At 36.6% G+C, this 288358-nt stretch overlaps 4 protein-coding genes and 1 pseudogene across 12 annotated transcripts in view; 2 read left to right on the top strand and 3 right to left on the bottom strand.

The window, feature by feature from the left end:
* The window catches only part of LOC148952083 (NCK-interacting protein with SH3 domain), a 142606-nt gene extending 13571 nt beyond the window's left edge, over nucleotides 1–129035 (bottom strand). The window contains exons 1-6 of one of the 6 annotated variants that reach the window (XM_089088835.1): nucleotides 129015–129035; nucleotides 49330–49573; nucleotides 45072–45592; nucleotides 16817–17042; nucleotides 4128–4434; nucleotides 726–965 (exon numbers count right to left, since the gene is read on the bottom strand). In XM_089088835.1, coding sequence (XP_088944961.1) covers nucleotides 726–965; nucleotides 4128–4434; nucleotides 16817–17042; nucleotides 45072–45592; nucleotides 49330–49536 — 1501 coding nt within the window. In that variant the 5' untranslated portion in view covers nucleotides 49537–49573; nucleotides 129015–129035. Of the gene's footprint in view, nucleotides 1–725; nucleotides 966–4127; nucleotides 4435–16816; nucleotides 17043–45071; nucleotides 45593–49329; nucleotides 49577–66447; nucleotides 66467–71473; nucleotides 71540–129014 lie in introns of those variants that run through there. The other 5 variants (XM_089088834.1, XM_089088833.1, XM_089088832.1 and 2 more) reach the window with 5 other exon arrangements.
* Nucleotides 129036–131765: 2730 nt separating this feature from the next.
* PolD1 (DNA polymerase delta 1, catalytic subunit) lies at nucleotides 131766–254102 on the top strand. 4 transcript variants are annotated; one of them, XM_089089521.1, is made up of 20 exons: nucleotides 131766–131805; nucleotides 148127–148274; nucleotides 154273–154381; nucleotides 157374–157485; nucleotides 161488–161660; nucleotides 179316–179575; nucleotides 181003–181226; nucleotides 190540–190706; nucleotides 196500–196645; nucleotides 199600–199699; nucleotides 202487–202623; nucleotides 206663–206828; nucleotides 211920–212119; nucleotides 216376–216643; nucleotides 218509–218742; nucleotides 227788–227960; nucleotides 241377–241632; nucleotides 242090–242219; nucleotides 251849–252116; nucleotides 253924–254102. In XM_089089521.1, exons 2-20 carry the CDS (start codon nucleotides 148162–148164, stop codon nucleotides 254015–254017), a joined length of 3330 nt encoding a protein of 1109 aa, XP_088945647.1. In that variant the 5' UTR covers nucleotides 131766–131805; nucleotides 148127–148161; the 3' UTR covers nucleotides 254018–254102. The 4 variants fall into 4 exon arrangements, with proteins under 4 accessions (XP_088945647.1, XP_088945650.1, XP_088945649.1 ...); XM_089089524.1 differs by having other exon boundaries at nucleotides 131788–131805; nucleotides 148144–148274; XM_089089523.1 differs by lacking the exon at nucleotides 131766–131805 and adding an exon at nucleotides 147084–147226 and having other exon boundaries at nucleotides 148144–148274.
* On the top strand, nucleotides 141677–148053 carry LOC148952082 (uncharacterized). The gene is made up of 3 exons (XM_089089130.1): nucleotides 141677–143241; nucleotides 143499–143998; nucleotides 147995–148053. The coding sequence occupies exons 1-3, from the start codon at nucleotides 141677–141679 to the stop codon at nucleotides 148051–148053; spliced, it is 2124 nt and encodes a 707-aa protein (XP_088945256.1).
* LOC148952081 (uncharacterized) lies at nucleotides 247114–248566 on the bottom strand (annotated as a pseudogene).
* Nucleotides 254103–284173: 30071 nt separating the features above from the next.
* Nucleotides 284174–284926, bottom strand: LOC148952079 (uncharacterized). The gene has a single exon (XM_089089129.1). It carries the CDS (start codon nucleotides 284924–284926, stop codon nucleotides 284174–284176), a length of 753 nt encoding a protein of 250 aa, XP_088945255.1.
* Between the last annotated feature and the right edge of the window lie 3432 nt (nucleotides 284927–288358).

Below are 288358 nucleotides of genomic sequence, written 5' to 3'. Positions count from 1 at the left end.
AGGCCAATTAAGATCACCTCACTTGGTCAATTGGTCTATCCCCTCACCAGTGAGGGGCAAGTGTTCATTATTGAGATAAGGGACTTGCCTATTAATATATAGCAAACTCCTCCCTCCACACTGAAAGCATTCAACGTACGTCTATTGCAGCTGATATTCAAAATTGAAGTCATTGGAGCAACTTCAGGTATATGTGTTGAGGAGATTGTGAAGGAAAATGGAAGAAAGTGGCTTTACCCAGAAGATGTTGACGAGTTAGCATGAATTAAAACCATCCAGAAAGATTTATTGGCAATACCAGTCGCTACGCCAGGGCTATATATATATATAACTATATATATATATATATATATATATATATATATATATATATATATATATATATATATATATATATATATATATATATATATATATATATATATATATATATATATATATATATATATATATATATATATATATATATATATATTTATATATATATATATCTATATATATATATATATATATATATATATATATATATATATATATATATATTTATATATATATATATATATATTTATATATATATATATATATATATATATATATATATATATATATATATATATATTTATATATATATATATATATATATATATATATATATATATATATATATATATATATATATATAAGTACAACAAAACCCTAGAAACAAAAAGAAAATATTAAAATACCTGATTGATTAAAGTTAAGAATCAACTTTTGAGTCAGTCCTTTGGCAGAATCTAAGTTGCTCAATGGTCCAATAACCAAGTTTTTATCACAGGCTTTCAAATGAAGCTGCATAATCAGAGATATCAAATGATCAATTACTAGTTCAGCATTAGACGGAGGCTCAGGCTCGTTTAATATTTTGTAAAGATTCTCTATTACATCCAAAATTCCTGAGATACAGCTTGAGGTAGCCAAGAATTCTAGAAAATATAAATATTTATTCAAATGGTCGTCAATGGTGTCCATAAAGCTCAGGACGTTCTTTTTTTGTCCCAGAGGAAGGCCGTAGTGGCTTGATAGTCAACTGAAGATTTTCATATTTGATATCTGAGGATAAAGATATATGAAAATTTTGGCCATTACCAAAATTTGCTGTTTGTTGCATAAAATAGCTGGAAAATGAAACTTTGGATAAAGAAAGAAGCAGTTTGGAAATTTACAATCTACTCAATTACTATACCCTGGTGGCCAGTGGAAGTTTCTTTGGCCTTAAGTGCCGGTGTGATCTTACTTATCCAGGAAAATCACGCATAATATTTATAGCATATAATATTAAATGGATGTCACGTAGAACACTAATGTAGAGAATCAATGCACAATTCTTTATTTTATTGACTACCGAATTTGTTACTGAAAAAAATATTTTACTAAATTCTGAATAAGATTTAATCCGAGGCATTAAAGTTTAAAACTCCATTCAATGGCTGAAATTGTAAGCAATGTAAATGAAGGATGATAGTGGATTAACGTTTGATTCCTACTTTAAAACTTCCCATGCAAATAAGAGAAGCCTTAATCAGGAAAATTATCATAAAGTGTGTAATAACCGAGCGAACTCCCTTCTAGCTGACTATCAAATACTAAGATTTCAGAGCACATGACTACAGACAAGTAAGCTAGTAGCGGGACGACGAACCGGAATCGTGATAATTAAGGTTTTTCCAAAGGTGGGAGTTAAAATAGCTTAAACATTTCCCACTTAGAAACAATGCCACTGTACAATCCCACTTAATGCAAGAAAACGTTACGCTTTTTTGTATTAAAATATAGCTAATGCTTGGAGTCTTTGAGAAAGAATAATTAATACTTGGTGTTCAGCACATTGATTATTTGAAACTGATGAGCTATTTTTATTTATTCTATAATAGGTTCAGACTTTCTTTTTTTTTTTATCAACATGCCAAATGTAAATTATCATTGAGAAAGGTTGGAGTCTTTGAGAAAGAAGATTAATACTTGGTGTTCAGCACATTGATTATTTGAAACTGATGAGCTATTTTTATTTATTCTATAATAGGTTCAGACTTTCTTTCTTTTTTATCAACATGCCAAATGTAAATTATCCATTGAGAAAGGTTGGGTTCTTTGAGAAAGAATAATTAAATTTCTTTGCATTATTTCGTGGGCAGAAGTACTACCTAATTAGTTGGAAACAGGTTAATTGGATGATAAGGAATTGATCTGCTTCACTTGAAAATACTTGTTTTTTGTCCTTTTTTTATTTTTAGTATTACTTACGGACCTTCAGCAGTAACTTTGATATTTGGTGTTCAGCACATTGATTATTTGAAATTGATGAGCTATTTTTTTATTCTATAGTAAGTTAGAGACTTTTTTTTATCAATATGCCAAATATAAATTATCCTTTGTTGATAAACCTGTTATAGAACAGAATAAGTATTTATTAAGACAATTATATCTTTTGTATATAAAAGGAGTTATGCTATGATGAAGCTTCGGAACCATCCTTTTTCTTTATTTTTGCCTTTTTAGAAATAAATGAAAAGGTTCATTTTGAGTTTTGTTTTAGGAAAAAGTAATTAAATACCAAAAATTAAGGCCTTAAGAAGAAAAATCCTCCTTATTTCTTTTGGTTTTCTTAACTATACCTGTATTAAACAGGAACTTTGGCTTCCTGACACGCGATACACTTTCGAGTATATTTCAAGTTATTAATTTCTATTCCCAAAACTCAGAAGCAAAAAAATGGCCAGTAGCTAACTTTAGAATCAGAAATATGCCTAATATCAGGCTTTATTAGGTAATGTGAGGACCCAAAGTCGCGTAATTGTTATTGATACCGTAAACAAAAAGATAAATACTGCTGGAATCGTATCGGATTCAGGAATCAGATTGGAATTCAGAAATTGAAGCACAGTGTAAGTAGCAACTGGCGCTGTGTTGACGAAAAAATCCCTCCGACGCCATTTAGCACTAAGCGTTTCTTCGCTTTTTCAGCGTAATAATAAAGAAAAATATGGGCAAATACTGTAACTAGTACGTCTGATATCTTTATTTGAGAAAAAAACACACTTAAAAAGCATGGAAAAATGGCAAGGGACACCAAACGGTAGATGATATTGGTTATTTTTTTTTATTAGCAACAGCGTGAGTTTCAAATCTTATAAGTTGCCTATACTCTGGATGGACGCGGAATCAGGCTAAGAATCAGAATCGAGATACATTTTTCTGCTTGTACCGGATTAAAGACGCTTCTTGACTGCTAATGTCCTTGCGTCAACCCTGATTTAGGTTCCTACAGCCGGGTTCGATCTCTGGGGTCCAGTAATACCAATCTGAGGTCAAACTCACTGTGCCACCACAAGACTCGGGAAAATTTTTACCATTTCCCCTCATCACATTCAAATTTAACGCAGAGCACTACAGTTTATTTTATCAGCTAGTATTAACCGGTTAGAATTTCCATGGTCCTAACATTATTTAACCAGCATTTAACGTTTCTAGTTTGAATATTTTAGCCGCGTTTTCAGTTCATAGACATATTAAACACATTTGAATTTCAACCCAGCCTCAAGCAAGATAGGTCACTATTTCATTTTTCTATTCTTAGTCAAGCCCTTTGGTATAAAGGTACATCAAAGCCGCTGATTACGGCTGTAATCAGCGGCGATTCTCCTAATAGGGTTGTAGCAGATTCGATTATTGGACAAATAATAGATAGTAAGAATTATTATGGGGCAAAGTGGCTGATTGAACTCTCCCATAACTATACTTTAATTAAAAACCACTGTGACAAACTAAGATGAGTATCAATCATTTTACAAACTTTGACATATCTTTCATAAATTGCTACAGAATGAAAATGAATATGGACCTGAAGATCAATACAGTAATTACGATAAGGATAAAAACTCCTACTGCAGAAGCAGAAAAAGAAACGATAAGACAAACACATTGATGAGAAAAACAGCCGAAAAGAGCTAAAAATCAATGTGAATAATGTTTAGTTTAATAAACTAGCGGTCTCTGAGAGGTCTTGTTGACTAGCAACAGATACACGTTTGAAGAACAATACTCAAAAGCCATTTGTAGGTTAGTGGACTTTTTAAAGCAAGACATACCCCTTATTTTAAAAGCAAGAAAATCTTGACTTTTGAACAGACACACAAGCAGGCTGGCTGACTCAATAATACTGGAAAAATCCTCACTGATAGCTTGTACTTCCGTAAGCAGCTCGATTGGCAGCGCAGAGAGTACTAAGATATCACATATCCTTTCTTCTATTTGAAAAAGTCTATCAAGTAATCTTCTGACTAAACGATGCACCTCTGATGTTGCTTTAGTCTGATATAGAGCAACCAGGCAATTTAAATCCTCAAATTTCCTTTGAGATAGGATTTGCCGAACAATGTAAGGGTCTGATTTTACCTGTAATAAAAAAATCCTTTATTTGAAAATCAAATAAAATACAATCTACAGGTCCTAACTTTACAAAGGATCGAAACCAAACAAAACCACTCTTTCCCTAGAAATACAAGTGTTACAGACAGGTGTAATATGTCGTGTCTATGCTAAAATCAATATATGAATAACTTTTGAGGATATGAGTCTATTGCTAAACCATGGGAAACATATTACTATTCTTAGCGTTTCAATTGTACGACACAAGTAAAGTGAAGTAAATGTGGTTAAAAAATAGCATAGTCTGTGTACGCCCTACCCAAATCACTACTTACAGTAGTCACATATCGATGCAACGGAATGTCTAAGTTTTTGCCTTCCTTGAGATCTGCCCGACCCTGCCTACATCCACTGTTATTTCCAAGCCTACCCGAGTCAAAACAAATTTTCGAGCAACTTTAAATAAAGCTGAGACAAGCCCTTAGTTTTATTTATGTCAGTTGAGACGATTTCCTTTACATCAACAATAGCAACACTTTTCTAGCTTCAACTAGTCGATTTTGCGTCTTTATGTTGATGGTTTTAGTGTCGTCAGGATCAAGCTTCTTAAGAACAGTATTATTGCGGGTTTGTACATGGTCTCTTGTTGGCCATAAGTGTTCTTGAATCTCAGTCACCCCATTGTGATTCCAGTGGGCTTTTAAAATATGCAAACTCGTACACTTTGAAAACCTCAGCACTCCATTCGCTTGCAAGTCATAGGCAGCGCAATCGCGCTGCCTAAGTAAAGAACGATGTTGGCACAATGTATTATTATTATTTTCTGTTCCATACCAGGGCACTTCGTATCGAAGGAGTTGTCGTAGAAACTTCGAAAAATGCTCATTCGATTGCAAATTGGAGTGGCTAGTGTCCTTTTTAATAGTCGAAAGTGATTGGAAGGTAACTAACACCCCTTCCACGCCTAGCATTTCCCCATACACATCCAATCAGAATTTTGAGATAACCATTTTGTTCAGCGTAGCTGATTTGCAAATAGAAAGTATGTTTTTGCGGAGGACACACCCCAACAACCCTCAGGGCAAGGGTTTTAAGTTATGCCCTGGGGGCATATAAGAACGATGTTGGCAAAATGTATTATTTTATTTTTCTTTTAGACCAGGGCACTTCGTATCGAAGAAGTTGTCGTAGAAACTTCGAAAAAAGCTCATTCAATTGGAAACTGGAGTCGAAAGTGATTGCAAAGCAACTAACACCCCTTCCACGCCCACCATTTCCCTAAACACATCCAATCAAAATTTTGAGATAGCTATTTTGTTCAGCGTAGTTGATTTCCAAATAGAAATTATATTTTGAGGAGGACATTCCCACACAGCCCTCAGGGAAAGGATTGTAAGTTATGCATATAAGGTTTTTATAGAAAGGATTGTAAGGGGGCATATAAGGTTTTTATAGAAGGAGTTGTCGTAGAAACTTCAAAAAAGGCTCATTCGATTGGAAATTCGAAGAGCTAGTGCCCTTTTTAATAGTCAAAAGTGATTGGAGGGCAACTAACCCCCTCTCACGCCCACCTTTTCCCCAAACACATCCAATCAAAATTTTTAGATAGCCATTTTATTCAACGTAGTTTCAAGTTCTGGAACTTAGGTTTTTGAGGATGACAACCCCCCAGGGCCCTCAGGGCAAGGGTGTTAAGTTATGCCCTGGGGGCATACAAGATTTATATAGAGCGTGTTGTCGTAGAAACTTCAAAAAGGGCTCAATTGATTTGGTATTTAAAGGGGTAGTGCCCTTTTTAATAGTCGATAGTGATTGGAAAGCAACTAACACCCCTTCCACGTCCACCATTTCCCCAAAACACATCCAATCAAAATTTTGAGATAGCTCTTTTGTTCCACGCAGTTTAAAGTTCAGGAAATTATACCTTAGAGCAGGACACTCCCCCCACAGTCTTCAGGGCAAGGGTTATAAGTTATGCCCTGGGGCCATATAAGGTTTTTATTGAAATCCGTGTCGTAGAAACTTCAAAAAGGGCTTATTCGATTGGAAATCAAACGGCTAGTGCCCTTTGAATAGTCGAAAGTGATTTGAGGGCAACTAACCCCCCTCTCACGCCCACCTTTTCCCCAAACACATCCACTCAAAATTTTTAGATAGCCATTTTATTCAACGTAGTTGAAAGTTTTGGAAATTATGTCTTTGAGGATGGCAAACCTCCCCCAGCCCCCATGGCAAAGGTTTTAAGTTATGCCCTGGGGGCAGATAAGGTTTTTGTAGATAGCGTTGTCGTAGAAGCTTCAAAAGGGGCTCATTCAATTGGAAATTGAGAGGGCTAGTGCCCGTTTTAATAGTCGAAAGTGATTGGAGGGTAACTACCCCTTTCCCCCACTTACGCCCACCATTCCTCCAAACACATCCAATCAAAATTTCCAGATAGCCATTTTGTTCAACGTAGTAGAAAGTTCTGGAATTAGGTCTTTGAGAATGACATGAGAATGGCATAAGCCACAACATATGCCCTGAGGGCTGGGGGGGGGGGGGTGTCATCCCCCCAGCCCTCAGGACATACGTTGTGGGTTATGCCCTGGGGGTATATAAGGTTTTTTATTGAAAGTGTTGTCGTAGAAACTTCAAAAGGGCTCATTTGATTGGAAATTGAAAGGGCTAGTGCCATTTTAATAGTTGAAAGAGATTGAAGACCGACCAACGCCCCTCTCACGCCCACCATTTCCCTAAACACATCTAATCAAAATTTTGAGATAGCCATTTTGTTTCAAGTAGTAGAAAATTCTGGAAATTATGTCTTTGACTATGACAACCACCCTAACAGCCCTTAGGGTAAAGGTTTTAACTCATGCCCTTGGGGCATATAAGGTGTTTATAGAAAGCGTTGTCGTAGAAACTCAAAAAGGGCTCATTCAATTGAAAATCTAAAGGCCTAGTGTCCTTTTTAGTAGTAGAAAGTGATTGGAAGGCTGGACATTTTTATAGTAAAGATCGATGTGGGTATAGCGTTTTATTTTTTTGTTGTTGTTGTTGTTTAGACTAGGGCACTTCGTATCGAAGGAGTTGTCGTGGGAACTTCGAAAAGGCCAAATTCGATTGAAAATAGAAAGGGCTGATGCCCTTTTTAATAGTCGAAAGTGATTGGAGGACAACTAATCTCCCTCCCACGTCCATCCTCCCATTTGCCCATTATGTTTAAAAACTAAATGTTGGCTTAAGATTAAATCGAAATCTACTGTGTTAATGTTAATTCCCAGTGAGGTATTTCAGAAATATCGCAAGAAGGAATAAGAGTATTATATTCAAACTTATGGAGCTATTTCTGCTCTTATAACTCAACCAAATGGAAATAGCGTCAGTGTATCCCATCTATCCAAGAAAGTAAATAGATTTTTTTGCGAATGGTCTCAAGTTTTCCATCTCAGGTCAACTAGAGGAGGTATGAAGCTAAATTAAACGCTGCTACTTGTAACCGGGTTTTTCAAACGTTGTGTGCTGTTGAAAATAGCTGAAAAATTTTCTCCAGCATACAAATAGCAGGCAGAATTAATCAAGTCTTAAAAAAAGAAAAAGATTTAAAGTATTATTTTCTTTTTCCCTGAAAAGAACATGTCAATATAAAACGAACAGAAATTAATTAAAAATACTTTTTCCCCAAAATAGGTTTTTCAAGGAAAAGTAAAGAACTCCATTAAACAAAAAATGAGCAAAAATAAAATCAAATAATCTACCAAGCGTGAAACTACCACAAATCAGCATCGATAAACAAATGAAACCTAAAACGAACAGAAATTACAATAAATAACCGAGTCAAACTCAAAATGAGCAGAAATTAACACAAGTTGCGCTCAAAACCCAGAAAAATACGGTTTGACTTCGGGGAAATTGCAACAGAATTTTGTTTTACACCAAAATGTTCAGAAAAATCAGCTTAATCACATAAAAAAAAAACCCCAAATCCCCCTTGCACAACTACCAAAAATTCCCCTTAAAGGGGGAAAATAAGGGGGGAAATCAGAATTTCTATTTGGATGTATTTTTGGGTTTAAGTGGTCGTTTTCTATCAAATCAAGCATGAAGAATCCGAATCCGACTTCAGAAATCACGTTTTCCGTACCCCAGTATCAATTTTCACCTTCACGAAACGGGGGGGGGGGGTAAAGTACGCAGATCATTATTTGCCGGATTCCTGCGGCTAAAGGATCATTTTATATCAAATAAAGGACCGTATTGCCAAAAATGAGGTCAAAAAGTAGTTTTTTTTTTAATATTTACCTCATTTTCACCTTTACGGGGCCTGTAATATGAGGGGTTGCTAAGTATAATATCTTAAAAAACCACTTCTTTTATCGAAATCAAAACTTCAGATCAATCGGTTATAAAAGGAAAACGTTTAGAACTGAGGTAAATTAATCACAAGAACATTTTGTTTCAAAGCACAACCTAAAGCTAATTCTTCTTCCTGCTCGTCTTCGTTATCGTCCTCATCCTGTCTTGCTGCGGTTTAAGTGCATAACGCCCCTTTATATTCCCCGCAGGCATAGAACTACAGGGCAAACCGTTCCAACGGCAGCTGAATCTGAGTGACTTGCACTCACTGGTGCTCTGGGACCACAGCATCTTCAGTAGGCTCTCCGGTGCTGGAGAAGCATCTGTCATAATGGGAAGAGACATATTCCATAACTAAGTGAGGCACCAACCCCACTCGTCGGGCTTTAGCGAATTTGATGTGTCTTGCCACTTCATTATTTGAAAATAGCACCTGCAAAGGGAATACTTTGCGGCACCCAAAGTCGGTGGAAGCCGCTCTGCCTGAAAAAAAGCATTTGCACTTGCAACCCGCATTGTAAATGCTCGCACCCAGACATCCTTCAGGGTGTTCTCATTGCTTTTCCCTTTGAATACGCGGAGCAAAGCTTTCTCTTCAACTTCGGTAATCTTCTGGTGGCTGGATCCTGGTGTCATGAAGATCTTGCAAGCATCCGTGAAAATCCCATCTTTAAGTGACAAGGAAACTACTGCTGGTCTCCCTACGCCGTGAAGTCTAATTGTTGAATCACAGCCAGACATTGCTTGGCAAACGAGTAGATTTTCTGCTGCTTCGGTTCCTAGTTTGTTCTTGATCCTTTTTATGTCCTACACTCATCCATTATTTCCATGTATGTCTGTCTGCATAAAGATATCACATGCATCATGCTTGGCATGGTACAGCAGAAGGACTAATAGGTCGGTATCATTCCCAATCAAAGTGGTCGATGAAGTTTCAGCGCAACTGACTGCAGTTTGTACAACTAAGACATCGGCATCATCCTGAGAATGTAGAACTTTGCATCCTGAGTTCGCCAGCCGCTCAGTAAGTAGGTCGATGAAGCGTTGTTTATTTTTGGGATTTCTCAGAAATTCCTCCTTACTTTTGACGATCTTCATGTTAGGAGAGAATTCAATCGTTGCACACGACAAACCTTTGGTTCTCTTCAGCTGTGTGCAATTTTTCGTCGTCGGTGTATCAGTGTAAGAGTCTAAAACTACCGCTGCCTGGCCGAAATGTCTTGTGACATAATCTACGTAAGATCCTGCCACCTCAGAATATGTGGATACGGTAGTCCACGGGATTTTATGGACTAGCCAGCCACCGTCCAAAACTCTCTGGGTGGATGGCAATGTCATTGGATCCTTAAGTTCCTCAATATTCATCAGTGCATTTGTTAGAGGCTTGAGAGGCTTTATCGGCTGTTCTTACCACCTCGAACGAACTAAAGAGCGATGGTGGAAAAGTACAGAGCTCGAATGACAGAACCTCATTCAAGTCAGAACCACTGTTGCTAGCCACTGCAGCTAGACGTTGAAAGATTAGAGCTGGGTCGACCATTACCATCTCCCTATTTACCATCACAGATTACTTCTCAGCCATAGTTACAGATGTCTCCTTTTTCCTGAAAAATTATTTGCCAATGTCTTTCACTTCCATGTACTTCAGAATCGTTTCTCCCATAGATTTGGCATCGTCTACGTTTACAGATGATGAAGCGCGGACACCAGTAACCACGTTCAACAGCTGTGATTCCTGCCTGAGGGGTTCTAGGGGCTCAATGTATCGAACTATCTTCTCGATGTCCGCCATGTCTCTAGCTCTCCTCGAAGATACCACTTCTGCGTGATTTTCAATAGTCAACTCCGCGAGGCCAGTCAGTTTCTGCATGCGTTCGTTAACTAGAACCAAAGTAGGCATAGCAGATGTCCAAATTGTCTGCTGTAATGCAGTCATGCCTCTATCTTTCGTCAGACCGCCACTCGTTTTCATACTTCTCATTAACGCCTGTTCGATCACAAAATCAGGAGAAAGTGCTGCCCAGTAGTTGTCAGTTCTTCGGATGAACAGGTACTCCTGTAACGTTCTGTACTGCCCTGGGTTGTCTTTCCTCAACTGAAACATCGACGGCACGAACAGCCAAGTAGACTTCGTGTAAAGATTGTGGCCAGAAGCAGCAAGGTAAGGAAGTAATTCCAACACCCACTGTAGATAAAGTTCAAGGTTGCCACTTCGTTCACCTCTCAGGTTCTTTCTCAGGATTCCAAGTAGGTCCATATACTGAAACCAAAGACGGACATTTCTGGATTCGGATAATCGTTCTTTTGCACTTTGAACTATTTCATAGATAAGCTCTGCTGCTTACGACACCTGCACTTCGTCGATGTCATCTCCTTCAAGGAGAGACTCGTCCGCCTCTTTTGTTCTGGTAGCATGTCTTTACGATCAAACGCTCTGTTACCCAGTTCTGATGATCAAAGGTTCGCATAAAGGGCTACCTCCAACAGACCATGGCCTCTCACTGCACGAGAGTCAGCTTTGCCTTGTAACATACTACGCCCAGTGTTAGACGCATATACTTGACTTAGGATTTCCAAAAGTCCCGAGTCAGCCATAAGGAAGCCAATGGCTCCTAGGAAACTCATGCGTGTGTGAAATCCACCCAAGACAACAATAGCATTTCTTAAAGCACTTGTGGCAGGCTCTGAATCGACGATACACTTCGCCTTCCAGTAAAGCGGTTGGTCAAAGATAATGACTAGAGTTTTTTCCAGCTCGATTAGCGCGCACGTTAGCATGCATAAGTGTAGAATAAATACAGGAGATATCGCTTGGGTTGTGGTTAATCTTTGGCAAAAAACGAATATTTGATTTTCCCGGATAAGGTAGCTTTTGGTGTATTGACCATATAAAGGCCGACCAGCTCATGTATGAGCTTTTGAAAAAGCCAGAGATGCGCCAGAGCGTTTCAACCTCCATTCATTGTCATAAGTGTCACCATTTTTTGTCAAGCAAACAAAAGTCCTTGGTTGCGACATGGCGGGTTTTTGGTAAATGTAGAATGACATGGTGCCGATTGACTTCATCTTATCTCCACTTACTTCTTTTCTTGGCACTGAAAGGTCCGTTGCCGAAAACTCAGGTGTAGACACTTCAATAAGACCCATTCTATGAAAAGTATCCAGGCCGTCGATATTAGCAATATCATAATTGACGTTGTCTCCTACATACTGAAAAAAATGTGCTTTCTCTTTGGACTCTTCCAACAACGTTTGATATACTGCTCCACATCTCTCAAATCCTTTTACCTCTGAATACGAAGAGCAGATGCCGAGATTGTGCAGTGTGTCAATTAAAAATTGCAGATCCCAGTTTATTCTTTTGTCTTTTTTTGCGGAAGTAAAAAAAAAACGGCACAAACATTATATATAGCCTCGAAGACGCCAGTCTTCTATCAAGTACTATGGTAGATGTCTCCACTGACTATAAAGAATGACAATAAGGAATGGAAACCGCAAACTGAGGGAGAGTGGGAGGGGATTCTGGAATACTGGTTTGAAATTAAACTGTTCGAGACTCGTTTTCTAAGGTGCCATTCCTAGCTTGATTGGAAATGGTGAATCAACTGATAAGTGATTAAAATAACTAGTTCATGCCCTTTGGTCCACTTTCACAGCCGTTTTAGGTAAGATGAGGTACTTTACTACGTAAAATCAAGTTTTTAACTTCAATTTAAAATTCGCCGCCACTGATTTTATAGGAAACGACCAAATAATCCAGCAGCCTCATAATTTCAAATTTTACTCCGCCACCCTCCGCCCTTTATAGGTGGAAATGGGAATTAGGGTACTGAAAAATTAAAATCTGAATTCATATTTGAATTCAGCATGCTTGATTTGATAGGAAACAACTATTCAAACTCCAAAATATCTATAACCACAAAAATCGATCCCCCCCCCCTCATTTTCCCCCTTCAAGGGCAAATTTGGGATACTTGGGCAGGAGGGATTCGGGGGGATTTTTTTGTGTGATTAAGCAGATTTTTCTGAACATTTTGGTGTAAAAAAAAATTCTGTTGCTATTTCCCCGAGGTTTGACCATTTTTTTCCGTATCTTTCCTCCACTACTATGCCTTCCCAAGGCCAGAACATAATTTGCACTTTACTGAAAAAAAAATACAAATGAATGTGCATTGTCAGTTTAATATAAATATATTATTATTATTATTATTATTATTTATTTCTAACCCACACTGTACAGAGGTACAATACGTGGAGTATCACGAGGAAAAACACATAAAATGCAAAACAAATCAATATATAAATCAAAGATTACCAGTTACAGTGTAACACATAATAATTTAAAAGAAACTAAAACAAAAAATAAATAGCATGAAAGGAGGGGAAAAGAGGAAGGGAGAAAAAAACTGACAACTTGCAGAGTCTAATAAGCAGCAATGTGCAGAAATTGGACACAATATGTCATTATTATTATTATCATTATTTGATTTTTACTCACTCTTTACAATACTAAAAAAATATAGAATGACCAAACAGAGAAAAACAACTAAACAAATAAAAGAAAAATAACTTATGACTGAAAAAACCTGATAAGATGATGGTGCGGAGAAAAACGGATACAAGCAGTATTTGAAAGTTTTCTGTGTAGTGCTTCCAGTTTTTCAGTAATATTAGGAACAATTTATTAATAACTACCCGGTTTTTGGTCCAAGGTGGAAGAAACAACAAAATTTACAAAATCTAAAATAATTAATCCGGATTCTTTTTACTCATTTTTCTTAAAAGGAGAAAAATTCCAGAAACAAAAAGAATTGAATGGTCATAAAAAGTTGAGTAGAGCTTGGCCAACGCGAGATTATTATATTTACCTCTATTGGCAACAATCTTAGCATATCCTAATTAAATTTCCATATTAATATCTGAGACTGTGCGCTGGCGCAAGCTCGGAAGACTATTAGTAATTGAAATACCGAGCCATCGAAGAGAATCTACGAGAGGGATAGTAAAGCCACTACAGCAAAGGGAAGTACTAGAAATGTTATTAAAAGAAAGAAATTTACATTTATCTACATTAAAAGAAAGGCCCATGTCTGAAAAAGAAGTGGCAACACAAGAAACCATGTTAGATAAACCAGTTTTAGTACGGCTTATAAGAAGCAGATCATCAGCGTAAGCCAGGCATGAAACATCAGAAAAACCGGAGAGAGATGTAGCCGATATCTTTGCCAGAACTCCTGAAATACACAAATTAAAAAGGGTCGGAGATAAAACTCCCCCTTGCCCTAAACCTCTTTTCAATTTAATAATAGAAGCTGGCACAGATTTCAGGCAAAGAAAAGAATTAGAGCACCAGTATCGAAGAAGCAAAATAACCGATAGATTGACACCACAACCACGAAGAGCAGAAAAAAGCTGACTATGACATGCACTATCAAAAGCTTTTGATAGATCTAAATTACAAAGATATATACTCCTTCCCTTAGAAGAATTTTCAAGGAGCATATACTGATATTTAGTAATCAAAATGTTAATATTATTTGATTTATTAAAGTTATAAAAGTAAAAACATTTATGTTTTTTCAGTATAAAAAAATATACGAATTATAAGTTATATAATATAATATATATAAGTTAAAAGTGGAGTTCTTTACATTTCTTTGAAAAACTTATTTTGTGGGAAAAGTTTTTTTTAATTAATCTCAAGTAAAAAACGAACCTTGGCCAATAGTGATCAAAAATTAAAACGCGTTTTAGTAAAACACTGGTGTGTCATCTTTTTTTTCCTTTTTTATAGTATAGAACGAACTCTAGCCCGTAGTAACTAAAGTTTTAAAATAAATCTTCATATGCATGATGATGCAATATACTTATTTTTTGACAAGATAATATAACACAAGTATCTTTTGAAAAGTTGCTTCTCTGGGGTATGGTGGCATATTTGACAGACTTTGCCGCCTGATTCTGTCGTTTACTATTAAGACTAATCGAAAAGAATAGTTCCAATTCCTGAATCATCTAACAAATCTTTTAGAACACATTTTTTATTTTTGGCTACTATGGTTAGTGGTTCATTCTTTACTAGGTTACAGCTAGTTCTGCAACCATGATTTGGAAATGGAACATACAGGACGAGGAAATTTTGATGTTGTATAATTGCTCAGTCACCAGTAGTGCATATACTGATAAAAATTGGAAGTAACTTCGGAAGCGGTCAAAAATTCCTAAAAAATTTAACAAATTTAAATGACTAAAGTACATGCAAGCATATAAATAGGATGATGAGTTAATAAAAGCGAGTTAAAAATAAGTCGGCGATTTAATAAAAACGAGTTAAGAAAAAAACTTAATCGAATAGTTGAATATTAGATTAACTTAATTTTTGGAGACTCAAAAATCGTTTTCAATGGATTTTGGCAGTTGTCAGTATTTTTCAGAAAAAAAAATTGTTTGCATTATTTAAACGGCCTTATTTCAACTAAATTAACGAAAAAGCGATTATTTCCAAATCAAACAATTCAGCACCTGTAGCGAAAACTTGCAGTAATGGAAACTTGCATAAACAAAAATGGTTTGTTTAGAAAATAATTGTTACAGCACATTTCAGGGGCATAAACGGACAAAAACTATCCATTGAAGAATGCGAAAACGTTGATAGTTTAATAAATTTTTGATACTTTCTTGTAAAATACTTTGACCACCTCTCCCCCAACTTCCTAAAAAAATATTTTAAGGTAAGTATTTTTTTATGACTGGCTTTCATTTTAGAAGTATTAATATGGAAGAATCAACAATTAACATGAAAAAAGAGGTTTACGGGTGAGGGAGGATCCCCCCTCACACTTGAGAATATTCCAAATCAATCAGTTAATGGTGGAAAATGACGACTTATTGAGGAGAAAATGACAACCCATACAAATAACTGAGCATAAGATGGTGTTTTTTCGACAGAGAAAAGAAAAATGAATTCAATTATACTGTCGGGTTTTCGAACTCAGACATAATTGCGATTGGTTGAATGTTTCAGCTCGGCTTTCCACTCGTCTTGCAGATGGAACGACAAAGATTTTTAGCAAAAAGACGAGACAGAGAGCCACCTCGGTAAAGATTTATGACCAATTTGAGCAGTTACATATTACTTAATCAGTAAACAACTTAACTTCAAATTAATATCAGCGAAAATAAAACAAATTTGACGGGAAACTTGCATCCGGTGCATACATAGACAGGTTTAAACGAGACAGCAATGTAGGACTTTTTGGATCCTTTCTATACGTGATACTTTCTCGTATTCGTTTTCAATCTAATGAGCAAATGATTTAATTTATATAGCAATGAAATTTAATATGAAAATGATTCAATTTCTCCATGTTGTGACAAATACTGACATTTATCAATTTTTCGTCATTTTACTTTTACGCCCCTATTAAAATCTAAAAAGATTCTATCATGAGAAATTGGGGTTTCATTCTTCACTCTCCTAAGCTCATATGCTCTGGGAAGGATATTCACAGTGAAAAGTGCAAATATGCAGATGTAAGAATGATCTTTTATTTCCCTTGTACATGATAATTATATTTAATCATCCAAAAAGCTTCATTGCTTCCCTGTGCCTGAAAATGCCATACGCCACCGGTTACAAGCTAGTGCAGATCTAGATCGAGTATTCCTGTTCAGACTCAAAGCCTGCACAACGACAATCCTCGCAACCCATGTGCCAGAGAATTAATCACTTTTTATGGAACTCTAAAAGAGTAGACAAAAAATTCTATATTACGGAAAAAGCTTGATATAACAGGTGACAATAGCAATTAGGCAGTTGATCTTTCCATAAAAATGGGAGAATTACAATATGAATCGCTAATGTAGAACTATATGGTCTTAGAGAGAGAAAATCGATAAAAAAGAAAAACAAACAAAGGAACAATTTTACATTGAGAGATACAAGTACGTAAATCTGTAGAAGTCGCGTCTAGATTTTCTACATATATTCGTCAACTGAAAGCTTTAAATTACGCCTTATTATATTACAAGAGTTACACACAGTATTCCACCAAAAGTAAGAGCAGACACTCACCAAAAGGACTAATGTTCTTTCTAGTTTTCTAGCGATGATGTTCCAGTCCTCTAGGCGCAAAGGATCATCGAACAGATCATTTGTAAGTTCTTCAATATAATTGAACAAATTAATCAGCTGCTGACCATCCAACGTGCATTCTGGTGATTTAGGCGTCTGAAAGTCTGCTTCCAAAAAGTTCTCAAGATCAGACAAATCTACCTGTGACAAGGTTCCTTCTTTCAACCTGTAATATAGCAAGTAAGACTAACCCCGTTTCACTTATAATCACTGGAGCAGCACAGGTAAGATCTTTAGAAATGTCAGAGGGCTCTTCAAGTAAGGGAAAGGGTCAGATATCCCAAAAAATGCATTTTAGGGGCACGGATAATCAAATTTTTCTGTCGCAAGTCCTTAAAATTTAATTTTGGACAGAAATTTTCCCTTTGATCAGGTATTGTAGCAGTTCTCTCCCCACCTAGGACTCGCGTGAAATTACAGAGAGTTGATTAACTCAGCTTAAAATGCCAATTATACAATTTCTGTTTTTTTCAAGATTCTATTGGGATGATTTTCCTGTACAATAATTTTCTGATACAAAACTGTTCCCATTTCATTAATAGTAGCTTTACTATGTCACTATTCTATTTATTGACTTAAAAAAAACACATCACAACAGACAAGGATAGTCAATCAAAATATAGCTTTAACTAATTTTAGAGACAGCAAAATACCCAATTTTCAAATTACTGACTGAAACTTTAAACCAGCTCTAAGTAGTAGGACACCTGAACAGAAAGTCACAATCATTCTGATGAAGAAGATAATAAAACGTGGAAGATAGAAGTAAAAAGACGCTGTAGATATTGCATATCACTTTAAATTATTGACTAGACCATCAAGTTTGATTCTGGGTAGAGTATATTTGGTATACACATGCAATTGAAAGTAAAAAGTCAGATAAAAAACAAACATTAGCAACAGACAGAACTTACCTGAATAAACTTGATACTCAATTTATTTACTTTCAGAGTAAATAAATTGTGGACATAATTTGACCATAAACAAAACTTAAAAAAATTACATGCTTTTTTCACAATAGCTAAACAGATTTTTCAGTCTATGTAGGCAAAGATGAGACTAATCCAAATATGCAAATTTCTAAAAAAAAATCCAAAACTTAACATGGATATTTCGACAAAAACTTGACTTCAACTGAATATTTCATTCGTATGTGGACTTGGTGACAATTCTTATTAAAGTGGAGAGAACTGACAGTGCAAGGAGGAGAAACATCGCTGGTTATTATTAGAAAATTGCGAATAGAATGACATTTTTTTCCACTTCGTAAACTTATTTTCGTGCACCAAGAGACAAGTTTCGCAAACAATTAAGAAATTGAGTTGTGGTCGATCGTGTCAACTTTGTCAAAATTATGTCAACTTTACAGCTAGATTTCAAATATAGAATTCTATAAGTTAAAAAAAACTGTATACAAATGCATCAGGTAGATTATTCTAAATTATGTTTAGTTTTACAGTTCCATTTATTTTTTTTAAGATTTTGAACCTTGCATATGTTTTATTTAATTATGACACTATGCTCTTTACATTCATGCCAAATGATGTTTTCAGAAGCTTCAACAAAATCATTTTGTTGGTCGTTGTAAGTGTTTCAACAAACCAGCAACAGTTTTGATCCCAATAATTAAAGGCACCCGTTTGGTGCCTTTAATTAAAATGCCGGTTTCTAATCTTAAATAAAACAACAACTGTGATGTTCTTTTTTCTCTTTTGGATAAACATCAATTTAGTTTTGCTTCCCTCAGGAGCTTGGATACTAGTTACATTTTGAAACGCAGTCTATTCAAAATGTCCACCACGGCTTCATTGATCCAGCCGATCAGTTTAATGTTGACTGACCAATCAAACATTTGCAGTTCTATGTCGACGAGTTTGACGACTGTTGGTTTCTGTGTACCGTGAGTAAAATGCGATATATTTAAAATACCAAAATAAAGTTCCTTCTTTCTAAAGATAATTCCGACTTTCTCTAATTAAGTTTAAATCTAGTTTCAAAAAGAAAGAAAAGTCCTTAATCAGCAAAGAGAAAAATTGCAGTTAGCCTCAGACAAAGAACGGCGCTATCCAAGCTTAGGATTTCGCTAAGATAATGGGCAATAAAAAAGATGCTACGAACAATATTTCTAAGAAAGTTTAAATTATAGGAGCCATGTGAACGTTTGAATCATCAGAAATATTAAAAACAATTTATTGGACAAAGGGTTCGCATCCTTGGGCCACTTGAGCCAATTGTGAGCCAGTTCTTAGAGCGCAGGACAAACAAACTACGTTTGATAGAGGGGTAAAAGTGCTTTTTGGAAATATTCATAAATCAGATTCAGGATGATTATTATTATTATCGATAGACTTATTTCGGCGTTCAAGCTTTGCAATTCTTTCATTGTTGTGTCTCAGTCACCGTTGTTGTCATTTGAAGTGACCAACTGCTGTTCACCTAAATATGTAAGTCTCCATGAATCTATTGCCTTTTATCTGTGTTTATTTCATTTTATATGTCTGCATCCAGTCTGATAACAGGTAATTAGTCCACATATCTCGAAGGTACGTTCCCAGGGAATCTGATTTCCAGATAGCTCGAGGAGAAGAGGTCACATTTATATGGCTACACATTTTATTTTCTCTCAGTAATTGAGGGTGGCGCAGGCCTTGATAGCAAAATCTTTAGCGCTATAAGCGGCGCTATCGGAGAACTTATAAGGTGTAAGATCGCAGCTTTAAAGTACGACGTTAGATTTGACGCGGTCAATATTTATGATTGCCTCAGTCATTTCTTTTATCGCTAATATTTCTTTTATAGCTAAAAATTTCTTTTATAGCCACAAAATTCCATTTATCGCTACAAATGGTGCGAGTCGGAAATTGGAGGAAAATTTGCGAAGTAATTAGGCTATTAAAACTTTGTAATTTAAATTTAATTATCGGAGAGATACAGACATATAAGTAAAGTGATTAGGCCTATAACCGCTAAGCTACGACAGGAAACCCTTTAAAATATCTTATAGGAGATAATAGCCTCCCCCAAAATAGGTTAAGTGAGAAAATAAATTTATTTCGAATTATTCCAACGCAAAAAAAGTGGCAGAGGATTTATAAGAAAAATTAATGGCACAGAAGATGGTCATGAAAAATATATAAATAGCAAATTCTATCCTGGAGAACAGTGGTCAATCGGATATTGATAATTTCAATATCCAATCGGCTCAGTTGGCATATCTAACAAAAACAGAGCTAGAAATGTTAATCCAGATGCTTCTACTCTGGTTCAAAGGCCAGGCCTTGACCTTTCAGAAGCAGATTGAACATACTATAGGCGACGACGCCAGCTTGCCAATGAATACGGTGGACAAATTGTTAAAAGCATTTAAAGACAGATTTATCGAAACCAGTTCCATAAATAAATTAAAACACGGAATGGTGTGCTTTGACTATTCACAAAATATAAGAGAATATCTTGATAATATACGCATTTCAGTAGAGGCAAAATACGGAAGAGGTTCAGGACCACTGTATGAAAAAGTCATACTAAATACCTTTTTGCAATGGCTACCCCCAAAACTATATAGAATGGTAATATCCAAAAATATTCAGACGTTGGATCTTGCAGTTCAGGAAGTAGATCGATTGATCGAAGTCGACACGATGGTCGCACAGTAAAGCAAAAATAAATAGCCTAGGCGATTCAAACGCGAACCTAATCTTCAAGGGCGATCAGGCATCTCCCAATTCCTTTTCAAGGGATAACTCCCTAGTACCACAAAGAAATAAAACGCAAGAACCCGCTAGGCAGAAAACAGTACGTTTTCAGCCTGTCAAGCAATTTAGTTATGAAAATAACCATACAATAATAAGATGCTATAATTGCAATCGACCTGGACACATCGCGAGGGAGTGCCGTTATTTCCCCAACCATATACCAAGAATTGCTGTCAGCAGTGCGCAGAATTATGGGAACAATTTGGTTGGAGGAACAAATTTTAGCGCCGATCGTGCACAAGGCTATAGCCAGGGAATATTGCGCCAATTAGTACCTTACAACGTGTACCAACCAAATTTGTATAGCCCTCCCCCCAATAGACAAATTAGTTACCGATTTGAAAACCCAAATACTCGCCACAGCCAATATAATGCGAGAATGCTATATAGAAATCACGAAAATTTGCCGACGGGAAATGAAAATTTTTCAAGCTAACGGAAATTGGCATTCAGCGCCAGCAAGCGGTACTGACGCAGGACACCCAAGTTACCATAATAATATATGGCAAAGGCAGACAGACGTAAATCAATTAAATATGCCTGAGGAACCTCATATGTCTGAATATCCGTTGCAGGCACTGACGCATGAAATAAGTCAGCAGGGACACGTTCTGGGCCCCTCAAAAAAATAAATTGGACCCCGAGGTTGCCCAGATTATTTAATTGGTCCAAAATGATAGTAGTTCTGTCTTGTAGTGATAGTATTAACAAGCTACTTAGATTCAATTATTTTTGTGTAGAAAACGTTTACTTTAAAGCTTTAGTTGACAGCGGAGCTACAGTTAATATTATACGCTCATGCATATTTAATATGTTGCCTCTGCATATTAGGCGACAGAGGAACCCTAATAATCTCAATTTAACTTGTGTGACAGAGCATAAATTGAATGCAAAAGCTTCAATTTGCCTAAACGTAAGAAGGGATAATAGGACCTTTCCGACAAATTTTATAATATGCGATAACTTTCCGTATGAGGCAATTATAGGCGCAAATTTTTTAAGGTCTAATAGAGTACTGTTGAGTACTGTAATAGAGTATGTTGCCTCTGCATATTAGGCGACAGAGGAACCCTAATAATCCCAATCTAACTAGAGTGACAGAGCATAAATTGGATGCAAAGGGTTCAATTTGCCTAAACGTAAAAAGGGACAATAGGATCTTTCCAACAAATTTTACAATATGAGATAACTCTCCTTACGAGGCAATTATATTCGCAAATTTCTTAAGGTCTAATAAGATAGTAATAGACGTGGCTAATGAAAAGCTTGTCTACCCGGCTAAGGTAGGGGAAGAAATTTCTACCTTAAGAAATTGTAACAGAGGCTACGAAGACAACGTAACAGTAAACAAAATTTTTTATGGTATAATGTCGCAATATTTTGAATATCATTTCTTGCAAAAAAAACATGGTATAGTTAGAAATTTGTTCAATTATCCTGAGAGATATTTCAGAGATGAAGTAAATTTAAAAAATAATGGTATTAAATCTGCAAAAATAAGAATAAGAGATATGCAACAGTACAGGTCAAACGAAATTAAGAAAATATCAGAATTATGGAAAAACATCGTAAAACCCAACGTGACGCCGCAAGATGCCCCAATGGCGCAGCATAGCGCAAATATGAATCTAATAAACAATGAAAATAAAGAGAAATATTACGGATTCGCAATAAGGAAAACAAAAGTCCCTCCCAAAACGATGCAAAAAATTCAAATATCACAGATGCATTGAGCCAGTGATTAGCAAATCCGAAATATGGTTTGCGACCCCATCAAATGAAATTCCTGAAAATCTGCTATGTGAGGAACAGATTATATCTTATGACAAATGAGAAGGTTTTATTTGGGTAACTAATAACCACGAAAATGATACAATTACAATAAAAAAGGGGACATGTTTAGTTCAAATCCAAGTTTTATCAGAGAATGATTTAAATAGATGGGAAAATTCTAGAAGAAACCTAGTTAGCGGCATTAAAACCTCTAATAACAAATATCCTCTAACTAAATCGCAATTTTTAAACAAATTTAATATGGATCATATTACGGACTTGGAACTTAAGAAAAAATTATGCGAATTATTATGGAATTTTAAAGAAGTATTTTCTGCATCTGAAGATGACATCGGACTGATTCCATTTTATGAACACTCAATTTTAACGACTGGTAATCCCGTAGCAAAACAGCCATATCGTGTGCCATATAAGGACAAAGAATGGTTAAAAAAATAAAATCCATGAATTAGAAAAAAATAAAATTATACGCCCAAGTATAAGTGCGTATAGTGCACCAGTGATCTTAGTACCAAAAAAGAATGGTGATCTTAGACTTGTAGTAGATTATAGAGCCCTCAACAAACAAGTAGTTAGCGATAAATTTCCTCTACCAAGAATAGATGAAATTCTTGACTCAATTTCAAGCAAAAACAAAATTTTTACTTCTTTGGACCTTACCCAAGGCTACCACCAAGTGAATATAATCGAAAAAGATGTCCATGAAACTGCATTTTCCGCATCTGAATATGGTTCAGATGAATACTTAAGGGTACCTTTTGGGCTTAAAACAAGTTCAATTACTCGACATAGATCCCAAGTACATCTTTCAAGATGATTCACGACCATAATTCATTTCGTTGACGACGTTGTATGTGGAGGAGAAAAAATTAGACATCACTTAGCAAAAGTATCTAAGGTTTCCAGAAATTCAGACAGGGTACTTTAAAATTCCGGTTCGAGAAAATAAATTAACTTCAACCTAAAATTATATTTTAGGAGTAGTAGTAACACAAGGAGAGATATCCCCAGACCCTGATAAAATAATATATGTTGAAAACCTCAAGCCCCCCAGAACTATGAAAGAATTAAGGGGAATTTTAGGTCTTACTGGCTACATTAGAAAATTCCTACATAATTACGACCAAATTGCAAAACCTATCGAAAAATTCACTAAAGGGAACTCACATAATGTTAACTGGTCCCAAACTGCTCAATATTCCCTTGACCGTCTCAAAAGGGCACTTACTTCTAAACCAATATTATCACTTCGTGATTTCTAAAACGGACAATTTGTGGTCAAAACCGATGCTAGTTCAAAAGGCATTGGCGCAATTCTTTCGCAAATATTCCCGGTAGAAAACCCTAATCCTCTAGAGGGAACGCCTAAACAAAAACAAATGGAAAGTTATAAGCTATTCGAGCCGAACCTTATCAAAGGGCGAAATTAGTTATTCCGCCACAAACCTTGAATTATTATCTATAATCGACTACTTGAATAAATTTAGACACTCTTTAATTGGTAGAAAATTTATACTACTATCAGACCATAAAAGTTTTCAGTACCTGCGTACATTTAAAAGCCCCATGGGAATTCTAGCTAGATGGATTATTAAAATGCAAGATCTAGATTACGAAATTTGAATATTCAAAAGGTAAAGAAAACGCAGCTTGCGATTTTATGAGTAGATACCCAGAAAATATGCCGTCGGAAGCTGAAGAAAATGAAGTTAACGCTATCAATGCTAAGAGCAAACATGGACGTAAGAAAAACAAAGTCAAGGACACGTTAAAAGACAATAAGATTAACCATGGTCCCTTGTCTTTAGAAAATATAAAAAGAAAGCAAAAAAAGGACGAAATGTGTTCAGCGCTTATTAATTATTTTGTGAATGACAATGCGTTACCGAATAAATTCAAAACTCTTAGAAAAGAGATAGATAATTTTTACTATGATCTTGATGAAGAAGAACTATGTAGAATCGTGACTGCTGAGACAAATAGAAACCAAACCTCAATAATACCTGTATTACCACAAAACTTAATAGTGCCTGCATTTGAATATTTTCATTCAGATACAGGTGTACACTTAGGAGTAACGAAAACTTTCCAAAAATTAAAACAATATTTTTACGTACCTGCGGAAATAACAAAACTTAAAAAATTTGTAAATACATGCGAAGCGTGTAACTTAAGAAAAATCCCCCCAGCTTATCCTAATCCTCCAATGGGACAGGTCCCGGTAGCAAAGTACCCCTTCGGTATTATCTCATTTGACTTATACGGAACAAGTGGAGCCTTGCCTGTTTCCAGCAGAGGCCATACTTGTATTCTTTCGGTTATAGATCACTTTTCTGGGTTTACTTTTGCAAAAGCATTAAAAAATCAAGGTGCTTACGCCACCAGTAAGGCGTTAGCAAAATTATTTTTAAAATTTGGCATTCCAAATAAGGTTTTGAGTGACAACGGAAGCAATTTTGTTTCAAAGGTAACGAAAGATTTAATGAGTTTTCTTAATATAGAGAAAATGGTAACAACACCGTACCACCCACAGGCTAATGGTAAAATAGAAAATAGGCATAAAATATTTCCGAACGTATTAAGCATTTATACAAAAGACAATAGGAATGATTGGGATCAATTCTTACCTTACTTAACTAACGTAATCAATACTGCTTATTCAGAAACAACTAAATATAATCCATTTTATTTACTTTTTGGTCGTGATTTTAGAATCCCGTATAATGAGATTATTGAATCTCGGCAGTATTTTAATAACTCGGAGGATTATAAACAAGATTCATAAATAGGATGAGTGAAATTTACAAAATAGTTAAGCAAGAGCTTTAAAAACTTAAAAGAAAGGAAGAGCCAATAAATTAACCTAAAGTCAAAAGGACTTAAGATTTCAAAGTAGGAAACTTTGTTTGCCGACAAAACTAAGCGAAGAAAAACGAAAAAAAACTTTCAAACAGATACTCTGGAAAGAAAATATTAATAAGAAGGTTCAACAACGGTTAGAATTTTAAAAGGGTAAACTTTAATAGCAGAAGAACTTACATGGCGGGTATTAGCCGAATAAAAAGAGTAAAATTTTTGGACATATGGTTATCACTTTCCTCGTCTACTGATTAGTCAGATGCCGAAAATAAACCCCCTAGATCAAGATTGGCAGAGCTAAAACCCTTGAATTTCAAGCAAGACTATTTTGAGGATGAGAGCGATGAGAAGAATTTTGAAGAATTTTTAGCAATGAAAAATCTAGTTATTCCTAAGAAAAAATCCCTAATACCAGGATTTTTTCCAGAAAAAAAAAACACCAATATCTCCAAAAAGCTATTCACCGGCGAGCGCAAGAGGGTTGGATTATACAATATCTCCAAAAACCCAATTTTTCCCCGATAGAATTTTAACCCCTTGTCCCCCCCAAATATTTCCTGGTGATATGGTTTCCTCTGCAACACCCATTGAAAGGTCTCTATGTTTACAAGAAGAACTAATCAGAGATGTAGAAACCCCCGGTATTACTGTAAAGAAAACTCCTCCCAAAGATTCAACTAAAACACACCTGCGAGAAGCTATGGATTTAATAAATTTCCCCATAAAAACGAGTCAAAGAACATTTCCCGAGAATAAAACTCTTAAGGATGACCAGCAAGGACAATATCATGATATAACTGTGTCCAAGGTCAAGCCTAAACAGTGGACTTCATGGAGGGAAACCTTAGTACAAAAAATGCCCCATCCTCCTGAGGACATGGCATTCAAACAGTGGAGGAACCCCGCAAAAACTCTTGATTCCTCCCAAAACTCTCAAGAATTTTTCAAATCTCGAGTTGAAAACTCAAGGCGAGGACTTAGAGAATAAACCTTCTACTTCCAGAGGAGTAGAAATTTACAAAGGAAGGGCAGGTGATACCTCAAAAAGTGCCACCTCTAAAAGTTCTAATCCGGATTCGTCGGAAACCAGTTCCGAAGAGTCTGACGGCGAATCAGACCATATGGTAGTTACAGAAATAGGGAAATCAAGACCGACTTCAGCAGCCGCACACGCGAAAGAAACGAAATTAAAACGGGAAGAATTTTTGAAAAACAATACAAAAGTTCGACCATGTTTCGCTAGAAAAAACGAAAAAGAAAAAACCAGAAAAAGTCGAGGAGAAAGTAACAACAAAATCGGGGAGAACGGTTAAAAAAACCTGATAGATGGAATTATACTTCTTCTGTATAGGATTAAGAGACTTTAATGGATAGGCGTCATAAGGGAATAATAATCTAAGAACTTTTAATTTACGAGTAAAAATACGTAATTATATTTAATTACGAGTAAATATAAAAATGCTGTAGAGAAATTTTGCTCAACATATATCAGTTCCCGAAAACAAATTCTAATTAAAAAGTTGTATATAATTAATTTGAATAATTTCCTTTAAAGTACCAAGGACACCAAAATGAAAACACATTTAGCCCTCTTAATCTATTTTAGGTCTATTCATACCTGAAAATCCGGGTTTCCTACGAGTTTTTGTTTAGCTGCTATTAGCATTTTTAGTTTGAATAAATTCGCAAAACAGTGTTGTCAATAATAAAACAACGATAAACTTCGGAGCTGAATAATATTAGCGAAAACTATTTCCTACGAATCCGACACTGTTTTTCATTTGTGAAAATTAAAATTTACAAAATCTGTTGATTGTTATATATATAAATTAGTGAAAATACATTTTGTGAAAAAATATGACCTCAAGTTCAGAAAGTGACTATTCTGATGTGTCAGAAAATATAAGCGCTAGATGGTATGCAAGATACCATTTCAAGATACTTGTTCCAGCTAGAACCCGACACCGTGCCGGCGGATCGACCACACGCCGCCGACAAGGCTTGGCGCCACCGACGTGTCGTAATTCCAACAGCGTACCGAAGGCATGCCGTCACCACAAAAGGCAGCGACGAGTGTCGGTTGTAAAATTGCTGGTTCGGCGCTTTTCTAGGTCGTCAACAGCAAAATCAGATCCTGCACTTCGCGCGTCAGGGCTTCTTTCGATTTTCCTTCTTCTAACCAAGTCAGGGCGTGCATTATCCCTAGAATTTCTGGTATTCACCCGAAAATCTATGGGTCACCCCGAAAAAAAATTTGGTTCCCCGAATCCCCCAAAACCACGCAATCACGGTGCCACCCCTGGCGATTTATCACCAGTGACTTTCCCTGCCAAATATTACTTGGCATACCATAATTCTTCACTAGTCTCTTGTTCATTAATTTTCGTCTCTTTTGTTACTATGCATAAATAAGAGACAGATGCAATTGCCAATATTGCAATATACACAGTTCTTCATGTGTTGACAAAAAACAGGATCGTCTTTATGAAATGAGTTAAGATCATTTCGAATGCAGTTTCCCAATCGCTATTTCTTACATCGTTTGTAGTCAAGAATTTTATTTTCAAGTTGAATCCCCCAAAAAAAAACCTTCTATTGTGACAAATTTAGCTATAGACTAAGCTATGTACAAGGTTTGGGAATTAAAGATTGAACTGGAAGTTACCTAAAAAATATAATTCAAAAATAAGTTGTAAACTATTGAATATAGGAGGGGGGATAGGGGGCTATCATTTTTAAATGATAATACCTCATTTTTTTATTGAAAGCGGGGATGCCAAAAGGTTAATTATTGTTTTTATTTAAAATGGAGACAGAAGAAAATGATATCAAATTCCCTAGGGAACCATTGAAATATTTTGATAGACCCAAGGCCCCCCATTAGGACTTGTTCATTGTCTTGGGTATTTTGCAACTTCTCATAGGCTACTGGCCTCAATCGGCTTTTGTGTGTGCCCCCTGTTAATTATATTCTTTGGAACTTATTGAATGCCACGGCAAATCTATGACTCAGTTTGCCAATAATTTGGGGTATATCTGAGTAATTTTGATATTTTTGTTGTTGTCTTTGTACCCCCTTACTCATACCCTCAATTTTTTTCAAGGAACACTAAGTTTTTTAATGTTATTTTCCATTTTTGTTTTAACCATATAGTTACATAGTTATTTTTTAAGTAACTTATTTTTTAATTAAAGCTGAGACAGAAGCCTGGGACTGGGGTATCCAGAGGGGGGGGGGGAAGTAGTACATTTAAATTATAAGATATCAAATTTTTTTTTATTGAAAGCAGGGATCCCCAATTTTTCTTTTTCTAATTTAAAGCAGAGACGGTATTTTATCAAGGTGGTATCCAGAGAGGGGGGGCAGTAGTGGGCTATAATATTTAAATCATAATACCTCGATTTTTTTTAAAGAAGGGGTGCCAATAAGTTAAATATTTTTGTTATTTAAAGCACAGACAGTATCCTATCAAGATAGTATAGAAGAGGGGGGGCATAGGGAGCTATTATATTTAAGGGATAGTACCTTGATAGTACCTGTTTTTAATACAAGATATATTTTTAATAATCCAAAAGAGCAAAAAAAAAAAACAATCAATATCAAAGTAACCCATTTCAACTGTTTTAAATGTGATAGGCAAAGGGCATTATAAAAAAAATTAATCTTCTAAGTTAAAAGCTATATTCAAAGTTTTCTGATTAGCATAATTTAATATTAAAATGGTCTGGCCTAAAAAATAAGACACATGTATAGTCAGAACTCCATTGCAAATCCATATATAGCTAAATTTATAAAGACTCCCTCCCCCTCCCTCCCTCCATAATGGCGGAAAATATACCCTGAATTATAAAGCAACACCATATTTTTGGTATATAGCCTAGACTGTAGTTTCCAACAAAATTTAGTATTTCAGCACAATTCAAAATAATGAGTATTTTTCAGGCTCTTTTATAATTAAATAATCACTTTACAGGGACAATTAATTTTGAGCCATGAAGGGGCTAGAAGACTCAGAACAGCCCATAGAAACCTAGTAACCCTATGCTCAAAAATTTGCTTCTTTAAATAACTGGCTAAGGAGAAAAATAGGTCATATGTAGCTGACTAATGATTGAAGCTGACTTAGGCTATATATTTCCATATTAGGGGGGAGTAAAGCATAGGCTCGTGGTATCAACTTCAAAGTCTAATAACCATAATAATTTATTTATTATGAAGTAACTAAGCAAGAGTCTTTTATTCAGGCTCATCACTAAACAAAATATAACCCAGTTGTGCTGATGATCTGTATCTGGTAATTATGTCAGTGATTCCAATACTCAAAATTTAAATGGGGTAAAAATAACCAGTTAGCCATGATAAAATAAAAAGTAGCAAAATAGAAATAAGAAGGTATTTTTCAAAGTCTAACTGAGGCAACTACTCCCCCTCATATAAATGGCACCCCAAAATTATGTGGCCTAATGCTGAATTAGAATAAACAGTGTACAATGGCAAATACAAACAATACAATATATATTGTATATGATTCATAATACAATAATATATATTACATAATAACAATGACAGATAATGATCTAATAGTATTGATTTATTTAATCAACATTTGTCATTCAGAGAAGCCATGACTCTCTAATTTTGTTCTTAATATAATTCCTGTTTTGTTCCACTAAATTTTTTTTGGTACTGTTCTAATATATGGGCAACATGCAAGAATGCAACTTGACAAAAGCCAAGAACAGATAACATTACCCAGTAATTTCCTATCTTATGCTCTATAAACAAGGGGTTTGTAACTCCAGGAACTATATTCAAACTTTAGTTTTTTGGGGTTTAGGAGGAAAAAGGTACCTAGGTTAGTTTAAGTTATGTATTTATCATATGTTATGCTTTACCCCCACCCCCCTAATGTGCAAATATACAGCCAAAATTTGTTTCTAAACTATTATATTTTTATCCTATTTTGTTTTACTTCACTAGCATTAACCAAACTTCACTTGTCGCATGTTCCCCAGGTATTAGAACAGTACCTTTTTTTCTTGCATTGCTTTAGTATAACACTGTGACATCCTTTTCACTAATAAATACCCATAATTTTTTGAAGGCCTATAGGATATATGTTCTGAAAATTCAATCCATTATTATTATTGTTGCTGGTCTGCCTGTGAGTATTTGATGTTCATATGTTAGTCCTAAAACTCAGCTGCCCTTGCCTGAGACTATAGGCAGGCAGACCTTATGTCACTTGTTCACATGCAAATCCATGCAACTTGTTGGGTCAACTAATTTTGAATGAATTTTGTGTTAGTGTAACTGTCTGAGCTTATAAACTGGGTTGCCTGTCTAAGACTTTAGGCAGGTGGACCCTATGGCACTTGTTTGGACACAAGTCCAGGCAACTTTTCAGTCAACCAATTTTCAATTAATTCTGTTTTAGTGTAACTGTCTTGGCTTATAGATTGGGTTTTATGACTGAGGACTGCAAGTCCAGGTGACTTAGTGGTCATATTAATCATAGGACTTGGTCAAATTACCTTAGATTCTAGGGGGACAGGCCTACTTGGAAAGTCTACTTGAATTACAATAGAGATGACTAAGATTTTTGGGCTGACTCACAACAGACAATGTCTATGGAACTTGCTGATGAAGAAGCATCCTAAGCCTAATTTTCCTGGCCACATAAATTCTCAAGGTTGACTAAGTTTTAGGATTGATATGTGACCACCAAGTTGCCTGAACTGCAATTGGAACTATGAAAAGCCATCTGTATGACTTTGTTGTTTTCTCTATGTATCAGTGGGGTAATGTAATTTCTTTTGTGTGACATTTTAGTGGATCATACATTAAATGAGAAAACTAAAAAGCATTTAGTATAACTTTATTAATGTTTCTTCTATAACAATTTGATGTTTAAAAAGTCATAGAGAAGACTTTATATCATTCTCCATGTTTAAAGTAAACACAATAGGCTTTTGCCTATTGTTTTGATTTTATAGTGCTTTGTATATAATAGTAATTGACAATGTTTGTTGCTTAGAGCATAAAGAACATATGACTTTAATAGGCCTAGTCAAACAGCGCTTATCCAAGTAGGCTAATTTGTATTTCTAATATAAAAAAAGAATAAAAGGTATAGGCCTATGCTACTAGCCTATTATATAGTAACTATGAGTTAGATTTATATAAAAATTTTCAAGCAAATCACACAGCCTACTAGGTGTCTTAACTTAGCCTACATAAGGTAGGCTATCAGTGGAAGTCATTAGGTCTGCAAAACTACCAATAGGGTAGCCTATATATTGATGCTTTCTTTTAGAATCATTAATGTTTACCTTTACACTGCTTCATGGTTAAAAGATCCTGGAATGCCAAAAATCCTAGCAACATCAAGATAGGCCTAGTCTAGCCAAGCTCTTTTCAAGAAGCATTCCTTAAAAAGTATTTTTCAAAGAAAAGAGCTTTGCTGAACTAGGTTCCGATTTCTGTTTTACCATAACATAGAAGAAAACAACACTTTCTAATGCTATATGCTGTTTTTTTTTTTTTTGGTCATTTTATGCTTTTTAAAAGCACAAGTTCTTTATTTTTAAAATTGGCCACGAACTTGCGTATTGGAATAAATTATTTAAACAGGCGATATTTATCCTTAAAAAATAAATTATAGGTTTTTCACACTAATTTAAGACGTATATGGCTGTGTAAGTTTGCAATTGACCAATTTAATGAATTAGTTTTCATTTTAGGTGTCCTTGGTACTTTAATATAAAAGGTCTACCCGTACCATTCCAGTACGATGCATCCAGTCTAACTGAAAGAAGCCGTGATAGGAAGTACTAAGCGAGAAATATTCACACACCTTAGAAATGATCTTTGGTTATTTTCTCTTCCAAGAGAAACTGTTGGAACTTTTTTCTTGTTATAATAATACAGAAAGAATAGACCCAAGTTACAAAACAGAATTACTGTTACAAAATGTGGGTACGATAACCATAAAACAAGGGTGTCGACTTGTAACTAGAGAGTCAACTGTCCGAACGCCGTTAATTACCCGGCACAAAGATAATAAGTCCCAAAATAACCAACTTCAAGGCAATTAACCTGTCGTACACTATTCCCAATATAGAATACGAGGAAATGAAAACCTCGATATGGTCCAAAATAGAAAAGAATAAAGGGACAATAAGGCTTACAAAAACAAGCGAAGCATTAGATTCTCAGATTCCCCTATCTACAAATGAAGACCAGAGATTAACGTATGGGCATAATAGATACGGATTGTTCTCTACCAGTTTGTGGTGGAACATGCTACTGGCCGTATGTTTCGTATTCGCGACTTCCCTGACCATAAGAACCCTATTGACTTGTAATTACGGAAAAATCCTGAGACTAATAAGGCAAAAACCAAGAGAAGAACACGGGGAAACGGCTGAAATGCAGAGGTTAAACCCGGAACCCCATGAGAACACCTAAGCCAAGAAAAAGGTAAGACATTAGAAAACGAGTGGGTATAGACGTCTCCACTCGTCCTTGCTATGTCTTGTTCCCTCATTGTAAGGTTGTTTACGTAAAACTGTGTGGCTACAACGCTCCAATATGCGTTTCTTAAACAGCACAGAGGTGCGTGAACAATGCAGGCATGAAATATGTTGTAAAATTAGACCTCAAACTTAATAATGTAGAGTAAATTATGTTTATTTAATAAGTATTGAAGACTTAAACAAACCTTTTATCGTTGTTTCCTTTCTCAAAACAAATTTGAAGACATCTCTGTTTTAGATTTCCCAATGGGAATTATGTCGTTTTATTATAACCAAGGTTATGTAGTAATATCAGTGTATCTTTTTATATTATCTTGTAGGGTAATCTTCACCCTAAAATGCACCCAGTCGTATTGTTTACTATGTATTAAGACTACTTGATTTTAAAGAACGTGTGATTCTGCCTCGTTATTTTTATTACAGGAAGTGGATTGACATATTGGATATCGATCATTACAATGAGTTGTCCAGTGCAGATACAATCTAGTAGCATCTATTTTCATCATGCCTCAACCAACGAAGAGTACTCACCATAGATTCCAGCCAATTTTCATCCCAGCTTCGTCTAAGAAAACAACAGTTACCTTTTGATCGTTGTTTCTTCGACCACGAACCATATTACGTATCAGGTAACATTATATTTGAATCTCAGCATCCAGGGCATTATTGAACTATATAATCACATAAATTCTGAGACCCCATCGACCAGTACAAGATATAAGTACATAAATATCGCCTTTGATAATCATTATGGACCCATATACTATATGACTGTATAGTTATGATATTTGATGACCCCAAAAACTATTTATGTGTCACAGACTCACGCGTCGAATCCCTTTCGACCATCACTCGATATCCATCCTATCCCCTCTGTGTGGACAGTTCATATCTCTGTTATCCCATAAATGTTACGAGATAATTTCTGAAAAATGGACCTGGAAACCAAAATTAACCCCAGTGAGCAACCCCTCAGTGACAATATACCCCTCCCACAAGTTAAAGACAATATGTTGAAGGAGTCACTATAGTTTGATGTCGACCTGTTCCAAATCCAAACTTCAATTCCCCCGTGATTAACCTAGGAATCACCGTAAAGGTTAATAGACGCAAGCCATAAGCTAATAATTTTATAAGAGACACAAATGAACAATTTTATACGAGAATACATTCTCTATGTGCCTTAAAATATCCCAAAAATGATATGCCGAGAAGAAAATAAACGCACTCCCAGTTTTCGACCCCTTAATGATAAGACACCCCACGAACTATCAAAAATCAGGTGAGAATGAACTCTGATACCATATTCCCACACCTGTAGTTGGAAGCATCATTTCCCAATTGACAATTAGAGAAAGCTCGTCGTGGGAAGACAATCATGCTCGAACTGTTCCATGAAGAAACTATATTGTAAGTGCTTTAAAAAATTTTTGCCAAGACAAAAGGAGTAAAGGACAATAATTTACAACAGAAGGATTGAGTACGCTAATGAGACTCGAATGGTGATGAAATATATATGAAATTACGTATATTACTTCTCAATAACCTTGATAACTAAAAAATCCCATTATCCTTTCCTTAACGTTGCGTAGTAAACATCCCCAGTGAAAGTTGTTTAATGTTGCCAGTGGACATGGTGAACCCATTGTTATGTATTTTAAATCGTTCTTGTATTTGATGTTAGATGTTCGTATAGTTTTAGATGTTGCGTTGTCGATCTATTCATTTAATGTAACGTAGATAGAAAGTAGTATGCTATATAGACAGCAAAAAAAAGCCTTGTAAAAAGTGAATTCAAAAAAAATCTTGTGTGAAGGGAAAATAGCCCCAACCCTGTTGGAAATCTAAAAGTAATAATCAGTGTTAGATGTAAAAAAAAAATTCTCTAGTATAATAGCTAGGCTAGAACCATGAAAAATCTTACTCCGATAAATGAATTTTAGATAGGGATGTAAAATAAAATAAGAAGAGTAATACAGAAAATTTTTAGCACTCCTGAGTAAGCCAAAATATAAACATGAAATAATACAATGTCAATCACAATTATGTAGAATAAATAGTTAATAAATTGCGAAAATTTCAAAAGCCCAAAGGCAAGCAAGTGCTAATGAAGGGACGTCATTAATTAATGGAAGGGTAATATGTACCGTGAGTAAAATGTGATATATTTAAAATACCAAAATAAAGTTCCTTCTTTCTAAAGATAATTCCAACTTCCTCTAATTAAGTTTAAATCTAGTTTCAAAAAGAAAGAAAAGTTTTTAATCAGAAAAGAGAAAAATTGCAGTTAGCCTCAGACAAAGAACGGCGCTATCCAAGCTTTGGATTTCGCTAGATAGTGGGTAATTAAAAAGATGCTACGCACAATATTTCTAAGGAAGTTTAAATTATAAGAACCGTGTGAACATTTGAATCATCAGAAATATTTAAAACAATTTATTGGACGAAGGGTTCGCATCCTTGGGCCACTTAAACCAATTGTGAGCCAGTTCTTAGAACGCAGGACAAAAAACTATGTTTGATAGAGGGGTTAAAGTGCTTTTTGGAATTATTCGTAAATCATATTTAGGCTGATTATTATTATTATCGATAGACTTATTTCGGCGTTCAAGCTTTGCAATTCTTTCATTGTTGTATCTCAGCCACCGTTGTCATCATTTGAAGTGACCCACTGCTGTTCACCTAAATATGTAAGTCTCAGTAAATCTATTGCTTTTTACCTGTGTTTATTTCATTTTATATGTCTGTATCTAGCCTAATAACAGGTAATTAGTTCGCATGTCTCCAAGCTACGTTCCCAGGGAATCTGATCTCCAGATAGCTTGAGGAGAAGAGGTCACATTTATATGGCTACACATTTTATTTTCTCTCAGTAATTGAGGGTGGCGCAGGCCTTGATAGCAAAATCTTTAGCGCTATAAGCGGCGCTATCGGAGACCTTATAAGGTGTAAGATCGCAGCTTTAAAGTACGACGTTAGATTTGACGCGGTCAATATTTATGACCACAATTGCCTCAGTCATTTCTGTTATCGCTAATATTTCTTTTATAGCTAAAAATTTCTTTTATAGCCACAAAATTTCATTTATCGCTACAAAGACTACTCGATTTTAAAGAATGTGCGATTCTGCCTCGTTATTTTTATTACAGGGAGTGGATTGACATATTGGATATCGATTATTACAATGAGTTGTTCAGTGCAGATACAACCTAGTAGTACCTATCTTCATCATACCTCAACCAACTAAGAGTACTCACCAGAGACTCCAGCCAATTTTCATCCCAGCTACGTCTACGAAAACAACAGTTACTTTTGATCATTGTTTCCTCGACCATGAACCATACTACGTATCAGGTAAAATTAGATTTGAATCTCAGTATCCAGTGGATTGTCGAACTATATAATCACATAAATTCTGAGAACCCCATGGACCTGTACAACATATAAGTACATAAATATCACCTCTGATAATCATTATGGACCCATATACCATATCACCATATAGTCATGATTTTTGATGACCTCAAAAACTATTTATGTGTCACAGACTTACTCGTCAAATCCCTTTTGATCATCTCTCGGAATCCATCCTATCCCCTTTGTGTGGAAAGTCCATATCTCTGTTATCCTATAAATGTTGAGAGATAATTTCTGAAAAATGGACCTGGAAACCAAAATTAACCCCAGTGAACAACCCCTCAGTGACAATATACCCCTACCACAAGTTAAAGACAATATGTTGAAGGAGTCACTATAGTTTGATGTCGACCTGTTCCAAATCCAAACTTCAATTCCCCCGTGATTAACCTAGAAATCACCGCAAAGGTTAATAGACGCAAGCCATGAGCTAACAATTTTATAAGAGACACAAATGAACAATTTTATACGAGAATACATTCTCTGTGTGCCTCAAAATATCCCAAAAATGATATGCTGAGAAGAAAATAAACGCACTCCCAGTGTTCGACCCCTTAATGAGAAGGCACCCTATGAACTATCAAAAATCAGGTGAGAATGAACTCTGATAGCAAATTCCCACACTTGAAGTTGAAAGCATCATTTTCCAGTTGACAATTAGAGGAAGCTTGTCGTGTGAACACAATCAGGCTCGAACTGTTCCATGAAGAAACTATATTGTAAGTGCTTTAAAAATTTTTGCCAACACGAAAAGAGTGAAGGACAATAATTTACAACAGAAGGATTGAGTACGCTAAAGAGACTCGAATGGTGATGAAATAGATGTGAATTTACATATGTTACTTCTCAATAACTTTGATACTAAAAAATCCCAATATCCTATCATTAACGTTGCGTAGCAAACATCCCCAGTGAACATTTTCTAATGTTACCAGTGGATATGGTGAATCCTATGTTGTTCTTTTTAAATCTTTCTTGTATTTAATTTAAGATGTCCGGATAGAGTTATATATAGTATTGTCGAGCTATTCGTTTGAATTAGCGTAGATATAAAGAAGTGTTACATATAGACAGCAAAAAAAAAGCCTTGTAAAAACTGAAATCAAAAAAAAATATTCTGTGAAGGTAGAGTAGCCCCAACCTTTTTGGAAATTTAAAAGTAATCAGTTTTAGATGTAGAAAAAAAATCTTTAGTATAGTAGCTAGCCTAGAACCATGAATAATCTTAATCCGGTAGATGAATTTAAGATAGGGATGTAGAATAAAAAAGAAAGAAAGAAAATTAATAGAGAAAATTTTTAGCACTCCTGATTAAGCCAAAACATAAATATGCAATAATTATGTAGAATAAATAGTTAATAAATTGCGAACATTTCAAAAGCCCAAAGGCAAGCAAATCCTATTGACGGGACGTCATTAATTAATGGGAAGGGTAATATGTACCATGAGTAAAATGCGATATATTTAAGATACCAAAATAAAGTTCCTTCTTTCTAAAGATAATTCCGACTTCCTCTAATTAAGTTTAAATCTAATTTCAAAAAGAAAGAAAAGTCCTTAATCAGCAAAGAGAAAAATTGCAGTTAGCCTCAGACAAAGAACGGCGCTATCCAAGCTTTGAATTTCACTAAGATAATGAGTAATATAAAAGATGCTACGCACAATATTTCTAAGAAAGTGTAAACTATAAGAACTGTGTGAACGTTCGAATAATCAAAAATATTTGAAACAATTTATTGGACGAAGGGTTCGCATCCTCGGGCCACTTAAGCCAATCGGGAGCCAGTTCTTAAGAGCGCAGGACAAAAAAAAAATACGTTTGATAGTGGGGTAAAAATGCTTTTTGAAAATATTCGTAAATCAGATTCAGGTTGATTATCATTATTATTATTATCGATAGACTTATTTCGGCGTTCAAGCTTTGCAATTCTATCATTGTTGTTATCTCAGCCACCGTTGTTGTCATTTGAAATGACCCACTGCTATTCACCTAAATATGTAAGTCTCAATAAATCTATTGCTTTTTACCTGTGTTTATTTCATGTGTTTAGCTCGAGGAGAAGAGGTCACATTTATATGGCTACACATTTTATTTTCTCTCAGTAATTGAGGGTGGCGCAGGCCTTGATAGCACAATCTTTAGCGCTATAAGCGGCGCTATCGGAGAACTTATAAGGTGTAAGATCGCACCTTTAAAGTACGAAGTTAGATTTGACGCGGTCAATCTTTATGACCACAATTAAGCCCAGTCCCATAAAAATTTTTATCGCCACATCTGGATGATCCAAGCCAATTCAAAGATCTTCATAATGCGATGATCCCAATCACTCAACTATCTTTCAACAAATCTGGTGTAGCAACTTTAGAATCCCAGTAGGACTTTTGTAAGAATGTAGGCAAAATCTCCGCGCAAAATTTTTCAGGCTGATATTAAGAATATCCATTATCCCACTGTCAAGAAACAAACAAATTTTTCTCATCAGCAACACTTGGCAATACAGCTCCAGTATTCACCTCGTCCCATCCATTTTGTTGTCTTCTCAACTGAAAATTCACTCAAATGTTCCAAAGCGTGAAGTAGAGACTGAACAAAATAATGGTGACTGTGACCAAATTCGCTCGTAAAGAAAGGATGTAACAACAGCAACTGAGCTTGAACCTTGGTAACATATTTTGAAGTTTTCTGAACATACGAGAGACGTCAAACATTCCTTGATAAAAATACAAACTATACTAAATATCAAGTCACCCACGCACCTTTCTTAGGGGTCGTTATATAGAACAAATGGTCATGTACGGTTTTGGAAAAGCTTGTTCGTTCGCAAATGATAGCTCATAGTAGTATCCTTTTTAAGAGTAGAAACAGATTAGTGGTCAGCCTGCCTCCCATTCATCATCCCTTGTAGCCTTAGGCGCATCACATGACATCGGATGAAAATTCAAAAATGGCAATTTTAACCAGAACTATCGAAAGATCCCAAAAATGTTTCTCTGGACGCATTAAAATAATGGCCCGAGGGAAAAGGGTCCTCGAATATAGCTAATTCTTCACAGACACATTGTTGCTGAAAGGGGAACACACTACACCTTGTTGAAGTAGGATTTAGGCAAGAATTTCCTATTTATGTCATTTGACAGCACATTGTGAACCCATGGAACCACCAATATTCTTCCCCACCCCCTCTTGCAATTTTGCACATTCAGAAATGTTGTAAATAGTTTAGTGATCTTGTTGATATGAGGCTAATTTGTACCATAGAAGCCCAAAATTCGAAGACATTAAGTGAAACAGCGTTTAGATTACTACAAAGTTGGTGCTTAAAAGTTTGTGAGCTTGCTAATCAGGCGTCTGGTGCTGGAGCAAATTAATTAGCACGATGATAGTTATTAGAAAGATATACTGTATATGAAGTGTTTTAAGCAAAGAACAGAATGTTTTAGAAAGGGGAGAGAATGCACGGACCAAATTTACACTCTCAGAGTAATGTCTGAGAAGCGTCTGTATTTTTGGCAGCTTTAATCCTCAGTATTATGGATTGTGCATAGGTATTTAATTCAGCAGATGAAAGGGGTCAAGTGAAATTCCATCCTTGTATGGTATCTCAGTTAAGTAAATTAAAGTGATTAGTGTTGTATACGAGAAGTAAATAGTTTGGTGCTGAGTCAGAAGTTAAGCAGGATTGTATCCTATTCCTGTTTACATGGATTATTTTGATGGACTTTGTAATAAGGAACACGGCAAAGGCTATGGGAGTGCAAGGAAATAAATTGGAAAGGCAAAACTTTCCTACATTACTCAGATGATTTAAGTGTCTTAGGTAAAATGTTAGCAAATGAATAAATTTTGGAGGTTTTGAGACTTCGAGGTGCAGGAATAGGTTTCAAAATCAATGTTAAAAAGACAAAATCTCATAAACAAAGAATAAATGAAGGTGAAGAAGTGATGTTGGGTAACATAAAAATTGGGTAGGAAATAAAAAGTAGAATAGCGAAGGCCCAAGATGTATTTTTACAGTTGAAAAAGCTTCAAAAGAATAGAAAAATAAGTATATAAACCAAGAATAGAATATTGGAAGCTATGATAGTTACAGTGGTAAAGTATGGTTCAAAAACGTGGGCGCTTCGGAAGGCAGATGCCCATTTGTTCAAAATTTTCAAGACGTAAGCTTATTGTTAGGTACCTCTTTGACGGATCGTATGTAAAACAACAAGCTGTGCGAAAAATGTGATTCTATTCAACTTTCTAAAGCTATAAGGAAAGAAACGTTTAGATGACCAGGACATATTTGACGGTGAAACCCAAAATATTTTTTTTTGTCATCCATCTAAGGCTAAATGAAAAGCAGAAACTTCTCGGGAGACCGCATAGCGGCAAGCTTTGAATACGAGTAGATTTGGGTGGAAGAGCAGCGTGTGTTACTCTGTCAGCTTCCGGTAGCTTGGGTTGTTTGTAGCAGTAGTAGACGTCTAAATTCAAATACCATCTAATAAATACTTGACAAATAACGCAGACATTTTACTATGTGGATATGCAAGTCAAGCAAAGATTCTTTCGAAGCAGGAAAGTAGTCGGAAAGAAAGGCCTTTCGACTTGAACCCACACAAATTTAGGAAAGAGTCCTAGATAGTTAAAGGTCCATAGCTAAAAAAAATATTAAGATTGTACTATGAAAGTTCTGAACCAAAACGCACCGCACCTATTAATTATTTCCCAAATACAACTTGATCGCCACTAAGGCTGGCTATTATGGATTTCTGAGCTTGTCATATACGAGTTTTAACGCTAATATTGAGTTAAAAGTCTAAAATCAATTAATTCTAGAACATAATTCATGAATCCAGAAATATCGAAGGTGTCTTTGAGTCACTTTTCGTAGATATTAAATGTGGAGGCAAGGATTTAATTGTTGGTATTATTTATCGATCTCCTAGTGGCTCTATTCCACTGTTTCTACGCACCGTTAATGATCTACTGGATACCATCCTAAAACAGTCGACTGAATTAATTATTATGGGAGATATAAATTTGATGGATATAAGGTCTTCTGTATTTTTGGATTTTTTGTCGTCCATGCTTGCTACGAGTAATTCAACTTCTTTATACATTTCATCTCGCATAACAGAAAGTACCTTATCTCTTATCGGCAATATTATTTGTACGGCTGCCATCATCCAAAATTATGTTTTATTGACTGATATTTCTGAACGTTTCGTTGTTTTTTCGATATACTGGTTTGATAAAGTGGCTATTGAGAGGACTTATGAGTCTGGTAAGAGGCCTTTTAGGTTTGGTGAAGTGGAATTGATGCTTCTTAGGTCAAGATTGGCAGAAATTTCTTGGGGTGGTTTTGAGAGTGATTCTAATTTTTGTAATTTATTTGATACTTTTTATGAGTCTATTAAAGACGTTGTTCTTGATGTTTGCTCTGCTTCACCTTCTAATCGTAAGTCTAAGAATGCTTTTCCTCTAAATCCTTGGATGACCCCTGGTCTCCTTAGGAATTGTAGGAGAAAAAATATTCTCTGGAGGGCCTTTAAGTCTGCTAGCCCTTCAATGAAAGCTATTTGCTTTCAGCGATTTAAAATTTATAGGAATATTTATAATTCTGTGTGTCGAAAGGCCAAGTCCCAGTATTATTTTAATTGTTTTTCAGATTATGGTAAAGATATACGAAAAACTTGGCAGGTTATAAATTCTGTGCTTAGGCCCTCTTTTCAGTCTCCATCAACCCCTTCTTTTTTGGATCTCGAAGGCAAAATCATCGAAGGTGAGCTGAATGTTCATGATGCATTTACTTCATATTTTGCGAATATTGGTAAGAGAACTGCTTCGGCTCTTAGTTCTTATCCTTCAAGATCCCATTTCAGGTCTTATCTTTGGCCACCTTGTATGAAGTCAATAATTTTGGAACCAGCGACGGAGAATCAAATTGCTAAAATTGTTATGGGATTGAAAAATTGTTCGTCTTCTGGCCTTGATAATATTCCTACTAAAGTAATTAAGTTCATACTTCCTTCCATTATTTCTCCCTTAACAAAACTTATTAACCTCTCCTTTCAGCATGGTATTTTCCCGAGTAGTCTCAAGCGTGCTCGAGTCATCATATTATATAAGGGGGGGACACGAAATGATCTAGCCAACTATCGGCCAATTTCTTTGTTGTCTGTGTTTAGCAAAATATTTGAGAAGGCGATGCTTTCTCGTGTTAATAATTTTCTTACTTCTAAAGATTTTTTTCATAATTTTCAATTTGGTTTTCGAGCACATCATTCAACTGAGCATGCTTGTGCAGTTTTACTGAATTATCTTCATTCTGCCATAGATTCCCATTTGATTCCTGCTGCTTTGTTTCTGGATGTTCGTAAAGCCTTTGATTCTTTAACCCACAGTGTTCTTCTATTTAAACTTTCTCATTTTGGCGTAAGAGGTAGTGCGTGTTATTGGTTCAAGTCTTTCTTGTCTGGTAGAATAATTTCTGTTGATCCACCTTTTCGCTCACCATCAAGTGTTGACCAGGGGGTCCCTCAAGGGTCAGTTTTAGGGCCGGCACTGTTTTTAATTTATATAAATGACCTAATTTTTGCAGTTAGAAATAAAAATCCTCTTCATTGCTGTCGTCTATTTCATCCAACAGTCTCCCCTACCCATAACTATAGTTTGCATATCTCGGATTCTCTTGCTACTTTTGCCAATGATACCACCCTTATTACTTCTGGGAGAACAGAGGATGAGATTCGTACAAAGTTAGTGGACCTCTTTGAGAAAGTTTCAATTTGGTTTGAAGCTAACTCTCTTGCCTTAAATGTTTCTAAAACTAGTTTTTTAGTTTTTTCTCGTATATCCCAGGCTTGTCCTCAATTATCTGAAATTCATATATCAAAAGGCTTTATTAGTAGACCAAAGGATGGCCATGTCCGTTTCCTAGGTATCCTCCTAGATGAAAATTTATCTTTTAAACACCATATTGATTTGATTAAAATGAAGGTATGCAGACACCTCGGTATTCTAAGAAAACTAAAACATATCTTTCCAGGGCCAATTTTAAGAATCCTATTTCATAGCTTAATTCATTCTTATGTTTCCTATTGTTCAGTCATATGGATGTCTACTTTCCCTTCTTTTCTCAAACCGCTTTCGAATACTTATGATAAAGCTATAAATCTTATCCAGGATGTAAATCGGTCGGCAACTAAACCGTTACTTGATATTAAAAAACTTTATATTCTTTCCTGTGCGTCTTTCGCTTTTCTTCAGCTCCATGGCGATATTCCTAGGTCCCTTAGATTTACGTCTTCTTTTATATCTGATCGGTCAAATTATCAACTCCGTAGTTCTCTAAATATCCAAATTCCCCATACACCAACAATAAGATCTGATTTTAATCCTCTTGTTGCGTGTCATTTGACATGGAACACCCTTCTCGATTCGGCTTGAGAATGCCACTCGTTTGGCACCTTCAAAAGACTAGCAAAAAATATTTGTTTTCATGATATTAATTTTCTTTACTTTTGCCTGCTGCCAATAGTTCTTTCATTTTATTATATTTTTTTTTTTTTTTTTTTATATATAGATGTTGTGATTCACTGTAGTATGATAAAGCTTATTTAATGAACTCTCCTTATTTTTTTTTTTTTTTTTTTTATTAAGCAAATGGTTTACATTTTAAAAGTTCAAATGCTTATGTTTATATTTTTAAATATTAATTTTATGTTTATATTGTTTAAATCTTAAGCGTTTAAATTTTTAATGTTTATTTGATCTTTTCATAATCCCCCTCCTACAGGCCATGAAGCCTTTGTGGAGATTTGTAGATTGTTATGTAATTATTTTACTGGTATATGGAAAATAAATCTATCTATCTATCTATCTATCTAATAATGCTTCTTTTTCCTCAAAGCAGTCAGAAGAACATAGTCCAGTAGGCTAGATACGAACCCATGCTCTAGACTAGAGCCACCGACCTATAAAGCTAATTTTTATCGGTTTTGGTTATCTGCCATACTTATTTTAATTTTATAGATCATTTTATCAAATTACAAATACAGTTTCTTTTCTAAGCTTCTTATTTCAACAGTTTTTTTTTTTTTTTTTAATATTGAATAGCGAGATTTTGCAAGAGGCTATCTTAAAAAGGGTTTTGCAAAAGGACCATAGAAAGGGCCGTATCCAGGATTTTCTTGCAGAGGGGGGGGGAGGGTTGTTTACAAAAGGTTTTTGTTTTTATCGGGAGGGGGAGGGGATACAAGAAAAACTTCAAAAAACGCATCAAAATTTGTTAGTTTTTTGTTTCGTTGAAACATTTCCGGGAGGGGGGGGGATTCAAACCCCCTACCCGTATATATACATATATATATATATATATATATATATATATATATATATATATATATATATATATATATATATATCCAAATTTCGTGTAAAACATAAAACTGGAATCCATTATTTTTGCTTTAAGCACAAAAAGTTCGAAGAAATGATATTAGTGATGTTTCGACAATCGACAGAAAACCAAATTACCAATTAGAAAAAGAACGCAAATTAAAATTGACAACCGTCTTAAACATGCACTCTTTACGAATATGTATAATCCCGAAAACCCCCTTTTTAGGATAAAATCCTTTTTTTTACTAAGTTATTTTGTAAGATATAATATTTTTTCGGGATGAAATCCCATTTTTAACTAAATCACTTTGTAAGATAGAAGGATGGCATTGATAAGCACAATAAATAGGGTTGGACTGCACAGGAGTATTGGTAATAGACTGAGTTCACAAAAATGTCGGCAATGTTCAGTTATTATTACCAAAGAATATAGCCTAAAATTTACCTGAAATTTATCACCCGTAGAACAGAAAGTACTGCAGTCACAGAATCAGGAAATGAAAGATCTGTGCTTTGACGTACACAGTCAACTGCTTCAAATGCGATTAGCATCTTATTTGTTTGTCTAGTATCACACTGACCTTGAAATGGTAGATCGTCGGCGTCACTGAAATCAATGGGAGCCAATTCCTTCTCATTCTCCTCAGCTACTGTTTCCTGTAAACACCCGTTAGCCCCTGATTGAATTGCACTTAACTTTTCTATTTCACCAAATAATGGTGTCGAGCATTCTCGTAATTCTATTGTTCTTAAATCATTGCCAACATCGGTATTTTGCCGAGTCTTTCCATCTTGACAGAGATGGTGCTCGTCATCTTGGACTAGCTTTTTTGTCTTTTGAAATTGGACACTATACAGAATGGACAAATAGGCACGAATTTTATCTCCTTCTTCTGATTGTTTATTCTGCTTGACAAAGTTGTTTAAAAGATTCCCAAGAAAAAGAAAGGAATCATCATCTGTCATCTAAAAAAGAAGAAGAAACACATAAAAAGTGAACATATCAAAGGAGTGGGCAGGCACATAAGATGAGAAATGTAAGCAAAATGGAGTGCAGATAAACAACCATCTTTAGATACCTGAATATGTCACAGTCATATGGTCAGATACCAGATACTGTAGATACTCAGATACTGTAGGTGGTCAATATTTGTATAGTCTCCGAGGATTCTTTAAGAAAGAACAAGTTTGACCCTCATCCACCCTCCAAACAAGAAAAAACATTTTTATGCAATTCTTCAGCGAAGAGCGGTCTTTCAATCATCCTGGTAAAGAAATCACTCCATCTTATGAGCAAGTATAGTTTTTACTTCGAAGAAACTTTAAAAAAAATTTTTGATCACTATACAATAAGGTTCTTATATATTGTAAAACCTTCATATTACATCTATCTTAGTACAGTTGGGACTAGGCTTATCTTATCTTCGACCTTATCCTCGTCGTTTTTAAATATCCCCCTATATTCTGCTGATGTTGTGCTTCAAACTAAAACCCTTTTCATTTCTCTAGTATTACACAACAAAAAAAGAAACATTTTAAAGCTGTAACAAAGCTATTTGCTGCGATTGATGATTTGGCTTTTCAAACGATATCTTTAAACAAGTAGCTTCTAATGCTGCGTCTCTAATTTAACATATTCTTAAGTTTACCCTGATTTGGTGAAAAATTTAATGTTATCTCAACGGATAAAACTGAATGTATAAGCGGTCCTACAAATTATAAAGGTACATTCCTATTGTCTGCAATTAGTAAAAATTCTTGCAAAGATAGTTAAACATCAACTTCAGATTTTTTTATTCTATCAAACTTGGGTTCCTAAAAGGCAAATCCACAGTTAAGCGATTCACCTCTTCATGGTAGAGATCAATTATACATTAGATAATGATTAGGAGATGAATACAAAAACATGAGTTTTGGCCAAATTCAGTAAGCTTTTTGCATCTTGTATCGTCTAGAAAACTTGTACTACATATAAAGATAGCAGAAATACTGTTCACCTTGATAGCCATTCAGCGAGTTGTAGGGCTCCTCAAGGCCCAGTCCCGGGAGCATCTATTTTTCTTCTGTTTATAAATGACCTACCTGAGTTACTACTACTTTCTACAATCAAATTTTCATATGAAGTTGTCGTTTTGGCATTCAAAAATGATTTATCGACACCCACATTTATACTATTCCTAACAAAATAAGAAATTAAAGAAGACTTTCCAGGAATTACCTCACGGGGTTATTTCAAGGGAGATCTGGTACATATTTTCTAACTTGACTTAAAAGCAGCTTTTTATCCTCGCCATTAAGAAAAATAAACAGCTTAAATTCTAAACTTTTGATCCAATAATGTGCAAACGAGACAGTGATCGTACAGTTGGTATTAATTCAAAAGAGAAATCACCATTGTTTGATGTTGGGTAATCATGGTATTGTGACTTTATTGGAAACAATTATGGAAAATTTGCTCGAAAATGACTCCTAAGCCTCACTGCCTTCCTATTTACAATTAAAGCGAAATGAAAACACACACAAATGGGTGGGATTTTTCAATGAGACAATGGAGAAACAACAAAGACACTTTTTCACTAATAACAATACAAGTCCAAATATTTCGAAGAAAAGAGAAACCAATCGGTCCTATTTTTCATTTCTTTTCTTGTACAGCGTTTGTGTTTTTCTTTTCCTCCTTCCTTTATATGTATTGTATATTTTAGATTATTTTAGTTTGTTTTGTTATTTCTCTTTTTCCCGCTGCTAAAGGCTTCTGGAACTATTGCCAAAACTTTCTGACTTAGATTGTCACTAATGAAAAAAAGTTTATCTTTGTTATTTTTCCATTGTATTATTAAAAAATGTACCCACTTTATACGTATTTTCATTTCATATTAAAACTAAAATTTGCTCGAAGTCACGCAAAACACAGTCATGGCAAACATTCGAGATAGCAGTGAAATAATGTTGAAAACCAAAAAGAAACCAAATGTACCATAAAACTGAATTGTAAGATGTAAAGGAGGGCACCAAATTAAAACTGATGCTTACACTCCACATCCTGTGTAAAACAGCCGAGTTAAATTATGGCTTGTACCGTTGTCCTAATAACCTACCGAAGCGTCTTTGGAAGGAGGGAGTCTCTCGCTGAGAATGAAAATTTAGAAATTCAGTCGGAGTTGGCGGACACTACCGTCCAATTCAGATTCGATGATGCTTTATTTTGCATAGCTGAAAATTTGAAGAAAAGTAGAAGAGAAAAAAGAACTGCAAAAAAGAGACATTATTTGAAAATTCAGTCTGTAAAGGCAGAAAGTAATATTTCTGACAAATTAAGCTTGTTGGCTCCAAACTGCAGCAGAAGAAAAGAGATTAAGGGGAAGGTATAGTTCCTTTCTATTGGGGAAAAACATAGATAATGGCATGTAGAATTGGAGGGACTACAACGGGTTTTAGAAAAGCCAAGTATTGAAGAAAAGTCGAGCAGTATTGAAGTAAAGAAAACCTGGCAAGGAGTTTGGGGTTTGTCCTATTAAGTTCCTGTGGAACTTGGTCCGATTGTAAGGCTATTTATGATTACCGTACTAAGGCATAGCCTTTCCAAACATTTGTCCCTCGGAAACACTCTCACATTAGCAGTCGTTACCTATTTCCCCAAACCTTTACCCTGTAGCCACATATCCTATTCTTATGCTGTGTTGTTATCGACATATATACCCTCCATGATTGACCCGTGGGGTTGGGCCCAGAAGAGGTTACTCCATGTTTCACTGAAATTTGTACCCTGTTTTACTGTACTCAAATAATCCCAGCAACAGTTCAAGTCTTTTACTACAAGAAATGCCAGCGAACACCATTCCGTAAGTCTCATTTTAATTCAGATGTGATAGTGATGAAATTCTCGCACTTAGCCTTAGGGGAGTTCATATACCCAACAACCCACCAGCAAAATGGAAAAACCAAAGAGGGGCAACAAGAAAAGAAAAGAAAGTAGAAAGAAAAGACAGTAATCATGACAGATATTTCGCCTGCATAAAATTAGAAATCTTCAGCGTCAAGAACAGAAATAACCTAAAACATAAACATTCAAACTGAAAAAAGGATAAAATCTAAAATCAACAACAATAATAAAAAAAAAGATCAAATTAATATACATACGAATGCTACTTCACGATCAACTCGGCGAAGATAATATAGAATTTAAAATATGTCCATATGAATGCTCAAAAGCAACTGCTTTTCAGTTGTTTTTGGGTGTTCATATAGGATATCTGGCAAATTGTATATAATCTACAATGTCTTGATCATGGAGTAGCATTTATCTATATATATATTGGTTTGATATTTTTATTGTTTTTTATTTTAGATTTTATCCCTTTTCTCTTTCAAATGTTTATGTTTTATATCTTTTCTGTTCTTAACGCTCAAGACGCCTAGTTTTATAATACCACGGTGATTGTTGTTTTTTCTTTTCTTTCTACTGGCTAAGCCTACTGTTTGTTTTTCTCGTGATTTCAGCTTGAGAACTTTTATTTGCTTTATGGCATTTATATGAAAAACGACCACACTTTTCTACTGGGCTAGCAAAGCATATTTACATAAGTTTCAAGAAAAACAAGACACGAGACTGGATAAAAAAACAAATAAAAAACAATCACCCATGAAATTGCTTGCACCAATGCCCAAGAATACGAGAAAAAGGAAAAAATAATCAATCATACCTGTAGCTGCTTAAGGTAGTTCAGTGGTACATAGCCCCAATTTCCCTTATCATTTAAAGCATTGATCCAGTGTTCGTCCTTATTCATGCCTTGTAAGCGCAACAACTTCATTCCTTTCTTAATCTCAAGAGTGTGTTCATATTTGGCACCGTAGTCGTATTCAGCCTCAAATATCACCAGTTCAGGGCTGCTGGGACTTACTGTCATGATGGAGGTAAACCTTGGATTCTTCTGATTGAAAAAACTGCTTTGCATAAAAAGAAACATTTATTGTAATTATAATCCCTCACTGGTAAAGGGTTAATAAAATACAAAAAAGGTTATTTTTTGCAGTATGTAGAGAACAAAAGATAAATAAAATAGCTTCACAACTTAATGAACAGACACTGACTGAAAGGCAGATGCGCAGGTTGCTAGTTCTTTTTTTTTTTTTTTTTTTTTTTTTTTTTTTTAGGGTCGTAGGTTTGAGGTGAATAACCCAAATCAGATGAGTTACTCCAAGCGCTGTCTTGTTACTTCCTCGAGTGCTACCAAAAAGTTCCTTTGAGCTACCAGTGGCACACGATCGGTGGTTTATTCCTGGTTTACGGAGTGCAATAATCTTCTGCTTTGCCTGCTTCAATTTTTATTTATAAAAACTTCAAACAATATTTGGTTTGAAGTGCCTGAGATACTTTTCCTTTAAAAAATGTTTTTGTATCTTACTTGCAATCCTTCAATAAAACTTCATAAAATCCCCCTCCCCCCTCCCCCCTGTCTCCCCAAACCTTTGACGGTTAGCTGTAAAGGAATTTGGGACTTGGCAAACCAAAGTGTCTTTTCATTTGGATTACTATACAATTTGTTACCACAAAATGTTTCATAAAAAAAGGGAGGGGAATGGTCCAGCACCCACCCCCTCTATTCTCATCAGTTCTTTTCTTTTCTACGTCATGCTCTAATTACTTTTTGTCATGTGTGCCTGTGTTGACTTCAACACAGTATTTACATTAACACAGTAAATGTAATTTACCCCTCTTCCCCATAATATTTTATGCAAGTGCCTGATGACAGAAGACACAAATGGCTTACATATAGTTGTAAGAAGAAAACAGTAAGGTTGTTCTTTGACATGGATAATTTCCTAAGTGAGCAATGTTACAATGAAATTCCATGCAGTGAAAAGTACAAGCTAAAACTATTTTACTTTTTCACCATTATACATGCAAAACATAAAAATAGCATAAAATATCAAGAAATAAAATAAAAAATGTATAACCACTATCAGTAAAAGGTATACCTGTAGACTTTTAATTTTTTTAAGTAGGCTTTGAATCGTTTTCTTCCAATGATTAAATAAAAATTCAACAATATCATATGAAAGTAAAGAGCAACAATAAAAACTTCAAACAAATAGAAAATTTTCCTTACATAAGAGGAAATTTCCACCTCAACCTTCTCTTTACACTCAGGAGGGGGGGGGGAGCCAAGTTCATATACGAGAAAATCTTTGTTCGTTTTAAATCTTAATGTTGCTCTTTACATTTGTAGAACAGCCCATTTTCCTATGTCCATTTTCCTAAGCTTCATTTAGCCTATTTCTTTATAGCCTAGGCAGGATTACCCCAAGTGCAAGCAGGGATACCCACAAATTAAACCTAATTCTTTAAAATCGAAATTTAACTTATGAACAGAACTACTTTGACAGAAACAGCTAATTTAGCAGAATTACTTTTGAAGTAAAGTTTACTTTTCCAAAAACAACATTGTCTCTATTAGCATTCATACTACCAGGGCTCTGTCAAAACGTAGTTGTCGCTGATGAAAACATAGTTGTCAAATTTAGGGGTACAAAACAACAAGAAATTTTGATGATTATTATTTCTAATAATATTTCACATGAAAAAACATTAGAAAAGTTTTTTTTACTGAATTGATGCTATCTATCATCTGTGGAGCTGCCACTTGGCCTAATACCATGTTCATATTTTTAAGCATTTGATCGGTTGATCACAACACCCTAATTCATTTATCACTGAGAAGCTCTGAAGTAGACCCTCTCTTAATAAATTTTGTATATGTTTTCTTCCAAATGGATCCCAAGTTGTACCAAAAAATATTCTCTCTGAACCCCTCCCTATTTAGCCTGGAATTCCTCAAGGAACCTTGTCAGGACCACTCTTATATCTAGTATTGATTAATGAAATTAGTAAGAGATTCCCTCAAAGGTATTAATGTGTAGATGTCATAGAAACATCAAAAGTGACTCCCTTAAAATCCTACCCATGTTTTGGATGAAGCATAGAATTTACATATGAAAGTAAATTCCGCAAGTTAAATATAATGACAATAAACTTCCTAAAATCCTTGAAATCCACTTCTGTTTTCTTAGACCCTATCCAACCCAAAATGCTAGTAAAACATGCTAAACTCCTCTGTGTTACATATTTCAAATAATCTAAAGTAGGACATCCATATTTCAAGGATTCCGGAATTTCCAGACAAAGGGTAGTAAAAACTAAAATTTTTAAATTGGATTAAAATGGCAGATTAACTTTAAAATGGCCAAATGTTGACAACATTTTCACTGTGAACAACAAAGAAATTATTTCCTGGACTGTTAAAGTTGAGAGGAAGTTGGCCATTCCAGAAAGCATCTGGAGATGATTTTCTTTTGGCATATATGCAACACTGTGAAAAAAAGAAGGATTATATGACCTAAGTCATATGATTACAGTCCATATAATCCAACTTTGTTCTTATACTTGAGACAATTTTTTCAGTTTTTTCCTTCACTATCTGAAAAGTGTTTTATATGTTTACACATTGCATAAAGTTGAAGAGAAACGAAGAAATAAAGAAAAAAAAATAGGCATTTCAAATGCACCAGGACCTGCCCACTAGCATTCCCCAAGTATTTCAACAAGTTTTGACTTACATCAAAAACAGATAATTTTTTTGTTCTGCTGAATTTGTAGGTGAAAACGTTAGATTCCTAGATATTTTTCCTAAATACTGAAACCCTTTTGAAACCAAGTCTTTAAATTAAGCCTTCCAGAGTAGAAAAAATGTTTTTTTTTACAAAAACTGTCGAATCATTGGTGTTTTGTACCCTAGTTGGTTGAAAGTTAAAGGGTTCCAGCCATCTTCTAACAGGTGCATTGTGTTTTCCCTGGGTGGTTGTTGAGTTTAATGTTTATTGTATGAGTTTTGTAAATAAAACAGTCAATAGTCAAATTGGATACTTGGTTTTATTATCAGATAAAATTAAGCTCAACAAAATCAAGAGCACCAACTTCAGTGTAAAGCACATCACTGCAGAATGAAACACAGATGGTCAACTGTTAGTGCTGTAGTAGCAATAAGAATTAGCGTTTCTGACTTCAGGCTGTGGAAAATAGGTGACTGCAACTGAAACAGAATACTGAGATTGTTCAGTAGGCCAGTAGCATAGTCAACAAACATCATAAGTACATTCATGACAAGATTTTTGAGTGTGCTGAGGACAAGTTCATTAGCATGAGTAGGGTCCTCAAAGTTATAAATTGTGAAATACAAGTTATACCTGTGAAATTCTACTGCTCAAGTATTCTTTGCATGGAAGTGTGGAGGGACAGCCAATGAGTTTGTTCAGGTGCTAAAATTTTGTGGATTAGAGCATTTGAAAAACTTAGAATCTACTCAAAACTGTGATCTGTTTTGCACTCATTGCAAAGTGATTATACACCTCTCAACATAAGTCTTCAAGAGATTTTGGCAGCTGTTTACAACCATATAACATGCAACGACGGGTTGAGTGGCAGCTACAATTTGTGGGTAACTGTCAATGATTAGCTTTGCGACAGAACTGTTACATCTCATCATTGAATTTGTGGTGTCAGAACAGAAGTCAGCCCAGTTTTGCATCAAGACATTGTTTTTCTTGAGGACTTTTAATGTTTCTTTTAACTTTGAAAACATGGAAATAGCTGTTCCCATTGGAATGCTCAACAAAATAAAGAACATCAACGTCAGTGTCAAGCCCATCACTACAAAATGAAACAAAGATGGCCAACTGTTAGTGATGTAGTAGTATACACAAACCACCTTTTGGTCAGTTGAGCATCCCCCTTATCATGGCCTGGAAATTTCAACTTAATATGCTAAGCCATTCCTAAGATATTGCTGATGTAGGCCTACCCTTTTTGACAACTGGTATGCCCATAGTACATTTTGATTAAATTCAACTTCCCACACAACATTTTCTGATATATTCACCTTAAAATCCTCAGCCTTTGTAGCTGCAATAGAAATAATACTTGAAGTAGCAGTAGTGGTAGGAGTAGCATTAGTAGTAATAGTTCTCCCCACATTTTTCCCTGGAAGTTCCAACTTAATACTCTTAGTCATTTCTGAGATATATTCTTTTGACATCCTGCATGCACATAACATGTTTTGATATAGCTCACCACTCCCCTCAGCATTCCCTGAGAGCTTCAACTTAACATACTAAGCTGAGACAAAAGGTCTAAAATATCCCCCTTTCCCAATTACAAATACCATATGTAAATAGTGGGTGAATTGTATAGTTTATAGTCCTTGCCCCAAGGCCTCTAGGGGGTTGTCATCCCCAGAGACACACATTTATATGACCTTTCAACTGTGCTAAACAAGATGGTTGTCTCAATTTTTTTTCAGATGGTCTTTGGTGAAGGCCTTGTGGCTCTTTACCATAAGCAGTACTATAGCATTGCTTCTAATTAGAAGGTTGTATACATGACAGGCAAAACATTGTAAAAGTTTATCAAAGGTGAGTGCCCTGTAGAAAGGGAGGGAGTGGAGGTATATACTTCAAAACTCTTTCCCAGGGAACCATTAAGGCTCTGGATCTGTTCCTGATAGTTTTATTCACCTAAATATGCTACTTTCAAAAATAGATAAAAGTTCCTCATCTAAAATTTTACCCAAACACCCATTAACAAAAGTATACAGCAAATTTATCAACAAAGCAGTATAGATTTGGTGGTCTGTTCCCTTAGAAGGAAATACTAGGCTATACAATTTTTAAAAATAATTATATTTTTTATATAGGCTGCCTACTTATACCATTTGTAAAAATGCTTCAGATAAAGATCTAAATTAGGGGCTATTGAGAAGGAAGCATGTTAAGAAAACAGTTCTTACTTCATAATATACATAATAATTATAGCTACCACATTTTGTATACAGTCCTGCTACATTTTACCCCTAACCTCTCCCTCCTAATATGCAAATATATAGCCCAACTATATATATTGTAGAATAATTGTACCTAACACACTTTCCATGCAGCCAGCTAATGGCTAATTTACACCCAACCCCCTCCAATGTGCAAATATATAGCCCAATTATTTTTTTTATACATTTTATCAATTCATCTCTCTTGTTTCAACCTTGGTATCAGTAAATTCAGTCAACTTTGACAAACCAGAAAAACAAGTGTGATGGGTGGTAGAAATCAGGTGAAATACATAATTTTGGCTATATATTTGCACATTAGGGAGGGGGTGGGCTGGAGGTAAAGTATAGTAGAGCTGTGTGCAGAATTTGTCAGCTATAATTATTCTGAATATTTGAAGGAAGAATTGTTTTCTCAACCTGTTTCCTTCTCGATGGCCCCTTATCTAGACCTTTACCATACTTCACTTTACTTTATCCTGACCCCCAATGGTCAAATATATAGGCCTAGACTAAATTATATTTTTGTCATGAGTGTGTGTGTTGCTTAATGCTACCAATGTGGCTTATTTAACACTAAATTATTCAGAATAAAAGTCGAATATGGAAAACACACTGAGAATATAAAAATTTAGACTATATATCACCATTAGGAGGCGATAAATGGTAGAGTAGCACTTCAGCAATGACAGCCTATAGACTATGTGTATGTAGTCTATTATAGGAAATTTTTAAAGCAGTTTTAAGAATTTTATAGTGTTTCCTTTTGTAGGGGCAAACCACTGAAATAGGGCCAGAGCCCTTATTTTATGTAGGGTTATATCCGCAGCAATAGGGCATGGAATGTATTGCCATAGATGTAACCATTATATGTGGAAAGAATATTGATTGGGTGACTGAACAATACTGTTATTTTGTTACTGTTGTGTTTCCATTTGAAGAGCCTTAATTCTCTAGTGATACTAGAGACACACACCTAGAATACAGCAGAAAATAGCCTAGCTCAAACTTATATAGGCTAAAGAAGCTTCTTAAATAGGGTTTGCATATAACAAGATGATGCAAACAACTGTATACTTGTTTACCTTGCTAATCTAATAACTCTTTCTGATAAAACCCCTTTCTGATAAAACTTCAAACTTATCATTGGTGCCTTTACCCTAGTTGGTTGAAAGTTAAAGGGTTGCAGCCATCTTCTAACAGGTGCATTGTGCCTTCCCTGTGCGGTTGTTGAGTTTAATGTTTATGATATGAGATTTGTAAATAAAATAGTCAATAGAGTCCGCAAAGTTATAACTGTGAAATTCTACTGCTCAAATATTCTTTGCATGGAAGTTTGGAGGGACAACCAATGAGTTTGTTCAGGTGCTAAAATTTTGTGGATTAGAGCATTAGAAAAACTTAGAATCTTTTCAAAACTATGATCTGTTTTGCACTCATTGCAAAGTGATTATACACCTGTCAACATAAGTCTTCAAGATATTTTGGCTTTTTACAAGCATATTATAGGCAGCACAATCACACTGTCTAAGAACAATGTTGGCACAATGTATTTTTTTTTTGGGGGGGGGGCGGAGTCAAAGCTGCCAAAATCTTCAAGAGATTTTGGCAGCTTTTTATAAGCATATAACAAGCAAAGATGGATTGAGCAGCAGCTATAACCTGTGGGTAATTGTCAACGATCAGCTTTGCCACAGAATTGTTACATCCCATCATTGAATTTGTGGTGTCAGAACAGAAGTCAGCCTAGTTTTGCATTGAGACCTTGTTTTTCTTGGGGACTTCTAATGTTTCTTTTAACTTACAAACCACAGGAATAGCTGTTCCTATTGGAAAACTCAACAAAAAGGAGAACATCAACTTCAGTGTCAAGCCTATCACTACAAAATGAAACACAGATGGCCAACTGTTAGTGCTGTAGTAGTACACACACATTACCTTTTGGTCAGTTGAGCATCCCCCCATCATGGCCTGGAAATTTCAACTTAATATGCTAAGCCATTCCTAAGATATTGCTTATGTACTCTTTTGACAACTGGTATGCCCACAGTGCATTTTGATTTATTTAAACCTCCCCCTCAACCTTTTCTGAAATATTTACCATAGAATCCTTAGCCTTTGTAGTAGCTGCAGTAGAAATAATAGTTGAAGTAGCACTAGTGGTAGGAGTAGTATTAGTAGTCCTTCCCCCACCCTTCCCTGGAAGTTCCAACTTAACAGTCTTAGTCACTCCTGAGATATGTTCTTTTGACATCATGCATGCACATAGCATGTTTTGATATAGTTCAACACTCCCCTCAGCATTCCCTGAGAGATTCAACTTAATATACTAAGCTGACACAAAAGGTCTAAAATATCCCCCTTTCCCAATTACATATACTATATGTAAACAATGGGTAAGTTGTATAGCTTATAGTCCTTGCCCCAAGGGCTGTAGGGGATTGTCATCTCCAGAGACATATTTATAAGACCTTGCAACCATGCTAAACAAGATGCTTGTCTCAAATTTTCATCAGATGTCTTCGGTAAAAGGTACATGGGAGGGGGGCTAGTTGCTAGTTCCATAAGAAGGGCCTCTTGAGAAACAAATAATAATAATAGATAAATAAATAATAAAACATTGAAGCCTTGTGGTACTTTACCAAAGACAGTACTATAGCATTGCTTCTAATTAGAAGGTTGAATACATGACAGGCAAAATATTGTAAAAGGTCATCAAAGGCAGGTGCCATGTAGAAAGGGAGGGAGTGGAGGTATATATGGTAAAATTCCACTTTAGCTACTTTTGGCTATCTTGGAAAGGGGTTATGTTAGGAAAATGAAACTTTCAGCAATGAATCCAGGGCAAAAAAAATACTCCAGGAAGATATTAACAATCTTCCATGTTAATCCTCTTCTGATTTCTAAGTCTTAGAAATTTAAATAATTTCTTAGACCACACTGCTTTTCCATTTACAAAAAATTAAGCAAGACATGGCAGGTCTATAACTATTGAAATTTTGACAAAACAACATTTTCTGTAAATTTTCAGTCATCAGTTTCTTTTTCTCTGGTTTGTGTTTTAGAAATGAGATTCCTGTTATTTGAGTAGAATTTCAAGCCATATCAATTGGTTTTTACCAAATTTAGGAAATGTATTTGTGAATCTTTGAAACCTCATAAATTTGGATTGAGCAAAGTTGTGAAGTTAACCATTTTTGTTGGAAATGAATTTTACCCCCCCCCCTATATATACCAATTCCGGTTTTATTTTCGCACATTCGGGGGGGGGGGGAGTTTAAACTTACCTCTCATTTACATCAGAAATAAAATTTACCCCCACCTTCCTAATTTGCAAGTATATGCTCTGAATTGGAATATACAGGGGTGGGGGTAAAATTGATTTCTGACAAAAATGATTATTATGTTTGGAAAGAGCATAAAAAAGGTACAAAGTGGTATGTTTACTTGGGACTCCATCCTTTGACTATTGGAAAAAATTACTTTATAAGCTTATATAGAATGGTACTATCCAATCTCCTTATAATTAAAATCATTTTTGTCATCTAGCCTAGTTGGAAAATTTGGCCCATCCATATAGCCTAGGAGAAATCTAAATTTGCCCACTAGTTGACAAGAGATGTTGCCCCAGTGAAACATTCTTTTTCTAACTAGTTGACTAATAGTTTTTCATCAACAAATCTTAATCTTCCAAAGTAGTTGACTAATAATTTCTTCCCAGAAACACTTAAATTTTTCAACTAGTTGACAATACATGTTGCCCCAGCAAAACTTTCATTTTCCATCTAGTTGACTAATAACTTCTCCCCAGCAACACTTAAATTTGCCAACTAGTTGACAATAAATGTTGCCCCAGCAAAACTTTCATTTTCCAACATGAAATTCACAAAAATACTAGATATTTTGGTCACATATGCAGTGACCATCATCAAATCTACCAACTAGTTGACTAATAACTTCTCCCCAGAAAAACTTAATTTTTCCAACTAGTTGACTAATAACTTCTCCCCAGCAACACTTAAATTTGTCAACTAGTTGACAATAAATGTTACCCCAGCAAAAATTTCATTTTCCAACTAGTTGACTAATAACTTTGCCCCAGCAAAAGTTAATTTTTCCAACAAGTTGACTAAAAACTTCACCCCTGCAATGCTTAAATTTCCCAACTAGTTGACAATAAATGTTGTCCCAGCAAAACTTTCATTTTCCAACTAGTTGACTAATAACTTCTCCCCAGAAACACTTAAATTTGCCAACTAGTCAAACAGTTTGTGGTAACAAACTGTAAGTAAGAAGCAACCCGGCTCAATGGTAACCAAAACTCTAAAAAACAGAATTTTGATACCAATAGATAGATCAAAAGAATCAGATTTTAATGCTGATTTCAAATATATAAATTTCATCAAGTTTACTCTTACCCATCAAAAGTTATGCGCCTAAGAAAATTTGGCTGATTTTAGAAAAAAGGGGGAAAGACCCCCTAAAAGTTATAGAACCTTAATGAAAATTATACCATCATATTCAGCGTATCAGAGAATCCTACTGTAGAGGTTTCAAGCACATATCTACAAAAATGTGGAATTTTGCATTTTTTGCCAGAAAAAGATCACGTATGCGTGTTTATTTGTTTTTTTTTTTCCAGGGGTGATCGTATTGACCCAGTGGTCCTAGATTATCGTGGAAGGGTTCATCCGAACGGAAATTAAAAGTTCTAGTGCCCTTTTTAAGTGACCAAAAATGGAGGGCAACTAGGCCCCCTCCCACGCTCATTTTTTCCCAAAGTCACCCGATCAAAATTTTGAGATAGCCATTTTGTTCAGCATGGTCGAAAATATGATAACTATGTCTTTTAGGATAACTTGATCCCCCGAAGTCCCCGGGGGAAGGGCTGAAAGTTATGAACTTTACCCAATGTTAACATATAGTACAGGCAAATGGAGGTTTGACCCGAAACAAATTGCAACAGAAATGATTCTTACACCATCTTGTAGAGAAAAAAAAACTGAACAACATATCCATTTTCGCATATTCTGAGTCGACGCAAAATAACGGTTTTTTGGCTTTTAATGCGATTTTTTTTACGTTTTCCGGAAAAAAATATAATTTTAGTATCCGACCGTTTTTCTTGAAATGAAGTATGATTCTGATGCAGAATGACAAGCTGAGACAGAAAATGAAGTCCGATTGGGTGTCTGGTGCAAAACAAAAAAGTTTCACTATCATCAATATGCGTTGCGGTAATTTTTGTAAAGACAATCAATCGGCACTTGTTATTCAACAAATGATCGGTTGTTCGTAAAAATACCTGAACTAGGCACTAGTATAAGACACTTCGAAGGCTACGTAATGCAATAAAAATGAAAATCGTCACATTCATCACTCAGTGTTTTAAAGATTTCAAAGTTTATTCCCAAGATTTGACTGAGAAATCAATTAGACGAAGACCTCAAGTAATGCCAGAAAGTCGAGTAGAAAACTAGTTCCGGTCAGTGACAGTCATAACCTTTATTTAAATTCGCCATCTACCCCGAGAAAAAATTTTATTCGAAATTCCGCCATCTAACAGTCGAGTAATACTTTCCGGTGAATCTGCTAGTGTTCTGATGAATGATTAGCGCAGGTAAGAAGTCGGTTTTTATATTGGTGGTTCGGAAATTAATAATTTAAAATTTTAAAGTATAAATTTTTTTACTTTACTGTTTTGCGTCAATTTATTTTTTGTTTAATGTCATTTTATTTTTTTTTTTTTTTTTTTTTTTTTACAGCGACATCTATTGAGAAGAAAAACGACCCCTGAAAAAAACCTTGTACCAACAGGTGACCTCATCATCACGACAGGTTAACTTTAAAAGTAGTTGCAATAGAAGTAGTAGTAGTAAATGTTGCACTAACAGTAGCGTTAGCAGTAGTGTGCGCATATTGCCTTTTGATGAGACGATATTTCCCCTTTAAGCATTCTCTGAAAGTTCCAACTTAATACCCCAATTAATTCTTGAGCTAGGCTAGTTTGACGCTGTGCATGCACACAGCGTCTTTGGATTTAGTTCAACTTTCCCCTCAGTATTGTAAATGGAGAAGTATGATAGTAGTAGCTCAAGTAGTATTGGTAGCATGCAAATATTGTCTTTTGATCATATCCCTTATCATTCCCTGAATTTTCCCAATTAATATACTTACTTATTCCTGTGTTTCACCCTTTTGACAATCTGTGTAAACATAACGTGTTTTCATTTAGTTCAACACTTTCCTCAACATTCTCTGTAAGGCTCATTTGAATATCCCTCGTCTTCTTGGAAAGTAAAGTTCAAACAAACATAGCCCTCTCAATAACGTATCCATGTGCAACAATGAAGTAATTGCCTTGCCTATAGCCGTTGTCTTGAAGACTTTGGGGACGTTGACATCCCTAGAGACATTATTACTGGACCTTTCAACAAGGCTGAACAAAAGAAATCTCTTAAAATTTCGATCAGATATGTTTTGCTTAATAACTCTTTTTTTTTATATAGCGAGATGTCTACTCAGTTGGAGCACTGCAGAATCTGCAAAAGAAATGTCGAAGACGACTCACAGTACACGATTATTACACAGAAAGGAGCTGCCGGAATTAACCAATCTAGTCAGATGCGAAGGGATACCGTTGTGGTCACTGCCGGACAGAAGGTCCATGAGTTATGCAGAAAAAATTATACACACAGGCGTAACATTGACAATGACACTCAAAGGCGAAAGGATGAGTGGCTAGCTAAAATTTCCACTGCCAAGTGCGAGTTGCGGTCGAGTACTTCACATTTCAGGTTTAACGAGTGTTGCTTGTTTTGTGGCTGCCCTGTTGACCTCTCAGCTTCACACCGGAAAGGCTCAGATGTTTTCTGCGTTCGGACCATAGACTTTGACAAAACAATTAAAGAAACATGCGAACTGAGAAATGATGACTGGGCAGTCAGTGTTTACCGAAGGATATGCACCGTCCCAGACCTTCATGCCGCTGATGCCGTGTACCATCAGCTTTGCAGCAATAACTTTCGGACAAGCCGAGGGATTCCATTCAAATACGAGAACATGAACTGTGAGCCTGAGAAAAAGAGAAGAAGGTCAGGCAGACCAGAGGACGAGGTGATAACGGATGCTTTCATAAAAGCGATGCAGTTTCTTGAAAGGAATGACGAAGAACAGACAACAGTCAGTGATGTAGTTCAAAAGATGCGTGACGCTCTTGAAGTGGATGTTGAACCTTACAGCAATGTTTATATGAAGAAAAAGATTCTCGAGCACTTCGGTACTAGAATTCTCATCTCGACTGTCGACGGAAAGTCGAATGTAGTGACTTTCACGGATACTGCGTCATCAATCTTAAATCAGTATCATGTGGAAGCAAGATCTGCAGATCCCGAGAAGGAAAAAGCACAGTTGCTTTGCGCTGCAGCGAAACTGTTGAAAAACGACATAAAAGGCCTACAGACAAACAAAGACGACTACGACGTTTTAGAAAAACTGTCAACCACTTCAGAAGCTGTGAACTTTGTACCTGACAGCCTCAGACTTTTTCTTCGGGAAATATTTGTTGGGAAGACCGTAGACCTCAAGATTGCTAGTATTGGTCATGCGATCATACAAGCAGCTAGACCACAAGCTGTAATTGCACCTCTGCAAATAGGTCTGGGTGTACAGATGCATCATCACTTTGCGTCGCGATATCTCATCGACACTCTGAACGCAATGGGATTCTGTTCGTCGTACTATGAAGTTCGGCGATTCGAAAGATGTTCAGCCATCAGCGCAGTTGAGGATCTGGATGAAATTCTCCCTGGCGGGTTTATTCACCACGTTGCCGACAACGTGGATCAAGATATCTGCACTCTCGATGGCAACAATACTTTCCACGGTATGGGTATCATTGCCTCTGTGACACCAGCGTCAACTTCTGCTAGAATACGCATTCCTAGGATTAATCCCACTGCCGATGACATAAGAAATGCTCAAAAGATACGCATTGTGCACCATAAATCAGACGATTCCATACTCTCGCGAATCAGATATGAAGGTCTGAGAGATTTTCAACCAGTTGTTAACTCTACCCTTGAAATCCTCTGGCATTCCTCCTGGTACCTGAAAACTCCAAGACCGGGTTGGAATGCCACGCAGCAAGCACTTATGGTGGGGAATCACCCAGGGAAATCGTCTATTGTTTTCCTCCCAATGATCGATCACCCAGCTAGTGACGACACCTGTATTTACTCCACTTTGCTGATAGAAGACAATGATTTCCGAACATCAGCTGCAGTGTTCATGCAGAAGTCCGCTTCGAAGGAGGAAATCAAGACCGCTGGTGAAGACGCCCTGCTGATCATATACGGTTCGTCGAAAGGAGGGAACTTGAACAAACTCCGCAGAGAAGTTTTTGAAAAGAAAGTGACAACGGCAAACTCTTTTGTTAACCCAGAACATCTGCCACCAACATCTGATGCAGCCAAGTTTCATAGCTATAGAGTTTTTTATCAAGTTCAGGTATGGACCGGGGAGCCTGATCCGGAACTGAAAGCCGAGGAATGGGGATGGAAGAATAAATATGACTTCTTGTACCCATTAACAACTGACCTCCCACCAGCCCCGCGTATGCTCCTAAAGATCGTGAAGTGCTCCTGTCGTATACAGTGTAGTTCAGCGAGGTGTAGCTACTTTAAAAACGGCTTAGTTTGTACTTCAGCATGCAGAACCTGCAAGGGAACAATGTGTTCCAACTCCCCAAAAATCGACAGCAACAATGATGAATAGAACCTAGAACCCTAGTCGTTAATCCATTCCAAATTAAAAAGTTGTGAAACTAGTCGGAATCTGATTCTCTATTTTGTATTTTTTATAAGATTGATTCTATTTAATAGACTGTGAAGATTAGACACTATGGGTTGACCCTAAATAGTATACGAAGAGTGTTTTAAGTGTGATTTACGATACTGACCACTGAAAACCAGTTCGGTTTGTAATTCACTTTCCCTAATTATTTTCTAAAAAAATGTAGATCATTCATTAATCATTACGATTTTTTTTCTGGTTCAGTGAACAACCTATTTGATTCTATTTTCGGTCTCAGCTCGTGATTCTACGTCAGAACCACGCTTTCATTCAAGAAAATCGGGCTACAACGAAAATAGTATTTTTTAGGCGAAAAAATACAGTTACTTTTTGTATGGTGCTTCTTACGCTAAATCCGACTTCGTTTCGATCTCGCCATGTTATTTTGGGTTAGAATCATACTTCAGTTCAAGAAAAACCGATGTCCACGAAAATTGCGATATTTATTCGAATAACGAAAAAAATAGCATTAAAAGCCAAAAAACGGTTATTTTGCGTCGACTCAGAATATGCGAAAATTTATATGTTGTTCAGGTTTTTTTTCTCTACAAGATGGTGTAAAAATCATTTCTGTTGCAATTTGTTTCGGGTCGACCTCTTTTTGGAGCTCATTTTCCTGTACTAATATAGTATTGCTTATTAGGAAGTATACAGACGTTTTCAGGGGGGATTTTTTCTGGGAGTGGGGGGAGGGGGTGGGTTGGGGCTTATGTGGGAGGATCTTTCAATGAAGGAAGTTTTCATGGGGGAAGGGACATTGCTATGAAGGGGGCGCCAGATTTCCAAGCATTATTTAAAAAAAGATCAGCATTAAATAAAAAAAACAAGTTTTTCAACTGAAAGTAAGAGCAACATCAAAACTTAAAAAGAACAGAAAATATTACGTATACGATTGGGTTCACCTGCTAGTCAATACCTTGCTCTTTAAGCCAAATTTTTTTTATTACTTTCATAAGAGCTATTTATTCTAATTAATGGCCTTTGTGATTAAGGGGTAATTTTTAAAGAATTGGAACAAAATTCAAACTTTAGCTTAAAGAGATAGGTAATGACTAGGGGGCGAACCCTCTAATATACGTATAAAAATATATCGATATTGAAGTTCGTTACTTAAGTTAATTCGTATGTTACGCACGTTTACCACTAATAAAAACGTTCGTAAATAAATTAAACAAGTTTCGAGAAAGCCATTTAACCAAATAAAAGTAAAATTAATATGAAAATTTTGTTGTAATTGTTCATGTACAGTGAGCCAAAATCAAAACCTGCATTAATTCAAAAACGTTCAAAAATTAAATTAAAAAAAACAAGTTTTTTTTAACTGAAAGCCAGGAACGACGTTAAAACTTAAAACGAACAGAATTTATTCCGTATATTAAAGGGACTGTCCCCTCCTCAACGCCTCGCTCTTTACGCTAAAGTTTGACTTTCTCACAACCCTATTTTTTTTAAACAATAAAATTGATGCCTACTGCAAAATACATGATTTTCAATTCATGTGTTGCTGGAAACAAACATTGCCCCAGAAAACAATTCATTTTCCAACTAGTTGACTAATAACTTCTCCCCAGCAACACTTGATTTTGCCAACTAGCTGGAAACAAACATTGCCCCAGAAAACAATTCATTTTCCAACTAGTTGACTAATAACTTCTCCCTAACAATACTTAAATTTGCCAACTAGTTGACAATAAATGTTGCTGCAGCAAAACTTTCATTTTCCAACTAGTTGACTATTAACTTCTCCCTAGTAAAACTTAATTTTTCCAACTAGCTGGAAACAAACATTGCCCCTGAAAACAATTCATTTTCCAACTAGTAACTTCTCCCCTCCCAGGAAGTTCCCATTTCCTTTCAATCTTTCTTTATGACATCCTCTCACCCTAGACAAGGACAACCTGCTTTCCTTTTAGCCCTAGACAGTGGGCCAAGAAAGAAAATCTTTGGCAATTTGTCATCCTTCATCTACAAAATGTTCCCTAGCCATCTCAACCTTTCTTTCAATATAGCCCTAGAGAGCAGGATTGATCCACATTTTTTGTACAGCCTACTGTTTGAAATATGGTCAGTCAGCTGGGTACCCAGAACAATCTGTAGGCAATCTCTATGGGAAACATCTAGCAAATTGTGATCCACTTTTTGAAATTTTCTTTTAGTTTTGTATTTATTGACTGGGATCTTCAGGGAGGGAGGGTAGCTTTGTTGTCAGGATAACAACTAATATATTGAAAAAGAGCATGAAACAAGAACATTGTTATTTTTATTTTATCACCATGTTTTTTGAGAAGTGCTGCTAAAACTGAAATTTTACCATTATTTGGGAATTTAACTAGTTTACCATTCTATTCTTAGAGATATGAGGGGAGAAGTTATTAGTCAACTAATTGGAAAATAAATTGTTTTCTTTGGGCAATGTATGTTTCCAGCTAGTTGGCAAAATTAAGTATTGCTGGGGATAAGCTATTAGCCTAGTCAACTAGTTGGAAAATGAATAGTTTTCTGGGATAATGTTTGTTTCCAGCTAGTTGGCAGAATTAAGTGTTGCTTGGGAGAAGTTATTAGTCAACTGGTTAGAAAATAAAAGTTTTGCTGGGGAAATGTTTCTTGTCAACTAGTTGGCAAATATACCTATAGATTTCTCCTATAGGGATGGGCAAAATTTTCCAAAAATCTTTTTAATTATAAGGAGATTGGAAAGTACCATTTTATATAAGCTTATAAACTAATTTTGTCAATAATATGAATAATGAAAAATTTACCAAAGTTTCATTTTCATAGCCTATCCCCTTTCTAAGATAGCCAAAAGTAGAATTTTACCATAAATACTTCAAAATTCTTTCTCAGAGAACCATATTTTTAAGAATTTTATAATCTTTCTTTTTGTAGGGGCAAAAACACTAAAATAGGGTCATAGCTTATATGTTATGTGTGGCTATATCTGCACCAACAGGGTATGCAGCATATTGCCATATATGTAACCATTATATGTGGAAAGATTATTGATTGCATGACTGAACAATACTGTTATTTGGTTACTGTTGTGTTTTATATGAAAAGCCTTAATTCTCTAGTGATACTAGAGACACACACCTAGCCTACAGCTGAAAATAGCTTAGCTCAAACTGATGTAAGCTACAGAAGCTGCTAAAATAGGGTTGAGTTGAGTTGATTTGAGGTCACCTTACGTCTTCAAGGACCTTGCGACCAGATTTTGTGTTATTTCTCTTTCTTCAATGTGCAGTAAACTTCCGACTGCTGCAAATTAAAAGACGACACTTTATACAATTTTATAGATAGGCACTACACATTTCCAAGTTTATCAGTCATTGACAAAAATTCCAATATGAGATTAATTATTGCTAATGAATGTTCACTATTCCATGTAGCATGATTTATCTGCAATTGTAAACCATACAATGCAAAAACGTCCTTAATCTTTTTCATATGTTTTACATATGATGGACAATCAAACAAAATATGTTCCAATGTTTCATTTATTCCACAATTTTCACAATTGAGATTTTCACCGTAAAAACGTCCCATGTAACTTCCTGTACCACAATGTCCTGATCTTATACCAAAAGCAGCTCTTCCTCTTTGTCGGTTAAGATGAAGGTAAATGCCAAGATTTGATTTGGTTGAGGTCATGCTGTCATTGCTGATTCTGCTTGTTGCTGTATTACTTAGCAATAATTGGTCATTTCTTGCTATCTTTTGTATTATATTAGCAATTTGGCCAATTTCATTTGGTGTGTCTGGCATTAAAACTTCACCATCCAATATGGCTTCTTTTGCTAGTTTGTCTACAACCTCTTTACGAGGGATCCCAGTATGACCAGGCAACCATTGTAAAGATATTGACCAGCCACTATTCAATGAATCAAGCAACATAGAGTAACATTTATGAATTTCAAAACTTTTATTCTTTTTTAGATGGAAATTTAGAATTGCTGTTAGAACACTCTTAGAGTCACAAAATATTACATATGGTTCATGCTTTTGGCAATAACTTCTGATCACATTGACAGCAATTTGAATCGCAATGCACTCTGCCTGAAAAATTGAAGAGAGAGAAGGGAGACAATACTTTTTTACTTATTTGCAAACTAGGTATTAAACATGCCAAACTGACTCCCTGATAATCTTTTGAACCATCAGTAAACACCTGGATATGATACTTATATAGGGATTCTGTAAGTCTCTTAAATAAAGGAAGTGCATGTGGTATTATGATTGCAGAGAATTCAGTGCTTCCTGATAGTGATTTCAGTATCCAAGGGGGGATTTGTATCACTGAGGGAACCTTCAATGCCATTGTTAGGTTCAGTCTAACATCTTCTTCGTGTAGCAATGAAAGAGCAAATTCAATGCAATACTGCTTATTCCTTTTCCTGGATGGATTTTTTGTGAGTATTCTACCGGTCTTGATGATTCTGGTTTTAATAGGATTATTGACACTGATCCAAACCTTTTGAATATAACTTAGTGCTTGAATTTTCATACGGGTCAAAATTAACGGTACTCCAGCTTCACTGTGTAGAAATTTTGTTGGTGTTGTTTTCCTGGCTCCAAAGGCAATATGAAGTGCTGAATTTTGGATTGTGTCAAGTTTTTTCAGAGAACTAATCCCTGACAGACCATATATCTGCAAGCCGTATTCAATTTTTGGATGAACATATTTGCAGTAAAACTCCACAAGGAAAGGAGCTTTTACTCCATGTTTGGGTCCAGTAAGCATTTTCATCACATTCAGTCTTTTTTGGCACAATCTGCTTACATCATTAACATGATTTATCCAAGATAACTTAGAATCAATTTTGCAGCCCAGAAATTTAGTGTCTTCTACAAATTTAATTTGATTCCCATCAAGGAGTGATGTTGGCTTTGTCACAGGCTTTTTATTTGTGATTAACATGGCTATTGTTTTTTCCAAGGAAAATTCAATGTCAGCATTGCAGGCCCAGGTTTCCAGAGCTCAAAGTGAACTTTGTAAATCATCTTTTACTTCTTTGATTGTTCTACCTGTGGCCCATAAAGCTATATCATCCGCAAAGACAGATGAGACTATAATTAAATAAATTGGGACCCAATGCAGAGCATTGGGGAACTGATCTCTTAGGTGTTATTTGGTCCAGTGTAGTGTGTTTTCCAACTTTGACCTTGACATTACGTTTGGTTAAGAAACTATAAATTACTGCAAGTATCCTTCCCTTAAATTTGGCTTCTATAAGATTATTAAGAATTTTCCTATGAACAATGCTATCAAAGGCACCCTTCAGATCTAAGAATACAGCAACCATAATCAATTTGTTCTGGAGGCAATGCAGTGCCGTTTTTTGAAACATTATCAAGTTTTCAGTTGTGCTACAATCTTTGACAAATCCACATTGAAAATCATTCAAATTCTTTTTCTCTGTTGTGATGTAATTTATTCTATTTTTTATAAGTGTCTCATAAACTTTACCAATAACTGGCAACAGGGTAATAAAGCTATAGCTATTTAAACTGGTTATGCCCTTGCCATACTTGGGTAGCATAACTGCAACACCTTCTTTCCATATTTCAGGAAATTCATTATGGAACCATTGATCATTTATGATGTCTAAAAGAGTTGTTACCCAAGTCTCAGATAGATTTTTAATGAAGTAGGGGTAAATTCCATCATTACCTAGTGCAGCAGCTGGCAAGCTACTTATCACACTATTCAGCTCAACAATTGTAAATGGATCATTATAAGGCTCTTCATTACTCTGGTTGCTGATGTGGTTTATTTTCCAAATAGTATGTGCATCTCCCTCAGAATCTGGGTCATGGCAACCAACAGTGCATTTGAGAAGTTCCAATCCGGTCTTAGCTTTTTCTTCATCTGTAACTAGTGCATGACCATTCAAATATAGAGGAGGATTGGAGCAGGCTGGTGGAGTACCCATCATTGACTTTATAAATCTGAAAACATTGGAGGAAGGTTTTTGAAAGTCAAGACCATCAAGGAACTTCTTCCATGACTCTTCTTTTGCTTTAATTATAATTTGTCTAAAACTGGCTCTTGCCTTCTTAAGTTCTATGAGATTTTCAATACAGATTACACGATTATACTTCTTTTTAAGATTGTTGAAATTTTTTTTTGCTTGTTCACAACTTTCATTCCACCATTTAGACCATTTATGTTTATTCCTGCCAACAATTTTTGGCACTGTACTGTCTGCAATTTTTAAAATTTCACTTTGGAAAATATTTATACGGTCATAACTACTTATACCATGGCTTACAATTTCCTTTATGTCAGTTTGTCTGCACTTCATTGTATATTCATTCCATTTTGCTTTATTCAAGTTATATTTTGATGGTGTTTGTTTTTCATTTTGTGGTGATAGGTGTTGGGCCACTTCAATTAAGATACAATTATGGTCACTTATAAAAGATGCTGAATCTAAAACAGATATGTTTGCTTTAGTAGCAATATTGAGGCTACAAAACTGAAGATCAATCGTGGTATATGTTAACCTCTGGGAATTATGCCTTGTTCTTAACCCTTTGAGAGTCAATAAACAACATGTGCTATTTAGGAGTAGATGTTCCACACTGGTTCCAGCTTGGTTTATAATTGGGCAGTAGCACCATACACTACTATGAGCATTCAGGTCTCCTACAATAATATAATCACAATTGCTTGGGATTTCACTGACTAAATCAAGTGACCCCATGTTGTATTTTTCTGCCATCAGCAATACATTTCTATTTTGTTGCCTGATAGGACATTCCCTAGATGTTGAGGAGTGACAGCCTTTGCAATTAGCACATCTATAAGTTTGTACTTTTTCTGTAGAATCACTGTTTTTGAGAGGGCAATTCACAGACTCATGCTTTCCAGAACCTCTTAAGCAAACTGGCTCATTTGCTTTACAATTTTTTTGTAGATGACCATAATGTTGGCATTGAAAAGAATTCTGGCATTGAAAACACTGAAGAATTCTACAATTATATACAAAAACTTCCTTTTTCCTTCCACAACACCACACAATAGGTGGCAAGTAATTGCTAGAAAACACCACCATAACAGCATAGCTATCTTCAAGTTTCCTTGAGTCTCTGTTGTATCTCTTCTGCTGAATAACCTCAGTGATCTGAACTGATGACTCTATGCACTCTTTTAATTGTTCATCACTCAAGTACAAGGGCATTCCCTTGATAATCCCTCTTCTAATGCATTCCTTCTTCTGAGCTTTCACTTTTACACCTACTATTGATTGAATTTTTTGAACTTTTTCTGTTTCTTCAATGGTGTTCACATAAACTGACAGCATGTTTCTTTCTCTATTTGATTCAAATTCAAACCTGATGGGGGAAACACACTCCTTTAGTGATTTAAGTATGGAAAATTCATCTACGAATTTTTGATTCGTATCTATAGCTTCAAGTTCTACTCTTGCTAGAAACGATTCATTTATAGGAATATCACAATGTTTTGTAACTGCTGACTCCAGTTCTTGTATTTTATTTTTGCTCTGTGTACTCACACCAGGGGATCTTACTTGTTTCCTTCCCAAAGAATGGTTCAATCCTAGATTTGGAAATCTAATTTTTCTATCCTCACTACTGTCTATTATTCCTTCTGCCAACATAGGATTAACACTTAACATATCTTCATCAGAGTCTGCTGGTAAAGATGGGAAGTGATTAGCCTATTGTTGTCAAGAACCTGGAACCTGTTATTTACAGGTAGATTGTAGCCACTGATGCTGACTGCACTAAGTTTTCCATTAGAGTTATTCACTGGGACATGAACAACTTGTTGCTGGGGCTGCCACTGCCCCTGTTGAGAAAAATGGCGAGCCTGATACTGGATGTATGACATAGGGGCTGAAACATACTGAACATTACTTCCATATTGTCCACCAACACTGGCGTTTGGTTGAATGATCATATAGGGTGGTGACTGATAAGCACCTGATAATGGTGGACCCCCCAACCGGGGGTCTAGGTTACTCATATTGACCCTACAAGCCAAATTCTCACTGCTTTAATAAGGCACAATAATTGAAAATGTAAATAGTTAAGGCACAATAATTAAAATTGCAAATGAGTAAGCACGATAAAACACAGTAAAAATATATACTTAATAAAGAAGATATTTATCCAACCGTTATTCTTCTTCTGCTAAAATAGGGTTTATAACATGACATATAATTTTGAAGTTTTATGCGAAATCAAAGCCGACTGCGAGGTTTTCGGGCACTTAGTTTTAAACAAAAAACGGGATTCAAAATTCCAAATCTTTGACAGTGTGCCGAACTGACCAAGCATGTTCAAGATGAAGGAAGATAAAGGAATGATAAATTCTTGAAGAATTGGATATGGGATGCCGAGTTAATTAAGAAACTTTAGTAGGAGTATAGATGCATTTGCCTTATGGATGACATTTTTAACATGATAATACCACCCCCAATAGTATGGAAGAGTCGGGTACGTTGGGACGCGGGTACGTTGAGACACGTTTATTTTTGACAGAAAACTTAAAGCGAAAAATCTGCCGCTACTCACACCTCAAACTCCATCTCTTGGACTATCTGTGGATGTAGTATAGTGGCCACACGTGCAACTTTCTATCACATGATTTAGGTAAGAACTTTTTATGTGGTTTTTGAAAAATATTTTTGCTTTACGAAATTCTATGGTACTCTTAGGCAAGCAGCTTCTATAAAATTGCTTATAGTCCATTAGATAGAAAAGTTTATGACCTTTTTGATGGTATAAATTTTGTTGTGTTCTACTGCCATCTTGTGGCTGATCTAATTTTTTTTTCGTAAGTTCGTTCTGTTAGAGTACTCTGGGGCACATGTTCCAGGGTACACTGGGACAGGTTCAGTTCGTTGTGTCCCAGGGTACCCTTGATTTCTTTAGCCTAAAGCACTTTCAAGAGTATGGTTCTTGTCTTATGTTGACTTCTTTCATTAGTTCTTCTACTCTCACTGGGCCTTGTAATTGGGTAGCTACAATTATCCTCAAAAAAACTCTCAGAAATCAAATATTTCACAATCCAGGCAAATTGCATCCCCCTCAACATATAAAATAAATTCTACTAGACAACTATGAGAACAGGCGAGTATTTACGAGTGAGCAGGAGCTTCAATTTGAAGAGTACATCCTTCAAGAAGCCCAAATGCACTATGGTATCTCCAGGAAGAGAGCCAGGAAGCTTGCTTGACTTATGGCGAAACGTAACGGACTTGCATAATTCTCAATCTAGGACACAGAAAAGTCTGTAGGCAAAGACTGGCTGTATGGCTTTATTTGAAAGCATCTGTCAATTTTACTTTGAAGGCCGGAACTACAAGTATCCAGATAAATATTGGTTCTAATCGTGTTGCTGTTAACACCTTTTACAGGAATCTCGGAGAGTTGTATTCAAAATACAAGTTCCCTGCTAGCCGGATCTTCGACCTCGATGAGACTAGGCTCACGAATGTCCAGTCAAAGTGTCAAAGAGTGGCTTAGCCCGAAGGGAGTAAAGCAGCTTGGTGCTACGACTTCCCAAGAGAGGAAAGCTGGTGACCATGGTGGGCACTATAAATGCCATGGGTGGATTCATTCCAGCCTTTCTGATTTTCCTAGAAGCATGTTTTGTAGAAAGGCTTCTTGATAGAGCCCCCCCCCCATACTGCTGGAATAGCAAGTGGTAAGTCTGGAAATGCTTGGATGACAAAGGATCTGTTTTTGCTGTATTTGTAGCACTTTGTATCGCATGTCCACCCACCTCCTGAGAATCCTGTCTTGATTCTGATGGACAATCCTGAAAGTCACACGGTTACCATGCAGTTGTGTTGGCCAAAGAAAAGGGAATACACTTACGTACGTTCCCACCGCAAACGTCATCCAAGTTGCAGCCTGTCAACGTTTTGGTTTATGGACCTTCAAAGACTTACTGGTCACAGGCAATGGAGAACCGGTTGAGACTTCACCCTGGTCAAGCAGTTACGGAATATGAGATTGGTGAATTACTAGGGGTTGCTTTTCATAAGGCCTTCTCTCGGACTCTCAAAGCTTCGAAGTTTCTTATTGAAATACTGGAGTGTGGCAAGAGTCTGACTTTCTTCCTGCTTTGCGACGAGAAAATACTACTGAGCCGGGAAATCAGTCTGCCGCTGTTGATGAAAATTTGCCAGATCCGCAAGAGCTTTGGTTGAGCCAGATTGCCAGTGCTACAACCCATTCAACCTTGTCTGTTGGGCCAGAAGATATTATATCCCTGCCAAGAAGGGAAGCTGCAAACAGAAAGACAGGCAGGAAGCCTTGAGTATCCAGGATCTTGACTTCTACACCAGTGAAAGACTTGATCCAAGCTTCTGAAAACAAAAGGAAAGCAATAAAAGAGAAGAAGGATCTCAAGAAAAGCAAGAAAGTGTTTCCTGCCAAAAAGCCAAAGATTCAGAAGAAAACTACCAAGAGATTGCTGACGTTCAGTGACGAAAGCGGAGATGAAGCAGGACCAGGGGATTTTGAGTGTGACGACAATTCTGACGACTCGTTCTGCTCTAACTATCTCCAATTGGCGGAAAAGGAGTCTGAGACTCCCAGTATATGTTCCAGTGACTTTGTTCTAGTCGAGTACAAGGGGAAAAAGGGATTGAAATTCTACACTGGTAAAGGGCTTCAGGCCAAGCCAGACGGATACACTGTCAATTTTTTTAAACGAAACGTTTCAGCCAGGAGGTTTACGTTTCCAAAAGAGCGTGATGAAGCGTTTATCGATAGCTCAGAAGTAATAATGAAATTGCCAGTTCCAGTGATCTCAGGTGGAACTGTACGCATCGCCAAGATAATCAGCTTTGATTCAGACATGACCAAATGCTCTATTGGATAATTTTTTAAATAAGTTTATTGTAATTTTACCGTTTTATACCACGAAATTTACGAAGTTTTAACTGATTTATCATGGTGTCCCAAAGTACCCACCACCCTGACCCATAGTACCCGAACAAGTGGTATCTGGGACAAAACAGGACCCTCTGAAAAATAAGTTTTGCTAATTTTAGTGCAAGCAATAAAAATCGGAGAAAAATCCTAGTAAAAGTCAATTGATTTTGCCAAAGATTGATGTTTGACACAGGAAAATTGGAATGCAACTGTAGGAGATATTAAATAAGTTTATTGTAATTTTACCGTTTTATACCACGAAATTTACGAAGTTTTAATTGATTTATCATGGTGTCCCAAAGTACCCACCACCCTGACCCATAGTACCCGAACAAGTGGTACTCTGGGACAAAACAGGACCCTCTGAAAAATAAGTTTTGCTAATTTTAGGGCAAGTAATAAAAATCTAAGAAAAATCCCAGTAAAAGCCAATTGATTTTGCCACAGATTCATGTTTGACACAGGAAAATTCGAATGTAAATGTAGGAGATATTGAGCTTTAAGTTGAACTTGTACCAGGGTTCCCGACTCCCTCCTAACAAATTTTGATGTCATGTAATTTAAAGGATGACACAGTAATTTCAGGAAGTATTGGACTAAAAATTTGGGCGAGAGATCTAAGGAAACGAATTGATATTATCATGGATTAGAAGGGTTTTCCCTAATGTCCAAATCTTAAAACATGTTGCACAATGTCTTTGAGGATGCTCATTAGCTGGGCCGGATTTCAATCTTTGGCACCCCTAAGTCCAAGCAATTTTTTGGGGGGATACACAGACATTTACGGAATGTCCCCGAAAATTCGGGGCTAGTCGAAGCCCTTCACAGAAGGAAATGATTAATGATGAGCCAAAAGCGATGCAAGAGAGAGATGATACCGAGTTCTCAGCTACCATTCTTGGGAGACATCTGACAGTTTATAAGCGGCTACAGAATTTCTTTGTTGTTTTAAAATCACCTTTCTGTGAATAAGCAGCGCAGCAGCAATTTGCACCTGGCACCTTGAAGATAAATTAAATCAGTCCAGTTTTTGTTAAGAAAAAAATCGCTCAGTGTTTTCTTTCCGCACCCCTTGGCATTGTACGCTCTTAGGCAAGGGCCAAGTTGGCCTATGCGTAAATCCTGGCTGGTTCATAGGGCTGCTCATTAAGCTTCTTTACCAAGAATACTAATACCTCTAAATATCATTTGTGTGGTTTATTTAAAAAAATAATTGACCATATTTTGCAGTGGAATCAAGTGGAATTGCGATTTTCTTTCGTTTTCTTAATCCTTTTCGTTGTTTGTTAGCTTCGTATAACTTCCCATTCCTAAATAGCTTTTGTTTAATTCTCTTTCGTGTTTTTATTTGCATAATGATGTATGACTTATCGCAGGGGCACTTTTTACATTTTTTCGGGAAAGAAATCGAATATTTAGCATTTAGTGTTTCTGCAAAAGAACAATTCTTACGTAGAAATTTTGTAGATCTTATATATCGGACCAAAATCTTGTACTCAGTTACATACGACAAAATAGAAGGTTTAAGTTTTTAATTGGTCAGTAAGAGCCATAGGTGGCTGGGAAAAATGCTTAAAGTTAGACGGGGGAGACACAAGGAGGGAAAGGTGATAACTCTCACCCAAAAAGAGTGAGGCTGAGGGGGACTAACAAAATTATTCATATTAGTTAGAATTAGATCAAGGGAGGTTTCCCTCCAGTTACTGGTATTTTAACTATTTGCTTAATTTTAAGATTATTGGCGTAACTACCTTAAAAAATTCCAGCATGAAGATACCTAGAAATAAATACAATCAGCACTTATCTGTAATTGCTGATCAACCTAAGTTTTATTGACAGCTATTTCAATTATGTTCAAGGGGCGGTGAAGTACTTTCGGCCTGATACTTAGTCAAAAGAATTTATCATACTCAAATGAACTACAGACTGAAATTATTTAGTTTCAAAGGTTAGTTTTGGTGAAAAACAAGACGTTACCGCTTTTTCACAAGTAGGGGATCTAGAGGACCAGACTTAGACTTAGTACCTCGGTTGTAAGCTTGTCAGAATTTAGACCTTTGGAGTTAGTAACTATAAATTTAGGAAATTTAAAATGAGTTGAGAACCTTAACAGTTGAGGAATTTGGATATCTCCTGGGAAGGGTTTTAATTTTGGGAGTTGGAACCTCAGACAAGCAAGGTTAGGATTTGAAATCATCTAGATTTTTGAGAGGTGGGAAAAAGAAGAGGATACAGAGAAGAGCAATCTGGGGGTTGATCTTGATTTCAAACTGACAGCAACTTAGAACGAGTAGAATCAGTTTATAGAATAGTTTGTACATGCAAAAACTCTCGAATCAGATGTCACAATAATAAAGTAACCACGAGAGATACAATTAATGTTTTGGGTCAAGAAGATAGGTTAGGAATAAATTGACTTACTTGGTGTCGTGAGAGGCAAGGGTATGGGAAGTCAAGATTTTAATGGAAAGGGGAAATAGGATAGAGTATAAGGATAAGGAAATAGGATGGGCCGGGTTTATTTTCATTAAAGAGAAATGACGGCCTGAACCAGCTGGTAACTCTTTGGTTGCTAGGTAAGGACTAAAGTTGCAAGAGAGAATATGTCTGTAAGAAGCATATGAAAGGGGACCGTGGTGGGACTGTCAGAGTAGGGTAAAGTACTCTGCGATGGTGCATTAGCTATGTAGGCTTGAATTTTCAATATCCAATCAAATGAGACCTCTCTGAAGTTTATACGAGCATCCCTCTCATACGAACAGTATTTACCCCAGGGCATAACTTACAACACCTGCCCCCGGACCCTGGGGGTTTGTGACGACACCTGAGTTTTTTTTATCTGACTTTTGAGAAATTTTTATCTTAATACCTTTCTCAAACTTTTTATTGGATACATTTGGGGAAAAGGGTTCTTAGGGGCTAGTTGCCCTCCAATATCTTTTGACTCGAAAAACCTTAACCAGAACTTTCAATCTCCAATAAAATGAGCCATCTCTGAATTTTTTATGAGCATCCCTTCAATAAGAACCATATATTCCCCAAGGGCATAACTTACAATACCTGCCCCTGGGCCCTGTGGGGCTGTGTTGACCCCTGAGTTTACGTTATATGGTCTTTGAACTATTTAAAAAAAAACTATCTCAAAGTTCTTATCGGATGGGTTTGAGGAAAAAAGGGCGTGGTGGGGGGGGGCCTAGGTGCCCTCCAATCTCTTTTGACTCTTAAAAAGTGAACTAGTATCACTTCAATTTCCAATCAAATGATCCCTCTTTGAAGATAATACGAGCATTCCTTTCCATAAGACCCATATATGCCCCCAGGATATAACTTACAACGCCTGCCCCGGGCCCTGGTGGGTTGTGTCAACACTGGAATTTTGGTTATATGATCTTTGAACTATTTTTAACAAAATAGCTACCTTAATATTTTTGTTGGATGCATTTGGGAAAATACGGTTTAGGGAGGAGCTGGTTACCCTCCAATATCTTTTGACGCTTAAAAAATGAACTGGAACTTTCAATTATCAATCAAATGAGCCCTCTCTGAAGTTTATACAACAATGTTTTCTATACAAAACCTTATATGCCCCCAGGGCATAACTTACAACCCTTGCCCTGAGGGCTGTGGGGGAGTTGTCATCCTCAAAGACCTAATTTCCAGAACTTAAGACTACGTTCAATAAAATACTTTCTCAAAATTTGGATTGGATGTGTTTGGGGAAATGGTGGGCGTGAGAGGGGGGTTAGTTGCCCTCAAATCACTTTCGACTATTAAAAACGGCACTAGCCCTTTGAATTTCCAATCGAATGAGCCTTTTTTGAAGTTTCTACGACACCGCCTTCTATAAAAAACCTTATATTCCCCCAGGGTATAACTTAAAACCCTTGCCTTGAGGGTTGTGGGGGAGTGTCCTCCTCAAAAACATATTTTCTATCTGAAAATCAACTACGCTGAACAAAATGGCTATCTCAAAATGTTGATTGGATCTGTTTGGGGGACTGATGGGCGTGGGGGGGGGGGGCTAGTTGCCCTCCAATCACTTTTGACTATTAAAAAGGGCACTTTGAATTTCTAATCGAATGAGTCTTTTTTGAAGTTTCTACGACAACGCCTTCTATAAAAAACCTTATATTCCCCCAGGGTATAGCTTAAAACCCTTGCCTTGAGGGTTGTGGGGGAGTGTTCTCCTCAAAAACATATGTTCTATGTCAAAATCAACTACTCTGAACAACATGGTTCTATCAAACTTGGTATGGGATGTGGTTGGGGGAATGATGGGCGTGGGGGGGGGCTATTTGCACTGAAATATTTTTCGAAAATTAAAAAGGGTAGGAGCCCTTTGAATTCCTAATCTAATGAGACTGTTTTGAAGATTCTACGACAACGCCTTCTATAAAAAACCTTATATACCTCAAGGCTATAAATAAAAACCCTTGCCTTGAGGGTTGTGGGGGAGTGTTCTCCTGAAAAACATATTTTCTATCTGAAAATCAACTACGCTGAACAAAATGGCTATCTCAAAATTTAGATTGGATGTGTTTGGGGGAATTATGGGCGTGGGGGGGGGCTAGTTGCCCTCCAATCACTTTTGATTATTAAAAAGGGCACTTTGAATTTCTAATCGAATGAGTCTTTTTTGAAGTTTCTACGACAACGCCTTCTCTAAAAAACCTTATATTCCCCCAGGGTATAACTTAAAACCCTTGCCTTGAGGGTTGTGGGGGAGTGTTCTCCTCAAAACATATTTTCTATTTGAAAATCAACTACGTTGAACAAATTACCTGTCTCAAACTATGGATTTGCTGTGTGTGGGGGAATTATGGGTGTGGGGGGGGGCTTGGTTCCCTCCAATTACTATTAAATAGCAAATAAGGCACTATCCCCTTAACTTACAAATCGAAAGAGCATGTTGTGAAGTTTATACGACAATACCTTCTATTAAAAACTTATATTCCCCAAGGGCAGAACTTAAAACCCTTGCCCTAAGGGCTGTGGGGGAGTGTCCTCCTCAAAAATATATTTTCTATCTGGAAATCAACTACGCTGAGCAAAATGGCTATCTCAAAATTTTGATTGGATGTGTTTGGGGGAATGATGGGCGTAGGGGGGGGGGGGGGCTACTTGCCCTCCAATCACTTTTGACTATTAAAAAGGGCACTTTGAATTTCTAATCGAATGAGTCTTTTTTGAAGTTTCTAAGACAACGCCTTCTAAAAAAAACCTTATATTCCCCCAGGGTATAACTTAAAACCCTTGCTTTGAGGGTTGTGGGGGAGTGTTCTCCTCAAAAATATATGTTCTATCTGAAAATAAACTACGCTGAACAAAATGGCTATCTCGAAATTTTTATTGAATGTGTTTGGGGGAATGATGGGCGTGGGGGGGCTAGTTGCTCCCAATCACTTTAAAATATTAAAACAGGCACTAGACATTTGAATATGAATTTTAATGAGCATGTTCTGAAGTTTCTACAACACCTTCTATAAAAACCTTATATACACCCAGGGAAAAACTTAAAATTCTTGCCCTGAGGTTTGTGGGGGATTGTTCTCCTCGAAAATATATTTTCTATTTGAAAAACAAATTTCTATAATAAAACGGCTACCCCTCAAATTTGATTGAATGTGTTTGGGGGAATAATGGGCGTGGGGGGGGGGGCTATTGATCCCATAATTCTCTCTGAATATTACGGAGGACACTAGCCCTTTGGGTTCCCAATCGAATTAGTCTGTTCAGTAGTATCTACGACGGTACTGACTATAAAAACCTCGATTGCCCCCAGGGCATAATGTACTGTCCTTTCCCTGAGGGTTGTGGGGGCGTGTCCTCCTCAAAAACATATTTTCTATCTGGACATCAAATACGCTGAACAAAATGGCTCTCTAAAAATTTTGATGGGATGTGTTTGGAGAAATGATAGGCGTGGGGGGGGGGGGGGGGGAATTTTCCCACCAATAAAATTTGAAAATTAAAAAAGGCACTTTGAATTTATAATCGAATGAGTCTTTTTTGAAGTTTCTACGACAACGCCTTCTATAAAAAACCTTATATTCCCCCAGGGTATAACTTAAAACCCTTGCTTTGAGGGTTGTGGGGGAGTGTTCTCCTCAAAAATATATTTTCTATCTGAAAATCAACTACACTGAACAAAATGGCTATATCAAAATTTTTATTGGATGTGTTTGGGGGAATTATGGGCGTGGGGGGGCTAGTTGCCCTTCAATCACTTTCAACTATTAAAAAAGGCACTAGACATTTGAATATTCAATCGAATGAGCCTGTTTTGAAGTTTCTACAACGCCTTCTATAAAAAACTTATATGCCCCCAGGGAATAACTTAAAACCCTTGCCCTGAGGGTTTTGGGGGATTGTTCTCCTCGAAAACATATTTTGTATCTGAAAATCAACTACGCTGAACAAAATGGCTATCTCCAAATTTTGATTGGGTGTGTTTGGGGAAATGATTGGCGGTGGGGGGGGGGCTATGTTTTTGAGGAGTGTCCTCCTCAAAAATATATTTTCTATCTGGAAAGCAAATTCGCTGAGCAAAATGCCTATCTCAAAATTTGGATTGGATGTGTTTGGGGGAATGATAGGCGTGGGGGGGGGGGCTAGTTGCCCTCCAATCACTTTCGACTATTAAAAAGGGCACTAGCCCTTTGAATTTCAAATCGAATGAACCTTTTTTGAAGTTTCCACGACAAGGCCTTCTTTAAAAAACCTTATATTCCCCCAGGTTATAACTTAAAACCCTTATCTTGACGGCTGTGGGGGAATGTTCTCCTCAAAAACATATTTTCTATTTGAAAATCAACTACGCTGAACAAAATGGCCATCTCAAAATTTTGATTGGATGTGTTTGAGGGAATGATGGGTGTGGGGGGGGGGCTAGTTGCCCTCCAATCAAATTCGACTATTAAAGAGGGCACTGGCCCTTTGAATTTCCAATCGAATGAGCCTTTTTTGAAGTTTCTACGACACCGTCTTCTATAAAAAACCTTATATGCCCCAGGTTATAACTTAAAACCCTTGTCTTGAGGGCTGTGGGGGAATGTTTTCCTCAAAAACATATTTTCTATTTGAAAATCAACTACGCTGAACAAAATGGCTATCTCAAAATTTTGATGAGATGGATTTTGGGGGATGATGGGCGTGGAGGGTGGCCTAGTTGCCCTCCAATCACTTTTGACTATTAAAAAGGGCACTAGCCCTTTGAATTTGCAATCGAATGAGCCTTTTTTGAAGTTTTTACGACAACGCCTTCTATAAAAACCTTATATTGCCCCCAGGGCATAACTTAAAACCCTTGTCCTATGGGTTGTGGGGGAGTGTCCTCCTCAAAAACATATTTTCTATCTGAAAATTAAATACGCTGAGCAAAATGGCAATCTAAAAATTTTGATTGGATGTGTTTGGGGGAATGATGGGCGTGGGGGGGGGGGGGGCTAGCCGCCCTCCAATCACTTTTGACTATTAAAAAGGGCACTTTGAATTTCTAATCGAATGAGCCTTTTTTGAAGTTTCTACGACAATGCCTTCTATAAAAAACCTTATATTCCCCCAGGGTATAACTTAAAACCCTTGCCTTGAGGGTTTTGGGGGAGTGTCCTCCTCAAAAACATATTTTCTATCTGAAAATCAACTACGCTGAACAAAATGGCTATCTCAAAATTTTGATTGGATGTGTTTGGGGGAATGATGGGCGTGGGGGGGGGGGGCTAGCCGCCCTCCAATCACTTTTGACTATTAAAAAGGGCACTTTGAATTTCCAATCGAATGAGCCTTTTTTGAAGTTTCTACGACAACGCCTTCTATAAAAAACCTTATATGCTCCCAGTAAAACCCTTGCCTTGAGGGTTTTGGGGGAGAGTTCTCTTCAAAAACATATTTTCTATCTGGAAATCAACTACGCTGAACAAACTGACTATCTCAAAATTTTGATTGGATGTGTTTGGGGGAATGATGGGCGTGGGGGGGGGGCTAGTTGTCCTCCAATCACTTTCGACTATAAAAAGAGCTCTAGCCCTTTGAATTTCTAGTCGAATGAGCCTATTTTGTAGTTTCTACGACAACGCCTTCTATAAAAAACTTATATGCCCCCAGGGAATAACTTAAACCCCTTGCCCTGAAGGTTGTGGAGGATTGTCCTCCTCAAAAACATATTTTCTATCTGGAAATCAACTACGCTGAACAAAATGGCTATCTTAAAATTTTGATTGGATGTGTTTGGGGAAATGATTGAAAGGAACTTGAAAGGAACTTTCAAGTTCCTTTCAAGATTTTTGAAAGGAACTTGGTGCTGGGTTGAACAAGTGCTACCACAGTCATAATGTTAGATAAAACATAGTAGGATCGTTCTTTTGCACTAAGATCTTACATTTAAGACCTCACACCTTTCTGCAAAGTTTTCTGTTCTTTTAAGTCATCTTTGTTCTAAGATCGCACAGCTCACTGATGTTAGCAAAAAGTGTGAAGGACGACATCTTTCTGCCCTATAGAACAATGATGAGAGAACTTTGATAATACACTCATCATTTTTCTTAGACTGCTGATCATAACAGAATGATGAAAGACGGTTTTAAATTAACGCTATAAGATGTAAGATCTTAGTGCTAAGATTTCAATTTTAAGCGTTCTTTCTCAAAAGATGTAAGATCTTAGCACAAAGATGAGTAAAAGAACGGCCCTTGTGAATTTATTAAATCTTTCTTATTAAAAGAAGATTTGGCATCGCACCGGTGACTATGGAGTCGAGTACATTATAAGCAGAGGCAATATTGTCCTGGGTAGTTTAAAAGGTTTCACTTAGCACTTCCTTGCGTTGTTTGAATCTGTTAATTATGAGCTGTGTATGAGGAATCTCAGATGGGATTTTGACTACATTTCCTGCAAAGGCTGCTCTTATATAAATAATTTATTTTAGTGAAGATAGTTCTGGTATGTTTTTTATTCCTAGTTTGCTAGAAGCTTGGAAAACTACTGACTTGACGAGCTTTGTGACGTTTGAATCTTCTGTTTATATCACTAGCTGCAAATGAAATAGAAGCATAAGCTTTTGTCCAATCAGAAACATCAGCACCGAGGTTTATTTGGTCTTTTTTATTTCAATGTTACTAATATTATTGATGAAAATTTGATTTTATTGCTTAGCTGTTTTGTTATTAGGCAGTGATCCAAGGCTCGCTATCGTTCAAAAAAAGGGTAGGGGTGGCTAACGTCAGCTGCAGTTAGTTTGAGGGTGGATTCTAGGGTAACCGGGGGCCCTTACAACGAATATTGGGATGTACAAGTTCGCATGCATGTAGAACGTGGTCATTTTACCCTATAAAGTCAAATTTGGCCTACAGCGACGTCATACCGCTCTTGATTTTTTTACATGGTGAAATAAACTTTATAAACTTGACATATTCTGCATCCTAAGAACATTTACTTTCACCTGATATTTTTACTTTTTCCCCACAACCTTTATTTTTTAGTTAACCCCTATTTAATTTTGAAAACAAGGTTTTTTAATATACTTTTTCTTAGTTTTTTCGGTTTTTCTGAAATTTTTGACTGCATAAGTATATTGTTTTATGCTTTATGAATTCTTCTTCTGAATTCTGCTTGTAATTACTTGTCAAACTATGTGTCTTTTTTCCGAAAAGTCTTAATTCTTGAGCACCTAATTATTTTTTCTAAATAACGTCATAGCTTTCAGAAATTAGCCTACAATAACCAAGTTTCTTTTAAAGTTATTTTAGCTGTTAAAAAAATGAAAACGAATGAAACTGTACATATTTTAACCGTCAGAATGTCTTTTACAAGCTGTTAATAACAACAAAGTCGATACTTGAATCTGCAAGAATATATAAATGTTTGAACAAGAAAATCCCCCCCCCCCCTCAAAAAAAGAAAAATTTTCAAAATAGTGACGTTTTACTCGAAATATTTTCGACACGACCTACAATTTTTATCTCACTAAACAATATATCACTCTTTTTTTAATTAAATTTTGCATTTACATTTTATATATATAACATTTTTAAGCAGGAAAAATAAATCTACAGATGCCTCATTCTGCGATCGCATGTGCGAATTCAGTTTCCATAGCAATAGAAAAAAACCTGACCATCTTACATATTAGGTTCTAGTTGCATAAAGTAGCGAAAATTAGATAAGGATTTAGGATATTTACCTGATCTAGCTAAAGGTAAGGATTCCGGCAACAACGATTTTAGGGGGGTGTCAGTTGTCTTGCGTGAGGTACACCTTATTTTCTAGCTTAGTAATGTTGTGTCATCGTTGTATTTTCATTGTCAGGTTTTCATTCTTGTGCTACAATTGTTGTGTTTTCTTCTGAAATTCAGTTTCTTCCGTTTCCAATTTCCCTCCGACCGAGGATTCCACAACTTGGGACTGATTTAGGCTACATTCCATGTCCAAATTAATCCAGATTTTATCTCAGATTTTTACTTTTATTGAAAATTTTTGTGTTGAATTCTGATTTTTAACGATGATTTATTTTCTATAGGTCGCTCGTCAACGTCTCCCGCAGACTTTGGAAGAACTGTTGATGTGACTGGTGTGTCGAGCGGATGTTTCGGGAGGAATCCCCAGAAAAGAACTTGACAGGTGGTAACCGACAACCCTCTTGGTACTCAAGATAGTGAACATACCTGGAAGGTTAAAATCCCCAGGAAAACGCGACGTTGTGACTCTGCTTCCTTACTTTCTTTGTTTGAAAATAGTTACGAAACTCCGATGCCATTCTCGGTGCGGAGCCTGGACCTCTGCTGGACGCTTTGAAGGTTGTGTCCTACGAAACTTCTTGAAGTGGAATTTGAAGAGCCAACTCCCAGTTGGAAAGCCTTCAACACAAGAATCGTTTCTTTCTGGTGTAGCAATACCACTGTAAGTTACCTAACCTTGCTTCCCTATTCAATTCATCAACATTCTTTGAAGTCTTAGCATTTGTCATTAGCATTTGTCAAAACAGCAGCGAAGCTTGAAAACCGGTACACAGTTATATGTCATGATCTAGCTGTCTATGAAGTAGGCTATGGCCTTCAAAAGTCCCACCCCGAAAAATTCTCTGATCTAGTTCTATTATTAGGAGGTTTTCAAAAGCTCAAGATCTGTTTTAAAGTGGTAGGATCTCTCATAGATGGAGCAGAACTAAAAGAAGTTATTGTTGCGGCGAAGATTCTCAGGGAAGGTATTGCGAATAAGGTCCTTTCAGGAAAGAACCTGTACCAGGCACTCCATGCTCACTTCCAGGTCTACGAAGGAATGAACGCACTCTGGTGGGAGGCATTGGAGAATTGGCTTGAAACATTCTGCTTCGTTTTAGTGCCTTCTACAGTTGAGAAACTTCAAATCCTGAGTAATGCAATTGAACGCTTCAAAAGTGAAGCTAATTCTGAAGCATGTAAACAGATAAGAGATGCGTTGGACACTGCTTTTCTCGAAGTACAATGAGTCCAGATCTACCATAAGGAATCATGGCCTCTGTATCAACTATTTAGATCTTATCCGTGCCGGAAACGACTATCTTTATGCTGAAAGAGCTGCGGACTGGGGATCCCACTTAAACGCCACAAAAGATATGATTCCGATTTTCTTCGCATCTGGAAACCATAAACACGCCGCAGCTGCGCTTAACTACCTAGAAGAAATGCTACGCCTGCCTGAAAAATCGCCAGAAGTTCAAAGAGATTTTGTAAGTGACAATTTCGTTGTTAGGAAAACAACCGAGTCATTTTGCAGCATTGTATGCCATCTGACTTTAGAGTCGACTGTGAATTCGGACATCAAAGGTCATCGAGGAGTTTCTGGTATCGTTGGTGCGACAACGAATGAAAATGTCAGGGATTGATATCTGGCTACTCTCCCCTTTCTTGCAGCAGTCACCAGAACGCTGAAAGCAAACTTGAATATGGATGACGAGGCAATGAAGCATCATGAGGAGATACTACTGCGTTTACGAATTTGGCAATAAAAGGCAGAAATCAGGTAATGGATTTGGTAGAGTTGTTTGGAAAGCCATTCAAGACAACGAGAACAGAGCTGCACAACTTAATGACAGGGGATACAGCTCCAGAAGCCGTAGCAAATAGTCTGCTGAACCTCCGAGAAATTGGCTTCGAAGCCAAGAGCTCGTATTTTGAATGGAAATTCACGAAATTAAAAGTTGGCATAGTAGAAACTTTCGCCTCTGTTGCCAAAAAAGGAAAAAAGAAAGAGCCACAAAAAATATTTTGGGGAAACTGAGCTGCTTAAACTAGTTCTCCCTCTTGCAGATTCAACAAAACTTCGTCCCTCTGTGAGCTGCTAGTACGAGCTATATCCATATCCGGCCTCACTTGCAGCATTATCATCAAGTATTAGGGAGCCTCAGCTTCGTACTGGTATAAAGTCAATACCCTTGAACTACATTCTGCAACAGTCTGGCTTGAAGTCATGGCCAAAAATGGTTCCACATACGTTTTTTGAAGACTCCTCGATCTGACTATATAGTTGATGTCATGAGTGTCAAAAGGTGTTATCGACCAGAACAAAATGAGACGCTATCAGATTTTAGAATAAGAGTTTACGATGGGATTCTTAGGAACATACCCGAAGCTTGTCAGTCTATCCATTTGGTTGGTGACAGGTATGACGGTCTTAGTCACGATAGAACCCATGATGAATACTCGTTTAACCTCAAAGGAGCATCTGGCTGTTGAGAAAGAAGAGGGAATCCTAGAGGAAATATTTCCAGCCCGTTCACTTCCTCTAGCAACACTGCAACACTCTGGGACGGGATTCTCAGTAGTCGCTCAGCCAAAGGTCGACTCTTGAAAGTTGTTTTCGAGGTCTGGTAGTACAAAATTTTGACCCGTCTGATGGTTCATCTCGCTGGAAATTTCGAGAGTCGACATATAGCTGTTACTGTTACGCCCCATGGAAGCTCTGTTGATGACGATCTCTCGTCTTGCCATGAGGAAGCAGATACTCGGGTGTTCTACCAAACAGCAGTTGCCGCAAGACAAAAGAGCACACTTGTGATAATACAAGCCAACGATACTGATATCGTCTTACTATCTGCTTACTGCTTCCAGTGTCTTCCTAGTCTCGGCCTCAAGCAGCTCTGGGTTAAATTTCCGTCCTACTGCATACCTATTCATAAGGCAGCACAAAAACTAGGATTAACATTTTGCAACGCCTTGCCACAGCTTGAGTGGATGTGACACCACAAGCTCTCTGTATGGAGTTGGAAAGGTCCACTTTTTTCGAGCTGCGAAGTCTTCAGAAACTTTGTTGGGGTCTTTAGGTGATGAAGTTCGAGCCCTTGCAGAGAAGCCATCATATGTGCAGTGATGGTTCAGTCAACGTCTGTAAGCAGCTTTTGGTTACAGTGTATGGCAGAAGTGCGACTAACTTCAATAGTCTGAATGATCTTCGAGCACATTTGAACCCAAGATTGGAGGATTTGCGGCTTTTACCACCAACTGATATCTCGTTTATGTTACATTTGAAAAGTTGCATGTTCCAGTCACTGATTTAGATCCAAAGCTACAAGCCCTGTATTGATTTACCACCGGCTAACGCTATGGTCTTGAGACTTGAAGATCCTGAACCGAAGCCAGAACTAGTTTCTGCTATGCCGCATGGGCTAGTATCACTTTTTTTTGCAACTGTGACAAGACGAGGTGCGGCTCGCGCTGCGAATACTCCAAAATAGGTTTCTGTGACAGCGCATGCAAGTGTGGAGCTGACCCCCAAAAATGCTTACTTTCCGATGTGAATCAGAACGACTCCGAAGACGAAGATGAAGAAGAAAAAGAGATTTGAGCCACCGTTTCATGTTCAGTTTTAAATATTTGATTTTTATTTGTTTTAACATTAAACTACTAATGCAGTCGTCTAAACCTTACTTTCAGCTGATCATGACGGTTGCCGTCTATTACATCAGTGGCCGTTGACCCAATCTAACCGATTGGATCATTGGCCCCTGTTACGCTGGGATTTAAAGAAAAATAGTATCTTAAATCAGCCTTAGTCACCTCTGCACCATGCGTTCACATGGCTTCGCCACCTTGAGACTCGTGTATGAGCCTACGTAAGCCAGATTGTATCTACTACTACAGAAAAAATAAATAGTTGCTCAAGAATTAAGATTTTTTGGAAAAGAGGCACATGGTTTGACTCATAATGACGAGCAGAATTCAAATAGAGCATAAAAAATATGCCAAATTCGCGCATGCGATCACAGAACGAGGCATCTGTTTTTTTTTGTCTTTTTTTCCTAGTTAAAAATATTAGTTGTATAGAATGTAAATAAATGATTTGATTCAAAAAGAGCGATCTATCGTTTGGTGAGATAAAAATTATAGGTTGTCTAGAAAATATTTCGAGTAAAATGCCACTGTTCAGAAAATTTTCTTTTTGGGGGGGGGATTTTCTTGTTCAAACGCTTATATATTCGTGCAGATTCAAGTCTCGACTTTGTTTTTATTAACTACGTATATAGGACATTCTGACGGTTCGAATGATGTGCAGTTTAATTCGTTTTCATTTTTTAACAGCTAAAAAAAAAATTTAAAAAGAAAACTTGGTCATTGTAGGCTAATTTCTGAAGGCTATGACGCTATTTAGAAAAAATAAATGGTTGGTCAAGAAGTTAAATGTTTTTTTTTAGAAAAAAGCTGCATAGTTTGACTTGTAATAACGAGCAAAATTCAAATAAAGCATAAAAAGATATACTTATGCAGGCAAAAATTTCAGTTAAACCGAAAAAACTAAGAAAAAATATATTTAAAACCTTGTTTTCGAAATTAAATAAGGGTTAACAAAAAAAAAAATAAAGGTTGTGGGGAAAAACTAAAAGTACCAGGTGAAACTACTTGTTCTTAGGATTCAGAATCTGTCAAGTTTATAAGGTTTTCAATTTATTTTGCCATGTAAAAAAATCGAGAGCAATTCTTGAGCAACTATTTATTTTTTCTATAGTGTTGTGAAGTGTATATTTATGGTATTTGGGTGTTTTAGTCATAGATGCCTTTATTCTCCCTTTATAGGGGAGATAAACTCTGGCCCTAAGGTAATTAAACTTTGGTAGCTAGCCTTAGGCTATGACCGAACTAATGAGGCGTACCGACTGGGTATATTCGAGGGGCTAAAGGTAGATCGTAGAGAGGTTGTCTAAAACACAATACTTTTATTTAATTTACACATAATAATCACAGATATAAATATGCTAATGGGATTGGCTGCCCCAAGTTGACCACAAGTCTCAAAAACTAAAACAATATATAATAAGATACAGACACTTACAATGATCCGACAAAATCCCAAGGTATTTCCCAAGGTAATGAGAAAATAAACGGGAAGAGGTTCATCCGTCAAGTCAAAAGGTCTGCTTTTAGTTTATAAAATTGGGGTATATGTATAAAATACTAACCACGTCTTTCTGGTACTTTGACGCATTTAGCCAGGAAATTTGTTATTGAGCAAGTTCTCTCCAAGCCCACACATTCCAAGATTTGTATCTTTATTTTAAAAAGTGATATTTTGAAACTTTTTTTTTGCGTCTTAATATATTTTTATTCAATTAGTAGTTTAATAAATTATAAATCTCTACCCCAATGCTCCCCATTTAAAGAAGAGTTGTCCCAATTCTCAATATTTTACTTTTAAAACAACTTAATTTTGTTTACAACTGTTATGCTGCCATCTTTGGGTCATTATGTGCATATACCCTCAATGGGTTTCCTTAGGGTTATGTTTCTGGTCCAATATAGGCCATGTTCTTTTTTTTGTCGAAGGATTTCAATTTGACATTCATCCTTCTTTCTCTTTTTCTCTGTCTCTAGGACTGACAATTACTCTTTTACCCTCTTCATATGCATCTTCTGTTTTAACTTGACCCCAAGCGGCTTAAACATAATATTAGTGGTTTTGCTTAAATTAGATTTCAAGTTTAATTAGACAAGCTTATGAATTATTTGAGTTTAAATTTAATTCCCCTTAATAATTTAATTTATGTGTGTGATGTGGTTGATCTTCCGTTTATTTTTCATTTTAAAATTACCTTTGATAAATTACATATAGCATTATTGATTTTTAAATTTTCACATATTTTTCCAGCACAAAGCATTTTCACATATTTCAATAACATAAGCCATTTGGGCTATGTAGCACAATATCTAGGCCTAAATTAAGTTCTGATTTTATCTCACTTTTGATGAACTTGTAGTAAAGTCTGTATTTCTGCTCTAGTTTCCAAATATCAGCTGATCAAGTATGGTTTGGTTTCTGATGGTATGAGATGATATTATCAGGATCTAATTGAACTGGCTTTGAAATTTTCTACTTTCCAAAAATGCGTCAAAGAAATGATTGAGAAATGGATCCAAAAGGATGTAATGAAAAATCTGATTTCCAAAAAAATAGATAAGGCTGTATCTAAAATAAATATTCACATTAGAATACATATAAAAGCATATAGTTTTACATATATATCAGAAAGAAACACTCAACTTCGTAAAGTTTAATTACTTTTATTTACTTTTCTCTCTTTTAATTACTCCAAAAATAATATCCCGCTGAATTTGAAATATTATGTTTCTTGCTGGATTATTCTTTCAAACTTAATAATAAACGGATTATTTTACAATGAAAATTATTAATACGTTGAATCGAGGTCAAGCATTTACATATAACATTAAATCACTAGTTAAAACTTAAAGTTGATAAAAACATAGATATATATATATATATATATATATATATATATATATATATATATATATATATATAAGCATCGTGTAATAGCTTACATAAGTATTTTTTTTTTAATTCGCAAAACTAGATAGGTTATTTAACTACTGTTTAAAACTTAAAGCATTAAAAAAATAAAACACGGTATAGATTAGCATTGGAATTAATTCCAATTATTGTTTTGTTAATTGTTTATGAAGTATTAATGTAGAATACTTCTTGAATGATATAAAAATAAAAAAAACACAAATACTCAACATTTAATTCACTCTATTTACATGGATAGTTTAGGATATATATATGTATATAAATATATATATATATATATATATATATATATATATATATATATATATATATATATATATATATATATATATATATATATATATATATTAACAAAAGTTATGTTGATACATAACTTAATTGTTAAAAACAAATAATAATTATGTACTTTAATAATCTATTTAATCACTGCAATATTTGTTCTTTTTACAAGTTTTAATTAAGTCCGTCAAGACTTTTATATGATAAGTCCTAACTGCAATTAAAATATTTACAAAACAAAAGCAACTCCAACAAATAGATTGATGCACTATAACTAATAACTGTGATTAGCCTCTATATAAGGGCTTGGCAATATTTCATATAACACAAATTTTCATTTACATTTCTATAATTATTTTTTTTTTTTTAAATATAATTCTCTGTTTCTAAAAGGTTTTCTAAATATATTTATAACAGTATATATTTTCTCAATTACATTTTTTAAAACCATATAAATTTTCCCATATACGACTATATACATTTTGTTTTAAAACTTTGGTTCTATTTTGAACCCACTTGTGTCATTAACTGTCATTAGCTTATAAGCCTGTTTGTTTATTCAGACTTTTAAGCTTTTCAATTCTTTTCGAATTTCTAAGTACTTGAGACAGTTTTATAACGTTTTTGTCTGTAATCTCTCTTTTTTTCAGCTTTAATGTCTTTTTGGTTTAAGGTTCTATTTACCGCTTATATCTGATAAGCTAAAAAATTTTTGCTGTTCACCTTATACCTGTTATGCCACTATCAAATGACTTTGCCTGTACTCTGAAGGTTCGCTTACCATGACTGCCTTCTGGTAGCTCCTCATAACGTTTCCAGGTCCTCTTGTCATGGCTACAGCTAAAAGGACTATTATGAGCCTGCACACAAAATAATTGATTATTTATATTATTGTCACACTTTTTGATTTGTTGCCACAATTTTTGCTTGGTCTATTCTTTTATCAGAAATGTGGCCCTTGTTCATAAAATACCTGGCCTTCATGGCACAGTAATTCAGTTTTTGACATACAAGTGACAATGACTATTTTTACTTTAACTTCCCCACTTTTAGTGGTCTTGTCTTAGGTTTCAACTTCAAATTAAGTCCTTATGAATATTATGTGAGTTTTTTTTTTAATTTTTTATGCCATGTTAGTCATTTTTCTGAAAACGACTTCCACATAAGAGAGCCAAATTTCTTTTCTGGACTACTTTGAGCATTTCTCCAATATTTCTATTAATCTCGGCCCGCGTTAACTAATGTAACGGTGGCTCCGTAGTATTAATGCTACTTATTTGTACTTATTTAGCACAATTTTCATACTAGTTCGTTCGGCAAGTTTAATAAGTGCGTATAACAGAGTTAAACTGAATTCATTCAGTTTATTTTCCTTTTAGTTTCGTCTGGATATATTTTCAACTTGAACCCTTCTCTTTTTTTTGACTCGATATTTCAATGGAGCCTAAGAGTTTTTTCAAGTCTTTTCCGCTTTTTCAGTAAAATATGTCTATCCTAAGCCTATATTTATATGTTTCACGTATTTTTCAAAAACCCTTAACAAGTTTTTATGCTGATTGCCCTTCTATGGTCAAATTCATTATCGCCATATTTTTAAGAGGTGGGGGGTCTAATTTTTGCAACTTGTATTTTTCTCCAGCTGATTTTAGAACATTATTAATTAACCTTTGGCCCGCATTAGTTAGTTCTCATTTATTCATAAAAATGTACGTTTTTACGATATCCTGATTCCCACAATATTGTGTGGTTTTCATTCCCGACTCATATTCCTTATCTGTGGTATTTTAATTAGTGCCTATATCGTACCAAAAGTTGTTTAGAGATACGGGTTATGTGTCTTCCCTCTAATCTTTTATATTCGCGTCTGAAATTATCCTCAGTTAAATTTGCGCCTTAGTTTTATACAGTCACTGAGTGCTATTTGTCCCTCTCGTGAAATCCTGACTATTACCTTGTTCTACGAGTTTCTGGGTTTAGTGCTTGGCAGAGGTACTGGACCATGTCATTTCCAATGATTCAACACATCTTCCGACCATTCAGCTCAAACCTCCTCCAAAGTTTGACTTTTATTTCTGATCTATATTTGGTTTGCTAGGTGGATCCCCCCAATGACAAGACGTTTAGCAGTTTCGTTTTTAAATGCCAATTGTCCTGTCATTAGTGTTTTTCACCTGCAATGTCCTCGCCCTGGTTATTTCTGGTAATGATGTGTTGTGAATTTATTTGTATTTGAAATTAATTTACCCGAGAAAACTTTGTTTTACCTGTGCTATACTTTTTAAATTGTGACCCATTTTGTCGACGGCTTCTTGTTTATACATATCTACCTTGTTGGTAAGTGTTTAATTTATTATATCTTCTACTATTTATAACAAGATTACAGCTAGCTTATACATGTCGCGATTCATGTAAACTCTCGCGGTCTTTCCCATTATAATTATTTTTAAAATTCTTCCAAAAAATTTTTTTTCCAATTCGACTGAAAGTTTCAACTCAGAGAGTCAAATGCTAGAAGATGCTTCGCATTTACTTAAAAACAAGAGACCAGCAGGGATTGAGCTCAACTCCAAATTTGCCAGCTCCCAATGACCCTATTTCAGTAGACTAACCTTCTTCGTTTTTTTTGTTTTTTTTTATTATCCCCCCAAAATATATTTTTTCCAATATACATTTCAAAAGAATTGCCTTTTAATGCTGATTCTAAATATATAGTGTTTATTAAGTTTACCTTAACAAGTATAAAGTCAGGAATTTGAACGTTAATTATTGTAACATAAACTGTAACGTCCTGTGTAATTGTTTCCGTAATATTATTTCTATTTAGTTCCTGGATACAATCTACTTGTAGGCTAATTTGAATATAAGAGACTATTGGCTTCACTCTATTTGATTTTTACTATCAGACCGTGTTTTATCTGATATACACTCTACCTGATATTCGACTAAACTCTACTGTTTCTTTCACCGAATTTCTTGCCTTATGCAGAGTTCCCATCAGAGCTGGGTAACAACTCTTTGCTAAGCTTCCACATTTCTTTTCTTACTTATAAGGTTACTTTTCTCGTTTTTTTCCTTTCCTCAAATACTATAATTATATATTTATATATCTTTTCCTTCCCTTTGTTTGTGAAACTACATAACTAACCTAGTATTTGTTAGGTTTAACAAAGGTAATTCTATTGCTTATTACGTCGTAACAAGCCATATTTTCGAAGCATCTCTACCCCTAAAACACTCGGAAATGGCAGCTTCTAACCTATAATTGTTCGGACCACAATTTATGAGCTTCCTTTGCTAAATTTTTGCAGTGTTATCATTGAACAATGAGTCTATGGCCTGTATTTGTAGTAAGGCTGAATTAGGACCCTATTTGCTACTATTATGCCTAAAATTCTTCTGTTTCTACTAACGTTTCATCGGTCCAGCTAGTTTTTTTTTCTTTACGTATTATCTTTTATTTTATTCTTTTAATTCACGGTACTAATACTTTATTATATAGTAATATACGGCACTACTACATTGCATTTACTACTAATACCAAAAAAACTACTAATTATCCACTTGCTTCTACTTGCTTAAAAGTAGATACTGTATTTTCTTTTTCTATTTTACAATTCTTGATCGAGTCTTTTTTCCATTATATCTATTGTACCCAAATCTTTGAGGGGATACAAATTTATTGCTAATAGCCAAAGTTCGAGCAAATCTGCTATAAGTTTTGCTAATTCGAGCGCCGCTAAAATCGAAGTACAGTTACTTTCCCCTTCTAATACGGTCAGTTCGATTTTTTTTTTGTCTTTTTGCAACCTTATTTAGTCTCCTCGACCCAGTTTTTTCAACGGCCACCAGTTGTTGTGAAGTTGTATTATTATTGTATTTGGGTATTTTAGTCGTAGATGCCTTTATTCTCCCTTTATAGGGGAGATAAACTCTGGCCCTAAGGTAATTAAACTTTGGTAGCGTGCCTTAGGCTATTACCGAACTAATGAGGCGTACCGACTGGGTATATTCGAGGGGCTAAAGGTAGATCGTAGAGAGGTTGTCTAAAACACAATAATTTTATTTAATTTACACATAATAATTACAGATATAAATATGCTACTGGGACTGGCTGCCCCAACTAGACCACAAGTCTCAAAAACTACAATAATATATAATAAGATACAGACACTTACAATGATCCGACAAAATCCCAAGGTATTTCTAATGAGAAAATAAACGGGCAGAGGTTCACCCGGCAAGTCAAAAGGTCTGCCTTCAGTCTCAAAAATCGGGGTATATGTATGAAAAACTGACCACGTCCTTCCGGTACATTGACGCATTTAGCCGGGAAATTGGTTATTGAGCAAGTTCCCTCCAAGCCCACACATTCCACGATTTGTATCTTTATCTTAAAAAGTGGTATTTTGAAACTTTATTTTTGCGTCTTAATATATTTTCATTCAATTAATAATTAACTAAATTAGAAAGCTTTACCACAATAGTAGTAGATACAATCTGGCTTACGTAGGCTCATACACGAGTCTCAAGGTGGCGAAGCCATGTGAACGCGTGGTGCAGAGGTGACTAAGGCTGATTTAAGTTTTCTTTAAATCCCAGCGTAGCAGGGGCCAATGATCCAATAGGTTAGATTGGGTCAACGGCCACTGATGTAATAGACGGCAACCGTCATGATCAGCTGAAAGCAAGGTTTAGACGACTGTATTAGTAGTTTAATGTTAAAACAAATAAAAATCAAATATTTAAAACTGTACATGAAACGGTGGCTCAAATCTCTTTTTCTTCTTCATCTTCGTCTTCGGATTCGTTCTGATTCACATCGGAAAGTAAGCATTTTTGGGGGTCAGCTCCACACTTGCATGCGCTGTCACAGAAACCTATTTTGGAGCATTTGCATTGCCAGCCACACCTCGTCTTGTCACAGTTGCAAAAAGAAGGCGATGCTAGCCGATGCGGTATCGTAAAGACTAGGTCTGGCTTTAGTTCATGATCTTCCATTTTCAAGCTGATATCAGTTACTTCGGGTAAATTAATACGGGGCATGTGGCTTTGGATCCAAATCAGTGACTGGAGCATGCACCTTTTCAAATAAAACAGAAGCGAGATATTAGTTGTTGGTAAAAGCTGCAAATCCTCCCATCTTGGGTTCAAATGTGCTCGAAGATCATTCAGACTATTGAAGTTAGTCTCACTTCTGCCATACACTGTAACCGAAAGCTGCTTACAGACGTTGACTGAACCATCACTGCACAGATGATGGCTTCTCTGCAAGGGCTTGAACTTCATCACCTAAAGACACTAACAAAGTAGTTGTAGATACAATCTGGCTTACGTAGGCTCATACACGAGTCTCAAGCTGGCGAAGCCATGTGAACGCGTGGTGCAGAGATGACTAAGGCTGATTTGAGATACTATTTTTCTTTAAATCCCAGCGTAGCAGGGGCCAATGATCCAATCGGTTAGATTGGGTCAACGGCCGCTGATGTAGTAGACGGCCACCGTCACGATCAGATGAAAGTAAGGTTTAGACGACTGCATTAGTAGTTTAATATCAAAACAAATAAAGATCCAATATTCAAAAATGAACATGAAACGGTGGCTGAAATCTATTTTTCTTCTGCATCTTTATCTTCAGACTCGTTCTGATTCACATCGAAAAGAAGGCATTTTTGGGGGTCAACTTCACACTTGCATGCGCTGTCGCAGAAACCCATTTTGAAGCATTCGCAATGCGAGCCACACCTCGTCTTGTCACAGTTGCAAAAAAAGCGATGCTAGCCCATGCGGCATCGCAGAGACTAGGTATTGGTGGTTTATTGTGCGGGGTCACCACTTTTAAAGGCAAAAATGGCGCAAAAAGTTGCTATGCCACTTACTGGTGGGGGACGATCCCTCTTGGGCCCCAAATTAGTGGGATTTCCGCGGTTACTCCAACGGTTCTTTTATACTAACGTGATCGGGTGGTCTATGGCCACATTTAAAGCCAAAGTTTACCGATAAGATTTTCTAATTAACCCTTTAGTTTCGACCTAAGCTGAAAAGTTAAAAAGAGTATATAGAAAAGGCTTACTATATTCACAGCCACGCGTTATAAAATTAACTCACTAAAAATGGACTTTTCCTCTCAGCCCGCTAGCCGCAGCACGCGGTGGGGTTACTAGGGGTGGTAAAGACTCTTTCCAGCCAATCCCAGGACTACAAATTTACTGGCCAATCTCCCTAACTGCGCAATTTTTCCCTCGTGGTCTTTTAAGCACGTACGCAGTTAAGAGGACCCAAAATGGCGTCAAAAAAAATAATATGAAAAATAATATTTATTACTTAGAAGGACAACATTGAAAGGGCCGAAAGAAATGAACCTGGTAGGGACATTTATCTGAAAAACTGGGACTAAGGGTTCCAACACCTCCCGCCTAACATAAATTGCCCATATCTCCGTTGGATTGGCTGGGAATTCAAGCACATTCCAATTAAAATAAATACTAAATTTCCTTTTTATCTTCCTCTGGTCTTCCAGGTCTTCCAGGTTCATTTCTTCCTGAGAGCTCCTGCCGTGCGAGGGTTTCTGCCTTGCCGAGTAGTATGGGGTACTATGAAGTTTTCCTCATCTTTCAGAATCCTCTCTTCCTCCTCCGTTGGAAATAATTGTAGGATGTCTTCCTCAGGAGTCGTAGAAATTCATTGTGCGCAACACAAATCAAAAACAAAAAGTTTCTTGCTCCACAGCATTTGTATTTCAGAGGAGCAGAGAATCGATTTTTTGCACATGTGATGAAGCCAGCCATAATGAAAAATTGGTTGCACAACCCTATTAATTTCCATCTGTTGAAACGAACTTAAATCTCGATAAAAAAGTAAATTGCCCCGTGGCATAATTTTAAATAATCTAAGGCCGAAAATACACAGGCCTGTCAAAACGATTAGGGCCTAGGAAAATGAAGTAAAAATCTGAGCGAACCATGAATCGCTTTTTTCTGGTTTCCCTCCCCGGGGATAATTAACTGAAGAATATACGTTGATGCTAATTGAAAATGAAATTTGGATACATCTCCCACTGAATACAATTTGCCGGAAATAATTGTCGATTCCCATGAAGAATAACAGCTATGAATAGGGTTACTGGAAAACGGTTTGGGTGAAGTATGAAGTGACTGAGAGAGAGTATCCCCCATGGACTTCAGATCAGAAAGGTAAAATCTCGGTAAAGGGATCACAACTTGTCCGCCAGTTTTGCATTGAGGAAAATGGCTATCTTTTGCGACTTCCCGCGGGGGATCTTCCCCAAGGGATTTCTCCCCCTCATAAAGGATCGATATATCTTTTGAATTGATAATACTAATTTCAGATTCATTTCCAAATTTTTCCAGTCTGCCTCGACATTCCATATCTCCCAACTTTCCCCCAACCCGTTGTAGGCCATTCATCTCTCTTTTGTAACCATCTTCTTTTATTCCCCATGGGTCTTTGACCTCTTTTTCCCCCTTATTATTTATGTTTTCAAGGCACAGCCCATCCAACATTTTTTATTTTTCGCCACTGCAGGCTGACTCTCCAAATGTCTCTTTTTTACACTCCTCTTTTCATCTCTACTTTTCTCAATTTTGTCACTCTCGCGAAATACTAAATCATCGTTAAATCTGATTTGGACTCCAGTGTCCACCATCTTTGACTACATAACTTCATTGTAGGTCCGTTTAATATTTCTTTTCTCTCTTTTAGTCTTCTTTATTCTTACCGCCGAAACAAATAGTTCGTTATCAAATGGGAATGGAACTCCGACATTTGGTTTTTCATATTTTACAAAAATTTCTCGAATTTTCTGACGAAAAGCGCGTACAATAAATTTTGTCTCCTTTTTCTCTGGTACAATTGGTGTTTCATTTTGGCCTGTACTTGTTCGCGTCTCATATTTATTACAAGTGTTCTCAAGTTTTCTATTATTTGCAAATTTTCCTGAAAAATCAATTCCGCGCGTCTTATTTTCAATTTTATCTTGTCTATTTTTTGCCGCACCCCTGTGTGAAATATCAACATTTTTAACATGCATATCATGTATTCCGTTTTTCCGACTGGATGGCACAGCCTTCCCATTTGTCTTATAGGCCGGTTCATCTCCCCCCGTAGTTAGCGAAGTATTATATTTTCTCGTAAAAGCGTTTGATGTGTGGTAATTTTCGTTTTCTCCCAATTGATTCTTAGACAAATTATTATGGCTATTTGACAGCCTAGAAGTTAGTTTTGATAAAATCTCACTTTCTAAAATTCCCCAACGGGCTTATATTAGGCCCGTCAGGGTTCTTTTAAGGTCTTGGTGATCTATCTTTTTTTTCTCTATAGCTATTTTATCTTTCTCCTTTTTTTGTTCTCTGGCTATTCTAATAGCCTCCTTCTTATTTTCTATGTCTACTCTTTCTTCCTCTCTTTCTTTTCTATCTCTTTCGTCTTCTCGTTCTCTTGCTCGTCTATCTCGTTCTCTCACTTCATTCACGAAATTTAATATTTGTTGTCTCTTATCTTTCTCCCTTTCTTTTCTATCTCTCTCTCTTTTTTTTCTATGGGCTTCATTCGCCCGTTTAATCTCATCTCTGTCCGACATAACTTCAAAATTTCTTTTGTCATTCATTCTTTTCAATTCATTTTCTGAAGTCATTTGTTCTATATCTGTCCTATCTCTACCTGTATTTTCTTTTATTTGTAAATCCCCTTCATTTGGCACAGCCTCTGAGGGGTTAGTTTGTTTTGTTTTTTCATATATCCTTCTTAAGTTTTTTTCTTACCCCCTCATTTTACCGCGTCTACTTCTCTTTGATTATATTATCTCTTATTCAATTAGTCAATAACCGGTAAGTTCAAAAACTGTCGCGCAAAAATTATTGTACGCAATTACTATTGTGAATTATCAGCTCCGTGTAATGAGATTCAACAATTTTTCAAATAACCGGAATGTCTAGACTTCATTAGGGAATAACGACTTCTTTCACAACAAGCAGTTTTACGCGAGTGAATTATATCTCCGAAAAACGAACTAACAGGGGTTGGACGAGAAAATAATCAGAAAAACCGCGCGAATATTCCACTAGTGAATTAGCTAGACTAAACTTAAACAGGGGAACTACCCTGTAAAACAAATCACGTGTCCTCCCTGGATACTCGTATTCCAAATATAATCTCCTCCTGGGCAGATTACTCAATAGGACAGGTGCCTTCTACCTTCCTTGTCCAATATGCGCACAAATTGACAAATTCTCCTAATTTGCCGTCCTCAATGCTCTTATAACCTTCGTCACTGAAGATTATATCTAAGTCCGCCACTTCACTCAATTAATAACCCAACTTTCAACGTTTTCTTATCTGTCCTTAAACCCTATAATACTTTTAAATACGGAGATTCCCCCACTGTAGACTCAACTCATTAATTTCACGTTATTCTTTTTTATTTTTGTCTAACAAGGCTATAGCCCATTATAGACCTTCTTATTAATTAATTGCGTATTTTTGTCTTTTTATATGCCACCACAATAGGCTACAGTCTAGGCCAAATTAACCTTTCTCTTCGAAAGCGCGGAATTCTTTTATTATCAACGCTGTTAATAATTCCTGTTCTTGCTGCCACCACTTATTGGATGTGTGAGTACCGCTGGCACCACTTATTGGAGGATTATTGTGCGGGTTCACCGCTTTTAAAGGCAAAAATGGCGCAAAGAGTTGCTATGCCACTTACTGGAGGGGGACGATCCCTCTTGGGCCCCAAATTAGTGAGATTTCTGCGGTTACTCCAACGGTTCTTTTATACTAACGTGATCGGATGGTCTATGGCCATATTTAAAGCCAAAGTTTACCGATAAGATTTTCTAATTAACCCTTTAGTTTCGACCTAAGCTGAAAAGTTAAAACGAGTACATATAAAATGCTTACTATATTCACAGTCACGTGTTATAAAATGAACTAACTAAAAAATGGGCTTTTTTACTCTCAGCCTGCTAGCCGCAGCACGCGGTGGGGTTACTAGGGGTGGTAAAGACTCTTTCCAGCCAATCCCAGGACTACTAATTTACTGGCCAATCTCCCTAACTGCGCAATTTTTTCCTGGTGGTCTTTTAAGCACGTACGCAGTTAAGAGGACCCAAAATGGCGTCAAAGAAAATAATAGGAAAATTAATATTTATTACTTAGAAGGAAAATAATTAAAGGGCCCAAAGAAATGAAGCTTGTAGGGACATTTATCTGAAAAACTGGGACTAAGGGTTCCAACACTAGGTCTGGCTTCAGTTCATGGTCTTCCATTCTCCAGCCCATATCGATAGCCTGAGGTAAATGAATACGGGACATGTGTCTTTGAATCCAAATCAGTGACTGGAACATGTATCTTTTCAAATGAATCAGAAGCAAGATATCAGTTGGTGGTAAACGCTGCAAATCCTACAATCTTGGGTACAAATTTGTTCGAAGATCATTCAGACTATTGAAGTTAGTCTCACTTCTGCCATACACTATAACCAAAAGCTGCTTACATCACTTTGCACAGATGATGACTTCTCTGCAAGGGCTTGAACTTCATCACCTAAAGACCCTAATAGAGTTTCTGAAGACTTCGCAGCTCAAAAAAGCGGGCTTTTCCAACTCCATACAGAAAGCTTGTGGCGTCACATCCACTCAAGCTGTGGACAACCGGCAAGGCGTTGCAAAATGTTACTCCTAGTTTTTGTGCTGCCTTATGAATAGGTATGCAGTAGGACGGAAACTTAACCCAGAGCTGCTTGAGGCCGAGACTAGCAAGACACTGGAAGCAGTAAGCAGCTAGTAAGACGATATCAGTATCGTTGGCTTTTATTATCACAAGTGTGCTCTTTCGTTTTGCGGCAATTGCTGTGTGGTATAACACCCAAGTGTCTGCTTCCTCATGGCAAGACGATAGATCGTCATCAACAGAGCTTCCATGGGGCGCAACGGTAACAGCTATATGTCGACTCTCGAAATTTCCAGCGAGATGAACCATCAGACGGGTCAAAATTTTGTACTCCCAGACCTCGATAAAAACTTTCAAGAGTCGACCTTTGGCTGAGCAACTACTGAGAATTCCGTCCCAGGGTGTTGCATTTTTGCTAGAGGAAGTAAACGGGCTGGAAATATTTCCTCTAGGATTCCCTCTTCTTTCTCGACAGCCAGATGCTTCTTTGAGGTTAAACGAGTATTCATCACGGGGCTCTATCGTCACTAAGACCGTCATACCTGTCACCAAGCAAATGGATAGACTGACAAGTTTCGGGAATGTTCCTAAGAATCCCATCGTAAACTCTTATTCTAAAATCTACTAGTGTCTCATTTTGTTCTGGTCGATAGCACCTTATGACACTCATGACATCAACTATATAGTCAGATCGAGGAGTCCTCAAAAAGCGTATGTGGACTCATTTTTGGCCATGACTGCAAGCCAGACTGTTGCAGAATGTAGTTCAAGGGTATTGACTATGTACCAGTACGAAGCTGAGGCTCCCTACGACTTGATGATAATACTTCAAGTGAGGCCGGATATGGCTTTAGCTCGTGCTTCAGCAGCTCACAGAGGGACGAAGTTTGTGTTGAATCTGCAAGACGCAGAGCTGGTTAAAGCAGCTCAGTTTCCCCAAAATATTTTTTTGGCTCTTTCTTTTTTCCTTTTTTGGCAACAGAGGTGAAAGTTTCTACTATGCCAACTTTTACTTTTGTGAATGTCCCTTCGAGATACGACCTCTTGGATTCGAAGCCAATTTCTCGGAGGTTCAGCAGACTATTTGCTATGGCTTCTGGAGCTGTATCCCCTGTCATTAAGTTGTGCAGCTCTGTTCTCAATGTCTTGAATGGCTTTCCAAACAACTCTACCAAATCCATTACCTGATTTCTGCCTTTTATTGCCAAATTCGTAAACGCAGTGGTATCTCCTCATGATGCTTCATTGCCTCGTCATCCATATTCAGGTTTGCTTTCAGCGTTCTGGTGACTGCTGCAAAAAGGGGAGAGTAGCCAGATATTGATCCCTGACATTTTCATTCGTTGTTGCACCAACGATACCAGAAACTCCTCGATGACCTTTGATGTCCAAATTCACAGTCGACTCTAAAGCCAGATCGCAGGAAATGCTGTAAAACGACTCGGTTGTTTTTCTAACAACAAAATTGTCACTTAAAAACTCTTTGTGAACTTCTGGCGCTTTTTCAGGCAGGGGTAGCATTTCTTCTAGGTAGTTAAGCCCAGCTGCGTTGTGTTTATGGTTTCCAGATGCGACAAAAATCGGAATAATCTCTTTTGTGGCGTTTAAGTGTGATCCCCAGTCCACAGCTCTTTCAGCATAAAGATAGTCGTTTCCGGCACGGATAAGATCTAAATAGTTGATACAGAGGCTATGATTCCTTATGGTAGATCTGGACTCGTTGTACTTCGAGAAAAGCAGTGTCGAACGCATCTCCTATCTGTTTACATGCTTCAGAACTAGTTTCAATTTTAAAGCGTTGAATTGAATCAATCAGGATTCGAAGTTTTACTACTGTAGAAGACACTAAAACGAAGCAGGATGTTTCAAGCCAATTCTCCAATGCCTCCCACCAGAGTTCGTTCATTCCTTCGTAGACCTGGAAGTGAGCATAGAGTGCCTGGTACATGTTCGTTCCTGAAAGGACCTTATTCGCAATACCTTCCCTGAGAATCTCTGCCGCAACAATAACTTCTTTTAGTCCTGCTCCATCCATGAGAGATCCAACCGCTTTCAAATGGTTCACGAGCTTGTGAAAACCGCCCGATAATAGAACTAGATTAGAGAATTATTTGGACTGGGATTTTTGATGGCCATAGCTTACTTCACAGACAGCTATATCCTGACTTATAGCTGAGTACTGGTTTTGAAACTTTACTGCTGTTTTTTGTTCGAAGCCAGGAACCTAAGCTACAACTTCACAAGATGTTAGTGAATAGGAACGCCTGAATAAGTAACCCACGGTGGTATTGCTACACCAGGATGAAACAATTCTTGCGTTGAAGGCTTTCCAACCGGGAGATGGCTCTTTAAATTCCACTTCAAGAACTTTCATAGGACACAACCTACAAAGCGTCCAGCAGAGGTCCAGGCTCCGCACCGAGAAGGCCATCGGAGTCTCGTAACTATTTTCAAATAAAGAAATTAAGGTAGCAGAGTCACAACGTCGCGTTTTCTTGGGGATTTTATAGAAAATAAATCATCGTTAAATATCAGAATTCATCACAAAAATTTTCAATAAAAGTAAAAATCCGAGATTAAATCTGGAATAATTTGGATATGGAATGTAGCCTACATCTGTCCCAAGTTGTGGAATCCTCGGTAGGAGGGAAACAGGAAACGGAAGAAGCTTAATTTCTGAATAAAACAAAACAATTGTAACACAAGAATGAAAACCCGACAATGAAAACACAACAATGAAACAACATTATTTAGATAGAAAAAAAGGTGTCCCTCATGAAAGAGCCCTGACACCCCCTAAAATCGTTGTTGCCGGAATCCTTACCTTTAGCTAGATCAGGTAAATATCCTAAATCCTTATCTTTTATGTTGTAATTTTCGCTACTTTATGCAACTAGAACCCAATTTGTAAGATGTTCAGGTTTTTTTTATTGCTATGGAAACCGAATTCGTACATGCGATCGCAGAACGAGGCATCTGTAGTTTTATTTTTCCTGGTTAAAAATATTAGATATATAAAATGTAAATACAAAATTTGATTAAAAAAAGAGTGATATATCGTTTGGTGAGATAAAAATTATAGGTCATGTCGAAAATATTTCGAGTAAAACGCCACTATTTAGAAAAAAAATTTTTTTGAGGGGGGGATTTTCTTGTTCAAACGATTATATATTCTTGCATATTCAAGTATCGACTTTGTTTTTATTAACAGCTTGTAAAAGACATTCTGACGGTTCAAGTGATGTGCAGTTTCATTCGTTTTCATTTTTTTAACAGCTAAAATAACTTAAAAAAAAACTTGGTCATTGTAGGCTAATTTCTGAAAGCTATGACATTATTTAGAAAAAATAAATAGTTGCTCAAGAATTAAGATTTTTTGGAAAAAAGGCACATGGTTTGACAAGTAATTACAAGCAGAATTCAGAAGAAGAATTCATAAAGCATACAAACAATATACTTATGCAGTCAAAAATTTCAGAAAAACCGAAAAAACTAAGAAAAAGTATATTAAAAAACCTTGTTTTCAAAATTAAATAGGGGTTAACTAAAAAATAAAGGTTGTGGGGAAAAACTAAAAATACCAGGTGAAAGTACTTATTCTTAGGATGCAGAATATGTCAAGTTTATAAAGTTTATTTCACCATGTAAAAAAATCAAGAGCGGTATGACGTCGCTGTAGGCCAAATTTGACTTTATAGGGTAAAATGACCATGTTCTACATGCGTGCAAGCTTGTGCACCCCTGTATTCGTTGTAAGCGCCCCCGATTACCTTAGAATCCACCCTCAAACCAACTGCAGCTGATGGGAGCCACCCCTTCCCTTTTTTTGAACAATAGCGAGCCTTGGATCACTGCCTAATAACAAAACAGCTAAGCAATAAAATCCAATTTTCATCAATAATATTAGTAACATTGAAATAAAAAAGATCAAATAAACCTCGGTACTGATGTTTCTGATTGGACAAAAGTTTATGCTTCTATTTCATTTGCAGCTAGTGATATAAACAGAAGATTCAAACGTCACAAAGCTCGTCAATTAGTTTGCATGAAGTCAGTAGTTTTCCAAGCTTCTAGCAAACTAGGAATAAAAAACATACCAGAACTATCTTCACTAAAATAAATTACTTATATAAGAGCAGCCTTTGCAGGAAATGTAGTCAAAATCCCATCTGAGATTCCTCATACACAGCTCATAATTAACGGATTCAAACGACGCAAGGAAGTGCTAAGTGAAACCTTTTAAACTACCCAGGACAATATTGCCTCTGCTTATAATGTACTTGACTCCATAGTCACCGGTGCGATGCCACATCTTCTTTTAATAAGAAAGTAAATTCACTAGGGCCGTTCTTTTACTCATCTTTGTGCTAAGATCTTACATCGTTTGAGAAAGAACGCTTAAAATTGAAATCTTAGCACTAAGATCTTACATCTTATAGCGTTATTTTAAAACCGTCTTTCATCATTCTGTTATGATCAGCAGTCTAAGAAAAATGATGAGTATATTATCAAAGTTCTCTCATCATTGTTCTATATGGCAGAAAGATGTCGTCCTTCACACTTTTTGCTAACATCAGTGAGCTGTGCGATCTTAGAACAAAGATGACTTAAAAGAACAGAAAACTTTGCAGAAAGGTGTGAGGTCTTAAATGTAAGATCTTGGTGCAAAAGAACGACCCTACTATGTTTTATCTAACATTATGACTGTGGTAGCACTTGTTCAACCCAGCACCAAGTTCCTTTCAAAAATCTTGAAAGGAACTTGAAAGTTCGTTTCAAGTTCCTTTCAATCATTTCCCCAAACACATCCAATCAAAATTTTCAGATAGCCATTTTGTTCAGCGTAGTTGATTTCCAGATAGAAAATATGTTGTCGTAGAAACTTCAAAAAAGGCTCATTCGATTGGAAATTCAAAGGGTTAGTGCCCTTTTTAATAGTCGAAAGTGATTGGAGGGCAAATAGCCCCCCCACGCCCGTCATTCCCCCAAACATATCCAATCAAAATTTTGAGATAGCCATTTTGTTCAGCGTAGTTGATTTTCAGATAGAAAATATGTTTTTGAGGAGAACACTCCCCCACAATCCTCAAGGCAAGGGTTTTAAGTTATACCCTGGGGACATATAAGGTTTTTTATAGAAGACGGTGTCGTAGAAACTTCAAAAAAGGCTCATTCGATTGGAAATTCAAAGGGCTAGTGACTTTTTTAATAGTCAAAAGTGATTGGAGAGCAACTAGCCCCCCCGCGCCCAGCGTTCCCCCAAACACATCCAATCAAAATTTTGAGATAGCCATTTAGTTCAGCGTAGTTGATTTTCAGACAGAAAATATGTTTTGAGGAGAACACTCCCCCAAAACCCTCAAGGCAAGGGTTTTAAGCTATACCCTGGGGGAATATAAGGTTTTTTATAGAAGGCGTTGTCGTAGAAACTTCAAAAAATACTCATTCGATCAGAAATTCAAAGTGCCCTTTTTAATAGTCAAAAGTGATTGGAGGGCAACTAGCCCCCCCCTCGCCCATCATTCCCTCAAACACATCCAATCAAAATTTTGAGATAACCATTTTGCTCAGCGTATTTGATGTCCAGATAGAAAATATGTTTTTGAGGAGGGTACTCCCCCACAACCCTTAGGGCAAGGGTTTTAAGTTATGCCCTGGGAGCATATAAGGTTTTTATAGAAGACGTTGTCGTAGAAACTTTAAAAAAGGCTCATTCGATGGGAAATTCAAAGGGCTAGTGCCCCTATTAATAGTCGAAAGTGATTGGAGGGCAACTAGCCCCCCCCCTCCCACGCCCAACATTCCCCCAAACACAACCAATCAAAATTTTGAGATAGCCATTTTGTTCAGCGTAGTTGATTTTCAGATATAACATATGTTTTTGAGGAGAACACTCCCTCATAACCCTCAAGGCAAGGGCTTTAAGTTATGCCCTGGAGGAATATAAGGTATTTTATAGAAGACATTGTCGTAGAAACTTCAAAAAAGGCTCATTCGATTAGAAATTCAAAGGGCTAGTGCCCTTTTTAATAGTCAAAAGTTATTGAAGGGCACCTAGCCCCCCCCACGCCCATCATTTCCCCAAACACATCCAATCAAAATTTTGAGATAGAAATTTTGCTCAGCGTATTTGCTTTCCAGATAGAAAATATATTTCTGAGGAGGACACTCCTCAGAAACATAGCCCCCCCCACCGCCAATCATTCCCCCAAATACATCCAATCAAAATTTTGAGATAGCCATTTTGTTCAGCGTAGGCTAGTTAATTTCCATATATAAAATATATTTTCGAGGAGGACACTCCCCACAGCCCTCAAGACAAGGGTTCTAATTTATTCCCTGTGGGCATCTAAGGTTTTTATAGAAGGTGTTGTCGTAGAAACTTCAAAAAAGCCTCATTCGATTGGAAATTCAAAGGGCTAGTGCCCTTTTTAATAGTCGAAAGTGATTGGAGGGCAACTATCCCCCCCCCCCGCCCGTCATTCCCCCAAACACATCCAATCAAAATTTTGAGATAGCCATTTTGTTCAGCGTAGTTGATTTTCGGATAAAAAATATGCTTTTGAGGAGAACACTCCCCCACAACCCTCAAGGCAAGGATTTTATGTTATACCCTTGGGACATATAAGGTATTTATAGAAGACGGTGTCGTAGAAACTTCAAAAAAGGCTCATTCGATTGGAAATTCAAAGAGTTAGTGCCAGTTTTAATAGTCGAAAGCGATTGGAGGGGAACTAGTCCCCCCCAAGCCCATCATTACCGTAAACACATCCAATCACAATTTTGAGATAGCTATTTAGTTCAACGTAGTTGATTTTCATATAGAAAATATGTTTTGAGGAGAACACTCCCCCACAACCCTCAAGGCAAGGGTTTTAAGTTATACCCTTGGGGAATATAAGGTTTTTTATAGAAGGCGTTGTCGTAGAAACTTCAAAAAAGACTCATTCGATTAGAAATTCAAAGTGCCCTTTTTAGTCAAAAGTGATTGGAGGGCAACTAGCCCCCCCCCCCCACGCCCACCATTCCCCCAAACACATCCAATCAAAATTTTGAGATAACCATTTTGCTCAGCGTATTTGATGTCCAGATAGATAATATGTTTTTGAGGAGGACACTTCCCCACAACCCTTAGGGCAAGGGTTTTAAGTTATGCCCTGGGGGCATATAAGGTTTTATAGAAGGCGTTGTCGTAGAAACTTCAAAAAAGGCTCATTTGGTTGGAAATTACTAGGGCTAGTGCCCCTTTTAATAGTCGAAAGTGATTGGAGGGCAACTAGCCCAACTCCCCAAGCCCTTCATTCCCCCAAACACATCCAATCAAAATTTTGAGATGGCCATTTTGTTTAGCGTAGTTGATTTTCAGATAGGAAATATGTTTTTGAGGCGAACACTCCCCCACAACCTTCAAGGCTAGGGTTTTAAGTTATACCCTGGGGGCATATAAGGTTTTTTATAGAAGACGGTGTCGTAGAAACTTCAAAAAAGGCTCATTCGATTGGAAATTCAAAGGGCTAGTGCCCTTTTTAATAGTCGAAAGTGATTGGAGGGCAACTACCCCTCCCCCCCGCCCATCATTCCCCCAAACACATCCAATCAAAATTTTGAAATACTCATTTTGTTCAGCATAGTTGATTTTCAGATAGAAAATATATTTTTGAGGAGAACCCTCCCCCACAACCCTCAAGGCAAGGGTTTTAAGTTATACCCTGGGGGAATATAAGGTTTTTTGAAGAAGGCGGTGTCGTAGAAACTTCAAAAAAAGCTCATTCGATTGGAAATTCAATGGGCTAGTGCCCTTTTTAATAGTCGAAAGTGATTGGAGGGCAACTAACCCCCCTCACACGCCCACCTGTGACCCAAACACATCCAATCAAAATTTTGAGATAGTATTTTATTGAACGTAGTTTTAAGTTCTGGAAATTAGGTCTTTGAGGATGAAAACTCCCCCAAAGCCCTCAGGGCAAGGGTTAAGTTGTGCCCTGGGGACATATAAGGTTTTGTATAGAAAACATTGTCGTAAAAACTTCGGAGAGGGCTCATTTGATTGATAATTGAAAGTTCCAGTTTATTTTTTAAGCGTCAAAAGATATTGGTGGGTCACCAGCTCGCCCCCCCCCTCTAAACTCTATTTTTCCAAATACATCCAATAAAAATTTTAAGATAGTTATTTTGTTAAAAATAGCTAAAAGATCATATGATGAAAACTCCGGTGTTGACACAACCCACAAGGGCCCGGGGGCAGGCGTTGTAGGTTATTCCGTGGGGGCATATATGGGTCTTATGGAGAGGATACTCATATTAACTTCAAAGAGGGATCATTTGATTGGAAATTGAAGTGATACTAGTTCACTGTTTAAGAGTCAAAAGAGATTGGAGGACATCTAGCCCCCCCCTCTACGTCCTTTTTTTCTCAAACCCATCCGATAAGAACTTTGAGACAGCCTTTTTTTAAATAGTTCAAAGACCATATAACGAAAACTCAGGGGTCAACACAGCCCCTCAGGGCCCAAGGGCAGGTGTTGTAAGTTATGTCCTGGGGGAATATATAGTTCTTATTGAAGGGATGCTCGTAAAAAATTCAGAGATGGCTCATTTGATTGGATATTGAAAGTTCTAGTTAAGGTTTTCGAGTCAAAAGATATTGGAGGGCAACTAGCCCCTCACAACCCTATTCCCCAGATGTATCCAATAAAAAGTTTGAGATAGGTATTAAGATAAAAATTTCTCAAAAGTCAGATAAAAAAACCTCAGGTGTCGTCACAAACCCCCAGGTTCCGGGGGCAGGTGTTGTAAGTTATGCCCTGGGGTAAGTATTGTTCGTATGAGAGGGATGCTCGTATAAAATTCAGAGAGGTCTCATTTGATTGAATATTGAAAATTCAAGCTTACTTTTTAATAGTCGAAAGAGATCCGAGGGCAGCTATCCCCCAACCAATCTAATGAAGACTTTGAGAGACATTTTCTTAAAAATAGTTCAAAGTTCGGATAAGAAAAAATCCACTTTCAGTTGAAACCCCCTGGGCCCAGAGGCGGACGATCTGCGTTATGCTCTAAGGGAAATTGCTGTTCCCATGAATGAGGTGATCGTATAAACTTCGGCTGGGGACTGTTTAATTGGAATTTGAAAGTTTTTGTATACTTTTTAAGAGTCAAGAGAGTTAAACTAGCCCCTTACGCTCTTTTTTCCCCAAACCCGTCCCCTACAAAGTTTGAGATAGCCAGTGTTTTGGAAATTGTTCAAAAATTAGATAACAAAAACACCCCCAGAGCCCGCGGGATAGGCGTTGTAAGTGTTGTCCTGGGGGCGTACATGGTTCGTATGAAAGGGATGCTCGTATATACTTCAGAGGGGGCTCATTTGATGGGAAATAAAGTTTTTATAGTAGCCATTTCATTAAAAATAGTTCAAAGGTCAGATAAGAAAATTCCTGTGTCGACGGAACCCGCCAGGGCCCGGAGGCAGGCGTTATGAGTAATGGTCTAGGGGCATAAATCGTTTTTATGGAAGGGATGCTCGTATACACTTCGGAGAGGGCTCATTTGATTTGAAATTGAAAGTGCTTTTTCACTTTTTAAGAGTCAAAATAGATCGGAGGGTAACTAGCCCCCCCCCCTCCTCTACGCCCTAATTGCATCAGATACAAATTTTGAAATAGAAATTTTATTAAAAATAGTTCAAAGTTCTGATAACAAAAAACTCCGGTGTCGACACAGCCCCCAGGGCCCGGGGGTAGGCGTTGTAAGTTATCCCCTGGGGGTATATATGGTTGTTATGGAAGGGATGCTCGTATAAAATTCCCAGAGGGCTCATTTTATTGGAAATTGAAAGTTGTAGTTCACTTTTCAAGTCAAAAGTGATCGGAGGGTAGCTAGCCACCCCCCCACACTCCATTTATTTTTTCCCAGAGGCACTTCATATTCAAGGGGTCGGTCTTATAAAATTCAAAGGGGGATCATTCATTTTGAAATACAGAGTACTAGTGCCCTTTTTAAGACTCAAAAGTGATCAGGGGCAACTGACCCCCACGGCCTTTTTTCCCAAAAACATCTGATAAAAAATTTGAGGGAGCCATTTTGTTAAAAATAGTTAAAAGATAACAAAAACACCTTTACGTATGGCCATTTCGTTAAAAATAGTTCGAAGATCAGATAAGAAAAACTCCTGTGTCAACACAGCCCCCCCCCCACCCTCCAGCGCCGGGGAAGGCGTTGTAAGTATTGCTCCGGGGGCATATATACTTCTTATGGAAGGTATGCTCGTATAAACTTCAGAGAGGGTTCATTTGAATAGAAATTTCAAGTTGTAGTTCATTTTCTCAGAGTGAAAAAAGATCAGAGGGCAACTAGCCCCTCCCAAACTCCACGCCTTTGGGCGTATCGGATGGATAAACCCATCCGATAAAAAATTTCAGGTGACTATTTGGTTAGAAATAGTTCAACCATAAGATATTAAAACTCCAGGGTCGACACAACCCCCCCATAGCCTTCTGCTCGTTTTGAGTTTGACTCGGTTAATTATTGTAATTTCTGTTCGTTTTGGGTTTCATTTACTTATCAATGCTGATTTGTGGTAGTTTCACGCTTGGTAGATTATTTGATTTTAGTTTTGCTCATTTTTTGTTTAATGGAATTCTTTAATTTTCTTTAAAAAATTCATTTTGTTGAAAAAGTTTTTTTTTATTAATTAGAGAAAAAACAAATCAGCAGAGTAGTGACATACTGAGCGGAGCAGACCTGGGCGGCAACTGTGCTGATGGACTTAAGTTTATACGCAAGTCTTTAATGGATATTAATTGGATAAATTATCTATGAACTTAGTGACGCTGTGATTATATTACAAGACGCCTCCTGAGTCACTGCGGGAAGGGAAAAGGAATCATCCACTTCAATTCGATACAGTTGTGAAATATATGGAATTAAAAATATCACATTAACTCTTTCCTTATGATTAATTAAAAAAACTTTTTCCACCAAATAAGTTTTTCAAAGAAAAGTAAAGAACTCCCTTAAACAAAAAATGAGCAAAAATAAAATCAAATAACCAAGCGTGAAACTACCACAAATCAGCATCAATAAATAAATGAAACCCAAAACGAACAGAAATTACAATACATAACCCAGTCAAATTCAAACCAACAGAAATTAACATAACTTGGGCTAAAAAACCCCTATGCCTTCCCAAGGCCAGAACATAATTTGCACTTAACTAAAAAAAATATAAATATTTTTACTTTTATAGCTTTAATAAATCAAATAATATTAACATTTTGATTACTAAATATCAGTATATGTATATTAAACTGACAATACACATCCATTTGTATTTTTTTTTAGTAAAGTGCAAATTATGTTCTGGCCTTGGGAAGGCATAGGGGTTTTGAGCCCAGCTTATGTAAACATCTGCTCGTTTTGACTTTGACTCTGTTATTTATTGTAATTTCTGTTCGTTTTGGGTTTCATTTATTTATCGATGCTGATTTGTTGTAGTTTCACGCTTGGTAGATTATTTGGTTTTATTTTTGCTCATTTTATGTTTAATGGAGTTCTTTACTTTTTTTTGAAAAACGTATTTTGTGGAAAAAGTTTTTTTTAATTAATTTCTGTTCGTTTTATATTGGCATAGTCTTCTCAGGGAAAAAAGAAAATAATACTTTAGATCTTTTCGTTTTTTAAGAATTTATAGTTTGGCCTGCTATTTGTATGCTGGAGAAAAATTTTCAGCAATTTTTAACAACATACACCCTTTTAAAAAGGGTGTATGTTCTGTTAAAAATATAGACACAAATAGAAGTGTTTAATTTAGTTTCATACCTCCTCTAGTTGACCTGAAATGGAAAACTTGATACCATTCGTAAAAAAATCCGTTTACTTTCTTTCATAGCTTGGATACACTGATTTGATTTGGATATTTTGATTTGATTAAATTTTAAGAGCGGAAGTAGCCCTGAAAGTTTGAAAATAATACCCTCAGTTGTTCTAAGGATACTGTTGAGATGCCTTATTGTGAATTAACTTAAACATAGTGCATTTTAAATTAATCTCCTGGTAATAGTAACTGTTTCATCATAAAGGTGAATGGGAGGGTGGGCGTAGGAGGAGGATTAGTTTCTCTCCAATCAATTTCAACTATTAAAAAGGCTTCAGCCCTTTCTATTTTCAAGTGAATGAGCCCTTTTCGAAGTTCCTAGGACAACTCCTTCGATACTAAGTGCCCTGGTCTAAACTACAACAACAACAAAAAAATAATACATTATACCCAAATCGATCTTTACTATAAAAATTTCAAGCCTTCCAATCACTTTCGACTATTAAAAAGGGCACTAGGCTTTTCCATTTCCAATCGAATCAGCCCTTTTTGAGTTTCTATGACAACGATTTCTATAAGCACCTTATATGCCCCCAGGGCATAAATTACAACCCTTACCCTAAAGGCTGTGAGGGTGGTTGTCATCCTCAAAGACCTAATTTCCAGAACTTTCAACTACGTCAAACAATCTGGCTATCTCAAAATTTTGATTGGACGTGTTAGGGAAAATAGTGCGCATGAAAGAGGCTTTAGTTGCTCTCCAATCACTTTCAACTATTAAAACAGGCTCTAGCCCTTTCAATTTTCAATCAAATGAGCCTTTTTGAAGTTTCTGTGACAACGCTTTCAATAAAAACCTTATAGGCCTCCCGGGCATAACTTACAACCCTTGCCCTGAGGGCTGGGGGGGGGGGTCATCCTCAGAGACCTAGTTTCCTGACTTGTCTGCTACGTTGAACAAAATGGCTATCTAAAAAATTAGATTGCATCTGTCTGGGGGAATGGTGGTTGTGAGAGGGGTTTAGTTACCCTCCAATCCCTGTCAACTATTAAAAAGGTCACTTGCCCTCTCCAATTGAATGAGCCCTTTTTGGAGTTTTTACGACAACTCTATCTATATAAGCCTTATGTGCCCCCAGGGCATAACTTAATACCTTTACCCTTGGGGCTCTGGGGGGTTTGTCATACTTAAATACATAATTTCCAGGACTTTCAACTACGTTGAACAAAATAGCTATCTCTAAACTTTGATTGAATGTGTTTGGGGAAATCATGGGTGTGAGAGGGGGGTTAATTACTCTCCAATCACTTTCGGCTATTAAAAAGGAAATTTCAATTTCCAGTCAAATGAGCCCTTATTGAAATTTCTACAACAACTTTCTATATAAACCTTATATGCCCCCAGGGGATAACTTACAACCCTTGCACCGAGGGATCTGATGGGTTTATCATCCTAAAAGACCGAATTTCCAGAACTTTCGACTACGTTGAACAAAATGGATATCTCAAAATTTTGATTGAAGGTGTTTGGGGAAATGGTGGGCGTGAGAGGGGAGTTAGTTGCCCTTCAATCACTTTTGCCTATTAAAAGGAACTAGCCCTTTCAATTTCCAATTGAATGAGCCTTTTTTGAAGTTTCTACAACATCGTTTTCTATAAAAAACCTCATATGCCCCCAGGGCATAACTTACAACCCTTGCCCTGGGGGCTCTGGGGGGGGGACGGGTTGTCCATCCTTAAGTCCTAATTTCCAAAACTTTCTACTACGTTGAATAAAATGGCTGTATAAAAATTTTTATTGGATGTGTTTGGGGAAAAGGTGCTCGTGAGAGGGGGTTTAGTTGCCATCAAATCACTTTCGAGACTATTAAAAAGGGCACTAGCCATTTGAATTTGCAATCGAATGAGCCCTTTTTCAAGTCTCTACGACAAAGGCTTCAATAAAAACTTATATGCCCCCAGGGCATAACTTATAACCCTTGCCCTGAAGACTGTGGGGGGAGTTTTCTAATCAAAGGTATAATTTCCTGAACTTTAAACTGCGAACAAACTGAGAACAAAATTTGCACTTTACTGAAAAAATACAAATGAATGTGCATTGTCAGTTTAATATACATATACTGATATTTAGTAATCAAAATGTTAATATTACTTGATTTATTAAATTTATAAATGTAAAAACATTTTTTTTTTCAGTAAAGTGCAGATTTTAATCTGGCCTTGGGAAGGCATAGGGGTTTTGCGCCCAACTTATGTTAATTTCTGCTCGTTTTGAGTTTGACTCGGTTATTTATTGTAATTTTTGTTCATTTTGGGTTTCATTTATTTATCGATGCTGATTTGTGGTAGTTTCACGCTGGGTAGATTATTTGATTTTATTTTTGCTTATTTTTGGTTTACTGGAGTTCTTTACTTTTCTTTAGAAAACTTTTTTTGTGGAAAAAGTTTTTTTAATTAATTACATAAATAACCAAGGCAAAATCAAAACGATCAGAAATTAACATAAGTAGGGCTCAAAACTCTTTTGCCTTCCCAAGGCCAGAACATAATTTGCACTTTACTGAAAAAAATATAAATGTTTTCACTTTTATAAATTTCATAAATCGAATAATATTAACATTTTGATTATGAAATATCAGTATATGTATATTAAACTGACAATGCACATTCGTTTGTATTTTTTCAGTAAAGCACAAATTATGTTCTGGCCTTGGGAAGGCAGAGGGGTTTTGAGCCCAACCTTTGTTAATTTCTGCTCGTTTTGAGTTTGACTCGGTTATTTATTATAATTTCTGTTCGTTTTGGGTTTCATTTATTTATCGATGCTGACTTGTGGTAGTTTTACACTTGGTAGATTATTTGATTATATTTTTGCTCATTTTTTGTTTAATGGAGTTCTTTACTTTTCTTTGAAAAATATATTTTGTGGAAAAAGTTTTTTTAATTAATTTCTGCTCGTTTTATATTGACAGTCTTTTCAGAGAAAAAAAAATAATGCTTTAAATCATTTCGTTTTTGTAAGAATTTATAGTTTGAACTGCTGTTTGTATGCTAGAGAAAAATTTTCGGCCATTTTTAAAAACATACACCCTCTTAAAAATCTGGACGCAAATAGTTGTGTTTAATTTAGTTTCATACCTCTTCTAGTTGACCTGAAATGGAAAACTTGATACCATTCGCAAAAACATCTGTTTACTTTCTTTGATAGCTTGGATACACTTACGCTATTTTGATTTGGTTAAATTTTAAGAGCAGAAGCAGTCCCGAAAGTTCGAACATAACACCCTCAGTCGTTCTTGGAATACTGCTGAGATGCCATATTGGGAATTAGCATTAACATAGTGCATTTTGATTTAATCTTATGGCAACATTTAGTTTTTAAACATAAAGTCAAATGGGAGGGTGGGTGTCGGAAGGGGACGGGTTTAAATCCAATCACTTTCACTTGAACACAGCTCTCCTTCCCATGGTGTAGAGCTTTGAAGAGTCTGCAGTATTTCTCAGGGAGGCCTGTCGATTCTAGAATCCGCCAAAGAGCTTCTCGGTCCAGTGAGTCGAACGCAGCACGGAAATCGACGAGGGTAAAAAAGAGCTTTTTGTCGAAACTACTTGCTCCGGTCGCCGGAATTTATGAATGATATTTCGACATCGATCTAGCAGGAGCATTGAGAAAATTTTTCCCGGGACAGACAGTAGGGTTATTCCACGGTAGTTCGAGCAGTCGCTTCTAGAGCCTTTCCTCTTCCATAAAGGGATAATGACACCCTTCCGCCAATCTTCGGGAATTATCTCGGTTTGCCAGATTGTAGAGAACAGAGTGTGGAGAAACAGGAGCATAACAGGACCTGCATATTTTAGCAGCTCTGAACTCAGGCCACAGATACCGGCAGCTTTATTGTTCTTGAGCCTTTTTACTGCATTTCCAATTTCTGAGGGGCTGAAAGGCTCGTCTGGAGGAGCATCTGCTTCGGGTCTTAGACTGCCAGGTTGGCTGGGACTATCATTAGTAGGCATAGACGGGCTAGTGTTGTTCAGGAGTTAGCAGAAGTGGTCCTTTCACCGCTCGAGACAAGAACTCTCATCAGAGAGAAGTTTCCCATCCCGGGATAGGACGGGTCCCAATGCTGGTTTTTATTTTCTGTGAGATCACGGAGGTGTTTGAACAGGCTACCCATGTCTTTCTTTTTTGCTGCTAGTTCGATTTCATCGGCTTTCCTTGCAACAAACTGAGTTAGGTCTCGGTGAATAAGTCTGTTCCGCACTCCATTGAGCCTTCGATAGGTTGCCATGTCCCCAAGAAGTCTTGCCCTCCGCCTTTTCTCTATGTGTTTCGTCAGTTAGCCAAGATTTCTTCGGGAAACTTCGCTTGCCAAGCACCAGCTGTGCTGCTTCGCTGGTCTGCGATTTAAAATACTTCTAGGCGTCTTCGCTGCTGTTGAGTGTGAGAAGGAGCTCCAAGCGATTTGATATCTCAACACTATACTTCTGGCGAGTATCTGGCTTCTTTAGTTTCCCAATATTCACTGCTACTGGTTTTCTGTCCGATCGCTGTGCATGGAGGCGAAGCTGGACATCAGCACACACAAGCCTGTGATCTGCATTTCCGAGCTCTGCTGATCTGTAAGTTCTGCAGTTCATCAGCGATGATCTCCAGCGTTTAGAAATAATGATGTAGTCAATCATCTTCTTTGTGTGACCGTCGTTACTATACCACGTGTACTGGTGGATAGTCTTACGTTGAAAGTAGGCGTTTGCGATCACAAGTTCATGGGATCGGCACAGTTTGAGTAGGCGAAGGTCGTTATCGTTCAGTGGGTCGGGGGATACAGGTCCAGTTGTGCCACGCCAAAAAACCATATCATCTCGCACTGTAGCATTGAAGTCACCGAGAAGAACAGTGACATCGTGGGGGGACACTGCTGACAGACATCTGGACAGAGCAGAGTAGAACTCTTCCCTGGTTATGTCGTCGGAATCGTTGGTCGGGGCATAGCATACGAAAATTGTCATCTTGCCATGCTTGTGCCCAAAGCGGGTCATTATTCTGTCCGATACAGCTTCGTGCAAGAGTAAGGCCTATTTTGCAAGGCCGTTTAGCGCGAAGACAACACCATTTCTTCTCATGCTCCCTCCAGACCAGACTAACGAGTGATTATCGCCTAGTCGCTCTTCTCCACTTCCAGTAAGACGGGTTTCTGTGAGACCTGCAATCGCCACTTTATTCTTACGAAGTTCTTGAGAAAGTAGGTTCTTTGATGCAGGTGCATTCAGGGTCAAAACATTCCAGGTGGCTATCCAAAGCCCCCTTTGATCTAGAAGGTTTAGTCTGTCAGTCTTTCTGGCGTCGTCAGCATGTCCGTTGACACGCGATGGTCGAGATCTTAAAAGGGGGTCCGGATCCGAGACTATGTAGTCACTTTGCGCAGCAATTGATTTTCAGGTGGAGGGTCGCTAGCCCAACCAACCCTAGGCCTGGAATCTGATTAGAGCTAGGTTTAACCTAGATACTGTGATTCCCGGGGTGGGCTCCACCCACCACATGAGGTTGCAGCCACCCTGATCGGAGTGTTTAGTTAGGAGATGACCCCATATCCAGAGGTACGTGGTCAGCAGACAAGGTCTGCATCATTCCGGAACAAAATGAACAAAATGGCTCTCTAAAAATTTTGATTGGATGTGTTTGGGGAAAAGGTGGTCGAGAGAGGGGGCTAGTTACCCTCAAATCACTTTTGACTATTAAAAAGGGCACTAGACCTTTGAATTTCCAATTGAATGAGCCCTTTTTCAAGTTTCTACGACAAAGATTTCAAAAAAACTTATATGTCCCCAGAGCATAACTTATAATCCTTGCCCTGAAGACTGTGGGGGGAGTGTCCTGTTCAAAGTTATAATTTCCTGAACTTTAACTGCGTGGAACGACTTGGCTATCTCAAAATTTTTATTAGATGTGTTAGGGGAAATGGTGGGCGTGGAAGGGTTGTTAGTTGCCTTCCAATTACTTTCGACTATTAAAAAGGGCACTAGCCGTTTCAATTTCTAGTCGAATGAGCCCTTTTTGAAGTTTCTACGACAACGCGTTCTATAAGAAATTAATATTCCCCCAGGGCACAACTTACAACCCTTGCCCTGAGGGCTGTGAGGGGGTTTTCATCCTCAAAAATATAATTTACAGAATCTCAAAATTTTGATTGGATGTGTCTGGAAAAATGGTGGGAGTGAGATGGGCGTTAGTCTTTATCCAATCACTTTCAACTATTAAAAAAGGCACTAACCCTTTCAATTTCCAATCAAATGAGCCCTTTTGAAGTTTCTACGACAATGCTTTCAATAAAAATCTTATATGCCCCCAAGGCATAACTTACAACCCTCGTCCTGAGGGCTGAGTGGGGGGGTGTTTCATTCTCAAAGAGTTAATTTCCAGAACTTTCTGCAACGTTGAACACAAGGGCTATCTGAAAATTTTGATTGAATGTGTTTGGGGGAATGGTGGGCGTGAGAGGGGGGTTACTTACCCTCTAATCACTTTCAACTATTAAAAAGGGCACTAGCCCTCTCAATTTCCAATTCAATGAGCCCCTTTTGAAGTTTTTACGACAACTCTATCATTAAAAACCTTACATGCCCCAAGTGCATAACTTACACCCTATGCCCTGGGGACTCTGGAGTTTTATCATCCTTGAATACATAATTTCCGGAACTTTCAACTACTTTGAACAAAATGGCTATCTCTAAACTTCGATTGAATGAGTTTCGGGAAATGGTGGGCGTGAGAGGGGGTTAATTACTCTCCACTCACTTTTGACTATTAAAAAGGGCAATTTCAAGTTCCAATCAAATGAGCCCCTTTTGAAATTTCTACAACAACTTCCTGTATAAACGTTATATGCCCCCAGGGCATAACTTACAACCCTTGCCCTGAGGGCTCTGATTGAGCTATCATCCTAAAACTGCCGACTACGTTGAACAAAATGGATATCTCAAAATTTTGATTGGATGAGTTTGGGAAAATGGTGGGCGTGAGAGGGGGGTAAGTTGTGCTTCAATCACTTCTGACTGTTAAAAGGGCTCTAGACCTTTCAATTTTCAATTGAATGAGCCCTTTTTGATGTTTTTACAACAGTGTATTCTATAAAAACCTTACATGCTCTCAGGGCATAGCTTACAACTCTTGCCCTGAGGGTTGTGGGGGTACGGGTTGTCATCCTTAAAGACCTAATTTCCAAAACTTTCAACTACCTTCAATAAAATGGTTATCTAAAAATTTTGATTGAATGTGGTTGGGGAAAAGGTGGGCGTAATCGCCTTCAAATCACTTTCTACTATTAAAAAGGGCACTAGCCCTTTGAATTTCCAATCAAATGAGACCTTTTTCAAGTTTTTACGTCAAAGACTTCTATTAAAACCTTATATGCCCTCAGGGCATAACTTACAACCCTTGTCCTGAGGGCTCTTAGGGCGTGTTCTTCTCAAAAAAATAATGTCTATCTGGAAATCCAAAACACCGAATACAATGGCTATCAAAAAATTTTGATTGGATGTATCTGGAGGAAACATGGGCGAGAGAGGGGGGCTAGTTGCCCTCAAATTACTTTCAACTATTAAAAAGGGCACTAGACCTTTGAATTTCCAATTAAATGAGCCCTTTTTCAAGTTTCTACGACAAAGATTTCAAAGAAATATATGTCCCCAGGGCATAACTTATAATCCTTGCCCTGAAGACTGTGGGGGGAGAGTCCTGATCAAAGGTATAATTTCATGAACTTTAACTGCGTGGAACAACATGGCTATCTCACAATCTTGATTGGATGTGTTTGGGGAAATGTTGGGCGTAGAAGGGTTGTTAGTTGCCTTCCAATTACTTTCGACTATTAAAAAGGGCACTAGCCATTTCAATTTCTAATCGAATGAGCCCTTTTTTAAGTTTCTACGACAACGCGTTCTATAAATGCTTTATATTCTCCCAGGGCACAACTTACAACCCTTGCCCTGAGGGCTGTGAGGGGTTGTCATCCTCAAAAACCTAATTTACAGAACTTAAAACAACGTAGAATAAAATGGCTATCTCAAAATTTTGATTGGATGTGTTTGGGGAAAAGGTGGGCGTGAGAGGGGGGGTTATTTGCCCTCCAATCACTTTCGACATTTAAAAAGGGCACTAGCCCTTTGAATTTCCAGTCGAATGAGCTTTTTTTGAAGTTTCTACGACAACGCCTTCTATAAAAACCTTATATGCCCCGAGGGCATAACTTACAACCCGTGCCCTGAAGCCCGTGGTGGAGTTTCCTCCCCAAAACATAATTTCTCTCCGGAAATCAACTAAGCTGAACAAAATGGCTATCTGAAAATTTTAATTGGATGTGTTTCAGGAAATGGTGGGCGTGGAAGGGGTGTTAGTTGCCTTCCAATCACTTTCGACTATTAAAAAGGGCACAAGCCACTCTAATTTCCAATTGAATGAGCCCTTTTAGAAGTTTATACGACAACTTCTTCGATACGAAGTCTCCTGCTCTAAAGGATAAATTTTGATTGGATGTGTTTGGGGAAAAGGTGGGCTTGAGAGGGGCGTTAGTTGCCCTCCAATCACTTTCAACATTTTAAAAGGGCACTAGCCCTTTGAATTTCCAGTCGAATGAGCTTTTTGTGAAGTTTCTACGACAACGCCTTCTATAAAACCTTATATGCCCCCAGGGCATAACTTACAACCCTTGCCCTGAAGGCTGTGGGGGAGTGTCCTCCTCAAAAGCATAAGTTCTATCTGGAAAGCAACGACGCTGGACAAATTGGCTGTCTCAAAATTTTGATTGGAAGTGTTTGAGGGAATGATGGGTGTGAAAAGAGTGTTACTTGCCTTCCAATCACTTTCAACTATTAAAAAGGGCACAAGCCACTCTAATTTCCAATTGAATGAGCCCTTTTAGAAGTTTATACGACAACTTCTTCGATACGAAGTCTCCTGCTCTAAAGGAAAAAAAAAATAACAAATGATACATTGTGCCAACATCGTTCTTATGCCCTCAGGGCAAAACGTAAAACCCTTGCCCCGAGGGTTGCGGGGGGAGTCTTCTCCTCAAAAACATATTTTCTCTCTTGAAATCAAATACGCTGAACAAAATGACTATCTCTGAATTTTGATTGGATGTGTTTGGGAGAATGATGGGCGTGAGGGGGGCGGGCTAGTTGCCCTCCAATCACTTTCGACTATTGAAAAGTGCACTAGCCCTTTAAATTTTCATTCAAATTAGCTTTTTGGAAATTTTCTACTTCTATAAAAACTTTATATGCCCCCAGGGCATAACTTACAACCCTTGCCCTGAAGGCTTTGGGGGAGTGTTCTCCTCAAAGCATAGTTTCTATCTGGAAATCAACTACGCTGAACAAAATGGCTATCTAAAAATTTTGATTGTTTGCGTTTGGGGAAAAGGACTGTGGGGGGAGTGTCCTGCTCAAAGGTATAATTTCCTGAACCTTAAACTGCGTGGAACAAAATACTTTCGACTATTGAAAACGGCACTAGCCCTTTGAATGTCCATTCAAATGAGCTTTTTGGAAGTTTCTACGATTACACTTTCTATAAAAACCTTATATGCCCCCAGGGTATAAATTACAACCCTTGCCCTGAAGGCTGTGGGAGAGTGTTCTCCTCAAAACATAGTTTCTATCTGAAAATCAACTACGCTGAACAAAATGGCTATCTAAAAATGTTGATTGTTTGCGTTTGGGGAAAAGGTGGGCGTGGAAGGGGTGCTAGTTGCCCTCAAATCACTTTCGACTATTAAAAAGGGCACTAGACCTTTGAATTTCCAATCAAATGAGCTCATTTTTCAAGTTTCTACGACAAAGATTGCAATAAAAACTTATAAACCCCCAGGGTATAACTTATAACCCTTGCCCTGAAAACTGTGGGGGGAGTGTCCTGCTCAAAGGTATAATTTCCTGAACTTAAAACTGTGTGAAACAAAATACCTTTCTCAAAATTTTGGTCAGACGTGTTTGGGGAAATAGTGGGCATGGTAGGGGTGTAAGTTGCCTTCCAACTAGTTTCGACTATTAAAAAGGGCACTAGCCATTTCAATTTCTAATCGAATGAGCCCTTTTTGAAGTTTTTACGACAATGCGTTCTATAAAAACCTTATATGGCCCCAGGGCATAACTTACAACCCTTGCCCTGAGGGCTTAAGGGAGGGGGGGTTGGTTGTCATTCTCAAAGACATAATTCTTAGAAATTTCAACTACGTTGAACAAAATGGCTATCTTAAAATTTTGATTGGCTGTGTTTGGGGAAAAATTGGCGTGAGAGGTGGGTTAGTTGCCCTCCAACCACTTTTAACTATTAAAAAGGGCACTAGCCCTTTGAATTTCCAATCGAATGAGCCTTTTTTGAAATTTCTACGACAACGCTTTCTATAAAAACTTAATATGCCCCCAGGGCATAATTTGCAACCCTTGCCTTGAGGGCTTTTCTACGACAGTTTCTACGACAACTTCTTCGATACGAAGTGTCCTGCTCCAAAGGAAAAAAAAATAACAAATGATACATTGTGCCAACATCGTTCTTATATGCCCTCAGGGCAAAACATAAAACCCTTGCCCCGAGGGTTGTGGGGGGAGTCTCCTTCTCAAAAACGTAATTTCTATCCGGAAATCAACTACGCTTAACAAAACGGCTACCTCAAAATTTTGATTCGATGTGTTTCGGGACTTGGTGGGCGTGGATGGAGTGTTAGTTACCTTCCAATCACTTTCGACTATTAAAAAGGGCACAAGCAATTCCGAGTTTCAATTGAATGAGCCTTTTTTGAAGTTTATACGACAACGTCTTCGATACGAAGTGCCCTGCTCTAAAGGAAAAAAAAAATAAATTGTACCAACATCGTTCTTATATGCCCTCAGAGCATAACTTAAAACCCTTGCCCCGAGGGTTGTGGGGGAGTGACCTCCTCGAAAATATATTTTCTATCTGGAAATCAACTACGCTGAACAAAATGGCTATCTCAAAATTTTGATTGGATGTGTTTGGGGGAATGATGGGCGTGGGGGGGGGGGGGGGCTATTTGCCCTCCAATAAATTTCGCCAATTAAAAAGGGTAATACCCCTTTGAATTTCCAATCGAATGAGCCTTTTTTTTAAGTTGCTACGACAACGCCTTCTATACAAACCTTATATGCCCCCAGGGCATAACTTACAACCCTTGCCCTGAGTGCTGTGGGGGAGTGCCCTCCTCGTAAACATAATTTCTCTCTGGAAATCAACTACGCTGAACAAAATGGCTATCTCAAAATTTTGATTGGATGTGTATCGGGAAATTTTGGGCGTGGAAGGGGTGTTAGTTGCCTTCCAATGACTTTTGACTGTTAAAAAGGGCACGAGCCTTTCCAATTTCCAATTGAATGAGCCCTTTTCGAAGTTTCTACGACAACTTCTTCGATACGAAGTTCCCTGCTCTAAAGAAAAAAAAAAATAATAAATAGTACATTGTGCCAACATCGTTCTTATATACCCTCAGGGCATAAATTAAAACCCTTGCCCCGAGGGTTGTGGGGGAGTTTCCTCCTCAAAAATATATTTTCTATCTTGAAATCAACTACGCTGAACAAAATGGCTATCTCAAAATTTTGATTGGATGTGTTTGTTGGTATGATGGGCGGGGGGGGTGGGGGTTGGTGGCATGTTGCCCTCCAATCACTTTCGACTATTAAAAAGGCACTAGTCACTCCAATTTCCAATCGAATGAGCCCTTTTTGAAGTTTCTACAACAACTCATTCGATACGAAGTGCCCGGTTATGGAAAAGAAAAATTACACATTTCGTCAACATCGTTCTTTACATAGGCAGCGCTATTGCGCTGCCTGTGATAGTTACCCAATGAACCAGAGGAATCCACTAAAAATTCTTATTTTCTGTTCAATGTCAACTGGTTGTCATATACAATCTGGTGGCTTTTTTTGTCTATAGTATTGGACATTGTACGAAACCTTTACAATTTTTTTTTTGCAGAACCTTAATAGCTAGCAAAGGAGGAAGAAGCTTCAAATCTGGGCAAAATTCCAATCTGGAAAACTTCCGACTGATTAACGGATTCTAAAAATAAAAAAAATTGAATAAAAAAAAAAGCTTGCAGAACCTTACTGGCCATTAAAAGAGGAAAAAAGTTTAAATCTGGGTGGAATTCCAATCTTGTAACTGTGAACGTTTAGGACGGAAAAAGCTGCCAGGTTTATGGGGTTTTGTAAACGGAGCATAAAACGTTTAGGGCATCTTGTGGCTTATGGAAAATTCTACCGGAGCGATATCAGGATCACTGCAGAAAACTTCCGATTGGTTAAAGAATTCTAAAAAGCAGCTAATGAAAACACTGCGTTCAATCCTCCTATCAGTGTTGCCAGATGGGCTTGTTTTCCGCCCCGTGGGCTTGTTTTAGCCGTCAGGGGTGGGCTGAATTTTGGAGTGGGCGTGAGGGCCTTGGGGCGGGAAAATGGGCTTTTTGTAAAAAAATGGGTTTATTTTGTGGCTTACTTTGACCGAAAATTTGGAACCAGACAAAAATTCCAAAATCACGGTGGCTCAGCCTTGGTTATGCACCAAAAAGAAAAGAGCCCTCCTTTAGGGCATATAACGCTTTCTATTCTGAAACGATTCGCCATTACGAAATTATTCCTGCATGGCTGAGATGGCTCAGCGTTAAGAGTCTTACAAGTTACAAGGAATTTTATTGCTGCTCAGATTAAGGCAAGACTTAAATTTTATGCAAATCTATCTTTTTTTCTTATATATTTGACAGATCTGGCCCAATCTTTTTGTGGCCTAGGTTTAGTCAATAATTGGGATTGCTCTACTCCCTCCCCCCCATAATGTGTAAATATACATGGGTGCCCATAGGCTGAATTATAGGAGGGGCTTACATGGTCTAATTGGCACTTCCAGTGCTGTATATATTTAAAATCTCAAGACAAAATATCGTAGGCAGCACAATAGTACTGCCTAAGTAAAGAGCAATGTGGGCACAATATATTGTTTGATTTTTAGACCAGTGTACTTCTTATAAAAAGAAATGTCATAGGATCTTCAAAAAGAGCTCATGAAGGGCAACCAACTCCCCCTCCCACACGTCAATGACTTGCCCAAACACGTCTAATAAAAATTTGAGATAGCCATTTTGTTCTACTAGACTTTTGTATACTTTTGTAGACCTTCGTTTGTATACTTTTAGTACTAGAACTATAGTTACTGTAACTAATGATGCTAAGAGTACTAAGGTGAAGGGCCCCCCCCCTTGTTCCCCATTATGGGCGCCCCTGCAAATATATAGTCTGAATTATATATGCTAAAATTCTAGACAATCTATTTGTTGCTATCTTGGGAAGGGGTTAGGTTACAGAAATGAAGCTTCCTGGGATGGGTTTACATACTAAGGTATATCCTTGAAAGATATTTTGAAGTATCCAACCCATCTCTACTCCTTCCCCAATAGAGGGCACTGACCTTTGATGACTTTTAAAAATCTTTGTTTTATAAAAGTGAAACCATGCAAAATAGATCTTCAGCTTTACAACTTTACTCAATCCAAATTTGGAAAGTATCAAAGATCTGGAAATAAATTTCATAAATTTAGGAAAAAAAACCTTTGATATGGCTTGAAATTCTACTCTAATAATAGGAATTGCATTTTCAAACCAAAACCAGAGAAAATAAACTATTTTTCGAAATTCTTTGTTTTGACAAAAAAAAAAGAGTTTTTTCAAAACTCTGTTATATCAAATTTTCAAGACTTGGAAATCAGAAGGGGGTAAAATAAAAGAATGTCAATACCTTTTCAGAACATGTTTCTGGCCCTGGATTCATCACTGAAAGTTTTGTTTTCCTAACCTAACCCTTCCAAGATATCAAAAAGTAGCTTGTCTAGAATTTTACCTTACATATTTCCTGGTCATTTTTACATTCACTCTTGTCTTAACAGTTGGCCCAAAAATTTAATCAATAAGTACATAATCAAGAAACAGAAAATATATTGGAAATATAGAAATTGGGCTAGGCTAGCCTATATTTTTGCACATTGGGGGTGGGGGGAGGGAGTAAAGTTGAATTATAATCAAAATGTGTCATCTATAAAAAAAATCATGTCAAGAAAACAATTTATACTTTGTAATATGCAGATTGCCCTACTTGTAATAGTATATACCTTGAGAAGGAAACATGTTAAGAAAACAATTCATACTTGATAGTTAATATACAGAAATAATTGTTGCTGATATCTTGCTTGTAGCTCTGCTATACATTACCCCCAGGCCATTCCCCTTAATTTGCAAAAACATGGCTCAAATTCATTCATTGTACCAGTAAATTTAATCAACTATGACAAAGCAAAACCAGAAAAACAAGTTACTGACGGGAGGAAGAATGCATTGGAAATATCTAATTTGGGTTATATATTTGCACATTAGGGGAAGGAGTTAGGGATAAAGTATAGCTGAGATACATGCACTATGTGATATCTACAATTATTCTCCATATTATGAATTGTTTTCTTAATATGTTTCTTTCTGTACATGTCCTTCTCTAGAATTGTAATTAACACTTTTTAAGTGCAATTTTATAATACTTTATCTCCCCCCCCCCTAATGTGTAAAATATTCTTGGGTGCCTAGCGACTGAATTATAGAAGGGGCGTGCATGGTCTAATTGGCACTTCCAGTGCTGTATATAAGCAAAATTTCAAGACAAAATATAATAGGCAGCACAATAGTACTGCCTAAGTAAAGAGCAATGTGGGCACAATATATTGTTTTGTTTTTTAGACCAGGGTACTTCTTATAGAAAGAAATGTCATAAGATCTTCAAAAAGAGCTCATGAAGGGCAACCAACTCCCCCTCCCACACGTCAATCACTTACCCAAACACATCCAATCAAAATTTTGAGATAGCCATTTTGTTGTACTATACTTTTGTAGACCTTTGTTTGTATACTTTTAGTACTAGAACTATAGTTACTGTAACTAATGATGCTAAATATCTGTAACTAATGATGCTAAGCATCATTAGTGTAACTAATGATGCTAAGCTAAATAAAAATATCTGCAAAGTACCTATGATTAACCTTATTGGTATCGGCACAGACGGTGCTAGTAACATGTGCGGAGTAAACCACTCCCTTTCTACCCTGCTACGAGACAATGGCTTACCCTATCTTCAGCTCTTCAAGTGTGTTTGCCACTCACTCCATCTATGTGCTTTAGAGGCGGTCTGTGAACTCCCTTCGAACCTTGAGTTTATGATGTCCGAAACATATAAATGGTTTAATGTAAGCCCCCTTAGAAGGGAGACATATCAACATGTATTTAAGTTGATATACGATAGAAATTCACCCCTGACTATTATTTCTCCCTCAAATGCTCATTCGCTCTCTTGGTACAATGCCTTGGTTCGCATGGATGAGCTGTACATGGAGCTCACCACACACTTCTGTCTAACCAAAGAAAAGGAATGTTGCAATACTGCCAGGTTGCTACACGCTGTGTATCAAGATGACCAAAACAAAATTTTCATTGTGTTCTTGAAGCCATTGCTGTCCAAATTTCAAAGAGTCAACTTGCTGTTTCAGAACACACGCTGACTAATTTTGTCTTTTTGAACAACTCCTTGGTTTGATACTAAGTCTCCTGCGTAGGATACTCTGCTCATCTGCAGTGTCTTTGATGGTTAATAGGGACTTCGAAATCAATTATTTGCCACAAGATCAAGTTGATTACGGACACGAGTTCCTCATTGAACTGGCCAAATCTAAACTTTCAGACACACAGAAGAGCGAAATCAAAATACGGTGTTTTGCGTTCCTAAAAGCTGTGGCTAAAGCGGTGCTTAAACGAATGCCTCCTGCTCTGGATTCGCTCCTACCGCTAAAATTTTTATCCCCTGTGATTTGCTTGTCTCAGTTTCGACCCCGATTTGGAGACTTGCCATTGAGAATTGTTCCTACTACTGATCTCAGTACCTTGGAGAATCAGTGGAGGAAACTGTTGGACGTTAATTGGTCTTTTGTTTGTGGAGGAACAATCCCCAAAGACTCCTCTGTGTTCTGGATAGCTGTCCTACATTATCCTGATGCTGTTGGGGCATTTCCTTTTCGTGAGTTAGACATGTGGGTATTGACCCTTTTGAGTTTGCCAATTAGTAATGCGAGTGGAACGGTCATTTTCTACAATGAATGTCATTACGAGTAAGTTCCAAAACCGTTTGTTCTTCCTCATGTTGAACTCAAGACTTGTGTTCAAGCTGTGGTTATCACCCTTGGGCTCGACGTTTGAGCCTACAAAGCCTATGCAGATTTCCAATAGTAATATTTATAAGGCTTGTGAAGTCAAAGAAACTGATCAAACAACTGATCTAGTCGATCTAGATCATATCCTAGCTTTCATTGAGTCTTAAATCTCTTAGTGCATTGTGGATCTAAGTGCCTTTCTTTTTTTTCTTTTTTTTTTATCCGTCTGTATTATTTCATAATGGGATTACGAAGGCTTTTGTATTAACCCAGTTCTCACGTTTCTTTTTGAGGCCTTACTTTAATCGTAAAGTTATCTTTAAATATTGTGTTGCAACTGCTTTTCAATAGTGATATTTATAGGGTTTGTCTAGTCGATCTAGATAATATCCTAGCCTCCTTTGAGTCTTAAATCTCTTAGTGCCTTATGGATCTAAGTGCCTTTCTTTTTTGTTATTGTTTTTTATTACGAAGGCTTTTGTATTAACCCCGTTCTTACGTTTTTTTGAGGCCTTACTTTAATCATAAAGTTATCTTTAAAAATTGTATTGCAACTTCTTTTCAATGGTGATATTCATAAGGCCTGTGATGTCGAGTTGCTCGACGTTTGAGCCTACAGAGCGTATGCAGCTTTTCAATAGTGATATTTATATGGCTTGTGAAGTCGAAAAAACTGACCAAACAACTGATCTAGTCGATTTATATAATATCCTAGTCTCCTTTGAATCTTAAATTTCTTAGTGCCTTATTGCCTTTCTTTTTTTTGTTTTTTTTAGTTGTCTGTATTATTTCATCTTGGGATTACGAAGGCTTTTGTATTAACCCAGTTCTCACGTTTCTTTTTGAGGCTATACTATAATCATAAAGTTATATTAAAATATTGTGTTGCAATTGTACTAATTTAGTTTTACCGAATATTCGTAGACACAGTAAAGCAAAGATATTGTATTTCTTTGGATTGTAACTTATGCTACCATATTGATTTAGATAAGTAATATGAAACTCTAAAAGTTAATGATCAGGAGTTTACAGCCGTTTAACCATTATGACGCATAAAACTGCAGCTTAAAACAGATGAATTTTGGCAGATCACATAAATCGTTGTTCTTCCGTGAAAGTGGAGCAAAATGAATAAAGGGTAAGCAAGCAAAGGAAAAATAGAATTAGAAACTTTTTTTGACTTTAGCACAAAAGAACTACTTTAGCAATATTTCATCATGTGTAGTACTGTAGCACATGCTTCAATTTGTAGCATTTTGGTAGTACAATTTTGTCACTGACCAAATGATGAGGATTTTGAAAGAAGTTAAGGAATTAACAAAAAGTTTGGACCGTATTTTCCGTATTTGTTTTGAGAGATTTTTGCGAAGTTTGATTTAATTAGGACCACCTTTTTTTGCCGTATTTTTTTCGAAAGATTGGTGCTAAGTTTGAAATAACCGGACAAAAAAACTGATCTAGAACTAATCCAACAACACTTATCGGACATTTTTTTTTTTACCGAAAATTGTTGTGAAACACACAAATTTGGGCAATTTTAGAACTTTAGGAACTGACCATGATGGCAGTCTTGGTTTTTAAAGGCTCGGGCGTATTTTGGCTTGTTTTTCAGAGGCTCGGGCTTGTTTTTTGTTTGACTTCCTGGCAACCCTCCCTCCTATTCACAGGCAAACTATTTAAACTTGAACAAGCAATATCCCGCTTCATTTGAAGAGGTTTTCCATATGAAATTATCTTTTACAATAACAAATCTGTTACTTACCATAATAGCCTAGGCAACAAGTTAATGACAGATCTTGAAGTCTGAGGGTTTTGTTGCTTTGTTCTTTAAATTAGCATTATGGGTAAATGTATAGGCTAGACTAGGGGCTTGGCCTATTGTGGAGGAAATATTTTAAGAAACCAATTCTTAGGCCTGCTTCATAGTATGCTAGTGGAAAAGTAATAGAAAGAAAAAAGTTTGGTAAATTTCTACCAAATCATATTATTGAGTTAGGAATAAAGTGAATAGGCCCTAGGCCTACACCATTTGATGCCTTTTTTATGCTGATTATGAATATAATAATCATTTCTATCAGAAATGAATTTCAGCCCCCCCCCCCTAGATATGCCAATTCAGGGTTAGGTTAGGTTGTAGAAATATATAGGCTACCCTGAATTGGCATCTATAGGGGGAGGGGGCTGAAATTCATTTCCAATAGAAATTTTTACTATATTTCTAATCAGCATAAATAGGGGCATTGAATAGTATATTCACTTTGTTCATAAGTCAATAATATGATCTGGTAGAACTTTACCAAAAGTTTTACTAGCCTCTAGGAAATTCAATAAGTGCCCATATATAGCTTAGGTGGTAAACTTGTAGTAAACACAATTTAGCTAGGATGAAAATAAATACATAACTTAATGAATTTTTCAAGCTCTTTCTTAGTTCAAAAATTGATCCTAGGGGAAATTACATTTTAGCCCTTAAAGGGCTTTATTGTTTATTATTTTCATTAGCCTAGTATAAATAGTAAAATTTAGCACAAAACCATTTTAAGAAGAGATTTAAAACCAGAAACTTTAAAAAAGAGTAAGAAATTTCTCTCAAAGTGATTTCAGGTTTGCTGTGATGTAATTTTCAAGGGGATTCAGACTCTTTTTATCAATTTCTACAAATTTGTTCTCAAAATAACATTTTGCTATTAATATTTTTTAGAGGAAGAAACAAGCTTGGTAATTTTTTTGTTATTCGCATTATTGACTTACAAATAAAGTAAACATAGCACTTGTTGCCTTTTTATGCTCTTTCAAATATAACAATAATTTTTTTGGAAATGAACTTTACCCCTCACCCCTAGGCCTATATATACCAGTTCAGGGTATATATTTGCACTTTAGGGGGTTGGGGGAAAAGTTCAAACTTACCTCTCATTTACATCAGAAATTTACCCCCTCCCCCCTAATGTGCAAATATATATCCTGAATTGGTATATATATAGGGGTGGGGTAAAATTCATTTCCAACAAAAATGATTATTATATTTGGAAAGAGCATTAAAAAATGCATCAAGTGGTATGTTTATTTTATTTGTAAGTCAATAATAAGAATAACAAAAATTTACCACAAGTTTTGCTAGGTGATAGGCCTAAGGAATTCACTGAATATCCTATATGTAATTTAGGCAGTAAATCTGTAGTGGACAACATAATTTAGCTAGTATAAAAGTGAATACATCACTTAATGCCTTTTTTTATGCTCTTTCATAATTCAATTGTTACTGATGGTTATTGCATTTTGAGCCCTTCAAAATTATTTTCATTAGTATTAGTGGTAAATTGTTTTTATAAAAATAAATTTGTAGAAGTTTTTAAAAGAGCCAGCAAACCCCCAAAAATGGTATCAGTTTTGCTGTGATGTCATTTTCAAGGAGTTTCAAGGCTCTTTAAAAATTATTACTAAGTAGTTTTCTAAATAACAATTCATTGTTAAGACTAAAGAAAAAAAAAACTACAATTCTTTTATCAGCTAAAATGACAATTTTTTCTCACAAGACAGTTTTTTTTAGAAACATGTTTTTAAACTTTTGGTTACTATGAACTGTTTTACCTTTTGATGTCCCATTAAGGGCTCAAAATATAATTACCCATAGAAAAAATTATTGAATTATGGAAAAGCATAAATAAAGGCATCAGTTGCTGTATTCACTTTCATTGTAGCTAAATTATTTTGTAAAGTACATTTACCATCTAGGTCATATATTTGTCCATTAGGGGTAGGGTTGGGGGTAAAGTTTAGTGGCCTACATTTAGGAATGATATAAATAAGCATTTTTGAATCTTTTAAAGCAGTTTCCAGAATGCTATAGATTTTCCTTCTGACAAATAGGAGTACTGTACTAAGTTTATACTCAACATCTGAGGATGTGCTCCAGTATTCCCTAGCCTAACTAAATGTGTGCTCAACATAATTTTTTTTTCTCCTTGCCACTTCATAGGCTATAGAAGGGTTGTTTGTAGAGACTTTTGAATAAAATTATTTGATAGAAAATTACAAATTCTAGTAGGCCCAATCCATTTAAAACTGAAAGTAGTAAGAGGACAGTAAATTTTCCTCCCATACCATTCCAATATTAGTTACAAATATACTAGAAGTACAAGTGGTTTTTGGCCAATACCAAAAATGATGTTTTCCAAGTAAAAGTTTAAGGAAGGATGTAGATAAGTGTATGTTGTGGAGCTTTTCCCTTGAGGAAATTTCCAAAGTACAAAATGGTGAAAAATGGATGTGCTGTAAATGCCTGAAAATGTCTGATACAGAACATGATCTTTTATCTAAAATGGAGGAGAACAGTGGCTTTAAGTAGATATGTGTACATTTTAAAGTGACCACTTCTGCAGGTCTTTAGCCTGCCACTAGTATGCAAGACATTACAACAGTAATCACCTTCACATAACAATTATGGAATCAGAAAACAATCTTCATGCAGAATGACTCACCATTGCAGAAAGTAAACACATTGTGCAGACAGGGGCTCATACCATGAGTTCAAACTTTTACCAGGCACTAGAAGCAGAAGTGTGCCAAATAGTTCATGTAGAAAGACAGACAGCTTGTAGAAGAATTGAAGAGGTGGATTGCAGCAGGTGAGCAAAATATTGCCATTCTCAAATCTAGAATGGCTTAAAAAACAAGGCTGGCCTAAGTTTTGTATCCACTCTAGCCCCTATTCAGATTTAAAGCTTTGAGTAGTGAAGAATGTTAATATGTTAGGTTCGAAGACAATAGAAGTGTTGAATCCCCCAGGCAAGTATTACCTATATGCAGTGGGAATATATCCCAAAACGAAATAAGGTTTGAGAGCTGCTGGAATACTAAGTTGACTACAATCACAGTGTAGATTCCACCTAGTCTTGATTCATATCAATACCAGGAGTAAGGAACAAACACAGTCTTTTAGTCAAGATTTTTTTTTGCTTTTTAGAGCAAAAGGTGAGCCTACCCAGTCTTCATTCATACCCTCATCTCAATACCAGGAGTAAGGAACAATCACAGTCTGTAAGTCAAGATTTTTTGGCTTTTTATGTTAATGCTGACCAAATTACTACCAAATTGAATGGACTGAAATCTGGTTTTCCTCAAAAGATTATGATTGGGTTCTTCTGAATGTACTTTGTTCTAAATCAAGTAGCTGTAGACCTGAAGAATCTCATATTAAGGTCCCAGGATAAAGTGGCCTACCATTTCTGACTTACCTTTAAGTAATTATAGACATGGAGCTCTAGAATTAATCAAAACGTGCTATACAAATTCTCCTGTCAATATTCCTAGTGATTTAGCTTTTGTTGAGGCTATATGGATTGATCTTTCTGATAATAGAAATGGAACTTTAACAAGAGTGGGCTGCATTTACAGAAGTCCCTCTACTACTGATTTCATTGAAACTGAACCAGTGATTGCAGCTATGCTTTACAAGGCAACTGTAAGTTTTAGATAGAACCTGCCTGTGGCAGGTGAGTTCAATTTCCTTGCCGAGCTTGGATTGAAGGCTCCTTATATGGATAATTATTAACAGATAGAGGCAGACACAATCTGTTTACAGAGTGTCTTCATAATTTGTCTCTATACTAGATAATCAATCAACCCACAAGACAATTTATCTCAGAAATCAACATTCCTAGACTTAGTATTTAGTCCAAAATATAGAACATCTTTAACAATGATTATTTTACCTCCTTTGGGAAAAAGTGACTACATTGTGATACCAGCAACTTTAGCCTTCCATAAAATAATAAATAGGTCCACAAAAAGATCATTCACTGATTACAAGGTAATCAGAAGATAAATAATTAATGTTGTTTGGAAGTCACTACTTTAGGGCAATATACACAATCAATGGAATAACTTCAAAAGTCAGTCAATTGAGCCTCCAAAGAAGCTTACATCAGTTAAAGTATTCCCAAAGCAAAAAATTACCCTTTATGACTCTACAAATATGCAAAAAGAATTGTTACAGGAAAAAATACATCCAAAACAGAAAAGAAGACAACTATAAGAAGCTTTCTAGGGCTGAAAATGAACTACACATTTCTACTAAACAATTTAATAAAAATTTTGAGTCTAAGCTTGCTACTGACAGCAAAAGAAAGCCAAAGAAGTTTTGGAATTATATATTCAGCCAGGATCACCAAAGAAAATCAATAGATGTTTTGCAATCATCAGATGGAGACAGAGTGAGAGACCCACAAAACATTGAACAAAAAACTCAATGAACAATTTGGATCTGTTTTTACTTGTGAACCTAATAGACCTCTGCCACATACCCTCTATCATAAGTTTGAAAACCCAATGTCAGCTATATTGGTCTCTCTGCAAGCAGTCCAGAAGCAACTTGAGGCCTTGGATACCAATTAGTCTTCTGGTCCTGACTATATTCAGTTAAGGGTTTTGAAAAAACTAGCTAAAGAGATTGCACAAAAAGAGAGAGTCTCTCTTCTGAAATTTCCTCAAACTAAAAAATATCATCTCAGAATGGAAGGAGAAACATATAACATTAATTTTCAAGAAAGGGGATTGCACAAAGGCTGAGAACTACCACACTATAAGTCTAGCATCTGCTGTTGCCAAGACTCAAGAGAAAATTGTAAACTCTTATCTCCTGGCCTATCTTCTCAACAATTAACTGTTATCTCCTAACCAGCACAGTTTCCCACCCAAAAATCAGTTTAGACTAACCTTCATGAGACATGTAACAGTGTTACCAGCCTTCTTGACAACATTATCTCACTAGACTTGATTCTTCTAGACCTGGCTAAAGCTTTTGGCAAGGTCCCTCATAAACAGCTCAAATTGAAACTTTCAGCCATAGGCATTCCCACAGATGTTATTGAGTAGACAATGATTTTCCCCTCAAACTGCATCCATTAAGTTCAACTCTTCACCTGCAATGGTGAGAAGGTCTTCTCAAGTACTGGATACTTAGAGGGGTACTTACATGTCATAACTGATACGACAAAAAAAAAAAAAAAAAACAGAAAATTATATGATTCTTTATACTAATAATTCAAAATTTTTTGGACCATAAAATTAGACTTATCCAGAACAAGCATGGGCTTGAGACTGGCAGCTGGAATTTAATATATCAAATTGTAGTCTCCTCCATTTTGACAACCTTGATCCCTGTCACTGATATGCCATGTTTGACTCCAAGTCAGACTCTAACATATTGCTGAAAACCAGCTCAGATGAAAGGGACCTAGGAGTTCATGTTGACAAACAATAAGAATTCAATGAACACTGGAAATTTGTGGTATCAAAGTGTAATTCTAATCTTGATCTAATTAATCTTACTACTACAAGCTGCTCACAGAAAGTTTTCTTAAGGCTCTAAAAAGTAACTGTGAGGCCTGTTTTGGACTTTGGCACTTTTTTATACCTCTTCTTTACACAAGTATGATACAACATTGATCAAGGGACTTCAGAGACATTCAATCAGGCATATAACTGATCTCTAAAACCTACCATACAGTTGAAGATTAGAGAAAATGATCACGCCCACTCTAGTATTCCAAGTGCTAGAGCACTAATATTCTTGTAATAACCACAGTGACATGATGTTGACCTACAAATATTTTAACCAGCCTAGTAAAATTCTTTTTAAACCCAATATTTCAACCTAAAAAACATGAGGACATTCAAAAAAGCTTTATAAACAGACTATGAATACCAGTATTCATACAGACTTTGTTACTGAACAAGCGATTCATGATTGGAATTGACCCAGTAAAGGTACAGTAACTGTTTGAACTGCAGCAACTTTCAAACCAGAATTGGATAGAAAATGGAACAACCATGGGAATATGAGTTGGATTTGGACAATAGAAATATGATTGGGAGACCTTGATAACTCCAAAGTGTGAATAGAGGTGAATAAGGTAAATTTGGCTACTTTCTTTTCCAAGCCACTGATTAAATTTTGAGATAGGCAATATATTTAAAATGTCTAGCAAATATGTTCAGCAATATCCACCAATAGTTTCACTAAGAAGCATTACATTATTATTGTTGCCTTTTGCTGATGATGCAGTGCTGGAGAGTAGATCTTAAGCTGAGATCTAGATTAAGTTGAATATACTTGAAAGTTATTTAGCTAAAAAGACACTGGTCTTTAATAATACAAAAAAAACACACAAAAAAAAAACAGATGATGGTTTTTTAGGGATCCATAATATGAAGGATGAAAGAACTGCTTAATTTTATTATAAGGGTAAAATTTTGAAAGAACATGAAAGATCTAATTATTTAGGGTTTCCTGGTTTTGTTCTTTTGGGTAGGTGAGAGATGACTATTCTTTATGTTGTGATATTATGGGGTGCAGCCTACTTTAGAATGCTGTGTTGTATGGCCCCTTATAATAAGTTTATATATTATTATTCTTATTTCTCTGGGAGACATGATCCTCACTTGCGTAAGGGCTACAAATAATGGTTATTGATGGTTTGCTCAGATGTATTAATGAGAAGAGCAAGCTTAGGACTGACCACTCTAGCCTACCAAGCACAGCTGGCCAAGAAATTTTTGCTTCTGATAAGAAATACCTGCACCAATTTTCAGAAAGGCTAAAACACAATATTTTAATAAAAAACTAGCTGAAAGTATTAGGAAGTTAGGATAGATAAGTGTCTTAGTCTGCTCTGTTTTAGTTTACTTCTGAAGGTTAGTTTTTTCTTCTCTTTTTTATAGCACTGAAGACAGCTTAGCAGAGGGCCATGTAAAAATATCTGCTTTTGTCCTTTTTGCTTTTTTTTCTGTCCACTAGCATATATTACCCTTGTTATCTTGGTTATTTACTCATTTTTTTTCATATATAATGTGTCATATACAGACAGTATGGTCTTATAATGTGTTTGAGGATAGACGAAAAGTTTTGAAGATGATTATTTCATTGTTACAATTCAGTGACCAAAAACCCCTCTACATCAGAATTGTTGTCATTATTCAAAGTCCCTTCACTACAGCATAATTTGCAACACCACAAGGACCTAATATCTGGGTTTAGGATATTACAGTAAGTTAGGATATTATTAAAGTCTGGATTTCTATCTCCTTATAATGTATGCAATACGGTGGCATCTAAGACTACTTCAATGTAGGGCTTCAGGCAGGGGGGGGGGCATGGCCCTGCCCTAGACTTTGAAAATTACCTTCTTATTTATATTTCACAGCTATTTTCTATTTTAGCTATGTGCTATATTAAACCAACAACTGGTCCAATAAATACGACCAACAAACTGGTGCCCTAATTATATAATCTTGTTTTGAAATGTCTAAGAGCGAGCGCGTCTACACTATTTTATTTCTGAGTAGGGTTCATTCAAAACTAAGCTTCATGTGGTCAGTACCCATTTCGTTATTGTTCTTGTGAAGAATGCGTTGTAAACTATGAGTTTTGTACATTGCCTTTTTTAGTAGCTGGGAAAGGAAATGTGTTCTAGGGTTTCAAGGGGGGTTTTGGTCAGCAGATTCTTGACGTTGTTGAATAGTTTATGGGGTGACTAGTCCCAGTGGAGTGTATGGGACTGTCATGAACAGGAAATGTAAGTGATTGGTTTATGGGGTTTCTAAGCAGGGTAGTTTCACTGTGGAGTATGGGATTGATTTTCTAAGTGAGTTTCTATGTGTTTCTTCAATTCTTCTCTTGCCGTGTCTGAGTGAAGTCCTTGTCTACTACTCGTTTAAATTCATCTATCTTAAACTACTGTACATAAACTTAGTACAATAAAACACATAGTTTATAGTGAAAGAGACTCTTCTGCCTCCTTCACGAGAACCCATAACTCGGAATGATTTGGCTACGCTTATCAAAGTAAACACTTTATCAGCAGAAAGCAAGGTTTACATCGTAATCAAACTATGAGTAAAAAGCGACAACAAACTTTGGATTTTTTTTCGGTGAAAATGCAGAAGAAAAATGAAGAAACTTTAGTGCAAGAAACTGGCAATAGTGTCAGCGCCCAAAGTCTTGGGTTAGTTGAGATAAATTCCCCCACCTGTGAAAGAATTTCGGAAGCAAGCAGAACAATAAATGGCTCAGATCAACATGAAAGTTTGGTGTGCATTGCTGAAGGTGCATGTCAGTAAGGAAAGACTCTCTGTGTATCTGACCCAATAAGTGAAACATGGAAACACCTATGCTGCTGGGCATCACTGCTTTTAAGCAAGTTATCAAAATGAACCCAAGCGAGTAAGACCTTTTTATGCTCGGGGAACCTGTTTTGTGGATTAACGAGTTTAGCAGTGGCGAGCGAGAGCATACTGTGATTAGCAAGTGTCTGAATGCGTTAAATTTAGACTGAAGTAAACAGAACATTTTTTTTTTTTTTTTTTTAACATATACTGGGCCGAAAGAGAAAATTTAGTCTAAAAGATGGGTCTATGCAAGAGATTAATTTGGATGTGTCTCAGGAATCCACAGAATCTAGCAATGAGAGACACGAACTAAAAAGTCTATCAGATAATTTCAGCAAAATCTTGGAGATTGTTACTGCAAATAGCTCTAAATTGGATGTATTAACAACTGGGTTCAGAGGCCTTGAGGATCGTGTTAAAAGCCTAGAAACTACAGTAACTGACTCGATATCGATAGTTTCAGCGCTAGAACCGAAAGTTGTTGCAATTGAGAATGAGAATAAGAATATGACAAATCAAGTGAAAGTCCTCGTTGATGAAAATCAGCTTTTGAGATCCGAGTTGACTAGTATCTCGACACGAATGATGAATTTAGAAAGCAAGCCTTCAGAAAACAATATTTTGATTTGGAATATTAAAGCAAAGGATGAAATTGAAGGTGCTACAATTTTCAAGGAGATTGTTGTGCAGGGTCTGGGTTTAGATGATGTTCCGTCATTTAAGATTTTGGACTTTAAACCAGATAAGAAATTCTTGAAAGTTGACTTATTTTCGAAAAGCTCTAAATTACTACTGCTGAAGAACGCAAGGAAACTGCAAGGAAAGTCTATTTGTGGTTTTCAGAATATTTATATATCAGATGATGCTCCGCAATGTGTTCGAGAAGCACGAAAAAAGCTGATCTTGACTCGCATGAAGCTACGTGAACGCGGCATAGATAGTTGGGTCTCTAAGTCCGTGCCCCCCTGCTTGTTCATAAGGCGTCCAGATGGCTCAGTTACAAAGTACAATGCTGGTGAATTTGTACAGGAGCTTATTAATCCCCAAGATGGTGAAATGGCGACTAGCAGTGGGCGTATCCAAGCTGGTCGGAGAGGCGCTAGAGGTAGTGGAGTGGCGTTCTGAAATGATATTAGATGAAATTTCCCTTAGTCTGTTTGCTAGTGAATTACAATAAGTGAATATTATGTTATGATGAAGTTAATTATCAGGTTCCCTGAAGTTAACATACCAGAGTATTAAAAAGTATGTGTTTTGACAATAAGCATGTTTTCGTTGTATCTTTTCGTTATTTTGATTTTTTCTATGTTTCTTTTGTTTTTTTTATATTACTTTCGTTCCGTTATATGATTGAATATTTGGGATTTCTGTTGCTGAGTACAAGTTCTGCCCTACAATGTGCGTTGAATTTTGATAATGGTATTAAATAATGAGAGACTGGCGCTGCTTGAGAATAGTCACGTAAAGTTTGCGGATCGAATGAATGAGACGTTAAATCGAGAGTTTGATGGAGATGGGAATAATCAGGTTTGTTTGGAAAATTCTAAGTATGTATTTGCAAGTGATCTTAAGGATTATGTGACGCGGCGGGGGCCACAAACTCTGCATATATTACATCTAAACTGCCGGGGGTTAAATAGTTCTCTACATTATATTTCAGAATTGTGTTCGGATCCGAATTTTGATGTGTTGGCGTTGACTGAGACATGGCTTCGGAATGATAATTCATCTTTGTTAGATATTAATGGTTATGAATTTATTAATAGGAATAGGGAGACTCGACAGCATGGAGGATTAGCAGTTTATATTAAATCAGGTTTTGCAGTTAAGACTAGACAGGATATTTGCATTTATCGCGAAATGATTTTTGAGTCAATGGTGTTGGAAATAAGTAGAAATGGATCCAAGTTTTTGGTTCTTATTTTGTATAAGCCGCCTTCTGCTTCAGAGATAGAGTTTTTAGAGTTATTGGAGCAGCAATTGGAAATGTTGAATGTATCAGGTTGCCCAAGTTTCATAGCGGGTGATTTTAACATAGATATGATGGTACTTAGTAATCGTGCAACTACTAGTTTGTTAAATTTAATGTCTAGTTTCGGATTGTTCCCAGGTATAAATATTTGTACAAGGATTTGTAACACGTCAGCTAGTTTAATTGATAATATATTCACGAACGTGAATTTTTGGAAACCAGGAGTGCTGGTAAATGATGTTTCAGACCACTGTGGAGTGTTTCTTTCTGCTGAAGTGGACCATAATTATACAGCTGGGAGTTTTTGTAGCCCAATTGTACCGACTGTGGACGCGGATTCTCTTGTACGATTTAAGAATGAATTAGTGTGTATGGTTTGGGAGTTTTTGAATGCAATAAGTGATCCGGATCTTAAATTTTGTAAGTGGTATGATCAATTGTGTAGTAGTCTAAGAGAAAACTGCCGGATGCGTAAAAAAAAAAACAAGAGTAAATATGATTCTGCAATAAAACCGTGGATTACCAGTAGTCTTCTTAGATCTATGAGAAGGCGCCATGAATTATATAAAAAGAGTATAATTGAGGCAAGCGTACTAAACCAGCAAATTTATCGTAAGTATAATGTTGCTTTAAATAAATTATTGAGGAAGGCTAGAATTGAGTATTTAGCTAAAGAATTTAAAAAGAGTGAGGGTAACCCGGCAAAGACGTGGAGTCTCCTCAGGCCTCTTATTGGCAAGAGAAGAGTTACGTTGCCAAATCTTCAGTCAGATCAAACTCCAGTTCAACTTTCCAATCAGATGTGTGATTATTTTTCTAGTGTAGGTAATAATGTTGCCGGATCTATTTATTGTGATAGGAGTGATGGTACTTTTGATCAATATCTTCCTCCCAGTTGTGATACTTCTATTTTAATGACTAAGGTAACGGAAAGTGAAATAACAGATGTAATAATGGCTATGAAAAATAAAGCTTCAGGTGTTGATCTAATATCTATAAGAGTGCTAAAGTTTGTTCTACAATGTGTTATTAAACAACTGGTTTCACTAATAAATGGTTGTTTTAAAAGTGGTGTGTTTCCAAAGTGTTTGAAACGAGCGAAGATTGTTCCAATATTTAAGGGGGTGATAAAAATGATATAAGTAATTACCGTCCCATTTCGCTGCTACCAGTTATTGCTAGAATTTTCGAGAAGCTAGTATATATAAGGCTAGAAAAGTATCTTGAAAAGAATTTGTTTTTTTATCAAAATCAATTTGGTTTCAGAAAAGGTTATTCTAGTGAGCATGCAATGTTGTTTTTGACTACATATGTTAATGATGCATTAGACAATAACCTTAAAGTTGCATCAATTTTTCTGGATATTGCGAAAGCGTTCGACACTGTATCTTATGATATTTTGTTAATGAAGTTAGAAAATTGTGGTATTAGGGGAAATGCTTTGAAGTTGTTAGAATCATTCTTAAATTCAAGGTCAATGTTTGTGGAGGTTAATGATGCACGTTCTGACAGTAGATTTATAAATTGTGGAGTTCCCCAGGGATCACCCCTAGGCCCACTTTTGTTTTCTATTTATATAAATGATTTGTCAAGTGCAGTTGATGGGTTGTATACTATTATTAAACCTCCTCTAGAGGCACTTAAACCTAGTAAAGCCCTAGTTATGTTTGCTGACGACACGAAATTAACCGTATGTGGTAGGACTGAGAATGAATTGATGTCGCAATTACGAGAAGGTTTTAAGAATATAGAAAGGTGGATGAGAAGTAATAGGTTAAAACTTAATTGTAATAAGTCTAGTTTATTGATATATAGCAGATCTCCAAGTTATTACCCATGGGTGAATAATTTAAGTAATGGTACATCAATGATTCCACGAAAGAGGAGTGTTAGATATTTGGGGATTATTATTGATGAAACTTTAAGTTTTGTAGATCATATTGTTTGTGTGTCTATGAAACTTGCACGTAATGTTGGAATTATGCGTAAACTGAAAAATTTTCTCCCAACTAGTATATTAAGATTATTGTATTTTTCAATTGTACATCCATATCTATTATATTGTTCTTCAGTATGGTCGTCTACTTTTGGAACGCATCTTCTGCCCCTGCGTGTACTACAAAATTCGGCAATAAGGCTTTTGATTGGTAAGGATAATAGAGGATCATCTGTTCGTAATGAGTTTATGACGCTGAAGATTCTACCGGTATCGGGTCTTTTTAAATTTTATAAAACACAGTTCATGTTTAAGTATCTTTATGGTAGTGTTCCTGTTTGTTTTAAGGGAATGTTTGTGAGTGGGGGTGATGTTCATGAGCATGGAACTAGAAATTTGGATGAATTTCGAAGACCGATTCCGCAAGCGACAAGATCATTTTTTTCTATCCGTCATGCCGGTCCGAGTGCTTGGAATAGTTTACCAGTGGAACTTAAATGTGTGGATGACCTGCTGCTGTTCCGTAGTTTATTGAGATCGTATTGTTTAGTAATTTATTATTTTTAATGAATTGGCTAAAAAGGGGGGGGGTACGTGATTATTGTCAAGTGGCTACGTAGAGTATGTTAGTACTAGTTTTTGAGTTGGAGGGCAGAACTTGTATTTGTATTCATATTAATTGAAAAGAGTTATTATTTTGGATCTTATTTTGTTATTATGATTTTTTATGCGTCTAGAAGGGATTACCCCCGCACAAGCTTGCTTCTGGGGGTATTTTGTTTGTTTGTTTTTATGTATATAGTAAAATAAATCCCAGTTATAAATTGAAATTGAAATTGAACCCCTTGCGGGTTCCAGTAGCAGTCAAGAAACTCTCTCAGATATCTCTAGGACGTGTCACGACAAACCAGCTCAACCTATTCTTGAGAGATATCCGGCTTCCACTTCTAACGGAAGGAAATTCAGTGCACATTACTATAAGACTTATGAATGGATTGAATACTAAAAAAACTTGAATTCCGTGTTTTGTTTTGCTTGCCGCCATTTTTCTATGGGGACTCTAAGGGCTGGAGAAACTGCTGGAAAAAGGGCTTTCATTGAGTCAGGATTTTGCAAGTGGAAAGACAGTTCTGCTCTATTAAAGCAACATGATGGTTCTGAAAGACATAGGCATTGTATGTCAGCATGGACGGAATTTAAGAGAATGAGTACTGATACTTCGAAATCTATAGCGAATGCCTTAATTCAATCCAGATCTCAAGAGGTTCAGCAAAATAGAGATCATGTGAAGTACATTTTTCGCGCTATTTGCTTTCTTGGCCCCCAGGGTCTTGCTTTGAGGGGTCATGACGAATCAGAAACATCTGCAAACCGGGGTAATTTGGTTGAATTGATGGAGGAAATGTCTAAAGGCGACGAAAAGCTGAAGGCCAAGTTACAGCCCCGATATGGTCACTATTGTAGTCATCAGTACCAAAATGACGCAGTTACACTGATAGGAAATGCCTTGCGCCAAGATATTATTTCAGAAGTAAAATCAGCTAATTACTTTGCTATTCTTGTCGACGAGACAAAAGACGTTTCTAGAAAAGAAGAATTAGGGATCCTACTCAGGTAATATCAAATGGAACAGTAGTGGAGCGACCAATCGGGTGCTTTCACATGCACAAATTATACAACAAGAGCTTATCGACCTTGATTTGTGAAACTATAGAAAAGCTTGGTGTAGATTCGATTCTATGTATTGCCCAATGTTATGACGGCGCATTCGTTATGAGTGGGGAATTTAACGGAGTTCAAGCAAAGTTTAGGGAGAAGGTACCTCATGCAGTTTATGTACACTGTCACGCCCACAGATTAAACTTGGTTTTGACTGAATGCCTAAAAAATATCAGCGAACTTTCTGAATTTTTCTCTGTGGTGCAAAGATTTTACGCATTTATATCATGCAACAATACTCGTCACGAGCTATTTGTGGAATCCCAGCGTATTAGCGGGCAAAAAGTCTTGGAGCTAGAGAGGACCGTCCAGACTCGCTGGTTTTACGCAGTCCGCTCTATTTCGAAGGTGAAGGCCAGATTTGATTGTATTGTTGCTGTGCTTGCCGCAGTCTCTGATAGTTCCAACGGCGAGGCAGCGTGTGAAGCAAAAGGACTACTGGACAAAATCAACTCTGCCTCTTTTGTTTCAACTTTACACATAATGGAAAAAGTATTAGTCATTGTAAGTTGTTTATCAGAGCAACTTCAATCCGGAAGTTTGTTGATTTATAAGGCACTTGCACTGATTTCTGGGACATATGAGACACTCCAAAAGCTGAGAAATGATAACGAATGGAACAACTTAAGCAAAAACATCTGAATTCTTGGCTTTAAACGATATCCAGGAATCGAAATCTCCACAATCTAAAACCAGTGCCCGAAGCAAGAGAAATCAAGCCATTTCCATTCGTCTCAAAGACTTTCTTTCAAACTCAAAAACCGGTAAACGCAACACCAGTCAGCCAGTTGAATCAGACTGCGGTAATCTTCTGTACTTTGAGGTAATAGACCGTTTCACGAGTGAGATGGACCAACGTTTCATGCAGAATATGCCTATGCTCGACGCTTTATCTGCCTTCGACCCCTCAAGTTCCAATTTTCTCGAACATTTGAAAGTGGAAAGAGTTATGTGTCATTATCAAGAGATTCATGGTGTCGATGACCATGCCATAGAATCCCAGCTTTCTCTTGCAAAGCTGCATCTGTAAAAAAGTGATATTTCAAAAATGGATCTTCTTTGAGCTATCGAAATCTTATCTGACCTCCCAGTTGCCTATTCTGCAGTGCTAAAACTGATGAAGCTAGTTGCTACTTTGCCTGTTACCACTGCCAGTAATGAACGATTCTTCTCGGCATTAGGGCGTGTGAAAGACTATCTGCGATCGACGATGGGAAACGACAGGCTCAGTGATCTCATGATAATGGGCGTTGAAAAAGAGGAGTTAAAGAAACTGGATTTGGATAGATTAGTCGACGATTTTGCCAAGCAGCGACCTCGCCGCTACCCCCTGTTTTAGGTATGTTTGCTAAATGTTGTTTTTTTTTTTTTGCATCTTAATTTTAAAAAAAAATCCTTGCACCCCCCCCCCCTCTACATTTTCGTGAATTGGCGCCACTGGCTTCAGGTTGTAACTGTATACTTGTTTTGGAAGCTTGTTGAAACTGAAATTTGTTTAGCTATGAAGTGAGCATATGCTTGATGAATGGCATCAGGGCCTTTAATTGCTATGCAGCAGGTTGAGTAGTTGCCCTTAAGGGCCTCATAGTCCAGAAATATTTAACTGACATTTGAAAACCTCATAAAATTTTATTAATTAATTAGCTATAGAGACAATATCTAAAAGTAAATAATTTCTGACTGGCTAAGCATGATAAAATAAGAAAAAAAAGAAAAAACGAGGATATTCACACCCAGTGAAAATCAAAATGCAGTGCAAATGTTTCGGCCAAGATCTCCGCTCCCCAGTGCAAAAATAAAAAAAAAGACTGTAAAAAAAAAACACTAAAATAAATAGAACCAAACCGTAAGAAACACCACTAAAATAAAAGTAAGACCAGTGGCGGATCGAGAGGGGGGGGGGCGAGGGGGCGCGCTTTTTAAAATCATTTTAAATCATGTCTAATGCTCTTGAAAGTTCTTTTACACCCAGGCATGTGTTTAGATGAGAGGGGAGGGCATCAGGCCTGCAACCCCTCCCGCCTCCACACACACACCCGAAATCTAGATTTAAACGATTTTAATCTGTAATGTTGATTTTTTTTCATATAGTTTGTTTATTCTTCAGAAATATACATCCAAGATAAAATCTTGAGCTCTTGTCTGGTTCTTCATTTTGGGTTTTAATCTCCTGATTTTGAATGTAAAAATAATATTAGTAGATCCATTGTAATCATTTAATTTAGTTATTTCTTTGCAGTGTTTTATATGTTTTAGAGGGAACAGTAGCATAAAATGGACAAAAGAAAAAAGCATACATTTTCTGGAAAGCCACCTTTGCAAAAGAAGCCAAATTTTGCCAGTCAAGCTTCATCTGGGAGTGCTTCATTTGGCAGCCAAGCAAAGAGGTAATTTACTTTCTCTTTGTTAGTTCTCCAGCTTTTTTTTCTGGACAAATATGGTGAGTAATTTGTGTTTAAGATTGTTTTTGCTTCTTTTTTTTTTACTAGGACCCCATGCATTATATTTCATGCCCGTCTCAATGCTTCTTTCTCAAGCAGTTGCGACCTTTGACGTAAATGTAATATAGGAAGTGACTCAGCTTTGGACTGCTGTTTTGACCTAAGGTGACTTATGCTTTGGAGAGTTATTATGGTTACAGCAGTATTTTAAGGTTCTGTGTAAGTGATGAATTAAAACTAAAATGCTTCAAAAGTTTGTCAAAGGAAGCCAAAGAGCAATGTTAAAATAAAATGTCGATATGATAGATATTTTTTAAGGTTTGTAACATTCCAAGTTGCAATTTATATATTCTTTAAATCATTGAAAATATTTTGGCCTCAGGAAAAGCAATGGTCCCACAACCAGTACAGGACGGGGACTAACACATCTTCTCAAGTCGACATGAAGCACTTAATTCGACTTAGAACCAAACAACAAGAAGTACCTAGGATCTCCAGTTGAATGGAGGCTTAGTGCAACCCTGGTCACAACAGGGTTTTCCATGCTTGACGATGCTCTTCTATCACGAGCATCGTGAGTCGAAATCTTCAAGAGTCGAAATCTTGCACAGACAATCTCAAGCCTATTATCTCCTACTCATTATATATTCATGCCTACAAATATTATGCTACTGCAAGGAGGAAACCCATAGTAGATAAATTAGCTAGGAAGAGGTTTTTCAGCCCGAAAACACCCACCAAAACAGAACAAGCCCAGAAGAATTATCCATTAATCAGAATCCAGTACAAATGTTGTATTGTTTACTAAACTGTAATTTCCTTGACGGGTGCCGCTCCCCAAGTTCACCCTGCAGTGATGTTAGCAGTAAGAGTTTTGGTTAGGAAAGCTAGTGAAAGGTCCACCTTGATGCCACTATGAAGCCACGCAAGCAAGGATTTCTCCGAGGGGAATAGGGACAGAGAAAAAAAGATATGACAGATCAGAGACTCCAAACCATTTCACAGCATCAGAACAGCTTCAACCTTTCATACCCACTCTTCCTCGCCAGGGCATTCATAATAGTGAAATAGATATGTTGGATTGTTACAAATATCAAGGAGGCACACTTGTGCCTCTATAAAGAGGCGACCCACCACAATGTTAAGCGATTTCAGGTCCTAGAGGTCGCAGAGAGACGGCGGTAATTGCATTTTGTAGCCCAAGCTCAAACTAAGAAACTTGCAAAATGTCATCCTCCTCCGACGTTATCTTCACGGGGTAAACTGGGCCGGAAGTTTGGACCCTCAAACCACAGCCACCCTATAACGTTGTCTGATTGGTCTGAAACTTAGAGGTTAAGCTTTTCTAGGGCCCGGTAACTTATCCTCAAATTTTCAGCTCAATCCAGTCACTACTTCCTGGTTTTCCAAAAACCAAATACAGCCACTTAAACTTCATCTCTTTTTTTTTTCTTAGCCACGCCTACAGGCCACAGTTGGCAACGGATCCGGTTGAATGAGGACTCATTCGAAGCAGAATTCGACCTGTTAGGGCCTTTTGATATTTTCAGACCGAAAAAATTATCCCCCGAATTTACATTTACGAAAAACCTCGTTTTCCTATATTAGCCCATTTTAATTTTTCCCTCCACAACCCCCCCTGGACCGTTGTCTGATGGGGCTGAAATTTAGAGGATAAGCTTTCCTGGGGCCTGGGAGCTTATTGTCGAAATTTCAGCTCAATCTGATCACTCCTTCCCTGTTTTCCAAAAACCACATATCAAGATTTTTGGGAATTTGCTTGCGTCGAAAATACCTTCTATTTGCTAAACAACAATTACTATTGTGTTTGTATAGTCCAGCGGCTGAGACTTCAGACTTTCAGGCGGAAAACTCGGGTTCGATTCACCATCAGAGCAACTTTTTTATATACTTTGAAAAGAAACTCAGTTTCTTTTTTAAATTATTTGAAAAAAATTACGTTTTCTAAAGAGTTAAAGAGGCTGAGTTACAAGGTCGACCCTTAAAACGTACAGGGATTAGGAGGCACAGTTGGGGGGCTGTTAAAGAGGCTGAGTCACAAGTTCGAACCTTAAAACGTACAGGGATTAGGAGGCACCCTGTACGACGTGATTTGAGTATTCAGGAATTAAAAGCCTTAACACAAGAATGTTCAAGAGCGGGGGTTTGGGGGCGGCAGCCCCCCAACTTTAACTCCTGACACGATCAGCTAACAGTTAGTCAAGCAATAATAAGTAATAAACTGTACAAAAACGTGCAGAAATTATTTGAAAAAAACTACGTTTTCTAAAGAGTTAAAGAGGCTGAGTTACAAGGTCGAACCTTAAAACGTACAGGGATTAGGAGGCACAGTTGGGGGCTACCACCCCCAAACCCCCGCTTTCGCAGCCTTTAAATATAAAAAAATTTCTTTAAACTGAAAGTAAGGAGCGACATTAAAACTTAAAAAGAACAGAAATTATTCCGTATATGAAAGAGGCTGTGCCCTCCTCAACGCCTCGCTCTTTACGCTAAAGTTTTTATTGTTTAAAAAAAGAGTTGTGAGAAAGTCAAACTTTAGCGTAAAGAGCGAGGCGTTGAGGAGGGCACAGCCTCTTTCATATACGGAATAATTTCTGTTCTTTTTAAGTTTTAATGTCGCTCCTTACTTTCAGTTTAAAGAAATTTTTTTTATATTTAAAGGCTGCGAAAGCGGGGGGTTTGGGGGTGGTAGCCCCCCAACTGTGCCTCCTAATCCCTGTACGTTTTAAGGTTCGACCTTGTAACTCAGCCTCTTTAACTCTTTAGAAAACGTAGTTTTTTTCAAATAATATCATTCTAAGAAATCTGCTACTGTTTCCTGTAGGCTGGTTATTTTTTTTTTCATATACAGATGTTTGAAATGTGTGAAGTTTTTAGTTCGGTTCAATCTCTTCATTTGAATAGTAAACAGATATTTTTTGAATTTCTTTGAAAAATATCTCTTAATGCCAAACTTTAAAAATAGTAAGTCTAACTAAAAACAAATTTATAATGAATAATTGATAGGTAATTCAAACATGAATTAAAATGTATATTCAAGTCAAATTTTAAACAAACACTTTGCAACATCAGGACTTCCACTCCGTAAAACCCTCTTAAGACTAGGGCTAGAGTGTCATGTCTGTTTTACCGAAACAGAGTACATATACAAAAAGTTTTTTTCCTTTTTCATTATGACACTAAGAATTAAAATAATTCTCAAACTTCTAATATATCAATTTATTTTGAACAACCAATTTAAATAATAATTAAGACTTTGAAATGAATAGTCAATTCTAACTTATAACAAACATAAACTATCCCAGATAAGAGCTGGTCTACCAACCTTCGAATCCATAGGTGTCGTTTGTGCTCTACTGAAAACTCAACAGATTACTTCGAAAATTGACAATTGACGATTTCAATTCTTCCATTTAGGTATCAATGAAATAGAATTAGAACAAAAAATAGTGAACAAACCAGTGGCTTTTTGAAAGTGATGAAAATGGATATATTTCATGCAGATAATTTGTTTGAAGAAATTTTGTTGTTCCCTGTAAACTGGATTAGTATTTTTTCGGATGTGTTGATGTTTGTGATAAACACAAATAACTGCTGAAAATATACAGTGTCCACAGTTGAGTTTAATCTGAGTTTTGAAATTAAAATCCCTCTGCTGCCACCAGTTCTTATAATTTTTTTGTTGGGCTACAGTCTTTTTAAGGAGGATCCCATTAACCCAAACTTAGCTGGGAAATCTCTTTCTCAAAAGTTAGCGCCCTGAACGGATGTGCATCGAATTGGTGCTAATTAACTGCGCACTATTGACCGCCGTATCCAGAGCTCGTAGCTTGCTGATTTCTTAGACCTGAGCTAGAGAGAGGTAAATTTGGATAGTTACATTTAGGCGAAGATTCTGCTGAGTCTTGAACGGGGAAAATCTGGGTTATCTCTTGATTTGCTTCAGGAATACAATAAGGATATTGTTCGACTAATGATTTACAGACAGACAGACATCAATAAATAACACTTACAGTCAAAGTAATCTGGTCTGTTACAAAGTCCTGGGTAAAAGTGAACTTACAAAGTGCAAATGCTCTAGCATTCGTTTAACTATTATCTGGGGCTTATATAGTATATTTCCCGACCATGATTCTGTGCTCTTTTGTCAATATCTTATCCCACAAGTGCTTCCGCACAAAGTAAAGAAGTATCACACAAAGGGTGCCAATTAATGTTCTAAAAGTTGTGTTTAAGCATCAAATTTCTTTGGTCGTAAGTAAAACGTACTTAAATTTAAAAATAGGATAAAAAAGTGATTTTTTCAACACTGGGTAGCAATACTGAAACAATTCTGAAATATCTTACAGTACTGAAACTGGGTAGCCAAACTCTTCTCTTTGGATAACTTATCTTTGTTGTAGGTTTGAGTTAATCATTTATTTACGTAAACCAAGCTAGAACTCAGTCCGTTTTGGTGCTAATCAACGGCAACCAGTTAACACAAGTAATAAAATCCGTTGGATGCAATAGATGTAATTTCATCCTTAAAATTGTACTGTTGGAGCAATGAATCTTAATTAGAAGGGTGACAAAAAAGGAGTGACAATCAACTCGCAGTGCAAAAGGTTCCCTCATACACCCGTAAAATAACAAGGTACTAATATATGCACAGAGGTCAATGCTTGTCTGAATTTGAATTTTGTTGGCCTCTTTCCCTTTTTTACTAATTCTTAATTTGCTTCTTAATTACCTTAATTCTTAATTTCGACTAAAATCCATTTGAGCTGTCATCAAGAAACCATGTTGCTTTTCTAATAGTAAAGTGTAAAAACAAAATTATCATTGAACAAGCAAACTTTTTTTCTCTTTTGCTTTGCACCAAAAGCAGTATACCCCTCTCCCCGAAAAGAAATTTCCCACTAATATTTTGGATTACTCGATTGAAGTTGAATTAAAGGACAACTTCTTCATAATGATTTTTACTTTCTCACTGTTCTCCCAACCAGTCTCCTTGCATATAAAAAGGAATGGTAATATTTTTAGTTGATCGAGTACTATGTGTATGTTTTGAACCTCAAGTTATCACAAACTGAATAGCCTCAGAGTTGAATTACCATAATTATCATTTTTCATGACAAGCCGTGCCTTAGCGGAAAAGAGGGCCAGTCGTGAAAAACCAATGGAAAGCAAAGCTGTTTTATAAGACAAGCTAGTAAAAGTTATAGCGGCTAGCCGCGAATAACGAATGGAAAGTAAGTCATTTTAAAATTGACCACACTTCCATTGTCGTAATGAATTTTTGTCTATGAACCAGTTTTAATAATTGGTCTCACTCGTTATCTTGCAAGGTTTCCAAAAATGCCAATCATTTCATGAAGAAACCGGTAATAACAAAGAAAAAAAAGGTCAAAATTGGAGGTTTTATTTAAGTCATGGGCATAATAATTCGAACTCAGCGCCAAAAGTACTAGCGAGGAACACTTTCCACAAGTGGGATGCGTTTTCTTTTTTTTTCTCTTTAAAGCTCGTGAAAAAGGGGTTAAGCCTGGTATCATATTAGTATAGTTCAAAGACTTTTAGGTTAGCAGGTATTTTAGTGAGGAAGGCAATAACATCAGAAAATATCTGAAATTTCCAAGGATACTTGACAAATAATGGAGGGACTATTTCTTCTTTGTTAGTTTAATCGCTATGTTGAAATTTTGCTAAATACGAATATCATTTAGAAATTTGTTTGTATTATCAACTTTGTTTTGGCGCTAGTCGTCAATTTTGACTATGATTTTAAGTTTCTTTACAGGTCTAGTGGTCTATGAACTCTTTTATGGCTGATGGGCTCCGCCAATAGACTTACTTCTCTTTTGTTAACTAATTTCAATGGAAAACATACTCCATGCATCTTGTCTTCTTTTTCTGTTGTATTAAAGTATTTTTATTCTAGTTTTGATAATGAAGATGACTTCCCTATGTCATTTGAAGATGAGCTTGCTATGCTTGACGGCATGGAGGCAGAGATGCCCTCTGACATAGGAACAGAACTTATTGGACAGGTAAGCTTAACAATTAGTTTATATTTTGATTCGGATACATTCTCAACGATTTATGTCAACAAATTTGCTTACTTTATGAAATTTTATTGACTTTTCTGACTGTTCTAGTGGGGTTTGAGGGTCTTAATCCTCCTTGTATTTAGGTTAACCCTGTATATACTGCGAAAAATGAAACGAAATAAAAGAAGTTCTTTTTTTAATGAAAGTTAAGAGCGACATTAAAACTTGAAATAAACTGAAACACAGGGTTGGGGAGGCTGCCCCCCCCCGCCCCGGTTCTTTAAGATAAGGTTAGTTAATTTCCTATTGTTAATTGAAATTTTTAAGTGGTTTATTCTTGGCCTCATTAATGTGTTCAAAAAATCATGCAGTTATGTCAACTCAAGTAGTTGCAATATCGCGCCGCTAGAATTGCTTTGGTAATATATTGCGCCTTCCACCTTTAGAATACTCCATAAAGGATCTTTGAGGTTTTGACCTTAATGGTGTCGTCCCCTACATTTAATTTGAAACGTCTGTCTAACAGCAGCGGACTCTCTTCGTCTAGATACTCATTCACTTGACGTGAATAGAAAAAATCATGAAGAAAATAATATTCATTCGATTGATAAAGTTAAATTAACTTTTGGAATTTTTAGTGCATATTTGGTAGAGAAAGGGTGCCTGAAAAATATACGCTTTGTGGAAAGATTCAATAAAACCCTTTTTCCGAGCTGGTCAATGATGTTCAAGATGATTCAAACTGTAATTGATTAATTCCGAAACCTAATGAGTGAAATAAACACTTTCGTTGGGAAGTGCTTGATTATCATCAAGGATCTTTGTTGATCCAAAAATAAGTTGTTCTTTTTAGCTTGGATCCTTGAGCTACATTCTCTCTGCTAGTATCTTGTTTAAGAATCAGAATCAGAATCATTTTAATGAAAACAGCTGTCATAGACACATTAAAAAAATGCACTAAAAGGCGCTGTTTTTTACATGAAAACACTTCTCTACATTTTATTAAAAGCACTTGTAAAAAAAGGAACAAAGGAGTTACTAAGTCTGTTTGTGCGGCACGAGACGGGCATAAGTTTTCTTTTGCTTCTGGTATTTGCGCGGACAGGCGTTTTAGGTGGTAATATTTTCCTATGTACAGGACTAGACAATAAAAACTGGCCAAAACGAATCATCACCTGAAAACGGCGATCATGAAGGGTTGGTATTTCAAGTGACTTCAGAGCGGAGCTGTAATCTACATATTTGTCGCAAAGAATGATCTTTACAGCTCGTTTTTGGATCCCTCCAAATCATCACTTAAGTAATCTATGTGATGAACTTGTGGGCCCCAGACGGGACACGCATATTCAAGGATGGGTCGAATAAAAGTGAGGTATGCTGTTTTCAGCTGATACACTGGAAAAACTAGGCGGCGCATCGCCACCAGTGTCCGCATAGCATAATGTCCCTTCTTAACCAGCTCTTGTACATGAATAGAGAACGAACAGTCCACACTAAAGGTGACGCCCAAGATAGTCGCACACGAAGCAGAAGGGAACAAAGTCGCGGGGTAGGTAAAATCGCGTTTAAGTGGGTTGAACCTCAAAACCTTTGATTTATTCTCATTAATTTGAAGACTGTTCGCAGTACACTGTGATTTAGACTGATCGAAAAAATTTGGGTCGAACTGGGCTACAGCTTGCGAACCCTTTACGTGGTATTTAAGAAGCGCAGACAAATCATCGACGAATTTAAAACGATCATCAAAGTCAGAAACCATATAGTTGATAATAGCCTGAAAAAGAAGAGCTGCTGACTTGGTACCTGGTGGGGCGCCACATGTAATTTCCACCCAGTTTAATTCAATATTACTGAGAAAAAAGGTGTCCACTTTTTGATACATGTAACGTGAGAAATCAATTAGCAATTCTTCAGCCGAGAAGTTGTTTTAATGCCTTAGTGACCTTTAGTGCCCTAAAGACTGCAGGGTTTTTTCAAGGTTACAGCGTCCAAATATTATTGATAATGATGGACAAAAAGCTTTGACGCCCTGGACCTCTGGAGCTTTGACCTCTGGAGCCACTTAAGCTGCTGGAATGTTTTCGTTGTTTTAGATAGCCTATGTACCGAATTACCGGGGGTTCGAGATTTTCTTCTCAGCTTGCCTTAATGGACTAATTAATTCACTAAAATAGCCATTGATGTTTAACTCTTACATACTAATCCTTGTATGATTGTTGCAGCGGTACCTAAAGCCCAGTAAAGAACGATCCTTGACCGATAGTAACCGAAAAAAAAACGTTAGAAAATACTTAACTAAAAGAAATCGAGGAGTGGTAACTGTTATTCACTTTTAACTCAACAGCAATTTGGAGTATCTAAATTTTTCTTTCAGAAAAAATGCTGATAACTGCATTTCTAATTGCTGATAACTGCACTTCTATAGGAAGCAACCCCCCCCCCCCCAAAAAAAAAAAGATTTTTAAATGTCATTGTCTTGTGATGATTTTCTGGTCATTAACTGAATTGGTTACTAATGTATTTTTCTAATTTTTGTACCTTCATAGTCGAAAACCAAGAAGAAAAAAAGAAACCTGGAAGATCCACATAGAAAGCTAAGCGGTCAGACCATCTTGATATTACCCATGTCTATGCAGAAGATGATGACGATACAGGCGATCGTTGCTGACCATCCCGGTTTCAGATTTTGGACAGATTGGTGTGAATATCGAATATAATGTTGATTGTCATTTTTAACAGCTGAACCAGGTCCCTATTGGCCCCTTTTTGGTATCAGGAAAGTCTTAAAGGTACCCTTTCCGCCTAAAAAGTCTGTAAAATCCTTATTTTTGAGGCCTTGGACCTTTGGCAGCCCTGGGAATTGGACGTGAATATTTTTTTACCATTTCGTTTTATTTTTTTGTGCCATTATTTCGTATTAAATAAGTTTTTTGCTGCTGCTAGCTTGACATCTGATTCAAAATAACTCTAAGTGGACCTGCTTTTTTTACAGGGGCCTGAAACTTCATCAACCAGTGCAAAGTGGTGTAGGCCAAAGGTTCCTGAATTAGATGTTAGCAAGGATTCCGTAACATTCCAGCAACTTGACCTTGACCATTACATCGGTATTTTATTAATTTATTTTTGTAAATATGCCTGTTCTAACCCGATGTTTGCAAGGTTCCATTTCCTGCTATTTCTGGCTTTTTTTACGACAACGAATAAGACAATAAACCACTATTTTTTTGCTGTAGCTGTCCTAATCAATTTAATTTATCTTTTAATATAACCCTAGCCTGAGACTGAATAATATATCCCTTAAAGTTTATTGGTGGACATATACTTGTTCAAAAAAAGTGCCTCCAACTATCTTCAGGAAACTCCTTCAGAAATTTTGCGGAGCACCTACGTTTCATAACAGTACTTGAAAACTGTAAACAATGTGGCTTCTAGTATCCTTAGATGAATTCCAAGACTTGTATTCCTAAACTTCAAATTTTTTTTTGTTAAACTACGATAAAAACCCTTTGTCCCTTAGTTTTCCTACTTTTTTTTCCTCATTACTGCATCCACTATCCTAAATAATAATAGACCTAGATATGTGTTCAGTTAATTTCCTCTGTATTTACCACGGCCTCTGTATATGTCACTTAGTGATAGCATTAGTTTTAATACCTATTCTTCCAATACTCTCAAAACTTTCAGAAATTAATTCATTTTGCTTACACTACCTGAGGACACTCAAATCACCCGCGTAATCTAGAAGTTTAGTAGAGTCTTGTCTTCCCGACTAATCCTATGTTTCTCGTCCCCCTTTCTGCGGTGCTTTGGCCAAAATCCAAATTAACCGGAACACAGTGCAATCCGGTTAAGCTCCTGACTCTACTCCAAACCGGCTATTAGCGTATTTTTCCAACTTAGCCTTAGCAATATTTTTCTCATATTTATTAGCTATTACCTTGGCCTACTTATCCGGTTTACCCGTACAAGGATATAGCCATCACTAAACCTTTTATATTCGCTGATTTAAATGCGTATATATAATTTATAAAGTTTGTATTAGAGGAGTCTTCTAATTCAGACGCTTCTTGATGACTAATCTAAGTGTAAGAGTTTAGTTAACTTGATCTTTCCTTTTCCTAACACACTACTTTTTCTCTTAAAGCTCTGTCTGCCACATCGTTTAGTCTAAAAGCAGTCTTAAGCGATTTGTTTTCGTGTGAATTCTGTAAGCACTGCCCTAAGCACAAGCCTAAATTAATTAGTTACTGTCCTTAGTCAAAAAACATATTTCATAATTTCAGTATCAACGCTTTAAATTCATGCACATTCTATTACTTACCATACAATGAGTACTTGTGATTCTTTTTTGCTGCTTACTGCTTCTCTTACTGTCAACTAAATAACCGTCCCTTCACTTTTGAACTACCAAAAACGTTTAAAACTATTTCTTAGCATTTGCTACAGCACAACTAACAAAATTTGGTAGTACAGAGCTGTCTGAGAAGCATGGTGGTTCTTTTACACCTATCCCCCGAAAAGACGCATAACTTGATCCACATAAGACACACAATTTTAAAAAAGCCTCGTACATCTGTAAGGCAACTAATGAAACTGATTGGACTCTTTGGTGCATGTTCGAGAGTAGCTCCTTTCAACTGACTACACCTCAGGAAATATCAGTAATGCTCCCGTTTGGAGTGGTCGTGGAACAGAATATATATGTCAGGTCCTCTCTTTAAAACAGCTGATCATCTCCATAGCAGCATTTCCCGACAGCTTAGCCTTAAGTTGGGGTAGATAACCAGAAGACCTAAATTGAGACATTTTTGGAGCGTGGTCTCAGTAATATAAAGATCTTTGTATCAATTGCTTCGTGATGGAAAATACAAACAGTCAAAGCATTAAAAGAAGAGATATTAAATGAAGTATTCACGGTAGCAACGGACAGTTTGACAGTAGTCAATTGCATATACAAGGAGGATGAAACCCATTCTTCCTCCTTAGAGAAACAAGTTCTGATCTCTTCGAGATTACGATAAATCTGAATGTTCACCTAAGAGCAAGACATATCGCCGGGTCACTCAATCTGGTGGCTTACGCCCTCGGACGAGAAGGGAAAGGTCTACCAAAAGAATGGAGTTTCAACGTAAGTGTTTCTAAAGCCCTATGGATTAGGTACGGATTACTGGAACTCAGTCTATTTACAACTGTATTAAAGCAGAAAGTCAACGTACTTTTCACCGTTTTCAGATTCTCTGGCGGTCGGTACGGATGCCCTAATCCACGATTGGTTGAACCAATACGGATTTGCATTTCTCCATCTACCCGCATCCCGAAAGTTCAGGTCAATTTTGAAGATTTTTGAACTTCTAAGTAACTTTAACTGCCCCGGGATGACTTTGTCAAGTATGTCACACGAACCTTTTCAACTTGCAGCAGACAGGCCTATTTCCTAAGGAGATTGTTCAGATATGCTCGAAGAGGATTGACTCTGTCACTAGTACTAAAGAAACTAAAGCTACGCGACTGGAATATATCAGGCGTAGACTGGAAAACAAAGGATTTTCAAAGGAAGTGGCCTGTGCGGTTGCCCGACCACAGCAACGATCTACCATTGAACAATGCAGTGGCAAGTGGCAAGTACTTTTAGGTTGGTGTATTCAAAGAAAGATTAATCTATTCGAAGCCAACGCTCAAGTAAGTGTAGAGTTTATTACGTATTTAAGGACTGGTTGGAATCTCGCAATATCAGAAATGGAAGATTAAAAAGCTATTTTGTGTAAGATCCTAGCTCTAACTACAATACAGATACTTGCTTGTCGAGAATGATACACAATTTTGGCAGAAGGTGCTGCAAAAATGTCATGAAGTCCCTGCTTGGGACCTTGGTCATGTTACAACATTTTTCAAAAATTATGATATTGGACGGTCCTTACTCATGCCCTATGTGTGGAGAAAATAGTGAGGATCTGCTTCACTTCATGGCCCTTTGTTCCAAATTACAGGATTGAAGGAACGAATTATTTTTGGTAATGTGGAGACAGGGGAGTGGTTGGTTTCAATAATAGAATCTAAAGTCAGTGGGGCAATAAGAAAGATTGCAAAATATATAAAATTGGTAATGACACATAGAGAGCGGTTTTGGTCGGGGGGGCGGGGGCTAGGGTTGCTGAAAATAATGTTTTATGTGTGTAAGCTGTTTATTTGTTTGTTTGTAATTTTTTGTAGCAATGGCCCTTGTGGCTTTAGAGCATTGAATATCTAAAATAATTAATATCTATTATGTGTCCTATTATGTTTGTTTTTCTAATTATTATTTATTTAATTGCTTTTGCTATGGGCTATGTGTTTTTATCGTTCTTTGTGTTATAATTTTGTGTGCAAGTGTTAGTTTTTTTCTTTTTTTGCCATGGCCCAAAGAAGCTTTCGTTTTGTAATAAATATCTGTCTATCTATCTATCTATGTTTATGAAGCATTTCAAGGTTCAAAAGTTGAGACATGGTCATCTTTTTGAATATCGATGTAAAAGATCTATTGATCAGTTACAGCCATTGTCTCTGGGTAATTCATGGTTTGTCATCAAGTCCAGCACAGTTTTGCTGAATATGGCAACTCTTAGGCTCCCGCATTCGTTCAGACCCAACACTGAATTTGATTTGGTCGCATTTTACACATTGCAGATGATAGATTGTTCAAAATCCTTCTGTTTGAGGACGACATCCTGTATTTGACAACCACATTTGAGGACGTTCTGCTTTTCGTTTTGCCAGAGCTGGCCAAACGAAAAATAGAATGCCCTTAGATGTGATGCTGAGAGGTTTTAAGAAAAGATTTATAGGAATTGGGGTTAGATCAGCTGGCACTGCAATGATATGTCTACAGTAGTAGTATATTTACTCAACTAATTAATATAGCTATATGAAATAGTCGTAGGTGAGATTCGAACCCGTAACCACCTAATAATTAGACTGGCGGATACTATTTAAAAATTTTCGACTGCCCTCAATACAGATTGAGCAAACCCTTTTTAATATATCCTTACCGCTCATAATACTAAATTAAATTCAATTGTATACTTAGTAAATTTATTTTAATATATTAAATTATATATTCATCTTTTTAGCTGGTGTTCTTCCTGGAATGCCTGGGGCTCAAAGCGGTCTGGTTCCTGTCATGAGAATGTTCGGGGTTACTATAGAAGGACACTCGGTTTGCTGCCACGTTCATGGATTTTCTCCATATTTTTATATCGAAGCACCTTCAGGTTTTGGGCCCTCAGACTGTGCAAGTTTTAAGGTAACTTCTTTTTTAGTTTCTTTTTTATTCCTATCGACTGAAATAGTTCCATGATTTATTTTTATACTTGGAAGTCGAGATCTGGTAGATAGCCCGTTACATCTTCCACATTTTATGATTATTCAAATGTTATCGTATCAGATAAACTCTTCTCCCCTGAATTCTCGTAATGCTCAACTTAGTTGAAGATGAATAAGGTAGAACAGAATTCAAAATTTTTTGCGGAATTTCAAACCTTTCGATAAGGCAAAGATTACTATTGGGTTCTAAAAATTTGTTTTCTAAATTATGTAAAGCCTCTAATAATCTAAAGCTATCCGAAGTTGAACGTGAATTGAGTTACTTTTAATCTCTTTTCTCTTGCTGCTTTTAGCCCAGGTCTGATCAAACCAAAATGACACGACTGTTCTGATCTGAAAAATAGCTGCGGACAAAAGAATTGTGGAAGTTTTTCTTGTTTATTTGAAACTTTGCTACCCATTTATATGACTTCCTACTTAGCGCTCTCACTTTAGGGACATTGGCTATCAACCCCAGTTAGGAAAACATATTAGGTGAATCGTCGAAGCCAGAACATCCTTTGAAATTAAAAACATTCAGAGATGTCCATATTGGTCGATAAGCACAAACAAGGAAGCCTATGTGATTATATAAATGTAATTTGTAAAAAAAAGGAAGAACAAGGCAAACTAATGCTACTACTAGTATTACAAACAATAGACTGCAGCACCACCCAAGCCGCCTGAGGCCAACACAGCTGTGCACGGTCCTCCATCCCAAGCTCTTCGGAGCTTCCCTCTTTATCCCTTTCCAAGAACTTCGAATTCCCTTTAAACCTTTTCTTACAACCTCTTCCTACCCCATGTCTTTACGACCTACTTTTTGTCTGACTCTTGATTGTTGGCAAAAAAGGACGATCTGTCATCAAGGACCAGATGATATGTCCATCAAGGGCCAGACGATCTGTCTGGCCCTTGAATGTTGACAAAAAAAAAACGATGTTTGATAATCTGTCATCCTCCATTCACCGAACATGTCCTAGCCATCTCAACCCTTATCTCATTGTAGCCCTAGAAAGTGGGATGGAACCACGTATTTCTTACAACCTAGGTTTGAGATACAGTCTGTCAAACGGGTGCCAAAAGCTACCTGTACACAATTCGTCTGGAAAATATCTAACAAACCTTCCTTCGTCTTCTGAAGTGCCTGCCATTCAGAACCCCTGTCTTCACCGTAGCTTCCAATATTGTAATCTTGCTTCGCAGACTTGTCTTCATGTTCTTCCAAACTTTTTGAACTGTGAGAAACCACCCTGAGCCTTGGCTATATTACTTTTTACATCTTTGCTGCGTCCACAATCTTAGTTAACAATATTACCAAGGTAAGTGAAGCTGTTCACATGATCGATCTTATTGTTACTCAACCCTAGTTTTTTCAAAATATGTATTTCTTATGTAATTAATAATATACGCCCCACACATTTTTCTGGGTTTTCAAATTTTTCGTATCAAGCAGATGCTGATGAATATCTTTTTATCAGCAGAAGTAAAGCTAGCCTTTCTGATTTTGTTAATTAAGTTTCTGGAGCTTTCGGTCTGATTGGTCTTTATTTAAATGTTGATAAGTACAAACACCTTACTTTTGCTTCTTCGTCTCCATCACTTGCAACGCCTCTTGCATGCAAATTGTTTTCTGTCCCCTCTATGGCGTCTTTTAGGTGGCTAGGCATCAATATTAATAACAATTTACGGTCTTTTTGTTCTCGGCCGATTTCCGATTCTAGGGTGAAAATTCATATTGCCTTTTTCTCAACTCTTGCTCTTTACGCTAAGGTTTGACTTTTGGTCACAATTCTGCTCAAACACAAGGACCGTTTTAATTGAATAAGATGTATTTTAAAGAACTATATATTTAAAGAACGAAGGTTGAGAAAGGGGCAGCCTTCTCATACACGGAATAGTTTCTGTTAGTTTTACTTTTTAATGTTGCTCCTTACTTTCAGTTGATTTTTTTTTGTTATTTAATCACTGAAAAGAACCGATATAAGCGAAATGACTGTTTAATGTACAAATATCTTCCTTCTTAGAAGTCTTAGTAATGTCGCATGTATTATCCCTATTAAATTAAAAAAAAACAAGTTTCTTTTTTTTTAATGAAAGTAAAGACTGACAATAAAACTTAACCAAAAATTTCTTTCTTGGAAAGTTTTTGCGGTTTAAATTCTGTCCATTTTTAATTGACACTTGTTTCCTTTTATTGGCTACTAATTGAATATTTTAAAGTGTTTTTCTATCTGCTTTTGCTGCCTAAAAATCAATATTTTGACTCGCTGTTTATAATTTGAAAAAAAGTTCTGCAACAAATTTTATTAATAGTTAGACTATATAACTTTGGATGGGTGGATAGGGGGAATATCTTTCAAATAAATGATTGATAATCTGCTTAATGGGAGCCTTCGAAAGGACTGAAGCCATCCTGACCCCAGTCATATTGCGATCTTGAATATAGACAAATACTGATCGATAATTTCAATTTATTACTTATTTTATATTATCGATTTATTATTTCACAATAAGTGAAATAATAAATTGATATTTACGGACATTCACCATTGGATATTTTTACTTATTCAGGTGCTGTATTATCGTACTGTCTTTTTAACTTATTAGCAGTGTTTTTTGACCATCAAGAATGACGGATGATTTCCAAGGTACTTATATCACGGAAAATGGAATATCGAAGGTGGTCGTCAATAGATCGGGAAGAAATTATTGAGGCTGCCTCTTATTCTATAAGCTTGGAAAATCTCGTCTCCCTAAAGACGCTGGTATGGAATATGACAAAATGTCGTATAAAGCCTATCGAGAGGATGGGTAAAGCTGCTGCCACTAATACGCTAAATGAAATTCTATATTGCATGGCTGAATATGATTCGGCCGGTTTCGTGTGGCCTATTATTGTGCCAAAAATATAAGTGAGATTCCAGTCCTGAAAAGTGAATCATCAGTTACGACTTACCCGCTTAGCTTCCTCATTTGAACATAATTTCACGAACCTTTCCATGGATATACTGCATCTACAGGCAATCGTCACTGACATGTCCCCATCCTTTTGTGACATTCCCACTGAATGGCTAAATTTACCCTGGCCAAGCCAAAAATTTGAACTTCGGAAATTTAGTTCATTTCCCAATAACTGGTCAGATCCGCTAAAGCGGATGGCAGATTTAGATCAACTAGGAGTGAATGACATTTTTTGACGTCAGGCGCAATAGAGACGCTGTTACATTAAAACCCGTATCGAGCTTGATAAAAAAATAGTTATCCGGATTGTTGCGTCGAATCGAGAAAACGTGAGCTTGCGGGTGTCATGCACGGGATTGAGAAAGATTGTGATTTGGAAGCCCTAGTGCGAATAAAGTGCTATGAAATGCGCGCACTGTTTGGGCGACCACGAACACTTCAGAGACAAGCCTTGCTCTCTTCCGGTTCAGTGTGCGAATTATGACTCAAAAGAACATCCATCTTTCAGTTTCCATTGTCCTCAGATTCGTAAGCGTAGAAATGCAAAGTAACAATTTACCTTATCGATTGCTTGTTCCCATAGTGTCTTTTTATTCGAACGGAGTTTTTGGTAAAACTGAAATGTTAAGGCTGCTTTTGCCTACTAATTTAATACTGTGTTTACAGGAACATTACCTCCTTGATTTTACTTTGCCGTTTTTTGATACGTTTCTTCCTGGTTATAAACATTACTCGATTCCTGCTATACCTACTGCGGGACGCCCGTCGAGAGGGCTAGTTACTCTTATCCCGATACATTTGATTCTTGTCTGATATTTTATAATAATTATTTTCTTGCATGCCGTATTTCTGAATGTTTTTTTATTAATTGTTATTTTCCAACAGATTACCGGAATGACCTGTCTAATGATTTATTCCAAGATGAGTGTGGTAAACTGAGCGCTTTTGTACAAAAGTACTCAGCTAATTATGATATTTGTATAATGGGTGATCTGAACTACAATCTGCTCAATTCAAGTTGCGTGCGTTCTTCTCTTTTCCTTTCTTCATTACCACATCCGTCAATGTTAAATAAAACAGATAATTATACATATTTTCATAATTCTGTGTCAACTAGTAATCTTGATCACGTTCTTGTTCTTACTTCTAGTTCGGTTTCTGTTTAATTGGAGTGGCTGTAGATATACCGGTTAGTGATCATAGACCTTTAAAGTTTTCACTTTCAATTGTAGGAATTCCTCAGCAAAGAAATGAAAGAAAAAATCAACCTTGGAGAACTAAGTTGATTTGGGATCAAAATCTTGTTGATTCTTATAGGGTCTCTGTAGATTCTGAAGTTTCGAAAGTTATTGTACCTGATTATTCAAGTCTTAAACCTGCAGAGTCTACATTATTAGATATTAATTAAAAAAACTTTTTCCACAAAATAAGTTTTTCAAAGAAAAGTAAAGAACTCCATTAAACAAAAAATGAGCAAAAATAAAATCAAATAATCTACCAAAGGTTAAACTACAAAAAATCAGCATCAGTAAGCAGATGGAACCCAAAACGAACAGAAATTACAGTAAATAAGAGAGTCAAGCTCAAAACAAGCAGAAATTAACATAAGTTGGGCGCAAAACCCCCATGCCTTCCCAAGGCCAGAACAAAATTTGCACTTCACTGAAAAAATACAAATGAATGTGCATTGTCAGTTTAATATACATTAACACAGTGCATTTTGATTTAATCTTAAGGCAACATTTAGCTTTGAAACATCACGCGAAGTTGGGAGTGGGGGCGAAGGAGTGGGACTATTTATCTTCTAATTAGTTTCGGCTAATAAAAAGGGCATCAACACATTCTATATTATATCGAATGAGCCGTTTTCGGAGTTCCCACGACAACTCCTTTGATACGAAGTGTCCTGGTATAAACAACAACAACAACAAAAAAAACTACATTATACCCTCATCGATCTTTACTATAAAAATGTCAAGCCTTCCAATCACTTTCGACTATTAAAAAGGGCACTAGGCCTTTCGATTTCCAATCGAATGAACCCTTTTTGAAACGAGGAAGCTTTCTATAAACACCTTATATGCCCCCAGAGCATAAATTACAACCCTTACCCTAAGGTCCGTTAGGGTTGTTGGCATCCTCTAACCCCGAATTTCCCGAACTTTCAACTACGTTAAACAAAATGGCTATCTCAAAATTTTAATTAGATGTGTTTGGGGAAATGGTGGGCGTGAGAGGGGTGGTAGTCGCTCTCCAATCTCTTTCAACTATTAAAAACGGCACTAGCCCTTTCAATTTCCAATGAAAAGAGCCCTTTTGAAGTTTCTACGACAAAACTTTCAATAAAAATCTTATTGCTCCCAGGGCATAACTTACAACCCTTGCCCTGAGTGCTGGTGGGGGGGGGGGGGTGTCATTCTCAAAGACCTAAATTCCATAACTTTCAACTACGTTGAACAAAATGGGAATCTGAAAATTTTGATTGGATGTGTTTGGAGGAAGTGTGGGCGTGAGAGGGGGGTTAGTTACCCTTCAATCACTTTCGACTATTACAAAGGGCACTAGCCCTCTCATTTTCCAATTGAATGATCCCCTGTTGAAGTTTTACGACAACTCTATCTATAAAAACCTTATATGCCCTCAGGGCAGAACTTACAACCTTTGCCCTTGGGGCTCTGGGGGGTTTGTCATTCTTAAATACATAATTTCCAGAACTTTCAACTGCGAATAACAAAATGGCTATCTCTAAACTTTGATTAAATGTTTTTGGGGTAATGGTGGGCGTAAGAGGGGGGTTAATTAATCTCTACTCACTTTTGACTACTAAAAAGGGCAATTTTGATTTCCAATAAATGAGCCCCTTTTGAAATCTCTATAGCCGCTTTCTATATAAACTTTATATGTCACCAGACCATAACTTACAACCCTTGAAATGCGGGCTCTGAGGGGGTTATCACCCTAAAAGACCTATTGCATGTCTTTGGGAAAATCGTGGGCTGAGAGGGGCGTTAGTCGCTCTCAAATCACTTTTGACTATTAAAAAGGGCAATAGCCCTTTGAATTTCCAGTTGAATGAGCCCTTTTTCAAGTTTCTACGACAAAGATTTCATCAAAAACCTTATATGCGCCCAGGGCATAACTTATAACCCTTGCCCTGAAGACTGTGGGGGGAGTGTCCCGCTCAAAAGTATAATGTTCCTAACTTTGAACTGCGTGAAATAAAATGGCTATCTCAAAACCTTTATTGGATATGTTTGGGATAATGGTGGGTGTGGGAAGGGTGTTAGTGGCTTTCTAATCTCTTTCGACTATCAAAAAGTGCACTAGCCATTTCAATTTCCAATCGAATGAGCTTTTTTTGAAGTTTCTATGACAATGCGTTCTATAATAACCTTACATGCCCCCTGGGCATAATTTTCACCTTGCCCTGAGGGCTGTGGGGGGGGAGGGGGGGGTGGTTGTTATCCTCAAAGACTTAATTTCCAGAACTTGAAACTACGTTGAATAAAATAGCTATCTCAAAGCTTGATTAGATGTGTTTTGGGAAAAGGTGGGCGTGAGAGGCGGGTTAGTTGTCCTCTAATCACTTTCAAACATTAAAAAGGGCACTAGCCCTTTTAGTTTCCAATCGAATGAGCCTTTTTTGCAGTTTCTACGACAACGCCTTCTATAAAAAAACCTTATATGCCCCCAGGGCATAACTTACAACCCTTGCCCTAAGGGCTGTGGGGGAATATCCTCTTCAAAATAAAATTTCTATCTGGAAATCAAATACGCTGAACAAAATGGCTATCTCAAAATTTTGATTGGATGTATTTCGGAAAATGGTGGGCGTAGAAGAGGTGTTAGTCACCTTCCAATTACTTTTGACTAAAAGGGCACAGGCCACTCCCATTTCTAATTGAATTAGCACTTTTCGAAGTTTCTAATACCACTTCTTCGATACGAAGTGCCCTGCTCTAAGAAAAAAACTAATAAATAATACATTGTTCCAACATCGTTCTTATATGCCCCCAGGGCATAACTTAAAACCCTTGTCCTGAGGGTTGTGGGGGAGTGTCCTCCTCAAAAACATATTTTCTATCTGGAAATCAAATTTTGATTGGATGTGTTTGGGGGAATGATATGCGTAGGGGGGGGGGGGGCTTGTTGCCCTCCAATTACTTTCGACTATTAGAAAGGGCACTAGCCACTCCAATTTCCAATCGAAAGAGCCCTTTTCGAAGTTTCTATAACAACTCTTTCGATATGAAGTGCCCTGGTATGAAAAAAAATAATACATTGTGCCAACATCGTTCTTTACTTAGGTAGCGCGATTGCGCTGCCTATGATTTAAACAACAACTTTCTATATAAACCTTATATGCCCCAAGTGCATAACTTACAACACTTGCCCTGAGGGCTCTGAGGGGGTTATCATCCTAAAAGACCTTATTTCCAGAACTTTCAACTACGTTGAACAAAATAGATATCTCAAAATTTTGATTGGATGTGTTGGTAATAAGGTGGACGTGAGAAGGGTGTTAGTCGCTCTGCAATCACTTTCGACTATTAAAAAAGGCACAAGCTTTTTCAATTTTCAATGGAATGAACACTTTGGAAGTACCTAAGACAACGCTTTCTATAAAAACTTCATATGCCCCAGGGCATAACTTACAACCCTTGCTCGGGGGCTCTGAGGGCATTACCATCCTAAATGACCTAATTTCCAGAACTTTCAACTACGTTGAACAAAATGCATATCTCAAATTTTGATTGGATGTGTTTGGGAAAATGGTGGGCGTGGGACGGGCGTTAGTGGCTCTCCAATCAGTTTCAACTATTAAAAAAGGCACTAGCCCTTTCAATTTCCAATTGAATGAGCCCTTTTGAAGTTTCAATGCTTTCAATAAAAAGCTTATATGCCCCCAGGGCATAACTTACAACCCTTGCCCTGAGAGCTGTGGGGGGAGGGGTTGTCATCCTTAAAGACCTAATTTCCAAATCTTTCAACTATGTGAATAAAATGGCTATCTAAAAATTTTGATTGGATGTGTTTGTGGAAAAGGTGGGCGTGAGAGGTGGGTTAGTAGCACTCAAATCACTTTCAACTATTAAAAAGGGTATTAACCCTTTGAATTTCAAATCGAATGAGCCCTTTTTCAAGTTTCTACGACAAAGATTTCAATAAAAACCTTATATGCCCCCAGGGCGTAACTTAAAACTCTTGCCCTGAAGACTTTGGTGGGTGTCCTGCTCAAAGGTATAATTTCCTGAACTTTGAACGTCGTGGGACAAATTGGCTATCTAAAAATTTTTTTGGATGTGTTTGGGGAAATAGTGGGCGTGGAAGGGGTGTTGTTTGCCTTCCAATTATTTTCGATTGTTAACAAGAGAAGTAGCCATCTCAAATTCCAATCGAATGAGCCCTTTTGGTGTTTCTACGTTAGCGCGTTGTTTAGAAACCTTATATGCCTCCAGGGAATAGCTTGCAACCCTTGCCCTGTGGGTTTTTGGGAAGTTTCCTCCTCAAAAACATATTTTCTATCTGGAAATCAACTACGCTGAACAAAATGGCTATCTCAAAATTTTGATTGCATGTGTTTGGGGGAATAATGGGTGTGGGGGGGGGGGTGGGCTAGTTGCCGTCCAATCACTTTCAATCATTAAAAAGGGCAGTAGCCCTTTGAATTTCCAATCGAATGAGCTTTTTTTGAAGTTTCTACGACAACCCCTTCTTTAAAAACCTTATATGCCCCCAGGGCATAACTTATAACCCTTGTTCTGAAGGCTGTGGGGTAGTGCCCTCCTCAAAAACATAATTTCTATGTGGAAATCAACTACGCTGAAAAAAATGGCTATCTCAAAATTTTTATTGGATGTGTTTCGGGAAATGGTGGGTGTGGAAGGGGTGTTAGCCGCCTTCCCATCACTTTCGACTATTAAAAAGGGCACAAGCCACTCGAATTTCTAATTGAATAAGTGCTTTTTGAAGTTTCTACGAGAACTCCTTCAATACGAAGTGCCCTGCTCTAAAGGAAAAAAAGTTACATTGTGCCAACATCGTTCTGATATGCTCTCAGGGCATAACTTAAAACCCTTGCTCCGAGGGTTGTGGGGGAGTGTCCTCCTCAAAAAGATATTTTCTATCTGGAAATCAACTACGCTGAACAAACTGGCTATCTAAAAATTTTGGTTGGATGTGTTTGGGGGAATGATGGGCATGGGGGGGGGTCTAGTTGCCCCCCAATCACCTTCGACTATTAAAAAGGGCACTAGCCACTTCAATTTCCAATCGAATGAGCCCTTTTCGAAGTTTCTACGCTAACTCCTTCGATAGGAAGTGCCCGGGTATGGAGAAAAAAATAATACATTGTACCAACATTGTTCTTTACTTAGGCAGCGTGATCGCGCTGCCTATGATAGATCGTACATTTCACCAGCTTGTCCATTGCCTTAAATTTAGTGCAGATCTAGTTTTTGAGAAGAAAAGATATGAAGTAGGAACTGAGATACCTTGTTGGTCTATTAGCGCAGATTTGGTAGCGGCGAACAATTTAGCTAAGCTTAATTATCTCCGTTGGCGAGGAATTGGTAAGCCCCCAGATCACCCTATGTTTTTTGATATGAAAGCAAGTAAGGTGGCATTCCAAAGAGAATTCCGGCGGCATAAAGATAATCTGATAAAAGTTGCTTCAGAAAAAGTTGATGATGATCGGCAGTCATTGGAGACCTTTAAAAAATAGGAAAAGAGCAGGTTCAAATAAAATCTCTCATAAAGCCCCAACGGAGAAAATGTGGGTGGACCATTTTTCGAATGTAATGTCTTTATGTAATGATAATCCTGAAGAGGTCCGAGAGCTTGATGAACTTCTTTCTCGTCGAGATCCTCAGTTTTTTTCTTACTAGTTATGATCTGAGTTAAAAATAAAAGTGCTCCGGACCATGATGGAATTTTTTTCAATCATCTCAAACTTGCCCCGGCTTCATTTTTTGCTAAGCTTTTGTGTTTTCCTAATCTGATTCTTTTGTCTGGGCAAGTACCAACTTCTTTTAAAACAGGGATAATTACGCCGGTTCCAAAGCATGGAAAAAGTAAGTACCAGACATGTGATTCTTTTCGCCCTTTTTTTAAGGGCTCACAGTTAAGCAAGATTTCATAATTTGGTGTTAAATTTCTTTGTTTCGCTTAATTTCGGTTCGAATCATTTGGGGTTCACTAGGGGTACGGGTTGTGATCACGCACATACTACTTTTTTTTCAAATTTTAAATTCTTCATGGCTTAAAAGAGACCCGTTATTTTGTTTATTAATAGATATTAAAGGAGCTTTCGATAATCTTTTTCATGTATCTGCTCTTCTTGGCTTACTACAATATGATTTAACACATAACCTGGTTAATGTGTTTCGTTCGTGGTATTCTGGACTTAAAGTTCGCATTGCCTCGGGATCTATAATTTCTGCTGATTAAGTAGTAGTTAGGAGGGGAGTTAGACCAGGGGGAATATAATTGTCGTCTATTTTCAATTTGTGTCTAAAAGATTGTTTCGCTTCATTAAAAACCTCGCTGATTTACTTAGCAGTTGAAATTAGTTATTTCGCTTATGCTGATGACATTATTTTACTTAGTCGGTCGAAGACTGTGTTGATTGAAAATTTTAAGATTTATGCGAATGAGTTGAAAAAAAGGACTAGAAATTAACCTCGCGAAATGCCAGTATTTTGATATTAATGACCCTCTTGGCTCTCCCCCTCTTGATTGCGGTAATGATCGGATTTTTCATGCTTTGGACTCGGTGATATACCTAGGTGTCCCATATTCTTCTGTAAAAAGACTATCACCTCTTTTAATAGTAACCCATCTGGAAGTTAAGATAGAAAGACGTTCGGTTCCCTCGTTCATCTGCGGGGTAATATGAGAAGGGATATATTAGCTAGAATGTATCAGTCATTGGTTTTACCTTTCATTAGCTTTCAAGTGGTGATTTTGAAAACTTTTCCATCTTCTACTTCATTTCATATTAATGTTGTGCATTTTAGATATCTTAATTTCTAGTAGTTTTTACATTAAATGCCCCTAATGCTTCTTTAAAATATGTTTATTGAATAAAGGACCTACTTGATATAATAAAGATTAAATATGAATCTTAGGTTCAAAAGGGTCGAAATTATCTAAGATATAGAAATTTTTTCCCATTTTTTGGAAAAATCTAATCGATGTTAACCGATTGACGTAGATGGTTGTATTAATCGGTAGTTCTGAATTTGTTAATTGTAAGTTGTGTCTTTATATTTTATATTTATTGAATGTACTCCTCATAGTGTATCACGAGGGAAAATAAAATTATTATTATTATTATTAATATATATTGTTTTAACTGGTTACTTCTTTAAATAAGTGCAATCTCAGCTCGTTTATTGAAGATAGTTGTGATTTTTTATTAAAAAAAAAAAAAAAAAAAAAAAAAAATGTCAAGAAGCAACGCAGCCAAATTTGTTTCCAGTTGCAGTTCTCTTATTTCTAACTGAGATGGCTTCATGCCGGAAATTTCCACCGAATTAACAAAAAAAAAGAATATATTGCAGTAAGAATTAATAAAATCACATTTTCATCGTAAATTTGATATTCTTGATAATCACCTCATCGTCCCACAAGTCAAATTTCAAAATCAACAGGATTTCCCTGTCCCAATTTCTTGCAGGTGTGCCGTTTTGAAAACCTTTATGCAGTTAGTGTTCAAGGATCTAGTTCAACACCCGCCCCAACACTCTGAAAATTTCAATTTAATATCCTCACCTGTGACCTAGATATTACAGATACGACACTTTGACAAGCTAGATGCAAATAGTGTCTTTCGATTTAGTTGAATATTCACTGAAAGTTCCAACTTAGTATCCTTAGTCATTCTTTAGATATTGCGGATATGCCACTTTGTCAACCTGGATGCACTAAGTATTCTAGGATGTAGTTCAACATCCTCCTTACCATCCCCTGATAGCTTCAACTCAATGCCCTCAGCTGTTCCCCAGTTATTTCACCGACACTGTTTTGACAATCTGAATGCAAATAGCGTCTTTTGATTTGGTTTAAAATTCCCCTCACCATTCTACGAAAGTTCCGACTCGCACTTTTGAGAATTTGGATGCACGTAATGTGTTTTGTTAATTTATTTAATTCAGAATCTTGCTCAACATGTCTTAGAAGTTTAAACTGAAAAGTTTCTACTTAATGTGTTTAGCTGTTCCTGAGATATGGCTAATGCGTCCTTTTGACAGCCTAAAACACATAATATCTCATTATTTCGCTCAACAGTCCCTAACTTTGTCCTAATAGTTTCAACTCAGTACCCTTAGCCGTTTCTGAAATATTACAGATACGCCATTTTCGGCAACCAGGATGCATGTAGTGTCTGCATTTAGTAAAACATTTCCCTTAACCGTCCTTGAAAGTTTCTGCTCAATACCTTTAGCCGCTCCTAAGATATTGTAGGTGCTGCTACCCTTAGCCGTCCCTGAGATATTGCAGTTCCGTCTTTTTCATAGCCTGGGTGCACTTAAGTTCCTTGGATCTAGTTCAACATCCAAATCAACATTCTCTGACAGTTCAACTTAAAATCCTTAGCTGCTCTTGAGATATTACAGTTGCACCATTTTGACAATTTTATTGTGTCTTTTGATTTAGTTCAACACCTCCCCTAATATTTTCTGAAAGTTTCAACCTATTACCATTAGCCATTCCTGAGAAACGTGTCCTTTTGACAACCTGGATACATACAGTCTCCTTTAATTTAGTTGTGTATCCCTCATAAAATGCCCCGAAAGCTCCGGATAAAAAGTTTATTTAAAAAAAAATCTAATTTTTCTTGGGATACTGTAGACGCTCCCTTTTGACATCCTGTATGCACGTAGTGTCTTTTGAATTAGATCAACATTCCCCGAACGTTTCAACTTAATGCCTTTAGCCGTTAGTTCGTAACACGCCTTACAAGTTTCGACAAAATATCTTTGGGGTTATACCAGGTTGTTTCTGTGTTGACAGCCTTGATAGTGTCTTTGGATTCAGCTCAACATCCCCCTCAACATTCCCTGAAAGTTCCAACCAATTCAGTTAGCCATTCCTGAGATACTGCAAAAACGATCTTCTTACAACCTGGATGTACATAATGTCTTTTGATTTAATTCAACATCCCCCTCAACATGCCCTGAAAGTTCTGACTTAAAAATATCAACTAATTACATTCAGTCGTACCGGAGGCATTGCAGTTACGCCAGATAAAGGGGGACATATAGTTCAATATGCCCCTTAACTTCCCCTTAAAGTTTTACTTAATGCCCTTAGCCGTTCTTGAGATATGGAAGATATGCCGTTTTGATAACCTTGATACCTTTAGCGTCTTTTGATTTAACACAACATCACGGATAAAAAACACACACAAAAATGTAATTAAAAAAGAAATAACCAAAAAACGAGGTAATATCAGCCAGCGGACAGAAAAAAAATCGAAAAGGACAAAAGCGGATACTTCAGCAAGGACTTCTGCCAAGCCCACTTTAGTGCTAAAAAAAAAAAAAAAAAAAAAATTTTTTGAAGTAAACTTAAAGAGAGCAGAAGAAACACTGAATAAAAAAAGCCAGAATAAATGGACGACTGTTTACAAATTGATTGGGCAAGAATTCTTTGCTTAGCGGTTGACTTAGCTTGCCTAATGACCCGATTTTTAGTAGTAGTGCGGTCAAATGATCGTGATTTAAACCAAGGGAAAACTTTATGTGGATGTCTTAATGTTAAGTTATTGTAAATTGGGTTTGTAGGAATATCCAGTACCTCTATCTAAAAAAAAAGTTTCTATTTATGTAGTTTTAATGTCAATTGCCTCTCTAAAAAATTGTGGTTAGCCACTTGCTGCGGATATTAAAGTTGTCTCGTAAAAAAACAGATGATCTGGATTTTCAAAAATGTGGAAAGCAGAGGCAGAATCAAAATCATAATTTTTATTTTCATATCTTAGAGATTTATCTATTGATATCTTATGTTTATGTAGTCGTTCCTTCAGCTGTTCTTGCTGAGAAAAATTAGTCTCTAAACTTCAAATCAGTGCCTTATCCAGGGGGGTACCCGGTTTGAACACCCCCCCCCCCTAAATTTTTGTTTGACTCGTAAAAACGTAACAAAAATGGATATATTCAAATTTTGTATGCGTTTTTTGAGTTTTTTTGTGTAACCCCCCCCCCCCCGAATTTTTTTTAGTAAAACCCCCTCCGAAAAAAATCCTGGGTACGGTCTTGCCTAAAATACGAGAAAAATTTTTTGCACAGGCGGACAAGGGTCATTACTGTATCGATTTTTAAAGTCTTGTAATCTGACCAAGCAGAATTATCCTCTAATTATCTTTGTAAGATCTGTTCACATTTGTTGACATCACAAGAAGCGTACATGAAGGGCACAATTCTGTTATGAATAGTTTTCTCTTGGAACACTGGCTCCGTTTTGTTGACGATATTTTGTCTGTTTGGGAACATGGACATGAATCTCAAAACGATCTGTTGTTGTATTTGAACAAGCATTTGTCCAATAAGAGTCATACTTACTCCCGCCATTTACCCGTGCCATTTAAACATTTGCCTCTCAATTACTTGGACTATGTCTATTGGCTTTTCGACAATTAGCCATGTCTTGATCCCTACTGCAAAATACTTGATTTTCAAATCTTCAATTTACGTTAGACCTGGAAGATTCGTGGAATCTTCCTTTCTTAGATGTTTTAATTCTAAAAAATATTCCTAATCTTGAATTTTCTATGTATGAGAAGCCCATCTACAATCAGATTCGTTCCTAGGGGTGGGGGGGTAACTTGTTCAGCTGGCCGGGCGCCACAGCCATGGGGGGCGTGACTGGGGGATTGCCCACTTTGATCAGCATTTTCACTTTGATTCGGCTTTTTTTTCTTATGTTTGAGTCAGAGGGGGCGTTGTTATTAATTTTTTTCCGGGTGCCACCAACCCTAGGAACGATTATGCCCACAAGGATCTTAATCTGCATTTCTTGTCGAACCACCCTCCTTCTGTGAAAAGAGGCGTGGCTATATATTTAATCGACCGAGTTCTAAAAATCTGTTATCGTGTAGCTTCTGATTTAAATTATATTAAAGATGTTTTTATTCTGTATTGGTTATCAGGGCTACCACCTGACATAAAAAAAATAAAAAAAGTGACCTAAAACTAATCCCAGTACACTTAAACAGACCATGCTTACAATTAAATACGCGCAAACATTTTTTTTTGACTGTAGCACCTAAAATCATTGTGTAGCACGCAAATTTGGACAATTTTAGCACTTTAGGAACTGACCGTAGTGGCAACTCTGTTGGTTACCCCATTAAACTTATTTAAAATATCATAGATAGAAGGTTCAAAAAGGTAAAACAGGTAAATAATGAACCTTTCCCCCTTTCTTATTCCTACAATTGAAAAAAACCTTTACCACATTAAGCTTACCACAACGATATAAGCCGAGACTCGGTGAGAAACTTAGAAAAAAGTTTTTGGAAACATAATTTTCTGTTTCTTTCAAAAATTAACCAAGGACTGAACGGTTTTTTTTGATTCTGGAAAAGATAAAATTGACCCTGTACTGGGTAACTGTGTTTACAGAGTCTCGTGTTCTTGTTGGAAGTTTTACATTGGCAAAAACCGTCAATAGCTGAGGGAACGACTATATGGACACTGGATTTCAATAGATAAATATCTGAGATGTGAAAATAAAAATGATGATTTTGATTCTGTCATTGCCATCCATATTTTTGTAAAATCCAGATTTATTTCTTTTCGATGAGGCAACTTTAATGTCCACAACAAATGGCTTAACACAATCTTTTAGGGAGGCAATTGAAATTAAAAATTCATAAATAGAAACCCTTTTTAAAATAGAGATACTGGAGATGATAATAAAAATCAGGTCAGTAGGCAAGCTAAGTCAATCGCTAAGCAGAGAATTCTTGCCCAATCCAATTTTTAAAGTCTTTCATTTATTCTAGCTTGTTTTTGTTTGTTTGGTTGATTCAGTGCTTTTTTTTGCTCTGTTGAAATTTACTTCAATAGGTTAGTTTTTTCTATTTTTCTCTTTTTTTTTAACACTGGGGGAAGTCCTTGCCAAAATATCTGCTTTTGTCCTTTTCGATTCTTTTCTATCAACTGGCAGATATTACCCTCGGTTTCTTAGTTATTTTTTACATATATATTTTTGTTTCTGTTTGTCTTACGTCATATATAGCCAGTGTGGTCTTAGGTTGTATTGAATTCACCCCCCCCGCCATTCTATGGAGGTTTCAATCTAATACCTCTAGTCATTGCTGAGATATTCCGCAGAATTTATGACCTGAATGCACATAGTTTTTTTTTTTTTTTAGTTCAATATCCCCATCAGCATGTCTTGGAAGTTTTAACTTAGTAACCTTAGCCGTACCTAAGATGTTGGAGATAATTTTTTTGATAACCTGGATGCAAGTAGTATCATTTGATTTAGTTAAACGTCTCCTAAAAGTTTCAGCTTAACACTTTTAGCAATTTAAGAGACATTGCGGATACGCCCTTTTGACGACCCAGGCTCGAACCACCGTTAGAAATTAATATTAATGCATTGCGTTTAGACATTAATGCATCGCGTTTAGACATTAAGGTATTGAATTTAGACATTCTTGCATCGCGATGCAACTCTTTGCAATTCTTTGCATTAATATTAAATTCAACATTCTATGAAAGTTTCAAGTTAATACAGTTTGCTGTGTCTGCAATATTGCAGATGTGCTTTTTGACATCCTGGTTGCACCTAGTGTCTTTTTATTTAGTTAAAAATCATCCTGAACCTGCCCTGGAAGTTTTAAGTTTATACTCCTAACCGGCCCTGAAATATTGCAGATACGCCCTTTTGACAACCTGGACGCATATAGGGTCTTTTGAGTTAGTTTGCCATTCCCCTCAACAATCCCTGAAAGTTTCACCTTAATGCTCTTAGCGTTTTCGGACATCGAGCATCAAATATCCCTCCTTCCCAAGGGTAAACCTGCTAAGTAAATGCTGGTCGACTTGCATAATTTATAGTCCTGGTCCTGGGGGCTGTGGGGTTTGCATAACTTCCGATTCCTTCAAATATTCGTCCGTTTGAATATTCTGAACCGAAAAGGCTATCCCAAATTTTTGATCGGATACCTTAGGGAGTAGGGGGGATGGGCTAGTCAAAAAGGTGCGGTAGGGGAGCTGACCCCCTCCCATTTCTTTTCACTCTTTAAAAAAACACCAGAACGTTCAATGCAAGTAAATGAGTCTCTTCCAAAGTTTTTACTACCACTACTTCCATTCAAAGTGGTCTGGGAAAATAAGGGGAAAAATAATACATTGTAGCCTTATCGATCTTCACTTAGGCAGCCTTATAACGCTGCCTTTGAAGTAAGGGGGTCAAATTTGTATCCAGCTGAGACTGCCTTTGAAATATTTCGTTACTGGGAAATACTTGTCTTTTTAGGGGGTTAAATTTGTATCCAGCTTAGACCAGATTCATATCATTAAGTAATTGACGGTGTCGAAAACCCTGCTATCAGGAAATTTTCTATGAAACGCTTATGAACTTGACGAAGTTAATTGTTATTCATTGTTTTTAGAAAGCATTAAATCAAGCCCTTCTAGCTGATTTCAAAGGTAATAAAGACCACATGACAGATTGTGTACTTTCGATTGATATTGAAGAGAAGGAATCTATGTATGGCTATAGAGGCAATAAGAAGATCAATTTTGTAAAGATTACCGTGACTCTTCCAAAAATGGTGGCTGCTGCTAAACGATTGCTTGAACAAGGAAAAGTTCCTCCATATGATATACATTCATATGTTGCATATGAGAGTAATATTGAATTTGAAATTAGGTAAGATAAGAATTTTTTAACCCAAAATTCAGGGGCTTTTCTGTATAGTGCTTTTCTATTGGGATGGAGGAGGAGCTTGCATAGATGCGTTGGCCTAAGGTAGCTTGGTGATGCTGTGAGTTGTTAGTAGTAATAGTAGTAGTTTCTATCATTTTTATGCTTTCACAGAAGAACAAAAAGGAGGATATATATCTTTTGACGGATACATTTTGTTTTGGATTCTAATCAGAATAAAAATTACGATATTCTAGTGGGTTAATTTGCTCTCACTGTGATATACAGAAAACGAAATTATACCTGGAACCTTTTGGGCTAGAGAAAGATTTGAACCTATTGGTGACTAGACATCCCAATAGATTGTCCAAAATGATCAAGTACCCCTTCTCTTCCATTTGAAATAATCATCTCAAGTTTCTGCCATCAACACTATCCAAGTTTAAATTATTACTTTAGATAAAAAAAAAAAAAAAACGATTTCCAGACATAGCGAGCCCCAAATTCCCACCATTTGGCCCCTAAATTGTAAATATCACTGAATTTTCACTAACTAATCTGAAATGATTTGGATTTTTCGTGGATGAGTTGTGCATGATCATTCTGGTTAGATTTGTCTTGGACCGGCCTTCACCACTGTAACCTTATTTTTTACATAATGTAGTCTTAAAGCAATTTATACCAGTACACAAGTGAAAATCGATAATTAATATCATAATATTGTCATTATATATTTATCGAAACTACTAATATTGATAATTCTTTGCAAAATGGAAGGTTAAATCTTATCTACCTTCCCGATACATCAGGTAAAAATATAGGGGCCTCTCCCTCCTAAGTCAAATAACTTTCATATTAAGTTTTGTCTCTTACTCCTTAGAAAATGGTTCTTTTTTTGAAACGTGCATAGTAAACTAATCCAATGAAGACATATAAATCATTTGCTTTTTTTTGTTATTCTATTATACTTTTAACAATGTAGAAATTACTTTACTCTTCATAGAAAAAGGAAAAAAACACTAAAAAAATAAAAAAAATAACCCCCCCCCCCCCCAAAAAAAATCAGCATTTTTTTTTTTAATTAGTGAAGTTCTCGTAATACGGTACATTTATATGATTTATTCCAGACTGAAGAAACTCAACTTTTTTATTCTCTAGCTGCCTGGTCATCTTGAGTAAATAAGTGAACATTTAGATTCTTCACGGTTTTGAGTTGCATTCCTTTGTGATGTCCAATCGGTGATGTCCAAAAATACTAAAAAATTAATTACAAAAAAAATAAAAAAAAATTAAAAGCCAAAATTTAGCATCTACCATCATCCTATTTTGAAGCTAGCAAATTCAAAGTATTAATGCTTAAAACTTTGCTTTTGAATATGATTTTAGACTGCCATACTTTTATTTTAAAGTTTTCGTATTGTCTTTCGTTGTAGGTATATGGTTGACTCGAAGATTGTAGGATGCAACTGGATTGAGCTTCCAGGAGGAAAGTACCGTCTGAGATCAAAAAGTGGAAACCCAGCGCCGCAATCGCGCTGTCAGCTAGAAGTAGATGTAGCTTGGAATGACCTAATTTCTCACACTCCTGAGGGAGACTGGGCAAAGGTGGCTCCATTTCGTGTTATGTCTTTTGACATAGAGTGTGCCGGACGGAAAGGTTTTTATTATCTTTGCTGCTTTCATTTGGTCCTAAATATGCAAAAAACATTCAACCTGCATAAACAAAGTCATGCTTGCAGTCAGGTGTACAAAAAAATTCCAAAGCTGTCAGTAGCAGAATTCCAAAAGCTGCCGACAGTTTAGCAGCACAACTTGTGTTTTGACAGCTTTGCTTTGAGCAAAAAGTATTTTTATACGTAAAATTTGCAGAAAAGTAACAAATGTAACATAGTAGAACTTGCAGTTAGAGATATCAATAGTTATCTGAATCACAATTAACAATGTAATCTAATTCAGTGGCAAGCCATATACTCACCATAAATATCATACTGAATAATTTTATAAGTACCATTTTATCAACAGTACTATATCATATTTACTCTAATACTGCTAGTGGAGTGTAGTATTCAAAATCGGAAGTATACTATATATAGCTTAGTGCTGTTACTTTATGGATGGAGTTGTGCACTCCAATGCTATTGGTATTATAAAAATAATGCATACCCAACTGCATGCTCGATACTCATTGATCACTATACTTCAATTAGAGAAAGCCCCGTTTGATTTTCGGGGAGAACAATTTTGATTAGCAGCCTTGCGGTGACATGCATTATGGTGCTGTGATATTAGTTTTGCCCTAATCTAATCCCCAAAATAAACAGAAAATTGTTATTATTGTAGTGAGGCTGTTTTAGGCTACTAGCCTTCCATGTTCCAACCTTCCCATGACCTTTCTCTTCTGTATGTACACCTAGAGAGCTGCCAATTTTTTTAATAACTCTTCAACTGACAAATAAACGGTTTTGTGAGGATCTTGCTTGTGTGCGAGATTTGGACGACACATTCAACTTCATTGAAAGAGAAGTAGAGTAAGTAAAAACTTGTCCACAAGGGTGAAAGATAACAACAAATTATAAGTAAATTTTCACATTCCAGAAGAGAAGAGATACATCTTGTGAGAAGAGATATTTCAAAAGAGATACATCACCTGGTAAAAAAAAAATATCAAAAACGAAAACAGTTTTTTTTTGTTTTGTAGTTGCTCTTTTTTAGAGTTTTGGTTCCTGTTGGGTCGAGTTACTTATAGTTCATTACCACGAACTGTCTGATAAATCTTTAAACGCAAATATCAGGTAAAAGAGTAAGAAGTAAAGACCAACCGTTTGTGTAAAAAAATTAAGTCTGAAAATAATATATAACTTTTCAAGAAAACAATCTGGAAATAATAACCGAATTTTTTACTTTCAGCTGTAATTTATGATTTTTTATGAATCATGTTTTGTGGTCGCTTCCGTTCAAGGCCGTACCCAGAGGCGGGTACGTCTCTGGGTAACCCCTCCCGAAATGTTTTTTGACTCGTGAAGACGCAACAAAAATGGATATAAAACAATTTTGTATGCGGTTTTTGAGGTTTTTTCGTGTAACCCCCCCCCCCCCCCCCGAAAAAAAATCTTTGAGTAAAACCGCCTCCGAAAAAAAAAAAATCCTGGGTACGGCCTTGCTTCCGTTTCAATCAACTATCCTCGAGATTTGAAAATAATTTATAGCTTAGTTTTGTCTCATTAAGAGGGGCAGAGGGGCTGCAGTTTTTACGGTAAGAAGATTATATTTAGGACAAGTTTTGAATGGCAAATCCAATTCTACCCCATTTTTTTAAATTCTATTGTTTTTATCTCAGGATTACTCTTCATACAGGGTTAATAATTGCTCAAGCATTAGAAGTTGTGGAGGTAGACCTAGGTATTTAAAAAAAAAAAAAACATTCCAGTGCCCTAATTTGAGCAGTCCAATAATAAATCCAATAATAAATCCAATATAGTGAAGATTCCTGGCAAAAAGATTAATCCCTTTACTTCCGTATTATACCGCCAACACTCAAAAAGTCTGACTTAAGACTTACTTGACTTAAGGCTCCTGCCGAGGGTTCGGCGTAGAGAACGATGAGACTAGGCGCCTCCAGGTTGACCTATCGCTTGTCAGGATCGCAGCTTCTTCCACCGGGATGTGAGCTTGGGTGAGGAATTCATCGGCTTGGTCTTTCCACCTAGTGGGTGGGCGTCCTCTGGGTCACTTACATCCGGGTAGGGTGGGGTTGAAGTCAAATGCGAACCGTGCTAGGGTGTCACATGATAAGCAAAGGAGGTGGCCTTACCACTGAACAGTACACTGGGCGAGCTGCGTCGAGAAAAGAGTTCGAGCGGCATGTGATAGGAGAGTATGGTTGCTAACGAAGTCATTCAAGTGAAGTCTTTCGATTCTTCAGAGATGTTTCATCTGAGCGACATCGACGGCGCTGAGGATAGATTTTGCAGCTGGCCACGTCTCCGCTCCATACAGCAGGACGGTGCTGACTGACGCATTGTAGATGCGCATTTTGGTAAATCGGCTTACGTTTGGCTTTCGCCAGATGCTGCTAAGCCTCCCAACAAGTGCTGAAGCTTTGGCAATTCGAGATGTAAGCTCTTTTGTGATCAGGCCATCATTCGACTGAATAGATCCCAGGTAAGTGAAGTCTTCATCTTCAACCACATGTACTCGGTTGCTTCCGAGGTTGACTTCCTTTACGGTAGAACGCGACGTGGGGGGGGCTCAGGGAGCATAATTTTGGATTTCTGCAAGTTGATCTTCAGTCCAACTTTCAAGGCTTCTTCTGATAGCACCTGGAGAGCTTTGGTGACCTTATCGACGGTGTTCGCAACTAGCGCTATGTCTTCAGCGAAGTCAGCATCAGAGAGTACCCGGTCTCCGAACTGAAGATCGAATTGAAGGCGATTCATTGTGCTGGCCATAACATGGTCTATAACGCAGTTGAAAAGCTCGGGAGCGGCGGCGCAACCTTGCCGGACGCCAGTCTTCACCGGGAATGTGGGTCTGCGTCTTCCATTGACTTGCACGCAGCTTTCCGTATCCTCATACAGCTTTTCAAAGAGTGAGCAATATTTCTTGGGTAGACCCATAGTTCTTAGTATCAGCCAAAGTGAACGGCGATCAACAGAATCGAAGGCAGCCTTAAAGTCTACGAATGCGATGTACGCTTTTTGGTGGAACTCCCGCGTCTTCTCGATCAACTGGCGCATAGTAAACATTTGGTCCGTCGTCGACCTGCCGGGCATGAATTCAGCTTGCTGGAATCTTCTATTTCTACGCAAAAAGGTGGAACACATATCCAGGAGTGATATAGCGAAAAGTTTACCAGGAACGGCGAGAAGCGTGATCCCATGATAGTTGGAACAGATTTGACGGCTGCCCTTACGTTTCGAGAGCGGCAATATGATGCCAGCACGCCAGTCATTCGGTATGCTTTCTATCGTCCATACAGCTGAGAAGATTAGCTGGAGCCACAGAATCATCGCTGCACCCCCGTACTTGAGGAGTTCTGCTGAAATACCACAGACGCCAGGGGCTCGATTATTATTTAACCGTTTTACAGCATTTTGGATCTCAAAGGTGGTAAACGGTTGCAATACGAGGTCGGAAGTAGCCTCGGGTGTGGTCATTGCTGCTTGAATCAGATCAGGGTCGGGATGAGCAACAGCCTCGGCATTCAGAAGCGTTGAGAAGTAACTGCTCCAGGCAGAGAGTTGGCCTGCATTTTAGAAGTTGGCCTTTTTCATTTTGGCCTTTTTCATTTTAGAAGTTTTTCAGTCTAACTCCCTTATATTTTTAGACATTTGACAATTAAACAGAATAGCAAAAGAAAACAAGATTTAAAATCACGACCCAGCTGTCTAAAATAACCCTCTTTGCATCGATGCTCATAATTACACAGAACATTAACGTGTTTAAAGGAAATTCTGTACCACGAGTCTCAAAAGAATCTTTGATGAAATTGTATAGTATTTTAAACATTATGCTTTTACTAGCATAGGAAGAAAGGTCAGTAATTCAATGATCTACGTCTGGTTTCTGATATGTAGTAAATAATTGAGACAAAAACTTTGGAAAGTAGTGACAAAATTACGTCAAGTTAAGTGAAACTGATAGTTACCATGGGTGGATTGTCACTAGTATAAATCCCTAGGAATGGCAACCCTGGTATTTCAGATAAAATCTACCAATAAATTTTACTAGGCCATGAAAACTGCCAAGTAGCATTGCTACTTTGCTACCCCACCTTTTGAAGGGCGGCTTGCAGTTCATAGGTTTACAAAATGTATCAATCCAAAGAACTATGGGTTACTGATGGATGGGAGAGGAAATTTATTTGTCTCTGAATCAGAAGAAAAACAAATATAAAAACGACAACTAAGCAATCTAGCGCTACCCACCAAAATCATAAAGTTAATTAAAATCTAAATAGCAGTATAAATTGTTTTTTATTAAATATTTTTTTCAGTCTTGCTTTACATTAGACCAATCTTTGTTCTTTTATTTCGTTTTTTTTTAGTGAATAATGTTTGGCACACTAACCGTTAAAATTGTAGAATCATAGCAGATAGTTTAAAATAAACAGATAGTTTTACTAGATGCTTTCCAGGTGGTATCAGCATCATGGAGTGAGTTTTTTTTCAGTTTATTTTTAAAGTTTTTTTTTTTACCGGGTTATGCTTAGTTATTTACTTTTAAATCCTAAATTACGCAAGGAGGTTCCCAACCGAGTCAAACTCAAAACGAGCAGAAATTAACATGAGTAGGGCTTAAAACCCTATGCCTTCCCAAGCCCAAAAAATAATTTGCACTTTACTGAAAAAAAAAAACTAAATGTTTTTACTTTTTAATAAATCAAATAATATTAACATTTTGATTAATAAATATCAGTATATGTATATGAAACTGACAATGCACATTCATTTGTATTTTTTTCACTAAAGTGCAAATTATGTTCTGGCCTTGGGAAGGCATAGGCCTTCCCAAGGCCAGACTCGATTTTGAGTTTGACTCGATTATTTATTGTAGTTTCTGTTCGTTTTGGGTTTCATTTATTTATCGATACTGACTTGTGGTAGTTTCACGCTTGGTAGATTGTTTGATTTTATTTTTACTCATTTTTGGTTTATGGAATTCTTTACTTTTCTTTGAAAAACTTATTTTGTGGAAAAAGTTTTTTTTAAATTAATTTCTGTAGTCACATAGTCTTCAGGGAAAAAGAAAATAATAGTTTAAATCTTTTCGTTTTTTAAGACTTTATAGTTTGGCCTGCTATTTGTATGCTGGAGAAAATTTCTCAGCAATTTTTAACAACATACACTCTTTTAAAAATCTGGAAACAAATAGTAGTGTTTAATTTAGTTTCATACCTCCTCTAATTGACCTGAAATTGAAAAATTGATACCATTTGCAAAAAAATCTGTTTACTTTCTTTGATAGCGTGGATACACTTAAGCTATTTTGATTTGGTTAAATTTTAAGAGTAGAAGTAGTCCCGGAAGTTTGAACATAATACCCTCAGTCGTTCTTGGGATACTGCTGAGATGCCTTATTGGGAATCAGCATTAACACAGTGCATTTTGATTTAATCCTAAGGCAACATTTAGTTTTTAAACATAATGAGCAAATGGGAGGGTGGGTGTGGGAGGAAGATTAGTTGCCCTCCAATCACTTTCAACTCCTAAAAAGGGCACTAGCCCTTTTTATTTTCAATCGAATGAGCCCTTTTCGAAATTTCTTCAACTCCTTTGATACGGAGTGCCCCGGTCTAAAAAAAAAAGAATAATACATTGTACCCCTATTGCTCTTCACTATAAAAATATTAAGCCTTCCAATCACTTTCGACTATTAAAAAGGGCACTAGCCCTTTCAATTTCCAATCGAATGTGCCCTTTTTGAGTTTCTACGTCAACACTTTCTATAAACACCTTATAAACCCCCAGGTCACAAATTACAACCCTTTCTCTGAGGGCTGTAAGAGGGTTGTCATCCTTAAAAACCTAAATTCCAGAACTTTCAACTACGTTGAACAAAATGGCTATCTCAAAATTTTTATTGTATTTGTTTGGGGAAATAGTGGGCGTCAGAAGGGCGTTAGTTGCTCTCCAACCACTTTCAACTATTAAAAAAGACACTAGCCCTTTTGAGGTTTTTACGACAACGCTTTCTATAAAAACCTTATATGCTCCCCCGGCATAACTTACAACCCTTGCCCTGAGGACTGGGGGGGGGGGGGGGTCATCCACAAAGCCCTAATTTCCAGAACTTTCAACTACATTGAAAAAAATTGCTGTCTCAAAATGTTGATTGGATGTGTTTGGGGAAATGGTGGGCGTGAGAGGGGGGCTAGTTGCCCTCCAATCACTTCCGACTATTAAAAAGGCACTCGCCCTTTCAATTTCGAATCAAATGAGCCCTTGTTGAAGATTCTACGACAACGCTTTCTATAAAAACCTTATATGCCCCCAGGGCATAAAATCACAGCCCTGAGGGCTGTGAGGTGGGTTGTCATCCTCAAAGACCTAATTTCCAGAACTTTTAACTACGTTAAAGAAAATGGCTATCTCAAAATTTTGATTGTTTGCGTTTGGGGAAATGGTGGGCGTGAGAGGGGGGTTAGTTGCCCTCCAATCCCTTTCGACTATTAAAAGGGCAGTAGCCCTTTCAATTTTCAACTGAATGAGCCCTTTTTGAAGTTTCTACGACAGAACTTTCTATAAAAACCTTATATGCTCCCAGGGCATAACTTACAACCCTTGTCCTGAAGGTTGTGGGGGAGTGTCATCCTCAAAGACATAATTCCTGGACCTTTCAACTACGTTGAACAAAATGGCTATCTCAAGATTTTGATGGGATGTGTTTGGGGAAATGGTGGGCGTTGGAGGGGGGTTACTTGCCCTCTAATCACTTTTGACTATTAAAAAGGGCACTAGCCCTTTCAATTTCCATTTGACTGAGCCCTTTTTGAAGTTTCTACGACAATGCTTTGTATAAAAAAAGCTCACATGCCCCCAGGGCATAATTTACAACCCTTGCCCTGTTGGCTGTGGGGGAGTGTCATCCTCAAAAACATAATTTCCAGACTTTTTAACTACTTCGAACCCAAATGGCTATCTCAAAATTTTGACTGGATGTGTTTGGGGAAATGGTGGGTGTGAGAGGGGTGTTAGTTATCCTCCAATCCCTTCTAATTTCAATCGAATGAGCCCTTTTTGAAGTTTGTACAACTTCGCTATGTATAAAAACCTTATATGTCCACAGGGCATAACTTCCAATCCTTGCCCTGAGGGCTCTGAGAAGGTTATCATCCTCAATTACCTAATTTCTAAAACTTTTAACTACGTTGAATAAAATGGCTGTCTAGAAATATTGATTGGATATGTTTGGGGAAAAGGTCGGCTTGAGAGGGGGGTTAGTTGCCCTCCAATCACTTTCGACTATTAAAAAGGGGACTGGCCTTTCGAATTTTCAATCGAATGAGCCCTTTTTCAATTTTCTACGACAAAGCTTTCATTTAAAACCTTATATGTCCCCAGGGCATAACTTACAACCCTTACCCTGAGGGCTGTGGGGGGAGTGTCATCCTCAAAGATATAATTTAGGATCTTTCAACTACTTTGAACAAAATGGCTATCTCAAGTTGATTGGATGTGTCTGGATAAATGGTGGGCGCGGAAGGGGTGTTGGTTGCCTTCCAATCACTTTCGACTATTAAAAAGGGCATTAGCTATTTCAATTTCCAATCAAATGAGCCCTTTTTGAAGTTTCTACGACAACGCTTTCTATAAAAACCATATTTGCCCCCAGGGCTTAAATTACAACCCTTGCCCTGAAGACTTTGGAGGGAGTGTCCAGCTCAAAGATATCGTTTCCTTGACCTATCAACTGCGTTGAACATAATGGCTATCTCAAAATTTTGACTGGATGTGTTTGGGGAAATGGTGGGCGTAACCATTTCAATTTCCAATTGAATGAGCCCTTTTTGAAGTTTTTACGACAACGCTTTCTTTAAAAACCTTATGTACCCCCAGGGCATAACTTACAACCCTTGCCCTGGTTTTCTGGGGGGAGGGGGTTGTCATCCTCAAAGACATAATTTCCAGAACTTTCAACTACGTGAACAAAATTGCTTTCTCAAAATTTTGGAACAATATATGTTCCAAATTTGGACTAGGACGGAATTATTGCTCAAGTTTTAGGAAAGTTATCTTTGATGTGTCTTCTTCCTGATTATTGAGTATCTGTGGTGAGTTGAAATATATGCTGGTCAGATGGATGGGTGGAAAACAATAGAATTTTGAGTAAAACTTGTATAATTTTGGTGCTTAGATTGATGCATTTGTAGCCAAAGAAATGAGGGACCCTACACATTTGGTAACTTCCAACTACAGCTCAATGATTTGTTAGAAATAGCCGTTTTTTTTATAACCATGATTCAGGATTGTTTGGGTACTACTCATATAATGGTAAAAAGAAAGATTTTGCTCAGAAAATTAAAAAGCTTAAAAATTTAGAAACTACTTTAAATACTAGGATTCAACTACCCGAAACGTACTGTTCATCGTGCTAGAATTAAACTTCTGAGTGAAAGTAAACTATAAAACTAAAACATAACATTTAATATTTTAATTGTTGAATGTTTGATTCATAACCAAACAAAGCAATCTTGGAATTTTTTTTTCCGTAAAGCAAAATTTAAATTCTAAGAATTTATTTTTTTCAGTAAAGCAAAACTTAAATTCTAGTATAAAAACTGTTGGGTCAGGAAGTGGTAGTGGTTCCCTAAAATTAAGGACAAATTTTGTACGCTTTAAGTTTTTGTGTTATATATATATAAACAAAAAACCTGTTTTGGTTTTACACTACAAACCAGAAAGCAATGCGCCTAAGATCGAAGCACAGGACTGGGTGGGGTGTACTCTTAGAAAATGACACAAGTTCTCAAGGTTTTGGATATCTTAAGCTGAATGTCTATTTACAAATTTTAGTCTTTCATGGTCTTGCCTCATCTGGGACAAAATTATGGTTATCCAGGTCATCGCGGGCACTAGTGGTAACCTGGAGCCTCCATGGCCACGCCTATTTCAATGAATTGTTCTTTTTTGCACAGCTAATTTGATCACTTGTGAAGAATGAAAATCTTTGAAATTGTACATTTTTCAGAAGTAATTGTTGTGCCTTTCGCAACATGTGAAAAGGAATTCCGAAAATAAGCAGATAAAAGTTTGTTTGTATGAGAAAAAACTAAACTTTAACCGGTAAAGCTGCAGAAAGAAGTAAGCTCACTGTCTCTTTGTTCTGTTTGATATTATGCTCTTGGGCATATCATCTGTGTTGTTGAAATTAGGCTACACAGTTAATCAATTTTAATTCGAATCCAGCTTTACAGGGTTTCCTCAAAATTTTCTTTACACCAATTTTTAAACTTGTCGTTTTTGTTTTAGGAGTGTTTCCTGAGCCAGATAAAGATCCAGTTATTCAGATAGCGAGCATGGTTATCAAACAAGGTAAACCCGAGCCGTTTATTCGAAATGTCATGACATTAAACACATGCGCTCCTATTGTTGGCTCAGAGGTTATGTGTTTTGATACTGAAGATAAGTTACTTGAGGTTAGATTTTTTTTCTGTAATGAGGATATAATTGAAATCGTGTTTAAATATATATTCATTATTTAAGTAGCATTCTAGCGTATTATAATGCTAGACAATTAATGTTACTAGCTACAATGCTGCAGCGTAACCTTTGCTATGCTGTCAAAGCTACGACGGGACTACTCGATCCTTTTCTAGAATAATTAAAAAAACTTTTTCTACAAAATAAGTTTTTCAAAGAAAAGTAACGAACTCCATTAAACAAAAAATGAGCAAAAATTAAATCAAATAATCTACGAAGCGTGAAACTACCGCAAATCAGCAATGATAACCCAAAACGAACAGAAATTACAATAAATAACCGAGTCAAATTCAAACGAGCAGAAATTAACATGAGTAGGGCTAAAAACCCCTATGACTTCACAAGGCCAGAACATAATTTGCACTTTACTGAAAAAAATATAAATGTTCTTACTTTTATAACCTTAATAAATCAAATAATATTAACATTTTGATTACTAAATATCAGTATATGTATATTAAACTGACAATCCACATTCATTTGTATTTTTTCAGTAAAGTGCAAATTATGTTCTGGCCTAAGGGTTTTGTTCCCAACTTATGTTAATTTCTGCTCGTTTTAGTTTGAATCGGTTATTTATTGTAATTTCTGTTCGTATTGGGTTTCATTTATTTATGCTTACTTTCTTCATAGGTTGGATACACTTACGCTATTTTGACTTGGTTAAATTTTAAGAGCAGAAGTAGCCCCCAAAGTTTGAACATAATACCCTCAGTCGTTCTTGGGATACTGTTGAGATGCCTTATTGGGAATTAGCATTAACACAGTGTATTTTGATTTAATCTTAAGGCAACTTTTAGTTTTTAAGCATAAAGGGAAATGAGAGGGTGGGCGTGGTAGGGGGATTAGTTGCCCTCCAATCACTTTCGACTATCAACAAGGTCATCAGCCCTTTCTATTTTCAATCGAATGAGCCCTTTTTGAAGTTCCTACGACAACTCCTTCGACAACTCCTTCGGTCTAAACAACAACGACAACAAAAAAAAAGTCATACATTATACCCACATCGATCTTCACTATAAAAATTTCAAGCCTTCCAATCACTTTCGACTACTCAAAAGGGCACTAGGCCTTTCGATTTCCAATCGAATGAGCCCTTTTTTGGTTTCTACGACAACGCTTTCTATAAACACGTTATATGCCCCCAGGGCATAAATTACAACCCTTACTCTAAGGGCTGTGAGGGAGGTTCTCATCCTCTATGACATAATTTCCAAAACTTTCAACAACGTTAAACAAAATGGCTATCTCAAACTTTCGATTGGATATGTATGGGAAAATGGTTAGTCGCACTCCCATCACTCAACTATTAAAAAAGGCAATAACCCTTTCAATTTCTAATCAGATCAGCGCCTTTGAAGTTTCCACGACAACACTTTTAATAAAGATTTTATATGCCCTTAGGGAAAAACTTACGACACTTGCTCTGAGGGCTGGGGAGGGGGGGGGGTTGTCATCCTCAAAGACCTAATTTCCAGATCTTTCAACTACGTTGAACAAAATGGCTATCTGAAAATTTTCATTGGATGTGTTTAGGGGAATGGTGCGCGTGAGAGGGTGGTTAGTTACCCTCCAATAACTTTCGACTATTAAAAAGGGCACTAGCCCTCTCAAATTCCCAATTGAATGAGCCCCTTTGGAAGTTTTTACGATAACAAACTATAAAAACGTTATATGCCCGCTGGGCATAACTTACCACCTTTGCCTTGAGGTCTTTGGTGAATTAGTCATTCTCAAGTACATAATTTCCAGAACTTACAACTGCGTTCAACAAAATGGTTATCTCAAAACTTTGATTGAATGTTTTTGGTGAAGTGGTGGGCGTGAGAGGGGGGGTCAATTACTCTCCAGTCACTTTCGACTATTAAAATGGGCAAGTTCAATTTCCAAACAAATGAGCCCTTTTCGAAATTTCTACAACAACTTTCTATATAAACCTTATATGCCCCCAGGGCATAAGTTACATCCCTGGCACAGAGGGCTCTGAGGGGGTTATCACCCTAAAAGATCTAATTTCCGGAAATTTCCAAAATTTCGATTGGATGTGTTTGGGGAAATGGTGGGCGTTAGAGGGGCGTTAGTTGCCCTTCAATCACTTTCGACTATTTAAAGGGCACTAGCCCTTTCAATTTCCAATTGAATGAGCCGTTTTTGATGTTTTTACAACATCCTTTCTATCAAAACCTTACATTCCCCCAGGGCAAAACTTACAACCCTTGCCCTGAGGGTTGTGGGGGGGGAGGGGTTGTCATCCTTAAATACCTTATTTCCAGAACTTTCAACTACGTTGAACAAAATGGCTATCTCTAAGCTTTGATTGAATGTGTTTGGCGAAGTGGTGGGCGTGGGAGGGGGGTTAATTACTCTCCACTCGCTTTCGACTATTAAAAAGGGCAATTTCAATTTCCAAACAAATGATCCCTTTTTGAAATTTTTACAACAACTTTCTATATAAACCTTATATGCCCCTAGGGCATAACTTAAAACCCTTGCACTGAGGGCTCTGAGGGGGTTATCACCCTAAAAGATCTAATTTCCAGAACTTTCCAAAATTTCGATTGGATGTGTTTGGGGAAATGGTGGGCGTGAGAGGGGGGTTAGTTGCCCTTCAATCAGTTTCTACTATTAAAAGGGCACTAGTCCCTTCAATTTCCAATTGAATGAGCCCTTTTTGATGTTTTTACAACATCACTTTCTATAAGAACCTTACATGCCCCCAGGCATAACTTACAACCCTTGCCCTGAGGGTTTTGTGGGGAGGGGTTGTCTTTCTTAAAGACTTAATTTCCAAAACTTTTAACTTTTTTGAATAAAATGGCGATCTAAAAATTTGGATTGGATGTGTTTGGGGAAAAGGTGGGCGTGAGAGGGGTGTTAGTTGCCCACAAATCACTCTCGACTATTAAGAAAGGCACTAGCCCTTTGATTTTCCAATCAAATGAGCCCTTTTTCAAGTTTCTACGACAAAGATTTCAATTAAAAACCTTATATGCCCCCAGGGTATAACTTATAACCCATGCCCTGAAGACTGTGGGGGGAGTGTCCTGCTCAAAGGTATAATTGTCTGAACTTTAAACTGCGTGGAACAAAATAGCTATCTCAAAATTTTGAATGGATGTATTTGGAGAAATGGTGGGCGTGGAAGGGGTGTTAGGTGCCTTCCAATCACTTTCGACTATTCAAAAGGAGTCCGCCACTTTCAATGTCCAATAGGTAAAGCCCTTGTTGAGATTTATGCGAGAATACGCTCCATAAAAACCTTATGTACCCTCTGGGGATAGCTAATAAACTTCGTCCTTAGGGCTATGGGGTAGTTCCCAGCTCAAAAAAATTATTCCTATCTGGAAATCAACTATGCTGAACAAAATGGCTATCTAAAAATTTTGATTGGATGCGTTTGGGGAAAAGGTGGGCGTGAGCGGGGGGGGGGGTAGTTGCCCTCAAATCACTTTCGACTATTAAAAAGGGCAGTAGACCTTTGAATTTCCAATCGAATGAGCACTTTTTGAAGTTTCTACGATAAAGGTTTCAGTAAAAACTTATATTTCCCCAGTGCATAACTTATAACCCTTGCTCTGAAGACTGTGGGGGGAGTGTCCTGCTCAAATTTATAATTTCCTGAACTTTAAACTGCGTGGAACAACATTGCTATATCAAAATTCTGATTGGATGTGTTTGGGGGAATGGTGGGCGTGGAAGTAGTGTTAGTTGCCTTCCAGTCACTTTCGACTATTAAAAAGGGCACTAGCCATTTCAATTTCCAGGGGGCATATCTTACAACCCTTGCCCTGAGGGCTTTTGGAAGGTTGTCATCCTCAAAGGCCTAGTTTCCAGAACTTAAAATTAGGTTGAACAAAATGGCTATCTCAAAATTTTGATTAAATATGTATGGGGAAAGATGGATTTGACAGGGGGATTAATTGCCTACAAATAACATTTGACAGTTTAAAAAAACACTGGACTTTTGGATTTCCAATCGAATTAGCCTTTTTTGAAGTTTCAACGACAACGCCTTCTATACAAACCTTATATGCTCCCAGGGTATAACTTACAACCCTTGCCCTGAAGGCTGGGGGGAAATTTCCTGCTCAAAACATAATTTCTATACTGAGATCAACTACACTAAACAAAACCGCTATCTCAAAATTTTGATGGGATATCTTTCGGGAGATGGTGGGCGTGGAAGGTACTTTACTTGCCCTTACGATTCCTTTTAACAGTTAAAAAGGTCACAGGCCATTTGAATTTCCGACTGAATGGGCCATTTTCAACGCTCCTACGACAACGTCTTCGATACGGAGTGCCCTGCTCTAAAGGAAAAAATAAGAAATAATACATTGTGCCAACATCGTTCTTATATGCCCTCAGGGCATAACTTAAAACCCTTGCCCTGAGGTTTGTGGGGAAGTGTCCTCTTCAACATATAAACATATTTTCTATCTGGAAATCGACTACGCTGAACAAAATGGCTATCTCAAATTTTGATTGGTTGTGTTTGGGGGAATGATGGACGTGGGGGGGGGGGCTAGTTGCCCTCCAATCACTTTCAACTATTAAAAAGGGCACTAGCCACTCCAATTACCAATCGAATGAGCCCTTTTTGAAGTTTCTACGACAACTCCTTCGATACGAAGTGCCCTGGTATGGAAAAAAAAAAAAAAAATACATTGTGCCAACATAGTTCTTTACTTAGGCAGCGCTGTTGCGCTGCCTATGATAATTACTTGTTTTGACTTTGTGGTATTTGGGTTTTGGGTTCATTCGTATTGATTCTACCTCCACTTAGGTATTTTGTGTTGTTACTCATCTAACTGTTTTGCAATCTGTTCACTTCGGCTATATAATATGTTTCTCGAACACTATATTGCGTTTCGTCTGAAGTTAAAACCAGATTCTAATCCAGTGCACCTTTTTTTCACATGTTCTAACCATTTGTAATTCATTTTAGCTTTTTCTTTCTTTGCTTTACTGAATTCTGGTTTCTTTGTGATTCAAGTTTTTTGTTTTGTATTGATTTCTGCCAATAGTCTTTCTAATTTTTATCCAATTTTTACTACGTATATTTACTTACGTATTACTATGTATTTTTGTCCAACAGGACTGAAATCGGATTTCTTCAAACCTAGGTTTTACCCTATCTACTTCTCCCCCCCCCCCGAGAAAGCATACCCCTCCCCCCAATAAAATAAAACTTTTTTCATCTGTTGTGTCAAAAGTATTATTCGAGTATGTACAGGGTATCGTGGGATTTTCTTATTTTTACTCTACTCTGTTTATTATAAATTATTTCTATTTGGAAAAAAAGTGTCTTCTTTTGTAGAAAATTCTTGAACCTTTAAGTTTATGTGATGAGGGCTGATAAAATGCCAATGAACAGATTTATAAGCTTTTACTTGGAGGAATAAAACCAGAAATCTCAGTTTTCGTTTTCTACAATCACTGTCCAAGAAATGACTCCTTTTGTTAGCGTATTTACAGTTCTCGTTAAGATTTCTTGAACTGTAGTGGGACAGAAATAGACAGTTTTTTTTTGGAATTTCGATCCTATTCAAAGTTTCAATTAGGATAATGAGGTTCTTTACTAACCATGAAGGCTGTTTGTCTTCATGTATTTATATGTATTTGCTTGCTATTAGTTTTCGTTTTTTGTGTACTTTTGTTTCTTGTGAAATGAATACCTCCATGCCTTAAAAATATACTTCATTTTACAATTTCTCCTTTTTTTTCAGGCGTGGGCAGCTTTTGTCCGCGAGGTTGACCCAGACATTCTTACTGGTTACAATATAAATAATTTTGATTTGCCATATCTCATAAATAGAGCAAAAACCCTCAAAGCTCAGAACTTCGATTATCTTGGTAGAATTAAAAATTCCAGGTAATGCTTTTTATGTTCAATGTTACTACTTTTATCTATTTAATATTAGTGTCAACTGAGATACTTCACACAGTTCTTGTACTCAAACTTAATATCTTTAGCTTTACTGTCATTTATACTTTTGGCTTATGAAAAGATTTTTCCTATCTTTGTTCTCTTCTTGTACATAATATTTCTGTTATGATTTCTGGTTGTTTTTACACATTTTTCTCTGTTCTGTTACGCCTTTCGTGGAAAAAATAGTATTGACATTTACTTTGGTTTTTAAGAACAATGATGTGGCTTTGAAGCTTTTTGAAGGAACAGTTCTTTATGCAGATTTATGAACAAAAGAATGTTTGCAAATTGCAGTTTGTACCCTTCATACTGGGGTTTCATTTTGGTATATAGTGTATAAAATTATGTATGGTAGCCATTAAAATGTTTTGATCGTTTTCCTGAATTAAATATACTTCTGAAATTATAACCGCTGGACAAAAATTTCCCAAAGAACTAAGATTTAATCGATAGAAATTTAGAGAAATGTTTGAAAAAGTTGAAAGAAATACAGAAGAAAGGTGTTTTTTTTTTCTGTTCGTTTATTTTTGGGTGTCAAATCACGAATGTTTGTAATCACCAATAATGAAACTAAATAAAGAAGATCTACTGTGGATGGCAATACGGGAAACTGGATCTAATTCCAGCTGCCACTAGGCAGGGTGACAGGCTTGTAAGCTGTTTTCAGAGGCAACGCTACAGAGTTGCCTGTATTAAAGGCCATACGGCTCCAATGTTTTATTATTTATTATTTATTTATTTTTTTCCAAAGGCACTTAATATGGAAGGGGTCGTCGCGTAAACTTCGGAGGGGGCTCATTCGATTGGAAATCGAGAGTTCTAATGCCCTTTTTAAGAGTCAAAAGTGATTGGAGGGTACTAGCCCCCCCCCCCTTACGCCCTTTTTTTCCAAATGTATCCGATAAATATTTTGAGATAGCCATTTTTTTAAAAATAGTTCAAAGATCATATAACAAAAACTCTGGTATCAACACTTACAGGCGTTGTAAGTTATGCTCTGGGGGCATGTATGGTTCTTATGAAAGGAATGCTCGTTTAGACTTCAGAGAGGGCTCATTTGATTAAAATTGAAAGTTCTAGTTCACTTTTTAAGAGTCAAAAGAGATCGGAGGGTAACCAGCCCCCCCCCCCCCCGCCCTTTTTTTCCAAACGTATCCGAAAAAAATTTTGAAATGGCCATTATGTTAAAAATAGTTGAAGGGTCAGATAACAAAAACTCCGGTGTCGACACGACCCCCCAGAGCCCGGGGGGCAGGTGTTGTAAGTTATGTCCTGGGGCCATATATGGTTCTTATGGAAGGGATGCTCGTATAAACTTCGAACATGGCTCATTTGATTGGAAATTGAAAGCTCTAGTTCAGTTTTAAGCGTCAATAGAGATCGGAGGACAATTAGCCCCTCCCTTCCACGACTTTTTTTTTCCTAAAACCTATCCTATAAGAACTTTGAGATAGCTATTTTTTTAAAAATAGAGCAAAGACAATATAAACTCCAGGGTCGACATAACCGTCCAGGGCCCGAGGGCAGGTGTTCTAAGTCATGCCCTGGGGGCATATATGGTTCTTATGGAAGGGATGCTCATGAAAACTTCAGAGAGGGCTCATTTGATTCGAAATTGAAAGTTCTACTTCAGGTTTTGAGAGTCAAGAGATTGGAGGGCAACTGGAGCTTCCCCCACGCCCCTTTCTCCCAAACCCATCCGCTACAAATTTTGAGATAGCCATTTCTTAAAAATAGTTCAAAAATTAGATAACAAAAACTCCATTGTCGACACAACCCCCCAGGGCCTGGGGGTAGCCGTTGTAAGTGTTGTCCTGGGGGTGTATATGGTTCTTATGAAAGGGATGCTCGTATAAACTTCAGAGAGGGCTCATTTAATTGGAAATTGAAAGTTCTAGTTCACTTTCTAAGAGGCAAAAGAGATCCACGGGCAACTAGCCCCCCCCCCCCCCTACGCACCCTTTTTTCCCCAAACCCATGCGATAAGAATTTTTGACGCAGTAGGTTTTAGACTTTTACAGTGAGAGAAGGAGGGAATACCCAAGCTCTTCTTTTTAGTGATTTTTGTTCGTTTCAAGCTTGATTTGCATATTTAATTTAAGTTTCACTCGTGTTAAGATTTATTTATTCATTTATATTAGTATCTATTGTATATTTGTTTGCATTGATTGCTTATTTAATTTCTGTTCGTTTCGGCTTTCATTTATACTTCATTATATATATTTTTTTTTTTTTTTAAGCTTTATTTGCATATTCAATTTAAGCATTACTCGCTTTAAGATTTATTTATTCATTTATATTATTGCTTGTTGTATGTTTTTTTGCTATGATTGTTTATTTAATTTCTGTTCGTTTTGGGTTTCATTTATTCTTTAATAGTAATTTCTGGTCGTTTTGAGTTTGAATTTTAACAGGTATTTGTATCTGCTCATCATAAGTTTAAAATGGCCTTTACTATTCTTTGAAAAACTTCTTTTTCGGAAAGTTTTTTTTTTAAATTAATCTGTAGAAAAGGCCCAGCAAACTATATAACGAACACATTGAACGTACCCTCTGTATTAGGCCAGAAAAAAGGGGTTTTTACCAAGGGGGCCTCGGAATATACAATTTTTACTCCTAAATTTAACTCTTTGCTGTAAAGCATTTCATTATTAGCTCTATCAGACTATTTAATAGGTCGCATATGTTGGATAATTAACTCAAGCTCGAATTAAGTTTTACCTTTTCATCGGTGAGTAGTTACCCTTATGCCTAAGAACCCCAGTTGCAGTTTACCCTTGTTTATAGGGTAATCGGGCTTAGATTTGTTTGTTAGTTATGTGTTTGGAGATTGATTATATTCCTGTGGTGGCGTAAACCTTTTTGTCTTCTATGTATTTATTTTGTTTTTTTTATAGATCAGTGATAAGGGAAGTGGTATTACAAAGCAAGCAAATGGGTCGACGTGAGAATAAAAACATTAATACTGAAGGGAGAGTTCAGTTCGATCTGTTTCTGGTATGTTCTGCAATTATTTATTTTAGAATAAATAGCATTATTTGTGATTGCGCTATTAAATTTTGGTAATTTTTGTTGTTTTCACTTTGTCTTATAAGCTCAGTTTCTTTTTTGTGTCAAAATTACCTCAGGTGTTTTGCCCTGTTTTTGTAGTTTTAAACTATTCCACCACTCTGTTAGAGATTTTATTAATCCAGCTTGATTAAATAAATTTTTCGATCGAAAATGCTTTTATCAGGCAGCATGCAATAAATTCTACTAACGAGAAAAACTCTGGTAATATATCGAGAAATACTCTGGTTAATATTCGTTTGAACCCTGGCGTTTGTTAAAAGAATTTCAGAGGCCCCGAATATTAATGTTTTAAAACACTTCAAAGCATTTCAATGCAGGGAAATCTCTTTGCGTTTTATGAAGTAGCAAATATTATAATTAAAAATAATTTTTAAACGTATCCATACATATTTATAAAGTTTATTGTCGGAAATATTGTGCAAACGCTAGGCATTCGAATTTTTGGCGTCTGGGGTTGATTCTATACATATATTTTTCTCTTTTTTTTTCTAATTTGCATTATTATTATTATTATTATTATTATGTAAAAAAATATTACCTGTTATAGAGATGCATGCGAAAAAAATCCAGGTTCACCTGATATGAGTTGTCTATATATTATTTTAGTGGTCTTGCTCTCATGTGAAAAAGTAGTTCAGTTAAGTGCAAAACTAGGTTTTTAGTAATTTGTAGTCTAAAAACCTCTCTTCACCCACCATGAAAATGGTGTAGTTAGAGGTATGGTCAAATTCTTCGATTGCAACAGCAGATTTCAAAATTATGTCATTTCTGCTTCTGGTTTAGAGGATGATGTTGATTAGGCCTAAGTATCTTTTAAAATCTGAGCTTGAAAAGTAGTTTAAACAATATATGACTACAAATATATCAACACCTATCGACATGTACAGCAAAAAACGTGGTCCTATACAAGTTTTTAAAAAAGATTGGATAGAGTTTCCAGTATAAATTAAATTGTATTGTAGACCAAAGAAAAATTGCTTGTGTGCGACAACCATACTAAGGAAGAGTTAAACCAACTAAAAGTTTTCAAGTATCATTTGAAAACCCCAAAGATGAAGTATAAAAGCACAGATGACAATCTGCTAAAAAATATATTAGTGGCTAAGGCGTTTTAATATATATCCTTCGAAGGAATTCTTTCCAAGTAGTTGAGAAATTCTCAATTTGATATGCTCACCCAACCCAGTCTCAGTTTCAGTAAAATGCTTGTATATTACTCAGAAATAGTAATATACACAGTATTTATTTGGCAATATATTACAACAATCATTATTTTGCAATCCCTCAGATAATCACGGTTTCGATAGGGGTAGGGGCAGTGTTCCTCCGAAATAATAGAAAATCCGAGTTTCGTACTAAAAGACGTGGAAGAAATGTAGAGCCAGGTTAATTTTATTTTTGTATTGGGATTTCAAATCGGGCAAACACAATTTTTTTTTTCTCGGGAAAAATGTCAAAAGAACTAGATCACAGTACAGGAATTTCAAATGACAAGAGTCAATGGATCATATTCTAGAATATCCAACTTTTGTTTTATGAATGCAACGTACCGTTGTAAAACACACGAAAACGCTTATAGTCTGAAACACTGTAAAAAAAAAAAAAAAAAAAAAAAAAAGATTTGGTAAGATTTGGTAAAAAGATTTGGTGGAGCTAATTGATTTCTCCCTATTGTCAAATCTTTCCATTAATAAAGCATTAAATACTGTCTGACAAAAAATTGTTTGCCAGGAATTCAGGGTTGGTCGTTCTGTAACTTTAAAATGTTACACTGTTTAGTGGTTCCCTATGATTTGGTAGAAAATTTATTTTCACTTGACCAACATAAATTCTTTAAAAACACACACCTAGTTGGCTTTTCTTTTATGCTGGTTGGAATCAGAAATAGTACTTTCTTTTTTTCTAAAGTTTCCAGGATTAGAAATGACTGTCATTTATAGGGGGTTCAAAGCTATACTGACGAATTCGTCATATTGCCTAAAATGCTTCTGATGGTAAATCTCGTGGCTCGGTCCAAATTTTTCTTATAAGTTATAGTACAAATTTTTTTGCAGAATCGACCACTGCTCTTGAGACCGAGAGTATGGGATCGACTCATCCATTCTGTTTTCCAATATCTTAGTTGATCCTGAAGGTATTTAGAGGTGATTCTAAACACTCTTGTACCATCTCTATGCTGCTTTCAAGAATGCTTGAAACTAAGGAATTAAATAAAATAACATAATATTTGTTGCTTAAGAAAACATACAATGCCTGCTAGAGTAATGACAAAAATAGAGAAAAGAAAATAGACACACACACAAATGAACAAAGAATCCTACAAAAAAGAGAAAAATAATTGAACTGTTCAATACTAGCAAGGCGGGAATAGTTTTGCATAGAGGACAAAGTCAGATTAAAACTTTGCGTGTCTTTTCAAGACTTCAGCTAAAGGGTTCGCAACTACATAACTAGAAATAGGATAGCTGTTTTTCCTCCAAAATTTGCTATATATATATTTTTTAGGGAGGGAAATCTGATGGTTCCAAAATGCTTAATTCTAGGCCTCGTTTATTCGTTTCTTTGATGTTTTTTTCTTCTCAAAATTGTTTGCTGTGAATCTATGGTCATTTTTTTTTTTTGGGGGGGGGAGGTGATTTTAATCCTCAACTCCCTTCTGTGTGGCGGTATTTTGCATTTGAACAAGTGTTGGCTTCAATTGTTGTATTTCAGATTCTTGTACGTGACTACAAGCTACGTTCCTATACATTGAATGCTGTAAGCTACCACTTCCTTCAAGAACAAAAAGAAGACGTACAACACTCAATCATTACAGATCTGCAGAATGGGAATGATCAAACCAGAAGAAGGTTACAGTCTTCTTTTTAGTCTTTTTTGAAATATCATTAAACGACTATTCCGAATTGATCAAACTAAATTTGGATCAAAGACTTTTGTAATACTAAGCCTCCTCTACAGCTTGTTTGTTTTCTATGTCCTATTCGTGGTTTTTTGCGTCTAGTTTAAATACTCGGAGAAGATCTGGTCAAATCTTGGGAATATTTAATATAGTAACAGAACATTGTTGCTGATGATCGACGAAGCTGTGAATAGCAACCAGAAAATAATGTTTGTCCGAGAGATCATGGAAACCTGTAGCTGAGCTAGAGTGGGGTGCGCTAAATAATTTCGATTTTGTAAATCAAATCATGTAGCCTAATATTAGTTATACTTATTAGTTACTAATAATTTAGTAATTATTAGTTAGTCACTTAATTAGTTACTAAGTTTGTTATTAATTTATTAGTTACTATATTAGTAACAATCATTCAAAAGTCCATCAATTACTAAATTTTTTTTTTGAAATATACTTTTTATGTCCAGATTTGATTCTCTCTGTTCTTTTGCAACTGTTAAAATCAGACCAAATATGGTGGACTTTTTTTTTATTTAACTTCGCAAGCTATTCATGAAAACTTGTTAATGAATTAAAAAATGATAAATTAAAAAAATACTTGAAATTTCGGGAAGTTTACAAACTATAGTAAACAACTAGCTCCTTAAGACCGAAACTGCCATCTAAAAAAAAACAAAAAAAAAAAAACAGTAATTCGAAGAAATCGACATTGAAAGTTTGAGTGCTCCAACACAGGCAGGGCCTAAGTGCTTAGGTGCCATGGCTCTTCATAGTAATTAAATAAAAAAAAAACAAGTTTTTTAAACTGAAAGTAAGAAGCAACATTAAAACTTAAAACGAACAGAAATTATTCCGTATATGAAAGGGGCTGTCCCCTCCTCAACGCCTCGCTCTTTACGCTAATGTTTTTATTGTTTTAAAAAATAAAGTTGCGAGACAGAGTCAAACTCTAGCGTAAAGAGCGAGGCGTTGAGGAGGGGACAGCCCCTTCCATACACGGAATAATTTCTGTTCCTTTTAAGTTTTAATGTCGCTCCTTACTTTCAGTTTAAAAAACTTGTTTTTTTTTATTTAATTTCTGATCGTTTTTTAGTTAATGGAGCTTTTATTTTGGCTCACCGTCATTGAATAAGTAAACAAAATTTGCATAAAAATTTTACTTTTCTTTTGCTAAATGGATGTCTCTAAATTTGGTTATGACGTAATTTACAAATTAACTTGCGTAACTAACTTCTATATTTGTATATTTTTCTTCTGGCAAAAAAATACAACGTTGCAGATTTTTGCAGATATGAGCTTGAAAACTATGTAATAAAGTTTTCTGATACGCTGAATCTGACGATGTTATTTTCATCAATATTCTTACATTTGTAAGGAATGTTTCCCCCCTTGTAGAAAGATCGGGTCAATTTTCTCAGGGTCGTGGCTTTTGATGAGCACTGATAAACTTAATAAAATATACTTATCTAGATTCAGAATTTTGAGCACATTTTTTATATTTATTTACTGACATCAAAATTCCGTTTTTAAAAGTTTCGATTACTACTCAGCCGTATCGCTTGTTTTTTTTATTGTTTTTTTTTATTACGTATATGTTATTACGTATATGAGGGGGTTCTCCCCTTAGTCAATACCACGCATTTTACGTTAAAAGTTAAAAAAATTTTGATACACAAACCCCTTAATCACAATGGCCGTTTAATTAGAATATATAGCTCTTTTGAAAGCTCTAAAAAAAACTGTAGCGTAACGAGGGAGGTTTTGACTTGGGGAAGAACCCCCTCATATAAGTTATAATTTCTTTTCGTTTTAACTTCTAATGTTCCTTCTTACTTTCAGTTGAAAAAATTTGTTTTTTTTTTTATTTAATTTATGATCGTTTTTTAAATAATGCTTAGAAATCCGGCGCCCCCTTCATAGAAATTTCCCTTACCCCAAAGAAACATCCTCTACGGAAAGATTCTCTAGAGTAACCCCCTCCTCTAGCCTCCCCCCTCCAGAAAAAAATCCTTCCTGAAAATGTCTGTATACTTCCCAATAACCAATAAATAATGCTGGTAAGTCCGACGCCCCCTTCATGGCAATATCCCTTCCCCCATGAAAACTTCCTTCATGGGCAGATACTTCAACATAACCAAAGACCCCCCCCCCCCCACTACCAGAAAAAAACCCTCCTGAAAACTTATGTATACTTCCCAATAACCAATACTACATGTTAACATTGGGTAAAGTTCATTACTTTTAGCCCTCCCCCTGGGGACTTCGGGGGATTAAGTCATCCTCAAAGACATATTTATTATATTTGTCGACCATCCTGAACAAAATGACTATCTCAAAATGTTGATCGGGTAACTTTGGGAAAAAATAAGCGTGGGAGGGGACCTAGTTACCCTCAATTTTTTTTTGGTCACTTAAAAAGGGCACTAGAACTTTTAATTTTCGTTCCAATGAGTCCTCTCATGATATTGTAGGACCACTGGGTCGATACGATCACCCCTGGGGAAAAAAAACAATAAACACGCATCCATGATCTTTCTTCTGGCAAAAAATGCAAAATTCCACATTTTTGTAGGTAGGTGCTTGAAAACTCAACAGTTGGGTTCTCTGATATGCTGAATATGATGGTGTTATTTTCATAGAGGGTCTATAACTTTTAAGGGGTCTTTCCCCCTTTTTTTGAAAATCAGCCAAATTTTCTCAGGCGCGTAACTTCTGATGGGTAGGACTAAACTTGATGAGTTACATATTTGAAATCAACATTGAAATCTGATTCTTTTGATGTATCTATTTGTATGAAAAACCCGTTTTCTAGAGTTTTGGTTACCATTGAGCCGGGTCACCCCTTATTTACAGTTCGTTACCACAAACTGTTTGATACAATAGTCATACGGAACAAAATGAGTGTACCTCTTTCAAATTACTTCAGGCTTAAACATTTGTCGTCTGGTTATGCTATAAGGCTGCTGATGGCTTTGAATCAGCTAGACAGAGACAGTTGTCCACTAAGAATAATATTTCTGTTTTTTTCTTTTTGGAAGAAAAATGAATTAGTTCAAAATCAGGCATGGTGTGTCCAGATGAACCCATGGCAATGACACAGTAGATCACAATCTTGATAAAAGTAAAAGTGGAGTATTGGCTGGAAAAACCAATTTGGTGATAAACAATCTTTAGAGTTAAAAAATTCTGACAATGGTAGATTCTATGCAAAAAAAAGTAAGACTACTTACAGTTTTTTTGTGGACCCGAGCCACATGCACAGCAGTTTTGTTCTAATGAAAGTAAAGAGCAACATTAAAACTCGAAAATGAACAAAATTATCCTGTACATAATAGAGTCTACCGTTGCCCTCATCCCCTCTCCCATTACGCTTAAGTATTCTCTCAAATCTTCATTTCTATTAAACCCTCTGGAACAAGTCCTCTAAGAAAAGAGCAGTATGAATTTTTTGTTTTTACGGCGCTTCCAGAATCAAAGGGATAATTTTCAGATGAAATATTTTGAAAGACTTTCAGTCATTAATTCGTATACATATTGTTCTCTGAAATGTGTTTAATAAACACACCAGTCAAGTTTTAGTGGAAAGATGGGAGATTTTGGTTTGTAGCAGCCCTCCTTGCACACAGAATAATTTTATTTCGGATACTGCTGTTTATTGTCATTTGGAAAAATCTGTTTTTGTTTTATGTTAGTTGAATGATGCTACTACCTAAAGCCTTATAATTATGATCAATATCATAAAAAAAAGAAGAAAAAACAAGTATCCTTGGAATCTGAATTTTACAACAAAATGAGACATTGAGGTGGAGCCGGGATTAGAACTGGAATTGAGAAAAACTTTGGCTTCGTCCTATCGTTAATTAAAAAAATATCTGTGAAAATGTAGTTTGAGTGCGTGCATATATCTCTAATGTTTTTCATAATAATGCAGAAGAGGCGTCTGCTGTTGTTAACACGTTCTTGATTTCATCTTCTTTTTTTTGTATGTGCAGGTTAGCAGTTTATTGCTTGAAAGACGCATATCTTCCACTGAGACTTCTTGAGAAGCTGATGTGCGTTATCAATTATATGGAAATGGCTCGTGTTACCGGGGTTCCTCTTTCTTATCTTCAGACTCGAGGGCAACAAGTTAAAGTTGTTTCTCAACTCCTTAGAAAGGTATGCTTTCTTTTTCCTTGTATTTTTAAAAGCTTGAATTATGCTAAATTATGTAAACAAAATATATAAATGGTTTTGGATAAGATGAGCTACGAAATGGCTACATGTCGATCTGTATTTCCGTAGTCAGAAAAAGTCATATTAAAAAACAACAACAAATAAATAAATAAAAAAAACACATAAGCTTTTCAGAGAACGAATTGATCAATTTGTAAAGCAAACACTTATTTTAATATGGAAATATATGCGCTTGTATTCACTGGTAAATTAAAATGCTAGGGCCTCTTTGATTATTTGATCTTTAATAATGGCGATGAATGGCTTTGTTAAAACGCTGATTACAAGAAAGGTAGATTTGTCGAAATACGTTTTTTTTCTTTTTTTTACGCTATGCTTGGCAGTATGAACTTCGCGTATTTTTTGGCCTTTACGTATCAATTTAATGAATGTGTATATGAAGAATTTTTCCAAAAAATAAACCCTCGCAAATAAAAAAACTAACAAGGTTACCTTGTCAGTGGTAACTGAAACTGTAAGCCGTTTCTTTATCTGTCTTAATCTTGCTGCTGGACCGAGCGTGTTCCGCCTAATTTGGCATCTGAAATTCAGATGATACTTGGGAATTTGGTTAACCATCAACTTCCCCTGGATCATGGCAGTATAAAACTTATGGATTCAATAGAATTTTGTTCACATTCAAAGTATTGGAAAAACGTCAAAGTAAAATTAGTGAAACATCTAAGTAAGTTTCAAATTACCCATCAAAATTATAAGCTGACTGAATTTTGCACAATTTTTGAAAAAGGGGAAACAAATTCGAAGTTGGGTGTGACCTGATTAAAATTACTCCATACAGCTTAAAAATATGTGTAAAGGTTTCAACTCTTTATCTACAACAAAAAAAAGTTCTTTATGTTTCCAGAGAAAGATTGTTACGCATGGGTTTTGTTTCTGTGTTTTGTATCAAACGAGGGAACCTAGAATTTAGAAAGCGGGCTAGTTCTTACGGAAATAATAAAAATCTACTGCTCAGTTTTAGATTTTACTAAACTGACTTTAACGTAGATAATTTTTTGAACTTTTATTTAACTGACTTTAAATTTGGCTGCTTAGTTTTACTCTCAGTTCTAAAAACCTTACTGTCGTGCGGTGGTATATTTCTCTATAATCATACATAACGTTCATTCAAAATGTACGGCTACTTTTGACAGTTGTTTGTAAGATTCATTTGATCGAGTTCATTAATTTTAGTCTTCATTATTTATATTCAGTATTTTACAGTTTAGCCCAAACTATTATGTGGGAGGTCAGTGGAATCTTACCTGGGGGGAGGAGGTAGCTGTGGTATCAAAAAGTGTATTTTTCAGGTCTCAGTTTCCATGACACTCTGCTTGGTTTTCTTTTTGGGATTTCGTCAAAGATCTATCGGATCAATATGTGGGTGGTATTGTGGGGCTAATTTAACCGTTAACCTCTCTTGATTAGAAGATTAAGTTTGGACAGAGCATACAATATGTTTGCCGAAAAGTCGACAGCTTTTCGTTGACACCATGTTATTGTTGACACCTTTTGAGGGTTGAAAAAAAAAAACCTTCATTTACTTAATTGCACACATGTATGGGAGTATCATCTGCAAGCTAGATTTTTCAAAGGACCACCCGTTCCCCTGAAATTTGTTTCAAAGGTGCACTTTATCCTGTGGCTACTATTGATGGTTGCAGAAAATGGAGAGAATACTCGTTCAAACGATGTAACATAATCATAGTGCTATTTCGGGTCAAACCGTTATGTTCATGACCGTTAGTTAAAAAGTGATCCTTGTTGCAACCATAGTTGCCCCAGAGTCCTAGCAATAATCAAACCAGATATTTTCTTTAATATGGGATCGTCCTGTTTTTTGCTGAAGTTGGACTTTTCATCCCAACCCATGGCAAATCATAGGGTTTAGTTGGCCAAGCGCACTTTCAACTTTAGCAAAAAGGACCGGAGTTGGAGAGGGACGAGAGTTCCTCCCCCCCTCCTTTGCCTTTCAACCGAAATGGATAGATAAAGGAGGTATCGTAGTCGATCTGCTTCTGGGTGACTATTTTAAGGTGTTCGATTTAATACGCCACATCACAGTTTTGCAGAATCTGAAACGCATGGGCACTAAAAAGGCCATTCTACTACTGATAGCGGACTTTCTGAAGCAATGATATCAGTGCGTCTGTGTACTTTTTCCTGAGTGGGTAAAGATAACTTGTGGTGCTTTACAAAGCATAAACTTGCTGCGCTCTTGTTTTTAGCCGTCATTAACTATGTTTTATGTGACACCATTGACGAAAGAACTGAAATTTGTGGATGATTTGTCAGCCCTTCTGAAAGACAGTATCATTGAGATGTCTCACGTATTCCCCCCAGTTCGATACTGACCTAAAAGACAAATTCAAAGATCAGTGCAGTTAAAATGGGCTTCAGATTAATGTTAATAAGACCGAAGTGATGCGCTTCAATCCTCTGAAAAGAGAAGTTGCTTGCCCTGACCCCTGGTACCCTACCACTTCGACTGCAGTTGTCCTAGGTTGAATGCTCAGTAACGGTTTTTCATATGGCCCGCACGTTGCGAACTTTGTAAGAAAGGGCAACTACGTGCCGCGTTCCTTAACCACATTGGGTCGATTCAGGTTTCCTATAAAGCAACTGATCCTCACGTACACACGTTATGTACGCTCTTTGCTTGAATATGCATGCCCAGTTTGGGGATCACAAGTGCATACGATCGGCTACCTCAATGACCAAACTGAAACAGTACAAAAAAGAACCTTAAAGACCATCCTCAGAACCAAGTATGTCACTTGGGAATCAGTCCTTGCAGCTCTATAAATGTCAATCTTTAAAGAACCCAATTTGTATCTGATGTGTAAGATTGGACACTCCGTGTTTTTGAGTATTAAACACCGTTCCCTACTACCCCTCGCCGCTGCAGTCAACCGAAACACACGCAACAAGAACAAGCTTAAACCAGTACAATGCAGAACTAATCGTCTCAGTAATTCATTCCTTCCATTTTTTACTAGTTTGATAAATCGTACTTAGTGCTTAGTATGTTGCATAAGGCAACTAAATTAGTTGCAGCACTAGTCGTAACTACGATGGCTACTTTTGTTAAACGATATTTCTTGATAATTTACTTTATTGAATAAAGAAACCCAAATGAGTATTTCCAGTTTCGAAAATTGTGATAGAAATGTGAAATTTTAACGAGCGAGATTCGCTCGCTCACAGATCTGACGTAGCATATGAAGTTTGGATGCCATGTAAGGCGGCGAAGGAGCCTGATCCTGCTGAAAGTACAGTGACTAACTAGAACGAATGAATGGGGACCTGAAAGGAGGGATGGCAGCCCCACTTTATTAATTGAAAACTGTAGATGTCTATTCGCTAATCACATATTAAAGAGAAATATGAGTTAGGTTTGAAAGAACATTCGTGTCTAAGTTTATTTCGTCTGACATGTCGCCTTTCTAATTAGTTTCTAGGCTGATCTTCCCTTTTTTTATTTGCTAAATGCGCCTCTCAAAATGCGTTCAATGGATTAAGACTCATTGGAAATCTCAGTTTTTAGGATATTACTATAATCTCGTTAAAATCTATTTCTCACATCACGTGTTGTAGTTGCCCCCTTAGGGGCAGCCTAGTATAGAACAAGTCCTGGCATATAGAAACCGAAATATTTTAAAACGTGTTTTGAAAAAAAATAACTGTCAAGTGAGGAAGAATTGGCATTTGAACTTGATTTAGGAATTGTAACTGTTATTTCGACTAATATTAATGATAAAATTTTATTTTAAACTCGAGTTGTCTTATTAAGAAATCATGTGTCTAATCTAGTCAAGCTCTATTTGGAATTATATTAACTTAAACTACAGCCAGCTCTGCTTTGGTTAACTTCCTTTTTTCAAAAAAATACAGTTTATAAGAAATGATGAGGGATAAGTTAAAATTATGGTGTGGTAATTAAACGGGCTTTTAGAAGTTCAATAGTCAGTTTTCTCATAACTTTTCGCATATATTATTCATTTTCATGTTTGACGACAGAGTAATAACTGAAAGCGCCAAGATTGTAAAAAAATCAACAACAAAAACCAAACCATCAGTGAAACTATAAACAAACAAGTAGCACAGAGGTTTTAGGGGGGAGGGTGGCAGTCCCCTTGTATTTGGGATGATTGTATGTTTGTTGCAAGTTGTAACATTGCCCTTGAATTTTCTTGGGAGACGCTGTTTTATATATATATATATATATATATATATATATATATATATATATATATATATATATATATATATATATATATATATATTATATATATATATATATATATATATATATATATATATATATATATATATATATATATATATATATATATATATATATATATATATATATATATATATATATATATATATATATATATATATATATATATATATATATATATATATATATATATATATATATATATATATATATATATATATATATATATATATATATATATATATATATATATATATATATATATATATATATATATATATATATATATATATATATATATATATATATACTTGCTATGGCGCCAAATTGAGTTTACATATAGCAAACAATAATTGTGTTATATCCATAGCGGATATAGAAACAATATTTTGCTTAGGTTTTCGGTTAGGCCTACTGGTTATTCATTAATTAATTTTTTTTTTTGCTCTCGTTGAAGATATCAGAAATCTAATGGTTACTAAAAAAAAAATGAAATTTCGGGCTACTGCGCTTTCCTTTTCCAGGGTTGTGTTCAGACGCAGAGAAAAATAACATTAAAGCTAACACAGAGTAAAATAATCTTTCGGAATTTCTTATTAAAAATTACGAGATTTTTTTTGGGGGGGGGGGTTGAACAAATCCAACCAGATTCCTTCCTTTTTATACGGTTTTCATCCCTTTTTGGGCGCTCATTTTTTCTTTTATTCTGGAAAAAAGTGTGATTTTGGCAGAAACAATTTCACCATCAAATAATACTGAAGCTTAAATACTTCATTTTTTAATTAAAGGCCAAAGAACAAGATCTTTTGATGCCAGTCTACCAATCCCAAACAGGCGAAGAATTTGAAGGAGCGACCGTTATTGAACCGCTGAAAGGGTTTTATTCCATTCCGATTGCCACTCTTGATTTCAGCTCACTATATCCTAGTATAATGATGGCACATAACCTTTGCTATACTACTCTTCTCAATCAGGGAACTATGGACAAGTAAGTTCATATTTTACCTATATATTTTCAGAATGATAGGCAGCAAAATATAAACCGCGTTTTCAGTGGACCTTCAACATTCTACATTAGTTTCTTTTATATGTCTGAACATTTCATTTTGTTCTTGTTTTAAGTGAGCGATCCAGAAGCTAATTTGACTAAGATTAAAAAAAAACGAAAAAAACGGGGAAAATTTATAAATGCGGAGTCGTCGGATATGAAATATCTCCGGAAATGATTAATGTTTCCATTTAGCTTTATTTTGAAATACTTCAGAATAAAAAAGGACAAAGATCTTCCTGAGCGATTGCTGGCACATAGGGCGTCGGATCGACCTTTCAGTTGCTAGATCTGTTTCTCAGGGACAAGGAATAACCTTGTCGACCGACCTTGCTGCGGCGGGAATCGAACCCTGGGCCCCGTAGCGCCAAGTAGAGCATCAATCCACTGTGCTACAACAAGGTTTTTTAGCACGTGGCATTATAAAAAATAATTATTTCTTTTAAATTATTAAGAAATTTATTTGGTCTTTGTGGCTTTTCCTTTTTTACATCTGTTCTTAGTTTTAGGAAATATGATTTTAAATTTAGAAGATTAAATATGTCAATAAAGCAATTTGACGTTAGGACATCTATAAAGCTCTCACTCAAATCAGGTCTTTGGTACCCGTGTCGGTGCTCTCTTGGATCTAAAATAGGGGCAGTAGTTCACTGATTTTGCAACTTCAAAAGCGTCTTAACCGGTATAGCAGCCTCTGGTAACCTACTATTGGGGGTGTAAGGTACGGGGGTCACCACTTATTGGTGCAAAAATGGCGCAAAAATGTTGCTATGCCACTTACTCGAGGGGGAGAACCCCTTGTCGGCCCAAATGTTAGTGTGATTCCCGCGCTTACCCCTACGGTTCCGTATCCATTGGGTATGTCAGTGCCCGATTTACAATATACCCTGCCTTAGGGTACGATAACGTGATCGAATGGTCCCAGGGGCCACTTTAAGGCCAAGGGTTACCGGTAATATTTCTAAATATCTCTTTGGACTCTACCTAGGCTAAAAAGTCAAATATTATATAGTATAAAAAATCTTACTGTATTCAGTCAGGCTACAGAAGGAACTATAAACCACATTTCCAATTTTCCCCCAGTCCGCTCACCGCGTGCCTGCGGTGTGTGGTGGGGGATTTTTCCAGCCAATCCAAGGGCTTACTTAATACTCGTAAATCTTCCCAACTGCGCAATTGATGCCTCGTGGCTTGTTTCACAACCTACACAATTAAAGAAGGAAAGAAAATGGCGTGACCAAGTTAAAGGAAAATTAATAATTATTACTAGGGGGAAAGAGAATAATTAAGGGACCAAAAGAAAAGAATCTGGGAAGGGCATTTATCTGAAACAAACTAGGACCAATGGTGCTAACACCTACCGTAAGTAATTTCGGCTTCATAAGATTTCGGTTCTGGAAATTTTAAATTGGGTCGTAACAGTGACACCAATTCACGAGAATCTGGGGACGATTATTTTTTCATCTCTTTTAGTGAAGACACAAAAAAGGTATGTTCCTAAATCTTGGATGGGTGCTTTTTATTTAATTTTTTTTATCAAGATAAAAAAGAATACATTTTTCAAATTTAAGGGCCAGTTGTGAGCTCGACCCCCTGATTGGTGTGATTATTTCAAGGGGTTGCTCTGGAAAGATTTTCCTGCAATTGGTCTCGGTTAAAGCAACCAAGGACATTTATTAGAAGAGTATAAATGTTTAATTCTTATAACCTTAAGTTTTGGGTCTTAGTATATCAACAAACATTTGTTTCTTGTTTACTTCCATCCACATTATTTGAATAATGTTTTCCCAGGACGGTTTTTACAAATACTGATCCCATCGATACCCAACGAATGTAGTAGTACGTTGTCTACAGTGCTTTATTGATTTTCCTGAGTACCGGAATTAGCGACCAGCATCCCTGATCTTGGATAGTTTCAATTTTCTTGGGCACCAAAATTAGCAAGCTACTGTCCTGACGTTGAATTCATAGATGCAGTGAAAAACCGACTTTAGTTTTACTGCACACATAAGAATGGTTAAAATATGGACTTTGTCAAATTAGCTGAAGCTTAACTTATTTGCATGGTTTTGATCAGTTTTTGAATAAACTGAAGTTTGTGTATGAACTGAATGAACAAACTAAAGTTTGTTCAAGTCATGGTGTTTTTAGTGAATGAAAAAATGTGTTGGGTTTTTCGTTTCCTATATAGACTTATTAGTATCCAATAAATTTTAGTGTAGAAAAATGACCATTTTTTGGTCTTACTACTGTTTTTCCTCTATTTTCTCATTGCAATAAATATTTCTTTTTTGTTGTCAATTTACATTTTGCACTGGATTAGTGAGGCATACGTCTACCAAGAGTTCAATCAGTTCCTTGGGAGTTGGAAAAATATACTCGGAGTTAAAGCTGAAACTGGTAGTCTATAATTAAATCGCAAATAGATATGTTGGTAGTTTGCTAACAGGTAACATAAATGAAACTAAAATATACACAAACAGGTAATATAATTGAAACTAAGGTAATTACATGTCATACTGTAAGTTTCACAGGTTTTTAAAAGTTTAATATACTGTATTTTTCTTTATATAATGAATTTCTTATATAAGATTTTCAGGTTTAAAGTTGAGATTGACGAATGCCGCTGGTCACTTTAGTATTTGAATATAATAAATCTTTCTAGTATTTGCAGTTTTTTCAATCAGAATGTGACATAAGTACAAAATCCACCATCGATAATTCAGTTCTGATTCTTTGATTATGTAGGTTCTATTCTCAATTGCCAATAATTTGGTCTCAGATACAGCATGAGATGGCAGAAAATATATTCAACAATAGATTAGCTAAAAAAAAAACTTCTGGAAAAGTTAAAAGAATCGGGTTTGCTCATCTACTTTTTGAGGAATTAGGCGCCCTCCCTCCCTCCCAAAGCGTGATCGTGTATGTAGTTAATATTTAAGGATCCCCCAACTACCAAGATTAGTAAATGTGGGCACCAAACTTCAACATATACTACCATGTGACGCTGTTTCGACCCAATAAAGGAAGCCGCGCTTAATTCGTTCCAAGAACTCATCTAAAATCTACGTCCTGTTATAGGCTAAAATATAATATTCCCCCTCTTTTTGGGAAATATCTTGGACAAAGCTGACATTTTCAGCTCTCACAACATTTTCTAACCTAATTTGTTTAAGGAATAATCAATTGCAACATATAGAAACCAGCTCACTTTTAAATGTCAACTTTTGCGCATATGCCACAAAACTCAGGATAAACTTGATGGTAACTCAATATGAGCTGACTACAAAACATATAAACGTCAACCAAGTAAAAAGCGCCTCTTTTTTGGGCCAGGGGAATGCGGACCAACTAGAAAGAACTAGTCATCAATGTCTTTTTAAACTCAATTCACAAACATCTAGGGAGTAAGATCAATGAGAACAAATTAATGCAGCTATCATGGTGACAATAGAAGAAATGTTTTGCTTAAGTGCACATTTTAAGAATAAAAAATATTTTGGTCTACGTATAAGATTACCTCAATTTTACCAATGAATTCTGCAGATGTCGGTGTTGTGGCCGTCTTCCAGGTGGCCACAAAATCTTTCAGCTACCTCCATCACACCAATTAATTCTGCTGATGTGGCTTTTGGGGTCCCTTTCCATCTCCTTTGCCTAGGATGTAAAATTTTATACATCTGACACTCGTCAGTAATATAAATGCAGTATCAGTGGCAGATAAGAAACTTACCTTACTGTTATAAGTGAAAGCGTAAAAGCATAAATTGAGAATATAATGAAATATATCCTGCCACGGTGCTTGATTTTTAAGATATTAAATTATATTACTTTATTATACTTATATTATTATTATACTATGATATTATTGCGATACTGTTATATTATTTTTATGTTATGCTTTATTTTATTTTATATTGGGAACTTTTATATTTAGTTATATCATCCAAAATTCTACTGCAATGAACCATAATTCCCAAGAGCTTTATAGATGGACGCATGGATCCAGAGTTTTTTTTGGGGTTGGGGGTATCTGAAAAGAGTGAAGTGGTCCTAATTTGGATCATAACTGTCATTGGACCAATAATACTGCGTAACATGTTTTTTCGCTTCGGTCGTCATCTTCCAGCTTCTTTGGTGCTCATCATAGCGTGGTGCACGAAACCACAAGTGAAAGCAGAAATTTTTTATCTTAGGTTTAACCTTTCTCCGGAGGACTTTATAAAGACGCCATCTGGGAATTATTTTGTGAAGTCATCTATCAGGAAAGGACTTCTACCCGAAATTTTGGAGAGTTTATTGGGTGCTAGGAAACGTGCAAAGACTGAGCTAGCTGTTGAAACTGACCCTTTCAGAAAGAAGGTGTTAGACGGCCGACAGCTTGCCCTGAAAATTAGCGCCAACTCTGTCTACGGCTTTACTGGAGCACAGGTTGGAAAGCTACCCTGCTTGGAAATCTCACAGGTATCTCGATTTTTTTTTTTTCAATTTTGGAGGACAAGGGAATAAAACCTGATCATTTTGACGGACAAACAAACTGCAACATGCCTGTAAGCTTTATGTGAATTCGGCAATTATTTTTTATTTATTCAGTAAATTCCCTTAAACGAAAATCTCAGTTATAATAGTTTCTACTCAAAAATTTATGCACGGTTTTTGCTTGTTACTCTACCCTGAGCTTAAGTATTACAATTAATACGTTTAAACTATGTGTTTCATTGAGCTTCATCGAGGTGCGGTTTTATAGTTGGAGTTTAACTGGGGTTGTTCCTCATATTTACTATGGTCCTCCTTGTCATTTAGAAAATTTAGAAGTTTTTAACCCTTCATATTTCTTATGATGATAAGCTAAATGCAAATTTCTTATTCGCAAGTTGACAAGGTTAAATTCCTTTAACTCCCCAGGGGGGGCTGAAAATAAATATCAGGGGGATCATCTCTGTACGTCGAAATTATGCGAAGTTAAGTGTTTATACTTATAAGGAATGATAAATATATTTTTGTATCTATTTTCTTTTTTGTCTGTTTTTTTAAAACTTATCATTTTACCAGAACACAAGCGAATATATGAAATTTCCATAATTTTTAAGGATAGTGAAAACAAGGTTTTCTAAGCTTGTATGGGAATACCTTCTTATTCAAGAATTTAAATAATAAAAATTAAGTACAAATTACGCGTATATACACAAAAAGAGAAGAAATCACAGAAGTGTTTTCTCCACTCAACTAAATTTAATATTTGAATCAGCTTTATGCTGCTGTTCCAATAAAAAAATCTATTACTTACTCTTACACAAAAAATCAAAATGGTATTTCCATAGACTGGTAGAACAAGTTTAAAATCCCTCTTAACCTCTAAAGATAGAAAAGAAGGTTTTCCGATCTCTTTCAATTACAGAATTCAAAAGCTATAGCTGCCGAAGTAACGTCAGTCAGATCTATCAAAGCGTGTCCAATGGGAAAACAGGTGCCAGAGTATTTTCTCAGTTATATAGATTTCATACCAATGTCTAGAATCATGATTTTTTTTTTGGGGGGGGGGGGGTCACTGAAATTTCGTATAAATTGTGAAACTGTGTAAGTGGTAACTATTTTTCTTTTCAGCTTATTTCTGTTGAGTTATGCTCTACAAAGAGATGGATTGGAGAATAGAACCCAAAACAAAACCTTCTGGTTACGTGCTAAGCCGATTATTATTGATGGTAATTAACTTGTTGTTCAGATTTTTATCTCAGCGAAATTTCTGAATGAAAATAATCTGTAATAACGATTCGATTATTGGAATCCATGATTTGTTATATTGAATGCACGGACTTGTCGCCAGAATTTCAAGGATGATGATTCAAGTTTCCCTAGAATTCCCATACGAGACATAGAAAGGCTTTTAAATTAATAGTCTCTAAAACAACATAAAAAAAATTGTTCAAATTTCAATCGTTGCTGATAAAATACGTCACAGTCCTTGATTTGCATGTAGATTCTGCCCAAAGGCTAAAGACGTGTCTCTAAAATCAGAGGTTGTTAATTGAATAACCTAGTTAATTTTGAGAAGGTGGTTTAAAATGAAGCTCTTTACAAGGACTTATGAAATGGTTTTAAAATGTGCAGTTTGGCTTTATTAGGACAAATTGGATTGTTTATACTTCCCCCATATCATGTTTTCAAAAAGAAAAAGTCAGGAAAACAAAGAGTGGAACTTTTTGATGCGTTGGAAGATTATATTTTTGCCATGGAAAAAAAATCCAATATCCCATTCTTTCCATCTTCTTATTTATTTTAAATAATATTCTTTTTAAGCATTTATGTGTATCTATTTTTATTTTTTCAAGAGTGTAACTGCCTTTGGTCGTGTCATGATTGAGAAGACCAAAACAGAAGTAGAATCTCTATTCACTGTTGCCAATGGATATAAATATGATGCAAAAGTAGTTTATGGTGATACGGATTCCGTAATGGTAAAATTTGGCGTTGATACCGTGGCTGAAGCAATGGTTCTAGGTAAAGAAGCTGCAGAATGTGTCTCTGCCAAATTTGTAAAGCCTATCAAATTGGAGTTCGAAAAGGTTTGTTATTTATTGCTTAGTGACTTTGTCATCATATCGATTGAAACAACAGAAGGCTTCGGACTTACTTTCTCAGAATTATAATAAATCCTTGAAAAATATTTCTAACTGTAGGTACATGTTTATGTTAAGTCGTTTAAGGTTTTCAACCACCCCTCTTTCCGGATAAAGATAAAAATTAAGAACATAGTATCATAGTAGAAGTTTTGTATGTCAGATGCCCATCCTCCCCCGTGAAAGACTTACCCTCGTCCTGGTCGGTTTTTTAGTAAATTTCTGAAAACGGTTGTCGAAACTTTAGATAATTTCGGAGACCACACTGCCTTTCCATGACGATAAAATAAAAGTTCAAAATAGGGATAAAATCCTTTTTAATATTTTTAATTTTCCAGACCATTTTATTTTGTTCGAAAATGTCTCTTTGATTTCTAGGGATCGGGGTTTAAAGCAAAATTTTCGTGAAATTCTTGAAATACAGAAAATCTTATTCAAGAATATTGCTTTGAATCAGGATACAGGTGAATATGGGCTGAACTCTATCTATGATAATTTATTAAAATCTGATAAGAGTAAATTTAAATTTACCAAACGTAGTTGACCTTTGTACAATTGTTATATCATTGAACGCGAATAAACCGAATCCAAAAAGGTCAAAGAGGCTACCTTCCACCTTTGCTTTGAAAAGAATTAGAGAATTAAACAATATTTAGTTTTATTTGATTTTGTATACAAGCTTTTGTTTTAATTTGTTTTAGTTTGGTTTTACTAATGACGCCAGTCACTAAATATGTGACCGGAATATCTGGTATTTTTTTTTTTAATTTTCTATACACTGTCTATTAAAAAGGATTTTATCCCTATTTTGAACTTTTATTTTATTGTCGAAACTTTATTGACATATTATGGTTTGAATAAAAATAGTATTTAAACAGTTAGTTGCACCTGCATTGCTGTTGAAGATCCAGCAATAATATGAATAACTATTTGACTTTCACAATAATTTGGTGGATTTCATGGGTTATTTTACTTTTTTTTTCTTAAATGCTGTTGTAGAAAAATAGCACATTTTGCTAATCCCATATCAAACAGTTCGTGGTAACGAACTGTATGTAAGTAAGGAGCGACCCGGCTCAATAGTAACCGAAACTCTAAAAAACGAAATTGTGATACCAATAGATACATCAAAAGAATGAGATTTTAATGCGGATTTCAAATATATGAGTTTCATCAAGTTTAAAAGTTAACCCATCAAAATTTAAGCGCCTTAGAAAATTTGTCTGATTTTCGGAAAAGGGCAAAACATCCTCTAAAAGTTATAGAACCTTAATGAAAATTAAACCATCAGATTCAGCGTATCAGAGAACCCTAATGTAGAGGTTTCAAGCTCCTATCTGCAAAAATGTGGAGTTTTGTATTTTTTGCCAGAAGAAAGATCACGGATGCGTGTTTATTTTTTTTTTCCCAGGGGTGATCGTAACGACCCAGTGGTCCTAGAATATCGTGGGAGGGCTCATTCAAACGGAAATTAAAAGTTCAAGTGCCCTTTTTAAGTAACAAAAAAATGGAGGGCAACTAGGCCCCCTCCCACGCTCATTTTTTTCCCAAAGTCACCCGATCAAAATTTTGAGATAGCTATTTTGTCCAGCATGGCCGAAAATATGATAACTATGTCTTTTAGGATGACTTAATCCCCCAAAATCCTCGGGGGGAGTGCTGAAAGTTATGAACTTTACCCAATGTTTAAATATAGTATTGGTTATTGGGAACCATATAGACGTCTTCAGGGGAGATTTTCTGGTAGTGCGGGAGGGGGGGGGGGTCGGGGGTTATGGGGGAGGATCTTTCCATGGAGGAAGTTTTCACGGGGGTAGGGACATTGCTATGAAGGGGGTGCCGGGTTTCCCAGCATTATTTAAAAAAATGATCAGAAATTAAATAAAAAATAAGCAAGTTTTTCAACTGAAAGTAAGGAGCAACATTAAAAATTAAAGCGAACAGAAATTATTAAGTATATGATTGGTTTCGCCCCCTAGTCAATACCTCGCTCTTTAAGCAAAAGATGTTTTAGTACTTTCTTAAGAGCTATTTATTTTAATTAATGGTCTTTGTGATTAAGGGGTCATTTTTAAAGAATTGGAACACAATTCGAACTTTAGCGTAAAGAGCGAGGTATTGACTAGGGGGCGAATCCCCTAATATACGTATTAAAAATCTATGAATATAAAAGTTCCTTACTTAAGTTAATTCGTAAGTTACGTATATTTGTTACTAATAAAAACGTTTGTAAATAAAATTGAACACCTTTCGAGAAAGCTATTTAAACAAATAAAAGTAAAATTAATATGCAAATTTTGTTTTAATTATTCATGTACGGTGAGCCAAAATCAAAACCTGCATTAATTCAAAAACGTTCAAAAATTAAATAATAAAAAAAAACAATTTTTTTAACTGAAAGTAAGGAGCGACATTAAAACTTAAAACGAATAGAAATTATTCCGTATATGAAAGAGGCTGTCCCCTCCTCAACGCCTCGCTCTTTACGCTAAAGTTAGACTCTTTCTCACGACTCTATTTTTTGAAACAATAAGCAACTTTAGCGTAAATAGCGAGGCTTTGAGGAGGGGACAGCCCCTCTCATATACGGAATAATTTCTGTTCGTTTTAAGTTTTAATGTCGCTCCTTATATTCAGTTAAAAAAAAAATTTTTATTTCATAGCTATTGGGTTCCAGTTTTTGACTTTGCTCGGATTTTATGCTTGTATCCGGTTTTAGCTCATTAACCTTTGTTGCAGGTCAATATACAACACTATGAAATATGAAAACCTCTTTTTACTCGTAACATATCTTTCATGTGATTTCTAATTTACCCTCTGCATTGGTTATTTGATCATAAGATTTTTCCCTTCTTGTCCCTGCAAGAGTAGCAAGCAGCTCTATGCATTTTAAGGAGAATTAGATCTAAAAGTACCACTATGTAACACAATTAAAGGGATCAGTGGTGAATCCAGGATTTTTGGAATAAGGGGGGGGGGGGGGGTTTAGCGCTACTGTAAGAGATGATGCTTATTCGATGTTTCTTAAGCTCAAAGCGTCTTAACCAAGATTTAATATTTAGCCAATGCTTGCTTTACCGAAAACTAATCGTATACACACGTCTTTCGTGATGATATTGTTGTATTAGAGTTTCTACTCTGTCACTATAACCCGAGAGTGCCAACTGTAAGAAACTTGCATAGTTTTTATTGATCTTGAATAGCAAAGCTTTAGTATTAGCAAATTCATTTATTTTCTATCCTGACAGAAAAATTTAGTTTCATGCATGACATTAATATTGTTTATTGTAATTGACGTCCGAGTTTCCCTCTTTCGTAATTACTCCGTGATTCATAGCTATGAATCATTCCTGGTTGGAATTAAAAACTACCATAATGCACGCGTAGTCCAAATACATTCTTTCAGACAAGGGAATGTTAGGGGATAATTTTCCTCCTCAAAATTCATCTGGAGGACCTCGTAAGGGAACTTCGAAAATTTTGGCATAAATTACAGTTGTGGACAGTTTAGTCTCAACTACTCCATGATCCTTAGCGGTGACTCAATTCTGATTAGTATTGAAAATAACTATAATTTATTCAATTTTGAAAATAAAGATACAAAAAGGGTATTTTTCAAAATTTAGGGAGATGGGAAATACTAATAAAGATGTTCCCCCGATTGGTGCCCTGTCCTTATTCCAAGAATAGATTGAAAAAGTTCTTAGTCGGACAACAGTGTATTGACAGTGTACTTTTAAAGAGCAGAACTTGAAAAATTCAAAACAACCTTGGATTTAAAATTTAAATCCACGCTTGTTTTGTATTCTTCATTTGAATTTTTGATTAAACGTCTGAGTTTGTTTGGATCTAACCTAAAATTGTATGAACGTTGGCAGATTCGCTTTTTTTAAGCTAATTTAATTCATTTTATAGCAGTTGGGGGTTAGGGTAATATGGAGAATTTAGGCAGTTATGTAAGAAAAAATGTATGCAGGTTTATTGTGCCCTTTTGGCAAAGTGGGCCTTCATTCTTGTGTCAAATTAAAAGCAAAATGAAAAAGAGATGAAAATTAATACAAACAATGTTTTTAACTGGCAATGTTTTATAGTTCGCTTTGGAATTTTCCCATGTAATACTAGATGATGTTTGGTTGATCTTTTTTCTTAGAAACAAACTCTGAAATCATCTCTTATCAGTTCCCCATAGTTTTTGGTCCTGTCATTATTACATTTTTTTTCTGTTGCTTTTTTTGGGTTACTCCTATTTTTCCGTTCAAGTTGCTCTGGAACAAAAAATATTATAAAAATTTAAAGGGAGCTATAAAGTAATTTTGGAATTGAAGTTCATGATTTATCTATGTATTAATGCAAAAGCCAGTAATCCAAAGTCAAGGTCTGAGAATGAATTTTTGTTAAGGGAACTTATTTCTTTAAAATATTAAGCGCCGTGTTACATCATTTGAAATATCCCCAGATTTCTGGCGGATGTTTGGTTTAGTAAAGGGGCAGGGTCTAGCGTTTGAATCAAATAACGCCATCTACCAATTTATAAGTTTGTTAAGGTATTTATTCCCTCTGAAAGTAGCAAATTTTGCGATAAGCCTATAGCTGGAACTTTCATCAAAAGGACAGGATGCTTGTACTGTCAGATTCATTTGTCTCAGATCTATGCAGTCACTGAGCCAGAATTATAATGTTATTTAAAATTTTAATAGAGAGGGGCCTAAACTCACTTAACAATATGGAAATTGTACTTTTTTTAACGATTTTCAGCCGGTTTTCAATATATTTTCAATTTAAAAAACACTGTAAACTAAATTACAAAAATTCTATTCTGTATATGGATAGAACTGAATTTAAGCTACGGTATGATAACAAAGTTTTTGACTTTCTTTGACACATTAAACCTTACAAGAGCAGAAAAGTAACATATCAAAACTGCGAAGGGAATATATACCTTAATAGCTAAAAAAAAATGTTTAACCTGAGAAGTACTTTTTGGACTCAATTGAACAGGATAATAGCGCTGGTTCTAGAGATTAGGTTTAGTGAAATTAATCCTCATAATGGAACTCCAAGAAGTTAGAGAGAGAGAGGTCGGTAAGGGGTGAGGAAAGACGGGAAAAATTCAGTAAAGGGAAGAGAGAGAGAGAGAGCGAGAGAGAGAGAGAGAAAGTATAATAGTTAGAACTCAAATGTGTAAATAACAAATTAGACTATTTCTTACTACTTTAAACTTTTCAGCTTTTCTACGTTAAACTTTTTTTCATTTTTTTTAATCGACATGAAAATGACCACTTGCAGCTAATTCAGTTTATCGCAGACTCTTAGCATAAACCTTTTTGATCGCACCTTGCACAGCGTTATATGTGACTGTGTACTCCGTGTTAGTATTTACGCTGCCAATTGTATAGGATCTACTAATGATTATTTCTGTTTACGGACTAGAACCTTGTAGTTCTACCATTTATGCTGTATTTTATCCTATAATGATTTTGGTTATAGTTTATATTTAGCCTCTTTGGAGCATCTCTTGATTTCAAGGCTAAATGGATAATTCCACCAAAAATATACATAAAGGTATCTAAAATCAGTACTTTTGAAGCATTTGAACTAGTACCTGTTTGATCTGCTAAATGGAGCTTGCCCCCAATAACTTTTGAATAAAAGTCAGCATCTTCTTGTTTCAGTTTTTTTTCGAATCAGAACAGTAAATAAACAAATCTCAAAATGATTTGTAGGGAACCTTGGTTTGTAGGGAACTTTGGTTTACTACCACCATTTACTGTGTGGTTTCATCCTTTTCATTATGACAATTTTCATGGTGCCAGGTTGCTAAAGCATCTATAATGTTAAGCGTCAATCATTTACCTAATTTTTCTACCAAGAGTTGTGTCTGTTGAAATTGAATTTCAATCTCTTCCGTTTTTTTTTTTAGTTTTTTATCTCATTTTGTGTAAAATTGTTTAAGTTAAGAAGGCTTTAGATGTTTAATAAGTCGGAAAATTTCAGGTTCTAAGCGCTTAAAATATGGATCGAGTCAGATAGCCCTAAAATAGTAAATGCGCAGGTAGAATCTAACTTTTAGTTTAATCTAATTATATTACAAGTAACATTAAGTGAAATTTTTGTCTAATTGAACTCTAAAACTCGATAGACTCTATTGTTTACTTTAGTTGACTGGTTTTGAACGCAATTAGAAAATTTCTGCCTATTAAAATATTATTAAACCATTAAAAATCTTGGTTCTGATTATGCAAGCAGAAGAGGGTCGGATATCTGTTGCAAGTGTTGGTATACCTGCGTGGGGTGGTCTCCCTGAAATTACGGGAATTAGGTAAGCGGGAACTGACGCTTCCTCTGCTAATCAGAATCTGCTATTAGAATTTACTCTTCGGGGATTGTCATTAGCGACTATTCTAGCAACGCCCATCGATCTACCCTATGGTCATTCATTTAAATATACTGTTTTGAAATGGCAATCGAGAAACTTGTGCTGAATCCTGTAAAGAATTTTATCCCGCGAGCCATTAAAACGGGATGCACTGTAGATTCGATTATGACAATTTTGTGATTTATTCAAGCATAAGGAAATTACGGAGGATAAGAAAAAGCTATGGCCTGGAGCTGTGTCTATCTGGCCTACTGAAGGGTAAAAACATGGGAATAACGTTGTTGACATCATAAGGGTGCTTGATATATCTGATGAGAAAAGAGTACTATTGTCTCTCTGTGCTATGGTTGAGCCTGATCAGGTGTCAATGCTCCCTTGTGGAACTATCGAAACACTTGCACGTGAACTTAATTAATTTTACGTGAAAATTCATATTTATGCTAAACATAGCAGTGCGAACACTGTTTCCTCGCCCAGCCTCTCCCCCCACGTTGTATCTACTCAAAACCGAAGGTATTGTATTTTGTGATTGTAAAAAGAAATTATCTGAGGTTTTTGACAATCCAAGTTCCTACAAAGACTTCCTGGATTTCTTTGCTGGTGATATTAGTTCTAGCATTTTTGCCTTTAAGTTTAGTAAAGGCCTGATAATCACATCTGATATATACACTGCAAATGCTCTCGCTGTTTCTATAACGAACTCACGTCGTGTCGCTTGTGCAAAAGGGAGAACTCCCACATTTTTGGGGTGTTTTACGCCGTAATCCACATGGAATATTTAGTGAAGATGTTCAGGGTCTCATTGCCAGTGGCAATGCTGAAATTTGTTGATGAAATTTGAAAAAAAGCTGTTGAAATTTGTACGACTGAATCCTTTCGTCAAAAATATGAAACCAAAGAACAACTTCAGTAGGCAATTAGTAGCTCCCTTGTTATTGGGAATGAGTGTCTACCCGTTTCTGAATACAAGACGTACCCTCCCCAGTGCTACTATTGTTGAACTGTTTCCACAACCGTACTGCCTACAGTTGTGGGAAACCTGCGAAACGTTTGAACCGTAGTGGTTGAGTTAAGAACACTTGAGATATTTCATGCCAGCTTGTGAAAAAATGAGCTCTGTATACGAAAAGAGATATGCTATGAGTGTCCAGAAGCCTCAAAGCTGGCAAAATGAGCCGCTCATTAAGAGTAACTATATGGAACGTTAACACCTCTGTGCTAGATAAAGGCCTTATGAGAGCTTATGTATCCTTGCGATGTATTATTCCTACAAGAACATTTTTTCTGTGACAGTAGCTGTGATCTGGAAAGGGGTTGTAGTAAACACGATAATCCTTGGAAGGAAGCTCCTCTGGTGGTGCTTCTGTCCTCTTTTGTGATGATCCTTTGCCTAAGCTTGTATCTACATTGGAATTTCCTAGGATGTGGCTGAACGATTTCATGATGTTTCAAATCTTCTATGGGTTTTCAAGATTTCGTTTATGATTTTTCTTCGCAAGAAATTCATTTTGATGTTCAAACCACATTCAATAGAGCACATTAGTTCTGTTTATTCAACAAGTTATTGTAATTCATTAAAATAAGCTCTGTTGAACGTGGAAATGTTAAAAGACCTTGGTTAGCCTGCTGTTTATGTGAAGTCGGAGTTAAGCTAGTAGTGTTTTCTTTTAGATGAATGGTGTCGAGATAAAGGCTTGATTCCGCGTGCAAAGAAAGGAAAAAATAAAGTATTTTGCGCCGCAGGTCTTAAATATCTTTTTTAGTCTTATTAAGACTCTAAATAATCCAGTCTTCGATACCCGGGTCGGTTGTTCTTTGGGATCTAAAGTTGGGTCAGTACTTTTCTAAATTCGGGACCCAAATGCATATAGTCGTGACAGTAGCTTGCTAATTCTATCACCGTAGCAATAACAATTGATTTAGTTTCTGTTGTAACATTAATTTTTTTTTAAATGTGTTTCAAACCCTAATTCACGAAAATGGTGCCGGAGATGGTTTTTTATGATTTTATTTTTAATGAAAATATAAAGAAGATAATTTCGCAAGTATAGGGTGGGATGGTTTGATATTTTTGGAATATATATATATATATATATAAATATATATATATATATAGAGCAACCACGGCTACTTTGTAGTAGATATAGATGTTTCTTTTTGTGACTTGATATTTTAGGATCTAGGGGCTGAGTGAGGGTTAGAGGCTGTACGTAACTAATATTTGTTCCCTCTTCTCTTCCATCTGCATTATTGACTTTTTTCTCAGCAAAATAGTTTTTGCAAGAAAGTATTAAATCGGTACCCTTCATATATATTATCCTGTTGTCTATCGTAGGCCTACTGTATTGGTTTTTCTGAGCACTAAAATTCGCTATTGGCGCACCCAATTTTAAATAACCTCAATTTTCTTGGGCACCGAATTACCAAGCTGCTGCCCCGACTTTAGATTTACAGAGTCCCGACCCCGGTACCAAAGCACCGACTTCTGTTTTTCCGTCCAACTAAAGTGTGTCATACCATTAAAGCTCAAATTCTTTGCACTTTCCTACGGTCTATGAAGTTTGCTTCGTATCTGTTAACGATAAGAGCGATATTAATTATTTCAATAATTGCAGGTTTACTTTCCATATTTGCTTATTAACAAAAAGCGATATGCTGGTCTTTATTTCACGCAACCTGATAAATGGGATAAAATGGACTGCAAAGGCATTGAAACTGTTAGGAGGGACAACTGTCCTTTGGCTGCAGCTATTTTGAATACATGCCTTCAAAAGCTTCTAATGCAAAGGTTTGTTATTTAACCACTGATATCGAGGGTTTTTAGTACATTAACATTTAATCTTTTCCGTGTTGAATAAAATTTATGCTATATTTTAGTTCATTCCGTACTTTTGGTAATGAAAATTGACTATAACTTGTTCCTACCCGTTGTCTTGGAACAGAAATAATACTAAATAAGTAATCATCGTCAACGATAACTTAGTTCTGGACCTTAGGCTAGATAAACTTTAGTGTCTAGTTGCTACTGCTACCTATAGGTAAAGTACGGACCTAGAATGAATTGTCACGTCTTGATTGTTCGCATTATCAGAGTTGATAAAATAGCCCAAATTGAACGATAAATCCATGAATATCCTTGCCAATCAAAAGTGGGAATGAAATTGGACTTAAATATGTACCAAATACGTTTATGGATAATTCCAAGGACCCAATACATTTGTTTAATACCTATTTTATAACCCACTTACAATACTACAATACTATTTGTTTATAACCCACTTGCATCAAAAGATAGATAGAAAAAAAAAACTTGACACAAAAACGAAAATAAAAAATAACATTAAATAATAACATTAATAAAAAATTACAGTAGAAAAATAAGATTGATAAAACAAACGGATCAAACCGTGGTGAGGCGACAAACGCCGATACGCCGTTTCCGAAAGCTTTTCATATAAACAAGTCAGCTTCTCAGTAATACTCGGAAGGTAACACTTATTTACTACCTTTTGATTCCTATACCAGAGAGGAAGATAAAGGAGAAATTTACAGAAGTGGAAATAATGGGTTAAATAGGGTAAAGCCGCCCAGAAAGGAAAAGAACAGAATGATCTGAAAATGTAGAATAAACCTGATTAGAATAATTCGAATATTAAAGAATGATTGGAATGTATTCTAAATGTAGAATATATTGGGAATTACAAGGAACTACTTTTAATTATCTGCTAAATAAAATATGTGTAAGTTGTGCCGCATCTCCACTCATAAAACATCCGGTATCGGCAACCAGAACCCACCTGGATCAAACAGTGTCCCAATATTAAAAAGAATTAAAATGGGTATGCCCAGTAAAAGGTAAATGCAAGAGTGTCGACTAGCAAATAGCCAAAGATACCGCCTCGAAGTGCATTTTTACAGGAAAAGCCGGAAAAAAAAATACTTGAGAAATCCCCAAAAGACAGTGTAGCAATGTCTCGCAAGTTTTGGCCTATTCAAGCAGTGAGAAGAAAAAAGGCACGAAAGCAAGTGATAAAAAAGGAAATAAAATGGAAAAGAATAAAAAGACCCTGACAAAATATGGCTTTCAAAATAGGAGCTCTAAAATTAAATGTATTAAAACATTAGAAAGGCAAAAAATACCTCTAAGTTTAATTTCAACAAACAATCTGGATATTTTGTGCGTCCAGGACGTAGACACTACGAATTTAAGGCTCCTTTGAGAGAAAGATTATAAGTTTATATCAGCAGGCCTTGCGCTTGACACAGGTTTCATTTTTCGGAATTACAAAAAGTATAAATAATGCCTTAAGTATGAAACAGATAGAAAAGAAAGCAGCATTAAGTGGGAAAATGTGTCATTGGGTAATGTACACCTAACGTCTGGCACAAATAGTTTCGAGCAACAAGAATGATTTCTAAGAAGAACTTTGGAATTAATAATGGTCTTGGGGGACTTTAATTGTGCATTACAGCAGAGAGACATAAGAAGTAAAACCAAGAAAAACGTCAAGAGGAAACTAAGCGAAGAAATAAAATAAATTGTACGTGTTTGGGAGCTCAACTGAAAAGAATTAAAGGTTTACCGAACACATGTATTGACGCAAGAGGGGCAAGTCCTATAGACAAAATTCACCCCAGATCTCGTAAAAAACTGTCAAACGTTGAACATATAGCAATACCTTTCATAGGTTATACCGCTTTGTTTACTATGCTCAAATTTGAGCAACAAAATGTCATTCCGTCGAACCCCCCCCCCCCCGAAAAAAAATAACAAAACAAGTATGCTAGAAAATGAACTCAAATTTATTACAAGATAAAGAGACTAGGAGAATAATTCAAAGCAATTTAAACGAATTGGAAAAATAAGTGCTTATGCACGTTATTGAACATGCTTAACATGCTTTTCCCAGTTTGGGACTCGATCTAAGTTAAAATTAGGGCAGTTTATTAGAAGTCTTGAAAAACAACAGAGAAGGGAAAAACAACAGAAAAACAACAACACAGAAGTTCACAAATGCTATCTATACAGACCTGATGGAGAATATAAATTCTAGGCAAAGTTTCTGGCACGAATATTGTGGAGTCAAGCAACAAATTAAACAAAGACAAGAGCAGAAGTTTGAAGACAAAAATAGATTGCAAGAGTTAGAGGAATGAAGACAAATAATGTTGTCAGAAAAAGTTAAGGTGCAAGTAAAGAGGAAGGTAAATAAAAGTTCAAATAGGGATAAATCCTTTAATAAACAGTGATAATTCACAAAAAATACAGGATATTTTGGTCACATGTGCAGTGACCAAAATATCCAGTATTTTTGTGAATGATCCCTATTTGAACTTTTGTTTATTGTCATGGAAAGGAAGTTCTTCCGGTGGAAGAAGCTGCGAGCCAGGCAAGCGATAGGTCAGCCTGAAGGCGCATGGACTCATCGTTCTCTACGCCGAACCCTCGGCAGAAGCTTTAAGTTAAGTCAAGTCAAGTAAGTCAATGGAAAGGCAGTGTGGTCTTCCAAATTGCCTAAAGAGAATGGAAAACCGAATTGGGAAGCCGAAAACCGAAACTGGAAGAATAACCCCAGACGAAGAGAAAATACTAGAAGAAACTATTCCTTTATCAGAGCACTAAAAAAAAACAAAAAAAACTAGAAAATACAGCAGAATTGCTTCAGTGATTTCCAGGCTAGATGATAAATTTTAAAGAACATAATCGGCACCGAAAGTGGTTACAAAAGTGAATGGAAGACACACAACGAAAATAAACCCATAAAGAGGCCTGCTTCAAGGGGACTTTTGTTCTAGGACGCTATTTGAATTATATATTGATGTATTTCTAATTTGGAATTTTCCGCCTAAAGGAAGCGTTTAAAATATCTTATTTGCCAATCTGATCGTAATGAGGAGAAACATCTGTCGTACTAGCGATGTAATAGTCTGTCGAAAAATATATTTATTAAAAGAATTAAAGAAACTACTTAAGGAGCACAAGAAGTAATCTTAAGGAGCACAGGAAAGGCAATGGGGGAACACGGAATCAAATGGGGACGTAAAGTTCCGCTATACTTAGATTTTGCTGATTATTTAAGCACCATAGATGAAAATGTTAGCAAAATGAATGAACTTATAGAGGTTTTGCGAGTTCAGGGTGCAAGAATAGGTTTTAAAATACTGTTAAGAAGTTGCGAAGGCTAGAAATAAGTGAAGATGAAAAGGTTAAGTTGGGTAACGAACAAATCGATCAAATGAACAGCTCCACTTACTTAGTTAGTATTATCAGTAAATACAGTGGGTGTAGTGAACTACACAACAGAGGAAAATTTGCTAGGTGTTTTCCAGAGAGCTTGCCTACGGATTGTTTTGGGTACCCGACTGACTGACCGTATGTCAAACAGTAGGCTGTACGGAAAGTGTCGTTTCACCCCTCTTTCTAGGGCTACAATGAGAGAAAGGTTGAGATGGCTAGGTCACGTTCTGAAGATGAAAAATCCAAAGATTTTTCTTTTTGGCCAACCGTTTAAAGCTAAATGAAAAACAGGTCGTCTTCGGTTAGGTTGGGAGGATGTCTAAGGAAAGATTAAAGCGAAATGGGAACTTCCTGGGAAGGTGTAAAGAAGGAAGATTTGAATAGATTGTTATGGAAGAGGTGGTTGCGTAACTCTGTTGGCCTCAAGCGGCTTGATGCTGTGGTGAGTTGTTAATAGTAGTAGTAGTAGTAGTAATAATTAAAAAAAGCTAGTTCAGTTTTATGCTATATGATCTTGCAAGTTTAAAATTATTTAATATCTGTTGATCTCCTAGTCATGTGTAATCTAATTGAGAAAATAAACACTAAACTAAGTCAGGCCGTACAAGTTACAAAGAAGAGTTATTTTGCGAATCTGGATTTAGGTCTTTTGGCAATGGCTGTAAGTTGGGCATTTAGGTGAAGCTTTCAGTGAACGTTGAACTAAATCAAAACTCACTATGTGTACGCAGGTTGTCAAAAGGATGTGTCTCAGGCATGACTTAGAGTATTAAGTTTGGAGTTCGAAGAAATGATGATAGAGATGTTCAACTGACCAAAAGGCAAGATGTGTAAACTACTACTGCTACTATTGTCACTTCTGCATAATTATTACTACCACTAAGACTAAGGGTGTGAATGTGAAAATTTCAAGGAATATTGAGGGGGAAGTTGAGCTAAATCAGAACACGCTGTGTGCCTGCAGGTTACCTAAAGGGCATATCAGCGATATCTTAGGAACGCCTTGAAGAATGAAGTTGGAACAGTGTTTGTTGTGGGGGATGTTTAACTAACCATAAGGAACACCTTTTGACTAAATCAAAATGTGCTATATGCATACTGCTACTAATGATACTACAGCTACTATAACTATTGCTACTGCTGAAGCTAAGGGTATTAGGGTGAAGCTTTAAGGTAATGTTTAAGGGGATGTTGAAATAACATCAAAACTCACTATGAGCAAGTAGATTGTCAAAAAGGGTGTACCAGCAATATCTCAGGAACGGCTTACAAAATTAAGTTGAAATTTCCAAGGTATGTTGAGGCGGTATTTGAACTAACCAAAAGGCATTATGTGCATAGTACTGCTACTACAACTACTGCTACTAGTAAAGCTAATCGTATTAAGGGAAAACTTTCAGGGAATATTTAAGGGGAGTTTCAACTAAATCAAAACAAATTATATGAATGCAGGTTGTCAAAGGAGCATATAAGTAATATTTTAGGAACGGCTTGGAGTGTTTAGTTGAAACTTTTTGCACACGTTGGGGAAGATGTCGAACTAACCAAAAAGGACTATGTGTGTGTCACCACAATTACTACCGTTACTGCTGCTACGACTACTACTTCTATTGAGGCTAAGGGTTTTAGTATGAAACTTTCAGGGAATATTTAGGGTGATGTGGAACTAAATTGAAACATACTATAGGCATTCAGGTTGACAAAAGGATGTAGGAGCAATTTCTCAGGAGCAGCATAAAGTAGTAAGTTGAAACGTCCAGGGCGTATTGAGAGCGATGTTGAGTGAACCAAAAGGCACTCTATGCATGCTGCTACTACTATTACTCCTGCTACTTCTACTACTACTATTGCTGAGGCTAAGAATATGAAGATGAAACTTACAGGGAATGTTGGGGGGATATTGAACAAAATCAAAACTTACGTTGTGTTTGATGTCGTTGTGTAATATTTTGGAATGGCTTGGAATGTTAAGTTGAAACTTTTTGCACACGTTGAGGAAGATGTCGAACTAACCAAAAAGCACTACGTGTATGAACTTTCAGGGAATATTTACGGTGATGATGCACTAAATGGAAACGTACTATAGGCATTCAGGTTGCCAAAAGGATGTAGGAGCAATTTCTCAGGATCAACGTAAAGTAGTAAGTTGAAACTTCCAGGGGGTGTTGAGAGCGAATTTGAATGAACCAAAAGGCACTCTATGCATGCTGCTACTACCATTACTACTGCTGCCTCTACTAATACTACTTAGGATACTAAAATGAAGATAAAACTTACCGGGAATGTTAGGGGGAATATTGAACAAAATCAAAACACACTCTGTGTATGCAGGTTGTCAGAAGGCTGTATCAGGAATGGTCTAAGATATTAAGTTGAAAATTTCAGGACATGCTGAGGGGGATGTTGAACTAACCAAATGGCATTATGTGCATACTACTACAGCCACTATTACTACAACTGATACTGTCAATACTACTACTGCTACAACTACTTTTATAGCCGCTATGACTACGACTAGTATTGCTACCGAAGCTAAAAGTATTATGGTGAAACTTTCAGGGAATATTGAGGGTGATGTTGAACTAAAGCGAAGCACGCTATGTCGATTTAGGTTATTAAAAGGGTGTTACAGCTATGTCCTACGAACAGCTTAGAATATTAAGTTGAAACTTTCAGTGAAAGTTGAGGGTAAGGCTGAACCAATTAAAAGGTGCTATATGCAAACTGCTCCTGATATAATTATTATATCCTGATATAATTATTATAATTATTAGTAAGGTAAATTAATATTCCCTAGTATAGAAAGCTTTAGTACTACTAAGGTTGAGGGTATAAAAAGAGAAATTTTCTGGAAATGTTAAGGGGGTGTTGAACTAAATTGAAACACGCTGTGTGTATGCAGACGGTCAAAAGGGTGTATCCGTAGTATCTCAAGAGCGGCATAGAGTACTAGGTTGAAGCTTTCAGGGGATGTTGAAGGGTATTTTGATCAAATAAAAATTTACTATGTGCATTGTACGAGTTATAGCAGTACTACTACTGCTATTGGTATTAGCACTACTATTACTAAGGCTAATGGTATTAATCTGTAACTTTCAGAGACTTTTGAGGGGGACATTGGGTTAAATCGAAACACAGAATCTTCATGCAGGCTATCAAAAGAGCGTATTGGCAATGTCTCAGAAACAAATTATATATAATGTTGAAACTATCAGGACATTAGGGTGGGATGATGAACTTGACAGAAAATGCACAATGTGAATATTATTGCTATTACTACCAATTACTGTTATTTCAAGTGTAAAACTACCATAAATCACCATTAATAAATAAATGAAACCCAAGAAAAACAGAAATTACAATACGTGACCGAGTCATACCAGAACAATAAGAAAATAATAAGGGTAGAGCTGACCCCCCCCCGTGCCTTACCCCGTGCCTTCTAAAGCCCAGAATATAATTTGTACTTTACTGGAACTGAAATACGTTTATATATATATATATATATATATATATATATATATATATATATATATATATATATATATATATATATAAACGTATTTTAGTTCCAGTGCCGGCGTCCTTGATAGAGTTGCTTTTCTCCCAAAGATTACTAACCTGAGGCAGTTTTCATGGAATATTTAAAAAAATATCCCAGCCTTTCGTTGACGCGTCACTAGTTAAATATATATATATATATATATATATATATATATATATATATATATATATATATATATATATATATATATATATATATATATATATATATATATATATATATAAACTTGCCAATTCAAGAGACCGCTATAGAGTAATGCAATGCAAGGCGTGGTTTTCATTGCGTTAACGATTTTTAAACTGTTTTTTTGGGGGGTTTAGGGGGAAAAAAGGTACCTAGGTTAAGTTAGGTTACGTATTTAATATATGCTATGCTTTACCCCCCACCCCTAATGTGCAAATATATAGCCCAAATTTTTTTCGAAATTATGAGAATTAAGAATTTATTTAATCTCTAAATAAGGATTGTTTTCAGTAAAGTGCAAATTATATTTTGGTCCTTAGAAGGCATATGGGGTGTCAGCCCTACTCCTATTCTTTTCTGCTTGTTCTTAGTTTAACTCCTTCATCTATTGTAATTTATTTTCGTTTTTGGGTTCCATTTATTTATTGATCGTGATTTAGGGTAATTTTATGCTTTAAAAAATATTTGACGTTATTTCTGCTGATCTTTTGTTTAATTAGATAAAAAAAAAAACAAGTTTTTTCAACTGAAAGTATGGAAGAAGCATTAAAAATTAAAACGAACAGAAATTATTACGTATATGAGGGGATTCGCCCCCTAGTTAATACCTCGCTCTTTACCCTAAAGTTTGAATTTTGTCGCAATTCTTTAAGAATGACACCTGAATCACAAAGGCCGTTTAATTAGAATATATAGCTATTTTGAAAGTACTAACAAAAACTTTAGCGTAAAGAGCGAGGTATTGACGAGGGGGCGAACCCTTCATTTAAGTAATAATTTCTGTTCGTTTTAAGTTTTAATGTTGCTCTTTACTTTCAGTTGAAAAAACTTCTTTTTGTATTTAATTTCTGATCGTTTTTAAAATAATGCTGGGAAATCTGGTGATCCCTTCATTGAAATGTCCCTTCCTCCATGGAAAGATCCTCCCACGTATATATATATATATATATATATATATATATATATATATATATATATATATATATATATATATATATATATATATATATATATATATATATTTTTTTTTTTTTTTTTTTGGGGGGGGGGGTTCCACCCCTGTTTCTTTTCCTTTCAGATAATTGACGTTTTCTGTTTTCGTTTTCTTAATTACATTTGCTTATAGTATAATTTCAAAAGACAGGTTAAATTCCGTTACTAAGCGATAGTGGTTTTGCAATATGTAAGCTTTGAACTTAGTTCTATTTTCGTACTTCCTGGTTTAGGAGTCATTGAAAGATAAATCTAAGAGGTAAAATTGGGTTTGAATGGGGATGTAGCTGATTGGCTGGGCCAAGTGACGGTCCACCCCTACGGACAGTGCTGTAAAGATTATTATTATTTTTTAGTCTGCCTTTTGACCCCATTCGGGGATATATATATTTTTTTGTGGTACTATTGTGACCTTTTGGAAGAATACAAGTAAGGTATTTTCTACAAACTCTGTACTAGTTACCGTAACCCAGGCAGGGTAGGAATAGAGCTACGAGGTACCGTCATTATTATATTGACAGGAAGGTTCATTACCTCCAAGGAGAGAGTTAAGAGATTTTCTAGACGTAACCCAAGGCGGGTACATTCGGCTTTAGAAAGTGGCCATTTGACCACTCGATCGCGTTATCATACCCTGGGACAGGGTATACTGTAAATCGGGTAGTACCAAACACGATATTTGCAGAACAGGTGTGGTAGACACGGGCATAGCTCTATAATTTGGGGCCGGGGCTTTCCCCCCCAATAAGTGGTGGCAGCAAGAAAAAGAGCTATCAACAGCACTGATAGTAAAAGAATTTTGCGTTTTCGAAGAGACTAGCCGAGTTAGCCTACATAGTGATAGTAGCCTATTGTGATTACATATAAAGAGAAAAGGAAAAATACGGAATCAATTAAAAGAATTATGAAGATATATTATGGGCTATGCCTTGTGAGATCATAATTGAACAATTTACGAATCAATATATCGCGCAACTAATTAGTATTAAAAAATATAAGGCTAAAATTGCTGTGTGTCAAAACCATTTTCCGCGAGAGACAGGAAGTTAAATGGATAGAAGAATTTTCATTTAGACTGAAGAGGTAATTTGAAGTTAACGGAATTTGGAAATGTGAAGTAGGAAAATAGAAAGAAAGGCTAATATGGAGGCCTTAGAGAGAGAGTTCCGAGAATATAAGAAAAAAATGCAGGCTGAGGAAGATGAAATTAGAAAGAATAGAAAAGAGGAAGGAAAGGCTAGAGTAGCCTATAAAGAAAGAGACAATACGCATATAGAACGAACGGATTCTGAAAATGAATTAAGAAGAAATAATGACAGACGAAATCAAAGTAGTCCGAGTAGAAGGAACAGTGTTGAATAGAGATCCAGTAGGAGCTCGCGAAAAAGTACCCAAATAGATATGACACAACAACTATTAAATTTCATGGAGAAAGAAAGAGAGAAAGATAGACAAGAAAGAGAACAAAAGGAAGAGGCTGATAGGATAGCTAGGGAAAAAAAGGAGGAGGCGGATAAGATAGCCAGGGAAAAAAAGGAAGAGGCTCATAGGATAGCCAGAGAAAAAAAGGAGGAGGCAGACAGAGAGGAAATAAAATACATAATGGAACTGATTACCAAGGGAAATTACCAAGAGCCTCAGAAATCGTCTACAATAGAGATAATGCAGGCAGTAAACCTTCAACCAATGAAAGAAAATGAAGATGTATATTTATACATATACAATTTGGAAAAAACGACGGAAAAATATAATACTCCGTTAACTACGGGGAGAGGTGAACCGGCCCATAAAACAAATTGGGAGGCTGCGCCGCCCTATTGGACAAAAGAAAAGCTTGATAGTCAAAATAATGATAATCTGCTAAAAATTGATTTCTCGGAGCCTTTTTCTTAAAATTGCCATAATAAAGATGAGAAAGTAACCTATAAAAGAACGAATTGGGCTATAGCACATAATCAAGGAAATATTGACGAGTTTGTGAGATCACATAAAATAGAAGGAAAATTAAACGGAAAATTGAACGATATGGTAATTGACTCAGGGAGTGAGCAAACTTTTGTGCGAATGGACCTAATTAAAAAGACAGAAATAGACCTTAAAAATAATATTACAACAGTGTGTTATTATGGAGATAAGCACCAATACCCATCTGCTTGGGTAAGAATAGAAATTGCAAAGAAGGACGGTACGGTCCAGAAAATAACGACAAAAGTAGGCTTAGTACCTATGCTAGCAGTGGATGTTTTAGTAGGAGGAGACTTTGGAGATATCTTTGCAGAAAATAGAAAACTTGAGAACACTGTTAATGAATGAGACGCTAACAAGTACAGGCCAAAATGAAGCGCTGATTGTACCAGAGAACAAGGAGACAATTCAGCCTGCAGTGGCGAAAAATAAAAAAATTTTGGATGGGCTGTGCCTTGAAAACATATAATAAGGGGGAAAAAGAGGTCAAAGACCCATGGGGAATAAAACAAGATGGTTACGAAATAAATATGAATGACCTACAACGGTTGGGGGAAAGTCGGGAGATATGGAATGTCGAGTCGGATTGGAAAGATTTGGGAAGGAATCTGATATTGGTCTGATCAACTCAAAGGATATGACGATCCTGTATGAGGGGGAGGAATCCCTTGGGGAAGATCCCCTGCGGGAAGTCGTTAAAGATAGCCCTTTTCCTCAATGCACAACTGGCGGACAAGTTGTGATCCCTTTACTGAAGCCTTGTCATTCCAGTCTTCAATATTATTTTCATCCCTCATCGCCGAGCATTATTCATTCGATTATTTTAGGGGATGGGACCCAGACAAAAGCGATTTGTGGTTCGCTCAAAATTTTACTTCATTTCCCTGAACCCCTATCGTTGTCACAGGCCTTTGTATTTTCGGCCTTAGATTATTTGAAATTAAGCCAAGGGGCAATTTACTTTTTTATCGAGATATGGGGTTGTTTCTACAGATAGAAATTAAGAGGCTAGTCCAGCCAAATTTTCATGATGGCTGGCATCATCATATGTGCCAGAAACTGATTCTCTACTCCTCTCAAATGTAAATTCGTGAGAGCGAGAAATTTTTTTCGTTTTGATTGTGCTGCGCACAATCATAATCTACGAATCTTGAAGACTTCAACTTTCAAAATTAAATGCGGATACTATACGATGTAGACCATGGTGGTTCTACAGTAGAGACGTGTCGAGGACGACCGATCCAGAGCCAAGCGGTGGAAGTGGTAGCACAGTCACTGGTGGAAGAGAGAATACAACTGGATTTTGTAAAGTTGAAGTTGTGTGCTTATGGTTGCAAGGGTGGACCAAAGTAGCGAATGCGCGGTCAGTTATATTACGGGGGGAGCTGTTGGGGTTCCACCCCTGTTTCTTTTCCTTTCAGATAAATGACCTGTTTTTGTTTTCTTAATTACATTTGCTTATAGTATAATTTCAAAAGACAGGTTAAATTCCGTTATTAAGCGATAGTGGTTTTGCAATATGTAAGCTTTGAACTAAGTTCTATTTTCGTACTTCCTGGTTTGGGAGTCATTGAAAGATAAATCTAAGAGGTAAAATTGGGTTTGAATGGGGATGTAGCTGATTGGCTGGGCCAAGTGACGGTCCACCCCTACGGACAGTGCTGTAAAGATTATTATTATTTTTTAGTCTGCCTTTTGACCCCATTCGGGGATATATATATTTTTTTGTGGTACTATTGTGACCTTTTGGAAGAATACAAGTAAGGTATTTTCTACAAACTCTGTACTAGTTACCGTAACCCAGGCAGGGTAGGAATAGAGCTACGAGGTACTGTCATTATTATATTGACAGGGAGGTTCGTTACCTCCAAGGAGAGAGTTAAGAGATTTTTTAGCCGCAACCCAAGGCGGGTACATTCGGCTTCAGAAAGTGGTCATTTGACCACTCGATCGCGTTATCATACCCTGGGACAGAGTATACTGTAAATCGGGTAGTACCAAACCCGATATTTACGGAACCGTTGGGGTAAGAGCGGGAATCCCACTAACATTTGGGCTGACAAGGGGTTCTCCCCTTCGAGTAAGTGGCATATCAACCTTTTTGCGCCATTTTCGCTTCAATAAGTGGCGACACCCGTAAATACACCCCAATAAGTGGTGCCAGCGGTGTAAATACACCCCAATATATATATATATATATATATATATATATATATATATATATATATATATATATATATATATATATATGTGTATATATGTATATATATATGTATATATGTATATATATATATATATATATATATATATATATATATATATATATATATATACACTAAACTTTCATCCATATTTTTTTTTCTTTTTTTCAGTAATCTTAATTATGATTGTGATTTTTTTTCAAAATTATGAGAAATAAGAATTAATTTAATCTCTAAATAAGGATTGTTTTCAGTAAAGTGCGCATTATATTCTGGTCCTTAGAAGGTACGTTGGGTGTCAGCCCTACTCCTATTATTTTCTGCTTGTTTTTAGTTTCATTTTTAAAATAATGCTGGGAAATCTGGTGCTCCCTTCATTGTAATGTCCCTTCCTCCATGGAAAGATCCTCCCAGGTAACCCCCTATCCCCCACCACCCCAGAAAAATCCCCCCCAGAAACCCCAGTATACTTCCCAATAACCAATACTAAATTTAATCAATGGATAAAGCTCATAACTTGCAGCCCGTACCCCGGGGATTGTGGTAGCTTAAGCCATCCTAAAACACATAGTTATTAGATTTTTCAATTATGCCGAACAAAATGGCTATCTCAAAATTTTGATTGGGTGACCTTGAAGAAAAATGAGCGTGGGAGGGGGCCTAGTTGCCCTCCAATTTTTTGGTGACTTCAAAAGGGCACTAGAACTTTTAATTTTCGTTCGAATGAGCCCTTTCGCGATATTCTTGGACCACTGGGTCGATACGGTCACCCCTGTAAAATAAATAAAATAAACACGTATTCGTGATGTTTTTCCTGGCAAAAAAATACAAAATTCCACATTTTTGCAGATAGGAGCTTGAAACCTGTACAATAGGGTTCTCTGAGACACTGAATTTGAATATCCCTTTGATTTATGATTCAGTTTACTTAGTCCATTAACGATTGTCGCTCTGATTCTAACCTGATTCTAACCTGTAAATAACTCGATTACTTATGAAGCGCGATAAATGAAACACAACACACTCGTATTCTTCTTTGTAAGCCCATGTTTCTTCTAGGGACCCAGACGGTGCAGTGGAATATGTGAAGCAACAGATATCAGATTTGTTGTGTAACAAAGTTGATATATCTCAGTTAGTCATTACTAAGGAGCTAACGAAAACTGATAAGGAGTATGCTGCTAAACAAGCCCATGTGGAGCTAGCCAATAAAATGAAAAAAAGGGATCCAGGAACGGCTCCAAAACTAGGGGACCGAGTTCCATATGTGATTATTGCTGCTGCAAAAGGGACTCCTGCCTATCAAAAGGCTGAAGTAAGTCTTTTTGCTCTTAAAATAGTTTTAGGTAGGACTAGATTTTTGCTTCGAAATACGCATATCATGTAACCAGATGAAACTAGATGACCGAGTTCCATCTTTGATTATTACTGCCGCGAAAGGGGACTCTTGTTTTTCAAAACCTACAGTAATTCTTTGCTATTAAGCTAGGTTATGACAAGAGTCAAACTTAGTTTTGAAAGCTGTGTGTCGTGTCTTCCGATGAACCTAGGTTTTTGGAGTTCTATCTGTGGTTATTGTTTTTGCGAAAAGGACCCCTTCCCCCACTTTCTCTATCTCTGTCTCCCTAGTGACGACTGTATTATGATCTCACTTTTATTAGTTGTTTATTAGTTTCTTCTTAAAGCGTTTGCTTGCCGATAAAAATTGGTATAAAAAATTTGTTCGCTATTGTAAATGTTTGACACTTGCTCATTGTGTTTTCTAATTTTAGGATCCTATTTACGTATTGGAGCACAGTGTTCCAATTGATTCTATGTACTATCTGGAAAATCAACTATCTAAGCCACTGTTAAGGATATTTGAGCCGATTCTTGGAGCTAAAGCTGAATCAGTCCTCCTTAGTAAGTTTATTCTCATACTGATAAAAATTTTAATTAATTATGTTTTCTGGCGAGAAGTTACTGCAAATATTTTTTTCCTGATTAAAAGCCACATGGTACTAACAGTGTTTTGACGGTTATCACCACCTTTGCTGATGGTATGTATCAAACATTTTGGGGTAATAATTAAAGAATAACCTATGTTAATTGTAACCGAAACTAATAAACGAAATTTGAAATCAGAAATCGAAATCAAAAGAATGTTAAGAAGAGAAAGAAAAAGAAACGAAAAAAAGAATCTCAATTTTATGGTGTTTCCAAATATGTAAAATGGATAAGGTTTAAAGCTACCCTGCAAAAGGTATTAGCGTTCAAAATTTCTTAAATTGTAGATGGAAAGGAATCACTTCCAACAAGGGTTGTGATCTTGGTAAAAATTGTAAGGTAAAATTGAACAGAATGCGTGTGTATTTGCTGTTGATGTTTTTTTAGGATTTATCGTATTCACCTAGTGGTCTTAGAATATTAGCATAGGGTTTATCCATTCGTTGGGCGTCCTTGGGCCGAAATTCCAAAATCCAATCGAGCGAGAATTCTGAGATGGCCAATCGCTTGACAATTATTGAAATGCTCTATACTGGTAAGAGGTTACTGCATTTTTTTTTCCTATTTAAAAGCCCTGATTTAAAAGCTTACCCAATTTCATAGGTCATACCGCCGCACTGTGACACATTTGTCCTTAGACATGTATAAAGTCCAAACAGAATTAACGGTTATTATATAGAATGTATGTACAGTACTACTAGCCAATTATATGGAAGTGTGTTGTTGCCTGCCATCTTTTAGGGGGAGGAGGTAAGTGGATATTTGGGGATTAATGATACCTGAAGCCTCAAGAAGTGCATTTTTAAGGGCAAAGTAATCGAACTTTTTTGAGAAGTCTTCTAAACCAATGTGGAGGGGATTTCGCCTGCCTTTATTAGGGAGATATATTTGGACTAAGCGTGCAAAGACCTGTGGTGGGGCTGATTTATCTATGCTCAAGGCCCGGGGTCAGTTCCAGGTGTCAGAGGACCGAGGGGAAGGGTACCCAGCGGTTAAATGTATCCCGTGGAAAATCTATGGATTGTGGATGAGGCATTCGTATTTTGCCCTGCAACAAAGATAAAAAGACAACTAAGCCTGTAATATGGATGCCAAGGGGAGAATAGCTCCCCTGTTATTGCAGACATAGTTTCAGTGTGAAATAAAAATTTCATTCGTTTGCATACCTCCAGAAAGGCGGATGGAGGGGGAACTCATCCCCCAGGAGCGATATTTTTCAGTAAGTCCCCCCCACCATTGCAAAATATAGACATTGCATTGTGTAAAAACAAAAATCATTTTTGACATTTTACCCCCCCCCCCCCGCCCTCTTCCCTTCTCCATACAAAATCATAAGGGCGCACCAACAGCGACGTTAAAACTCACAAGAAACAAAAATTATCCTGTGTACGAAATGGGCTGCTGCTCCCCTTATACCCCACTCTTTGTGCTAGAGTTTATATTATACTCAATTGAAAGTATAATTGATATCTATAATAAACTGAAGCTTTAGGGTAAACACCCCTGAATCTCAACCCTCCTTGTATATAGGATAAAAGTTTGACTAAAACCCTTGTAGTAACTAAAACTTTAAAAAAGAATTTTGATAGTAATATGATTTTAAGTTAGTGAATTTTACTGATTTAGATTGATCTAAGCAAGTTACTAGCATAATAAACTTTACGAAATTTTATAAAAGACAGAAAACACTCTGGAAAGAGATGCAATCTTGATGAAAATTTCACGATGAAATTCGGCATCTACTCTAGGTCTATTATACCGAAATACAACATTCTGAAAAGGATTTCTCATGGACGCCTTTTCTTTTCTTGCTTTTTTTTTCTCTTATTCTCCCTCTTTATCTTGACATCATTGTTTTAGATTAATAGTCGCAAAATATTGGGACATGACTCATTCCAGTTAGTGTTGTAAAATTACCGTAAAATAAAAATCGGCTAGTAAAATTGGTAAAATTGATAAAATAAGGTAAAATAAGGTAAAATTGGTAAAATAAGGTACTCCCTAGGAAATAAAGGGCAAAGCGGTGTTTCAGAGTTGCGCTGTAGCTACAAGACCAGTTGATTATTTCTTTTTAAGCATCACTTACAGCTTTCAATGAAAATTTTTTCATGGTTCTGAATTTTCCTGGGCTTAAAAAAAAGCTAATGCTTTATCTAGAATTAATCAATTTAATTAACTGTCTAGTTTATCCCTCTGATATTCTTGTGCCTAGGGTAATATCTCAGTAATTGGACAGTGCCTGATTTCAGAGATCCGTTTTGTAAAAAAAAAAAATGAATAAAAAAATAAAATAAACAAATTAAATTTATCATTATGTGGGAGTAAAATCGTATTAACTATTTTATTCTATATTTAAACCTAAGAAATGTTATCCTTGCATATTTGAATAACCGTATTCAGCCACATTCCTCATATCATATGTATGTTTTTATTTGCCTATAAAAGTACCGAATACAGTTAAAAAAAGAAGTTTGTAACACATTGATGACTTTGATTAACTAAGCACTCAATTATAAGAGCAGAACATCAGTCACTTTCACAGTCATCAAGACATTCTTCAACAGGATTTGTTTGCAAATCTAGCTCCTCTCCTTCAGAATTAGATTCTGATTCAGGTGACCTTGCCTGTTTTGAAGCCCCACCCCCTCCTCACACACACAAAATTCCTGGATACGGCCCTGAAGATTATATTTCAATTTCTACCTCCTCCCTCCCATCATCTCTCCCTTAGAGCTAATTCTGTATTTATCTGAAGATTCTTTCCAAACAACTACTGAAACACTAGGGCCGTTAAACTAGAATAAGAATTTCTTTTAGACTGTAGTTAGTAACAACTCGTTCGGTAGCAATTCGGTGAAAAGCAGGCTAAATCTTAGAAAACGGCACTGGAACTTTCGATTTCCAATCGACTGAGCCCCCTTCAAAGATTATTCAACTACCCCTTCCGCATGAAATGCATCTGAGAAAAAAATAAACAAATATTAATTCATTGAACCCTTATGGGTGTTTACCAAAGGTAATGCAATACGATTATCCCTGACTTAAACAGGGGAGTAGAAATTTCAATTTCACTTCTAATGAAAATCTGGAATTATCCAAGGGGAAAATAAGGAGCAATTTTCCGCGGAGGAGGAGGGATATTCTGTGGCTGTATTTTCCAGGGGGTGGTAAACGCCGGCTTCTGGGGAAATAACTGCACGAATACAAGATTCCTCTGAGATGTGAAATTTAAAATAAAAATGAGGATATTGATACTGCTTTGGTCCTCCTCATTGTTGAAAATCCAGATCATATAGTTCTTTTTGATGAGTGCACTTTAATATTTGAAGCGAATGGCTTCCCGCATTCTTTAGGAAGGAAATTGAAATTAAAAAAAATCCACATATAGAGACATTGCTTTAAATAGAGAGACTGGAGATATTCCTATAAATCCAATGTACAATTACTTAAAATTAAAGGATTCAAAAAACATTTTACTTCTGTTTAATCTAAGATCATGTGACCACACTTTTAATGAAAATTAGGGCAGTAGACAAGCTAAGTCACTCACTAAGCAGGGAATTCTTGCCCAATATAATTGTTAAATAGTCTGTCATTAATTCTGGCTTGGATTTTGGTTTGTTTAATTCGGACTTGCTTCTGCTTAGTTAAGAGTTAATTCAAAAGGTTAGTCTTCCTTCTGTTTTTTGAGCACTGAAGACGGCTGGGCGGAAGTCCCTGACGAAATATCTACCTCTATCATTTTCGCTTCCTTTTTGTCTGCTGCCTGACATTGCCCTCATTTGTCTCGGCTATTTAGTTGTTTTTCTTGTTTGTCATATATCAATCCTTGTAGGGGAGACCGGCCCACGCTCGCCACTTTTTTGGTTATTTATTTTTTGTAAACACAGTTTTCGAGTTTAAATAATTCTGAAAGTTGCCATGTATATATTCATGTTCGGGCTATCTCTAAAAAAAATCCCTGACGACCAATGTTTCTGAATGTGGCAGGAAAATGGCTTACACTGATGTAGTCCAAAAGTGGCGAACTAGGGCCACCTCGGTTCACATTCGCCACCGTCTTGGCCCACGTTCGCCACCGTCTTAACTCAAGTCAAGAAAAGCTCTTACTTCTATAGAATTAGTCCTAGGATTTGTTTTGGTTATCAGATTTTTAATTGTCTTTAAGAATTCAGATACAAAAAATAAACAGGCTTAGGACAGTAGCCTACACAAAGACCCACCTTCTATAAATCAAATCCTACCTAAGTTTACTGTTGAAGGCTATCTCATTAGATGAAACACAACTACCGATTAACGCATCTTATATCTTGAAAGGTCAACACCTAACCTCAGCCTTTCGGCAAGTCTTGAAGTCCTGCCCGAGACTGAGGGACTTCCTAATCTTGTTACAACCTCGGACTTTAAGACGCATGATTCTTCTTCGGTAAGCACAAACTTGTTTGGTTCTACACACTTCAAGAATTGAACATCAAGTTCAACTTGATATTCCTTCAAAACTTTCGCAACAAAGAAGCACTTAGCACTATTTTTACCTGCAAGTCCAACTAAAACAAAGTCACCGACTTTTTTTGGTTTGTTTCCCACATCTTCCTCATCTTCATCTAGCTCAAGACTGTCCTCACTCTCACTGCCAAGCTCCATTTCAAGACGATCAGACTCACTTTCACTATTGAGGAACAATTGCTTGCTTGCTTCTTGCAATTTAGCTTTCTTTGCGCTCTTCTTTTCCTGGATTTTTTGTTCTTTCTTCCTCTTTTTTGCGGCTTTCAGCTCCTCTTCCTGGCGGTTTCTTTCCTTTACTGGGGTATCAGTCAAAATTTTGGTAGTCTTTTTTTTTAACTACACGTCTGATTTGTTTTCTCGGAGAACCTTTCAGAAGTGGAGACACATTAACTAGTTCAGAGAAGCTTTTTTCAGCTTGTACGTGTAAAGGGAGTCCTGAGAAAGATTGGGTATCGTTCTCATGGTTGGTGGGCTGATTAGCCGCATCATCGTCAGCAGAAGAAGCAATGCGTGGTGGAGGTTCCAATTCACCGTGGTTAGAAGTAGATGGTCGATCAGAGACATAAGAACTGAGGAACTTGTAATTTTTGAAAATCTTGGGATTGAAAGGGAAAATTCCGGTGCAGCGACAACCGCTGGTTATGTTTGCTGGGGCCACTGCTTTGGGATACGCTTTTCCAGAAAGCTCAGAGATGTTATACATGGAGATATTCTTGCATTTTTGCTCTGTCTTAAAAGTTGCAGATTCCCTGTTGTAGAAAGCTTTCAAATGAAACATAACTGACCTGTCCAGTGGTTGCAGCTTATGCGTTGTATGAGGTGGAACGGTGAGGATGACAACTCTGTTTTCTTTGGCTAAGTCAAGCACTTCACTACTGTAACGACTAATGTGACTGTCAAGTATTAGAAGCACAGGATTAGCCTTACTCGGTCTTGTATGACTGATAAAATGGTTCATCCAAACAATAAATAACTTATTACACATCCAATCAGAAGCCGTTTCTGACCCTTGAGCAATGGTGCCAGGTGTGCTCTTTTCAGTAAGATTTCGGGGCAATTCTTGCAAGGAAAAATGAGCATCGGAGGGACACTATTACCCATGGCACTAACGCAAACACACATAGTAATATTTTGCCCTCTTTCTGCTGACGTTACCTTGCCAACCTGTTTTTGTCCTTTTTCTGCAACAATTTTCCCTGGCTTGTGGACTGTTGATAGTCCGGTTTCGTCTACATTCCAAATAATCTCCCAACTATCACACGAATAAAAGCAGTTGCACGGCCTAGACTTGTTGCTTCAGGCACTCTTAAAGTAAGATTTGGGTGTCTTGCCATAAAACAACGGTACCAATCTTCACCTGTAGCATTTTGATTGTCACTGCTTGTCCATGAATTTGGAACGGTAAATCCTTTGGCAAGAGAATACCTGCAAGTAAGCTGACGAACTTCAAGTGGTGTTAAACCATAATGCATATGGCACACAACTTGCAAGTATTTAGCAAGAGCATATTCTGTTTCTTCTGTAAAGATCTGTCTTGTAGCATAAAGTGGTGAGAAAAATGAGAGAGGTAGAAGCTCAATATCCACATCCTGTTCCTCAGCCTTGGTGACGTATCCCTCAGAGTTGTCCGTGGTATTCCATATTGTTTTGCAGCCGTTTTCTTGTTCTATTTCTTTGCAATAGCTTCGATTACAGCAGCTCGGAGCAGCTTAGGGTCCACAGCCCCCTTCTTCCTTTCTTCTACTGATTCGCACCATTATGCCCTAAAAAAAGTTAGAATATGGTAAGCCAGAGAATTTTTTTTAGTTTTGTTTTTTATAGTCGTTGGCAAGTAGGAAATTTCATTGAGAGAGTTCAGCTTATCAATGGGTTTTACCTCGTTTGGTTACTCATGGATGATAGTCCGATTTGTTGAACAATGTGGAGTATGTTCTTTCAGGTATTTTGATTAAGAAATAAACTAAAATTTTAAAAAATAGTTGATTTTTTTTAAAATTCATCTTGAGACATAAAATTTTAAAGCGTTGAGGGGTTGACAACTGTGGTATTAAACCGATGGTTTAGAAACCAAACTAAATTGTCACTCCCTCTACAGTTTTTCCCTCTACCAACCATAGTAGAGATCTACCTCTTGACACTTCACGTTGCCCTAGTAACATAAACATAGTTTAGGCTACAATAGAAAAGTTTATATTATAGACAGCGCAATAGCGCTGCCTAAGTAAAGAACGATGTGGGAACAATATATTTTTTTATCTTCTGACCAAGGCAGTTCCCATGGAAGGAGCTAAAAATAATTTGTGCTTTACTGAAAAATTATAAATTATATGTTTTCGCTTTTTTAACTAATAATAAATAAAAAAATTTTAAGACTTAAAGTAAATATCAGCATATGTATATTAAACTGAAAATGTACGTTCATTTGGTCCATACCCCCTTTTTTCTGCTGGAAGGGTTTTTCGCGCCATTATGCCCTAAAATTAGTTAGAATATTGTTAGCCAGAGAAGTTCTTTATTTTAAGTTTCTTCATCAAGCTATTTTTCTGGGCCAAGCAAGGTTTGATCCAACCATACTGAATCTCCCAGGCTAAAGTAAATATGATTGCGTTTCTTTATCGAGTCTATCTGACAAAATATTAAGTAAATATCGATGATTTATGTTGCAAAAATTTAGCTTTCCAGGTTTGCCAGACCCAGGATCGCCAGTCCTAGAGTGGCGAACCAGGGCTGGTTTTTTGTGGCCAACGTGGGCTTTTTACCTCTTTGGAGAAAAATCAGCACTTTCCAGTTGTTATCGTAGATGGCGATAAATATCTATCTTAATAGTTTACTAAGTCTCAGACGTTTCTATCGAGACAAAACGTTCTCTCTCACCTTTACGTTAGAAGAAAGCTTTACTTTTCAAAAATTTACTTTTCAAGCTCTAGAAATCAACTTACCTTACAAAATCTGCAAAATAAGGTTCAGCTCAAAGTTAGATACATCAAAACTTTCGCTACTAGATGGCAACTTAAAAGCTTGTTTATGGGAATTTTTCAATAGATGGCTCCCTAGTTAAAGGCAGGTGACGAATCTGGGCTGTGGCAAAGCTGGGCCGGTCTCCCCTAGTCCTTTCTGTCTTTAACGGTTATCAGAACTAATGTAATTTTATTTCAGCTAATATTTCACCATTTTAAATTATAATTACCTGTACTATAATACACTTTACCGCTCTGATAACAAGAGACCTAAGTCAGACAGACCGCCTTTCAAACTGGGGAACACACAGCTATACACAAAACAAACTTATATTTAATTCAAAAATAATTTAATTCAAAGGCAAAACAAACTTTTTCTGCCAGCCTCTTCGCGCTTTTGTGCTCTGAAAATTGCAAGGCGTCGTAAAATATTTCAGTAAAATATGTAAGATACCCGTAAAATACGTAAAATACCGGTAAATTGGTAAAATACGTAAATTACGTAAAATACGTAAATTACATAAACTAGGTAGAATACCAATTTTACGGGTGTCCGTAAAGTTATGGTAAAATATATAAAATAACAATTTCTGCCTTGACCAATTTTACCAGTTACAGCAGTATTTCCAGTGGATACTCACCCCTCTCACTTTCAAGTGGGAGATGGGTTCCCGCTAATAAATATTTTACTCTTGCTCTTTTGTTTCACTTGAAATGTTTTAAACATTATATGGGCTAACTACCCATACAGCTAGAAATTATCGAATCGCCTAGACTAGTGTCATATCATCAAGCAATGCATTTTTCTGCAAATTTTACTGTACAAATAAATAATACTTATTTTCTCTATTTAAATAGCCCATGACATCGATATGATTGACAACAATTAGTAAAAATTGCTTGTATCCAATCACTAAAGATGTTTAGTAAGGTTGTAATAAAATTTTAAATACTAGCCTTCGAAAAATTCATGGATATTGGTCGATTTTGACCTGAGAAGGTTGGTTTTTCTTGAATCGCTATTGGTAGTATGGAAAAGTTCAAATTACAAAAAAAAAAAAAAAACAGAAAGCCTCTCAGGTCTATGTTGCTGAGTAAGATTAAAATCTTATTGATTACCATATTACCTATCGTATAAAGACGTTTGGATGAATTAAATAGCTTACTCGAAATATAGAAAGATGAATGGCATGGTCACAAAAGGGATGATATGCACGATAAACATACGCAGTATTCCGTGCGGGAAAGTATGAGTCGTGGCCGGACTATAAATGACCTCAGTGTCAACTGATTTCATTCACATGTAAATCTTTCAATTTGGGTAATTTAGTAATAATTTAGCTTTTAGTACACGCTTTGGTGAGCTCTGATTGAGTTCACAGAAATTGTATTTTTGACTCAACACCAAATGGTTCTATAATTTCAAATATCTTATGTTTTGCTAATTGATCTGTTACTGAGGTATAAAAGAAATACTTTTGTTAATCTTAAAAAAAATTTGCATGACAAATGATACATTTCACGTCATGTGGAACTTGGAAACAATGATGCGTCTCGTATTATTAATAAAGTCCGTTTCTTGAGCTTAAATTATAAAAAAAAGAATGATTTTAATTTTTACTGTGTCAGAATAACAAGATTTTTAGTAGTTGCATATACAAGATCTGCTTGAATACGTGCTGATAATTGTATCAGCGTAGAAAAAATTTACACATAGATAGTTTTAATGGAACCTGTAAAGTTCCACATTAAAGGCCACGAAAATCTAATAATTTAAAAATAGTTACTTGTTTGTACTTGGATTTATTTAATGATGAGTATTTTCTTGTAGGCAAATGACCTTTATTTAAGATACGCTCTATCTTGAAATAATGCGTAAGATTTCTGTTTTTTCTTTTATTAGAAACTACACTCTTACTAAGGTCTGATTAATTTTAGAAACAATGGTTTGAGTTTGAATCATGTTGTGACAATATTCCAAAAAATTCATGATAGGTAAAGCATAGAATACTATGTCAAAAATGAATAATAATTAAACAGCAATCATTTTTGGCGATAATTACAGATTTTTTTTTTTTTTAGGGGGTGATCATACTCGAACTAAGTCAGTGGCTACTTCAAAAGTTGGAGCTCTTTCAAGTTTTGTCTCCAGAAAAGCTTCATGCATCGGCTGCAAGGCATTACTCAAGGATGAATCTAAGGCTGTCTGCAGTTACTGTGAACCAAAGGAATCTGAAATCTATCAAAAACAAATTAGTCAAATGAATGCACTTGAAGAAAAATTCTCTAAACTCTGGACTCAATGTCAACGCTGTCAAGGAAGCTTACACGAGGATATTCTTTGCACCAGGTTTGTTTCATCTCAATACTTTTATTTAAATTTTAAACAATGAGAGTCGCTTCATTATTTGCGCGGGTAACTTTTGGCTTCTTAAAATCAAAGGATATTTCTCAACGTAAAAATATTAAGAAAAAGTTCATGCCACTGTTGGTTCATTTTCTCAGTGTGGATTTAAGTAAATTCACGGAACATTTATAGAGAGGTTTGAGTTTAATAAACGCAAAAAAATAATGGTGAGTGGATCTTGCTAAAAAAAAAATTGTTTTTAAATAAGAAGAATAAGAGAACTAGTTTGACCATCAAGAAGAAGCAACAAATTGAGAAATTTTTCTGGAATTTAATATAGGTATCTAATCATCAACAGACTTAGTTGAATCACCCAGACTAAGTATTAAGCCTGTCAGGGGACATATCAACCATATATTTCCACCTAGTCCGATGCTTTATAAGGGGACTATGAGAAGGTGATTGAACATCACAGACATATCACAGAATCTCTTAATATATGAAAAAAAAAACATAAATATAAAAAAAAAATACATTTTAATACCGTTTAAGGAATAAGATACAGAGTTTTTTTTTCAATTTTAGTATCAACTGAGTTAATGCCATTTGATGGGTCGATAATGCCATCACTTTCTAGGACTTATGTCAAGTACTTAGTAATAACCTTAAATGAGGGTTTCTGTAAATATTTGATAATTTTCAGTTACTTTTGGACATGATCATCCTCATGTTTGTCACATTTTATTACTTTGGTTCCTTGGATTTTTGTTTCTGACGCCATGACGAGTTAGTCAGGCTTAGTGCCACGTGTCGTTCTTTAATATATCGCCACATAAAAAATATCCAGTAGCACAATTATTTTGACAGAGATGAACTATTACGAGTGCAGGTGCTCGCCATGACGCACTGTTAGCTAGAAAGTGTCCTTTATAATGTGTTCCTTTCAGGAGCTGGGTTTCTTTTATTGACTATGTCCTTCCCTCACTTCACTGCTTTTGGTACCTCTAGCAAGTTGTGTCGAAAGCAAAATAAATGCCTTTAAAGTATAGTTACTTGTCATAGATTAAGGAAACACTCTTATGGTGCACAAGGACGCTGGTAATGAGATAATGATGTACGTCCCAGAGGTATAGGCCCAAATATAGCTGAAAATTCATCAGAGTGCAGGTGCTCATATTGAGCTTATAGATGGTCTTTAAGATCTTGGGACATGATTGGGTACACGACAAGCTCAACTGTAATATGTCTTATATTGAAGATAAAAATAGAGAGAGGTCCAGGCTCCTAATCACTTTTAGGTGCGTATTCAAATGGTATTATGACTTTGAGATATGTTTGGACTAGGGACTTTTAGAACATGGAATATATATAGACTATCCTAATTGAAGGTGGGTTTCTAAGGGCAGATTTTAAAGGAGTTCTAATTAAGAAAAAAAATTCTGAGCGCTAGCACTTGAAGAATGTACATTTTCTAATGCACAGCCCAGTGAAACTGAAACTTCCAACTCTAAACTATAAATCAAGATTTTAGGCTTTCTGTAAATTTGGCTTGAACCCCTCAAATAAATATGGCCGTTGACTTCAGCAAGTGATACCATTTCTTATTCCTGTTTTCAAGCAACATTTAGAATCCTCACCCCTCCTTCCCAACGGTGTGAAATTCACATTTGCTCATGAATACTTGGAAGACATTCTACTAACGTATTATTAGCGTTATTTATTCATTGTTATTTTGTTAAACTTCTTAAATATCTCTATATTACGATACTTCTCTTAGCAATTAATCGTGCTATCCTGCCTCTATTTTCAGCCGAGACTGTCCGATTTTCTACATGCGAAAGAAAGTGCAGAAAGATCTGTCCGAGCAAGAGAAGACAATGCGTCGATTTCAAGATGAGTTTTAAACTAAGAAGAAGATCTTGACGAGGATTAATTGAATATTTTGTATTTTGTAATCATTTTTCCAACGAAATTAGTAATAAAATGAATCTACTATTTCTGCTATAGCTTAAAGGTTTGAAACCAACAACTTTCAATGTTCGTGGAAATTTTGAAGATACCGCAGAAATATTTGAAACTGTTCCGTTAGAAACTTTGAAGCTCTACTCGGCAGGCTTGACATCAAAACTGTGGAGTTGGTAAATCCAAGATGCTGAGTTTCACGCCATGGAAAATACTTTTTTTCTCCACCTCTTTCTATTTTACAAATACGGCTCCAACCCTGACTCCCAAAATTCAAGATGCCCGACTCCTCCTTTTCAATAATAGTTAGGGCTCCCTCAATTTGGGTCTCTCGTGGTTATAGTGATGCAGCTGTGGTTTTTGCTTTAAATTTTTGAACAGTAATACCTATAATATGCTTGGATAATAATGACAACTGTGTTTCCTTAGACATGGAGTTAACTGTCATGATATAGATAGCTCAAATAGATTCATCATACAAAGTACATATTGTGTTATCTCTTCTGTGTAACTTCAATGTCTTGGTTGACGCAGACATGAAATGTCACGTGCAATTGCATTTTTACCCTCAAGAATAAATGTCTTCGAAAATTTGAGTTACAGGACATTTCTAAATTTTTAGTTGTTTCAAAAAGAACAATTGTTTTTGTTCGTTATGACATCACAAACGATGTGTATTCTAAAATTTATAGGAAAAAGCTTCAGAATAAAGAGCAACAATTCCAGGCTCGGATATCCAACATGGCTATTCGTAGCATATCAATCGATGACATTTTCTGTGGTAAAAAGTGCAAAGCATTGGGCATTTAAAAAAGAAAAAAACATCATTCGAAGAAAAATTATGGTAGTGTCTTTGTTCCTAAACACAATCCTATACCTTTCCCACCCTGCCTCCACAACTTTGATATTTGATAATTTCTACTAAATGTCCATTTAGAAATAAAACTCGATTCTTAAAAAGTGTAGCTTCTATTAAAGATGCAGTCAAAGGTAAAGGATGGCAAGCGAGTCTTTCTTACTTTCACATGGAAAGACTTCAGTTAATTGATCCTACTTGTCGTTTGATCACTTTAAACCGAATATGCCTTTTACGTAGACTTTTCAGTTAATGGATCCTCCTTGCCCTTTGATTACTTTAAACCGAATATCACTTTTGCATAGACTTTTCAGTTAATTGATCCTCCTTGCGCTTTGATCACTTTAAACCGAATATCACTTTTGCATAGACTTTTCTGTTAATTGATCCTCCTTGCGCTTTGATCACTTTAAACCGAATATCACTTTTATAGAGACTTTTCAGTTAATTGATCCTCCTTGCCCTTTGATCACTTTAAACCGAATATCACTTTTGGATAGACTTTTCAGTTAATTGATCCTCCTTGTCGTTTGATCACTTTAAACCGAATATCACTTTTGCATAGACTTTTCAGTTAATTGATCCTCCTTGCGCTTTGATCACTTTAAACCGAATATCACTTTTGCATAGACTTTTCTGTTAATTGATCCTCCTTGAGCTTTGATCACTTTAAACCGAATATCACTTTTATAGAGACTTTTCAGTTAATTGATCCTCCTTGCCCTTTGATCACTTTAAACCGAATATCACTTTTGTATAGACTTTTCAGTTAATTGATCCTCCTTGTCGTTTGATCACTTTAAACCGAATATCACTTTTGCATAGACTTTTCAGTTAATTGATCCTCCTTGCCCTTTGATCACTTTAAACCGAATATCACTTTTGTATAGACTTTTCGGTTAATTGATCCTCCTTGCCCTTTGATTACTTTAAACCGAATATCACTTTTGTATAGACTTTCCAGTTAATTGATCCTCCTTGTCGTTTGATCACTTTAAACCGAATATCACTTTTGCATAGACTTTTCAGTTAATTGATCCTCCTTGCCCTTTGATCACTTTAAACCGAATATCACTTTTGTATAGACTTTTCAGTTAATTGATCCTCCTTCCCCTTTGATTACTTTAAACCGAATATTATTTTTGTATAGATTTTTCAGTTAATTAATCCTCCTTGCCCTTTGATCACTTTAACCCGAACATCACTTTTGTATTGATTTTTCAGTTAATTGATCTTCCTTGCCCTTTGATCACTTTAAACCGAATATCACTTTTGTATAGACTTTTCAGTTAATTGATCCTCCTTGCCCTTTGATTACTTGAAACCGAATATCACTTTCGTATAGATTTTTCAGCTAATTGATCCTCCTTGCCCTTTGATCACATTAAACCGAATATCACTTTTGTATAGACTTTTCAGTTAATTGATCCTACTTGCCCTTTGATTACTTTAAACCGAATATCTCTGTTGTATAGACTTTTCAGTTAATTGATCCTCCTTGCCCTTTGGTAACTTTAAACCGAAATTCACTTTTGTATAGACTTTTCAGTTAATTGATCCTCCTTGCCCTTTGATTACTTTAAACCGAATATCACTTTCGTATAGAATTTTCAGCTAATTGATCCTCCTTGCCCTTTGATCACTTTAAACAGAATATCACTTTTGTATAGACTTTTCAGTTAATTGATCCTCCTTGCCCTTTGATGACTTTAAACCGAATATCAATTTAGTATAGACTTTTCAGGTAATTGATCCTCCTTGCCCTTTGATTACATTAAACAGAATATCACTTTCGTATATATTTTTCAGCTAATTGATCCTCCTTGCCCTTTGATAACTTTAAACCGAATATCACTTTTGTATAGATTTTTCAGTTAATTGATCTTCCTTGCCCTTTGATAACTTTAAACAGAATATCACTTTTGTATAGACTTTTCAGTTAATTGATCCTCCTTGCCCTTTGATCACTTTAAACCGAATATCACTTTTGTATAGACTTTTCAGTTAATTGATCCTCCTTGCCCTTTGTTCACTTTAAACCGAAAATCACTTTTGTAGAGACTTTTCAGTTAATTGATCCTCCTTGCCCTTTGATTACTTTAAACCGAATATCACTTTTGTATAGACTTTTCAGTTAATTGATCCTCCTTGCCCTTTGATTACTTTAAACTGTATTTTAATTTTGTATAGACTTTTCAGTTAATTGATCCTCCTTGCCCTTTGATTACTTGAAACCGAATATCACTTTTGTATAGAATTTTCAGTTAATTGATCCTCCTTGCCCTTTGATCACTTTAAACCGAATATCACTTTTGTATAGACTTTTCAGTTGTTTGATCCTCCTTGCCTTTTGATTACTTTAAACTGAATATCACTTTTGTATAGACTTTTCAGTTAATTGATCCTTCTTGCCCTTTGATTACTTTAAACCGAATATCACTTTTATATAGATTTTTCAGTTAATTGATCCTCCTTGCCCTTTGATCACTTAAACCGAATATCACTTATATGACAAATGTCTCGTTTTTACACACTAAATTATGACTATTGGAAATAGAAATTAGTCAGGATCTCCTTAACTCCTTCCTCCATTCTTTAAGCTGGAGCTTAAGTTTTAATTACTACCGTTTCCGCAATAAGTGGAGCGCTTTCACTCACTCATTATCGATTATGCAGGTTTAGTACAGATGATCTTCTACAAATGTACCTTGAAGATTTGGGCCTAATAGAACCATGAGCCTTTTAAGGCTTAAAGTACCCACTCCGCTACACAAAGACCCTTTGACCCTTCTCTTATTATCCGAAAAGCAGCTATGAAGGGAAAATGTACTAAAACAAATGAGGTTTGAGGCGAACCGATTCCATCAATTGAAGAGGTTATCCTTCAAATAATATTTACTGCAAAATAGAACTATTGTCAGATCTTGGATTTGTGATTTACTCTCAATAGTTGGTTCTAAATCATTTCTATGGATATAATTTTGGAAGTTTATACTAAATTCACTTCCGTAAGAACGATTAAAAAGCTCAGGATTGGGTACCTAAGCAGTTTTCAAAAAACTTCTTAACAATTCTGGAATTGGCTGAAAAGCAAGAAATCTTTGTTCCAATCTTCCCAGCAGGCCAGCAGTAGATTTAAGGTGTTTATTTTATCGGAAGACAGACTAATTAAAAACATGAGCATTAAAAAACACACTGGGTGATTTTTTCAGCCGAATCAGACATGATATCTAATGTTATGCAGGAGCTTTAGTGGTGGTTAGTTATTGCTAATTATGCGCCTAAACCAATTGATCCTAGAACAGTTAATACATATTTAACTGAGGACATTTAAAAGAAAAGGTTAGAATATTGTGAATAAGTATTCCGGGAAAATTGCCACAGGTCAGTGATCTTAAAAAAAAGGCAGTTCCCCATCCCTCCATCAAAACAAACTCATCCCTCTATCAAAACAAACTAATACCTAATCCTCTTAGCCAATCCTCTCAAACAAACTCCTCCCTCCATCTGTCATCCATCCAACTCTCATCGCTCCATGAAAACAGACTCATCCCTCCATCAAAGAAAACTCGTTGTTCCGTTCGCCATCTCTCCATCGAAAAAAAAATCATCCCTCCACTAAAACAAAATCATGTATCCATCAAAACATGCTTATCCCTCCATCCTGCGATCCACACAAAATAATCCTTCTACCAAAACAAACTCATCCTTCCATCTGTCATTCCTCCATCAAAATAAACTCATCCCATCATCCATTATTCCGCTGTCCAAACAAAATCATCCCTCCATCCGTCATTCTTCTGTCAAAACAAACTCATCCCGTTTTCCTCCATCCATAACCGTATCATCCCTCTCCCGTCGATACAAAAAAACTAATTCATCCATGCATCATTCCTCCTTCAAAACAAAGTGATCCCTCCATTTCATGGAGGGACGAGCGATGGAAGGCTTAATTTACGAGGGATGTAAGGATTACGCATGGGAGAGCCCCCCCCCCCAACTTTTTGGCATTCGGTAAAATTTTCGCCGAAGGCAAAAATTTCGGCAGAAATTTTGCAAAATCGGCAGAAATTTAGCAAAACTCATTATTTCTGCAGAAATTTCAGCATAAATCAGGTAACGCTTCGGTAAAATTTACGAAGATCGCTCCCCAATAAAATGAACCTCAGGACGCCCCTGGATGCAGGGATGATTTTTTTTATGGAGGGATGGGGGACGGAGGTTCTTCTTTTTTTTTTTTTTTTTTTTTTTACCGAGATTGCGAATAAAAGGATGAGTTGGTTTTGATGGAGGGATAGAATCAAAACAAATTTTTCCCTCCATCCATCATCAATCCATCGGTCATCCCTCAACCAAAACAAAACTCATCCCTCCGTCAATGTACCAACTGTATAGCTAATGCACTAACTACTTCTGCCATGACAAATATTGTGTGCTAAGTTGTGTGCCATGCCTCTCCGGGTGTAGACCCCTTTTGCCCCCCACCCCCCAATAAAATCCTGGGGATCCGCCCCTTGTTATAGCATATATGGTACACCAAATATGGTGCCCCAAAATAAGGTGTACCAACAACTTCTACCACCATCAATATATTTTACAAACTGCTTATGCAACAAAAAAGAAATATGGTGTAATTAAAGTAGTGTAATTTACTTAATTAACTCAAATTTGCGTTAATTAAAATTGCTCCTAACGCAAGTTAATCGGATGAACCTATTTTGAACCCCCCCCCCTAAATTTTTTTTGGATCAACCTATTTTGCGCCCCCCCCCAAAAAAAAGTCCTGGATCCGCCCCTGGCGCTGGCTTGTCGTTACTCGTGACAAACCTCAGCCATACTTCTTGTCACCGCCTCGTCATGCCTACCTAATATTCGGGCAAAGGTTATTGACCGGAAAGTGCTCGGTGTTGTTATAGGTGTTCCCAGTAGTATCTTAAGTGAAAACCATGAATCTGCAATCCTCGGGCTTGTTAAAGCTGTTCAAATTGGATTATCACTTGCTTTTCGATTAGAGTTCCCTGATTTTGCTACCCTGGATTCTGCCCATACTTGCGGTTTGCACCTTGGATATGAGATCTTTCGACTACACATTTACAGATAAATCCCAAGATGTTGTATTCGATACCAATCTGCTGTTCACTTGATAGCTAGCTGCCCTTTAAAGCCCACCAAATGAAGTGCTCCAGATATACCCGTCCCCATGCAAATGCCAAGGACTATCAATATAACTATTTACCAAAATATGCAAATTTTGGTAAAGATCATGCGTCCTACAGCCTTAGATTTGAAGTACTAAAGAAAGCTTTGGCTAGTGCCTCAAAATGATTCATCTCATGCAAGTAAGCTTTGTGTATTTAAAAGTGTATTAAGAATAAAGACCTCCTACTTGACGGTCTGTTATCTCACGATATTATTTTTCTACAAGAATACCATTTAACGAAGCTTAATATTTCTAGCCTTATCTCCTTCCCACAATTTGTTCACTCGCGAGGTAGGTAAAATAAAAGGCCGTCCATCTGGTGGTCTAGCGACTTTCATCCGTGACGTCATCTTTGTTTCATTCTGACGACAATTTCCTGTCGATTCAATGTATAAATCTTGTCCTTGTAAATTTATGTCTTCCCTGCGATCACCACAATATCGCATCTCGACTGCATTCGCCAAACGTTCCTCCAGACTTTCGTTTTTGGAAAACCTCGATTCTAAGAATCCCAGTTAGATCTTAGCTGGTGATATGAACTTTGACATACTTCATGATTTGGATCGATCGATTTCTTATGTTAGAATTGCTACCCAATGTATATCATAGATAATTTCGGAGACAGCACTGCCTTTCCATGACGATAAATAAAAGTTCAAATAGGGATAAAATTCTTTTAACAATTAGTTTTACTACTGATGATGGTCACTGCATATGTGACCGAAATATATAGTATCTTTTGTGAATTTTTATCACTGTTTGTGCAACACAGTCTATTAAGAGGATTTTATTCCTATTTGAACTTTTATCTATCGTAATGGATATCATATCGCAGTGAAAAGCCAATCATTCACATACATTCATAATAGAGGTAGATACAAGTCTATTCTTGATCACGTAACTGGATCAAGTGCGTCGCGTCGTTGATCAGCTCAATCGCCAATGTCGATGAAGAAAAAAATTGATCTCTCTTTACATATTCTCACTTACGAAGCATTGTTGTCTTCAATTAGAGTGCCTTACCATTTGCTTCAAACTTTTGTTCCTGTTCAAGCCAGTCGTATCGTTTTAAACTACTCGTATTATTGTTTGAAAGCTTCTGCCAAGCCACTGTACCTGTTGAGAGAATTCGGTCGGTTGCCAGAAAGCCTTTATGGAATTTTGATGATGAGGTAAAACGTGTTAAAACTATAGCGAAGTTTTGGTAGCTCGCTTTGATCTCATGGAACCGTCCTTCCTCTGGACCAGTTTTTAAAATCAAACAGAAAACTAAGTGTCACTATAAAAGCAGTTTGAACCGTGTTTGTTTGATTGTGTGGGGTAGATCAAGTGATAAAGCCTCTTGGGTAGTGAAATTGCACAATGTGATTGCCCTGCTCTTATCAGTCATTTGCGATTGCAATTTCAAGCGTGTCTAGCTCAATCTACTGCACCAGATACTTTTCTAATCAGCATATTCGAATGTTTTATTAGCTCTATTCCTAAGCGAAGAAATGATCCTGATAGTCGCAGTAGTGATCGACGAATCACTATGTCGTGTTTTCTCAGCATGGTGTATGAACATTCATTGCTACCGGAAATTCATTCTAAGTGCGTTTTAATGTTAATGCAGGTTGGTTTCGTAGTGGTTTTAGCTGTTTGCATGCTCATTATATTCTCACTAGCCAGTAGAAGTGACCCTAGTACTCCGGAACGAACTCCTTATAAGGGCATAGAGTCATTAGGGAGAACACGTGGTTAATGGGGTCAATGACCTCTTTTTCCAAGGTCGATTTATTTGATGTTTCTATGTGTAATAACTCCGGAACGAAGGTTGCACATGCGCATTGAATTCTAACGGGAACAATGTTATTGATCTAGCACTCGAGGGGGAAGTGAATTTCCGAGAACTTGATTGCGTAATCGATCGTGAATGTCATGGTGTCCAGAAATGGTATTTGTTGTTGTTGCTCTCGAGCCAAATGTTATGAGTTTGTTTATCCAAGATCCAGTGAGAATGGACATGCTTGACGCGAATGCTATGAGATTGTTTGGATAGCCTGGCCTGAGAACTTGATTTACATAATCGCTAGGGTTAATTATTGATTCACGAAGGGGAAATTACGAAACATTAAGGTTTCTTTAATCTTTAGGCCTGAGGGATAAACACTCTATAGGTCAGAGAGAAAAATTAATAATCTATTTTTAAATAGGGCTTCTTTGATCTTTAATGTCTGGAATTATAAATGACATCACTTGTTATCTTGGAATTATGGGGGAGTCTAAAGAGATAGAAATTCTATTTTTAAATACGGCTTCACGGAGCTTTAAGTCGGAGAGATAAATTGATATTCTAACGAAACACTAATAGTTTAGCTAGGAAAATTTATGAGATGAAGAGATTAACGTAGGAAAGGGTTTCCTAGAAATTTGAAATGCGTTAGCTCAGAGATGCCAAACAAAAGGAACACGCTGAAATTACGTTTAGGGATTATTTGGGCGAAACCGTTTTATCCATTTTATGGGATTATTTCGGCGAAACAGTTAGAGACATTTTGAAAGAACATTTTAGGAAGGGTTTTAGAAGAGAATTTGAGGGTGAAACTCTTTGGTCGTTATAATACACAAGTTCCATTTGAACAGTGTTTTGAGGTCCTCTACCCCAACCCCAAAGGGTTCCGATCCCCCACCCCAACCCCGAAGGAAGCCCTCGGTACTCAAAGGTCCCCAAAGCTCCCATAGAACCCCAGCCCCCCCCCCCAAACGCCCTCCTCAGACCCTCAAAGGCCCTCCTCTGGTCCTCAAAGGGCCCCCGGACCCCCAAAGGGCACCCCGGACCCCAAAGGCCCTCCCCCGGTCCTCAAAGGTCCCCCAAGCTCCCAAAGAGCCACCGGCGCCCCCAAAGGCCCACCCAGACCCCCAAAGGCCATCCCCGGGCCCCCCAAAGGCCCATAGAGCTCCCAAAGGACCAACGGGGTCCCAAAGGCCATACACCGGTCCCCAAATGTCCCCCAGGCCACCAACTGTCCCTCCGGACCCCCAAAGGCCCTCCCCCGGCCCCCAAAGGGCCAACCGGCTCCCAAAGGACCAATCGGTCCTCAAGTGTCCCCCAGACTCCCAAAGGCCCCCCTGTGCCCCAAAGGCCCTCCCCCGATCCACAAAGGTCCCCCGGACCAGAGAAGCGCCGCCGGGATGCGCCGTGGGCCAGGAAAGCGCCGCAGGATGTGCCGCAAGGATGCGCCGCGGGTCAGGAAAGTGCCGCGGGGGATGCGCCGCAGGGAGGCTCCGCAGAAAAGCGCCACAGGATGCGCCGCAGGGATGCGCTGCAAAAAAAAGTAAACTAAAAAGTGAAAATTTCGAAATGATATCCCCCAAACTCCCTCCTCCGACCCCCAAACACCCTCCCCTGGTCCTCAAAGGTCCCCCGGGCTCCCAAAGGGCCAACCGGCCCCCCACGGGTCCCCCAAACACCCTCCCTGGGCCCCAAAGGCCCTCCCCCGGTCCCCAAAGGTCCCCCGGGCCAGAGAAGCGCCGCCGGGATGCGCCGTGGGCCAGGACAGCGCCGCGGGATGTGCCGCAGGGATGCGCCGCGGGTCAGGATCGCGCGGCGGGGGATGCGCCGCAGGGAGGCACGGCAGGAATGCGCCACTGGATGCGCCGCTGGTATGCGCCGCAAAAAAAAAAGTAAACTACAAAGTAAAAGTTTCGAAAGGTGCTCCCCCCCAATCCCTCCTCAGTCCCCCCCCGACCCGCCCCTGGGCTGCCACAGGCTTTCCGGCTCCCCCCGGGCCCACCGGCCCCCCACGGGGCCCCCCAACCCCCTCCCAGGGCCCCCCCCAGAGTCCCCTCTCCATTTTTTTTAATACTCTTTTATGGCTTTATTATATCTTTTCTGAACAAGTTCCATTCATAATGTCATTCCTAAACCCATTTTCCAACCTCAAAGAGTCCCCATTCCCAATTCATAAATACTTTCTTGAATTTTTTAACATGGTATTTTTCTAACTTTTTTACGTATCTTAAAATGACATGAAATATGCTTACGGCTCTACCAATCGTACTCTGTGCTTGTTCAAGGACACGACACGACTTTTCCACTGGTACTCTATGGCAGGTTATCGACACTACCGAGTTTATTGCATGCATTAAATCAGTATTTTTTACGCAGTGGAAGGATCAACACACAATTCATATCTGTAAAAAGTGAAGATGAATTATTCAACGAAAGTATGTGCAAATGAAAAAATCGTTGTCGTGTTGAACGCTGACAATGAGAAATACCTGAACTATGAAACGAGTGCAAGCGGTAACACTATTGGAAATGTATGCATGCGTTGTCATGACAGCGAGAAGTTAGATTTCTTTGGACTATCGAAATCATTCAAAATTGCTCAAGGTGGGTATGCGAGAGTGAGAGCACCAGAGATGATAGTGCTAAAGGAGAATGCCAACTTAAAAATAATTGTCGATGATCGGGGACAACTTCTAGCTAATGGTTCTGGTAGCACGATACTTATTGATAGATCCTATTCCCATCGTTCTGGTATTACTATTCAAATGAAAGCAATGAAGAAAAGAAAGGCCTACTGCTGCACTAGTGTAATAAATCATATCATGTCTACCTGCCAGAACTGCTATCTATGCAAAAATAATGTGAGAATAGACAGTGAAATCGCAGGCAGAATAAAAAGGACATTAGCAGACAATATCATCAATGAATATAAAGATGAATTGACGGAAAGTGAAGCGCAAGTGTACTAATAATGTATAATAATGTATTTAACATATTTTTATATTAATATTCTACATGTCGTTATTTCATTAAAAATAACTTATGCATTATTTTGTTAAGTGTTCATTATTTTTAGGGTATGCTAGAACGTCAAACGTTCAGCATATCTATTAAAAAGGTCAGAGATGTAAGAAAAAGAATTTTAGAGATAATAATACTACTAGCAGGCTCAATTTTTCATAGAAGATAGAAAAGTTCAAGTTCTCTTCTGAATTTTACCAAAGAACACAATTCAATTCTAATTTCACCAGAGAAAATTAAAATCTTCCACTTAAGTTCTTTATTTCTCAAAGACATAAAGAATTTAAAGTTCACTTCTAAATTTTTCCGTAGAAGATAGGAAAAGTTATACTATGATAGTGATTATTTTCCATGGAGATAAAAAGTTTCACTTTAATTCTAAATTTTCTTAAATTCAATTCCGACCTTTCTCAAAGAGTCTTTTTCAAATTTAAAGTTCTATTCCAAATATTTTCCCGGAACAAGAAAAGTCCCAAGACATAAAAAATATAAAGTTCACTTCTAAATTTTTCCGTAGAAGATATGAAAAGTTATACTATGATTGTGATTATTTTATATAAAGATAAAAAATTTCACTTTAATTTTAAATTTTCTTAAATTCAGTTCTGACCATTCTCAAAGAGATGAAAAAATTTTAAGTTCTATTCCATATATTTCCCTGGAAGAAGAAAAGTTCAACTTCCATTCTGAATTTTCTCAATGAATTTTCTCGTACGCGCGCGTACGTAGGCTAACCTGGCCTAACCTAACTTAACCAAACCTAACTTAATCTAACCTAATCATACACCTAACTTTTTGCCTGTCTCTCACCTAACCTAAGCTAACCTAAGTGAAGCGTCCGTAGGCTAACCTAACCCAACTTAACCTAACCTGATCTAACCTAACTTAATCTAGCCTAACCTAACCTAACCATACTCGCCGGAAAAGGGTAGGTTAACTTATCATGACCACTCATGATAAGTTAACCTAACCTAACCTAACTTAAACATGTAGAAATGTTTCTATTTATTTATTAATATTTATTTATACTTAACCTAACCTATTGTTTTGGAGGTTAGATGAAGGAGTTTGAACGATTGTCTTTAATAATAGAACGAGTCATTCCTTTTCTAATTTAAAAATTTGATGGGTAAATCCATAAGACAAAGGAACCGAAATTTAATTTAGAATTATAATAGAACATTGGATTTATCATCTCTTTGAGAAAAAAAATAGAGTAGTAGACCATTTTTATTTTCTTTGAAAAATTAAGATGAATATGAATTTTTTATGTCAGGGTTGACGTAATTAATGTCGTTTTATCTTTTTTTCATTGTAACTGGTTAAAATTAGTTAATTTGACATCTTTTCTTACTTCTTTATTTAAATTCAGCAGATAAAATGAGCATTTTATAATTCTTCAAGAAAACTCAAAATTAAAGTGATCCTTCATATATTCATATCAAATATTAAAATCAATACATAACTATTTCTATCTTCTATTAAAAATTTGGAACAGAACTTTAAATTTTTCATCTCTTTGCAAAAAAATCGGAAGTGAACTTAAGAAAATTAGAATTAAAGTGAAACTTTTTATCTTCACTGGAAAATAATCACAATCGTAGTATAACTTTTCCTATCTTCTAGAGAAAAATTTAGAAATGAACTTTAAATTTTTCATCTCTTTGAGAAAAATCAGAACTGAATTTAAGAAAAATTATAAATAAAGCGAAACTTTTGATCTTCATGGAAAACAATCACAGTCATAGTATTACTTTTTCTATCTTCCATCTAAAAATTTAGAATAGAACTTTAAATTTCCTTATTTCTTTGGGGAACTTAAAATTGAAGTGGAAATTTTTTTATTTTTTCTGGAGAAATTAGAATTGAAGTGTGTTCTTTGGTAAAGTTCAGAAGAGAACTTGAACTTTTCTTCACTTCGTTGAGAAAATTTTAAATTGAACTAGAACTTTTTATCTTCCGTGAAAATATTCACAAGTATAATATTACTTTTTCTATCTTCCACCGAAAAATTTAGAATTGAACTTTAAGTTTCTTTATGTCTTTTGTGAAATTAAGAACTGAAGTGGAAGATTTTTATTTTCTCTGGTGAAATTAGAAATGAATTGTGTTCTTTAGTAAAATTCAGAAGAGAACTTGAACTTTTCTTCACTTCGTTGAGAAAATTTTAAGTTGAAGTAGAACTTTTTATCTTCCGGGAAAATATTCACAAGTATGGTATTACTTTTTCTATCTTCCACCGAAAAATTTAGAATTAAACTTTAAATTTCTTTATGTCTTCGTGAAATAAAGAACTTAAGTGAGAGATTTTTATTTTCTCTGTAGAAATTATAATTGAATTGTGTTCTTTGGTAAAGTACAGAAGAGAACATGAACTTTTCTTCACTTCATTGAGAAAATTTAAAATTGAACTAGAACTTTTTATCTTCTGTGAAAATAATCACAAGTATGTTATTAATTTTTCTATCTCCCACCGAAAAATTTAGAATTGAAATTTAAATTTCTTTATGTCTTTGTTAAATAAAGAACTGAAGTGGAAGATTTTTGTTTTCTCTGGAGACATTAGAATTGAAGTGTTTTCTTTGGTAAAGTTCAGAAGAGAACTTGAACTTTACTTAACTTCGTTGAGAAAATTTTAAATTGAACTAGAACTTTTTATCTTCCATGAAAATATTCACAAGTATGTTATTAATTTTACTATCTACCACCGAAAAATTAGAATTGAACTTTAAATTTCTTTATGTCTTTGTGAAATAAAGAACTGAAGTGGAAGATTTTTGTTTTCTCTGGAGAAATTAGAATTGAAGAGTGTTCTTTGGTAAAGTTCAGAAGAAAACTTGAACTTTTCTTAACTTCGTTGAGAAAATTTTAAATTGAACTAGAACTTTTTATCTTCCATGAAAATATTCACAAGTATGCTATTACTTTTTCTATCTTCAACCAAAAAATTAGAATTGAACTTTAAATTTCTTTATGTCTTTGTGAAATAAAGAACTGAAGTGGAAGATTTTTATTTTCTCTGGAGAAATTAGAATTGAAGTGTGTTCTTTGCTAAAATTCCGAAGAGAACTTGAACTTTTTTATCTTCTGTGAAAAATTTGTTACAGTATATAAATTTTTCATCTCTTCGAGACAGATCTTAAATAAAGTGGAAAATTTTTTATTTTATTTGGAAAAAAATAGAAAAGATCAATGATTAATTTCTTTTTCATTGAGAAAATTCAGAAGAGAACATGAACTTTCCTTGACTTCGTTGAGAAAACTTCAAATTGAACTAGAACTTCTTATCTTCAATGAAAATATTCACAAGTATGGTATTACTTTTTCCATCTTCCACCGAAAAATTAGAATTGAACATTAAATTTCTTTATGTCTTTTTGAAATAATGAAGTGAAGTGGAAGATTTTTGTTTTCTCTGGAGAAATTAGAATGGAAGTGTGTTCTTTGGTAAAATTCAGAAGAGAACTTGAATATTCACGATCAAAGTATAACTTTTCCAATATTCTATGAAAAATTTGGATCAGAACTTTAAATTTTTTTCATCTCTATGTGAAAAGTCGGAACTGAATTTATGAAAATTTAGAATTAAAGTGAGGCTTTTTATCTTCATGGAAAGAAATCACTAACATAATTAATCTTTTCCTATTTTCTACCGAAAAACATTGAACAGAAATTTAAATTTTTTATGTCATGGTGACCTTAAAACTGAACTGTTAGCTTTTTATCTCCTGTGTGGACATTATAACTGAAGTGGTGGTGTTGGTAAAATTCAGAGGAGAACTTGAAATTTTCTATCTTCTATGAAAAATTTGTAATAGTTTTTTAAATTTTTCATCTCTTTGAGAAAAATCTGAAGTGAAGTGGAAAATTTTTATATTATTTTGGGATAATAGACTTGATCAATAACTTATTTCATTTTCAATGAGAAAATTCAGAATTGAAGTTGAACTTTTCTTCTTCCGAGAAAATATATTGAACAGAACTTTAAATTTTTTCATCTCTTTGAGAAAGGTCGGAACTGAATTTAAGAAAATTTAGAATTAAAGTGAAACTTTTTATCTTCATAGAAAATAATCACAAACAAAGTATAACTATTCCTATCTTCTAAGGAAAAATTTAGAACTGAACTTTAAATTTTTTATGTCTTGGTAAACTTAAAACTGAAGTGGAAGCTTTTTATTTCCTCTGGAGAAATTAGAATTGAATTGTGTTCTTTGGTAAAATTCAGATTAGAACTTGATCTTTTGTATCTTCTAAGAAAAATTTGGAACAATATTTTAAATTTTTTCATCTCTTTGATAAAAATCTGAATTGAAGTGGTAAATTTTATATTATTTTGGGAAAATAGAATTGATCAATAACTTATTTTATTTTCATTGAGAAAATTCAGAATCGAAGTTGAACTTTTCTTCGTCCGGGGAAATATACGGTATAGAACTTTAAATTTTTTCATCTCTTTGAGAATGGTCAGAACTGAATTTAAGAAAATTTAAAATTATAGTAAAACTTTTTATCTTTATAAGAAATAATCACAATCATAGTATAACTTTTCATATCTTCTACGGAAAAATTTAGAAATGAACTTTAAATTTTTTATGTCTTGGGACTTTTCTTGTTGCGGGGAAATATTTGGAATAGAACTTTAAATTTGACTCTTTGAGAAAGGTCGGAATTGAATTTAAGAAAATTTAGAATTAAATTGAAACTTTTTATCTCCATTGAAAATAATCACTATAATAGTATAACTTTTTCTATCTTCTACGGAAAAATTTAGAAGTGAACTTTAAATTCTTTATGTCTTTGTGAAATAAAGAACTTAAGTGGAAGATTTTTATTTTCTCTGGTGAAATTAGAATTGAATTGCGTTCTTTGGTAGAATTCAGAAGAGATCTTGAATTTTTCTATCTTCTATGAAACAATGAGCCTGCTAGTAGTATCATTATCTCTAAAATTCTTTTTCTTACATCTCTGACCTTTTTAATAGATATTCTGAACTTTTGACGTTCTAGCATACCCTAAAAATAATGAACACTTAACAAAATAATGCATAAGATATTTTTAATGAAATAAGGACATGTAGAATATTGATATAAAAATATGTTAAATACATTATTATACATTATTAGTACACTTGCACTTCACTTTCCGTCAATTCATCTTTATATTCATTGATGATATTGTCTGCTAATGTCCTTTTTATTCTGCCTGCGATTTCACTGTCTATTCTCACATTATTTTTGCTTAAATAGCAGTTCTGGCAGGTAGACATGATATGATTTATTACACTAGTGCAGCAGTAGACCTTTCCTTTCTTCATTGCTTTCATTTGAATAGTAATACCAGAACGATGGGAATAGGATCTATCAATAAGTATCGTCCTACCAGAACCATTAGCTAGAAGTAGTCCCCGATCATCGATAATTATTTTTAAGTTGGCATTCTCCTTTAGCACTATCATCTCTGGTGCTCTCACTCTCGCATACCCACCTTGAGCAATTTTCAATGATTTCGATAGTCCAAAGAAATCTAACTTCTCGCTGTCATGACAACACATGCATACATTTCCAATAGTGTTACCGCTTGCACTCGTTTCATAGCTCAGGTGTTTCTCTTTGTCAGCGTTCACCACGACAATGATTTTTTCATGTGCACATACTTTCGTTGAATAATTCATCTTCACTTTTTACAGATATGAATTGTGTGTTGATCCTTCCACTGCGTAAAAAATACTGATTTAATGCATGCAATAAACTCGGTAGTGTCGATAACCTGCCATAGAGTAACAGTGGAAAAGTCGTGTCGTGTCCTTGAACAAGCACAGAGTACGATTGGTAGAGCCGTAAGCATATTTCATGTCATTTTAAGATACGTAAAAAAGTTAGAAAAATACCATGTTAAAAAATTCAAGAAAGTATTTACGAATTGGGAATGGGGACTCTTTGAGGTTGGAAAATGGGTTTAGGAATGACATTATGAATGGAACTTGTTCAGAAAATATATAATAAAGCCATAAAAAAGTATTTCAAAAATTGGAGCGGGGACTCTTGGGGGGGCCCAGGGAGGGTGTTTGGGGGACACTTGGGGGGCCAGTTGGCCCTTTGGGAGCCCGGGGGCCCTGAGAGGACCAGGAGAGGGCCAGGGGGGGTCTGAGGAGGGCGTTTGGGGGATAACATTTCGAAAATTTTACTTTTTAGTTTACTTTTTTTTTTTGCGACGCATCCCTGCGGCGCATCCTGCGGCGCTTTCCTGGGGTGCCTCCCAGTGGCGCCTCCCCTACGGTGCGGACCGGACCCATGGCGAATCCCTGCGGCACAGCCTGCGTTGCGTTCCTGGCCCCCAGCGCTGCCGAGCGGCGCTTCTCGGGCCCGGGGGACCTTTGGGGCCCGGGGGAGGGCCTTTGGGGCACAGGGAGGGTGTTTGGGGACCCTTGGGGGGCCGGGGGGCCTGTGGGGAGCCCGGGGGCCCTTTGAGGCCCAGGGGAGGGCCTTTGGGGGTCTGTGGAGGGCGTTTGGGGGATAACATTTCGAAACTTTTACTTTTTAGTTTACTTTTTTTTTTGCGGCGCATCCCTGCGGCGCATCCTGCGGCACTTTCCTGCGGTGCCTCCCTGCGGCGCCTCCCCCGCGGCGCTTTCCTGACCCGTGGCGCATCCCTGCAGCACATCCTGTGGCGCTTTCCTGGCCCACGGCGCATCCCGGCGGCGCTTCTCTGGCCCGGGGGACCTTTGGGGACGGGGGGAGGGCCTTTGGGGCACATGGGGGGCCTTTGGGAGTCTGGGGGACACTTGAGGACCGATTGGTCCTTTGGGAGCCGGTTGGCCCTTTGGGGGCGGGGGTAGGGCCTTTGGGGGTCCGGGGGGACAGTTGGGGGCCTGGGGGACATTTGGGGACCGGTGGAGGGCCTTTGGGACCCCGTTGGTCCTTTGGGAGCTCGTTGGGCCTGTGGGGGGCGGGGGGCGGGCCGTGGGGGGGCGGGGGGGGCCGTTGGGGGCGCCGGTGGCGCTGGGGGAGCTGGGGGGACCTTTGAGGACCGGGGGGCGGGCCTTTGGGGTCCGGGGTGCCCTTTGGGGGTCCGGGGGCCCTTTGAGGACCAGAGGAGGGCCTTTGAGGGTCTAAGGAGGGCGTTTGGGGGGGGGCTGGGGCTCTATGGGAGCTTGGGGGGCCTTTGAGTACCGGGGGCTTCCTTCGGGGTTGGGGTGGGGGATCTGAACCCTTTGGGGTTGGGGTAGAGGACCTCACAACACTGTTCAAATGGAACTTGTGTATTATAACGACCACAGAGTTTCACCCTCAAATTCTCTTCTAAAACCTTTCCTAAAATCTTCTTTCAAAATGTCTCTAACTGTTTCGCCGAAATAATCCCATAAAATGGATAGAACGGTTTCGCCCAAATAATCCCTAAACGTAATTTCAGCGTGTTCCTTTTGTTTGGCATCTCTGCGCTAACGCATTTCAAATTTCTAGGAAACCCTTTCCTACGTTAATCTCTTCATCTCATAAATTTTCCTAGCTAAACTATTAGGGTTTCGTTAGAATATCAATTTATCTCTCCGACTTAAAGCTCCGTGAAGCCGTATTTAAAAATAGAATTTCTATCTCTTTAGACTCCCGCATAATTCCAAGATAACAAGTGATGTCATTTATAATTCCAGACATTAAAGATCAAAGAAGCCCTATTTAAAAATAGATTATTAATTTTTCTCTCTGACCTAAAGAACGTTTATCCCTCAGGCCTAAAGATTAAAGAAACCTTAATGTTTCGTAATTTCCCCTTCGTGAATCAATAATTACCCCTAGCGATTATGTAAATCAAGTTCTCAGGCCAGGCTATCCAAACAATCTCATAGCATTCGCGTCAAGCATGTCCATTCTCACTGGATCTTGGATAAACAAACTCATAACATTTGGCTCGAGAGCAACAACAACAAATACTATTTCTGGACACCATGACATTCACGATCGATTACGCAATCAAGTTCTCGGAAATTCACTTCCCCCTCGAGTTCTAGATCAATAACATTGTTCCCGTTAGAATTCAGAGCGCATGTGCAACCTTCGTTCCGGAGTTATTACACATAGAAACATCAAATAAATCGACCTTGGAAAAAGAGGTCATTGACCCCATTAACCACGTGTTCTCCCTAATGACTCTATGCCCTTATAAGGAGTTCGTTCCGGAGTACTAGGGTCACTTCTACTCTAGCCTTAGGAAAGATGCGCTTACATCCAAAGTTCCACTTTCTTCCCTAACAGTTGATATTTCTTGAGCGTTTGATTAGAACGTTGCTCATTCTAATGTACAATATTGTCTTGCTTTATATGGAGTTAATAAATCACTCCTGGCAGTTTTGTGGTATTCCTATTCTGGTGCTAATGTTCGGGTAAAATAGAATGGGGAGCTTTCAAACCCCATTCCCGTTTGTAAGGGGGTTTTCAAGGGGCGGTTTCGTTGCCCAGTCTTTTCCAATGCGCATTAGCCCAATGCCTACAGTTTCTGCCAGTCTATATGTTTTATGGTGAAGTCGGTTTATCCTATATGGCATATGCCGACGACGTTCTCTTATTAGTCTGGATCAACCACTGTTTATATAATTATCCAGTAAGCTTATCGCAGATCATTTCTGGTCTTCGTTCTCGTTCCTTCCTAAATGAAAGACAAAGTACTGGTCTTCATTTCAAGTTCCTTTTATCTAAAACTGAAATATCAATGCGAAGCACCAAATATCATAATCAATGTCATCGCTTTATGGCATTGTTCAAATAAAACTTATTTTTTACTTGATTATCGTCGTAAATTTATTCTTTGTCTTTCTTTCCATTCTTAAACCAATGTTATATTTACCTTTTGCATTATTATAGCCCACTATATATACATTCATATAAATTTATATGCAGTGTTACCGCCATACCAATTATTCTCCTTTCCTTTTTTTTATTCTTTAATAATAATTTCTGGTCGTTTTGAGTTTGAATTATTGTAGGCTTCTATTTCTACTGATCTTAAGTTTAATACGGCATTTACTTTTCTTTAAAAAAAAACTTTCTTTTTCGTAAAGTTTTCGTAGCATATATATATATATATATATATATATATATATATATATATATATATATATATATATATATATATATATATATATATACCACGAAAACTTTACGAAAAAGAAAGTTTTTAAAAGAAAAGTAAAGGCCATATTAAACTTAAGATCAGTAGAAATAGAAGCCTACAATAATTCAAACTCAAAACGACCAGAAATTATTATTAAAGAATAAAAAAGGAAAGGAGAATAATTGGTATGGCGGTAACACTGCATATAAATTTATATGAATGTATATATAGTGGGCTATAATAATGCAAAAGGTAAATATAACATTGGTTTAAGAATGGAAAGAAAGACAAAGAATAAATTTACGACGATAATCAAGTAAAAAATAAGTTTTATTTGAACAATGCCATAAAGCGATGACATTGATTATGATATTTGGTGCTTCGCATTGATATTTCAGTTTTAGATAAAAGGAACTTGAAATGAAGACCAGTACTTTGTCTTTCATTTAGGAAGGAACGAGAACGAAGACCAGAAATGATCTGCGATAAGCTTACTGGATAATTATATAAACAGTGGTTGATCCAGACTAATAAGAGAACGTCGTCGGCATATGCCATATAGGATAAACCGACTTCACCATAAAACATATAGACTGGCAGAAACTGTAGGCATTGGGCTAATGCGCATTGGAAAAGACTGGGCAACGAAACCGCCCCTCGAAAAACCCCCTTACAAACGGGAATGGGGTTTGAAAGCTCCCCATTCTATTTTACCCGAACATTAGCACCAGAATAGGAATACCACAAAACTGCCAGGAGTGATTTATTAACTCCATATAAAGCAAGACAATATTGTACATTAGAATGAGCAACGTTCTAATCAAACGCTCAAGAAATATCAACTGTTAGGGAATAAAGTGGAACTTTGGATGTAAGCGCATCTTTCCTAAGGCTAGTGAGAATATAATGAGCATGCAAACAGCTAAAACCACTACGAAACCAACCTGCATTAACATTAAAACGCACTTAGAATGAATTTCCGGTAGCAATGAATGTTCATACACCATGCTGAGAAAACACGACATAGTGATTCGTCGATCACTACTGTGACTATCAGGATCATTTCTTCGCTTAGGAATAGAGCTAATAAAACATTCGAATATGCTGATTAGAAAAGTATCTGGTACAGTAGATTGAGCTAGACACGCTTGAAATTGCAATCGCAAATGACTGATAAGAGCAGGGCAATCACATTGTGCAATTTCACTACCCAAGAGGCTTTATCACTTGATCTACCCCACACAATCAAACAAACACGGTTCAAACTGCTTTTATAGTGACATTTAGTTTTCTGTTTGATTTTAAAAACTGGTCCAGAGGAAGGACGGTTCCATGAGATCAAAGCGAGCTACCAAAACTTCGCTATAGTTTTAACACGTTTTACCTCATCATCAAAATTCCATAAAGGCTTTCTGGCAACCGACCGAATTCTCTCAACAGGTACAGTGGCTTGGCAGAAGCTTTCAAACAATAATACGAGTAGTTTAAAACGATACGACTGGCTTGAACAGGAACAAAAGTTTGAAGCAAATGGTAAGGCACTCTAATTGAAGACAACAATGCTTCGTAAGTGAGAATATGTAAAGAGAGATCAATTTTTTTCTTCATCGACATTGGCGATTGAGCTGATCAACGACGCGACGCACTTGATCCAGTTACGTGATCAAGAATAGACTTGTATCTACCTCTATTATGAATGTAAGTGAATGATTGGCTTTTCACTGCGATATGATATCCATTACGATAGATAAAAGTTCAAATAGGAATAAAATCCTCTTAATAGACCGTGTTGCACAAACAGTGATAAAAATTCACAAAAGATACTATATATTTCGGTCACATATGCAGTGACCGTCATCAGTAGTAAAACTAATTGTTAAAAGAATTTTATCCCTATTTGAACTTTTATTTATCGTCATGGAAAGGCAGTGCTGTCTCCGAAATTATCTATGATATACATTGGGTAGCAATTCTAACATAAGAAATCGATCGATCCAAATCATGAAGTATGTCAAAGTTCATATCACCAGCTAAGATCTAACTGGGATTCTTAGAATCGAGGTTTTCCAAAAACGAAAGTCTGGAGGACCGTTTGGCGAATGCAGTCGAGATGCGATATTGTGGTGATCGCAGGGAAGACATAAATTTACAAGGACAAGATTTATACATTGAATCGACAGGAAATTGTCGTCAGAATGAAACAAAGATGACGTCACGGATGAAAGTCGCTAGACCACCAGATGGACGGCCATTTTTGTTTTACCTGTCTCGCGAGTGAACAAATTGTGGGAAGGAGATAAGGCTAGAAATATTAAGCTTCGTTAAATGGTATTCTTGTAGAAAAATAATATCGTGAGATAACAGACCGTCAAGTAGGAGGTCTTTATTCTTAATACACTGTTAAATACACAAAGCTTACTTGCATGAGATGAAACATTTTGAGGCACTAGCCAAAGCTTTCTTTAGTACTTCAAATCTAAGGCTGTAGGACGCATGATCTTTACCAAAATTTGCATATTTTGGCAAATAGTTACATGGATAGTCCTTGACGTTTGCAAGGGGACAGGCACATCTGGAGCACTTCATTTGGTGGGCTTTAAAGGGCAGCTAGCTATCAAGTGAACAGCAGATTGGTATCGAATACAACATCTTGGGATTTATCTGTAAATGTGTAGTCGAAAGATCTCATATCCAAGGTGCAAACCGCAAGTATGGGCAGAATCCAGGGTAGCAAAATCAGGGAACTCTAATCGAAAAGCAAGTGATAATCCAATTTGAACAGCTTTAACAAGCCCGAGGATTGCAGATTCATGGTTTTCACTTAAGATACTACTGGGAACACCTATAACAACACCGAGCACTTTCCGGTCAATAACCTTTGCCCGAATATTAGGTAGGCATGACGAGGCGGTGACAAGAAGTATGGCTGAGGTTTGTCACGAGTAACGACAAGCCAGCGCCAGGGGCGGATGCAGGATTTTTTTTTGGGGGGGCGCAAAATAGGTTGATCCAAAAAAAAATTTAGGGGGGGGGGGCCAAAGTAGGTTAATCCGATAAACTTGCGTTAGGAGCAAGTTTAATTAACGCAAACTTGAGTTAATTAAGTAAATTACACTATTTTAGACTACACTAGGGGAGGGGGGGGGGCTCTGGATCCGCCACTGGACAGCGCGAACTATTATGAGCGGAATTCACCAAAAGTATTAGCAATATTTGCTTCAATATGTCTGTGAAACACTGCATCTGGACATGAGGCAATAGTTAGGAGCTTCAATTGATCAAGGTACTTGCTCACATTAGCGTTAAGAGCCGCAAATGCTGAAGCTGGAATCACGGGAACTTTGAATGGCGATTCGATAACAAAAGTTGGTAGAGCAATGTTCTCTGCATAACACCGTGTAAACCCCGCTATGATATCAGAAACGGAACTTGACTTAGCCTTTGCTCCTTGCGGTCATTGTATCACCTGAGAGGGGAAGTAATTCTTGTAAAGCAATCTTTCAGCCTTAATAACATCCTTAAATTCGAAAATTTCGGCAGGCGACCGCTCTTCTTCTGTCTGCTTAGTAAGAAAGTATTTCAGATAATGATCGAATGATGTACTGAATTGAATTTATCTGATGAATAATACATAAGAATTTATCTTGTAATGATGATACATGCTATTGATGAAAGGGAACTTAACTTTCAGTGGGCAGTACCACGGATGACAGGAATTCTTTAAATTTCCAATATCTCCTTTAAATATGTAGTCGACAAGGATTATACTCTATTTAATCCGCAGCCAGAAAACCTATTATCAAATTATTTCGTTTGAAACCTTATTTATTTGTGCATATTTTCTTGCATAGGCCCTCTCCAGCGGGAGTGGACTCCTCGAGCCTCAAGAAGCTCAAGGCTCTATCAGGCCTAAATCTTATATCTAAGCCTACACTTAGAGTGAATCATTTGCACTAAACCTACAAAATCCGTGCTCTCCACTTATTGTAGAAATGGTAGTATTTAAAACTTAAGCTTTAGCGTAAAGAATGGAGGGAAGATTTAAGGAGATGTTGCTCGCTCACATCTCCGATAGTTGTAGTTTATTGTATAAAAAAAAAAATTTGTTTTACAAAAGTGAAGCTTTGGTGTGAAGTGATCAAGGTGAAGATCAGGATGATATAGGTGACGAGGAACCCCTCCCATTAAGAAAAAAACTAATTAAGATATAAAACGGTCAAAAATTAGCTGAAAGTTTTTTACATCTCAAAGTAAGGGTGACTCACTTATCATCCCTTACCTTTGATCGCATCTTTAATTGAGGGTACACTATTTAGGAATCGAGTTTTATTTCTAACTGGGAATTTAGTAGAAAGGATCAGACATTAGAATTATGAGGTGGGGCAAGGCAGGGTTAGGGTGTGTTTAGGAACGAACATGCTGCCGTAATATTTCTGTCGAATTTTTTCTTCTATTCTATTCGCTCAATGCTTTGCATTTCTTACCACAGCATATATCATTGATTGATTGAATGTTCTATGATTGACCATGTTTAATATCCCAGCCTCGGAATTTTATACTTTATTCTGAAGGCTTTTTCCGTCAGTTTTAGAGCAAACACCATAAAGCTGAAAATTCATAAATATTTTTGTGACTTTAAAATTTTCGAAGAACATTGTTTTTGAGGATCTAAACTCTAACTTTAGAGGACATTTGAGGAAGCTTTTTTAGGGATACTTATTTTGGATGCTCCAACAATACCTTGAGCTATCCAAACTCAGAGGCAGTAATGCTGCGCGGGTTGCATTCGTTCCTAAAGTGTGAGATAGTCCATACAGAATAACCGGTTAATTCAGACATTTATATTAAAGCTTCATTTAACTAATTCAATTCTCTTGACGTTTGATAAAATTATGCTCATTGATATGTAATTTAATTACGTACGAGTTGATATAGAGTGGGCTGTTGAGTCATCACCTCGGTAGAAAAGGGGAGAAGGTGTTACGGCTGATGCTTCACAAGGCCCATTTTCATACCCAAATTTTCTATCATTTTGAACTCCCTGAGCTTTCAGATAATCACAGAAGAGGATCTGAGGGAGCAGGGGGGATTTAGAAATTAATTTCTAATCTCCCTTCATTTGTAATTAGCCTGAGTGTGGGCGCTTTGGGGTGATAGCCAACCTTTTATTGCAAAAAAAAAGTTTTATTTGTAATAAAAAAGTATGTTTTCACATGCTTACCGGCACAAAAGGTGAACAAAGGGTGGGAGGAGGGAGAATCATGAGCACCGCCTCTCATTTCTCATCCCTACATAGGAAAATTAATCACCCCATAAAAAATTACCCCTACAATCCTCACCCCTCCATCAAAGCATTGGAGGGGTTTCAGCCCCCCTTGTATTAGGAATATATTTCTAGTTATTTAAAGTTTCCATGTCCCTCTTTACATTCATTTGAAAGAAAAACTTGTTTTGTTTTTTGAAATTAATTATCTTTTACATACCAAAACAGCTGGTCAGATCATTCTCTATGGGTTTAATTACTGGTAATCATTAGGTACCATAAAATTAATTATGATATAATTATTATGGCACTGATCCTAATTATTATGGTAAAATTCAAATTATAAATTATTTCAAAATTAAAAAGCTGCTCACAGTGTTAGCATATCTAGCTCCAATCTCTTCGGAAGACTCTGAGGTGGGGCATTAGAAATGATGTAAAACACTGATTTAATATAATATGACAGAAATAGTTGGTACATAATACTTTGGTAAGCAATATATGTTGCGGTAGATGTAGCTGCTGCTTCGGTGCACCATATTTTGTAAAGTGTATTTTGTTTGGCAAAAGTAGCTGATAGATAATATTTTAGTGCATCACGCTTGACACACCATGCCCGTTGTGACAGGAGTGGTTGTAAAAGTTGGTACACCATATTTTAGTGCACTATATGTGGTATACCAGATTTGTATTGGAAGATGTAGTTTATACATCATATTTGCTGCACCATATTTCTTTTTTGTTGCATAAGCAGTTTGTAAAATATATTGATGGTGGTAGAAGTTGTTGGTACACCTTATTTTGGGGCACCATATTTGGTGTACCATATATGCTATAACAAGGGGCGGATCCCCAGGATTTTATGGGGGGGTGGGGCGCAAAAGGGGTCTACACCCGGAGAGGCATGGCACACAACTTAGCACACAATATTTGTCATGGCAGAAGTAGTAAGTGCATTAGCTATACAGTTGGTACATTGACGGAGGGATGAGTTTTGTTTTGGTTGAGGGATGACCGATGGATTGATGATGGATGGAGGGAAAAATTTGTTTTGATTCTATCCCTCCATCAAAACCAACTCATCCTTTTATTCGCAATCTCGGTAAAAAAAAAAACAAAGAAGAACCTCCGTCCCCCATCCCTCCATAAAAAAAATCATCCCTGCATCCAGGGGCGTCCTGAGGTTCATTTTATTGGGGAGCGATCTTCGTAAATTTTACCGAAGCGTTACCTGATTTATGCTGAAATTTCTGCAGAAATAATGAGTTTTGCTAAATTTCTGCCGATTTTGCAAAATTTCTGCTGAAATTTTTGCCTTCGGCGAAAATTTTACCGAATGCCAAAAAGTTGGGGGGGGGGGGCTCTCCCATGCGTAATCCTTACATCCCTCGTAAATTAAGCCTTCCATCGCTCGTCCCTCCATGAAATGGAGGGATCACTTTGTTTTGAAGGAGGACTGATGCATGGATGAATTAGTTTTTTTTGTATCGACGGGAGAGGGATGATACGGTTATGGATGGAGGAAAACGGGATGAGTTTGTTTTGACAGAAGAATGACGGATGGAGGGATGATTTTGTTTGGACAGCGGAATAATGGATGATGGGATGAGTTTATTTTGATGGAGGAATGACAGATGGAAGGATGAGTTTGTTTTGGTAGAAGGATTATTTTGTGTGGATCGCAGGATGGAGGGATAAGCATGTTTTGATGGATACATGATTTTGTTTTAGTGGAGGGATGAGTTTTTTTTCGATGGAGAGATGGCGAACGGAACAACGAGTTTTCTTTGATGGAGGGATGAGTCTGTTTTCATGGAGCGATGAGAGTTGGATGGATGACAGATGGAGGGAGGAGTTTGTTTGAGAGGATTGGCTAAGAGGATTAGGTATTAGTTTGTTTTGATAGAGGGATGAGTTTGTTTTGATGGAGGGATGGGGAACTGCCTTTTTTTTAAGATCACTGACCTGTGGCAATTTTCCCGGAATACTTATTCACAATTTTCTAACCTTTTCTTTTAAATGTCCTCAGTTAAATATGTATTAACTGTTCTAGGATCAATTGGTTTAGGCGCATAATTAGCAATAACTAACCACCACTAAAGCTCCTGCATAACATTAGATATCATGTCTGATTCGGCTGAAAAAATCACCCAGTGTGTTTTTTAATGCTCATGTTTTTAATTAGTCTGTCTTCCGATAAAATAAACACCTTAAATCTACTGCTGGCCTGCTGGGAAGATTGGAACAAAGATTTCTTGCTTTTCAGCCAATTCCAGAATTGTTAAGAAGTTTTTTGAAAACTGCTTAGGTACCCAATCCTGAGCTTTTTAATCGTTCTTACGGAAGTGAAACTTCAAAAATTATATCCATAGAAATGATTTAGAACCAACTATTGAGAGTAAATCACAAATCCAAGATCTGACAATAGTTCTATTTTGCAGTAAATATTATTTGAAGGATAACCTCTTCAATTGATGGAATCGGTTCGCCTCAAACCTCATTTGTTTTAGTACATTTTCCCTTCATAGCTGCTTTTCGGATAATAAGAGAAGGGTCAAAGGGTCTTTGTGTAGCGGAGTGGGTACTTTAAGCCTTAAAAGGCTCATGGTTCTATTAGGCCCAAATCTTCAAGGTACATTTGTAGAAGATCATCTGTACTAAACCTGCATAATCGATAATGAGTGAGTGACAGCGCTCCACTTATTGCGGAAACGGTAGTAATTAAAACTTAAGCTCCAGCTTAAAGAATGGAGGAAGGAGTTAAGGAGATCCTGACTAATTTCTATTTCCAATAGTCATAATTTAGTGTGTAAAAAAGAGACATTTGTCATATAAGTGATCAAAGGGCAAGGAGGAAAGTTTTCTTTTTGTAGTATATATATATATATATATATATATATATATATATATATATATATATATATATATATATATATATATATATATATATATATATATATATATATATATATATATATATATATATATATATATATATATATATATATATATATATATATATATATATATATATATTTATATCGGCGCGTACAAACAGCTCCTCTCATTTGATCTGCCATCAGCGATCCAATTACCCTGGAACACGTATTTTGGCAGAAACTTTCTCAAAATGCCTTTGAAACCAACTTGAGACTTCGAAACCTATTTTTAATTCCTAAAAACATCTAATAATAACATTACACTACTAACTACCGATATTCATGTATGTATTGGAATAAATTAATTTAAAATTAGTTTCTTCAAAATTAGTGTTCCAACGTTGAAGCCAAGTTTCGCGTCCAAGAGAAATCTGACTTGTCTACCCGTGAAAAGATCTGATGCCGCTTATTTCTCTATCTGCAAAAACGTTCTCCGGAGCACTCGCACCCCGGTCTGGATTTTTATAATGGGTGAGATAGGGAATGATCATAGTGGATAATTATATAAACTGTGGGATCAACATAATTGAAAATATTTTTATATTTAAGTTGCGTCTTGGTTACGTTGGTCTGTCAAATAACCCTTGTAGATGTGAGATTAGTCGATACCAGGTGGCTATGTTAGATCTTGAAAATGCTTCACCTCCTTGCTCTACTTCAGTTAATTGGCTGGGGATTTTGTTCAGTGATTCTCTTTCTTCTACGTGGTCAATCCTGATAAATAGAGCGGTTAGGAATATGAGGTTAGCATAAAGAAAAAAATCCGCCCAATATAGGAAGATTTGATCGAAAGGGTCGTTGTAGTTTGTACCACAGTTATAGTCCTCCAGTATTTCTTTTCCCTTCTGGTACTACCCCTTTGTTTCGGATAAAACGTTGTAGTACCCTACGATTGCCATATTTTAGATCTTGTAAATTTTTGCTTCGTTTACCACGATGGTACCGAAACTAGTGGATAAATTTAGCCGTATTAATATACCATCTCAAATAAATGGTCTTACTGAAGCTTTATGTGAGAGAAATTTTAGTTTTATTTCAGAATATGACCCTCTTTTGTAATTTTTTCCTCCCTGATGCTGCTTAATTAATTTCTATTTTGCTTCTAGTTATTGAAGTTATTTTTGTGAGTTTTTTTCTTTTTTATTTCTTGGTCCTTGATTTCTACATTGTTATTTTTGCTTTTTGTTGGTAATAAAACATGCATACAGACGTATCATATCTTGTGTTTGTGATTTGCTCTCAAAAGATGGTTATAGTCAGGGGTGGCTCGAAGCACTCAGGCCAGGGGGGGGGGGGGGGGGAGAACCCACATTTAAACGACTTGTATATCATATTCTACGACTCGTCATTACCTACAAATTTCATAGACAATAGTGTTTTATCATTTATATTTATCTACAGAAACAAAGAAGGACAAAAACGGAACACTACTTGCGCAAATACACAACTAAGAAAAGCTTAAATCTGGATTCGCCTTTTCTTCAAAATGAACCAACGCTTAACAATCTTGTTTAAGTCTACACCATCGGTGAGGTCTTTCTCACTCGTCAACAATATGAGGGAATCCAGTCGAGAATCAAGCATGGCAGTTCTCAGCCAATTCTTCACAAACTTGAGTTTGCTGAACGTTCTTTCGGCAGCTGCAACTGCAACAGGTGCAGTCGCTGCCAATTTGCAGAGACAACTGGCTTGCTTAAGCTGACGGTTCCGGCGATGTCCTTCACCAAGGACTTCTCTGAAGCAAGCAGCGCCTTGGCAAAACTGGAACAAAACTTCAAGCTCTAGCGTAGCGTCTGGAGCTCTTTCCTGGTTTGGGAAAAACTTTGTTGTTTGCTCAATATCTGCAACTGAGATACTGTTGTTCAAAGGAGGCTGGAGCAAGGTGCAAAATGGCAGAAAATCGGCAAGGTAAGCTCTGAGATTATCTCCCATCATTGTAGTCAACTTTTCAAGCAAGATTCTGAAATGTTGTCTATAGAACTGACGCATTGAGATATCGGTTTGACTTTGAGCTCCGCTGTCATAACGAGATGGTCCAAGTCTCCGACGATGGTGTCTGATGAAATCAGCCTCTGGGTCCACTTCCATCCTTTTTGCAAACTGTGCTCACTGTCAATTAAACTGTTCATTTCCTCACAAGATATTCTTTCAAAAAGTTTCTTCGTAGCGTCTAGAATCTCAATTTCGTCAATGATGTTCATCTCCTCTTCTTCAAGCTTTTCTGCTGCAATCCTGGCCTTGTACATGATATTTTTCATGAACATGAGGCAGGCAATAAAATCGAAGTTGAGAATCCTTTTCAGGAGGCCGCTGGCTTGTGCTTTCGTTTTCGTATCGGCGATCTTCATCTCTTTTATTTCGTCAAGGGCTGAGACTATTGATTCAAACGAAGTAACCACTGCTTGTATGGTTTCAGCCCTTGCGGTCCACCGGGTCCGTGATAGGTTTCGGAGATTAAGGCTGTTTTCAATCGAAGAGAGTTTTTCTTTAAGGGCGGCAAAACGCTTCGTAGATGAAGAGAAGAACACATACATTTCTTCGAGGATATTGAAAAGCTCGGCTATCAAGAGAGATGAATTGCAACTATGCTCTATCACGGTGTTTAGTCTGTGGGCCTGGCAGGGTATATAAGGCACACGGCGACTGAGAAGTTCCAATAATTTCAGCTGGGCTCCATTAGACTGACCAGACATTGCACTTGCATAGTCATACGACTGAAAAGCTAGTTTATCCCCACTTCGGTATCATTTTTTTTTTTACATTTTCAAGCGGTTGATTAGGGATAAATGCTAACATGCTTACGGGTCTGGCGAAGACCGGAAATCTACAAACCCGATTGTCTGGACCAAGAAGTCCAATAAATATTCCATTTTTGGGATCCCATTGAAATCTTTGGTCTTGTTTTTACTTCGACAATACGCCTATTTTTTTTATTTTTTTTTAAATCCCACCTCCTCTCCTCTCAGTGACAACAGATTTACTTTAAGCAACAAATCTAATCCTTAACTTTTATGCGTCACCTACACTTTTTTAGATATCAATTAGCAGCCGAACTGGACACACAATAAGTCACCATACACTACCTAAAACTTTTCCATTATAAAAAACTTGCCTTAACCGTAGAAAAGGACGTCGTTCCCCCACAGGAAACTCTTCTTAAGGTTGCTATCTCTTACCCACTCATAAAACTTTTCCAAATAGGGCTCCGTCTTGTCCCTCCCCCCCCCCCCAAAAAAAGGAACTAAAACAAACTATTAAATTTAATAACAATAACAAAACCTAAAGAAAGATTTCTATCACTATAACCTTCTTTAACACAAGAAACTCAACCTCAGACTTTGTTTTGTAATCGAGCTTTTTTCACTGTCCTAGATATTCTTGCTTCAAAGGGGTTTCGCGGGGCTCCTGTCATTTGAATTCTGATTGCTTTTCCATTGTGTTTAGAAATTTCATGCCTTCTTTTCCACTCGTAGTCAAAGTTTGACCCATAGTCCATGCACGTGACCTTGTTTTTTACTTTCAGTTTATTCATGTTATCCAGTCAGACTTCACTTTAACATCTAGTCTACAATAATGTTGACAGGCTAAATCTGAACGACCTATCTGAGACAGACACAAATTATATGCGAGTAAGAACAGGTTTTGAAACAAAGCGAGTTGCTGCCAGTCCAGTCCCTTTGGGACAAAAATTATATGCGAGTAAGAACAGGTTTTGAAACAAAGCGAGCCGCTGCCAGTCCAGTCCCTTTGGGAATCATTTTACCAGAGACCTAAAGGGGTTATGAAACCTGGTTTAATTTAAACGATCTTGTCTTTGAGTGAAAGTCTTTCCAGGAGGAAGAAAAATGACTCGGACTGTCACTGACTGAGATGAGCGCTCGGGACCTGGATGAGGCCAAAATAAACGACTGATACAACTTAGCAAGAGGCAGGGGGGTGTATCAACCCCCCCCCCCCCCCCTCGCCCCCCCCCCTTCGAGCCACCCCTGGTTATAGTTCCATGTCAAAGAATACAATTTTTGGAACTTACATAAAATCTGCAATCTATGCGTGTTTCTCTTCCGTAAAGAAACACTGAAAAAGTTCCGGATTAGGTTTCTAAGCAGCTTTCCAAAAACTTCCTACCAATTTTAAAATTGGTGAATCGCTAGAAATCCTTATTCTAACCTTCCTTTCAAGCCAAAAATAGATTAAGGGCCTTTTTTAAACTTTAGCATTAAGACCTTAGTATTTTTTTTAGTGCGGCAAGTTTGGCAGAGTTTACAACATTTAGCATTAATAAACAACAATGAATAAATAATACAGGGTGATTTTTCAGCCGAACTGAATGTGACATCTAATGTTATTTAGGAGCTTGAGTGGTGGTCAGATATTTTTATTTATAAACCTAAACAGTTGATCACAGTTGATATATATATATATATATATATATATATATATATATATATATATATATATATATATATATATATATATATATATATATATATATATATATATATATATATATATATATATATATATATATATATATATATATATATATATATATATATATATATATATATATATATATTTAACTAGTGACGCGTCAAAAAAAGGCTGGGATATTGTTTTTAAACATTCCATGAAAACTGCCACAGGTTAGTAATCTTTGGGAGAAAAGCAACTCTATCAAGGACGCCGGCAGAAAATTTTCCAGGGGGAGGGGGCAGACCCAAAAATAGCAGTGGTGGTTGGGTGACAGTTTAGGTGGTTTAGGGCACCAAACTACGACTTTACCATGAAAACGACGAATTTGCAATCAATTTAAAATCCTGAAAAGCTAATTGAGTTAAAAATATCAATAAATATATTTTAGGCTTCCCAGTTACAAAGAAAGTAATACCACACGGTGGCCGTCCTGGATTAAACCAAGTTGATTCGCTTTATTTGTAATGAAATCAGGCTACGTTTGGTGATCTGTAGTTGCGTATCAGCTATAATGAAAGAGGGGCGAGTCATTGCCTAGGTTGGGGTAGGGTAGATACATACAAAAGTACATTCCAATGGGCAAACTGATTACTCTTCATGAAGCTTCAGATAAATTTTGAAAGAGGTAGGGGGGGGGAGTAGGAATTAATTAAAATGTTTCTCTATACATCTAAAATTTTTCACTCCCAAATCTACCAGCACAGAGGTGGAAAAGGCAAGGCAGGTCATCATCAGCCCGGCCAGAATTTTTTTTTGGGTGGCAAATACTGCTAGGAACTTAGTTTTCAGCAATTTCAAATTGTAATATTTTTCTTTTCTATTTATATGAAGTACTTCAGTGTGTTTCAACAAATGTATTTAATGCACTAATCGATAAGAAAATACCATTGTAGAGGTTGTGATGGCTTCAGTTATGTAAAAGATCATCAGTCACACAAAATTTCAATCCATACAAAGAATAATACTCCTTTTCATCCAACCGTAACTAGTTAGTAGTAATATTAACAAGGACTTTTCATCAAAACTAGTATTCATCGCCAATTTTTTAAGTATATTCAAGTTTTATCCACAATTTAAATTGCAAATTTAAACGTAGGGTGGCACCAATCAACGTACAATTATTGATTTACACATTTTAAAAGCAATTGACCAGGGATTTAAGGGACCGGTACCTCAAATTATATCTTGGTTAGGCCCGGGTATGATTTGATAAACAATCAGAAATTAAATAACAAAAATTGCTTTTCAAAGAAAAGCAAGGAATAGATTTGAAACCTATTTGAACAAATTATTCTTTGTATGAAGGGAGCTGTCTCCTTCTTAGCTCCTTACTCTTTACTGTGAAGTTTGAATTTTTTCCATTTTTTTTTCTAAATTTGCAGTTGGAAAAAAAAAGATTTTTCAAAGCACAAAGAAACATCTGTTTAATGAGCAAGGTGTTGAGAAGGAGGCCGCCCCCTTATATACAGAGTAATCTATATTTGTTTAAAGTTTTAAACTTGTTCCTTACTTTAGTTGAAAAACCTTTTCGATTTGTTTCATTACATTTCATGAAACTATAAAGTTTTATTAATACGATACTTTTGGTACCGCAGAAAAACGATCAATATTTCAATTATCTCTATTTGGATTTTGATTAGTAATTAAATAAA

The sequence above is a fragment of the Artemia sp. Qi Xiang Cuo genome, chromosome 5 (assembly GCF_049724085.1).
Source record: "Artemia sp. Qi Xiang Cuo chromosome 5, ASM4972408v1, whole genome shotgun sequence".
Taxonomy (NCBI): Eukaryota; Metazoa; Arthropoda; class Branchiopoda; order Anostraca; family Artemiidae; genus Artemia; species Artemia sp. Qi Xiang Cuo.
The sequence above is the reverse complement of the archived record's forward strand: the minus strand, read 5'-3'. Positions and strand labels throughout refer to the sequence as shown.

Coding starts and splice junctions, on each gene's coding strand:
- LOC148952082 (XM_089089130.1), top strand. CDS start 141,677: ATGGTATTAAATAATGAGAGACTGGCGCTGCTTGAGAATAGTCACGTA. Junction 143,242..143,498: donor ATATCTATAAGAGTGCTAAA/GTTTGTTCTACA, acceptor ATTTGGTTTCAG/AAAAGGTTATTCTAGTGAGC. Junction 143,999..147,994: donor TATAGAAAGGTGGATGAGAA/GTAATAGGTTAA, acceptor TTTATTCTTCAG/AAATATACATCCAAGATAAA.
- PolD1 (XM_089089521.1), top strand. CDS start 148,162: ATGGACAAAAGAAAAAAGCATACATTTTCTGGAAAGCCACCTTTGCAA. Junction 190,707..196,499: donor CTGAAGATAAGTTACTTGAG/GTTAGATTTTTT, acceptor CTTTTTTTTCAG/GCGTGGGCAGCTTTTGTCCG. Junction 227,961..241,376: donor CAAAAGCTTCTAATGCAAAG/GTTTGTTATTTA, acceptor TGTTTCTTCTAG/GGACCCAGACGGTGCAGTGG.
- LOC148952079 (XM_089089129.1), bottom strand. CDS start 284,926: ATGTCTGGTCAGTCTAATGGAGCCCAGCTGAAATTATTGGAACTTCTC.